Genomic DNA, 242,229 nt, shown 5'->3' with positions numbered 1-242,229 from the left:
ACTGGACACAAAACCCGCTGCGGTTTTGGGTCCGGTCTGCGAATCGGAACAAACCGGATCCAGCAGCAAAATCAATGTAAGCCAATGATGCCAGATCTTTTTTTTTTTTGGATCTGAAAAAAAAAAACGGAAGAAGATGATCTGTCACCCATTGACTTACAATGAGTATAGTCCTGGGTCCCGTTTGTTCCATTTCAGTGTAACATAAACGCATCGCAACGGAATGGACACGTCCGAATGTATTAACATCAAACTGAACCGTTTTGGTCCGGCTTTGAGATCCTCTGCCTGAACTCAAAACCGGAAACCAAAACGCAAGTGTGAAACAGGCCTTATGGAAAGCAGACAATCGCCTTTTTGGTTCAAAGGTCCAGTTGGGCGTCTTGGTGCCCAGCACATGCTGGATTTGGCACTTTCAAATTTATTTATTTTCTGTCCCCCATACCAGAACGGAAATGAAAATAAAATGCTCTGCTCCTCCCCGTACTGCATAGCGCACGGGGAATAGGAAACACCATTCACGAGCAGAGTAGAGATCTGCACAGAATTCAGGGCACCGGCTTAGTTGCCCATAGCAACCAATCAGATTCCACCTTTCATTTTCCAAAGGAGCTCTGAAAAATGAAAGGTGGCATCTGATTGGTTGCTAGGGGCAACTAAGCCAGTTCTACTTTGCACCAGTTTTAATAAATCTCCCCCTATGTTGCAAAATTGCCACAGGTGCTCAGGTTTCGCTCTTTTGCAATGCATTGTGTGAAATCTGTAACATTGGTGAAAAACCATGCATCAGAACAGAGAAAAAAGCGTCATAGTGAACAGAGTCGTAGATTATTTCCTGTCATACAGGTACTTTCAGCGGCCTTCTCCCATCCAGGCTGGGGGCTGAAGTGGCACAAAAGCTTAGGCTACTTTCACACTTGCGGCAGAGGGATCCGGCAAGCAGTTCTGTCGTCGGAACTTCCTGCCGGATCCGGCAATCTGCATGCAAACGGACAGCATTTGTAGAGGGATCCGGATGAGGATCCATCTCACAATTACATTGCAAGAACGGATCCGTCTGTCATACGGATAAACTGATCCGTTTCTATTTTTTTTTTCTTCACATTTTTAAAGGTCTGCGCATGCGCACACCGGCATTGCAGTATTTTTAATGCCAGATCCAGCACTAATACATTTCAATATAAATGAATGCCGTATCCGGCATCTGATCCGAAATTTTGGACGGAGATAATACCAGAGCATTTCCTCCGTCCAAAACGCCGTTCAGTAACTGAAGACATCCTAAATGGATTTCTCTCCATTCAGAATGCATGGGGATAAAACTGATCAGTTCTTTTCCGGTATAGAGCCCCTAGGACGGAACTCAGTGCCGGAAAAGAATAACGCTAGTGTGAAAGTACCCTCAAAGGGCAGGTGTGCGACTGCACCAAGGAGCTGACCAACACTTTAGTAAGCGATCAGAGATGTGACCCGTGATGTGCCAGGTAGCGGCGCTCTATAGGCTTGTAACACGTGCACCCCACGGTGTGGGTGACTACCTGGCAGTACAAGTCACGTGACATCAGAAATAAAAACTGCACAACCCTGGCACATAATGCACACACTGACTGCAATCTACAGAACGGATCAGATCAGCCACTGCTCAAGTCTAAAGTTTTGCATAGTATTCCCCATATCTAGGACTGAGCATAGCTTAGTAGATTTGCAACCATGTATATACAGGACCTCTGACGTCATACCACCGCAGACTATAGAAATCCCCCTGTATATAAAGCACCTCTGACGTCATACCACCGCAGACTATAGAAATTCCCATGCAGCGCCCTGACTACCTATGTTGCATCAGTGCAGCGCAGAGGTAGGTAGCTCTCACCAGCTTGGTAGCTCTGTAGGGGCCCGGGCCTATGATGCGGTGCTCCATGTCCCCGGCCCGGTCGCCTCTCCCCGGTGTTGCTGTGTCTCCAGGAGACGGGCACAGTTTGAATCTTGTACCTGAGCGACGGCGGCCGCCTATTGGCTTTGGGGACACCACGTGACGTCTCTGGGGAGTGAAGGAGGAGGCGGCGGGGGCGGCGCAGGGTTTTCTTCTTCTCACTTGCTGGGGCAGCTGCGTGCAGTGTGCAGGGTGTGGAGTCGGAGCCGCAGAGAGAGCGGGACATGGTGACGTCACTGGTTGCTACACGCCAAGCGGGGCAGCCGTAGCAACCAGTGATTTAGGATGAATTAATTACAACAGCACTGCGGCAGCAGCGGCAGTGAATGTTGCAGACTGGCAGGCAGTTGATTCCGGGACTCTCTATTGTCCCGGTTTGAAGGCTCCCGGGACACGGGACAAAAACGGAAATTACGGGACGATCCCGGGCAAACCGGGACACGTGGTCACCCTACTTACAAAATGTGCAGTGGGTTGTCAGCACAAGCCATGTATTGCGCCCCCTAGCCTGTGGACACGCCCCTTGCAGTCCTATGTAACACCACAGATAACACAGTGATAACTCTCGCCAGGAGGTAGTGCGCACCGTCCTTGGACGTAGGACATCGACAGAGGCGCTTTTCCGCTCTGGCCAGCGTCCGGGAACATAACGAGTCGGGCATGGGAAAACGCCTCGCGCGGACAGGAGCTTTCATGCCACAGATCCCGGCACAGCGCCACTCTGGCCCAACAGCGGACGGGTCTGAATGGCTCGTGGGTGAGGCCCCCATGCCAACAGGTGTCTTTTGTTGAGTGGTGAAGCACCTTGCCACCCCAGCGCCCGTGCAGCAGGCCAATTAATGATTCAAGCTGTGAAAGACAGGGAAGGTGGGCCTGCAACTTGGGATGAAGCCCGGTGTCCAGGAGAGAATTAAAGGGATATTCTGTCCACAAGCCATTATCACTAGTGTTGAGCGAACTTGTGTTTTCAAGTGCGGCGTACATGGTTCCGGTTATCTAAGAATTCCGTTATGGATTCCGCTACCACAGACCACCTGTACCCCTGTGGGCCAGTCTGAGCCTGCCTATGACACTGGTTGACCTGTTACAAGTCCGCTTGGCAGCTGAAGGCATCTGTGTTGGTTCCATGTTCATGTGCCCCCACTGCTGAGAAAAATATATATTTAATATATGCAAATGAGCCTGTAGGAGCAATGGTCAGGTAGTTAAACATGATGATGTCTGGTCCTGTCAATCGCAGTGCAGAGAGCAGAACCTCTAGGTGTAACGGCAACGCCCCCGTTGCTCCTAGAGGCTCATTTGCATATATCAAAACTTTTCATTTTTCTCAGCAGTGGGGGCACATATGAACATGGGACCAACACCGATGCCTTCAGCTGCCAAGTGCAGATGTAACAGGTCAACCAGTGTCATAGATACAAACCTGCTGACGGATGCCCTTTACCCCTTTGTGACCATACATGTACGGCAGAAGTCAGCACTTTAAATATGGCGCCCACTCATGCATGCAGGAGGCGCCATAGCTGTGGATTTTCTGCTGTTTCAAAGAGCAGACATAAGGACGATTGCTGACATTTAACCCCTCAGATTCCATGGTCAAATGTGAACACTGCATACGAGATGTTCAGGACCTGCTAGCTCCCGCGCCCATAAGCTTGTGCCCTCTTTTCTAGGGCCTACTGCGTGCAATGATGTTCTGCTTGTGTTCCACTGTCAATTAGCCTGCAGGTTAACGGTGATTGCCTCCAACAGTGCGGGAGGCATCGGTGCTATTGAAGTGAGGCCTAGGCTTATAGGTAATAAGCGAGAATGGTGGTGGACACAGTGATGACGATTAGCGCACTCAGGAATAAAGAGCATGAGAGAGAAAGCGAATGCAAAGAAGCGAGGGAGCTGTAAAAGTAAATGTAAAATAGGCATAGAGGAGAGTGACCCCTGCTGGTGGACATGAGGAAACACAAGAGATTACAGCACCTGGTATTCCCATGCAGTCTTCCATACAAGTACTAACCAGACCTGACCCTGCTTGGCTTCTATCAGATGTGTTCAGGGTGGTGTGGTCATAGGCAGACACGGGGCTTTTACTTACTGCTCCTCTCCTTTGCAGTCTGGATGCCCTTTCCAGAGTTAACCACTAGGCCTTTTTTTTCACTTTTTGCTACCTAAAGCTGGAGTCTGGCACACCTAAGAAGTACATGCCCCTGTCTAGCTGGCACTAGACCCATGGCATCCATTTGTCAAAGTTCTTCTGTCTTTTTTTTTTTTTTACAAGGCCTTAGAGGGACCTTCCCCAAACTCAGGTCACCTCGTGGGCAGCTGCAGCAGTCTGGGAGGACTGAATGGAGGATGGGAGTAGTGGTCTTGGCTTCCTAAGGCCATGCAGTGACTGAAGGGCACACCCTGGAATTGGGGCCCCTGCCTGGTTTTGGCTTGGGTGCCCTTGATGTTGGATGACTTGCTTGGGTGCAATCATGGACCGAAAGATAGTGGAGACGATCAAGGCCATTAGTTGCAATAAGAAAGTCTCTCTTTACTAAGTGGATGATAAGGGTAGTAGTACTAATAGAGGCAAGGCACAGTTCCACAGTATATCACACTGCAATATTCTCTTGATATGTTATGTGTATGGACAGCGACAATGATAGTGGTTATAGTACTCCTCTCTCTCTAAAGAACACTCTCAGTCTCTCAGCAGAATCACAGGCGTGCAACAACGTTTAAGGCAGAAAGGCTTTGCTGCTATGGAAGGATCATCGCTGAGGCAACCTCCATCCTCCCAGATGGATTGGCCACCCGTTTTTAAATTTCTGCACCCCTCAGCCCCAGAACTGCAGAAGGGCTACGTACAATAAAAATAGCGTTAACTTTATGCTGTGGGTCACTAGAAATGAGATGCCAAATATGTATCATACTTTTTACATTTTAGTACTTTGGCATATTAAAATCAGTCAACTATCTGGGATGCTCGTAATGTGCACAATAAGGTGGATTGGTGCAGATGTGAATAAATCAAATAGATACAGTAGTACATTTAAAAAAGGGTAATTTATTAATATAAAAATTAATATAGAAATGGGTGGATGGTACCAAAGGATGTATATAAAAAAATATATATTTGGTGTATATAGAAATGAAGGGTAGAAAAAATAGAAAAAGTATAAAAAATAAAAAAAAAATGAAAAATAAAATAAAGTAGAAGATGAAGATGAAAAAATATTAAAAATGTATATTCCGATGAATGATAGTAAGTTCAATGTCCGGGGTAGAATCCGGTATGGGCTTCAGAGAAAATTATTCCAAATGTCTATATAAGATCCAGTGCGGGATTGAAAGTTATTGTAATTGCTGGCACTTGTAGTGCTGCCTGTAATGGTGTTTTTTTTATATCTTTCTAGTTTATATTTTCCTGTTGGGAGGCAGCGTTCTTGGTGTATACCAAGGGATCCTCCTGCTTGTAGGTAAATGTTTCAACAGGGTATGTGCTACCTCTATTGTGATGTATTTGCAGGGACCGTGGTTATTGTGCAATCTGGCTGTTTCACCTTGTAAGGCTCCATTCACCCGTCCGTGGTGTGTTGCGGACCCCCAAATTGCGGATCCGCAACACACCCACCCGGCACCCCTATAGAAATGCCTATTCTTGTCCGCAAGCTGCGGACAAGAATAGGACATGTTCTATCTTTTGCGGAGCTGCGGACCTGAAGATCGGGGCCGCGCTCCGCAAATGCGGATGCTGACAGCACACTGTGTGCTGTAAGCCTCCATTCCGTCCCCATAGAAAATGAATGGGTCCGCACCCGTTCCGCAAAATTGCGGAACGGATGCGGACCCATTTGCGGACGTAAGATGTAAGTGTAACCATATGTGTGAGGAACATGGTTGTAGCCTTACCCGTATTGTTGTAATGCTGCCGTAATCGTGGTATTTCGTGGTGCAGGTAGATAGAGACGCCCTTTATACTCACCAGATCCACTCGTGGCGTCCCACGAGGGCAGGAGATGGGCTTGTTTGAGGAGCGAGGGCGGGAGTAGCGCTGTTCCAGCCCGTGTAGTTCTTTGGATCCGGGGATAGATGTCCGGTCTTTTTTGAGAGGGCAATAATCCTTGTTCTGCTGCAGGGGAACCAGACAGGTTTCGAAACAGGATGTTTCTTCTTTAGTGGCCTGCAGCATAATGAGTTCCTGATGACGGAAGGAAGGGGGCGTGGTTATGGTATCGCAGGTGTTGGACTTAGTTGGTGTCCAAGCGACCTTCCATAATGGTGTTGCGGCACTGCTCCATAGTGCGGTATGGGGACCTAGCTACTTGGGCGAACCTGCGCTGTGAAAAGATAGGCATTTCTCTTGAATGATCATTACGGTGTCAGTGCAGTGTTTTGGTCAGGTACTAAGTCATGTGCATCGGAAAGGGGAGTGTTCGAGGTGCGGTCATGTGATTTTTGGATGTGATTGGATGCATGGGATAGGCATAAGGCCACCCTTCATATAAGATAGGGCCGGGGGCTATCCATAGTATTCAGTATATTGGGCAGACTAGATGGGCCAAATGGTTCTTATCTGCCGACACATTCTATGTTTCTATGTTTCTATTAGACTTGTGATCGTGCGCTGGGATAGGAAGTTGGTTCAGAATGCGGTTTTAATGCGTTCGTTACATGGAAACTGTCTTACAATATGTGGGGGCATTTCCGGTGGTATGGATAGTCTTCTCATATTTGTGTATGTACACACACATATCCACATCGCGTGGGGGCTAGAATTGGGGTGCGGTTCTGTTGCGTTTTATTTGGGAACGTTTCCCAAATTTGGGGATTTTGTGTTGTGATTTATATATATGTATGTATTCATTGTGTACATGTATGTGTGCGTGAGGGATCTTGATGGTGAGGGTGAGAGAGATATTGTTATGCAAAATATAGAAGAGGATATATGGAGAGTTATATAGACAAGTGTATGAAAAATATATAGTGTGAGGACATATAGGATGTTCGTCATAGTGGAGAAGCCCCTGAGTGGGGATGTGTAATAGAGAGTATGGAATATTGTTTGAGATGTTTTACTTATGTATTATTCTATGTATTGTGTGTGCCTGTGAACAGTTTTAAAATCTTTATCGGCATATTTGATCCAAGCGTGTCTGCTCAAACCACCCTGATTTAACTTTTCCATACCGATTATATTCCTCGACATTGGGGAGTCGCAAGGAGTGAGCACCACACCACTGTTCTCCTAGCAGGTGCAACCACTTTTTCCTACATATATTAAAATCAGGTTTTATGGAAAAAATATTTTGGGGGCAACACATTTTTTTATTTTTATGTCAACATTTGTTTTTCTGTGGGATGAGTTTTTATAGGTACCATTTTGGAGTAGATATAATTTGTGAACCAAATATAATTTTGGGAAAATGAAACATGCATTTTGTGGTATAAAAAAGTTACTGTACTTTTGGCCCAAAGTGGGGGGAAAAATATCAGTACGTCTTATAGGTCGAATACTAATAAGCGCTTCCTTTACTGCACTCATTGGTACAGGGGGACCAGGTAGTGTTCTCTGTGCAGGCTCTGTACTCACCGCTCCCTGGTCCTCGTCTCCCAACGCTGCACACAGCGCGTGAAGATGTAGGTGTGCTCTGTGACCTCACGCTGTGTGACGTCAGGGCACAGCATGGCAGGAAAAACGCTAGATCTCAGGAGTGGTGGTGACCGGAACAGGAGAGGTGAGTTGATATTTATTTATTTTTATCTGAGCTGTGGTCTAATTAACATTGGGGGTCTTATCTGAGGTCTGTTTCGGGGTCTGATTAACATTGGGGGTCTGACCTGAGTTTTGATTAACAGTGAGGGTCTGATCTGAGATCTGATGAAAAATATATATATTTTTCTCCTCTAAAACCTATAGGGTCCTATAGGGCGTAAATTACTCTATATATTTATTCTACAGGTTGTTATGATTTTTGCTTCTGTAACAAATATGTATATTTTTATGGTTAGAGGGTTATGTACACCGTTGGGGGGCAATTTTCTTTTATTATTGCATTGTACTAATTTTGAGCTAAAAAAACATTTTTTAATTGGTCTTTCTTAAACATATGGAGTCCTTTTCTCTGTACAGAGCTGAGATGCTCTACTAGCAGGATCAGAATTTTCTCTCTCTTCTGACAGGAAGCTGACTGGCTCCTTATCTCTGCTGTCTGACATTATAAACACTGATTATAGCTCAGTTCTTATCTTACTGATAAGAATGTGGCTTAAAAAAGTGTTTATGACCTCTTAGTAAATTAGAGGTAGGGCTTATTAGATGACCCCCCACAAAGTGAAAGTAAAAAGGACAATTCATGCAGCTAGACAAACAGTTAACCCTTTGTGACAGAACGGCCCACTATTTTTAATAAAGACCAACTGAAAAAATAATTTTGAGCTCAAAAAATGGGTAAAATGCAATCATAAAAAAATTGCCTCTGAAGGTGTACATAGCCTTTAAAGATTAGGGGGAAAAAAAGAATCTTTAAATGAACAAAAAGTTTATACATTTTTTGGGGTGGTGGTTTTTCATAGAATTTTATTGAATTTAACTCATTTTTTTTCTCCCAATACAGGGCTTAAAGCAGTGGCCCTTTGTTTGTATGTATATTTCTTTGGAATACATAGTATGACACTGACAGGCAGCCCTCTGGGATGGCCTAATAGGCAGATCCTAATGGCAGGATTCGGGCCATTGTTAGACCGCCAGCTGTCATGGTAACACATTGGTAGCCTGCGACTGCGTTGCAGGGTGCCAATGACTAGACAGAGGAAACACCCTCCCTCTGTCAACTACTTTAAATACTGTGGTAACTAAGGAGTTAATCTATCAAAATCAGAGCTAAAAATCTTATCCCACCAAACTTGATATTAATCTGCTCAGCTCCTACTACACTATAACATGCTGCCTGCAGATTGGGCTATATTGCCAATGTGACAGGATCACTTTAACCCCTTAAGGACTCGGCCCTATTTCACCTTATGGACTTGGCCATTTTTTGCAAACCTGACCAGTGTCACTTTAAGTGCTGATAACTTTAAAATGCTTTGACTTATCCAGGCCATTCTGAGATAGTTTTTTCGTCACATATTGTACTTCATGACACTGGTAAAATGAAGTAAAAAAAAATACCAAATTTACCAAAAATTTCCAAGTTTCAATTTCTCTACTTCTATAATACATAGTAATACCTCCAAAAATAGTTATACTTTACATTCCCCATATGTCTACTTCATGTTTGGATCATTTTGGGAATGATTATTTTATTTTTGGGGGATGTTACAAGGCTTAGAAGTTTAGAAGCAAATCTTGAAATTTTTCAGAAATTTTCAAAAACCCAATTTTTAGGGACCAGTTCAGGTCTGAAGTCACTTTCTGAGGTTTACATAATAGAAACCACCCAAAAATTACCCCATTCTATAAACTACCCACTCAAGGTATTCAAAACTGATTTTAAAACTTTAGGTGCTGGAAAATAGAGATACAATTTCAAAATTTCACTTTTTTGGCAAATTTTCCATTTTAATAATTTTTTTCCAGTTACAAAGCAAGGGTTAACAGCCAAACAAAACTCAATATTTATGGCCCTGATTCTGTAGTTTACAGAAACACCCCATATGTGGCCGTAAACAGCTGTACGGGCACACGGCAGGGCGCAGAAGGAAAGGAATGCCATACGGTTTTTGGAAGGCAGATTTTGCTGGACTGTTTTTTTTTACACCATGTCCCATTTGAAGCCCCCCTGATGCACCCCTAGAGTAGAAACTCCAAAAAAGTGGCCCCATTTTAGAAATTACGGGATAGGGTGGCAGTATTGTTGGTACTAGTTTAGGGTACATATGATTTTTGGTTGCTCTATATTACACTTTTTGTGAGGCAAGATAACAAGAAATAGCTGTTTTGGCACCGTTTTTATTTTTTGTTATTTACAACATTCATCTGACAGGTTAGATCATGTGATATTTTTATAGACCAGGTTGTCACGGATGCGGCGATACTTAATATGTATACTTTTTTTTTTTTTTAATGTAAGTTTTACACAATGATTTCTTTTTTGAAGCAAAAAAAATCATGTTTTAGTGTTTCCATAGTCTGAGAGCCATAATTTTTTCAGTTTTTGGGCGATTACCTTGGGTAGGGTATGATTTTCGCGGGATGAGATGACGGTTTTATTGGCACTATTTTGGGGTGCGTGTGACTTTTTGATCGCTTGCTATTACACTTTTTGTGATGTAAGGTGACAAAAAATTGTTTATTTAGCAGTTTTTATTTTAAATTTTTTACGGTGTTCATCTGAGGGGTTAGGTCATGTGATATTTTTATAGAGCCGGTCGATACGGACGCGGCGATACCTAATATGTATACTTTTTTTTGGTTTATGTAAGTTTTACACAATAACAGCTTTTTTAAAACAAAAAAAATAATGTTATAGTGTCTCCATATTCTGAGCCATAGTTTTTTTATTTTTTGGGCGATTGTCTCAGGTAGGGGCTCATTTTTTGCGGGATGAGGTGACGGTTAGATTGGTACTATTTTGGTGGGCAAACGCCTTTTTGATCGCTTGCTGTTGTATTTTTTGTGATGTAAGGTGACAAAAAATGGTTTATTTAGCACAGTTTTTATTTTTTACGGTGTTCATCTGAGGGGTTAGGTCATGTGATATGTTTATAGAGCCGGTCGATACGGACGCGGCGATACCTAATATGTATACTTTTCCCCCCCCTATTTTTCACCAATTTTTTTTTACTTTATTTGGGGAAAATAACGTTTTTGTTTATTTTTACTTGAAACTTTTTTGGGGGGAAAACTTTATTTTTTCAACTTTTTTTTTCACTTAATTTTTTGTCCCACTTTGGGACTTGAACTTTTGGGCGTCTGATCCTTTACAATGCATTCCAATACTTCTGTATTGGAATGCATTGGCTGTATGAGTAATACAGTGAGTATAACTCATACAGCTTCCAGCCTGTGAGATCCAGGGGCCTTCCTTAGACGTCGTGCTGCCTTCCATGCCATCGGGCCCCCCCCCCACAGCCGCATGGGGACCCGATGGCACCGCCCGCCGCCCCCGCAACCGCAGATAAAAGCCGTAAACCGCAGGTCACATGACCCCCCCCCCCACCCCGGCGTTGTGACAGGATGCCCGCTGAATGATTTCAGCGGGCATCCTGTTCCTATTAACCCCCGCCGCGCCGCAATCTATTTTTAAACTTGCGACGTATCGGTACGTCCTGAGTCCTTAAGGACTCGGCAAACGTGTCGTATCGGTACGTCCTAAGTCCCTAAGGGGTTAAAGGGGTTGTCCCAATAAAAATATTCTACATTTTTCAAACCAACACCTGGATCCAGCGGCGTAGCTATAGGGGTCGCAGCGGTCGCAGTTGCGACCGGGCCCCTAAGCCAGGGGGGTTCAGAGGGCCCCCCTTGCCAGTGGCACTGTATTTTCCCTTTATAAGATGCACTGCATCCTATAAAGAGAATCCTAGTGAGCGCTTCCATTATAGAAGCGCTCACTAGTATGCAGGAGGCAGGGAGAGAAGCGCTGTGAGCGCCGTACTTACCCCCTCCTCCTGCTCGCTTTTCTCAGGTCTTAGTTATCTGGTTATTTTACTTAAATCTTCATTTTCTCTTATCTTCGATGACATTTTGGGGCTTTGGAACCGATTACTCAACTTACAATGGTTTCACCATACTATGGTCGTCCTGGAACCAATTAATATGGTAACTTGAGGGAGCACTGTACTCAAAGGGATTCTGTCATCAGGTTTCACCCCTGTCAGCTAAGCATATGCTGATGTTCAGGGCCTCATCAGGATTCCTAATGTGGGCTTCTAAATGTGATCCGTAGCCTTATTTTGCTAAAAAACAGGTTTTACTAACCTGTCACTCAAAGAAATAAGGTGCCCAAGGGGATGTCAAGGGATGCAAGGTGCCGGCCGCACCCACCGCCGTTCGTGCCCAGCGCCGCCTTTCCAGACTTCTGCACCGCCTCCTAATCCTCTGTGCCGCCTCTCGCTCTCCCTCCATCCCCCCTCCTCCCTCCTCCTCCTTCCTCCTGCTGTAAGATCTCGCGCGTGCGCACAGGGCTCTGCCTGATGCGCCCGTGCGGACTTCTCGATTTGGCTTCTTAAAGCGAAGTGCGCTTGCGCCGGCACTTCGCTCAACCCAGGTATGACCTGCACTCTGGCGCCAGCCTCTCAGAGCCCTGTGCGCACGCGCGATATCTTACAGCAGCAGGAGGAGGGGGAAGGGAGGGAGAGCGAGAGGCGGCACAGAGGATTAGGAGGCGGTGCAGAAGTCTGGAAAGGCGGCGCTGGGCACGAACGGCGGTGGGTGCGGCCGACACCTTGCATCCCTTGACATCCCCTTGGGCACCTTATTTCTTTGAGTGACAGGTTAGTAAAACCTGTTTTTTAGCAAAATAAGGCTACGGATCACATTTAGAAGCTCACATTAGGAATCCTGATGAGGCCCTGAACATCAGCATATGTTTAGCTGACAGGGGTGAAACCTGGTGACAGAATCCCTTTAATCATGCCAGTATATAAAAGCCAAGACAACCAAATATGTATACCATAAATAAATATATATGTAAAATAAAATTCATACAATATGATGTAGTAAATAAATAAATGGAGTAAGACATATGATCCATCAAGTTTCATGGGTACCGCATTCTTCAGTTCCCATATAATCCATACAGTATGATGTAATAAGTAAAGTAAAGACAATGTCATGTAATCCATCGTTTTTTATAGACTCTGCATTATTCAGATCCCACTACAAAAAAAAATATATATTAAAAAACATAGTAGAACAATTACATTCCTATCAGAGAAACCTTAAAGAGGTTGTACAGGCTTTTTCTATTAGGATAGTTCATCAATATCCGATCGGTGGGAGTCCGACACTCGGCCCCCCTGCTGATCAGCTGTTTGAGCAGACAGCATGCACAGTGCACACGAGCCGTCTCCCTTCTCTCTTTCTACTCGCTGTTGTATGTCTATGGGACAGGAAGGGAGACTGCAAGTGCGTACTGCACGCGTCTTCTCCTCAAACAGCTGATCGGTGGGGGTACTGGGTGGTTCTGAGGATAGGTCATCAATAGAAAAAGCCCAGACAACCCCTTTTAAAGGGAACCTGTCATGTGGATATTTGATTATAATCTAACTAATTATATACAATCATTAACTACTAAAAAGTGCCTTAGATGTATGTACTTACTGGTGTGACAGATGGTTACCTCATAATATACACACAAAGATGCCACATGCCGCATGCTAATGAGCTGATTTGAGTCCAGCTGATTTGAGTCAGTGAGTCCAGCGTTTTTTTAATTCAGAGCTATAGCCACTCCCCTGCCCACCTGCTGCTGATTCATATGGAAAATAACTGTCAATCAGCAGCAGGTAGGCGGGGAGAGTCAGGTGCTCATGAATATTCAGGACTCATCATTATCAGCTGGAGCTTTTCAATACAAGATGTTGGCAGATTGACTGGGTCAATTAAAGAAAGTGACCCAGCATTGTGCTAAGAGAATCAGTCACTTATTTATGTTGCCCTTAGTTAGGACACCATAAAACTGGTGACAGGTTCCCTTTAATGAAATTAATTTCACCAAAAAAGGTGCCAACTGATGCATTCATTCAAACCTTTTGGAGTTGCTGGGGGAGATTTATCAAACTGGTGTAAAGCAAAACTTAGGAGCTCTGAAAAATAAAAGGTGGAATCTGACTAGTTGCTATGGCAACTAAACCAGTTTTCCTTTACACTAGTTTTGATAAATCTTGCCCACTGTGTCTATAGTATATATCCATTTCGTCAGGGGTGGACTGGAAATTTAAAGCAGCCCTGGAAAATCCTAAGTGGCCCCATATTCTAGGCAAATCCAAATTGTCAGCTCATACACAATTAGGCAGGGCCAATAGAAGTAGGAGGGTCAATACTGTAGTGTAGCTACCATTCACTTTAATGGCAGGCGAACCTGGAATACCTTCAGCTAGGTATAGGCGATATGCGATTAGAAATTTGTGCCACGATATGGATTTTGTGCATATCGCCGGACCGCGATATGACCACGGAGCGGTAGTGAATGATCGCGCTCTCGGCGCGCACCATGTTCTTCTCCTGAGCCGGCACAGTGGAGAAGGAGGGAGTCCCTCCCCACTGTGCGCGACTGCCGCTGGCCACCAATAAGAACAGAGTAGGAGGAGGGGAGGGACTGTGGCCACTGCGCCACCAATGAATGCCTGAATACCATCAGTTGAGGGGTTAATCGCGCGGATCACAGCGTCCTGTCAGAGGTCGGGTGCCGGGAATGTTCTTCAGTCTCGACTCTCTGCATTGGTGGCAGTGGGCAGTTCCGATCGGAGTCCCAGCAGTGTAATGCTGGGGCTCCGATCGGTTACCATGGCAGCCAGGAGTCACGCTACTGAAGTCCTGGCTGCCATGGTATGTTAGTGAGCAGCATTATACTCACGTGTGCCGTGGCCGCCGGTCGCTCCTTCTTCTGTCTGTGCGGTGCATTGCTAATGCTTATAGCATTAGCAATGTGCCGCACAGACCTATGAGAAGAAGGAGCGCTCACTAACAGGCTGGGGGGCAGATCAGAGGCTGGGGGGCAGATCAGAGGCTGGGGGACTGATCAGAGGCTGGGGGGCTGATCAGAGGTGGGGGGCACATGAGTGGCTGGGGGGCACATGAGAGGCTGGCTGCCATGGTCAGCTCCCTGCTGTTGTGTGCACAAAGCACAGGGCAGCAGGGAAAGTGTAAAGTCCTATTCACCCTAATAGAGCTCTATTAGGGTGAATATGACAAGGATTCTAGCCCTTAAGGAGGCTAATAGTTATTAAATACAAAGTCATATCACACATGCTTAAAATTATATCGCAATATAGATTTTAGGCCATATCGCCCACCCCTACCTTCAGCTCATATTTGCAGCCACCAAATACTTACAAGAAATGCACAAATAGTCCCACAACATGGACAGTGACATACCAGATGTATTACTCGAATTTGGGTTCTCCATTCATTATTTTTTTCAATGCGAAATATCGGCAATGTAATTTTCGCCCATGCGCAAAATAGGTGCAGCCTACTACAGAAATTGGTTTCCCCCAGACCGAAGTTGGATGCGATCATAAAAGATGGATGGCAACAATTTTCACGACGTTGAGGAAGAATTTCTGATCACTGTAAGTAATTTAACATTAAAGCAGTGTATTTGATTACATTTCACATACATGTTACAACAATCGATGTATATGCAGATCGAGTGTTTCAAAAAAGCGTTATTGCGAAAATCCCTAATGATGCGATTTATTTTTCGTAGTACACACAACTTCACATTTTAAAAGGTCTCATGAGATATTAGTGATTGGTGCACTAAGTATTGTTGTGAGAACTTGCCACTCCAAAAATTAGCCAATAGGCGTTCACCTGACAGCACACAACTTTGTAGGATTCTGTGGCTGGAGGGACATTAGGCGGTCACAGGATTAATATGTAACTGTCGGCCAGTACAGGCCCCAAAAATTAGGCGTTTAACGGACATAAAAGGCCTTTTATGCCGCTGTATTTACCTAAGACAGGGACCATGATTGGTTCTGGGTGGTGGCGGATATTTGTGGGCTGTCATGAGGAAATTTAATCAAACATGGTCGACTCGTCACATGTGTTGAATTCCTCCGAGATCCATGCCTCATTCATTTTTAGAAATGTGAGGTAGACCACACTGTCGTGAGCTAGGCGAGTGCGCTTATCGGTCACGATACCCCCTGCTGCGTTGAACGTCCTTTCGGACAGGACACTGGACGAGGGGCAAGCCAACAGTTCCATGGCAAATTGTGCCAGCTCTGGCCACAGGTCAATCCTGCATACCCAGTAGTCCAGGGGTTCATCGCTTCTCAGAGCGTCCACATCGGCCATTAACCCGATGTAGTTAATGACGGCTTGATCAATGACACGATGCAATGCACGCTCCAGAAAGAAGGCGTAAGGTGCGATGTCACTGATGGCGCCCTGGCTGCGACTGACCAGTTGGGTGATCAAATGGCCACAGAAGTCTGCATGCATCGCGCATGAGCAGCCACTGGCACGGTGAAAAACTAACAAGCTCCCCAGTACCTGTCCTGCCGCAGAGTTCGTACAGGTAGTCATTAACTGCATGTTTCTGCTGGAGCAGCCTATCAAGCATATACAAGGTGGAGTTCCATCGCGTCAGGCAGTCACAAATCAGACGTCTGACGAGAAGGTGGTGTTGCCACTGAATGTCAGCAAGGTGAGCCATGGCCATGTAAGATCTTCTAAAATGGCCAGAGATTTTCCTGGCCTGCCACAAGACAATCTGGACCCCGAGATATTTGGCAATGAATCGCAGCACGACTAAGTTCAGGACGTGTTACATGCACGGCACGTGTGTCATTTTGCCCTGTTTCAGGGCGCTCAGCAGATTGGCACCGTTGTCGCACACCACTTTACCAACTGTCAAATTGAGCGGGGTTAGCCACTGATCTGCCTGTGACCGCAAAGCTGAAAGGAGTGCAGGACTGGTGTGGCTCTTGGCTTCCAGGCACAACAGATGCAGCACAGCATGGCAACGTCTCACCTGGCACTTCGAATAGGTTCTGAGGATCTTGGGGGGCGCAGCGGAAAAGGAGGAGTCAGCCAAGGAGGAGAGGGAGGATGGAGTAGGAGGAGGAGAAGAAGAGGCAGGTCTGCATACAATCCGTGGCCATATAGCTCTGGGAGGCCCTTCTGGGAGAAATATTTCCTTCTGGAGACCTTCCATTGCGGTGTTCCAATGGCCACAAATTTTCTAAAGGCCTCCGAGTCCACCAGTTTATATGGCAGTAGTTGGCGGGCTAGCAGTTCTGACAAGCCAGCGGTCAGCCTTTGGACAAAAGGGTTATCCAGCGTCATCATCTTTTTTCGCTCGAACATTTGGGGCAAGGAAGCCTGTCTTTTGCCAGATGAACGCGACGACGGCACGGTGAAAGGTGGAGTGGAGGATAACTGGGAGGAGAAGGAGAAGAGGCAGGACGGTGAGCGTCAGGAGTGTGGCTTTGTGGGTTCTGACAGTGTTGCTCCCACTAGGCTCGGTGATGAGAGGCCAGGTGCCTTCTTAAGGCGGTCATCCGTAGGTGAGTGTTGTGCTTACCGCGACTTATGCATTGACAGCAGAGCCTGGAGATGGCAAAACTATTGTCAGCAGTGGACACATTAAAAAAAGCCCACACTGCGGAGCCATGTGCCGGCGTCCTGGGAACGCCAGATGTGACTGTGCATGGTGGACGTTTCGTTCCATATACATTAGCAGTCTGCTTTTTGCCTCCTGTGCACTGTAAGTTCTGCCTGCTTCTCCTCCTTCTCCCTATCTGCTGCTCCGTCTCTCCCTCTGAACTCCCCTCCTCTTCCTCTCTTGTGGGCACCCACGTGACGTCCGACGACACGTCGTCATCTGATTCGTCACCTTCACCACCACTGACATTAGAGATCTCGGAGTAGGCAGCACCAGCGGGGACCACCCTCCTTGGGCTGATCTGGGTGCTGTCGTCAGACTGCTGGGTGGCGACGGTTGATACCTCCTTTTCCTGAACCGATGCCAATAATGGCTGCGCATCAGTAAGGTCTTGTAATGGATGGGAAAATAATTCCTCTGACTCGAGCGGAGGGCATATGGTGGTGGTGCTGGTGGTGTCTTTAGGGGTGCACACAGCAGAAAGAGAAGAGGGTGCAGATAGAGAGGATGAGGAGGGTGCAGAAGCGGAAGGCTTAGGAAGCCACTCAACCAAGTCTGGTGCGTCCTTTGGCATAATCGCCCGCACCTTCTGCAACTTCCCAATTAGGCTCCGGCCCGGTGCACCTGCCCGACCCCTACCACCTCTGCGGAATGGCCTGCCTCTTCCTCTGCCTGTCATTTTCAAAATTACCCTGTGACAAAAATCCCTATAGAAGAGCAGTATTTGTGGAAGAAGGTACATCACACTCCTGCCTCAATCAGTTTTTTTGGGGGGCAACTGGTAAATCACACCAGTAGAAATTATTTCTTCAAATAGTGTTTGTCACTCTGTGTAGATGCGGTAACGCAGCAAAACCGCAGACAAATGCTGCACTACCCAAATGCACTATATAGAAAGTATATTATTGGTATATAAGACCCCTGCTTCAATCAGTTTTTTGGGGGGGCAACTGGTATATCACACCAGTAGAAATTATTTGTTCCCATAGCGTTTGGCACTCTGTGTAGATGCAGTATCGCAGCAGAACCGCACACAACTGCTGCACAATGCAATTGCACTATAATATACTTTCTATGTTAGAAAGTATATTATAAGTATATCGCACCTCTCTGTGTATCTCACCTATCGATAGCACACCTATACCAGTCCTTAAAAGGAGCTTTGTGGCCCTATTAGCTAGCATTTGGTGTCCCAAACAGTCTGTCCCTGCTCCACACAGCAACCTCTCCCTACACTGGCAAAAGACCGAATGTAAAATGTCGCCCAGATCAGGTTTATTTATAAGGTAGGGGGTATGTCCATGTGCTGAAACGTCTCAATTGGCTGTCCTGTACCACCTGATGGATGTGTCATGGGTCAAAGTTGTTCACAATGTAAAAGAATATGGCGGGCGCGAATATCGCCATATGTTCGCATGTTCAGCGAATCGCGAACATGCAAAGCTCGCCGCGAAACGACTGCCGGGCGAACTGCAAGGCCATCTCTACAAATAAGTACCTGATGCTCCTAAATTAATTAATACTGAGAGCATCAGATCGTTATGGACCCATCTGGCAGCCCCCTGGGAAATTTCCCTGTATGGTCTATGGCCAGTCCGCCCCTGCAATTCATCTCCTTTTGGGCTTGCAGCAATCTGGACAGAGGGAGCGAAAGTGGAAGCGATTCCCCTGTATCTATTGGGGATGGGAGAAAGCGTGTTGTGACAGATATGGAGGGAGTAGGTGGATAAGCACCTGGTGTGGAAACATGGAGGTGTCAGCCGGACCTGGTGTCATTACTGTGGTGCTGCAAAACTTTGACTCAATGGGCCATGAAAAGCAAGCTTTGTTCCTGGTCGTAACAGCGGCTCCACATGTCTATGGTGGCATGTACCTTGCTGCACAGCACATTTTCTAGGAGTGGCCACATTCTCCACCACATGAGAGTACAAGGCACTGATGTTTTTTTTTTTTCAAATAATAGAAGACAATTTTTTGCAAAAAAAATACATTCTAAATTGGACAGTAAAGCTTGCAGGCGACAATGTATTGGTATATGCAAGCACACTGAAGTGAATGGATTTTTTGGAAGGCAATTTTTACCAATTTTGGTAAAGACAAGGAACCGAATCTTCGGCTATATCCACATGTGACTATGTGAGCTGTGATTTGGATTTGCCTTCTCAAATTTCCATGTGGCAGATCTGCAGAGCTGTACAGTACCAGCAAACGAAATGATCTTTTTAGCAATTCTCATTCATAGATGTCAGAAAAAATCTGCAGCTAAAATTGACCTGTGGTGCAGATTTTACATTTTTTATAGTGGATTTCATCACCCTTTCCAATCCAACCAGTGAAATCTGCGTCTAATCTGCAGAATTTCAGCAACAATACCATTTGCTGTGCTCTGCTGCAGAAATGCCGCAATTCATCCATCACATGTGAATCTACCCTTCATCAATTTTTAGAGAACAAGAAAGACAATTTGAAGCTTTTTTTTTTTAAGATATTGGACAGAGTCCAATGCAATGTACTTTAGGTCAGGCCCACGACTGATAAATAGATTTTTTCACGTGAGCCTGAGATGCTGATTCATATGTCGGAGAGCCATAGTACCTATATTTGTGCCTGAACGAACACGTCTTACTCGCTACCTGAAGAGCTTGCAGACAGTGATGTTTTGGACAAAGTCCAATACAAAATATCACAGATCAGGCACATGACTCTGAAACATGGAATTTTTGGAAGTCAGTTTTCATTATTTTGTTTGAAATAAAATTGGCACTTGAATACTTGGAGTCCGACACAATGTACAGTCGTGGCCAAAAGTTTTGAGAATGACACAGATATTAGTTTTCACAAAGTTTGCTGCTAAACTGCTTTTAGATCTTTGTTTCAGTTGTTTCTGTGATGCAGTGAAATATAATTACACGCACTTCATACATTTCAAAGGCTTTTATCGACAATTACATGACATTTATGCAAAGAGTCAGTATTTGCAGTGTTGGCCCTTCTTTTTCAGGACCTCTGCAATTCGACTGGGCATGCTCTCAATCCACTTCTGGGCCAATTCCTGACTGATAGCAACCCATTCTTTCATAATCACTTCTTGGAGTTTGTCAGAATTAGTGGGTTTTTGTTTGTCCACCCGCCTCTTGAGGATTGACCACAAGTTCTCAATGGGATTAAGATCTGGGGAGTTTCCAGGCCATGGACCCAAAATGTCAACATTTTGGTCCCCGAGCCACTTAGTTATCACTTTTGCCTTATGGCACGGTGCTCCATCGTGCTGGAAAATGCATTGTTCTTCAGCAAACTGTTGTTGGATTGTTGTAAGAAGTTGCTGTTGGAGGGTGTTTTGGTACCACTCTTTATTCATGGCTGTGTTTTTGGACAAAATTGTGAGTGAACCCACTCCCTTGGATGAGAAGCAACCCCACACATAAATGGTCTCAGGATGCTTTACTGTTGGCATGACACAGGACTGATGGTAGCGCTCACCTTTTCTTCTCCGGACAAGCCTTTTTCCAGATGCCCCAAACAATCGGAAAGAGGCTTCATCGGAGAATATGACTTTGCCCCAGTCCTCAGCAGTCCATTCACCATACTTTCTGCAGAAGATCAATCTGTCCCTGGTGTTTTTTTTTGAGAGAAGTGGCTTCTTTGCTGCCCTTCTTGACATCAGGCCATCTTCCAAAAGTCTTCGCCTTACTGTGCGTGCAGATGCGCTCACACCTGCCTGCTGCCATTCCTGAGCAAGCTCTTCACTGGTGGCACTCCGATCCCGCAGCTGAATCCTCTTTAGGAGACGATCCTGGCGCTTGCTGGACTTTCTTGGACGCCCTGAAGCCTTGTTAACAAGAATTGAACCTCTTTCCTTGAAGTTCTTGATGATCCTATAAATTGTTGATTGAGGTGCAATCTTAGTAGCCACAATATCCTTGCCTGTGAAGCCATTTTTATGCAACGCAATGATGGCTGCACGAGTTTCTTTGCAGGTCACCATGGTTAACAATGGAAGAACAATGATTTCAAGCATCACCCTCCTTTTAACATGTCAAGTCTGCCATTTTAACCCAATCAGCCTGACATAATGATCTCCAGCCTTGTGCTCGTCAACATTCTCACCTGAGTTAACAAGACGGTTACTGAAATGATCTCAGCAGGTCCTTTAATGACAGCAATGAAATGCAGTGGAAAGTTTTTTTTGGGATTAAGTTAATTTTCATGGCAAAGAAGGACTATGCAATTCATCTGATCACTCTTCATAACATTCTGGAATATATGCAAATTGCTTATATAAAAACTTAAGCAGCAACTTTTCCAATTTCCAATATTTATGTAATTCTCAAAACTTTTGGCCACGACTGTACATTAGGGAGATAGGCACACAACTCTGATAAATGGAGTTTTTGGCAGACAATTTTAATAAATGTTTTAGAAAAAATTGGTATTTGGACAGAATTCAATAAAAAGTATGTTAGGGGACAGGCACATGTCTCAGATACATTGAGTTTTTAGCAGTATTTCTAAACATTAATTCTTAACCTGTTAATAAGTTTAAAGGGAGTCTGTCACCTCCATATGGCCATATACAGTGCTTACATGGCTCTGTTGGACACCTATACAGGATTGTAACAGTACCTTTGTTCTTTTCTTTAGACTTGCACCAGCAGGAAAAACGAAGTTTAATTCATATGCAAATGAGCACTTGCAAGTGCCCAGGGGCGGCGTTCAGTGTGTAAGTGCCCAGGCTGCTCTGTCTTCTTTTTACTTTACTCCTCCCCAGTCTCTGCCTTTGCCCTATTGATGAGGCAAGAGACTTGGAGGGCGGGCAAAGGCAGAGACTGGGGAGGAGTAAAGTGAAAAGAAGGCAGAGCAGCCTGGGCACCTACACACTGAACGCCGCCCCTGGGCACTTGCGAGTGCTCATTTGCATATGAATTAAACTTCGTTTTTCCTGCTGGTGCAAGTCTAAAGAAAAGAACAATTCAGGTCAGCAAGATCCATATTAAGCTGTTTGACTCTAGAGCTCTGCCATGCGCCCATACATAATTTTTTGATTCCGGAATGGGGTCAATTTTTGGCGGTTTCCACTGTAGGGCCACCTCAGGTTGTCTTCACATGCGACATAGCTCCCAATTACCATTCCAGCGAAATCCTCTCTCCTAACGCCATATGGTGCTTCTTCCACTCTGAAGCCTGCTGTGCGCCCATACATCATTTTTTGAGCATATATGGGGTGTTGGCGTATTCGGGGCAGAAATTGGGAACAAAATGTGGGGTGCATTTTGTCCTGTTACCCCTTGTGAAAGTGAAAAATGTGGGTGCAAAGCAACTTTTTTCAGCAGAAAAATTTTAATTTTTCATTTTCACAGCCAAGCGTTTCCTAATTCTGTGAAACACCTGATGGGTCAAAGTGCTCAGTACACACCTTGAAATATTCCTTGAGGGGTGTAGTTTCCGGAATGGGGTCACTTTTTTGGGGTTTCCACTATAGGAGTACCTCAGGGTGTGTTCAATTGCAAGATGGCGCCTGTCAATTATTCTGGTGAAATCTGCCTTCCAGAAGCCATTTCGTGCTCCTTTCCTTCTGACCCATGTGGTACGCCCATATAGCAGTATACAAGCACATATGGGGTATTGCTGTAATCAGGAGAAAATGGGCAATAAATTAGGGGGTGAATTTTCTCCAGTTCCCCCTTTTGAAAGTGAAAGATTTGGTCCTAAAGTCCATTTTTCTGGAAAAAATTGCAATATTTCATTTTCACAGCCAATTCCATGAATCATCTTTGAGGACAAAGTTCTCACTACACATCTTGAAATATTCCTTGAGGGGTGTAGTTTCCAGAATGGGGTCACTTTTTGGGGGTTTCCACTCTAGGGGTACCTCAGGGTGTCTTCATATGCGACATAGCTCCCAAAAGCCAATCCTGCTAAATCTGTCCTCCAAAAGCCCTTTGGCGCTACTTCCCTTTTGAACCCTGCCATGCACCCATACATAATTTTTTGAGCAAATATGGGGTGTTGGCATATTCAGGGGGAAATGGGGAACAAAATGTGGGGTGAATTTTGTCCTGTTACCCCTTGTGAAAGTGAAAAGTGTAAAGAAACTTTTTCTGGAAAAAATTTACATTTTTCATTTTCACAGCCAAGTGTTTCCTAATTCTGTGAAACGCCTGATGGGTCAAAGTGCTCACTACACACCTTTAAATATTCCTTGAGGGGTGTAGTTTCCAAAATAGGGTCACTTTTTGGGGGTTTCCACTGTAGAGCCACCTCAGGGTATCTTCATATGCGACATAGCTCCCAATTACCATTCCAGCTAAATCAGCTCTCCAAAAGCCATATGGTGCTCCTTCCACTCTGAAGCATGCTGTGCGCCCATCATCATATTTTGAGCACTTATGGGGTGTTTCTGTAAACTCCAGATTCAAGGTAATAGATGTTGAGCTTTGTTTGGCTGTTAACCCTTGATGTGTTGCAGAAAAAAAATATTAAAATTTTAAATCTGCTAAAAAAAAAGGGACATTTTAAAATTTCATTCCCATTTTCATTTAATTCTCGTGGAGCACCTAAAGGGTTAACAAAGTTTGTAAAATCAGTTTTGAATAGTTTGAGGGGTGTAGTTTATAAAATGGAGTGATTTATGCGTGTTTTCTAATAAGTAAGTGAAACGGGGCGCCGAAGGCGCACTCGGTCTCCCATCAGCCGCAGACCTGCTGCTTTGCTTCGGGAGCGAGGATCTGTGTTTGGCCTCGTTCCCAGGGCGGCCTTGCTAGCTGGGAGGCTCCCTGCTCCTAGGTCTGCCTTGAGCGCCGAGCTGATCACTCGGTGCTCAACTTGTTTGTCTGTCGTTCATGTGACGCTGGCCACGTCACATGACCCTCAATCTCCACTATAAATACAGGCGGCCTGCTGGCTACAGGTTGCCTGTGATTTTCGTCCTATAGGCTGTGTACTTTATTCTTATTAAACTACCTCTGGAATTGAACCTTGATCTGCCTCTTGACACCTCTTCTGCCTGCTCCCTGTACCTTGACGCTACCTCTCGGATTTTGACCTCGGCTTGTTTACGGATTTGTCTTTGCCTCTTCCCTTGTTCTGACGTGACCTCCTGGACTGACATCGGCTAGTTGCCCCGCCTCGCCTTCCGTTTTTGTTCTAACTCTTGTCCGCTTATTGTAACTCCTAAGTGGCTGTCCTCTTCCCTGCAGTCTCTTTCTCTCTGCTTGCACTTAGAAGGTTAGGGACTGTCGCCCAGTTGCGCTCCGTCACCTAGGGCGGGTGGTGCAAGTAGGCAAGGACAGGGGACTGGGTGGCAGCTCAGGGGGTGCACCTCCGCTCTATCTTGATTCCCGTGACTCCACCCGTGACAGTAAGCCCCAGAAAGTGATTTCATAACTGAACTAGTCCTGAAAAAATTGGGGTTTGGAAATGTTCTTAAAAATTTTAAAATTTGCTTTTAAACTTCTAAGCCTTCTAGCGTCCCAAAAAAATAAAATGTCATTTTCAAAATGATCCAAACATGAAGTAGAATGCAAAGTAATAACTATTTTTGGAGGTATTACTATCTTTTGGTAAATTTGGTATTTTTTTATAAATAAAAATTACATTTTTTGACTCAATTTTACCACTGTCATGAAGTATATAATAAAATATGTGACGAGAAAACAGTCTCAGAATGGCCTGGATAAGTAAAAGCATTTTAAAGTTATTACCACATAAAGTGACACATGTCAGATTTGCTAAAAATGGCCTGGTAAGAAAGGTGAAAAATGGTCCAGTCCTTAAGGGGTTAGGGATCTCTGTGCAGTAGCCTGTATACACGTGAGCTGTGAATAGCTCTAGCAGTAAGACCCACAGACTACACTAACTGCCTTTGTGCTGTCCCTAATGATAAAACCGACTTTCTACCTAGTAATTTAGTCTACCTAACTAAATATATCCATATACTGTCCCTGCAAAATCCTAAAATAGTTGGCTTGTGTGTCTAATTGGTGTCTTATCATGTCATATCACATCGGCGTCTGTGCTCCAGATCTAGCATAGAGCCTGATAGACCAGCCAGTATCCTCGCTCCCTATTGGCTGTCAGGCTGGCTGAAAAGCATTGTGGGCAAATCAGGGTCATGTTATCCTCCCTCTTCCCTGTCCTGTTTCCCTTGTTAGTGTACTGAATTTTAAAAGTAAAATAGTGGGCACCATTTTGTGCAATTCGTCCAAAGTAAATCACCAAAACTTTGGATATGTTTGGAAGTAGAATTTTTTTGAAATTTTAGATGGATTCAAACTGATTCAATCATCTCTGGTTAGGCCCCATTCATATGACGGTTTTTATTTACAGTAAGCATGTATGATTGGAAGGCTCCTGACGTACACGCTAAAGTCTACTGGAATCTACACTGAGCAAAAATATAAGCGCAACACTTTCGGTTTTGCTCCCATTTTGCATGAGCTGAACTCAAAGATCTGAAACATTTTCTGCATACACAAAAGACCCATTATTCTCAAATATTGTTCACAAATCTGTCTAAATCGGTGTTAGTGAGCACTTCTCCTTTGCCGAGATAATCCATCCCACCTCACAGGTGTGGCATATCAAGATGCTGATTAGAGATCATGAATATTGCACAGGTGTGCCTAAGGCTACTGTCACACTCGCGTTTGGTGCGGTTCAGATAATACAACCGTCTGCATCCGTTCAGAACAAATCTGTTTGTATTATCTTTAACATAGCCAAAACGGATCCGTCTTGAACACCACTGAAAGTCAATGGGGGACGGATCAGTTTTCTATTGTGCCAGATTGTGTCAGTGAAAACTGATCCGTCCCCATAGACTTACATTGTGTGTCAGGGCGCATGCATTTGGAATGGAGGCGGAACGGAGCCAAACTGATGCATTCTGAGCGGATCCTTATCCATTCAAAATGCATTAAGGGCAAAACTGATCCGTTCTGGACCGCTTGTGAGATCCCTGAACGGATCTCACAAACGGAAACCAAAGTAGCCTTAGACTTCCCACAATAAAAGGACACTCTAAAATGTGCACAGTTTGCCTTACTGGGGGAGGGTCAGAAAACCAGTCAGTATCTAGTGTGGCCACCATTTGCCTCACGCAGTGCAACACATCTCCGTCGCATAGAGTTGATCAGGTTGTTGATTGTGGCCTGTGGAATGTTGGTCCACTCCTCTTCAATAGCAGGAACTGGAACACGCTGTCGTATTCGCCGATCCAGAGCATCCCAAACATGCTCAATGGGTGACATGTCCGGTGAGTATGGTGGCCATGCAAGAACTGGGATGTTTTCAGCTTCCAGGAATTGTGTACAGATCCTTGCAATATGGGGCCGTGCATTATCATGCTGTAACATGAGGTGATGGTCGTGGATGAATGGCACAACAATGGGCCTCAGGATTGGCGACGGGGAGGGGGCCCCTGGATCAGTTTCGCACCGGGGCCCCATGGATTGTGTGTACACCACTACCCCACTGATCACATGTTCTGCAATAGCTACAGCGCCAGAAGTCAGATCTGGAACTACAGCGCCATCCATTGTGTGTAGTAGACAGAGCTGGTTAATGCAGCTCAGCTCCTGTGCAGTAATCAACTCTGCCCACTACACAACAGACGGAGCTCCGATGCCGACTTCCGATGATAGAGCTACAACTCTACAATGGGGTGTGAGGGGTGATCTGATATTCTGAGTATAGGCCATCAATATTAAAATCCTGGACAACCTCTTTAGGGTCCGTTTAAATGTCCGCAAGTGTTTTGCGGACCGCACATGGTCAGCTTTCTGATAGAAATGCCTATTCTTGTCCGTGGCTGCGGACAAGAATTGGAAATGCTCTATCTTTTTTGCGGGCCTGCGGAACTACGGATGCGGACAGCACAAGGTGTGTTGTCTGCATCTTTTGCAGCCCCATTGAAATGAATGGGTCCGCACCTGTTCCGCAAAACTGCGGAACGGATGCGGACTCATTCATGCGGACATGTGAATAGACCCTAAAAGGGAACCTATTAGCAGGATTTACTCTTAAAACTGCTTCCATCACCATTTGTGAAATAAAAAGATCTTTCTAAACATATCCATTAGGTAAGTCTAGCATTACAGGGAATCTGTCACCTGGTTTGAGCATATTAAGGTGTTACTACTGCCATGTACAATAAGATACCTTATTTCATGCTGTATTCTTCATTTTGTGTTTCATGGTTTCATTAGCGATAAAATCCACCTTTTATGTTATGCAAATGAGTGTCCAAGGTGCCCAGAGGGGCGTTATTATCCTAATCTGGAGCCCAGTAACTCCCCCGTACAGTGCCCAGCCCGCCTTCCTTTAGAGCCCAAGCACGCCTCTTCCAGCATAAGTAACTGCCCACACCCAAACTCTTTGCCACCGCCCCCCTCCGCTATGTGAAATCTCACGCAGGCACAGTCCCGTGGACTGCCTGCGCAATGTAGAAGCTCCTGAGGGTAACAGCTTCAAATGTGTCACCCAGTGAAAAATGTAAAGTTGTTGCCCTCAGGAGCTTCTACATCGCGCAGACAGTCCATGGTGGTACTGCGCCTGCGTGAGATTTCACATAGCGGAGAGGGGCGGTAGCAAAGAGTTCGGGTGTGGGCAGTTACTTATGCTGGAAGAGGCGTGCTTGAGCTCTAATGGAAGGCGGGCTGGGCACTGTACGGGGGAGTTACTGGGCTCCAGATTAGGATAATAACGCCCCTCTGGGCACCTTGGACACTCATTTGCATAACATAACATTTTATCGCTAATGAAACCATGAAACACAAAAGGAAGACTACAGTAAGAAATGAGGTACATGGCAGTAGTAGCACCTTTATATGCTCAAACCAGGTGACAGATTCCCTTTAAATACCTTATACATTTTACTTTGAAAAACTCCTGCACCATGTGCAAATGAAAGCATGCCTTCATTAAAAGGTGGAACGAGTGACGGCAAGGAGAGATGGGATTACAGAAATGGATGAAGCTCTGCCGTTTCCCTAACTCCCATAGCAATGAATGGGAGCAACGCAAGCAGAGTAGTATAGCGAACCAGCCACTAGGCTTCCATAAGTTCACTCACCACTGGCTGGCACTTACTGTGGTTACTCCCCTCTCAGTCACGAAAGGTCAAAAGGGGACAATGGAATGTAATGGCACACGCAGATCAAAATCTCTTACCCTGCCCACACAAGGACAAACATTCTGCTCATGCACCAGTTTTCAGCTGTATCATACAAACGCCCGCTCTCTTGCAGCCTGTGGATGACATTTTGGTGTCATCCATAACAATCAATGGACCCGGACAGCGGAAACTTACCAGGACACTTAGGGTACGACCTGACGGTGCAGCTGGCCACGTGTGGCCAAGCGATGTCCACCCACGGCAGCCAATGGCCACATTTTACAGAAAAATCATGCAGCTGTTGGCTGCTGCGGGTGGGCATGGTTGGTCATACACGGCCAGCCCCACCACCGGGTCATATCCTCAGATGGTCTGGATACGCCAAGGAGGCACTTGAGCCTTTATTTGCATATGACACTGGAGTTTTTTGTTGTTAAGTATTTCTGAATCTTTAGAAACATCTTTCCAGGTCACAAACAGTGGTAGGTGTAGTTTATAGTGGTAAATCCTGGTAACTGGTTTTAATTATTCATGATTGTTTTCTCTGGTTACAAGGAACATTAATCAGGAATGGTTCCCTTCCATTATGCTCAGTCGGCACATGTAAATGCGCCTTAGGGCCATCCATTGGCACTAGCTTGATCCAGCCTGATTACACAGACTAATGCAAACTAAATGTGGAACAATTACTACTGTAGTCGTTCCTCCCTCATTCAGTTCTATTGATTATCAGCAGCACATTCCTGATTACACAGTGAAATGTGCTGCCGATAATTGGGCATCAAACAAGCGTTTGGTCATTTATCGGCGGATCAACTATACAGGCCAGTTATCGGGAATGATCGTTCCTATGAATGCTTATTCCTAATAATTGGCCCGTATAATAATTGTGCAGAATAATAGGGCCCTAAACTCTTGTCCACCAGAGATAAATTGAACTATGAGATTACATTCTGCGAAGCCTCATTGTGTGCATATAATACAGAACGGCAATGTGCACTGTATTGCAGGCTGCATATCTCCTCCACACCACACGGGGTACCATTTCTCTTTGTTCTCCTTTTTGAAGCTATGCAAATGCTGATTCCATTAGGGAACTCTCTCTGGTATATAATGTGTATACAAGAGCAAGGTGCATGTGCTATGTGGTTGTGTTCATGAGGTCTGAAATAAATAAAAAATCCATACATTTCTAGGTCAATTAATAGACGAAATGCATAATGTCACACATAGTGGGCAGGAAGCGTCCTGGAAGCAAAGTTAGTAAAAAAAAGAAAAAGGCGCAACATAGGGTGAGTACGTTCAGCTGATGGTAAGAAACGGAATGTCGCCCGGATTAGAGGCTCAACTTTTTGGTGTTGTGTTACAATATAAGGCTAGAAGGCTTTGAATTAAATGGTGGGAGGTCTGATGTTGATCTTTCTGCAGCCGCTGTCACTGATACCTTCGGTAGAAGAAGCCTAATTTCTCTCAAGGAGAAGAATCGCAATGTGGAATTGTGTAGCTTGGCGCAAAACACAAGTCAGGTCGCAAAATAAAATGCAGAACTCTTTATTGCATTAAAGAGCATAAAAGAACATACGAATATAAAACAACGCGTTTCGGGGAACAAAACTTCCCCTTCATCAGGTTTAAATTGCATACTGTACAGTTCTTAGAGAAGATGTTGCAGAATTGCTATACCATGAGCACAAGTAATAAAAGGGTTATGCGTTACTTGGCCTCTCAATATTAGACGGACGGGGCCATCAATATTAGATCAGTGCCCCATTATACTCATCAGCTATTTGAAGGTTCTGCATTGCTCTGGCTGGAGAGACATAGCTTCATTTGACCAGCAAAATTCACTGTCACAAAACAAAAGGTAAATAGTAATACCTGGCACAGCCGCTACTAAAATTACTGAGCTGTGCCTGTACACAGTAAAGGGGGGGCAGCAGCCCTTCAAACAACTCATCGGCAGAGGTGTGTGGAGAGTCAGAACCCTACCAATTTAATACAAATGGCTTATCCCATGGATAGGTCCTCAATTTTAATGGACCGGAAAAAAACTTAAATGATAACTGATGTCAGGGGTACTGACACATGCTCTTTAATGTCTGGTCGTGCATATTTTACCACTACTGGTAGTAATCATACACTTCTGTGCGCTTGAAAATGTCATCTAAAATGTTCTGCTCTTAACCTTTGTGTCTGTCCCTTCATGCTCATATCTGTATGACCACATTTCCCACCGCTGACACACTTTTACATGAGCTCCAGTCCAGTACACTGTCGCTGACGGGGAAATATAGATTGTCTAACTGGACGAACATCCCACCAAAATGTCTTGTTATTCAGGGAGATTTAGCCATGAAGTACATTTTACAGTAAAATTCTTCTACTCTGGCATCCTTGGAAACCAATGATGGACCACTAGCATGGATTCCCACGTGGTATCATTTTACACTACAGACGAACCAGCTGGAAAACATCTCCAAATGTTGAAAAGCCAGTCACATGTGAGATGCAGATTTTACAATGGTTTTGCCCATGACCTAAAATGACACAATGTGTGAGTACACTGATATGCTCCCTAATACTGCGTAGGTTCCCCCTCATGCTGTCAAAACAGCTCAGATCTGTAAAGACATGGGGGGACATTTATCCTCTTCTTTGTGCCTTATTTCTGGCATAAACAAAGTTATCTCGTGTTTGTGACTTTTTAGAAGCCATTACTACAATAGTGTGTCAAAGTGGCCTTTTTATGCCACCTTCACCACTTATGAAAGGAGGCATAGAAAGGGCAGGGGGGGCCCTTGTGAGTGACCCGGAAGCTGTGCCCTCCATGAGAGGAAGGGTGCCAGTGGGCACGCACCGCCGCTGTACCAGATTTACAGTTTGTGGTAGAATATTCAGTGTCATTTGTAACTTACTAATTTAATTCCCTGCTCTTTATATACTTAGGGGTACAGTAAGTTCTAGTAGCACTCCATCTGAATGTAGGTAAGACAGTATTTGGTCTGCTTCTCAGTAAACACCGGGACCACATAGTTATAAATGTAGGCATTTGTTTATCACAATTGGTACTTGTCATAGAAAACTCTAAGGCCAGCCATACAGGAGATAGTGAGCTACAGCTGCAAGAGAAAGTAAGTGAACCTTTAGGAGTTACCTGGATTTCTGCAAAAAGGTGGTCTGATTATTATCTGACACAATTATAGACAAATAATCTAACTAAACTAATAACACAGAACCACTGTGCCAGTCATGTTTTTTATTCAACACATTGAGTAGACATCCACAATGCAGGGAGAAAAAGTAAGTGAACCCTTCCCAAACTAGTAGATCCCCCTTTGGAAGTAATCACCTCCTGCAAACATTACCTGGAGCTGCAAACAAGATTTGCATGTCGAGGAGAAATTTTGGACCATTTCACGCTACAGGTGTTTCTTGATAGTGCTAAGTGGATTGTGCCAAGTCCACATGACAGAGAACAAACTGATCAGTGGGGGTCCTACTGCTGGAACCTCCTTAATGAGCAGGAAAGTTTTTTTTATTTTTTCATTGTCGCCTTCCGAAAGCTATAATTTTTTTATTTTTCCGTCTATGTAGCTGCATGACAGCTTTTTTTTTGCGGGCCAAGTTGTGATTTTTAATGGAGCCATTTTAGAATACACGTAACCCACTGATTACCTATTATTCACTCTTTCTGGGAGGGAAATGGGAAAAAATAGCAAAACTGCAAAACATTTTTTTTCTACAAAAAGAAAATATTTTTGCATAGCTACATCAGAAATCACAGTAAATGGGTAGCTTATTTAAAACTTAACATTTAATAATGTCTAAAGATAAAATAATGGGCCCAGACACATGCAAAAAACGCAACTTTGGGCTGCGTACTCTCCTTTGTAGATGGAAACTAACAAGGAGATGGGAAAGGACCATGCAGGGATAGCGGTGTAATAATAGAGTAGGAGGAGAAGAACATAGAAGGAGAGACACAATGCTGGGTCGATCGCCCTAGGTGTCCCTTGCTCTATCCCCTGTCCTACTACCCTACTGTATTCAACCTGCCGTCACCCTCCCTAAAAATGGACTGCCCAGCTTTGCCCGATAGATAGAAAGAGGTCCGTAGCTTCCCTCAATTAATTAATCGGCACAGGAGAGCAATTGAACTGACAGAATGATAGAGTTGATAAAACTAGACTGCAGTATAGCTGTGGAAAAGAGGATTTGAGGATTACCCTGACTCCAGCAAATAGATGCAGGACCACTTCATTAATGAGCAAGTGGGAGGACGAAGCAACTAAGAGCTCACTACGGTTCATGCAACTTTTGCTGCAGGAAGAAAAGGTCAATCTGGTGACCCTTGAGAGTAAGCTTAGGGATCAGATTGAACTGACACAAAAATTTTAAAGTGAGACGGACTTTAATAATAAGGAACTTCAACTTAAGAACACATTGGAGAAGTTCCAATTTCACTTAAAAGAGCGTAAACATCGCCAGTTTAACAGGGACCTGCAGGATTTTCGAGATAATCGCGTCTACTCTACTTTAGATCGGAACATACCACAGACTAAACGTATAGACGTAGATATTACATCTAGCGACACGGACGTGTCAGAGAACGAAAAGGAGGTGGGACCTTATAATAGAGGCAGGGCCAGGGGTCGACAGAAGTCTCAGAGCTACAGAGGCAGAGGGGAAAGGAATAACTCAAGAGGGAGACAGAACTATGGTGGGCAAGATTTTTTAGACACACCATATCCTCTTCGCAATCGGGGATTGCAGAAACCACAATCCCAAGCCAACAGGCCCTGAAGCAACTTAACCAAATAATTAATCTTTCCAATCAGCCTCTTCAGGAATCAGAAATGTGTATCCTGAGTAAGGGCCTCTCTTTTGTCCCCACCTCGAGCTTTAATTTATTTAGCTGGGTTAGAGATATCCACCTCTTTGCTAGAAAGCTCAGATGGCGGAAGCATTTTGCCCTTATTGATAAACGTGAGAGCAAAGAGATGGGTATCTCACCCGACATTTTGCAGGACGTCCGTCTTCTTTATAGTTTAAGTGACAGTATACCTCAAGAAGGCAAGGGCCCCTTTACCTCCCTTAAAAACAAGAGCCTTAAAATGCCACCTCTAGGGGACCCCACTTGTATTGACGTTTTTGTTAATCAAGTCTGTCGGGACTTGACAAATCTCACTTCTGCTCAATATGGTTTCAATTGCAGTAAAAATGAATATAAATCACTACTAAAATTTGACCATCAAGCCCTCCGATAAAGGAGGCAACATCGTCCTGATGGATACTACCGAATATAAAAAGATGTGTCTGGTTTTGCTTAGTGATGAAGAAATCCTACGGTCTCATTCCAGAAAGAGTTAGTCCACATACTACGATCAGCAAAGACCGAAAACCTTTTTTCAGGGGAGGAATTCGATTTTTTGTATAAAAAACATCCAACCTTGGCAAATTTTTATTGCCTGCCAAAGGTTCATAAAGGGTGCATACCAGTTAAAGGGCGACCAATTGTGTCAGGTGTCAGTAGTCTAACACAGAACCTGGGGATCTATCTTGATCGCATTTTGGCACCCTTTGTGAAGACACTACCCTCTTACCTAAGAGATACGAGTGACCTTTTAGGCCGCCTTGAAGGCATTACTCTGGAGGAAGGTACTTCTTTGGCCTCAATAGATGTGGAGGCCCTCTATTCCTCCATACCGCAGTCATTAGGTATGAGGGCAGTAGAAACATTCCTCATCACTAGAGGACAACAGTTCTATCCCCACAATGCATTCATTTTGCGCTTACTCGATTTTGTTTTGACCAGGAACTATTTCTTGTTTGACGGGGTCCTTTACCACCAGCTCAGGGGCACCACGATGGGGAGTTCCTGTGCCCCGTCGTATGCTAACCTGTTCCTGGGCTGGTGGGAACGTACCCTGGTCTTCAATGATGTACCCAGTAGATTTATCCCATGTATCACCACATGGGCTAGATTTATTGACAACATTTTTATAGTCTGGAGGGGTGGAGAAAAGGAATTTACAGGGTTTGTTGAAGAGTTAAATATCAACTCTATCAATATGAAGTTCACCTCAGAATTTAAAACAAACACACTGCCCTTCCTTGACATTGAGATCTCAAGAGGCAGGGACGATGCAATAGAGACCAGCACATTCAGGAAGCCCACCTCGACGAACTCACTTTTACACTGGAGTAGTCACCATCCCCAATCCCTAAAGAGAGGGATACCGGTGGGACAGTACCTACGGATTAGGAGGAACTGTTCCACCTGGGGTGTATTTAAACAACAAGCCAATGATTTAAGATGTAGATTTCGTGAAAGGGGCTACCCGGATGCAGTACTCAGATTGGCCTACAAAAGGGCTTGTGAGAGCAATCGAGACGAACTTCTGTATCCTAAATCCAAAAGCCCCGACAGTGGCCCTATACGTCTCATTGGTACTTACGATGGGGCATCTGAGAACGTCAAACAAATATTGAGAAAACATTGGGATGTCCTGCTTTTGGATCCAAAAGGTGGTCTCGGAAAGAGCACAAGTTACCTACCGTAGGGGTCTTAGCCTCAAGGATCGCTTGGTGCACAGCCACTTCAGCGAGACTTGTGACACCAAGGAGACGTGGCTACGGCGTCCTATTGGATGTTTTCGCTGTAGTGGCTGTGTAGCATGCCCACATATTGTTCAGGGACGCTCGTTCTGCAGTAATGTTACTGGCAGGAACTATCAAATTAGAGACTTCGTGAACTGCCGTACTAAGGGCGTCATATATAAGATCAATTGTAAATGTCGTCTTGAATATGTGGGCAAAACCACCCGCGAACTGCAACGACAGGTGGGAGAACACTTGGGTGATGTTAGAAACAATCGAGACACACCCTTGGCGAAGCACGTCAATGCAGTACATGGAGGTGATATTTCAGGCCTGAAGTGTATGGGCATTGAGATGGTCGCACGATCGAGTAGGGGAGGGGATTGGGACAGGAAGATTTTGCAGAGAGAGACCTGGTGGATCTTTCAATTTAAAACTGTGGTCCCTATGGGACTGAATGAGCAGCTCTCATTTAGTTGCTATATTGACCCCTAGGTCTCCCTGAACCTGCTAGATCAGTTTTCTTCCTGTCCCCTCCCCTCCCACTCCAGACGTGAATTTATATACCTATATATATGCTACTTATATTTTATATTTATTTTTAGTACTATATATGGTTTGGATACCTTATCTTTGTTAAGTGCTGGAATTGGGGTTTGTGAAGTAATTATATACATGACGGATATCTAGAGGAACCAGCTATTCAATACTCTTATATTCCACTATGACATCTGAGGACCTTTCAGATCTGGTGGAAATATGTTACAAATTGTAACTTTGTTTTCGTTGAACCAGGTTTGCCCGCTGGTTAAATTTAAACATTGTAACGAACCCGCTCTGAACATGTGCATTATTAGCATATTCTGGTGGACGCTCTGTCCGCGGCGGCTGTGATATGTGCCACTCAGTTGTTGGAGTCTCCACCCCTTGGAGACGGCTGGCTGCCTGGATGGCAGCTCTACAGCATTGATATGCTGCTACATGGAGCGCTTCCCGGAACTGCATAGTCATGTGACCGGGATGTGAACAGGTGACGCCTCACGTGACCGGGTCGGATGACGAGGCATGACGCGAGTGGGCGTGAAATGGGCGGAGTAACACGGCTTCAAAAAAGAGCCGCGAATGTCTCCTCACTGCCATTGCCATACGCAGGACGCCGAGGAGCAGCATCCGCCGCTTTGATCTGTGGACAGTTGATATCTAATGCTGGACAGATAAGTGACCTTTGTGTCTTCTGTGCTTATTCATCATTGTTGCTTAACATGTAAGAGCACACGCTATTGAACAGCTTTTGAATTCATCCTGGTGTGAGCAGATCAGGAGAGCTGTTTTCAATATGCGTCAATCAATATTCTAATGAGCTTCATTGAATGTAACTAGATCCAGGTTGCGTCATTTGTATCTGGACTATATTCACAGTGTTGAATAAATACTTTTACAACAGTTGTGAGTGGTGACCCTAACAGGTGTGGTCACATGAACTGAGGGGAGACCAGGCCATGGTCACTTTGAATTTAAGTGACTTATGACTTGGTTGTTAGAAACCTTCTGGTGACTGGACTAACAAATAGATATCATATGGTCACCAGCATCTAGGATCGATTGCAGCGCAAAACTATAAGGTGCTGTATGAAACCTGGTTCTCTATATACTCCCCACCTGAATCAAGTGACCTCTTATCGATGGGTCACTGATATCTGACTTGGTCCCCTGAGGAATCAGTAATCATTGAGGAAACGCGTCGGGACTTCCATAACTTCTTGGGTATGCGGCTATTCATACACCTGTCAGATTGTTAACTGCACTGTACATTTTGGTTTTGACTAGCCACAGTTGCTATCCGGTTCCGTTGACTCTATCATTCTGTCAGGATACTGTAATTTGTTAGCCACATATCCATCAATATATATGTCAGACTGTTGACTTACTGTTCATTGCAGTTTTCCACAGCTATACTGCAGTCTAGTTTTGTCAACTCTATCATTCTGTCAGTTCAATTGCTCTCCTGTGCCGATTAATTAATTGAGGGAAGCTACGGACCTCTTTCTGTCTATCGGGCAAAACTGGGCAGTCCATTTTTAGGGAGGGTGACGGCAGGGTGAATACAGTAGGGTAGTAGGACAGGGGATAGAGCAAGGGACACCTAGGGCGATCGACCCAGCATTGTGTCTCTCCTTCTATGTTCTTCTCCTCCTACTCTATTATTACACCGCTATCCCTGCATGGTCCTTTCCCATCTCCTTGTTAGTTTCCATCTACAAAGGAGTACGCAGCCCAAAGTTGCATTTTTGGATGTCTCATGTGTCTGGGCCCATTATTTTATCTTTAGACATTATTAAATGTTAAGTTTTAAAGGGTTTCTATCACTTTGTATCACATAATTAGCTGTCAGACACTAGCGATCTGCTAGTGTCTGCTCTGGCCAACCATCCTACTATAATCGCTTGTGGGGCAGCGGTTTTGCTAAAAAACGAACTTTTATAAATATGCTAATGAGCCTCTAGGTGCTATGTGGGCGTCATTAGCACCTAGAGGCTCCGTCTACCTTCATAAACAGCCGCCACCCAGCGCGTCCCTCCAGCCCGCCCATGTCCTCCTCCGTGTGACGCAGCGGACGAATTCTCGCGCATGCGCCGTGCGCGGCTGTATTCGGCGCATTTGAGATGTCTGAGCTGGGAGCGGTCAGACATTCAATGCGCATGCGCCGAATACAGCCACGCACGGCGCATGCGCGAGAATTCGTCCGCTGCGTCACACGGAGGAGGACATGGGCGGGCTGGAGGGACGGCTGTTTATGAAGGTAGACGGAGCCTCTAGGTGCTAATGACGCCCACATAGCACCTAGAGGCTCATTAGCATATTTATAAAAGTTAGTTTTTTAGCAAAACCGCTGCCCCACAAGCGATTATAGTAGGATGGTTGGCCAGAGCAGACACTAGCAGATCGCTAGTGTCTGACAGCTAATTATGTGATACAAAGTGATAGAAACCCTTTAAATAAGCTACCCATTTACTGTGATTTCTTTTGATTTGAAGGGTTTCGCCCAATATTACCAACAGTAGTTTGACCTACTTTAATTGGTTGTGTTATTCAATTGCATAGCTACATCCCCAGATCCATAAATTTGTCTTTTTCTTTCCACAGAGCTGTGTGAGGGCTTGATTTTCTCAGGACGACTTGTGGTTTTCATTGGTATCATTTTTGGGTACAGAACGGTTTTTGATCATTGTTTTTTTGGTGGCGAATAAGCAAATGTCAGCAATTCTGCCATTTTTTATTTTTACGGCGTTCACCATATGGGATAAATTACATAATAATTGCATGGTGTCAGAGGCAGCTCTTCCATTAGAACACTTAGGCCGCCGCCTAAGGCCTCGCGCTTGTGGGGGCCTCGCTCTGGCTCCCACCCACACCCGACACCGCCGCAACCGCAATTTTATTAGCTTCCGGGTGGCCTGAGCAGTGCTAAGCGGACTAATAAGAGCCGCCGCGGCCACTCTGAGCCCCTCTGCCTCTTTAAGAGAGCAGTGGCTGCTGGGGCTCGGAGCGTGCACAAGCACGTCTTCTCTGACTGAACGCAATGCCATCCCCGCCCTCAGAGTGCTGCGCAGCCACATGGGATAAGGAGCCAGGGCCCTGCCTTCCCTCACCTCAGTGTCCGTGTCTGGCTGCCACCAGCGCCCGAAGACAGACTGTGGACTGGTGCCCGAAGAAGCCCAATATCAGGTGTGTTTCCTGCTGGCTGCTGTGCCCCCCCTTTCCCGGGTGGCTATACTGTGAACCTCTTACCTCAGGGCCTGATGATAATAACTTACTGTTACTGGTGGCAGTAATGTGCCATGGGGGAAGGGGGGGGGGGGTAACGTGCTGCTGCGCTGCCAGGCCCATGGAGGGGGGTAAGATGTGCTGCTGCACTGCCAGGCCTATGGAGGGGGAGAAATGTGCCATGGGGGGGTAGGGTAAGATGTGCTGCTGCCAGGCCCATGAAGGGGGAGAAATGTGCCATTGGGGGGTAGGGTAAGATGTGCTGCTGCCAGGCCCATGGAGGGGGAGAAATGTGCCATTGGGGGCGGGGGAGGAGTGCTGCCATCTGGAGGGGGGAAGAAATGTGACACGAAGGGGGTGATGTGACATGGAGGGGGAGAAATGTGACATGGATGGAGGGGGATTAATGTGACATTAAGGCCGGGGGGCATCATTGGGGGCACTTTTTACTGGCACATTATTAGGTGGCACTATAGGGGCATCTACTGAGGCCACAAAGAAGGGGTATGTTATATGGAGGGCTCTGTACAGTGGCATTTTATACTGGGACACATGGTGGGTACTATGGGGAATGGGGGAGAGGAGTATTATGGGGTCATCTCCGGGGGGCACTAAGAAGGGGTATTTTATACTGGTACATTATGGGGGCACTAGGATGAAGGGGGGAGAGGAGCACTATGGCGCATTTACTGGGGGACTATATAGGGGTATTTTATACTGGCACATTATGGGGACACTATGGGAACATTAGCACAACTGGGGGCATTACAAGGGGGTATTTTGTGAACTGTCACATTATAAGGAGCATCATTTCTACTAGGGGGGCATTATGGTGGGCTTTATTACTTATGTTTTTTTCCCTGAAGGCACCCATACTGACAGGTGTGACGTCACACAGGAACCGTTCTTGGACTTACTTTCTTTGGCTTCCCCGCACTCACACCAGCTACTGGCCGGAGCGGCGCGCGCAGGAGAGGGGAGTCGAGCGGACAGAGCAAGTTAACTACCATGAGGAAAAAAAAAAAGGAAGAATAGAGAGAGGAAAAAGGGACTTTGGACAGTACACACATCCTACTTACATCACCGGTAACTTGACAGCATTCTATTGCAGGTGAGAATGCTGCATATACAGATTGTGTCTAACAGGATTGTTACATCAGGTCATATCTTTTGTAGTATCCAAGGGAAGTGTCTTTTTTACAGCGCAGGATCCAATTAACCTTATAGTTTCTATTTTAGATTTTATTGTTAAGTCCAGGCAGGGCTTTCTATCGGAACCCAGCAGCGGCCCCCGGAATTATTACTAGGGCAATCTCAGACAGGTAGATTGCATAGATTAGCAGGAGCGCAGGAGTACCCCCCTCCTTTCTGTTTTATTACTCCCCCATAGTATGAACCCCCTAGTAGCAGCACCAGCCTCTCCCTGCTCTGCTATCCCTCTGCCCCTTCTCCAAATCCTTATGAAATCTTTCTCATTAGGATAAAACACAACATCAGCTCCACCGAGCCCCCGGCCAAGTGTTGAAGTGGTGTCCGAGATCCCCAAGGGCCAAGCCAAGTAATTGTAAGTTTTATATCAAGACACGGAGGAGAGTATTTGCTTAACTCTTTCTTTACTGAGAATATAGCAGCAAAGACAACTGAAGAAAAAAACATCCACCCCCGTAGCCCCTATATAAGGAGCATCACCAGACGGACACCTCCTCTTTCTTTGCTGCTCCAACACAGATAAGTACTTGGTTATTATTCTGTACTGGTTTTTCGTTTGTATTTATATAACCTAGTGGGTTTATCGGTTCCCCCCCCCCCCCCCTTTTTTACTTTGTAGTGCTCATTTGACTGCCCTGTTTGTTTCCACAGCTTCTGTCTGTGGTATTTCCTTCATCCCTCTTTACGTTTCCCCCTTTATTCTTGGTTATATCATCGGACCTTATTTTTTAGTTGTCTAGCCTTATTTTCTAGCCGTCAAGCCGCCTTTTCCCTTCTCACTCCCGGCTCATAGTGAATTCCCTCTGGGGTCTGTGCCGTCCTGCGGCCATTTTTTCGCCCCCCCACATCCATCTCTCCTTACCTTCTTCCCGCTTGTTCCTGGGCTTCGCGCGGTTGAAATCTCGCGAGGTACGAGATTCTCGGGCGCCATCTTTGGTTAGTGTGCGGGATTTGCGGGCGTCATCTTCTTGACTCACCGCTCATTGGCCCTCACACTAGGGAGGAGGAGGCCGGTTTCTAGCCACTCCCCCTCTAGTTCCCGGTCTTCTCAGTACCTTCGCCGTTACCTACTGTGTCTCCCTCAGCGCCGCACGTCCCTTACTGTTGTCTCCCTCTTCTACAATCTTCCTTCTGTTGGGGTGACTCACTCCTCCAGATTAGAGTCCATCATGTCCACGGTTCCTGCTTCTCCGGCCGTTTCTGTCCAGGACAGACACACAATTCAGGTAGCTCCCTCTACTCCTCACAGGGTTAATGAAGCTCCTGCTCCTGTAGTACAGGCTGCAAGCTTGCAGCAATCCATTTCGGATGCTATTGTTGCTGCAATGGGGACCATGTCAGCTTCTCTGACACAGTCAATCTCACAAGCCCTTAGGGCTCACCCTGTTTCTGATATGCCCCCTCCTGCCTCCAGAACACTCCTGAATGATGGCTCTGGCCCATCCGTTGACTGCGTGAATAAGTCGCGTAAAAAAGCTAACCCGCGCCCAGCAGAAAGGGCACGATCATGGAAAACCGCCCGGGCACTACCGGATCCGTTATCTGATTCAGACGCAGAGTCTGTTGAGGAGGCTATTGAAAATTGGTCCAATCATTCAGGGGAGGATTTAATTGATATAGCAGTTGACCCTGCCATGGAAGACCCGTCTCAGACAGCGCCACAGGAAGACGTCAAGGACGCAATCATAGACCCCATGGGGGATCCCCTTTTTAACCCTGACCACCCACGGTCCTCAGAGTGGTTCCCCGCCACCCACGTGAATCAGTATCTAGAAGCTAGGATCCGCACGCCTCTTTCCAAAGAGGCTCGCAGCAAGCTGCGGGCGGAATGCCCTCGTCCCCTTATCCCTAATAGGATATGTGAGACCCCTAGTGTGGATCCCAAGGTGGTCCAATTCCTGGCAAAATCTGGTTTCAACCCGCGCAAGGGGCTTGATTCTGCATTGAAGGCTTGTCAGGATAAACTTCTTGATGTGACCGGCCCGCTTGCAAAAATCTTTGATTTAGCCGAGGCCGCTAGGGTGGCAGGCACACAGGTTGACCCAGAGGATCTCAGTGGCTGGGCCCAAAGGGCCATATGTATGGTAGGCAAATGTAAATACATCCATTGCCATTGAGAGAAGGAAAGCCATATTGATGAAGATAGAGCCCAAGTTAGCTAATTTGTCCCTATCTGAATCAGGCAAGGAAGCGCAAGGCCTCCTTTTTGGAGATCCCTTCATTAAAGAGCTGGGGAGATATGTTGGGGCCTTTACGGCTCTTGATAAGGCGCAGAGCTCTATGCGTCGTGTTTTCCAGCCACGATTTTCCTCCAGGGCCGGCAGTCTCAGGGGCCGACTGTCCGGCCGCTCCAATTTTCAGCCCAGAGGCACGGGCAGAGGCTCCTTTAACTATCGCCAGTCCCTGCAGGACCCCAGATACCAACCAACCTTCTTTCCATCACGCGGAGGTTCTTCCCGCTCCAGAGGTTTCCAAGGCGCTCCAGGATCTAGACGCCCGTATGGTAAGTCATCTCTGTGTATCATATCCAATTTCACAACGGGTTGGGGGAAGACTCCGTCTCTTTTCCCGTGCGTGGTCAAGGATCACCTCAGACCAGTGGGTCCTCTCCAGAGTCCAGGGGTTCACCATCGAATTGGTGTCCACCCCAAGGGACCTACCTCTCATACCGAGGTTTTCTTGCTCAGACCAGACCCAGACACTCATGGATGCGGAGCTTTCATCCCTCTGCCAGAAAGAGGCGATTGAGTTATCCCCCGATCCTCACACGGGAATACTGAGCAGTATCTTCCTGGTACAGAAAAAAGGTGGCCAATTCCGCCCAGTCATAAACCTCAAACACTTGAATGTCTTCGTTCGTTACAGACATTTCAAGATGGAGGGCATCCATCTGTTAAGGGATATGCTTCAACCAGGAGACTGGTTCGTCAAGTTAGATCTGAAAGATGCATATCTCACCGTCCCAGTGGCTCCAGCGTCCCGAAATCTTCTCCAGTTTCTTTGGAGGGACCACATCTGGGGCTTTACCTGCCTCCCATTTGGCCTGTCACCCGCCCCGTGGTGTTTTACAAAACTCATGAAACCGGTGGTGGCCTGGCTCAGAGGGAGAGGAATTCGTCTGATCATTTATTTGGACGACATCCTGATTATGGCCCAGGATCCGCCCCTTTTACTTGGTCACCTGGAGATGACCAAGGACCTTCTTCAGGGTTTAGGATTTATTCTCAACTTGGAGAAATCTTGCCTCATACCGGCCACTTCCATAGAATTCCTAGGTTTTACAATAGACTCTGGGGATCAAACGCTCAGCTTACCTGCGGCCAAAGTCAAGGCGATCCGCAAGGAGATTCGTCATTCTCTCGCCCTCCCACAGGTGTCTCTCCGTCAGCTGGCTCGCCTAATCGGACTTCTCACTTTGTCCATTCAGGCGATTTTCCCAGCTCCCCTCCATTATCGAGCCCTTCAGAGGCTCAAGATCGCTCACCTCAGGGCTGGAGCCTCATACTCGGACACTCTAGTCTTAGATACAGAAACCAGACACGAACTGGTGTGGTGGATTCACAATTTGGCTGTGTGGAACGGCCGAGCCATTTTCGGCCCGCATCCGGACCTAGTCATCGAATCGGATGCCAGCCTCATGGGTTGGGGAGCCCATTGTCAGGGGGTATCCACGGGAGGAGCGTGGTCCCCAGACGAATTGCATCTACATATCAATGCTCTCGAGCTCTTAGCGGGATCCTTTGCGATCCACAGCTTTGCACAGGGCTCGGTTCGAGCATGTGTTCGCTTACGTATGGACAATGTTTCGGCTGTCCGTTATGTGAACTGCTTGGGAGGGACGCGTTCCAAGGTTCTGTCTTCTCTAGCCAAAGACTTTTGGGAGTTTTGCCTGTCCAGGGGAATATCGGTGGTGGCCGAATACCTACCAGGACTCCACAACACTTTGGCCGACTGGAGTTCTCGTTGTCTTTCAGATTCCAGCGACTGGAAGTTGGATTCAACGGTTTTCCAAGATATTTTATCTCTTTGGGGCCCGTTATCCATCGATTTATTTGCGTCGCGTTTGAACGCTCAACTCCCCAGGTTCTTCAGTTGGCGTCCGGACCCGGAGGCAGAAGCGGTAGATGCTTTCCTCCAGCACTGGGGCGGCTCTCTACACTTCGCCTTCCCTCCGTTCGCACTCATCCCGCGAGTGCTCGCTCAGGTTTGTCACCAACAGTTACAGTTAGTATTGATAGTGCCCTACTGGAGAACGCAGTCTTGGTTCCCCCAGTTACTGAGCCTTCTGTCGGAAGAACCTCGGCTCTTGCCGTCTTTTCCACTGCTTCTACTCGACCCTTATGGTCGCCCACACCCTCTACTTCTAGACGGATCGCTTCATCTTCTCGCATGTCGAATTTCAGGGGTTCCTGGGACTCCTCGAGCTTTTCGGCAGCGACTAGACAGCTATTGGAGTCTGCATAGGCTCCAGGCACTAGGTGAGCCTATCATGCTGCATGGGACGTCTGGGGTCGTTGGTGTGATTCAAGGGACTTGGATCCCGTACAGGCCCCTGTAACGGACGTCCTTCAGTTCCTCACATCTCTTTTTGAAGCAGGCAAGGCTCACCGTACTTTGAATGTGTACCGTTCAGCTATCTCTTCCAGGCATTCGGGTTGGGACGGTTCTCCCGCCGGCCAACATCCTTTAGTGTGCAGATTGTTACGCGGCTGTCGGTTAGCACGTCCTCCAAGACCTCGTTTCTCTTCCACTTGGGACGTTGCGACAGTTCTCAGATTTCTGGAGGGTTGGCCTTCCAACTCTATGTTGTCTCTACGGCAGCTCTCGGCCAAGTTAGTGACCCTTCTTTGCTTAATCTCGTGCAAACGTGTCTCTGACGTCCGGGCTCTAGATATTGACGCACACTATTTTACTCCAGAGGGAGTTATGTTCAATATCTCTCGACGCACTAAGACGGGCATTAAGTCCGTTTCTTATCCGTCTTTCCCTTCATCTCTTCAGTTATGTCCGGTGGCTTGCTTGCGGGACTATGAAGCTCGCACGCTGTCCTTCCGCGCTGGGAATGCTCCTCAGCTTTTCATTTCCTACCGTCGCCCCTTTTCTCCGGTTACCAGCGTCACTCTATCCCGTTGGGTTAAGTGGATCTTGTCTCTATCTGGTATTGACACTTCCATATTTACCGCGCATTCGGTGCGCGGGGCATCGGCTACCTCTATGTCTGTGGCTGGTGCTCGTCTGGAGGATGTCTTGAAATTGGCGGATTGGTCCCGTGTCGCTACCTTTCGGGAATTCTATTTTAGACCTGTTGCCTTTACCTCCGTGATTGCTCAGCTTTAAACTAGCAAATATGAGCCTCCGTGTCTTGATATAAAATTCAGGATTTTCCTAAGTCATGACGTAAAGTTATGATTTTATGAAAGACACGGAGGCGAGTATTTCCCGCCCGTTCCCTTTATTTACCCGCCCGACTGGTCTGTAGTGTCACTTGACTATCGTTTGTCTCAGATTTTTTTGACGTTCTCTATTAATTAATTCATTTATTTACTTATTGTTTTGACAACAAGTAGGATATTTGTCCGTGTATAATTGTCTAGGTTCAGATTGTTAATACCATATTACCATGATGTCTCGTTTTTCCTTTAGGTTGATCGCCTTCTGTCAGCTGCCTCCAGGTGCTCACCTTGCTGCAGTCCCGTTTTGTTATTCCGCAGCCGAAGTTCTGGCTGTTGTTGACCGTTCCAGGTTCTCGACAGTTGAAGTCCACAAAGAAAGAGGAGGTGTCCGTCTGGTGATGCTCCTTATATAGGGGCTACAGGGGTGGAGTTATTGCCATGGTTACACTGATGTTTATTTCTTCAGTTGTCTTTGCTGCTATATTCTCAGTAAAGAAAGAGTTAAGCAAATACTCGCCTCCGTGTCTTTCATAAAATCATGACTTCACGTCATGACTTAGGAAAATCCTGAATTTTCATGTGAAATGTTTGTTATGCACATATAGCCTACACCGTGCCCCACAATATACAGTATACCTCTACACTGTGTAGTCTGTTCTATAAGCACCACATTATTTTCTGTCTGCCACCACAAAACAATCTGGAAGTGTCCCTCCATGTGGCATCATGTATGTGGGCAGACAGTGTTGTATCATAAACAAATGTGCAAAAAATTTATTGTGGGAAGCTCACCAAAATAGAGCACGGCCTGCTACCACCCAATAGCTAAACAATTAATATACAACAACATATTGCCACTGAGGAAGAAACCCATGCGGTTTTGAAACGCGTCTGGCTAGAAAAGCGACTGCACCCCTGTCATAACTGGTGTAATATTCCTACCATCGGCAATTGAAAATTGGAAATTCGCAAGTGCGAAGCTGGAACAGCGTAGTGCAGTGATCTGCGGGCTGTGAGCATCCTGAACTTTCTATTGCGCAGGTGTCTAGCACTGTCAGTAACCAGAGACCACACGTGGAGCAGTCAGCGCCCGGAAAATCGTACTGCGCAGGCGCGCAGTGTCATTGACAACCGGAGACTATCTGTGGAGCGGCTGACATCCGAACTGTATGTTAAAAGACGCCACCATGCAGACACCATCTACATTGGGTAAGAAGCGCACAAGCGCTACAAAAGAAAATCACCCGCTATACTAAAAGGCGGCGAAGCGTCCGGACATGTAAGTGGACTTGCGCATCACTACTGTTAACCATCTAACGCACCTATTAGTGTGAACTGAGACACTGAACACTCATATACGCTCCATAGAATATTTCACCATCCTATGGAAAATACACCAATTAAGAAAATTGAATAGAAAACAACGTAGGGCTGCAGTTCATATATTATAGAGCAAGCTGCAAGAGCTCCCCAGCTGAGTATAAAGGAGGGACCGTGATTATTAATAATTTTTTATGCATTTATTTTTACTGTTAAATTTTAGATCCAATAGTATACTTGATTGTATGCTGCCATACGGTGCATCTATGTCAGCATAAGAACGTATATATGTATGTATGATTGGCCAACATCTGGCACAATTTTATAGGTTGGGATTAAATTGTATGCAATTAACTTCTTGTGAGCTGGCCATTTCTTTGTATATTTAGTGTTGTATAATGTATGTGGGCAGTCATTTTTTTTAATTATAAGTGACCTTTTTTTTTTTACTTAAGCCCCTGCCCTTTAAAATGTTTGTGCACGTCCTTGCCCTGTACTATGTGCTACAAGCATGCAGCTGCTTAACCCTGACTGTGACATCACTGTGTATACCTTGTGCTGTGAGGTCACTCATTGTGCATGTTAACCCTGTACTGTTAGTCACAGTACAGGTATTCTGACTCCGATTGTTGTAATAGCGATTTATCCCTAGTGAGACCTCTATGCCTGGCCTGTATAAGCAGATATAATCACTGCGGACAATCCTTATCAGATAGCTTGAACTCACCAACACAGAGTTTATCCATGTAAGTTGCTTTATTCTGTAAGCCAGATAACAGAGTACAGCAGAACAGATGGATTCCGGTATTGTACGGTCAAAAGATTATGCTTTTGTAAGCTTACATGAGAATACATGTGTACCTTGTGCAAATGCCGGGAGCAGTATAAAGAAACAGGAAGTGAGGTACACAGAAGAAAGGGTGGAGCAATGAAATGAGTGACATATATCACGAAACAGAAAAACAAGTGCATTACTAAAAACGGCCACTAGATGGGAGCATATAACCAAATATAGAATATCATATGAATCAAAATATATAGATTTTAACTGCGTAGCAGCACACTCCCCGTCTGGCATGGAAAATGTCACTATTTAAACCATAACGGTAGTTATATAATTGCAAATAAACAACAGTAATTTGCTTGATGTCCGAGGACCTGAAAAACATAAAGAGAACAGGCATATAATGCAACAACTAAATTGTAAGGCTTCAAGTGAATCAATTGAAGTTCAAACACTTCTTGCTTGAAGTTTCAGGCAGGATTCAGCAGCCTAGGCAATAAGTTCATTCTCCAAAGGGCAAGAGCAGAATAAGTTCCGTGATAGGCCTGATGAAAGTCTTTACAGTCCCTTGTCTTGCAATGGTGCGTACAAGCCTTATCCACTTGGAAAAACGTTCAAAGCGTTGAAAGCCCAAAACGAGTTTTTGTTCAGTTCTGGTGGCGAGGGTTGTAACTTCAGGACGAATCTCTGGATCCTTGTCATGTTCTAAAAGACCGAAGACGTCAGCCGTGGTCTCTTCTGTGTGATCCAGCAGGAATTCCGAACCTGTTAACCAGGAAAAATTTGCAAATACACTTGCAGACACTGGCCTAGTAGCATGATCTGCAGGATTAATTTCAGATGGGACATAATGCCATTGTTCAGGTTTAGATGATTTCCTGATTCTTTCTACACGGTTGCTGACGTAGACATAGAAACGTTTAGTCTGGTTGTATATGTAGCCCAGAACAACCTTACTGTCTGTGTAGAATTTGGTGTCATCTATCTGAATGTCTAGCTCGCGTAATATGAAATCTGCGATTTCTACAGCTAGCACAGTCCCACAAAGTTCAAGCCTTGGAATTGTGTGCTCAGGCTTAGGTGCTAACTTAGCTTTCCCAAACAGAAACCCTATGTGGGTTTGATTAGAAGAGTCTCTCATCTTGAGGTAGGCAACAGCCGCTATGGCCTCAGTAGATGCGTCTGAGAAGATGCGAAGCGCTTTTCTCCGGCTCGTAGCAAGGGAAGCTGAGGAGTAGCAGCGTGGTATATGGATTCCATCTAAGGCTTGTAGAGATTGCTTCCAGGACTCCCACTTTGAAATCTTGTCAGATGGCAGTGGAGCATCCCAATCTTTAATACACTTTGAGAGCTGTCTAAGTAAGGCTTTACCTTGTATGATGATGGGAGCCACGAATCCCATTGGATCGTATAGGTGGTTTACCACTGACAGAACAACACACTTGATAAATGGCTTGTCTGTAGAGCGGACCTAAAAGCTGAAAGTGTCCTTTAATAAGTCCCACCGTAGGCCCAGACTTCTCTGTATAGGTGGCATGTCCATTCCCAGATTTAAGTCCTTAAAACCTGTGGCATGATCGCCAGGTTGAAAGGCTTTCATAACAGCAACACTATTTGAGGCAATTTTGTATAGTCTGAGGTTAGCCTCAGAAAGCATACCTTGTGTCCTTTGGAGCAGGTCTATGGCTTCTTCATCTGTAGGTAAAGACTTAAGTCCATCGTCAACATAAAAGTCTCTCTCAACGAAGGGTCAAGCATCCGAGCCATACTCCTTTTCTCCATCAATGGCAGTTCTTCGTAAACCGTATCTTGCAACAGCGGGTGAGAGACTATTTCTGAAAACATGTACTTTCATGCGGTATTCAATAATCTCATTGTCCATGTTGTTGTCCATGGAAGTTCCTATGGTCTTCGCGTACAATGAAGCAATTAAACATCTGTTCAATATCAGCAGTTATGGCAACTGGTTCTCTTCTAAATCTCATAACTATGCCTACAAGGTTGTTAGTTAGATTTGGGCCAGTGAGAAGAACATCATTTAGGGATACACCTTGATGCTTGGCACTGGATTCAAATACTATCCTGATTTGTTTTGGCTTACGTGAATGATACACTCCGAAGAAAGGCAGATACCAGCACTCATCGTGTCTTTGAAGTGGTGCCGCTGGTTCGGTGTGATCATTGTCAAAGATCCTTAAAGGCGATTAAATGGTCCTTCATTTCAGGCCCGTTCCTTAGTGTTCGTTGAAGTGAGTTGAATCTGGATAAAGCCTGTTCACGATTAGTTGGGAGTTTGGCCCTTGTAGCACGAAGAGGTAATGGTGCAACCCAGCTGTTAGACTCATCCAGAAAGAATTCCTTATCCATTATTTTGATGAATTCTCTGTCTTCAACTGACAAGGCTATTTTGTTGTCCTCACTTGTAGTACAAAACACTGTGGTACCTAGGTTGTCATCACAAAGGACAGGAGTAACATCGGGTACTTGGATGATGTCAAGAAGCTTCTCCTTTACTTCATATTGATGAGGGCACTGCTTGAAGTGGGATGCACGTCCATTTCCTAACACGTAAGTCTTGAAGGAGTGGATCTCAGATGGCGTACACATCCTGTTCAGGCATACATCGCCCACTATTACCCAGCCTAGGTCAAGTGTTTGTGCATAAGGGGCGTCGTCAGGCCCATCGCACTGATCGCGTACTTTAGGTACTACGAGAATGTCCCTTCCTAACAGGACTAAGATTTCAGCACTCTTGTCCATTGCAGGAATCTCATCAACAAGGTGCCTTAAATGAGGATGTTGATACGCAGCTTCTGGAGTGGGAATCTCTTCTCTTTCGTCTGGTATCTGGTTGCACTCAAGTAACGTTGGTAGGGGTATGTCCTCTCCCTTGTTGATATGAGAGACCATGAATCCATCAACCCTTCTGCCGAAGGTCTCTACACGACCAGAACATGTTCTGAGAGTATATGGTGTTTCGTGACACTCTATGCCAAAGATCCCAAAGAATTTAGGCTTATCCAGGGATCTGTTGCTCTGTTCATCTATTATGGCATACATCCTAGCAGCTTTCTCAGGATGACTGGATATATCTTGACTAGGCATATCTTGGCACAGCATTTGTGGTCCTTGCCTTCTCCACAGACTTCTGTACATGAAGAAGAGACATTTGTTGGAGCATGACCTTGTTGCTTCCCGCCATGATTTGAGACGGGAGTGGAGGTAGGAAGCTGCTGTGGGATGTCTGGAAGTGGAGTAGGATGCATGGCTGTAACATGTCTGTCGCTACCGCATTCTGTGCACTTGATGACAACTTTACAGTCTTTAGCAAAATGGCTATAAGAAGCACAGCACTTGTAGCATATGCCAAGTTTCCGGAGAATCTCCCTGCGCTCTTGTAAAGTCTTTGCCCTAAGCCCGCAACATTTCTTAAGAGGGTGAGGCTTATTGTGAATAGGACACTGACGATTAGGGTCTTTATCTCTGTCATCCACAACGCCCTGATCAGTAGGTGAGGTTGCGAAGGGTGAGATGTCTGTCCTTTTAACAGCTATAGCTCTATTTAAGTCTCTACGTTTAGCTGCTGTATTATCATACCTTGATAATGATGAGGATGAAGCAGGCATGTTGGGTTCACTGAAGCTGAGGTCGTTTCTCATCCAGGCTTGATCACTAATGAACCTGCAGAAGTATGAGAATGAAGGAAAGGATACATTATAGTCTATTTTGTATCTTGAGCCCTGTTGTGCCCATTTCTCTTGTAGGCCATATGGCAGTTTAGACACCACTGGGTTGACACCATGAGCGGTGTGCAGGAAGCTTACTCCAGGTAGACGTGGGTCAGTCTTTGCCAAATCTAGCTCCATGAGAAGGTCACTTAGATCTTGGAGCTTGCGATAGTCTTTGTTCCCTATTTTTGGGAAGTTTTGTAGTCTCTTGAATAGAGCGCTTTCTATGGCTTCAGAGCTACCATAGGCTTGCTCAAGCCTTGTCCATACAGCAACAAGACCTGCATCTGGGTGATCAACATGTACTGTTCTGAGTCTTTTAACACTACCTGCAGATTCTGGTCCCAGCCACTTTGAGCAAATCAAGTTCTTCCTTAGCAGTAAGGTTGAGATCGGCAATATTAGCCTTGAAGGTTGATCTCCAGGCCCTGTAGCTTTCTTGGACAGTCGTCAAAATCTTGAGAGGTTGGTGTTAATGAGCTCACGGTGTACCATGTATCTGGCAAAGTCATTCATGTCTGGTCTCTCACTCCTTGGTGTCAAAGTAACTTGTGGAACCCCTTGGGTGTGAAAGTTCTCTGGTGATGTAGGGTGAGACTTACCAGGGTAAAATGATGTTGCATGAGCGTTTAACTGTGGTGTAGTCTCTAAGGCTTGTGCTGGCTTTGGTTTGAGCTGCGGCTTATCCATGGAAGTAACCTTGTTGTTGACATGAGTTGATCCGGTTTGCTGCATAGATGTACTTGCGTTGTAGACTTGGAGACATATAGAGCTGAGAGGTCTCTGCGTTGGGAGTCAGAACAGTGTTGTTAGTAGGAGGTACAGGAGATGACTCTGTATCTTTGCAGATGTTATGCTTTAGAACGTATTCACTGGTGCGTTCAGCTGGATCTTCACAGTTCTGCTGGGATAAGGCAGTCTTAATTAGTACTTTGTCCCATTGCTTGTTCAAGAACTTTCAGCCTTGCTAGGGAAGCTGCTTCCTTCCCTTTCATTTGCAGAATCTTTATTTGTGAATCTGCCTCTGCTTGGCGAGCTGCTATCTCTGCTTGGTGAGCTGCCATCTCTGCTTGGTGAGCTGCCCTTTGAGCTTCCATCTCTGCTTGCTTTCTGGTAAAAGGAGCTTTGCGCCTTTTTTGATTCGGCATCAGCGCGGGCCTCTATTAACTTGTCACTTAATGTTGATCTTCTGGAACGAGAGGATCTGGAAGAAAGTGCAGTGCGCTTGGTTGTGGGGGATCTGGTCTCCTGAAGTTGAGTAATGCAGAGTTCTGGCTTAAAGGGCTTCTGTCACCCCATTAAACCGTTTTTTTTTTTTTTCTTTACTAATAATCCCTACACTGCGATCTCAGCATACATAAGCTAATTAATGATTTTCGTTCAGTAGAATTTGCTAAAAATCGATTTTTATAATATGTAAATTACCTTGCTATCAGCAAGTAGGGCGGCTACTTGCTGGTAGCAGCCGCATCCTCCGATCGTAATGACGCCCCCTCCGCTTGTTGATTGACAGGGCCAGCGGACGGGATCTTTCTCTGCTGGCCCTGCCTGTTTTCATTCAATATCTGGCGCCTGCGCCGCGGCCGTACCTATCTTCAATCTGCGCAGGCGCACTGAGAGGCGGCCACTCACTCGGCCGTTCGCTCCTCAATGCGCCTGCGCCGATGACGTCACATCTACACCCGGCGCAGGCGCATTGAGGATGGAGCGGCCGAGTGAGTGGCCGCCTCTCAGTGCGCCTGCGCAGATTGAAGATAGGTACGGCCGCAGCGCAGGCGCCAGATATTGAATGAAAACAGGCAGGGCCAGCAGAGAAAGATCCCATCCGCTGGCCCTGTCAATCAACAAGCGGAGGGGGCGTCATTACGATCGGAGGATGCGGCTGCTACCAGTAAGTAGCCGCCCTACTTGCTGGTAGCAAGGTAATTTACATATTATAAAAATCGATTTTTAGCAAATTCTACTGAACGAAAATCATTAATTAGCTTATGTATGCTGAGATCGCAGTGTAGGGATTATTAGTAAAGAAAAAAAAAAAAAACGGTTTAATGGGGTGACAGAAGCCCTTTAACCACCTCAGCCCCTATAGCTTAAACACCCTGAAAGACCAGGCCACTTTTTACACTTCTGACCTACACTTCTTTCACCGTTTATTGCTCGGTCATGCAACTTACCACCCAAATGAATTTTACCTCATTTTCTTCTCACTAATAGAGCTTTCATTTGGTGGTATTTCATTGCTGCTGACATTTTTACTTTTTTTGTTATTAATCGAAATTTAACGATTTTTTTGCAAAAAAATGACATTTTTCACTTTCAGTTGTAAAATTTTGCAAAACAAAACGACATCCATATATAAATTTTTCTCAAAATTTATTGTTCTACATGTCTTTGATAAAAAAAAAATGTTTGGGTAAAAAAAAAAATGGTTTGGGTAAAAGTTATAGCGTTTACAAACTATGGTACAAAAATGTGAATTTCCGCTATTTGAAGCAGCTCTGACTTTCTGAGCACCTGTCATGTTTCCTGAGGTTCTACAATGGCCAGACAGTACAAACACCCCACAAATGACCCCATTTCGGAAAGTAGACACCCTAAGGTATTCGCTGATGGGCATAGTGAGTTCATAGAACTTTTTAATTTTTGTCACAAGTTAGCGGAAAATGATGATTTTTTTTTTTTCTTACAAAGTCTCATATTCCACTAACTTGTGACAAAAAATAAAAAGTTCTATGAACTCACTATGCCCATCAGCGAATACCTTGGGGTGTCTTCTTTCCAAAATGGGGTCACTTGTGGGGTAGCTATACTGCCCTGGCATTCTAGGGGCCCAAATGTGTGGTAAGGAGTTTGAAATCAAATTCTGTAATAAAAGGCCGGTGAAATCCGAAAGGTGCTCTTTGGAATGTGGGCCCCTTTGCCCACCTAGGCTGTAAAAAAGTGTCACACATGTGGTATCTCCGTATTCAGGAGAAGTTGGGCAATGTGTTTTGGGGTGTCATTTTACATATACCCATGCTGGGTGAGATAAATATCTTGGTCAAATGCCAACTTTGTATAAAAAAATGGGAAAAGTTGTCTTTTGCCAAGATATTTCTCTCACCCAGCATGGGTATATGTAAAATGACACCCCAAAACACATTCCCCAACTTCTCCTGAATACGGAGATACCACATGTGTGACACTTTTTTGCAGCCTAGGTGGGCAAAGGGGCCCATATTCCAAAGAGCACCTTTCGGGTTTCACTGGTCATTTTTTACAGAATTTGATTTCAAACTCCTCACCACACATTTGGGCCCCTAGAATGCCAGGGCAGTATAACTACCCCACAAGTGACCCCATTTTGGAAAGAAGACACCCCAAGGTATTCGCTGATGGGCATAGTGAGTTCATGGAAGTTTTTATTTTTTGTCACAAGTTAGTGGAATATGAGACTTTGTAAGAAAAAAAAAAAAAAAAAATCATCATTTTCCACTAACTTGTGACAAAAAATAAAAAATTCTAGGAACTCGCCATGCCCCTCACGGAATACCTTGGGGTGTCTTCTTTCCAAAATGGGGTCACTTGTGGGGTAGTTATACTGCCCTGGCATTCTAGGGGCCCAAATGTGTGGTAAGGAGTTTGAAATCAAATTCTGTAATAAATGGCCGGTGAAATCCGAAAGGTGCTCTTTGGAATGTGGGCCCCTTTGCCCACCTAGGCTGCAAAAAAGTGTCACACATGTGGTATCTCCGTATTCAGGAGAAGTTGGGCAATGTGTTTTGGGGTGTCATTTTACATATACCCATGCTGGGTGAGATAAATATCTTGGTCACATGCCAACTTTGTATAAAAAAATGGGAAAAGTTGTCTTTTGTCAAGATATTTCTCTCACCCAGCATGGGTATATGTAAAATGACACCCCAAAACACATTCCCCAACTTCTCCTGAATACGGAGATACCACATGTGTGACACTTTTTTGCAGCCTAGGTGGGCAAAGGAGCCCATATTCCAAAGAGCACCTTTCGGATTTCACTGGTCATTTTTTACAGAATTTGATTTCAAACTCCTTACCACACATTTGGGCCCCTAGAATGCCAGGGCAGTATAACTACCCCACAAGTGACCCCATTTTGGAAAGAAGACACCCCAAGGTATTCGCTGATGGGCATAGTGAGTTCATGGAAGTTTTTATTTTTTGTCACAAGTTAGTGGAATATGAGACTTTGTAAGAAAAAAAAAACAAAAAAAAACCCATCATTTTCCACTAACTTGTGACAAAAAATAAAAAATTCTAGGAACTCGCCATGCCCCTCATGGAATACCTTGGGGTGTCTTCTTTCCAAAATGGGGTCACTTGTGGGGTAGTTATACTGCCCTGGCATTTTCCAGGGGCCCTAATGTGTGGTAAGTAGGTAAATGACCTGTGAAATCCTAAAGGTGCTCTTTGGAATGTGGGCCCCTTTGCCCACCTAGGCTGCAAAAAAGTGTCACACATGTGGTATCGCCGTATTCAGGAGAAGTTGGGGAATGTGTTTTGGGGTGTCTTTTTACATATACTCATGCTGGGTGAGAGAAATATCTCGGCAAAAGACAACTTTTCCCATTTTTTTATACAAAGTTGGCATTTGACCAAGATATTTATCTCACCCAGCATGGGTATATGTAAAATGACACCAAAAAAAAACATTGCCCAACTTCTCCTGAGTACGGCGATACCACATGTGTGACACTTTTTTGCAGCCTAGATGCGCAAAGGGGCCAACATTCATTTTATGAGGGCATTTTTAGACATTTGGATCCCAGACTTCTTCTCACGCTTTAGGGCCCCTAGAATGCCAGGGCAGTATAAATACCCCACATGTGACCCCATTTTGGAAAGAAGACACCCCAAGATATTCAATGAGGGGCATGGCGAGTTCATAGAAATATTTTTTTTTGGCACAAGTTAGCAGAAATTGATATATATATATTTTTTCTCACAAAGTCTCCCTTTCCGCTAACTTGGGACAAAAATTTCAATCTTTCATGGACTCAATATGCCCCTCACGGAATACCTTGGGATGTCTTCTTTCCGAAATGGGGTCACATGTGGGGTATTTATACTGCCCTGGCATTCTAGGGGCCCTAAAGCGTGAGAAGAAGTCTGGAATATAAATGTCTAAAAAATTTTACGCATTTGGATTCCGTGAGGGGTATGGTAAGTTCATGTGAGATTTTATTTTTTGACACAAGTTAGTGGAATATGAGACTTTGTAAGAAAAAAAATAAAAAATTCCGCTAACTTGGGCCAAAAAAATTTCTGAATGGAGCCTTACAAGGGGGGTGAACAATGACAGGGGGGTGATCAGGGAGTCTATATGGGGTGATCACCACAGTCATTGATCACGCCCCTGTAAGGCTCCATTCAGACGTCCGTATACGTTTTGCGGATCCGATCCATCTATCAGTGGATCCGTAAAAATCATGCGGACGTCTGAATGGAGCTTTACAGGGGTGTGATCAATGACAGGGGGGTAATCAATGACAGGGGGGTGATCAGGGAGTCTATATGGGGTCATCACCACAGTCATTGATCACTCCCCTGTAAGGCTCCATTCAGACGTCCGTATGCGTTTTGCGGACCCGATCCATCTATCAGTGGATCCGTAAAAATCATGCGGACGTCTAAATGGAGCTTTACAGGGGGGTGATCAATGACAGGGGGGTAATCAATGACAGGGGGGTGATCAGGGAGTCTATATGGGGTGATCAGGGGCTAATAAGGGGTTAATAAGTGACGGGGGGGGGTGTAGTGTAGTGTGGTGCTTGGTGCTACATATTGATGAGCTGCCTGTGTCCTCTGGTGGTCGATCCAAACAAAAGGGACCACCAGAGGACCAGGTAGCAGGTATATTAGACGCTGTTATCAAAACAGCGTCTAATATACCTGTTAGGGGTTAAAAAAATCACATCTCCAGCCTGCCAGCGAACGATCTCCGCTGGCAGGCTGGAGATCCACTCTCTTACCTTCCGTTCCTGTGAGCGCGCGCGCCTGTGTGCGCGCGTTCACAGGAAATCTCGCGTCTCGCGAGAGGACGCGCCGGCGCGTCCAGGCGGAATCAATCAACCACCTCCAGGACGCGTCGCTGCGTACGGCGGTCCGGAGGTGGTTAAGCTTAGCATTTTGCACTGCGAGATCCCTTTGTTGGTTCAGTGCATCAGTCCTAGTCAGTTTTGCTGAAGAATCCTCTATATTAGAGTCCTGCAAGAAGACTGAGTATTTTGCAGACAGCTGCTGGTAGCGTACATACACAGCAAATAGGTGACCAAACTGACATGCGGTGTGAGGTTCTGTCCCAGAGGTCTGACAGATTACTGGAGAACTCATCTCTAGTGGCTTGATAGTTTTCTCCGAGTTTGTTTGTTGGTTTTATTGTACGTTTGGGTCTTATACTCTGTTCAGTAATATCTGCAGAATCTGCTCCCTGTACATCTGCCGGTTGAGAGGCATGATGTATCTGCGTTGGTTCAGCCATAAAAGAGTGTTCAGAGCCTTGTCTAGACATTTTTTACGGTTTTGCGAAAAATGGTACTGTCTCTTTAAGAAGACGAACAGCAGCTTAGACAGGTGAGGTAACACAGTGGAATGTAGAGAAACAGTTTTCAACATTTACTTGAAGTGCAGTAAGCTTGTGCGACCATGTGCTTTCACAAGATGGTGGATGGCACTGAGCTTGATTGTAGATTAGGCACACACATATACACAGCTGGCTGTAGGAATTCTATGCATCTTTTGACTATTCAGACTTCGATTGTTGTAATAGTGATTTATCCCTAGTGAGACCTCTATGCCTGGCCGGTATAAGCAGATATAATCACTGCAGACAATCCTTATCAGATAACTTGAACTCACCAACACAGAGTTTATCCGTGTAAATTGCTTTATTCTGTAAGCCAGATAACAGAGTACAGCAGAACAGATGGATTCCGGTATTGTGTGGTCAAAAGATGATGCTTTTGTAAGCTTACATGAGAATACATGTGTACCTTGTGCAAATGCCGAGAGCAGTATAAAGAAACAGGAAGTGAGGTACACAGAAGAAAGGGTGGAGCAATGAAATGAATGACATAAATCACGAACCAGAAAAACAAGTGCATTACTAAAAACGGCCACTAGATGGGAGCATATAACCAAATATAGAATATCATATGAATTAAACTATATAGATTTTAACTGCGTAGCAGCACAACAGGGTTAACATGCACAGTGATGTCACATACAGTACAGCCAGGGTTAATATGCAATGTGATATCAAAGTACAGGGTTAATATGCACTGTGACATCTCAGTATAGCCAGGGTTAATGCAAAGTGTTAATATGCACTGTGAATATAAGCCCTGTACTGTATTGTCGCTGTGCATATTAACCCTTTACTGTGATGTCACTGCATATTAACCACCTCCGGACCGCCTAACGCAGGATCGCGTTCCGGAGGTGGCAGCCCTGCGCACAGTCACGCATATATGCGTCATCTCGCGAGACGCGAGATTTCCTGTGAACGCGCGCACACAGGCGCGCGCGCTCACAGGAACGGAAGGTAAGAGAGTTGATCTCCAGCCTGCCAGCGGCGATTGTTCGCTGGCAGGCTGGAGATGTGGTTTTTTTTAACCCCTAACGGGTATATTAGACGCTGTTTTGATAACAGCGTCTAATATACCTGCTACCTGGTCCTCTGGTGGTCCCCTTTGTTTGGATCGACCACCAGAGGACACAGGTAGCTCAGTAAAGTAGCACCAAGCACCACTACACTACACTACACCCCCCCCCCCCGTCACTTATTAACCCCTTATTAGCCCCTGATCACCCCTGATCACCCCATATAGACTCCCTGATCACCCCCCTGTCATTGATTACCCCCCTGTCATTGATCAACCCCCTGTAAAGCTCCATTCAGACGTCCGCATGATTTTTACGGATCCACTGATAGATGGATCGGATCCGCAAAACGCATCCGGACGTCTGAATGAAGCCTTACAGGGGCGTGATCAATGACTGTGGTTATCACCCCATATAGACTCCCTGATCACCCCCCTGTCATTGATTACACCCCTGTCATTGATTACCCCCCTGTAAAGCTCCATTCAGACGTCCGCATGATTTTTACGGATCCACTAATAGATGGATCGGATCCGCAAAACGCATCCGGACGTCTGAATGAAGCCTTACAGGGGCATGATCAATGACTGTGGTGATCACCCCATATAGACTCCCTGATCACCCCCCTGTAAAGCTCCATTCAGATGTCCGCATGATTTTTACGGATGCACTGATAGATGGATCGGATCCGCAAAACGCATCCGGACGTCTGAATGAAGCCTTACAGGGGCATGATCAATGACTGTGGTGATCACCCCATATAGACTCCCTGATCACCCCCCTGTAAAGCTCCATTCAGATGTCCGCATGATTTTTACGGATGCACTGATAGATGGATCCGATCCGCAAAACGCATCCGGACGTCTGAATGAAGCCTTACAGGGGAATGATCAATGACTGTGGTGATCACCCCCCTGTCATTGATTACACCCCTGTCATTGATTACCCCCCTGTAAAGCTCCATTCAGACGTCCGCATGATTTTTACGGATCCACTGATAGATGGATCGGATCCGCAAAACGCATCCGGACGTCTGAATGAAGCCTTACAGGGGAATGATCAATGACTGTGGTGATCACCCCATATAGACTCCCTGATCACCCCCCTGTCATTGATCAACCCCCTGTAAAGCTCCATTCAGATGTCCGCATGATTTTTACGGATGCACTGATAGATGGATCGGATCCGCAAAACGCATACGGACGTCTGAATGAAGCCTTACACGGGCGTGATCAATGACTGTGGTTATCACCCCATATAGACTCCCTGATCACCCCCCTGTCATTGATCAACCCCCTGTCATTGATCACCCCCCCTGTCATTGATCACCCCCCTGTCATTGATCACCCCTCTGTAAGGCTCCATTCAGACATTTTTTTGGCCCAAGTTAGCGGATTTTTATTTATTTTTTCTTACAAAGTCTCATATTTCACTAACATGTCAAAAAATAAAATCTCACATGAACTCACCATACCCCTCACGGAATCCAAATGCGTAAAATTTTTTAGACATTTATATTCCAGACTTCTTCTCACGCTTTAGGGCCCCTAGAATGCCAGGGCAGTATAAATACCCCACATGTGACCCCATTTCGGAAAGAAGACACCCCCAGGTATTCCGTGAGGGGCATATTGAGTCCATGAAAGATTGAAATTTTTGTCCCAAGTTAGCGGAACGGGAGACTTTGTGAGAAAAAAATTAAAAATATCAATTTCCGCTAACTTGTGCCAAAATTTTTTTTTTTCTATGAACTCGCCATGCCCCTCATTGAATACCTTGGGGTGTCTTCTTTCCAAAATGGGGTCACATGTGGGGTATTTATACTGCCCTGGCATTCTAGGGGCCCCAAAGCGTGAGAAGAAGTCTGGTATCCAAATGTCTAAAAATGCCCTCCTAAAAGGAATTTGGGCACCTTTGCGCATCTAGGCTGCAAAAAAGTGTCACACATCTGGTATCGCCGTACTCAGGAGAAGTTGGGGAATGTGTTTTGGGGTGTCATTTTACATATACCCATGCTGGGTGAGAGAAATATCTTGGTCAAATGCCAACTTTGTATAAAAAAATGGGAAAAGTTGTCTTTTGCCAAGATATTTCTCTCACCCAGCAAGGGTATATGTAAAATGACACCCCAAAACACATTCCCCAACTTCTCCTGAATACGGCGATACCACATGTGTGACACTTTTTTGCAGCCTAGGTGGGCAAAGGGGCCCATATTCCAAAGAGCACCTTTAGGATTTCACAGGTCATTTACCTACTTACCACACATTAGGGCCCCTGGAAAATGCCAGGGCAGTATAACTACCCCACAAGTGACCCCATTTTGGAAAGAAGACACCCCAAGGTATTCCGTGAGGGGCATGGCGAGTTCCTAGAATTTTTTATTTTTTGTCGCAAGTTAGTGGAAAATGCTGATTTTTTTTTTTTTTTTTTTTTCATACAAAGTCTCATATTCCACTAACTTGTGACAAAAAATAAAAACTTCCATGAACTCACTATGCCCATCAGCGAATACCTTGGGGTGTCTTCTTTCCAAAATGGGGTCACTTGTGGGGTAGTTATACTGCCCTGGCATTCTAGGGGCCCAAATGTGTGGTAAGGAGTTTGAAATCAAATTCTGTAAAAAATTGCGATTGGACAGCGCTACAGGGAGAAGGAGCGCCCATGGAAAAAAGCTGATGTCTCCTCCCTGGTGTTCCGATGCTGTTACTTAGCATACAGCGCGGGAGAATGTAATGGGGGCCACAGAGGCGTAAGGGAGCGGTGCCCAAAAATAATTGTAAGTGCAGGGACATCCCCCATGTATGCCCTACATGTCCTGCTACTTAGTTAACCACTTGCCATCTGGGCCATTTGCCCCCTTCCTGACCAGGCCAAATTTTGCAAAACTGACATATCTCACTTTATGTGGTAATAACTTTGGAACGCCTTTATTTATCCAAGTCATTCAGAGATTGTTTTCTCGTGACACATTGTACTTCATGATAATAATAAATTTGAGTCAAAATATTTCACCTTTATTTATGAAAAAATCCCAAATTTACCCAAAAATTTGAAAAATTTGCAATTTTCTAAATTTCAATTTCTCTGCTTTTAAAACAGAAAGTGATACCTCATAAAATATTTATTATTTAACATTCCCCATATGTCTACTTTATGTTGGCATCATTTTGGAAATGTCATTTTATTTTTTTAGGACGTTAGAAGGCTTAGAAGTTTAGAAGCAATTCTTCAAATTTATAAGAAAATTGCCAAAACCCACTTTATAAGGACCAGTTCAGGTCTGAAGTCACTTTGTGGGGCCTACATAGTGGATACCCCCATAAATGACCCCATTGTAGAAACTACACCCCTCAAGGTATTCAAAACCGATTTTACAAACTTTGTTAACCCTTTAGGCGTTCCACAAGAATTAAAGGAAAATGGAGATCAAATTTTTAAATTTCACTTTTTTGGCAGATTTTCCATTTTAATCAATTTTTTTCTTTAACACATCAATGGTTAACAGCCAAACAAAACTCAATATTTATTACCCAGATTCTGCGGTTTACAGAAACACCCCACATGTGGTCATAAACTGCTGTATAGGTACACAGCAGGGCGCAGAAGAAAAGGAACTCCACATGGTTTTTAGATGCCATGTCCCATTTGAAGCCCCCTGATGCACCCTTACAGTAGAAACTCCCAAGAAGTGACCCCATTTTGGAAACTAGGGGATAAGGTGCCAGTTTTATTAGTACTATTTTTGGGTACATATGATTTTTTGATCATTCATTATAACACTTTATGGGGCAAGGTGACCAAAAAATTGGTTGTTTTAGCACAGTTTCTATTTATTTATTTTTACAGCGTTCACCTGAGGGGTTCAGTCAAGTGACATTTTTATAGAGCAGATCGTTACGGACGTGGCAATACCTAATATGTATACTTTTTCTCATTTATTAAAGTTTTACACAATAATAGCATTTTTGAAACAAAAAAATTATGTTTTAATGTGTCCATGTTCTGAGAGCTATAGTTTTTTTATTTTCTTATGTAGGGGCTCATTTTTTGCGGGATGAGGTGACGGTTTTATTGGTACTATTTTGTGGGACATACGCGTTTTTGATCACTTGGTGTTGCACCTTTTGTGATGCAAGGTGACAAAAATTGCTTGTTTTGACACCGTTTTTTTTTTTTTTTTTTTTACGGTGTTCACCCGAGGGGTTAGGTCATGTGATATTTTTATAGAGCTGGTTTTTACGGACGCGGCAATACCTAATATGTATACTTTTTTTATTTGTTTCACTTTAACACAATAATAGCATTTTTGAAACCAAAAAAATGTTTTAGTGTCTCCATGTTCTAAGAGCTATAGTTTGTTTATTTTTTGAGAGATTTTCTTATGTAGGGGCTCATTTTTTGCGGGATGAGGTGACGGTTTTATTGGTACCATTTTGTGGGACATACGCATTTTTGATCACTTGGTGTTGCACTTTTTGTGATGCAAGGTGACAAAAATTGCTTGTTTTGACAGTTTTTTTTTTTTTTTTTTTACGGTGTTCATCCGAGGGGTTAGGTTATGTGATATTTTTATAGAGCTGGTTTTTACGGACGCGGCAATACCAAATATGTATACTTTTTTTTATTTTTTCTATTTTTAATTTTTTTTTTTTCATTCCTTACTTGGGGACTTTTTTTTTTTTACATGTGAAACTTTTTTTTATTTTTTTATTTTCAACCTTTCATTTTAATTTTTTTTATTTTACACTTTTCGTCCCCCATAAGGTCATACAAGACCTCTGGGGGACATTTACTTCACTTTTTTTCCACAGTTGATTTCTCCTGTAACTGGGGCTGACATAGTAGCCCCAGTTACAGGACAAATGCACCCCTATAGAGGCTGTACAGCAGCAATCCTGCGCTGTACAGCCTCACAGCAGGGCTGATCGAGGTCTCTGAGAGACCTCACACAGCTCCTGCACACTCCGGTCACGGCGGTCACATGACCGCCGGGCCGGAACAGGAAGCGCACAGCGCTTCCTTCTCTGCAGACACAGCGCTCGGTGAGCGCTGTGTCTGCAGCGATCTAGAAGGCAGGGACACCTGGGAACTGTCCCTGCCTTGTCTTAGGGTTGCCCTGCTGTCACTGACAGCGGGCAACCCGATCAGCAGCTGCACGATTAGCGTGCAGCTGCACTTTCTGAACGGACGTTCTGGAACGTCCGTTCAGAAATAGACGTCCACCCATAGGACGTTTATATCCTATGGGCGGACGTGAAGCGGTTAATAAAGTATGGACCCATGAAAGGTCCTCTTTAAAAACTGTATGTGCAGAGTAGACAGAGGGGGCGGGGCCTTTCGTGCCCCATAGCAACAGCGTGGTCTGCCTATATTGGCGGTACGCCACTGCTCATTAGTAAACAGGAGGTGTGGGGAGCAATGAGTGCATCGCTGCTAGCACTAGTATTACTCACCGTTTCCTGGTCTTCTGCTGCCGTCGCGCTGCGCTGTGTCCTGACAGCATACAGGATTGGAGGTCTGATTTTGGGGTCTGATGAAGTTTGATGGTCTGATTTGGGGGTCTGATCTGAGGTCTGACATTTGGGGGTCTGAACAGAAGTCTGATGAAAAATATTATTTATTTATTTTCCTCCTCTAAAACTTAGGTGTGTCTTTGTGTCTTATAGGGCAATCAAAACATAGGGTAATTCCACATAGTTCACTTACAATTTCTTTCAACTCCTATCCCCATAAACACATGCAGGCTTAAAGGGGTTGTCTCACAAAAATTATTCTAGTTTTCAAACCAGCACCTGGATCTGAATACTTTTGTAATTGCATGCAGTTATAATTTTAGCAATGCCGAATACATATACAATAAAATATATCTGTATAGCGCCACCTGCTGCTTGTTCTTTTTTTTATTTTTGACCTGCTCACTGAGATGGCCGCACATGCTCAGTTTCATCCTTCAGCTGCCTCCTGAGCTGTGATTGGGAGACCTGAGACACGCCCCCTTATCTACAGCAGAAAAGACACTCCCCTTGAGCTGCCAGCTTGATAGAAATCTAGCAGAGCAGTGAATGAGGAGATCTCTGGATCCATGTGAGGTACAGGGCTGGTTCTAGCTGTGGTAGGAAGAGATTGTCATGTCCTATATGATGTCTGATTTTCATTTTTACATTAGTCATGTGATAACCCCATTAATCTCAGTAGTTAGAGGGGGAAGATGAAAAACATCTGGAAATGGCTTCTCTCATGAGAAAAAGAGGATCAGGCATGCTGAAAGTCAACACTGGGAGGCCTCCATGTACATGTCTGGCCAACATCTAATGTCTATGGCATAGTTGCTGTAAGTTCCCTTCGCCTACATTATGGACTATAATTCATACTTTATGAAAAGGATTACAGCAATGGACACATTTCTCTTAGATGTATTATTATAAGTCAACAACCATACACAGAGCAGCCGCCATTACAAGTACATCTGCGACAATCCAGCCAAGGCTTTATTCCTTTCCTTTTTCCGCGGTATCTGTGGCAGTAATGTCCGCTTCCACTGCTCTCTTCTCATGCATGACCTGCTGTAAAAGAGGCTTGTAGATATAGACACCACCAGCAAATCCTAATAACACAGCCAAGAAGAGCTGGCCGAAGGGAAGTCTGTGCATCATCCTCAGTATGACAACGTTATCCTCCGATCCAAAGGAAAAAACATGGAAATCCTGACCACCTGTCAAGAAGTAAGGAAAAAACAGAAGTCAATAATAGTGTACAAATGGAAAAAGCAGCATAGTGATGTCAACTGCACGTGGCTTGTTTGTGGCGTGAGCTGCACGTGGCTTGTGCATGCAGTGTGAACTGCACGTGGCTTGTGTTTGCGGCGCGAGCTGCACGTGGCTTGTGTTTGCGGAGTGAGCTGCACGTGGCTTGCGTTTGCGGCGTGAGCTGCACGTGGCTTACGTTTGCGGCGTGAGCTGCACGTGGCTCGTGTATGCGGTGTGAACTGCACGTGGCTCGTGTATGCGGTGAAGTATTATGGACTTTGAGGATTACAGTTGATTTTACATTGTTTCAATAAAGGTCTGACTTCTCTCTGGTGCTGGACTTACCTTCTACCCGTGAACTGCACGCGGCTTGTTTTCAAATAGATGTGCTCAAGAATCCTCTAAACAGACTAAAGCCTCATGCAGATGTCCGTGGAACACGGTCTGTGAGATACCGGACTGGCATTGCAGGAGCGCACGGAGTCATTGGTTGCTATGACGCCGTGCACTCCTGCAATGCCAGTGTGGTATCTCACGGACCGTGTTCCATGGACGTCTGCATGAGGCTTAGGACCTCCTTCAGATGGCCGCAATGCAGATGCATTTTAGTGTCTGCATAATTGGCTAAAGTTTTGGCCCAACCACAGTCTTCTTAGCCAAACTAACAATGGGATCTTAGCCGCTTTTAGTTGCCTTTGGCCACCTGAATGAGGGCAAGCAAACACTGTGGTCAGTATGTAAGCCTGAGATATGTGCCACAAATATGCTCCTAGTAATACATCGACCGTGTCCATAAACCCTAAAGGACTGGCAGATGCCAAGTGTCCTTTTGGCATCTACCTGTCTGTATATCTTTTTTCGCTGAATAGAAAAGCAAGGTCTATACAGATGATCACTGCAATCCCCTCCCCCACCAAAAAATAAATAAAAAATTCTAGATACTGGTCTATGGTGATAAAAGTAAATGTATATTACAGAGATGCAAACACTGGAGTTGGAAGTTAGCCAAGAGTATTTCCAGATTTAAAAACACTTTTAATCCGCATGCAAATGAGTCTGTGAAGGTGCCCAGGGGCGGCATTACAACGGTCGGTGCCCAGGCCCCTGGGTCATTTTCATGCGAAGTCCCTCCCCCTCCGCCGCGTCTGCCCGCCCTTAGTCTCTGCTCTAACCTCCCTGGGCACCAACGATGCTAGCAAGGGACAAACGGTAAGCACCATTTTAATAGGGGGGATGCCGTGGGCATAACACTGTTATTAGGTTAATAGAGTGAATCTGCGTGAAAGACTCCCTTTAAAATGATGTCAATAAAAACTACAAATCGCCCCGCATCAAATGAGCCCTCACACAGCTCCATAGTCAAAAAGGTAAAAAGTTATGGGGTCAAAATATATTGCAATACAAAGAACTATATATATATATATATATATATCTGCTATTGCCGTAATGGTACTGACCCACAGCATAAAGATAACGTCATTTTTACTGCATATTGAATACTGTAAAAACAAAGCCCCTAAAACAATGCAGCAATTATTTTTTATTTTCTCAATCCCACTGTTGTGGAAATTTTATTAGGATGTGTATTTAATATATTGTGTATTGTCATCATGTCTCTCAGTGTCAGGGTAAACCATTGGAGTGGATATCTTCCCGTGTATGTCCTGTTACAGCTGCTGGGCGCAGAGGTCTCCGTCGGCGAATGGTCCATGTGCTAAGCACTGGGCTGTGGGCCGGGGGAGACTGATGTGTTCAGCAGAGCAGTGTTTTGTTGGCGTGGATGCATTAAAGGAACGTGCGTTTGTTGTCTCTAGTGCGCCTGATCAGCCGCTGGAGATAATGACGTTGTCCTGTAAATAAACATGCATGAGGATCATAGTAATTTTATCTGGCATTGATCACTGAGCAAGGCTGGATAAAATTAGCTCCAGTGGTAATGGTAGGTTATAGTATACATGTGTTTGTTAGCTAGCTAGGTTATTCTAAATGATGGTGTCTTATCTTCCTATGTCATCACTTCCTGTATCCTTGTCTTGGGCCAGCCCCTTTTTACACCTTTTGTTAGTAAATAAAGGTGAGCAGACTGAGAAGGGCGGAAGGAGGCTCTCAGGATTTTCAACCAAGATGGTAACAGATGTGTAGCTCTCTGACTGGGGCTGAGGGAAGGGGGACTCACCTTTTTCCTTACACAAACTTTGATGGAAGCTGATTACAACTATTAAAATTACCACAACACCACCCTATTATTTTTTTACGGCTTCGCAATACATTGTGTGGAATATTAAATGCTGCCAATAGAAAGCACGCCCTGTCCAGCAAAAATCAAGTGCTCATATGGCTATGTGATTTCAAAAAGTTATGGCTTTTGGAAAGCAGCAATAGAAAATGAAAAATAAAAATAATATAATATATATATCCTTCATCAGATACAGAACATTCTGAGACTTGTAGTTCTGCCAGCACCTCTCCTCGCTTCCTACCTCTGTATCAGTCACGTGCTCCTTACCCAGCAGCAGGCGGCATCTATTCCAGGGCGCAAATCCAGTGCCCCAGCGTGCACCGACAGATGGGCGCAGATGACCTTCGCTTCCTTATGTTCTGTATATACCGTGGAGAATATAACGTCTGTGACAGCAGCCATAGGTTACACGCAGGGCTCCGACAGCATGTCCCCTTTACGGCAGTGCCATAAGGCAGCGCAGTTACAAGCAGCCATTTTGTTGGAGCCCTTGTTAGGCGCTGCTTTCTCTCCAGTGATCTCACTAATGTTCTGGCGGTTGGCTGTGTAGTTTACCTGACCGGGGAAAGTGACAGCGGGGCGTGGTGTCCCATGATAACAGAGCGGCTCCAGCTATGGAGGTGATCAGGAGCCGGGCACTGCCTGCCCTAAGGAGGCCGAACACCGCGGGCTCCGTGCAGCTGAGGAAGCGCAGATCCAAGCTGTACAGCAAGGATGACCAGGACGCGGCGGGCGCAGGTAACGCAGCGGACGAGGAATGAATGGGAGCCTTCCTGCGTGCGGCAGAGCTCAGCCTGGTGCCATCCATCTCCAGTCATTATCGTTTGCACAGAAGAAGCGCGGTTCTGTAAGGTTCTGTTCACACTGGAGGCTCGGATAGAGTAGCACAGTGTGCTGGGTGAAAAGGGCAGACTCTTCCAGCAGCTAGACAGGGCTGCACATCTCCCCTGGCCCTGACAATCAAGTGGCCTCAGTGGTGCAGACAATGTACAGAGGCTCTACTTCCATTACTGGAGCAGTTCATGCGCCACTAGTAGTGTTATCTTAACTTATGGTCCGTGGGAGCGGAATCCATTACAGAATTCTTAGATAACCTGAACCTTGTATGCTGGACTTGAAACACAAGTTCACTCAACACTACTCACTAGAGCTGGGCAATTGATAGGGCTTCTGTCACCCCCCAAAAGTCATTTTTCATTTTTGGGCTAATTAAAATCCTTATAGTGCGATTATTCAATATATAGTGCTCTTACCTTTTTCTGTGGCTTAGTTTCTTTAAGAAAAACGCACTTTTATAATATGTTAATTACCTCGCTACCAGCAAGTAGGGCGGTTACTTGCTGGTAGCCGCATCCTCCTTTCAAAAAAACGCCCCCTCCTCCTGTTGATTGACAGGGCCAGCGAGCGCTCTCCTCCTCCGGCTGGCCCTGTCTGCAATTCAAATCCCGCGTCTGCGCCTTACGTGTCTTCATTCTGCGCAGGCGCTCTGAGAGAAGGACGCCCGCTTCCTCAGTGCGCCTGCGCCGATGACGTCTTCTCTTTCGGGTTTAGAGGTGACGTCATCGGCGCAGGCGCACTGAGGGAGTGCTGAGGAAGCTAGGTGAAATTTCAAAGTTTCACTTTTTTTTGCAGATTTTCCATTTTAATGAATTTTTTTTTTTTAACACAACGAGGGTCAACAGCAAAGCAAAACTGAATATTTATAGCCCTGATTCTGTAGTTTACAGAAACACCCGACATGTGGTCGTGAACTGCTGTATGGGCGCACGGCAGGGCGCAGAAGGGAAGGAGCAACATATGGTTTTTGGAAGGCAGATTTCACTGTAGAAATTCCCAAAATGTAATCCCGTTTTTGAAACTACAGGATGAGTTGACAGTTTTATTGGTACTATTTTGGGGTACATATAATTTTTGATCGCTTAATATTATGCTTTTTGTGAGACAAGGTAACCAAAAATGGCTGTTCTGGCACAGTTTTGATTTTTACAGGGTTCACCTGACAGGATAGGTCATGTGTTATTTTTAACGAGCAGGTCGTTACGAGCGTGACAATACCAAATACGTGTATTTTTATTTTGTTTGTTTCAGTTTTACATAATAAAGCATTTTTAAAAATAAATCATGTTTTTGTGTCTCTGTATTCTGAAAACTATATATATATATATATTTATTTATTTTTTGCTGCTGAAGGTTTTGTGTAGGCACTTGTTTTTTTTTATGGCAAGAGTAGATGTTTTTGTTTGGTACTATTTTTGGGTACATATGATTTTTGATCGTTCAATATAAAAAAAATTGGGGGACAAGGTGACAAAAAAATGGCTGTTTTGGCACAATTTTTTTTCACGACATTCACTTGAGGGGGGTAGATCATGTGATATTTTTATAGAGCAGGTCATGACAGACGCGGTGATACCTAATATGCCTACTTTTTTACATTTATTTCAGTTTTACACAATAAAAGCATTAAAAAAATAATAATCATGTGTCTACATTTTCTGAAAGCCATATTTTTTATTTTATTTTTTTTCCTGGCGATTGTCTTATGTAGGGGCTTGTTTTTTTTGCGGGAAGAGTTGATGTTTTTATTGGTACCATTTTTCCTTTTTTTTTTACAGAATTCACCTGATGGGGTAGCTCATGTGATATTTTCATGGAGCAGGTCGTTACGGACGCAGTGATACCTAATATGTCTTTTTTAAAGTTTTACAAAGTAAAAGCATTTTTTAAAAGAAAAGATCTTGTGTTCGTGTTGCCGTTTTCTAAAAGCCATTTTTTTTTATTTTGTCTGCCGATTGTCTTGTGTAGGGGCTCATTTTTGCAGGATGAGATGACGGTTTGATTGATGCCATCTTGGAGTACATATGACTTTTTGGTCGCTTGGTATTACACTTTTTGTGAGGCAAGGTGACTAAAATTTTTAGGGGGTAAATCGTGATTATTATTTTTTTTTTCATAGAGCAGGTTGTTATGGACACAGTGATACCTAATTTGTTTTATTTTTTTGTTAAGTTTTACAAAGTAAAAACTTTTTTGAAAAGAAAATATCTTGTTTTTGTGTTGACATTTTCTTAACCTGTAGGATACCAGCGCTGTACATGTACGGCGCTGGAAACTGGGACAGAAATAACAGTGTCGTACAGCTACGGCACTCTGATCGGGCGGGCGCAGGAGCTGCGCCTGCCCGATCAGCTGCAGGGGTCCAGCAGTCACTGATAGCCGGACCCCTGCTGTATGCGCCGGCATCGGTGAAAACACTGATGCCGGCGCATTAACCCTTGTACTGGCATGGTCTATCGCAGGGATCAGCAACCTTCGGCACTCCAGCTGTTGTGAAACTACAATTCCCAGCATGCTCCATTCATTTCGATGTGAGTTCTAAGAAGAGCAGAACAAGTTTGCATGCTGGGAGTTGTAGTTTCTCAACAGCTGGAGTGCCGGAGGTTGCCTACCCCTGGTCTATCGGTTCCCCATGCTGCTGTGACGGGGACCCGATGGCAGGGAAGGCAGCCCAATACCTTCCGTGAGAGCCTGTGAGATCCAGCCCCCTGGATCTCACAGGCAGGAAGCTGTAAGTGTATTACAGTGAGTAATACACTTACAGCCAATGCTTTACAATACAGAAGTATTGTATTGCATTGTACAGGGGATCAGACCCCCAAAAGTTGAAGTCCCAGAGTGGGACAAAAAATAAAGTTTTACAAATTTTTTTAGTTTCAAGTAAAAAAAAAAAGTCCTTTTCCCAAAATATTTTAGAATAGGGGAAAAAAAGAAAAGTAGACATATTAGGTATCGCCGCGTCTGTATCGACCGGCTCTATAAAAATATCATGGCAACACAAAAACAAGATTTTATTCTGTTCAAAAATTATTTCACTGTGTAAAACTTAACAAAAATATAAAAATAATAGACATATTAAGTATCACTGCGTCTGTAACAACCTGCTCTATAAAAATATCACATATGCCCCCTCACGTGAATGCTGTAAAAAAAAAAACATAAAAAAATTAATTAACATAAAAAAATCTAACCAAAAAGTGAAATTTAGAAATTTCACCTCCCATTTTTCCTTTAATTCTTGTGGAACACCTCAAGGGTTAACAAAGTTTGTAATATCAGTTTTGAATAATTTGAGGGGTCATTTATGGGTGGTTTCCAGTCTGTAAGCCCCGCAAAATCACTGTAGCACTGCAGTAACCAGGCCCGGGCACTACACAGTATATGAAGCTTCTGAAAACAGCTGCTTAGCAGAAGAGTCCGATTCCCGCTCATCTGCTATTAATATATGGTACAAGTAGTTTTTAGTGATTGGGATGAGGCCCTGTGACTGACAGTTACCACTATGAGGGCTGGGTCTAGAGCAATCTTTCACTGTGTATGGGAAATCGGAGAAGACAGAAGCGGTTACAGTAATATAATAAGCCATGATGGCTATCTTCGGTTTTTTCATGTATATGATTGTGACTGGCATCTCCCGTTTTGTTCCCATAGGCCTCCTTGGAGAAAACATTTACTTTGTCTTGTTCACAGTCACATTTCGAATTGTAAACTGCGGTTTGGTACAGACCAGCTTTGTTCCTGATGAATACTGGCAGTCCCTCGAAGTGGCGCATAATATGACTTTCAAATATCCTTTACTGTAATAGCAGCATTATTATATTATTATCAACTGATAAAACTCCTTACGTAATTCGGCAAGTGGGATTTTACCTAGGCAGCGCATTACAGTCGCTGGTGCTCCTCATGATAGGTCATCAATATCAGATCAGTGGGGTCCGGTGAGGGCTGTGGCCTCCTCACAGCTTAACTTTCATAGTGCCGTACATTGTATGGCGGATGCACTTGGTATCACAGCTCAGCCCCATCCACTTCAGTGGGACTGAGCTGCTCCTAGGCAATGTGACCAACGAACGTGATGTCACATGCCTAGGATGAGGCCACAGAGCTCCATAGCCTCTTCAAACAGCTAAGCAGGGATGCCGGGAGTCAGACCCCTGCTGATCTGATATTGGTGACCTAGCCTGAGACTAGTACATCAGTATAAAAATCTCGGACAACCCCTTTGCAAATGAACCTCTAGGAGCAATGGGGGTGTTGCCCCTGCACCTAGAGCTCTGTTCTCCCTCCTCTGGCCATGCCCTCATCATGTTGATTGATGGGGCTAGACAGGATGATGAGGGCGTGGCCAGAGGAGGGAGATCAGAGCTCTAGGTGCAGGGGCAACACCCCCATTGCTCCTAGAGGCTTGTGTGCATAAAATAAGTTATTTTTCACAAAAACTGAGGCACATAGAAAGAAGGGTCAGACACTGTTGGCTTCATCTGACATTAGCACATGTCTAAAGTCAGCCAGTTTAATAACCATGTTCCTGATGACAGAAGCCCTCAACTCAAGCCAAAACAAGGTAAGGTGTGGAAGCCAAGGTCTCCGCTGCCGCCTCGTTCATTTCTCTCGTTTGTCTCCCATCACTCAGTGGCATGGAGTTATTACCGGGAACATCTGGTCATGTTGTAGCTTCTCAGTGCAGAGAACCTTTTTAGTGAAGTGCTGTAAGATACTTCCAGATGGGAATTCAGTCCATATTTAACTTAACAGTGGTAATTATGGCTATTTAACATGGGAGTGGAATGAAGGTTTGAGGGGGTTCACGTACCCCCTGCTGTTTGCCATTGCTTATAAGCTTTTACATTGGATTGGCAAGGATGACGTCTTCTTTCTGGTAAGTGTACCACATCTATTTCATGAAATGCAAGGATTTTTTTTAATGCACTTTCTAATAAAATAAAATAAAATGCATTGACCTATGTCTTATGATCTGGCATGGCTTCCCTCCAGTGTGAGCCTATGGCCTCATGCACACGGCCGTTGTTTTGGTCCGCATTCAAGCCGCAGTTTTGGCGGCTCAGATGCGGACCCATTCACTTCAATGGGGCCGCAAAAGATGTGGACAGCACTCCGTGTGCTGTCCGCATCCGTTGCTCCGTTCCGTGGTCCGCAAAAATAATAATAACCTGTCCTTTTCTTGTCCGTTTTGCAGACAAGAATAGGCAGTTATATTAATGGCTGTCCGTGCCGTTCCGAAAATTGCAGAACTCACACAGACGCTATCCGTGTTTTGTGAATTCGAGATTTGCGGACCGCAAAACGCACAACGGTCGTGTGCATGAGGCCTATGGGGCACCAGAGGAGAAGATTAGTGCAATGCGTCAAGTTTTTGACATTTTGGCATTCCAATAGTGGGTAGCTTTAAAGGGGTTGTGCCTTGACTGATGCAAAAAATGTAAATCAGACCTCATAGTACATGACAGTCTCTTTCTAGCCGTTCTCTTGCTGGCGTAGATTTAGACCATTTTCAACGCCTGAAACAGGCGTAGAAAATGATAAATGAGACTGGTCTACCGGCCCGTCCCGTCCCCTGCCCACGCCACGCCCACTTTTTTAGACCTGGCGTGAGCGGGGAAAAGTCTGCAATCTGCGACAGATATGCCAGAAAATTGCCGTATATCTTATGTTAGATGACCCCCATAGTGCAATGATCGTGGGACTTGCAGAGAAGGGGGAGCAGGGTACCTGTGAGGATGTTCTGGACATCCAGGAAACATATCTCAGGAGGCTCTGATAAGATTCTGCCTGCCTTTACACCTGTAGTATATGAGATAAATATATCCCATCTGCATTTCATCATCTTGGCACTATTTCTTTCCAGCCTACAGTGTAATTCCCTTGTCCGTGTTTTGGTCAGTGATTTCCATCAGTGATTGTGAGCCAAAACCAGGATTGGAGCCTCCACAGACCAGGATAGGCATATTTCATCCGACTGTCTTTCTTTGGGCTCATGCACACGAATGTGTGGTGGCCGTGCCCACTTTGCGGCATGCAAACAGAAGGTCGCAATATACAGGCACCGCCCGTTTGTGCAGCGTTTCACGGCTACAGACTCATTCAAGTGATCCGGAAGATACGGTATTGAGGCACGGAGCAGAAGGGCACAGAAGCACTACGGCATACTTCCATGGCTTTTCGGTCCGTGCCTCCGCACAGAACGTTCTCTCTTTTTTTTTTTTGTGGGGCGGACAGATCGCGGACCCATTTAAGTTGAATGGGTCTGCATCCATCAGCCCTAGCCACACGGACTGTGCACGTGCATTGGGGAATGCACGGCCCGGGCAGCACACAGAAGTCGCACAACCATTGACGAATTAGACTAGTTCATCAATCAGATTGGAGGGCACAGCCGTGCCAGCACTGCCTTCCCTTCATTGTTTACTGGCTCACCGTTGCAACCGCAGTGGTTAACCAGTGTAATGACAAGAAGTCACCCCATTCACTTTATGGGACGGCTCTGTAGTAACACTTGAATAGGAACGAGCTGTCCCGTTGAAGTGAATGTACTAGTAGGAACCAAAGCAGAGTTCGGTTTCAAGTTTTAAAGTGATTTTCCACTCAAATACAGAAGTTATTCAACGAAGTCTCGCGCACGTTTGTGAATAACTAACTTCGGCTCGTCGGAGCCCATACGTTCTAATACTGTACAGAGACTAATCTATGTACGGTATTATTCCAAAGTTTTGAATGAAGCGACTAGGGATAAAGCAGAAAAAAAAGTTGCACTTCACCACTCAAAACAGACAAAGGAAAGTAAGCCAGCCCTGGAGTGGAGGAGAAATGAGACTGGTTTAATGACAAATTCAGGTGTAAAAAAAAAAAAAAAAAGGGGCGCACCTAGTTAAATAGGTCGGGAAAAAAGACACAAAAGTTATAAAACTTCTGAATTAGGGCTCATTCAGATGGCCGTATGCTGTCCGCAAAAATGCAAATCAGTTTTTTTGCAGACAGTTCATCATGTCCGCAAAAAAACGGATTGCATTCTGCTTTTTTGCTGACCCATAGACTTCAATGGGGCCACGTCCTGATTTTCACTGACAAGTAAAGGACATGTTTCATTTGTTTTGATGTGCTGTGCAATGGAAGAAAAGGTCCAATAGAAGTGAATGGGACCGCATCTAATCCGCAAAAAAACGGATCCGCATTTTTGCTGACAGCATACGGCCGTCTGAATGAGCCCTTAGTCTAAAACATTTAAATAGTCAAACGAGGTTTAGAAGACTCCAAAACAGGTGCAATTTCAGTAGTAAATGTGACTAAAAAAGAGTCTAAAACAGCATTTTTTTTTTTACTTACAACAGGTACAAACACTTTAGTAAATGTGCCGCACTGACTGTGTGAATAAGGCCTAAAACCCCATTGAAATGTAATAGCTTTAGAATGCACATCAATAATTTCTTACATATACATACTGTATGACGAGCGCTGTCTTGTGTATGCTACCAAGTTACATAAATGGCTGACTGAGTTGTGTTGTTTCCTGCAGATTTGGCTTCCAAGACTGATCCAGGCTGTGTTCTCCAGCATGGCAGATGTAAAACTATACAGTCTAGTGAGGCGCATGGAAAATCCAAACATAGCAAAATGGGTGGTATGTGTTAATATTAGAGATGAGTGAATTTTTTGAAATTTGTTTAGCGTCTGAATCTTTTCTACACAAATCAAATATGTTCCAAATCTCCTGAAATTTGGTATTTAACACTTTCTTGTCTCCTAGGACTCAGGTTATTTTTAGAGAGAGAATTTTTGGTGGTAGCCTCAAACTGTGCTTTTTCATACTAAATTAAATAGTCACTGTACTTTCACACAATTTTATTTAATAGAGAATGTGTTGTAACTAGCAAATTTCTAAATCGCTTCATTTATGTTTAAACAATTTTTGAGTTTTAGATTTTTAACATAACAATAAAGCAAGTTATCCACAGCAGGGTATTTGCATATCGTCAAAAGTTATATACACAAGTGCATTTTACAATACCACCTGGTGTATTAAATAGACCATGCATGCTAATCGCTAAATGCAAGTTAAACCTCGCTTCTAGGTTTCAAGTAAAGAATGTAAAGTGATTGCGGAGGGAAAGAAGACTAGTAAAGGAAGTGATTAAGATGGAAGAAGAAGAGAGAGAGAAAAAAAAGGGGGGGGGGAATAATGAGTAATAAACATGGGAGGATTTTCTCAAGTATACTCAGAGGTTGACTGCCTGAGATAGGCGTTCCTTTACGTCCCAGAAGGAATCTCTCAAATGGAGAGCAATATGGGAAGATCCAGGGAGGACTGAAATTCTAACCAGCTTGACCATACGGTCGTATATTTAGAGCACTGATTATTCGCATCTGAGGAGATTTCTTCCATTCTAGCAATGTGTAGCATTTCTTGGTACCATTCCCTCATGGTAGGAATATCTTTCGTACGCCAATGCCTGGGTATTACCAATCTTGCTGCTGTGATGAAGAATCTTAATAGACTCTTTTTCTGGGATGCAATGGAGCCCGGTAGGATGAAGAGGAGCGCCACCTGGGGGGAGTTATGAATAGCCTTTTGTGTGATTGTTGTGGGCAACTTCAAAAACTTTGTCGCAGAATGGCTTGACCATGTCATATGCCCACCAAACATGTAACATCGTGCCTATCTCCTTATTACATCTCCATCAGATCTCAGGGACTGTGGGAAATAGTCTGTGTAGTCTGGCTGGTTACCTATACCAACGAGACAACATTTTATAGTTCTTTTCCTGTGCTGAACATGCTATTGAGAGTTTATGAGAAAATATGAAGGCTTTTTGCTGATCAGCACGTTCTATGTCCGAACCCAATTCCTGTTCCCACCCTGTGAAGAAGCCTGGAGCATTTTCCTTTGATTCTTGCAATAAGTTCTGATATAACTGAGAGATCAAGTGGGTCGGTGGAGATGACAAAGTGAATTATTTCTCCATTTCCGTTAGAGAAGTCTCGAAGGCGCACTGCTCTCCTCTAGAGGATATGTAGGATTTCAGTTGTTCATATTCAAACCATGAGATCCGTGTGTTAGGGAATTTCGCAATTATTGAGAATAGAGAAGGTAATGGGCCCCCTGATAATAGATGGTGAAAGCGTGGTTCTTCCATAGGCTTCATTCCACAGAAAGAGTCTCTCCCTGTGCTAGCAGGGAACGTTGGGTTGTGAAATATTGGGGTAAGTGGGCTGAGTCGTTTACTGCAGATACCTTTCAGGGTCAGAGAATCCCATAGTTTAAGGGTTTGTTTCAATAATACATTTTTTCTGCTTAATAGTGGGCGAGCTGCAGGGACAATCCAAGGAGTGTATTTTAGAGGAAAAGGATAGAGTTTGTTCCAATCCTACCCACTGTTTTGTCCCTCCATGGTATTGCCAATCAAGTAGTCTTGTGAGGGAGGCTGCTGCGTGATATAGTTAAGTCAGGAAGGCCAACTCCTCCTTGCGATTTAAGTCTAGTTAATGTACAGTAGAATATCCAATCCTAGGGCTAAGTTGTCCCCAGACAAATCGAGTGATTGCTGTTCTCAATTTACGAAAGAAGGTCGAAGGTGGTGTTAATGGGATGGTTTGAAATATGTACAAGCTTTTTGGTAAAACATCCATTTTAAGAACGTTTATTCGACCGAACCATGATAGATTTTTTTTTTTTTTCTTTACTAAAAGGGCTAAGATCTTTTATTGTTCGTTCCAATAAAGGAAGGTAGTTTAGGTTGAAGAGATGGTCAGGGTTCGTAGGAATAAGGATTCCTAGATATTTAAGTGAGGATGTTTGGTGTCTAAATGGGAAAGCAGTAATAAGTCTGGTGAACTCATCCTGGGGAATGGATAGGTTTAAAATTTAGGATTTTGAGTAATTCACTTTGAAGTTGCTTAGGTGACCGAACTGTTCAAATTCGAATAGGACCGAAGGGAGGGATATATGAGGCTGAGTGACATATAATAGGATATGGTCTGCATATAAAGCTGTTTTATAATTGGATCCTTTAAATGTGAGGCCATGTATTGATGGGTTAGTGTGGAGGGCGTTGGCTAAATGTTCCATCACTAGAACATACAGCAGAGGTGATAACAGGCATCCTTGCCTGGTCCCGTTTCCAATAGGTATAGAAGGAAATAGAAGCCCATTCACTCTAACCTTGGCTGTGGGATTGGTGTAGAGGGCGCTGATTTTATGGAGGAACTTTGGTCCTAAGCCAATTTGTCGTAGTGTGGAGTTCAGGAATGACCAGTAAACGCGATCAAATGCCTTCTCGGCATCTACCCATAATAAACACATGGGGGAGGTATCTGTTTTTGCCATGTTAGTGAGAATCTGAGTTTTAATCGTATTATCACGAGCCTCCCTTCCACGTACAAAGCCTACCTGGTCTGTGTGTATTAGATTTGGGTATTATGGGGGTTAGCCGATCTGCAAGTATCTTGGATGTTGATCGGAGAGATTGGCCTTTAGTTAGAAGATATGGTGGTGTCTTTTCCTGGTTTGGGTAAGACGCTAATGTGGGCTTCCAATGATTGGGTGGGAAACAAGGACTTTGATCCAATGCTATTAAAAACTTTGATTAAAAAGGGGGAAAAGTTTATTGAAGCGTTTGTAGAAGGCGGTCGTAAATCCATCGGGCCCTGGGCTTTTTCCTGACGGTGAAATTTTTATGACAGTCATCACTACCCTTTCAGAAAAGTCATCTTCTAATCCTTCTCTATCCTATTCAGAAATGTTGGGTAGTGCTGTTTCAGTTGTATATTTATCTATGCGTTCGGACAAGGAGGGTGCCATGTCCGTGAATTGGCCTGTAATGTTAGAGTTGGGAGTAATAAGATATGAAAACCTCTAGTATTTCATTGGGGTTATGTGTATAAATCACTTCATTTAAAAATGTGCCTGCATCCACATGAAAAAAAAAAGCTGTAAAGTCATTGCCTATAGGGGTCTCCCTTCCACCTAATTTTTGTAAGACCTAGCTGAGATTTAGAGCCTGATTAAAAGCTGTCTAGAAGCAGTTCTTTTAATATTATAGCAGCCTCCTGAGTGTCTAAGTGTGATTTCCCCTTTCTTATCTGTTCTGGGAGCTCCGGAGCTGAAAACATAGTGGGGGAAAGGATGTCACAGCAGTCTAGTACTGACAGACTTCATAAAAGAGAGATATATTCCCTGCTTGTGAGAGAAATGCATCTAACAGTGCAGCTAAAACGGGGAATAATGTGGCTGAGGAAGACATTAGGGAAGTCTAAACGTAACTGTTCCTTCACAGTTAAGTTAATTTTTTATACAATCATATTTGAAAATTCTGGTATTTTATTTTATTTTTTTTTAAAGATTTTCCACTGGCTCAAGCCTCAAACAGTTCATTTACTGCTTTTTCATAATTTTTTTTTTTTTTCTATTGCCATGCTTGTGTTCTCTTTTCTGGAAAAGAGACATGCAGGCCAGTCTCCTTCCATAAAAAAAAAAAAAAAAATCAGTGTCTCATACCAGGAACCCAGCTCTTTCTGTGTAGGTACTCTTTAAGGGCTCATGCCCACAAGCATACTTGCTCAGTTCCTGCGTTGCAGACCGGCCATGTGCATTCTGCTTGCGGATGCGGACCCATTGACTTGAATGTGTTGTATCTTTTTGTGATTCTAAAGCAGGTATCAGAAACCCTCAGAAGCCCTTAGTAATGCTTCTGTGGACTTCCAATCTGTGCCTCCACACCGCAAAAAGATAGGTGAAGTCCTATCCTTTGGTCGTATCTGGAGGATGCGAACCCACTCAAGTCAATGTGTCTGCATCCATGATACAGCGTGTACGCATGAGCATGTATGCTCGTGGGCATGATCCCTAACACAGCTGAGCAAAGAAAGTGTTCTTGGCTGCTAGAGAGGCCTTAGTTGGGGTACTATTTCTCCTTATAGAGAGCGCTGAGGAGTATGTATGAGGAGTATTGTAAGCCAGTCAACGCTACTCTGGGTTTCTGGGAAAAATACCTGAAAATTAGCACATCTTACATCAGATAGGCTTAGCTGTCTTTTCCTTTTTGAAGGAACGCTAATTTGAATGTCTTTTCCAGAAACTCAGAGGAGCCAAACACATACTACGCATAATAGTTATATATATATATATATATATATATATATATTGTTTAGAAACACAGAGTAGCATTTTGTCTCTCTACTCCAAACATCATATATATGCAAATAAAAGAATACTTCTATATGTGATTATTATATTCTCACATTACATAGGATTCCAGAGAGCAGTGAGGGAATGAACTAAAATTGGAAGTATATTAACCCTTTCCCGACCAGCGCCGTAATAGTACGGCACTGGCCGGGTCTTTAAAGATGGCGCCTGCTCATGAGCGGAGAGGGTGCCGTAGCCACGGGAGGCCTGCTGTTTCTTATAGCAGACACCTGTGGCTAATGTCCTCAACCGGCAGTAATCCGATTGCGGACATTTAACCAATCGGATGCTGTGGTCAATCCTGACCACGGTATCTGAGTGCTTAAAACACCGGAAGCGCGCACTTCCGGTGATGCTCCGCCGTGCGGCGATCGGAGGAGCAAGAGGTTGTGTGCAGCAGCCCCTGTCTTTGTGAGTGACAGGAGGCTGCTGCATAGTTTTTCCTATGGAGTTTTTCCATAGGAAACTAGCAATTTTGTCATAGACTCCAATGCTAGTGCATTGGGGTCTATAAGAATAGCATACTAATGACTGATTGTTATAGTTCCCTATGGGAACTATAAAAAAGTGTAAAAAAAAGTTTTTAAACATAAAAATTCAAATCACCCCCCTTTTCACAAAATAAAAGAACTAGAAAAATGTAAACAATACACATCATGGGTGTTGCCATGTGCGGAAATCACATGCAATATTAAATGGTGGAGTTGGAAAGTAAAACTTGTCCTGCAAAAAAAAAAACAAGCCCTCGTATGGCTATGTGAACACACAAATAAAAAAAAAAGTTATGGGTTTGGGAAGGCAGGGAGCGCAAAACGAAAATGCAAAAACAAAAAAAAACTCTGGGGTAGAAAGAGTTAAACATTTAGATTTAAAAAAAATACCAATAGAAAGTCATAAAAAATTCACGGCTTTTAGCAGCAAAAAAAAAAAGAAAACTGGTAAAGAAAACTCATGTAGGACAGTAAACTTTTGGGCAGCCCTAGCGGAATTCTGATGACAGATGATGTGTGTTCAGATCTTGATTACTTTGTATGTATAAGGGATAACATGGGTGACGTTGGTTCTCTTTGTTCCAGTACTTCTGTCAGCTGTGCTCCTGGTTTACATGGTACTGCTCCTCAAGAACTCTGACAAATACAATGGAAACCGTACTTGGCACTCTGGCTTTGTATTATTACCCTCTGGAAGGTTCACAGACAAAGAACAGGTGAGACACCCTCAAAGTCAGCTGTAGACATTCCTTTCACACTACTCAGCATATATAGTAAGAATGTCACTCTTCTTGTTTAATAGCACCAAGTACCTGCTCTTCATGGCTCTCGCATTTCTAGTCCGGCCAACTGCACTTATCCTGTGGGTTCCATTGCTTTTATATCATTTTTGCAAAGAGCAGAAGAAACTAGACTTAATAATTCATCAGTGTTTACCTGTTGGGTAAGTAACAAGGGCACACCGCATCATGATAAAGCCAATATGATCCGTGTCCACCAAGATAAAAGATCCTCTAATAACTTTACAGGGGTTTTCTATGAGTAAAATATATTGATGACGATCAGCTGTTTGAAGGGGCCCCAAAAGTATACCAAACACAGCACTTTACATAATATAGCAGTTGTGCTTAGTATTGCAGCTCAGTCCCATTTGCTTGAATGGGACTGATCTGTACAAAGGCCATGTGGTCAGTGGACATAACGTCGTAGGTCAAAGAAGTGGCCATAGCGCTCAACTGAGCTCCACGGCCCCTTCAAGCAGTCTGACTTGAGTTGGACCCACACGCATCAGATATTGATGACCTGAGGATAGGTCATCAGTATTGACTTCCCAAATAAAAAACATGTGGCCATTAAAGGAGTTTTCTGGGTGTTTCATATTATTAACCCATCTTGATAGTTGGTGTCAGACAGCCGGCCCCCCTGCCGATCAGCTGTTTGAAGAGGCTTTGGAGCTTTTCAGAGCTTACCAAGAACAGTGCTGTCCATTGGATAGTGGTTGTTCTTGGTATTGTAGCTCAGCCCCATTCACTTGAATCGGGCCGAGTTGCACCTAGGCCACATGACTTCAGTAACCTAGGAAGAGCTGATTGGTGGGATGCCTGGAGCCAAACCTCCACCTATCTGATATTGATGACCTATCCTGAGGTAGGTCATCAATATTAAACACCAGGACAACCCCTTTAAGAAATGGCAAAAACTAAACATTCTCTTATTACCAATTCACATGGACCTTGTGTGACCATACCCTTTTTGTTAACTCCATGGGTATAAAATTCTGTCCCGTCAAGTGATAACTAAGGTGCACAGCTCTGATGAACGAGCTGTATACTTGTGTGTCCATCACATGACCAGGACAGATTTCTATCCCATAGTCCTGTGCAATTATCAGAAAGGTATCAGAGTTCCAGCTTCCAATAAAAACTGACACTTTATTATGGCAAATGATAAAACCCAGCATACAGAAAGTAGGACACAGTGTCTGTGTCATGAGTAAGGATCTAGATTCTTTTTTAATCTGAAACGCGTAGATGCTGTGTGTCCTACTTTCTGTATGCTGGCTTTTATCATTTGCCATAATAAAGTGTCAGTTTTTATTGGAAGCGGGACCTCTGTGATATGTTTTGGATTTGAAAGTGCTATTCCCAAGCCCGTCTACAACCTGTGCAGTAATGTATTTCGATGCACAAGGGTTTATCCTGAATGGGTTGAGTTTCATATAATATGTCAGTGTTCTCTATATTCTGCAGACTGTTTACCCTTGGAGGTTCAGTAATAATTGACTGGGTATACTTTGGCAAGGTAAGATCAAGCAGATTTTTCATATTTCATATACACTAAAGTTGAAGGAGTTGTCCCATTTCAGCAAAAGGCATTTATCACGTAGAGAAAGTTAATACAAGGCACTTCCTAATGTATTGTGATTGACCATATTGATTCCTCTGGCTTCATTCATGTTGTCATCTCATTATACACTGCAATGCAGCAGCGGTGCCATTGGTTGCATACTATAGGAAAAAGCGCCAGCCCATGCACGCTCCCACTATCCCTTCCACCAGACTGGTGCTTATTCCTTTATTGTGCAAGCATGGCTGCCGCTGCTGGATTGCAGGGTAGTCTTTACCCCTGGATACGAGCAGTGTATAATGTTTTTATGAGTGTTTTATAAGAGCAGTGTATAATATTAATAATTTAATATTGATTAACCAAGATAGGTCATCAATATCAGATCGGCGGGGGTCCGGTGCCTACCCCTGATCAACTGTGTGAGGTGACCACGTGCGCACGTGCCGTCTCCCTTCTCTTTCCTGCCCTCCACTGTATGTCTATGGGACAGCAGCAGCAGACAGGAAGAAAGACGGCACGTGCACACTGTGCGTGCAGTCACCTCACACAGCTGATCGGCAGGGGTGCCGGGTGTCGTAGGATAGGTCCTCAATAGAAAAAGCTTGAACAACCCCTTTAAATCCAGTCCTTAAAAGGGTTATCCAACGTGTAAAACATGCCGCCAATGCCCGGGCCCCTCATATAGATTATACTTAAGGATGAGCGAATCGACTTCGGATGAAACATCCGAAGTCGATTTGCATAATACTTAGTCTGAATACTGTACGGAGTGAGCTCCAGACAGTATTAGAATGTGCTATAGTAAAGGGCGAGCACACTTCATTTGGACTAGTACTAAAATTTAATTAAATCACACTTACACGTGTATAACAGATAAATAAAATACTATAAAATACTATAAAATACAAAGCATAAGATACACTTCATACAGACTCCTAGAACTGGATGGATCCACAGAAATTATTCACCGCAATATTTCTTAAATACAAGGCTGGATTATATTTGAGTTCTCAATGAACCCGTGGGGATGGTAGTCCACGTATAAGTATAGATATAGGTTGTCAGAAACAATTCAACAGGCTTGCAATCGCATGAATATTCAAACGTTGATCTTTTTCTGCAGATGCAGCATATTGTCTGTTTGTATATATGTATGTTGCAGTCCCATATACCGTATTGCGTATAAATAAAAATACAGGTTGCCAGATAGAGTTGCACTAGCTTCAGGGACTCTTGAATATTTGAGCGCTGGTCTTCTTGCGTTAATACAGTATAATGTCTGTTTGTATATACTGTGATCCCATAAAATATAAATTGAGTCCTCTTACCTTCCCCGGCATTGGCGGTTTAATCGGGCGAGTGTTGAGCGGCGCGGGACACTGCCGGCGTCTCGCTCCTTGCTCCTCCAACTGACTTACCCGAGATCTCGCGGTAATTCAAACGAGACTTCGGACGGGACTGCAGTCTATACCCGGTCCAAGTGTATCTCGTCCGCTGCAACAAGGAGGTAGATGGCTACTTGCTCTGTTAATCCTGGTTCCGGTCGTTTTCAACTGTCTTTGAGAGCAGTTTATAGCATGGCCATGCTTTTCTTACGGAGGTGCTGTTTCACAGGTGTACTATCCGGCCCAGACGCGTTTCGGGAACTAGCCTTCCCTTCATCAGTGGTACCGTCACCTGTTGCCTCCGCCTTTTATTCAATGAAGAGCACCCAAAATATGGACAACTGGATTTTCTTTTAGAACCGGAAAATGTCCATGCCCTTTTTATTTATTTTTTATACATGCGTTTTTGCTGTGGTTTTCTTTATGCATATGCGTTTTTTTGTGCTGGATACTCCTTATGGTCTTATGGATGTCTTGTATGAACAAATTTTAAATAAATGGTTTCCTTTAGAAAATATAGCAACTATCAGGCATCTCATTAATATATAATGTCTATAATTCCATATGATAATTGCAGTCATTCTTCCTAATAAATTTAAATACCTTTCTGCGATACATGTTTAAAATACCAATCTGATTAAATATGAATAAAATACTTATGATAAAATAAAATAAGAATACAAGAAGCGGATCCTATTGTCTCCCTATTGTACATGGGATAATACTAGTGTCTGAATAATGACTTGCATTATTATGCACAATCTTTATGGATTAGGACAATGAGCCATAGGGACAGTCCCGCAATGAAAACATATCAGTTGATGAAACAATATGGAATGTTGATTAATCAACATTCCATATTGTTTCATCAACTGATATGTTTTCATTGCGGGACTGTCCCTATGGCTCATTGTCCTAATCCATAAAGATTGTGCATAATAATGCAAGTCATTATTCAGACACTAGTATTATCCCATGTACAATAGGGAGACAATAGGATCCGCTTCTTGTATTCTTATTTTATTTTATCATAAGTATTTTATTCATATTTAATCAGATTGGTATTTTAAACATGTATCGCAGAAAGGTATTTAAATATATTAGGAAGAATGACTGCAATTATCATATGGAATTATAGACATTATATATTAATGAGATGCCTGATAGTTGCTATATTTTCTAAAGGAAACCATTTATTTAAAATTTGTTCATACAAGACATCCATAAGACCATAAGGAGTATCCAGCACAAAAAAACGCATATGCATAAAGAAAACCGCAGCAAAAACGCATGTATAAAAAATAAATAAAAAGGGCATGGACATTTTCCGGTTCTAAAAGAAAATCCAGTTGTCCATATTTTGGGTGCTCTTCATTGAATAAAATGGCGGAGGCAACAGGTGACGGTACCACTGATGAAGGGAAGGCTAGTTCCCGAAACGCGTCTGGGCCGGATAGTACACCTGTGAAACAGCACCTCCGTAAGAAAAGCATGGCCATGCTATAAACTGCTCTCAAAGACAGTTGAAAACGACCGGAACCAGGATTAACAGAGCAAGTAGCCATCTACCTCCTTGTTGCAGCGGACGAGATACACTTGGACCGGGTATAGACTGCAGTCCCGTCCGAAGTCTCGTTTGAATTACCGCGAGATCTCGGGTAAGTCAGTTGGAGGAGCAAGGAGCGAGACGCCGGCAGTGTCCCGCGCCGCTCAACACTCGCCCGATTAAACCGCCAATGCCGGGGAAGGTAAGAGGACTCAATTTATATTTTATGGGATCACAGTATATACAAACAGACATTATACTGTATTAACGCAAGAAGACCAGCGCTCAAATATTCAAGAGTCCCTGAAGCTAGTGCAACTCTATCTGGCAACCTGTATTTTTATTTATACGCAATACGGTATATGGGACTGCAACATACATATATACAAACAGACAATATGCTGCATCTGCAGAAAAAGATCAACGTTTGAATATTCATGCGATTGCAAGCCTGTTGAATTGTTTCTGACAACCTATATCTATACTTATACGTGGACTACCATCCCCACGGGTTCATTGAGAACTCAAATATAATCCAGCCTTGTATTTAAGAAATATTGCGGTGAATAATTTCTGTGGATCCATCCAGTTCTAGGAGTCTGTATGAAGTGTATCTTATGCTTTGTATTTTATTGTATTTTATAGTATTTTATTTATCTGTTATACACGTGTAAGTGTGATTTAATTAAATTTTAGTACTAGTCCAAATGAAGTGTGCTCGCCCTTTACTATAGCTCTTTCAATCCACATTTTCAGAGGGTGGGTGTCCCTCTTACTAGGGCTAGCAGCACCTGTTCCGCAATCACGTTTGAAGTGAGCCACCATCTTGAATTTTAGTATTAGAATGTATTGGCTCAGATGAACTGAAGTTATTACTTTGCATAATTTCATAAATTAATTACTACTGTAAAAAAAAAAACATTTCCCGAACTCGGGTTCGATTCCAAGGTACTGTACAGTATTCAAACGAAGTATTATGCGAATCGACTTCAGGTGTTTCATCCAAAGTCGATTCACTCATCCCTAATTATACTTACCCTGCTCCCCGGCACCTGTACGGCCGCCGCATCTCCCCATTGCGCGGATCAAAACCGCCAGAGTTGCAGTGTAGTCCCGGCCTAAATGTGAGGTTAGTTTACACTTTTATTAGCCATGCCCCATTTTTGTTTGGTTAAATTTTACTTGGGAACATTTCTGGCGCAACTGCCTATAAAGGATAACTGTCATTATTTTCATAAAAAAATATCTATTTTAGCATATGTTACTGCTGCAGCAGCATTATGCATAAAGCAATCTATAGTTTCTTCACATACCACTGTTTTCCTTGGGTTTTTCCCTTAGTTACGGCTGTTTTGAATCTTACATTATCAGGATCTTCTCAAGATGGCTTCTCTGCCAGTTCTCTGAGGCCAAAACTGCATTCCCTCAGGTCACATACAAACTTGCTGTAGCCAGCAGCTTCCTGCCAGCCAATCAGATTGGATTACTGAAAGACACGCCTCCTCACTCTGAAGCCTAATGCAGGCATGCAGTGTGAAGGACCGCCCCTCTGTCCTCCTAGCCGGAGACAGATGAGCCATAGCAACGGTCTTTTAAGGGAGTAGTGGAAAGGGACAGGAGACATTAATGAAAGCTGTTATTATAAGGTAATTACAGATCTTTTGACAATCATTGACAGACTAACTCAGGTGTACATGCCTAGCTCTAATAAACTAGCAAATAAAAAAAATATGACAGTTATCCTTTAACCACCTCCGGACCGCTGTACGCAGGATTGCGTTCCGGAGGTGGCAGCCCTGCGCTCAGCGACGCATATACGCGTCATCTCGCGTGAGCCGGGATTTCCTGTGAACGCGCGCACACAGGCGCGCGCGCTCACAGGAACGGAAGGTAAGCGAGTGGATCTCCAGCCTGCCAGCGGCGATCGTTCGCTGGCAGGCTGGAGATGTGTTTTTTTTAACCCCTAACAGGTATATTAGTCGCTGTTTTGATAACAGCGTCTAATATACCTGCTACCTGCTCCTCTGGTGGTCCCCTTTGTTTGGATCGACCACCAGAGGACACAGGTAGCTCAGTAAAGTAGCACCAAGCACCACTACACTACACTACACCCCCCCCCCGTCACTTATTAACCCCTTATTAGCCCCTGATCACCCCTAATCACCCCTGATCACCCCATATAGACTCCCTGATCACCCCCCTGTCATTGATTACCCCCCTGTCATTGATCAACCCCCTGTAAAGCTCCATTCAGACGTCCGCATGATTTTTACGGATCCACTGATAGATGGATCGGATCCGCAAAACGCATCCGGACGTCTGAATGAAGCCTTACAGGGGCGTGATCAATGACTGTGGTGATCACCCCATATAGACTCCCTGATCACCCCCCTGTCATTGATCACCCCCCTGTCATTGATTACCCCCCTGTAAAGCTCCATTCAGACGTCCGCATGATTTTTACGGATCCACTGATAGATGGATCGGATCCGCAAAACGCATCCGGACGTCTGAATGAAGCCTTACAGGGGCGTGATCAATGACTGTGGTGATCACCCCATATAGACTCCCTGATCACCCCCCTGTCATTGATTACACCCCTGTCATTGATCACCCCCCTGTAAAGCTCCATTCAGACGTCCGCATGATTTTTACGGATGCACTGATAGATGGATCGGATCCGCAAAACGCATCCGGACGTCTGAATGAAGCCTTACAGGGGCATGATCAATGACTGTGGTGATCACCCCATATAGACTCCCTGATCACCCCCCTGTAAAGCTCCATTCAGATGTCCGCATGATTTTTACGGATGCACTGATACATGGATCGGATCCGCAAAACGCATCCGGTCGTCTGAATGAAGCCTTACAGGGGCATGATCAATGACTGTGGTGATCACCCCCCTGTCATTGATTACCCCCCTGTAAAGCTTCATTCAGACGTCCGCATGATTTTTACGGATGCACTGATAGATGGATCGGATCCGCAAAACGCATCCGGACGTCTGAATGAAGCCTTACAGGGGCATGATCAATGACTGTGGTGATCACCCCATATAGACTCCCTGATCACCCCCCTGTCATTGATCACCCCCCTGTCATTGATTACCCCCCTGTAAAGCTCCATTCAGACGTCCGCATGATTTTTACGGATGCACTGATAGATGGATCGGATCCGCAAAACGCATCCGGACGTCTGAATGAAGCCTTACACGGGCGTGATCAATGACTGTGGTTATCACCCCATATAGACTCCCTGATCACCCCCCTGTCATTGATTACACCCCTGTCATTGATTACCCCCCTGTAAAGCTCCATTCAGATGTCCGCATGATTTTTACGGATCCACTGATAGATGGATCGGATCCGCAAAACGCATCCGGACGTCTGAATGAAGCCTTACACGGGCGTGATCAATGACTGTGGTGATCACCCCATATAGACTCCCTGATCACCCCCCTGTCATTGATCACCCCCCTGTTATTGATCACCCCCCCTGTCATTGATCACCCCCCCTGTCATTGATCACCCTCTGTAAGGCTCCATTCAGACATTTTTTTGGCCCAAGTTAGCGGAATTATTTTTTTTTTTCTTACAAAGTCTTATATTCCACTAACTTGTGACAAAAAATAAAATCTCACATGAACTCCCCATACCCCTCACGGAAACCAAATGCGTAAAATTTTTTAGACATTTATATTCCAGACTTCTTCTCACGCTTTAGGGCCCCTAGAATGCCAGGGCAGTATAACTACCCCACATGTGACCCCATTTCGGAAAGAAGACACCCCCAGGTATTCCGTGAGGGGCATATTGAGTCCATGAAAGATTGAAATTTTTGTCCCAAGTTAGCGGAACGGGAGACTTTGTGAGAAAAAAATAAAAAATATCAATTTCCGCTAACTTGTGCCAAAAAAAAAAAATTTCTATGAACTCGCCATGCCCCTCATTGAATACCTTGGGGTGTCTTCTTTCCAAAATGGGGTCACATGTGGGGTATTTATACTGCCCTGGCATTCTAGGGGCCCCAAAGCGTGAGAAGAAGTCTGGTATCCAAATGTCTAAAAATGCCCTCCTAAAAGGAATTTGGGCCCCTTTGCGCATCTAGGCTGCAAAAAAGTGTCACACATCTGGTATCTCCGTACTCAGGAGAAGTTGGGCAATGTGTTTTGGGGTGTCATTTTACATATACCCATGCTGGGTGAGATAAATATCTTGGTCAAATGCCAACTTTGTATAAAAAAATGGGAAAAGTTGTCTTTTGCCGAGATATTTCTCTCACCCAGCATGGGTATATGTAAAATGACACCCCAAAACACATTCCCCAACTTCTCCTGAATACGGAGATACCAGATGTGTGACACTTTTTTGCAGCCTAGGTGGGCAAAGGGGCCCATATTCCAAAGAGCACCTTTCGGATTTCACAGGTCATTTACCTACTTACCACACATTAGGGCCCCTGGAAAATGCCAGGGCAGTATAACTACCCCACAAGTGACCCCATTTTGGAAAGAAGACACCCCAAGGTATTCCGTGAGGGGCATGGCGAGTTCCTAGAATTTTTTATTTTTTGTCACAAGTTAGTGGAAAATGATGATTTTTTTTTATTTTATTTTTTTTCATACAAAGTCTCATATTCCACTAACTTTTGACAAAAAATAAAAACTTCCATGAACTCACTATGCCCATCAGCGAATACCTTGGGGTCTCTTCTTTCCAAAATGGGGTCACTTGTGGGGTAGTTATACTGCCCTGGCATTCTAGGGGCCCAAATGTGTGGTAAGGAGTTTGAAATCAAATTCTGTAAAAAATGACGAGTGAAATCCGAAAGGTGCTCTTTGGAATATGGGCCCCTTTGCCCACCTAGGCTGCAAAAAAGTGTCACACATCTGGTATCTCCGTACTCAGGAGAAGGTGGGGAATGTGTTTTGGGGTGTCATTTTACATATACCCATGCTGGGTGAGATAAATATCTTGGTCAAATGCCAACTTTGTATAAAAAAATGGGAAAAGTTGTCTTTTGCCAAGATATTTCTCTCACCCAGCATGGGTATATGTAAAAAGACACCCCAAAACACATTCCCCAACTTCTCCTGAGTACGGAGATACCAGATGTGTGACACTTTTTTGCAGCCTAGGTGGGCAAAGGGGCCCATATTCCAAAGAGCACCTTTCGGATTTCACTGGTCATTTACCTACTTACCACACATTAGGGCCCCTGGAAAATGCCAGGGCAGTATAACTACCCCACAAGTGACCCCATTTTGGAAAGAAGACACCCCAAGGTATTCCGTGAGGGGCATGGCGAGTTCCTAGAATTTTTTATTTTTTGTCACAAGTTAGTGGAAAATGATGATTTTTTTTTTTTTTTTTTTTTTTTCATACAAAGTCTCATATTCCACTAACTTGTGACAAAAAATAAAAACTTCCATGAACTCACTATGCCCATCAGCGAATACCTTGGGGTCTCTTCTTTCCAAAATGGGGTCACTTGTGGGGTAGTTATACTGCCCTGGCATTCTAGGGGCCCGAATGTGTGGTAAGGAGTTTGAAATCAAATTCTGTAAAAAATGACGAGTGAAATCCGAAAGGTGCTCTTTGGAATATGGGCCCCTTTGCCCACCTAGGCTGCAAAAAAGTGTCACACATCTGGTATCTCCGTACTCAGGAGAAGGTGGGGAATGTGTTTTGGGGTGTCATTTTACATATACCCATGCTGGGTGAGAGAAATATCTTGGCAAAAGACAACTTTTCCATTTTTTTATACAAAGTTGGCATTTGACCAAGATATTTATCTCACCCAGCATGGGTATATGTAAAATGACACCCCAAAACACATTCCCCAACTTCTACTGAATACGGAGATACCAGATGTGTGACACTTTTTTGCAGCCTAGGTGGGCAAAGGGGCCCATATTCCAAAGAGCACCTTTCGGATTTCACAGGTCAATTTTTACAGAATTTGATTTCAAACTCCTTACCACACATTTGGGCCCCTAGAATGCCAGGGCAGTATAACTACCCCACAAGTGACCCCATTTTGGAAAGAAGAGACCCCAAGGTATTTCGTGATGGGCATAGTGAGTTCATGGAAGTTTTTATTTTTTGTCACAAGTTAGTGGAATATGAGACTTTGTAAGAAAAAAAAAAAAAAAAAAAAAAATCATCATTTTCCGCTAACTTGTGACAAAAAATAAAAAGTTCTATGAACTCACTATGCCCATCAGCGAATACCTTAGGGTGTGTACTTTCCGAAATGGGGTCATTTGTGGGGTGTTTGTACTGTCTGGGCATTGTAGAACCTCAGGAAACATGACAGGTGCTCAGAAAGTCAGAGCTGCTTCAAAAAGCGGAAATTCACATTTTTGTACCATAGTTTGTAAACGCTATAACTTTTACCCAAACCATTTTTTTTTTACCCAAACATTTTTTTTTTATCAAAGACATGTAGAACAATAAATTTAGAGCAAAATTTCTATATGGATGTCGTTTTTTTTGCAAAATTTTACAACTGAAAGTGAAAAATGTCATTTTTTTGCAAAAAAATCGTTAAATTTCGATTAATAACAAAAAAAGTAAAAATGTCAGCAGCAAAGAAATACCACCAAATGAAAGCTCTATTAGTGAGAAGAAAAGGAGGTAAAATTCATTTGGGTGGTAAGTTGCATGACCGAGCAATAAACGGTGAAAGTAGTGTAGGTCAGAAGTGTAAAAAGTGGCCTGGTCTTTCAGGGTGTTTAAGCACTGGGGGCTGAGGTGGTTAAAGGGGTTGGTCTATCCTAAGAATAGGTCATCAATATCAGATCGGTGGTGGTATGACTCCCGGCACCCCTGCCGATCAGCTGTTTGAAGAGACCACAGCCGTTCCTAGGCATGCAATGCCACGTTTATCACGTGGCCTAGAAGCAGCTCAGCCCCATTCAAGTGAATGGGGCTGAGCTGCAATACTTAGCTCAGCCGCTATACAATGTACAGCACTGTGCTTGGTAAGCTGTGAGGAGGCTGTGGCGCTCCTGAAAGGCCTCCCCAAACAGCTCATTCGCAGAGGTGCTGGGAGTCAGACCCCCACCTGTGTTATATTGATGACCTACCTTGAGGATAGATCTTCAGTATTAAACACCTGGACAATCCCTTTAAGAATCTGCCACAAAGATCATGCATTTCGCACCTTTTGTCTGCTGTAGAATGTGTTCTGAATCCCCCTCTTCATGTAACAAATAATTTTCTACTTAAATTCGTTACCAAATATGACTGAAATGATAGGTCATTCACATTGTGGACGCTGTACATAACCAAGTTCAGAGTCAGGATCCTTAACACATGATATTGGGATTAACATGGACTGTTGCCATAGACATACACAACACGTGATCGATCAGTGTACTGTATGGCATTCCATCATGTCAGCTGACTAGGAAAATACAGGAAATTCACATCATAACTGAAATAGTTTTATTTTATTTTTATTACAGTGGACTGTAGTTCAGTGGAACTTTTTGAAGTTTAATGTTCTCCAAAATATCAGCACTTTCTATGGGTCTCACCCTTGGCACTGGTACATCACTCAGGGTTTTCCAGTCATCATTGGCACACACTTGCCGTTCTTTATACACGGCTGTGTGGTGGCACCAAAGAGATATCGTGTTCTACTAGTAGCCATAGTTTGGACTGTCTTAATATATAGGTAAGCATTACAATCAACATTTTGTGAAAAAATTTCCATGTGGACACTTATTGCTTATCTACAGGGTGACACATATGTCTGATAGGTGCAGGTCCCCCCTCTGGGGTGCACAGCTATCTCAACTACAGGGATCCCCTAACCCCTGATTTGCAGCTGTTGTGAGCAGAGAGGTGGCCACACATATGGGCTCTCTCCATTCACTTCTAAGGGAGTTCCAAAAAACAGACAAGCATGCTTGGCTATTCTTGGACCTCCCATAGAAGTGAATGAAGAGAGCTGCACAAGCGCAGCCACCTCTCAGATCTCAGCAGCCCCATACCCAAGTATTTCAATGGCTTGTACCCAGGAGTATCAGGTTGTTGTCAGAAACAAGTCAAAATACCACTACCGTGAGATGGATATCTTTACTTAAAACGTGTGAAACCCATGTACTAATTATCTGTTGTAATGATGGTCAATGGTGTCGCACTGAGACATGCTGTGACTGCAGCGCAACAGTCGCACAAAAATTCATGCAAGTTGGATTTTTGTCAGTGCGACACCATTGACCATTATTACAAAAAATGTTGTGATGAATGTAGTCCTGTAGCCGATCCCTTAGTTGCAGAGATTTCTGCATCAAAATCTGCCGCATGTGAATGTACCCTAAAGGGCTTCTACACTTTTATGAGATTATGACATGCAGTGTATTTAGACATCAGGAGGGGATTCTGCTTCTCTGCACTGGTCACAGGTGTTATGGTGCGGAGCTGTAGAAGAGAACCTTATGAAAGTGCAGTCTTATTTGAGAGGCTGCACCCAGGAGAGCATTTTCCAAGGAATTCATGTAAAGTACGTTCTTTCACTTTTCCCCTGCGACAAGACAATGATCAGTAGGTCCCATCCTGATTACTGCATATGCCATATGCATATAGATCATCAGCATCTGATCGGCGGGGGTCCGACACCCGGGACCCCCTGCCGATCAGCTGTTTGAGAAGGCAGCGGCGCGGCCCTCTCACTGTTTACCGCTGGCCCAGTGACGTCACGACTAGTATCAACTTGCTTGGGCGTGGCTAAGCTCTATTCACTTGAATGGAGCTTAGCCCTGCCCAGGCAAGTTGATACTAGACATGACGTCACTGGGCCGGCGGTAAACAGTGAGAAGGCCGCGGTGCTGCTGGAGCGCCGCTGCCCTCTCAAACAGCTGATCGGTGGGGGTCCCGGGTGTCGGACCCCCGCCGGTCAGATGCCGATTATCTATCCAGAGGATAGATCATCAGTTACAACAAACTGCAGAACTCCTTTAACCTCCTCAGGACCGCCGTACGCAGGATTGCGTCTTTGCGGCGGTCCTGTTGTTCTGGGTGGACGCGCCGGTGCGTCCTATCGCAAGACGCGAGATTTCGTGCATTGCCGGCCCGCGCATGCGCATCGCGGGCCGGCAAAAGTTAAAGAAGTATTTCGTCACCAGCCTGCCAGCAACGATCATTGGCTGGCGATTTTCAAAAAATCGAATCACAAGCCAGATAACAGATCATATTAGTAAATATGATCTGTTATATGGCTTCTCTGCTCCTCTGCTGGTCCTTTTCGTCGGTTGGATCCAGCAGAGGAGCAGACTTCACAGTGAGTACACCAAACAGCACACCTTAGCCCCAGATCACCCCCCTGCACCCCAATTAACCCTTTGATCACCCCTTTGATCGCCCCTGTCACTCACTATTGAAAGGAAAAAAAGTGATCAGTGTAAACTGTCACTTTTTTTTTTTCACTAGTATTGGCTGTTAGGTTTTAGGGATAGTTTAGGCCCCTTGGTTAGGTAGTTAGCGTCAGTTAGCGCCCACCCCACCGCAGTCACTTTTATTCGCTGATTAGCGTATCGCTAATCAGCATTTGTACTTTTATAGTATCTGTAAGTGATCAAAACTGATCACGGTCAGATCTATAATAGTATTAGTGTCACTTTAGTTCGCCCTCCACCCAAAACGCAGTGTTTGCCCGATCAGGCCTGATCGGTCGCCCACACGTGCGTTCACCCACGCCCGCCCCACCGCAGTGACAAAAAAAAATTTGTTTTTTGATCACTGCACATTCACTTTACACGCACTGCGGCGATAAAAAAATCAGTTTTGATATTTTTTATCAACCGCAGCAGCCTCCGGTACTTCGCTAGCCTCCCCTTTGTAAGACAGGTTTGCTTTTTTTCTTGGGTAGTCTCAGGGAATACCCCTAAATTTAGTAGTCCAAATGGCAAACAGGGGGTATTCTTCTGAAGAGGCCTACAGGATTCTGACCCAGTCGGATGAGGAGTGGGAACCCTTATCTGACGAATCTAGCGGGTCAGAATATGAACCTGTGGAAAGCAGTGGCTCTCTGACCCAAAGTTCGGACGAGGAGGTGGAGGTCCCTGGCAGCACCAGGCGTACCCGGCCCCGTGTCGCTAGACCACAGGTTATGCAGGATCCGTTTCAAGAGCAGCAGAGTGGGGCTGTCGCTGCCGGATCACGTGGTGAGGCATACACCAGCAGCGCAGCCCTTCCTGGACCTAGTACCAGCACTGCCGTACAACATGGTGACGTGGCGAGCACCAGAAGGGCAGTTGAAGGTGGCACGTGCACTAGTTACCCCGTCGCAGCCACCGCGCAGACAGGCCCGTAGAGCCCCTAGAATCCCTGAGGTGCTGGCAAACCCTGATTAGCAGTCACCAACTTCAGCCGCACCAGTAGTTCCCCCTTTCACCGCCCAGTCTGGAGTTCGGGTTGAGACGGCTCAAATCGGTTCGGCCCTGGGATTTTTTGAGCTGTTCTTGACTGCGGAACTCTTGGACTTAGTCGTGGCAGAAACAAATCGGTATGCCACACAATTTATATCCGCCAACCCGGGAAGCTCTTATGCCCAGTCTTTCCGGTGGAAACCAGTCCAAGTTTCCGAACTTAAAATTTTTTTGGGCCTTCTCCTCAACATGGGTCTAACTAAAAAGCATGAATTGCGGTCATATTGGTCCACGAACCCAATTCATCACATGCCCATGTTCTCTGCTGCTATGTCCAGGACACGATTTGAGACCATCCTACGTTTTCTGCATTTTAGCGACAACACCACCTCCCGTCCCAGAGGCCACCCAGCTTTTGACCGGCTCCACAAAATTCGGCCCCTCATAGACCATTTCAACCAGAAATTTGCAGATTTGTATACCCCCGAGCAAAACATCTGCGTAGACGAGTCCCTAATACATTTTACCGGGCGCCTTGGCTTCAAACAATACATCCCAAGCAAGCGTGCCCGGTATGGGGTCAAATTGTATAAGCTCTGTGAAAGGGCCACAGGCTATACCCACAAATTTCGGATCTATGAGGGAAAAGATCAGACCCTGGAGCCGGTCGGTTGCCCTGACTACCTGGGGAGCAGTGGGAAGACAGTCTGGGACTTGGTGTCACCCTTATTCGGCAAGGGGTACCATCTTTATGTGGACAATTTCTACACAAGTGTGGCCCTCTTTAGGCATTTGTTTCTAGAACGGATTTGCGCCTGTGGCACCGCGCGAACTAGTCGCGTGGGCTTCCCCCAACGGCTTGTAACCACCCGTCTTGCAAGGGGGGAGAGGGCTGCCTTGTGTAATGAAGAACTGCTCGCGGTGAAATGGAGAGACAAGCGTGACGTTTACATGCTCTCCTCCATTCACGCAGACACGACAATCCAAATTGAAAGGGCAACCCGTGTCATTGAAAAGCCCCTCTCAGTCCACGACTATAATGCGCTCATGGGAGGGGTGGACTTCAATGACCAGATGTTGGCTCCCTATTTAGTTTCCCGCAGAACCAGACGCTGGTATAAGAAGGTGTCTGTATATTTAATTCAATTGGCTGCCTATAATAGTTTTGTTCTCTACAGTAAGGCTGGGAGAACAGGATCCTTCCTCAAATTCCAGGAAGAGATCATCGAGAACCTCCTTTACCCAGGAGGTTCCGTGGCCCCATCCACCAGTGTAGTTAGCCGTCTACACGAGTGACATTTCCCCAGTGTCGTTGCTGGTACCTCAACCCAACCGCCACCCCGAAAAAAATGTTGTGTCTGTAGCAGGAGTGGAATAAGGCGTGACACCCGCTATTTCTGTCCTGACTACCCTGCCCTATGCTTTGGTGAGTGTTTCCGGAAGTACCACACACAGGTACACCTAGCATAGGGATTGCATCTCACAGGACAGGCACACAGGGCTATTAGGGCCCTTTTACTCACAGCTGCTGCAAACCTCTCCTTTCACCTGGGATAAAGTGCATAACGTACTTCGCCACATCTTTGGGCGATTTGCGCTTTGCACATTGTCCCATGGGGAAGGAGAGGTTTGTTCTATAAAGGTAAAAAAAACTAAACAAAAAAAAAAAATTACCGGTAAGTAAAAAAGTTAAACGTTCAGTTAAAAAAGTTAAAAAAAAGTTTCTATGTTCTGTTCAACAGTTAATAAATTTATTGCGTTGCGGCCTGGTTTTTTCTTTTTTGTTTTGTTTTTACCTTTCAGGTGGACCAACCGATCGACTAGCTGCAGCGCTGCTGTCAGATTACACGCAAGTCGGTGTATGCGGCGCTGCAAGACGAGATTTCTCCTCTGCAGTAAAAGATACGTTTGCCGAGGCATATGAGCTGAGGAGGTGGCGGTGTTCATATACTTTGGCAAACACTTTGTATATATAAAAAAAAAAATCCCGGCAATGATTTATTCATCCACATCGATTGATGTGAATGGAGAAATCGGGTTTGCCAGGGCATACGAGCTAAGTGGGTATGGATGTTGGGCGGAGCTCCTATGTCCTGGCAGACGCCTTTCCCCTCCTTTTTTTTTTTTTTGGCAGAGATTTTTTCATCCACATTGATCGATGCGAATGAAGAAATCTGTGCCGTTCATTTTTTTCTTTCAGCCCAGAGGCTGAACGGAAAAAAAAAATCTCACTACCCGTATGCTCAATATAAGGAGAATAGCAGAAACTCCTAATGCTGGGCATACATGTAATGATTGCGGAGACCCTCAAATGCCAGGGCAGTACAAACACCCCACAAATAACACCATTTTGGAAAGAAGTCCATGAAAGATTGAAATTTTTGTCCCAAGTTAGCGGAAAGGGAGACTTTGTGAGAACAAAATCAAAAAAATCAATTTCCGCTAACTTGTGCCAAAATTTTTTTTTTTCTATGAACTCGCCATGCCCCTCATTGAATACCTTGGGGTGTCTTCTTTCCAAAATGGGGTCACATGTGGGGTATTTATACTGCCCTGGCATTTTAGGGGCCCCAAAGCGTGAGAAGAAGTCTGATATCCAAATGTCTAAAAATGCCCTCCTAAAAGGAATTTGGGCCCCTTTGCCCACCTAGGCTGCAAAAAAGTGTCACACATCTGGTATCTCTGTATTCAGGAGAAGTTGAGGAATGTGTTTTGGGGTGTCTTTTTACATATACCCATGCTGGGTGAGATAAATATCTTGGTCAAATGCCAACTTTGTATAAAAAAATGGGAAAAGTTGTCTTTTGCCAAGATATTTCTCTCACCCAGCATGGGTATATGTAAAATGACACCCCAAAACACATTCCCCACCTTCTCCTGAGTACGGAGATACCAGATGTGTGACACTTTTTTGCAGCCTAGGTGGGCAAAGGGGCCCACATTCTAAAGAGCACCTTTCGTATTTCACAGGTCATTTACCTACTTACCACACATTAGGGCCCCTGGAAAATGCCAGGGCAGTATAACTACCCCACAAGTGACCCCATTTTGGAAAGAAGACACCCCAAGGTATTCCGTGAGGGGCATGGCAAGTTCCTAGAATTTTTTTATTTTTTGTCACAAGTTAGTGGAAAATGATGATTTTTTTTTTTAATTTTTTTTTTTTCATACAAAGTCTCATATTCCACTAACTTGTGACAAAAAATAAAAACTTCCATGAACTCACTATGCCCATCAGCGAATACCTTGGGGTGTCTTCTTTCCAAAATGGGGTCACTTGTGGGGTAGTTATACTGCCCTGGCATTCTAGGGGCCCAAATGTGTGGTAAGGAGTTTGAAATCAAATTCTGTAAAAAATGACCTGTGAAATCCGAAAGGTGCTCTTTGGAATATGGGCCCCCTTGCCCACCTAGGCTGCAAAAAAGTGTCACACATCTGGTATCTCCGTACTCAGGAGAAGGTGGGGAATGTGTTTTGGGGTGTCATTTTACATATACCCATGCTGGGTGAGAGAAATATCTTGGCAAAAGACAACTTTTCCCATTTTTTTTATACAAAGTTGGCATTTGACCAAGATATTTATCTCACCCAGCATGGGTATATGTAAAAAGACACCCCAAAACACATTCCTCAACTTCTCCTGAATACAGAGATACCAGATGTGTGACACTTTTTTGCAGCCTAGGTGGGCAAAGGGGCCCATATTCCAAATAGCACCTTTCGGATTTCACAGGTCATTTTTTACAGAATTTGATTTCAAACTCCTTACCACACATTTGGGCCCCTAGAATGCCAGGGCAGTATAACTACCCCACAAGTGACCCCATTTTGGAAAGAAGAGACCCCAAGGTATTTCGTGATGGGCATAGTGAGTTCATAGAAGTTTTTATTTTTTGTCACAAGTTAGTGGAATATAAGACTTTGTAAGAAAAAAATAAAATAAAAAAAAAATCATCATTTTCCGCTAACTTGTGACAAAAAATAAAAAGTTCTATGAACTCACTATGCCCATCAGCGAATACCTTAGGGTGTGTACTTTCCGAAATGGGGTCATTTGTGGGGTGTTTGTACTGTCTGGGCATTGTAGAACCTCAGGAAACATGACAGGTGCTCAGAAAGTCAGAGCTGCTTCAAAAAGCGGAAATTCACATTTTTGTACCATAGTTTGTAAACGCTATAACTTTTACCCAAACCATTTTTTTTTTACCGAAACATTTTTTTTTTATCAAAGACACGTAGAACAATAAATTTAGAGCAAAATTTATATATGGATCTCGTTTTTTCTGCAAAATTTGACAACTGAAAGTGAAAAATGTCATTTTTTTGCAAAAAAATCGTTAAATTTCGATTAATAACAAAAAAAGTAAAAATGTCAGCAGCAATGAAATACCACCAAATGAAAGCTCTATTAGTGAGAAGAAAAGGAGGTAAAATTCATTTGGGTGGTAAGTTGCATGACCGAGCAATAAACGGTGAAAGTAGTGTAGGTCAGAAGTGTAAAAAGTGGCCTGGTCTTTCAGGGTGTTTAAGCACTGGGGGCTGAGGTGGTTAAAGAACCCCTAAAAAGAGGGATAGAAAAGGTTGGATGCCAATGACCAAATGAAGGATTCTGATACTTGTGTGTACAGTATCCAATAAACTTGAAAAAGTCCAGCTCCAATGACGTCATGAAGAAGGACCCCCCACTAAAATGCTTTTCACTTTGCTAATTGGAGCTGGACTTTTTCAAATTTGTTGGATTAGTCATTGCCAGCACAATCCCGGTGCTGTGTCCGGGCTCATTGCAGGTGTACACAGATGAGAGCTGCCAATAAGTTTATGTGTACAGTACAATCAGACTAGACTGCTGATTGTGTGCTCACAGTGCAGTGGATACCGTAATGTTGAATTTTCTTTTCTTTATATAATTTTTTTAGCACTTTGAGCCATAAGGAATTTCGATTTATCTATCCGGTGCTTCCGCTCTGCATGATCTTCTGTGGTAAGAGTGGCTTTCTTTCTTTTTTTCATCATATCCTGGCTGTTGCAATTTTTTTGTTTGCTAATTTATGTAAAAATGAATAAGAAAATAATTATTTTTGTTGTCTTCGCCTATTTTCGAAATATTTCCTCTATGAAAAAAACTCTTTGCTGTGAAAAAAGGTGTGCTTTAGTTTTACAGCTCCCAACACTCCTGCCACAATCTTTAAACAAGTAAGGCCGAGTTCACACTTCAGTTATTTGGTCAGTTATTTCCATCAGTTAGGGCTCATTCAGACGGCCGTATGCTGTCCGCAAAAATACTGAATGCTATCCGTTTTTTTGCGGATCCGCAAAAAAAATGAAACATGTCCTATACTTGTCCGTGAAAATCAGGACATGGCCCCATTGAAGTCTATGGGTCTGCAAAAATACTGAATGTTATCCGTTTTTTTGCAGATCCGTTTTTTTGCGGATCCGCAAAAAAACGGATAGCATTCAGTATTTTTGCGGACAGCATACGGCCGTCTGAATGAGCCCTTATTGTGAGCTAAAACCAGGAGCGGGTCAAAAACACAGACCAGAAGGAAAGGTTTCCATTATACCTGATCTCTGAGTAGGCTTCACTACTGGTTTTGGCTCGCAATAACTGATCGAAAAAACTGAAGTGTGAACTGGGCCTAAAGCCTATACTCACAATCAAGTAGAGATCAATGAGTTGTGATCAGCGTTGCCAACCAGAATTTTTCTGGACAACTTATCCCAAAATAATAGGCAAATTGGAAAACCATAAAGAATGATACAGATTGTAAGTAATACAAGTCTATAGTTCCATATACACTGCGTGCAGAATTATTAGGCAAATGAGTATTTTGACCACATCATCCTCTTTATGCATGTTGTCTTACTCCAAGCTGTATAGGCTCGAAAGCCTACTACCAATTAAGCATATTAGGTGATGTGCATCTCTGTAATGAGAAGGGGTGTGGTCTAATGACATCAACACCCTATATTAGGTGTGCATAATTATTAGGCAACTTCCTTTCCTTTGGCAAAATGGGTCAAAAGAAGGACTTGACAGGCTCAGAAAAGTCAAAAATAGTGAGATATCTTGCAGAGGGATGCAGCACTCTTAAAATTGCAAAGCTTCTGAAGCGTGATCATCGAACAATCAAGCATTTCATTCAAAATAGTCAACAGGGTCGCAAGAAGCGTGTGGAAAAACCAAGGCGCAAAATAACTGCCCATGAACTGAGAAAAGTCAAGAGCGTGCAGCTGCCAAGATGCCACTTGCCACCAGTTTGGCCATATTTCAGAGCTGCAACATCACTGGAGTGCCCAAAAGTACAAGGTGTGCAATACTCAGAGACATGGCCAAGGTAAGAAAGGCTGAAAGACGACCACCACTGAACAAGACACACAAGCTGAAACGTCAAGACTGGGCAAAGAAATATCTCAAGACTGATTTTTCTAAGGTTTTATGGACTGATGAAATGAGAGTGAGTCTTGATGGGCCAGATGGATGGGCCCGTGGCTGGATTGGTAAAGGGCAGAGAGCTCCAGTCCGACTCAGACGACAGCAAGGTGGAGGTGGAGTACTGGTTTGGGCTGGTATCATCAAAGATGAGCTTGTGGGGCCTTTTTGGGTTGAGGATGGAGTCAAGCTCAACTCCCAGTCCTACTGCCAGTTTCTGGAAGACACCTTATTCAAGCAGTGGTACAGGAAGAAGTCTGCATCCTTCAAGAAAAACATGATTTTCATGCAGGACAATGCTCCATCACACGCGTCCAAGTACTCCACAGCGTGGCTGGCAAGAAAGGGTATAAATGAAGAAAATCTAATGACATGGCCTCCTTGTTCACCTGATCTGAACCCATTGAGAACCTGTGGTCCTTCATCAAATGTGAGATTTACAAGGAGGGAAAACAGTACACCTCTCTGAACAGTGTCTGGGAGGCTGTGGTTGCTGCTGCATGCAATGTTGATGGTGAACAAATCAAAACACTGACAGAATCCATGGATGGCAGGCTTTTGAGTGTCCTTGCAAAGAAAGGTGGCTATATTGGTCACTGATTTGTTTTTGTTTTGTTTTTGAATGTCAGAAATGTATATTTGTGAATGTTGAGATGTTATATTGGTTTCACTGGTAAAAATAAATAATTGAAATGGGTATATAATTGTTTTTTTGTTAAGTTGCCTAATAATTATGCACCGTAATAGTCACCTGCACACACAGATATCCCCCTAAAATAGCTAAAACTAAAAACAAACTAAAAACTACTTCCAAAAATATTCAGCTTTGATATTAATGAGTTTTTTGGGTTCATTGAGAACATGGTTGTTGTTCAATAATAAAATTAATCCTCAAAAATACAACTTGCCTAATAATTCTGCACTCCCTGTACTGATAAGAACTAATAACCAGCATTTACAGTGAGCTGGAAGATGATGATAATTACCACCTATAATAATGTAGTCAAATAGCACTAACCTAAAAAAAAAATCTGACATCTATTTTTCTGGACGACTGGTTGTGATACAGTACTTTGGTATATAGTGCATCCGTCACTGTAGTGAATTAGAGAGGGGTGTTTTTCTTGGTCCTGAGATGCTTCATTATATGTGATAAATTATCTCTGGTGGATTTACTTAGTTACACAATTAATTCTGTCTCCAGGTTTTTCATTTTCAAGTATTAAACGTTGGAAGAAAGCAGCTATTGGTCTTTTGGTTTTATCGAATCTGCTTCCAGCACTCTACACTGGGTTGATTCACCAGAGAGGAGCCCTGGACATAATGAGCAACATTCAACACTTATGTAACAAGGAGAACTCCTCCCTTCTGATTCTGATGCCTTGTCACTCCATTCCCTACTACAGGTAAGCCGTATTGAGAAGTCACTTAACACAAAGTCTTGTGTCTCTGAAGGTAGCCATCCTGGCAAGCAGCTGATTGCTAGAAGTCAACTCCTGAAACCTCCATGGTTGAGCAGTTATATGGGAGAAGCTGTGGCTGGCCACCCAGATACAGTAGAGAAGGTCCCCATTTAAACTTATGGACAACAATGTAATACGTGGCCTAGGCTGTTAAAGCAGTAGCCGCTCTCTGCTCTGGCTTGTAGAGAGAGAGTCTGAGTAGAGGACTACACACCTGATTGCATATGGACATTCTGCCGTCATGAGAAGGGCCCTTAATTTACAGAAAGTCTTTTGAATATTTTGTCAGTTTGCCTCATGAAGCTATATATGTTTTACACACCTCTATTTGCAATTTTTTTTAGCACAATGGCCCAGATTTTCTAATCCTAAAGATGGCATAAGGCCTACTGGACCTGATAAATGTGATGCAGGGTTGACACTTTTCTCTGACTCTAAACCAACTATTGGTTGGCTTACTTTGAGACAGATTTTTAGAGCAAAATGGTGCATGTTAGCCTCCCCCCTTGTTGAACTTCTCAGGAAAAAAAAGTGTACAAACCCTAGATACTCCAAATTGTACCCCCTTTTAGACCAGATACATTAGTAAATCTGGGCCGGTGTCGTGTTTTTCGTGCGTGCCTTATCAGCTTGATTGTAACATAGGTCTAATTCTCAAAGGGAATCCGTGTTTTTTCAGTATGAACTGCTCTACTGTGTATACTGACCTACAATTGCTGTTTTATTCTCATCATCTCCCCTTTCCCCTGTAGAAAAACTCTGCTAGATTACACTGCTGGACTTATGAGCTCACATGTACATAATGGAGAGGACTTCCTAATCGTGAATGTATAAGGCCTAGTTCACACGAACGTATGGCTTTTTCAGTGTTTTGCGGTCCATTTTTCACGGATCCGTTGTTCCGTTTCTGTTCCGTTCTTCCGTATGGCGTATACAGTAATTACATAGAAAAAATTGGGCTGGGCATAACATTTTCAATAGATAGTTCTGCAAAAACGGAAGACATACAGATGCATTTCCGTATGTGTTCCGTTTTTTTTGCAGACCCATTGACTTTAATGGAGCCACGGAACGTGATTTGCGGCCAAATATAAGACGTTCTATCTTTCAATGGAACGGAAACAGAATGCATACGGAACACATTGCGTTTTTTTTGCGGAACCATTGAAATGAATGGTTCCGTATACGGACCACAAAAAAACGGCCCGTACCCCCGCAAAAAAAGTTTGTGTGAACTAGGCCTAAGTCCTTCATTCAATGTAATCCAGCGGAGCTCTGCTGCAACATAGCAGAGATGGGGGATAGGAAAATAAAAATGGCGGACCCCCTTTAAAGATATTGCAGCTTTAATTGTATCGAGCTTTTGTTTTTCAGCCATGTTCATTGCCCCATTAAGATGAATTTCCTTGAGTGCCCTCCCGATTTAGAAGATCATGATACATATGTTGATGAAGCTGACCTGTTCTATGTAAGCCCCCTGGCTTGGCTCAATGCAGAATTTTATGATCCCAAGCGATTACCAACACACTTACTAATGTTTAGTGTTCTAGAAAAGGTGAGTGTATTAAGCCAAAACAACAACAAGAAGCCCCCAGGACTTCTTGAGCCAAGATCTCAAGACTATGGATGTGTGTGGATATGCAGCACACGGATGGTTCCATATTGTGGGCATACACTACAAAAACAGTATTAGCCCCTAACCCCTCAGTGACCAGCCTGTTTGGGCCTTAGTCACCAAGCAATTTTTTTCATTGTTACCTTCGAAGAGCTATAACTTACATTGTTAGTTTTTTTTTACACCATTTTAGGGTACTCATAAGTTACTTAGAAATGTAGCCATGCATATTTGCCATCATATCGTGCAGGATGTTTTGTATCTTTTTTTCTGTGATTTTTTATTTTTTTTGGGATTAGTCTTAAAGGAGTGGCACCTTCAGGTGTGAATGCTCCTCTATCTTGGGAGTAACATTCTTGTGCACTTTTGCCCCACCTATCTAATAGGCAATCTTGATTAGGTGGTACATATAGGGTGTGTGTGCTCCTCCTCTCATTGGTTGCTTGGTGCACATAGAGGTGACTAGGAGCAGCACACTATATATGCAGGGTCTGCGCTCCTGAATATAGATGCACAACTGCATAGGTAGGTATAGTGTAGGACCTGCCTGACCGGAGACCACCGTTGCGCTGGGTAGGTGGGCATAGATGTGTTTTGATCAAAATATATTGGCTGAGAGTCTTAGATTTTATCATTATAGTGAGGGCTTAGTCCATACATTATGTTTTCATCTATTGTTATAGTGTGTTGTTTTCTGTGACTTATAAATGTAGCCATGCACACTCGCATATTTACTTTTGCCAATATCTTCCAGTCAGGAACATATCTGAGCCCCTCATGCACCACGTCACGGTGTCTCAGCACGCATGGGGTCCTACCACTCAACTGCCCGTGGTGTGTGAACAGGGTCTGAACAGTGCTAGAAACCAACTCACAGCCAGCATGTGAGAGTCTGGCTGCGAGTTGTTTCAGACCCTGTTCACACACCACGGGCAGTTGAGTGGTAGGACCCCATGCGTGCTGAGACACCGTGACATGGTGCATGAGGGGCTCCGATATGTTCCTGACTGGAAGATATTGGCAAAGTTCTCAGCTTTTAACATCAGCCTGAGGAATTAGCTAGTATTGTCAGTTGTGTATCATTTTGGTGCATTTTTTGCAGTGATTTGTGTATTACCCTTTTATAGCCCTACATTTCACAGGGTAAGGTTGGGTTGGATTGCTGGGATGCATGTTTGAAACTCTGGTAGGTACTGAATCTTTACATAACTATTTTCTTGCTAGGAAATAAGCCCATTTCTGACCACAAACAATTATATGAGGACAGCATCGGTATTTCATACCCATCTACCAGAAGGTCGAATTGGAAGCCACATACATTTGTATGAACGACAAGTGAAATAAAGGCCTAGAGTCCTTTGGACCAATGATGGACTTATGATCGTGTGGAGGGGAGACCGCTGAATAGGAAGAAGGATTATTATTGCACAGCTGTGAAAAAATGCCATTTCTTTAAGACCATTACTGTTTCTTAAGATTGATTGACGGATTCACTGTGACTTTAAAATCTGCCTGCACCTAAAACAAATGCAGAAATGATGTGAGCAGCTTATATGTATATATGTAAATGAGCTTAGACAAAAATGACAAAATGATTTTAAATAAAATTTCTTTTTTTTAATTTAGTCTCTATCATCTTACAAATAATGAGAGAACAAGGTTTTGCCAAAGAGAAGTAAGAATGTGTAAAAGAGTAACCAGAATCCCATTAGAAGGTGACCACATGTAATAGCACAAGAAACATCAGACGTGGTTACTTGTGATCAGAGATGACATTAAAACATGCAAGCAAATGAAAAGTAATCTGTACGATACAAAATTAAACATTAGCAAAGCTCAAAAAGATTGCACAACAGAGAAGACCGACACTTAGCGCCAAGATAAGACGTCTGTGACTACTGCACTTACACCAGTAGTTGCGGAGCACATGGTACTTATCCTGACTCCAATCATATAGCTATGCCTTTAACATTTAAAGTGATCCATGCTGGTCAATATTTAGGATCAAAGGGCAGCTGCCCTAATTCTATTTCAACATTTGCCATCTGTCTTCCGTTGGCACGCCCATGCTTGTTCCATTTACCTTCTGTTTTATAACGTGCCTGATGCTTCTCTTCTTCCTTTCTGTCATTTTTATTTTCTGTGTTCTTGTAAGGAGTTCTTTCCTGTTTTCTACAAGAGAATAATGCAAGAATTAAAGAGAGGAATGCCCTATTCTAAGGATAGGTCATTAGTATATATAAACCAGACAGCCCCCTTACAGGTGTTTGCAGTAAAACTATACTCCACTACGCAGGTAGTCCAGACCCCGCTGACCGGAACTGGTGACATCCTGATCATCTTCACGTGATTGCTGCATCCAGTCACTGGCCTCAGCAGTCATGTGCCATTCTCTTACAAATGACTGACTAGCTTGTCTGTGATTGCTGAGGCCAGTGATTGGCTGCAGTGATAACATGAAGACGAATGGGATGTCATTATTTCCAGAGGGTGGGGACCGAGCTGGTGATGCTAAAACAGCTGAACATTTGAAAGGTGGGTATAGCTTATTTCAATATTTTAGGGTGTGTATGTATATTATTATTCTTATATATATTTTTTTTAAATCTTTCTTCAAGTCTAGGCATCAGAGCACGAGCCTTGGGTCTTTCAGCAATCACACTCCTAATTTCTTAAAGGGATTTTGTCACCAGTGACCTCCCTATCCAACTGTTTGCACAGATGCATAGCTGTAGTTCACCTGATTAAAACAGTTTTTCTTTAGTTGATCCAAGGCTGTTTCCAATTTACGATACTTTTTCTCAATATGCAAATTAGGCCTGGATTCTTTGATTGACAGGGCAAGGCATTGGCAAAGCAGCGAGGGAGGGTCTGGCCACAGAAAAAAGTGGTGCTTGGGTGCAACAAGAACAGTGGTGACATCCTCACGTGTTTTAATCAGGTGAACCACAGCCATGTGTCTTTTCAAACAGCGTCATAGGGAAGTTGCTGGTGACCGATTCCCTTTAACCGCTTTACGTCCGCCCATAGGATATAAACGTCCTATGGGTGGACCTCTATTTCTGAAAGCACGTTTTAAAACGTCCTTTCAGAAATAGCAGCTGCACGCTAATCGTGCAGCTGCTGATCGGGTTGCCCGCTGTCAGTGACAGCAGGGCAACCCTAAGACAAGGCAGGGACAGTTCCCAGGTGTCCCTGCCTTCCGGATCGCTGCAGACACAGCGCTCACCGAGCGCTGTGTCTGCAGAGCAGGAAGCGCTATGCGCTTCCTGTTTCGGCCCGGCGGTCATGTGACCGCCGTGACCGGAGAGTGCAGGGGCTGTGTGAGGTCTCTCAGAGACCTCGATCAGCCCTGCTCTGAGGCTGTACAGCGCAGGATTGCTGCTGTACAGCCTCTCTAGGGGTGCATTTCTCCTGTAACTGGGGCTACTATGTCAGCCCCAGTTACAGGAGAAATCAACAGTGAAAAAAGAAAAAGTGAAGTAAATGTCCCCCAGAGGTCTTGTATGACCTTATGGGGGACGAAAAGTGTAAAATAAAAAAAATTAAAAAGTTGAAAAAAAAAAAAAAAAAGTTTCACATGTAAAAAAAAAAAAAAAGTCCCCAAGTAAGGAATGAAAAAAAAGTTAAAAATAGAAAAAAATAAAATAAAAGACATATTTGGTATTGCCGCGTCCGTAAAAACCAGCTCTATAAAAATATCACAGGACCTAACCCCTCGGGTGAACACCGTAAAAAAAAAAAAAAAAACTGTCAAAACAAGCAATTTTTGTCACCTTGCATCACAAAAGGTGCAACACCAAGTGATCAAAAACGCGTATGTCCCACAAAATGGTACCAATAAAACAGTCACCTCATCCCGCAAAAAATGAGCCCCTACATAAGAAAATCTCTCAAAAAATAAAAAAACTATAGCTCTCAGAACATGGACACATTAAAACATAATTTTTTTGTTTCAAAAATGCTATTATTGTGTAAAACTTTAATAAATGAGAAAAAGTATACATATTAGGTATCGCCACGTCCGTAACAACCTGCTCTATAAAAATGTCACTTGACTGAACCCCTCAGGTGAACGCTGTAAAAATAAATAGAAACTGTGCTAAAACAACCAATTTTTTGGTCACCTTGCCCCATAAAGTGTTATAATGAATGATCAAAAAATCATATGTACCCAAAAATAGTACTAATAAAACTGGCACCTTATCCCCTAGTTTCCAAAATGGGGTCACTTCTTGGGAGTTTCTACTGTAAGGGTGCATCAGGGGGCTTCAAATGGGACATGGCATCTAAAAACCATGTGGAGTTCCTTTTCTTCTGCGCCCTGCCGTGTGCCCATACAGCAGTTTATGACCACATGTGGGGTGTTCCTGTAAACCGCAGAATCTGGGTAATAAATATTGAGTTTTGTTTGGCTGTTAACCATTGATGTGTTAAAGAAAAAAATTTATTAAAATGGAAAATCTGCTAAAAAAGTGAAATTTAAAAATTTGATCTCCATTTTCCTTTAATTCTTGTGGAACGCCTAAAGGGTTAACAAAAAGTTTGTAAAATCGGTTTTGAATACCTTGAGGGGTGTAGTTTCTACAATGGGGTCATTTATGGGGGTATCCACTATGTAGGCCCCACAAAGTGACTTCAGACCTGAACTGGTCCTTAAAAAGTGGGTTTGGCAATTTTCTTAAAAATTTGAAGAATTGCTTCTAAACTTCTAAGCCTTCTAACGTCCTAAAAAAATAAAATGACATTTCCAAAATGATGCCAACATAAAGTAGACATATGGGGAATGTTAAATAATAATATTTTATGAGGTATCACTTTCTGTTTTAAAAGCAGAGAAATTGAAATTTAGAAAATTGCGAATTTTTCAAATTTTTGGGTAAATTTGGGATTTTTTCATAAATAAAGGTGAAATATTTTGACTCAAATTTATGACTATCATGAAGTACAATGTGTCACGAGAAAACAATCTCTGAATGACTTGGATAAATAAAGGCGTTCCAAAGTTATTACCACATAAAGTGAGATATGTCAGTTTTGCAAAATTTGGCCTGGTCAGGAAGGGGGCAAATGGCCCAGATGGCAGGTGGTTAAGAAAGCAGACAAAATAGGTTTAAAGCTCAGATGACTTATGTTGACTATTATAGCGATTCTGTAACAAACATCCATCTACAAGCTAATATCATACCTATCAGTGGACCTCCATGTAGTGCAGACTGATAATGAGAGGTGTTCCTTGCTGTAGCTGTACTCATATTTGATCAGGATATTGCACGTGGTTTTTAGAACCAAAATCAGGAAAAAGTATAAGGCTAGTTCCAGACGAGCGTAGTCATTCCAGGAAATGCTTTCTGTGTGTGAGCACTATTTCCAGGCCTGAACGCTGCTCTTGTAAAGAGAACTCTTAACATTTATAATGTTGTGAATTCAAGTCTCACTGCCGATCTACTGTACTGTAGTCATGGCATTATGTGATAACAGTTCAGGTGATCGACGGGGAGACCGATATTCACTTCATCATAAGGTTGTGAGTTAGTTTCAGAGGAGCAGCATTCTGGCTGGGAAATACACCAAAAAGTACATGAAGCCTAATAAGGGGAGTACTAATCTGGGGCCACCCCTCTATTACTATTGCATGCTCACATATTAAAAAAAAAAAAAAAAATATATATATATATATATATATATATATATATATATATATATAAATTGTCCTAAACTCTTCAAAGACAAAGATTTTTTATTTATTTAATTTTTTTAAAGGCTGGCGAGTTCCTGAGTGAGGAATTTATTTTGGGAATATTTTTCTAAAATCCATCCTGCAGCTTATTAGGACCTGTACATGAGGGGATTCCAGGCTCAAGACCCCCTCTCTATAAGCCAGGACAGAGACCTGCCCTATGAGAGTGGCTTTTGTTCTGGTGGATCCTTATATTACATGGATGGCCACTTATAATCACTGCTTAGGCTGACAAAATTAGCTATTTGCCAAAAACAGGACCTACGGCAGTGAGCCGATCACTGCAGCACCTCCATTTTCAAAGGAGTTGCCCCTGATTAGATAGTCCCTTTAACCAAATGTACTGATTTACCTCTCTTTTCGGTCTTATATGGGGTCCATCTCCTGGCTGTCTGAAGGGGCTGTAGCACTAGGACAAGCGCTGCAGCCTCTTCTTAGTAAACCATGCACAGAGCTGTACATTAAATAGCGATTCTGTTTGGTATCGCAACTCAATGGCATTTACTTGAATGGGACTGAGCCGAGGACATGTGATCAATGAAGGCAGAGAAACAGTACACAGCACTCCCAGGAATGTCGCAGCACCTTCCAACAGCTGGTCAGCGGGGGTGTTCACCGTCCTCACCAATCAGAAACTGAAGAACTATCCTGAGGATACGTCATCATTTTTTTTAGTCCCAGAAAATCCTTGCTAATCATGCTAGCTTGTTGATATTGTACATGACAAACTCATTGCGAATGCAGCTGTATTTAGTATGCAAAGTTGAAGTATCATTTGCAAAAAATACAAGTATACAATGATACCTACTGAGCAAACATGCAAACCATGTACACGGTTGCGTATTAAGAAACATTTACCAACCTTGGTCCATACGGTGTAGAATATGTATTACCGAAGTAATGTCGGTACACAAACTCATCCAGATCTTCAAACACTCCTCCAGTGTTGGTCTGATACTCCTTCATGTCTTCAAGGTAATCCTCAACATTTTTCACAAAATCGGTAAAAAGCATCTGATCATGAATGAAAACACCATTCAGAAAAAATCTATTAATGAAGTGTTCTAGCTCTTCCCAGTGTTGGAAATTATCTACTTGTTCCTGTAAATATACTTGCATCAAGTCATTGAACTCTTCAACTCTCACAGGGTCCAGAACTTTGTTGAAGAGGCTGATGGACTCCTGGTGGGCACAGTCATACACTCCCGAGCAGCCCTTTTTATTGGGGTTGTTATTGAGCTTCTCCTCACCATTTGATTTCCAGGCAGCTGTACCTTCAAACTGCTCACTGCTTTGGTCATCTTCATATTCATGGCGACTGGCTGTTGCCTTGTTAGGATACATCTTCTCAGCATCATGTTTGTACTTGCGTCGCACTGTGCGAGCTCCTTTGGTTTCTTCTCTTCCTCTTTCTGCATGTTTCCTGCGATTTTTATCAAACATACCTCTGGTGGTGTCTTTAAAGTGCCTGAAAGTATTTTTCACTGAATCCGAGAACTTCTTCAAATTCTCCTTCACAGCTTCTTTTGCTTGTTTGATCTTTTCCTTGTGATGTCTCACAAACTCCTTGGTAGAATTCTTCATAGCATCAAAAGTATCTTTTACTGAACTAAAGAATGTATCCTTTGCCTTCTTTTTTGGTTTGCCTTTTGATTTTCCCTCCTTAGATTCCAGTTTCTCATTTTGTTCCTTGGTTTCAACGTACAGTTTTTCCCACAAATCTGACCTCTGTTGTTCAAAATTGAGGTTTTTTTCTAACTCAAGGAGCCGGTCCTTCAAATGTTCTATCTCATGGTTGCTTTCGAAGGACGCTGTGGACGATCTCCTCCTACTTATTTCCTCAAGTTCCACCTTCAGAGAGTCAGTAATTCTTCGCTCATTATCCAACTCTTTTCTTAGCAGCTGGGCTTCATTTAAGAGGGTCTCCTTCTGTGTTCGGAAACTACGGACCTTTTGCCTTTCCTCTTTCAGGTGTTCTTTTAGCTTTTGATTCTCTAACAGCACAATCTCACGCCTTCTGTTCTCATCAAGGTTTCTGATCTGCTCTCTTAGTTTCCTGAGCTCCTCTTTTAGTAAAGATAAAGCATGTTCCTCTTTCTCCAAAGACTCTCTTAGATGTTGGTTTTCCAGTTCAAGGTTTTTATTTTGAACCTCAGTAGTTTTTAGGCCGGTTACAAGGTCATTCGCCTCTAACTAAAATATATAAGTAAAAGGGATTATTGTATTATTTATTGTATTCTACTTCTCATTCATAATTCTAAATGATGTTCATACACAGGGAAACATACAGTAATGCTCCGTTCACACAGGCGTCATGGCTTCCTTTATAATGAAAGCCGTATGACAGATCCGAGCTTCCAACTGACTTATAATGGGTTCTGCTGAGATTTCCATTGTCCTTATGGCAAGAATAGTGCAGCATGCTATACTATTCTTTCAGACATAAGTGAAGGAAACCCCAATGTGGTGTCATAGTACTAGTATGAACTTAGTTGAAGAAGATGAAGCATATTTAAAGTAAAATCCATGCACCTCAGCTGGAAGGCTGTTTTCCAACCAGTCCATGAAGTCTCACTGATAGTGCAGTAACTTTTTTCTTTGCAGACTGCATCTGGGCCTTTAATTGGCGGCATACGTTGGAAAGATTTACCTAACACATGCCACAGGCATAAAATGGCATGCATCTACAAGTATATTGTGGGGAGTACATATTTTGGCTAGCACTGTACAGGAAGGCACAGTACTGCTCTTTCCTCTAGAGTTTAAAAAAAAAAGTGTACAAAGGACACTCTTTTGGCCTCTGTCAGGTGAATGGAGCCCTTTGGATATGTCTGAAGTATATGCAGAGATATTTTTGTGGTGTATATGCCAAATGATACCACAGATCCTAAAGGTGGATTTAGACAGGCAGACTATCAGGAACGAACGTTCCTGCAAACACTAGTCCCGACAATCTGCACGTCTAAAGGGGCAGCACATCACCTGATGAACGAGCCAAACCGATTGTTCATTGGGTGAAATTGTCATTTCTGCAGGCACCTAAATGATCTTTTCTGGGCAGCAGATCGTGCAGTCTAAATGGTGAACTACTGCCCAGAAACAATGCCGTTGTATGAGGACAAGCAATGGCAATTGCGATCCCTCGTCCTCATACAGTGAAGGAAATCGCTGCATGTAAATTCAGCGCTTCGCCCCCTACGAGCAGCCGACTGTTGGGAAGGAGCACCTTCCCGACAATCTGCTGCTCATCGGCCCATCTAAATCCACCTTTAGATTGCCTTGTTTCCCAACATCATGATCTTCTAACCCCAGCTTTACATTGGAATTTCATAACAGCATCAGCAAAACCAATTCAAAATTTACAACAGGTAACCTGTAAATTATTGTTCTCTACTCACATTGGATTCATATAGTCTGATATAATGTCTGGGGGGGCAGCACAACCTTGGCTGTTATCTCGCAGAGGAAAAATAAGATCAGCCTTGTCAACTTTTCTTAGCTAGTCATTGTTTTTATTGTAAAAATACGCTAAAATAACTTGATCACTAAGATCCATATATAGATATACCCAACCTATATAAAGAACTTAAAAGGAGCCATGGTGCTAGGGGGACCATGACCCATATATGGTGGGAATGTCCGAGACTTAACCCATTATGGATAGATGTCTTCAAGCTTTATAATTTTCTATTCCGGGCCTCCATAGCATTTTCCCCTTCCATCGCTCTGCTATCTATTTTCCCGGGGCGGATCTCACATGTTAAAAAAGGTTCATTGCGGCTCTTTATGCTGGCCATGAGGCAAATTATCCCACGCAATTGGAAGTCAACCGAGAGTTTGAAAAGGATCACTTGGGCCTCTGCACTGGATGCGCTGATACACAGGGAAGAGATGTGTGCCTCTGATCACAACAAGATTCCGGCGTTTCTTAGGAGTTGGGAGCCATGGTCCAGGTTTAGAGCATCTACTTCGTTCTCGGTTTGGGTGGCATCTGGGGTACTCCCTGATTCTCCTCCTTAATAGTACCTAGCTATTCTCTAGTTATGCCCTATGATGTCTCCCCTCCCCTCCTCTTGTGTGTCATCCTGTCTCCCCCCTTTTATGTCAAGTTTGTCTAGAATTATTGGCCTATACATCATTTGTTTGAGGCCTTATTAAGCCCTTCAGGGCCTTTGTTTCCGCTGACTTTATGTCAGCTGATTGTTTGTTATACAGATACAGATACATGCTTATACATTGTCCTTGATACTGTACTGCTGTTTACGATTGCATGTCGCAATGTATCCTTGTATGCGGTATGTATACTGCAATTTGTGATGTTCTTTTATGATTGTAAAAGATAATAATAAAATCTTATTGAACCATAAAGAACTTAAAAGGGCATCCATCAGCAGATTTGTACCTATGACACTGGTTGACCTGTTACATGTGCGCTTGGCAGCTGAAGGCATCTGTGTTGGCCCCATGTTCATATGTGCCCCCACTCCTGAGAAAAATGGTGTTTTAATATATGCAAATGAGCTTCCAAGAGCAACGGGGGAGTTGCCATTACACCTAGAGGCTCTGCTCTCTCTGCAACCGCTGTACCCTTTGCACTTTCCTTACCACTCAGGGACAGGTAGTAAAAAAATCATCACACCTGGCTCTGTCAATCAAAGTGCAGAGGGCACAACAGTTGCAGAAAGCAGAGCCTCTAGGTGCAACAGCGACGCCCCCGTTGCACCTAGAAACTCATTTACATATATTAAAAGTTCATTTTTCTCAGCAATGCGACACATATGAACATGGGACCAACACAGATGCATTCAGCTGCCAGCCAGCTTCATAGGTACAAATCTGCTTACAGATGCCCTTTAATGGATGCACAAATAAGGCTACTTTCACTTTAGCGGTTTTTATGAATCTGCAAAAACGCTTCCGGTACAATAATACAACCGCATGCATCCGTCATGAATGGATCCGGTTATATTATGTCCTTTATAGCCATGACGGGCTAGGGCAGAGCTAAAGACCGCCCATTAGTGCCGGTGACGTCACCAGGCTCACTGCTAGTCGCAGGCCTCCGCCTAGCATAGCTCGGTACATCACCGGATCTTAAAAAAAAATGTATTTGCTTTGCATAAAGTGTTCCGATGCTCAACTCAGAGGGGCTGAATAGGGGAAGAAGGGGTTATGTCCAGGTTTAGCTCTGAACCCGGAAAACCCCTTTAACAATCAGACTGAACTTTGATGTGCACACTCCAAGACCATGAACATACTGCTACTGGCTTTCAGAACCTATAATACATTTTTTATGTGCCACTGCGTCAATAATTCAAGAATGCCTTCATAGCCATGGCACTTAGGAATGAATTATTAACTGAGGAACCATCTCAGAGGGGGAGAATCTTTTGTGACCTAACTCTTTCACAGAAGACTACAACATACTGCTGTACAACCTAAAGATGAAAAACTTCAAAGTTCGTCTGTCCACTCTCTACAGAATATGAATTATGGCAATAATGAACTACTACTTGTGAAAACAAGTAATATGGGTGGTAAAGTATATACTGGAACGGCACTGGTAGCTACAATGATATCATATATAGGGTCCCTAGACCTATAAATAAAAAAATTTGCACAATCACTGATGGAAATCACTTATCAAACACTGACTGTGTGAAAGCAGCCTAAAGGGCCCTTTACACAGGCCGAGAATCCGCCAGGTAGTCGCTAACAAGCGATTATCTGGCGATAAACGCTCGTTAGCGATTATCTGGCTGTGTAAAGGTGCCACCGATTACCCGGTGAACAACAGGAGGTTGACAAGTCATGGCATTAATGATCACTCCTCCCCCACACTGTGGAGGAGATTGCTGCATGTAAATGTAGCAGCCTCCTTCCCTCAGTAATCGCCGACTAAATTGTCCCATCTAAAGGGGCCGTAAGAGGTCTCCTTAGAGATACATAACTTTTTATTTTCCTATATCTAAAACACTGTGCCTTCATGTTGCTCAGGAGTAGATTAGCAATAAGCAGTTAGGGGGGAGTATTATTTAAAATGGATTAGTAAAGTTCAAGGTTTAGGGCTTTAGGGGTGGGGTGTCCTATTGTTGGAAAACCCATGAAACAAATATAGTCTCTGCTGACCTCTCCCAGATGAGGCTACTTTCACACCTGCGTTAGGAGCGGATCCGTCTGGTATCTGCACAGACGGATCCGCACCTATAATGCAAACGCTTGTATTCGTTCAGAACGGATCCGTTTGCATTATGAAGAACAAAGTCAAAACGGATCCACCCTGACTTACATTGAAAGTCAATGGGGGACGGATCCGTTTTCAATTGCACCATATTATGTCAGTGAAAACGGATCCGCTCCCATTGACTTACATTGTAAGTCAGGACGGATCTGTTTGGCTCCGCATTGCTGCAAGCAGCGTTTTGGTGTCCGCATCCAGAGCGGAACGGAGGCAAACTGATGCATTCTGAACGGATCCTTATCCATTCAGAATGCATTGGGGCTGAACTGACCCGTTTTGGGCCGTTTGTGAGAGCCTTGAAACGGATCTCACAAACGGAATTCAAAACGCCAGTGTGAAAGTAGCCTAAGTTGGCTCCATAAACCACATTAACAGGAATAAAAGTGAGCATTTACTGTGCTGTACAGTTACCCAACATGCAGGCAGTTTAGTAATCACCTTTAAGTCGTTGTGCTTTTGTTTAAGTACATGGTTTTCTTTGGTGATTTTGTCCATTAGGTCTTCAAGTGATAGTACTATATCTGGTCTCTCTTTAAGGTCTTCTGAAAGCGGTTCCTCCTGTAAATAGAAAAAGCATAAACTGACATTTAACATGACAAATTATGATTTTGAATTACTATTGCATAATGAATGCTTGCAAGTAATGCTAGATATACAGTCATGTATACGGTACTTTCCATACAAATACAGTACATAAAAGGCCATGTTCACATCCGTGTTGCTTATTTCCGCAAAACTGCTTTTATTTTCATTGTTCTGCTTATTTAGTGTGATGAGCAGCACTTTTAATAAGGGCAATTCTCAGTAATGAACGTCTGTATAAATGTTTCTTAAAGGGAACCTGTCATCAACTTTATGCTGACCTCACTGAGGATAGCATACATTAGTGACAGAAATGCTGATGTCAGCGGTGTGTCACTGATGAGCTAAAAGAGTGATTGCTGAGAACCAGCATCATAATCATTGCAGCCCAGGCCTTGTAAAGAGTCAAATCTACCTGAGAAGAGTCATAGTTATTCCTAATCTCCTGCACTCTCCCCGCCCATCTGCTGATGACTGGCAGTTCTCTCCTAGAGAGAAAGGGAGAAAACTAGGTAGAAGACTGTCAGTCATCAGCAGGTGGGCAGGAGAGCAGGAGATCATGAATAACCAGGACTCTTCTCAGGTGGCCGGGACTCTTTTCCAGGCCCAGTCTGCAATGATTGTGATGTTGGTTCTCGGCAACCACTTACTTTTAACTTATAAATGACAGACCGCTGAAATCAACTCACCTGTCTCTACTTTATTCTGCCGTTAGTATGGGCCGCACAAAGTTGATGACAGGTTCCCTTTAAGTCTTGGGACCCTAACAACAATTCTAAAGAGGGAGTCTGAATGGTGCCAGGTGGTTAATTCTTTTACTGTGTATCGCAGGGATCTGACCAGTACATCTTTCCATTAGTTTTAGGGTCTGCACACCATTCTCTTTTTGGTGGGGTCCCAGCTTAAATCGATAGGCCGCAATTTTCAAACAATCGGAGGCAGACACCAGGCAGCAGCCGGCGGAATCTTCCGTCGCGTGAATGCTCCCTTAGAGTTAGGGCTCATGCACACGAATGTGTGCTGGCCGGGCCCGCACTGCAGCCAGCAAACAGCAGGTCTGCAATATATGGGACCTGGACGTTTTTGCACCGTATCACGGATGCGGATCCATTCACTTAAATGGGTCCGCAATCCAAAAGGCGAAGGGCGGAACAGAGGCACGGAACCCCACGGAAGCACTACAGAGTACTTCTGTGGGGTTTCTGTCCGTGTGTTAGCCCAGCAGTCCATGGCGGCGCAGGCGCCAGGCTCCCTCTTTCCCTCCTGCTGCCATGCTGACAAGCGCGGGCAGCAGGTAGCTTAACTGTTGCATCTGTGCGCCATGCCAGAGTTTACTTCCTGCTGGAGACCTGTGCTGTTGTGAGGCAGCGTGTACACGTTCTCTGTCTCACCAGCCTATGGCTGGATTGCAGGAGGTATTTAAAGGCGCTTCCTACCACAGGAAGATGCCTGAGCAACTCATGGTCTCTAGCTTGTCTAGTGCCAAGCGTGAAGGTGTTTTTCAAGTTCTGCTTTGCTGTGTACCGGACCCGGCTTTTGGGATTATCAGATTTTGCCTGTTTGCCGCCTGCCTCTGACCTGGTTTACAGGCCTTGCTTGATCACTCCCTCCAGAGTGCAGCCAGTCAGTGGCGCAGTGGATCCAACTCTGCTTGCATAACACCGTGCCTCCGCACCGCAAAAAAAATAGAACATGTTCCCACCCAACGGCGTGTGCATGAGCCCTTATTGATAGATTTATGTAGGCAACATGATTAGCGAGCACTCATTTTAAGCACAGCTTGTCCTGTCCCTAACACTTCTTTTGCAACAGTAAAAGATGGGAATTACGGCCATATTATACATATATGGCCTTTCATACAAAGAACTAGACATTTTGTTTCTTCCTTTTAAAACTGGGTAACTCTTTGGCATACAGCAAGATGGCATTTTATGGCTACATATAAACTAGTTAACCCCTTTAAGACCGGGCCTATTTTCTTTTTTACATTTTTGGTTTTTTTTCTCCACACATTCCAATAGCCGTAACTTTTTTAATTTTCCATTCACATAGCCATGTGAGGGCTTATTTTATGCGGGACAAGATGCATTTTTTTGCATCTTATATTGGAAAATAGGAAAAAAATTCTTTGTGGGGTGAAACTGAAAAAAAACCCCACTATTCTGCCAAGGTTTTTGGGGTTTTGACATCACGACGTTCAATGTGCGCTAAAAATGACGTCCTTATTCTGTGGCTCAATACGACTGCAGCAATACTAAACATGTATAGATTTTATTTTGTTTCATTACTTTGTAATTTTTTTTTTTTTTAAATCTAAATTTTCTATCGTCATATTCTGACAGCCATAACTACAAAGCTGTATGAGGGCTTGTTTTTGCGTAACAAACTTGTTTTTATTGATACCATTTTTGTGGTATGTACGACTTTATAATCACTGTTTAATTTTTTGGTGGGGACAAGATGAAAAAAAAAAAAAAAGGTGAATCGCACGTTTTTCATGTTTTGTTTTTTTTCCCAGTTGGACACGGTGATACCTAATGTTTATTTTTTTATTGTTTATTGTATTGTCTATATTTTTATATGTAAAATTGGTAAAGGGGGTGATCTAAACTTTTTATATTTTGGTGTTTTTTACTATTACAGTACTTATTGATTAACTATTAGCCCTCTTAGGGGGCTAGAACCTGGGGTCTTTTGATCCCTTGTCCTATTCACCCCAATACAAATCTATTAGGGTGAATAGGAGTTTTACACTGCGCAGCAGGGAACTTATCGCAGGCCTAGAAGGCTTCGGCAGTTTTCCAGACTGCCATGATAACTGATCGGAGCCCCGCGATTTTACTACGGGGGCTCCAATCGATGGGGTTCCGCGGGATCCTGTTCCCCGTCATTGTGGACGGGTGCCTGCTGTAGGAAAAAGCCAGAACCCGCCACGTATGGAGTGGGCTCACCGCAGCAGCCAGCTACATACAAATGCAGGCGCATAATGCTGTACATGTACGGCATAAGGCGTTAAGGGGTTAAAGAGATCCTGTCACCATGCAATGCAGTGCAGTCTGCAGGCACCATGTTATAGAGCAGGAGGAGCTGAGCACATTGAGATATAGTTTGTAGGAAAAGACTCTGTAAAACTTGGAATTTATACATTAAAATCTGAACTCTTTCATTTAGACAGGGGCCGTCTCATCAGTGACTGGCAGATAGCTACAGGTGAAAGTCGAAAAATTAGAATATTGTGCAAAAGTTTATTTCAGTAATGCAACTTAAAAGGTAAAACTAATATATGGGACTCATTACATGCAAAGCGAGATATTTCAAGCCTTTATTATAATTTGGATGATTATGGCTTACAGCTTATGAAACCCCAAAGTCACAATCATCCAAATTATAACAAAGGCTTGAAATATCTCGCTTTGCATGTAATGAGTCTCATATATTAGTTTCACCTTTTAAAAGGGTTTCTACCACCAGAAATACTGTTATGTAGCTGACAGACATTAGTGATGCGCTAATGTCAGCATTACATAACAGTATGTTTCTAACATTAGTCCCTGCAGCCGTTTTGGTAAAAAAAAGCACTTTTATACTATGCTAATGAGCCTCTAGGTGCTATGTGGGCGTAAAATCAGCACCTAGAGGCTCTGTCTACTCACCCATTATCCCGCCCAGGTCCCCTGTTCTGCCCGCCCCGCTCCTCTTGATTGATGCCACGGTCCACCGCATCGTTGACGAAATCCCGCGCCTGCGCCGTTCACCTCTGTCTTCGGCGCAGGCGCAGTGAGTGAAGGCCGCTGTCCTAAAGCCGGCTTCCTCACTGTGACGTAGTCGGCGCAGTGAGGAATCCGGTACCAGGAGTGCATCATTCACTCACTGCGCCTGTGCCGAATACAGAAGTGAACGGTGCAGGCGCGGGATTTCGTCTGCGATGCAGGGAACAGTGACCTCAATCAAGAGGAGTGGGGCGGGCAGAACACTGGACCTGGGCGTGATAAAGCGTGAGTTGACGGAGCCTCTAGGTGCTGATTTTACGCCCACATAGCACCTAGAGGATTATTAGCATATTATAAAAGTGCTTATTTTACAAAAACGGCTGCAGGGACAAATGTTAGAAACATACTGTTATGTAATGCGCATCGCTAATGTCAGTCAGCTACATAACAGTATTTCTGGTGGTAGAAGCTCTGTAAGTTGCATTACTAAAAAAAACTAAACTTTTGCATGATATTCAAATTTTTCGAGTTTCAACTGTATATACACAGACTTAAGCTGGATTTACATGGCTTGATGTCCCTATGAACGTATTTTCCCGATAATTGGCCCATCTAAAGATGCTGCAGAAGAACGAGTGAAACGTTCGTTCATGGGTTGAAATCATCTGGGGTGCGGACACCTTAATTATTGTCCTGTGGTGTCTAGACGGCACTCTGCTGCCCAGGAACAATGATTTTGTATGAGGACAAGTGATCGCAGCAGCCATCACTCGTCATACAATGGAGGTGATCGCTACATGTAAATGCAGCTCTCCACTCCTCTTAGCTGCTGCTCGCAGTATCTAAATGTGCCTTTACACAGGGAACACTATCAATCACTGATAAAGGCGGCCTCTGTGTACAAATGCATTTCATGGCGACAGGATCTCTTTTAATCCAACTGTAGCTCCAAAAAACCAGGGAAGAAATTCACACGATCGCTCACCTGTTCAATTGTGGCTTCTTGGTCCCTTTGACACTGAATCAGATCATCCTTCATTTCATTAAGTTCACTCTCATGGATTTTTTCCACATGTTTATGCTGTTCCAATATCTGAATAGTACCTTTTATGAAAAAGAGAGTGGATTGTGCAATATCTGTGTAACACATTTACGTGGCACATTTATAGAATTAAGCAGAATACCTCAAACATTTAAGGGTTTATTACTCCTTTTAAATTGATGGCCTATCCTCAGCATAGGCCATCAGTATCTGATTGGCGAGGGTCCAACACCCTGCTGAACAGCTGTTCTGCAGTAGCTCTGGCAGAGGAAGTTGGCACTGGAACTACACAGCTTCGTACAATGTGGAGCTGATTATGGTAGCACTGCTCCCATTCTTCCACTACAGTAGAAAGCTCTGTCCTCTAGAAAACGGATGGAGCTGTGCGATTCCAGTGCCAGCTTCCAGCACTGGAGCTACTGCAGAACGATTGATCGGCAGGGCTGCCGCTGATCCCCCATTCTAAGGCTATTATATGCGAGGAGGGCACATTTTAAAGCAAAATAACTTACCATAAAAATGTCCGAAGCCCATGCTCATAGCTATAACTAGAGCGAGGATAATGCACTTGTTTAAGCTGCTATTCATCCACCCCAATATTTTTGGAGCAGGAGCAGGAGCAAGAGGTTGCTCGCCAGGTGTCCTATTCTCACACTCGGATGCAGATGTCATTGATTTCTTAGAACGTCGGCGTCTCAGAATAGGAACAGAATCGTCACTTGCTTCATCGTTACTTGAGTCTTCTTCACTGGGATGGGATGGAAAAACTGCAGAGAGGAAACAACTCAATGTTCGCTAGTAGTTAAGTGCAACACTTATCAAAGCAAACAAGATTGGTGTTCGATATTCCAACTCTTCTCCATTCAACATCTTCTATAACGTGCCTTAGAACATGACCCTTTCTCCAATACTTGCCACCACACGCCATGCATTTAATGCACTTCATATCTGTACATACACATATACTGACTTGTTGACTGGCTCATGCAGCTTTATGTGTACTACTCTAATCTGTCTAATAGATGCCTTAAAGGGAACCGGTCACCGGGATTTTGGGTATAGAGCTGAGGATATGGGTTGCTAGATGGCCGCTAGCACATCCGCAATACCCAGTCCCCATAGCTCTCTGTGCTTTTATTGTGTAAAAATTACGATTTGATACATATGCAAATTAACCTGAGAGGAGTCCTGTTCCTGACTCATCTCACATATAGGACTCATCTCAGGTTAATTTGCATATGTATCAAATCAGAATTTTTACACAATAAAAGCACACAGAGCTATGGGGACTGGGTATTGCGGATGTGCTAGCGGCCATCTAGCAACACATGTCCTCAGCTCTATACCCAAAATCCTGGTGACAGGTTCCCTTTAACTACTCTATGAAACAAGAATATTTAGCTCTTGTGTCTCCCCTATTACCTCATAGAAAGCAGGGAGCTCACTCCAATAGTTTGAATTGTTGATTAGTTTGTTACTATGTAATGTTGGATTCTTTACACACGTACCCTTGGATTTTAAAAGCGCTGCTGAACATTTTGCTGCCATATAAAATAATAATTATTAACTAGACCGCCTATAGACTACATCCATTTGGGCAGTCCGTACATATCTCTGAATGGATGTTTAAAATAGTCTGTGCACAGTAGATACCTGTGGCTAATGTCATTTAACCCCTCAGATGCCATGGTCAAATGTGTACTGGCTCCCCCTAACGAGGATCGGGGGAGCCAGATGGTGTGTGCAGCAGTCTCTGTACTCCTGAATGATACGAGGCTGTCGCACATAGGTTCTTATGGAGATATATATATGCAAATCACCCCCCTTTCCCCCAAAATAAAAATAGATAAAATATTTTTTTAAAAAAACAAAAAAAAAAAAAACACACATCATGGGCATCCCATACAGCAAATGGCGAAACAGAAAAAAGTCAAAATGGACGATTTGCCGTTTTTTGGTCCCTTCACCTCGCACAAAAAAAAAAATAATAAAAAAAGTGTTCAAAATGTCATACACACCCCACACAGGTATCAATGAAAAGTACAGATCGCCCCGTAACAAATGAGCTGTCAGACAGCTCTGTATGCATAACTACTAAAAAGTTATAGGGGTCAGAATATGGCAATGAAAAGAAAAATAAAATTGCCAAGGTTTTTATTTTTTCAGTATTAAAATGCAAGAAAAACTATACAAACATGATATCACCATAATCATACTGACCCTGAGAATGAAGAACACAAGTCAGTTTTACTGCATAGTAAACGCTGTAAAAACAAAACCCATATAAAAAACTGTTGCAGAATTGCATTTTTTTTTTTCCAATTCTTCCAGCTTCCCACTACATCTTATGCAGTATTAAATGGTGCTATTAGAAAGTACAACTTGTCCCACAAAAAACTATGTGAACGGAAAAAAAAAAAAAAGGTAGGGAGTAAAAACGCAAAAATGGAAAATCGCTCCATCAGGGGGTAAAGCCATGCTACATACACTTTTGCATGAATAAGCAATAGGGGATCAGCCACTGCAGTCTCCTCTACAGGCCGACAGCTGCCTGTCCTCACATTTATAATGTGTTTTTGTATTATCAACGGCTCTTGCATCAGGAGGACGGCCTGCAATGTGTGCTGTCTGTTACTGCCATTGCATTACCATAAGCTCATACTACATTTACAAGTACAATAATGCCCAAGTGGAAGAATTATATCTATTGATTTTCTGCACAATTGAAGTGAAAACCATATTTATGTATTCATAAGTAATTCATAGCGTATACGGTTGCCAAGTTTTGTTTTTGTATTTTTATTTTTTTATTTGCACTCAGCTATCTGTATCTACAGGGAGTGCAGAATTATTAGGCAAGTTGTATTTTTGAGGATTAATTTTATTATTGAACAACAACCATGTTCTCAATGAACCCAAAAAACTCATTAATATCAAAGCTGAATATTTTTGGAAGTAGTTTTTAGTTTTAGCTATTTTAGGGGGATATCTGTGTGTGCAGGTGACTTTTACTGTGCATAATTATTAGGCAACTTAACAAAAAACAAATATATACCCATTTCAATTATTTATTTTTACCAGTGAAACCAATATAACATCTCAACATTCACAAATATACATTTCTGACATTCAAAAACAAAACAAAAACAAATCAGTGACCAATATAGCCACCTTTCTTTGCAAGGACACTCAAAAGCCTGCCATCCATGGATTCTGTCAGTGTTTTGATCTGTTCATCATCAACATTGCGTGCAGCAGCAACCACAGCCTCCCGGACACTGTTCAGAGAGGTGTACTGTTTTCCCTCCTTGTAAATCTCACATTTGATGATGGACCACAGGTTCTCAATGGGGTTCAGATCAGGTGAACAAGGAGGCCATGTCATTAGATTTTCTTCTTTTATACCCTTTCTTGCCAGCCACGCTGTGGAGTACTTGGACGCGTGTGATGGAGCATTGTCCTGCATGAAAATCATGTTTTTCTTGAAGGATGCAGACTTCTTCCTGTACCACTGCTTGAAGAAGGTGTCTTCCAGAAACTGGCAGTAGGACTGGGAGTTGAGCTTGACTCCATCCTCAACCCGAAAAGGCCCCACAAGCTCATCTTTGATGATACCAGCCCAAACCAGTACTCCACCTCCACCTTGCTGGCGTCTGAGTCGGACTGGAGCTCTCTGCCCTTTACCAATCCAGCCACGGGCCCATCCATCTGGCCCATCAAGACTCACTCTCATTTCATCAGTCCATAAAACCTTAGAAAAATCAGTCTTGAGATATTTCTTGGCCCAGTCTTGACGTTTCAGCTTGTGTGTCTTGTTCAGTGGTGGTCGTCTTTCAGCCTTTCTTACCTTGGCCATGTCTCTGAGTATTGCACACCTTGTGCTTTTGGGCACTCCAGTGATGTTGCAGCTCTGAAATATGGCCAAACTGGTGGCAAGTGGCATCAAGTGGCATCTTGGCAGCTGCACGCTTGACTTTTCTCAGTTCATGGGCAGTTATTTTGCGCCTTGGTTTTTCCACACGCTTCTTGCGACCCTGTTGACTATTTTGAATGAAACGCTTGATTGTTCGATGATCACGCTTCAGAAGCTTTGCAATTTTAAGAGTGCTGCATCCCTCTGCAAGATATCTCACTATTTTTGACTTTTATGAGCCTGTCAAGTCCTTCTTTTGACCCATTTTGCCAAAGGAAAGGAAGTTGCCTAATAATTATGCACACCTGATATAGGGTGTTGATGTCATTAGACCACACCCCTTCTCATTACAGAGATGCACATCACCTAATATGCTTAATTGGTAGTAGGCTTTCGAGCCTATACAGCTTGGAGTAAGACAACATGCATAAAGAGGATGATGTGGTCAAAATACTCATTTGCCTAATAATTCTGCACGCAGTGTATGGGAAAACTCTATACTCTCCTGCTCCCCGCTCCTTGGCTCTTCACAGGTCTTCTGGTTCCAGTCTGTCAAGTCGAGCACAAATAAGGTCACATGTGCAGCTGCGTCCAATGACTGGCCTCAGCGGTGTCCCCAAGAGGCACATGACTTGGGCTACTTTCACACTCGCGTTTTGGGCGGATCAGTCATGGATCTGCAAAAACGGATCAGTTACAATAATGCAACTGCATGCAGCCGTCATGAACGGATTCGTTTGTATTATCTGTAACATAGCCAAGACGGATCCGTCATGAACTCCACTGAAAGTCAATGGGGGACGGATCCGTTTTCTATTGCACCAGATTGTGTCAGTGAAAACGGATCCGTCCCTATTGACTTACATTGTGTGCCAGGACGGATCGGTTTGGCTCCACTTCGTCAGGCGGACACCAAAACGCTGCAGGCAGCGTTTTGGTGTCCGCCTCCAGAGCGGAATGGAGACTGAACTGATGCAAACTGATGCAAACTGATGCATTCTGAGCGGATCCTTTTACATTCAGAATGCATTAGGGCAAAACTTATCCATTTTGGACCGCTTGTGAGAGCCCTGAACGGATCTCACAAACTGAAAGCCAAAACGCCAGTGTGAAAGTAGCCTTAGCAGTGACGTGCCAGTTGGGGGCATGTCACTGCTGAGGCCATTTATTGGCTGCAGTGGTGCACGTCACTCTTTCTGTGCAGAATATTACAGCTGGGAAATGAAAGACCAGTGAAGAGAGCCAGGGCGCTGGAAAGGAGCAGTGGGTATCAGGAGAGTATGGAATTTTAGGTACATAAAAGGTACAGCTGGCTTAGGTGCAAATACTAGCATCTTTTACAATTCCTTTTTGTGGCAGTGTTTTTTAGTCACACAACGTATTTTTTCAAACATATTTCTTATAGAGAAACTTATGGCAAAATGTCTGAGAAGACACCACACTCAGAGCACACTGCAATATACGCCAAGGGATCAAATAGAAAACAAACTTAATAGAAAAAATACAAATAGAAAACCTAAAATGCCACAAAAAGAAAAATGCTCATAAAGGTGTTTTATAAATCCCTATTGGCACATAACATCTGCCTGCTGCTGCATTTTCTTGCTCTAAAAAAATAAAAAAATAATAAAATTACCACCCTAAGAACCTGTTGTCAATTATCTCAGCTTCGTACGACGCATGTGTTCCGGCTGTTCTTCAAATGAATATTTCAGTAGAACTCCTAACACTTACCACAATAGCACGCATTAACAGTTAAACACTAGGCCCATTATGCAGTACACAGAACATCTACTTCCTAGTCTGTTTGCTTTGCAAGATCACAAGCTTTTACCCTTTAAAGCCTGATGAAGCTAGAGGGCCGCCAGCGAAAAGCGTTGCAAGTTACTGGAATAATTTAATTTGTATCTTCTATTCCACTTTTTATTATGCCCTAAAACCAGTGAAATGAGTGCCCCTCAATCTACTTTTTTCTTTTTCTTTGCGACCATATCAGCGGGATTCTCTGAATACCCAGAGCCGGAGGGAGCGGCTGTATCCTGATCGTCAGGACATACATTATATGTCTACAACAGTGTCGTGCCCGCAGCACAGCACACTCTGGTAAGCAGCTTTGCACTTTGGGGCCGGAGCCCAGTGCCAGTTGGGACTTACCCATTAGGAGCTGCCCTATTCTTCTCTTGTTAAAAGGAGAACTTGCCAACTCAAAGTTTTAGAGTAGCATTTCCCAACAAGGGCTGCGTGGGGACCACAACAGGGCTGACAAGCACTGTCTGTGGTTTTGGACCATGCAGTGGCATAACTATAGAGGTTGCAGTTGCAACTGGGCACATAGTCCAGGGACTTACAGGCACCCCTTCCACATCAAGCCCTTCAAGGCTCAGAACACGGTTGAGATTGAGCCCTTAATGTAACAAAAACCCGGAGTAAGGAATGGCAAATACTTGCTTTATTCTTTTTCTCTAATCTAGTGGTCTAATCTAGGGGCCTGGTCTGGGGTCTGAATTAATTTAAAATGGAATTATGGTTAGATAAACCTTGGCCATTTCCAGCAGTCCCATAAAGACTGAATGGACCGGCATGGTGCATGCTCAGCCAGTCGCTCCATTTTATTTTGGGATATAGGGCCCTTTTTCTCATAACTGGTGGGCATCAGAGCGGCCAAACTCAGACCGATCGAACAGTTGTCCCCTATCCTACATTTCTTATAACTAGGATACCCCTTTCAGGGACAAGATATGGGGTACGAATTGAAGAAGCACTCTGGGATTTTTTTTTTTATTTTTTTTTTTAGGTTGGCCCCCCATTTGCAAGCAAATGAGGAACAGGGTACAGCAGTGAATCCCATTACCGACCACTTTACTGCAGAATAATGAACTGCCTCAAGTGACCTGCAGTCTGACCACCAGAGTCTTACAGTGTCTGACAATGGATTCCCTATGCAAGGGTATAAGAGCCTTCAGTGTGAGTCTAAAAGACGCTCTAGGACTCCCTGCAGATCACAAGACACTACAGAATGGAAATTCTGCAGTCAAGTGTCACTGCTGTACCCTGTGCTGTGTGTAGTCCACTAAGTAATATCCTGGAGTGCTTTCATATTAGGAAATGGAACTGGTAAACTATTAAAGTGCCCCTATGACTTATTATTCTCAGGATCAGTCATCAATATTAGATTGGTGGGGGGAAGGGGGGTCTGGGACTCTAGGCACTGACACCACAGGGGCCACAGCGCTCATCTGTATAGCACACCAAGCACGGCTGTGCTAGGTACTGCAGTTCAATCCATTCACTTGAATGGGACTGAGCTGCACAAAGGCTATGTGACCGATGGAGGTGACAGCGCTGTGGCCCCTCCCAAGAGCTGAATAGCAGGGGGGACCGGAAGTCAGGATAGGTCATCAGTCCTGGGCAATGCCTTTAACATCTTGCAGAGATTACTTTGCCCAGTATTTCCTCAAAATATTTGTACTGGAGGGTCAGTAAAAAACTGAGCAAAAAGATTCTGAAAACAATGTGCAGGAAAAGCCCTACAAGCTTTCCTTAAAAAAAAATGCAAGTACATTGGCAGCTATAGTTCCCTTTTAAAAAGGTTTTCTGGTCCTTATATATGTCCTCAGGATAGGCCACCGATATCTGAATAGTGGGAGTACAACATCCTGACAATCACCTGCTCCGCAGTGGCTCCAGAAGTCGTTGGCGGAAGTACAGCTCTGTCCGCTGTGTAGTGGAGGGATCTGGTTACTGCAGCGCTGAATTAACCAGCTCTGTCCACTACACACAATGGACAGAGCTACAGCCCCGGCATCACTACTGTCCATTAATATAAAAGGACCAGAGAGAACAGAGTTATCGTATCTACCTCTATTAAAGACGTTTTTCAACCTTGGAGCAGACAACCCTTGTCTGACGTTTTTCCCTTGTCCCCCTACCTGCAGGACCAGGGAGCAGCCTGGTTCCGTGACTGCTGTGGCCAATCACAGGCCTCAGCGTTCACAGCAGTAATGTACTATTCAATCCACTGTGACTGGCCACCACGGTTATGGGACCTGGCTGCTTCCTGGTCCTGTGAATGCAACGGCGACCGCACACAGGAGAGTGGGGGGTTTTATGTTCAGGGGGGCAGGGAAGGAGCCCAGTAGTTTTCGGCTCCAGCACCAGACAACCCCTTTATAGTATATGCTTTCCCCAGTTCTACAGCTATAATGTAACGGAATGATAGGTACTTGACAATTCCTACATGGATTGCCTTTTCATCCTTTTTATGTACAAGGTGTAACCCGCGCTACATATCTCCAGTATGCAATGTCCTCACTAGTAAACTGGAGCGGACGCCTGCTGGCTACACTGGTAGAACCCAGAGTGCCTGAATACAGCCCAACATGTAGAGGACACATATGTAACATATATATACTGTTAGTAGTGGTGGCAGAGCTGCTCAAACGCATCACTGTGGTTAGCAGGTTTATGTCAGAGAGGAGCATGCTCACTGAGCCACCGCCCTTACATTTAGAGGCATCTTCCTCACTGCTCCGCGGAGTCCCTCTTTGTGCACAGCACAATGAGGAGATACATAAAGAGAAAAAAAAAGAAAGCAAAAGCAAGGAAAACAGATGAGCAAGGGAAAAAGAAAATGTACATGTAGAATGACACAGCTATCACATGATTATCAACACTGGGGGAGATTTACACCAGACTTATACTAGATGATACATTTCGGATAGACAATTTTGTCTAACTTCACACCACCTATTGGTTGGCTTACTATGCGCTAAAATTTTAAGCCACGCCCATTTCCCTACAAGTCATACCGCTCATTTAGCCACACCCCTTGTTGCACGAGATGCAAAAAGTGTGCAAAACATGTACACCAGTTTTTTATGTAAATCATATTTACAAATGTAATTATCTGTTATTTTTATGTAAATTGTATTTAGCTTAGTAAATCTCCCCCGTTGTACGTAGCAGAAACAAGATGTGCTCATGTATCATCTACCTATTACATATAACATATGGGCGTTTTGTAGACAGCTTGTGGCAACCTTTCTCCAACATAACTTCAGGTAGACTTATCATGTATATTTTGAAACCAATGGGGTTTCTATGCTAAGCTCAAAAAAATTATTACATGCAATTACTGCAAGTATTCAGATCCAGGTGCTGATTTGAAAACTATAGATTTTTCATGTGACAACCCATTAAATCTAATTAGAAGAGCTGTCATTTCTCCTTACATGTCTGTTTTAGGAAATACTGGCACTCCCTAGAAAATAAACTAGGAAGCTGTCTTACATTTAGAACTGGTGCTGGATGCGCCGAAGTTATGGAGCGGTCACCGCCTCTACATAACTCCGGCGGATCCACCGCCAGGCATAGGGGTTATTAAGACTGCCGTCTAAAACGGAGGTCTTAATAAATGACGCCCCAAGTCTCCATTACATTTAGGCCAGAAGTGCTACCGCCTGCTTTAGGCTAAAACGATGCATGCACCATGAAAGTATAGTGATCAAGATACATTAGGCAGCACTATGCTGTCTAAAGAGATCATAGAAAAAACTGACTTTGTGTTTGTGTGTAAAATTAATTATCTAAAATGTAGGGGGGAAATTGCATGTTTAATCTGGAAATTGTGAGAAAGGAGCATAATTACAGTGTCTATTTAAGGATGGTAACGGATGTCTGCTATGGGAGTGGACCAGGGACACTGGAATTGAAAAAAAAAAGGTGATCCAGAATTCATGTTAAAAAGGAAGACTGCTGACATTGGCATTAACAGTTTCCTCTATTTCTGCCAGCTTTACTCACTCTCTGAAGTGCCACGCTTGTAGTCAAATATACAGCAAAACTGATGGAGACCTTAGAAGTCAATGAGGTCACAGCCCGAGTCATACTAGCTCTACCTCTGTAGCACAGTATAAGTGTGCGGCCTCTTACCAGCTTCTGTCTGGCTGAATGTGTACTGGCTACTAGAAGAAAAGCTCATGTTTAGATCTGTGTTTCCACACAAATCGTCTGGAACCTCCTCCTCGGGTCCAACTTCATCCACTTTGGGAGTTTCCAAGGTGACAATGTCAGAGTCATCACTAATGGCCTCACAATGACTATCCTCACCCAAAGCGCCCTCCTCATCATGACGTTCAGCATGTACAGGGGAGCCGTCTGGTTTTGTGCCGGAGCTGTAAGACAAAAGCTGCAAAAGAGAATAAAAAATAGCTGTGGTATAAGAAATATCTACGCACAAATTATAATTAAAAGTGGTTATCCCATGACTAATGAAAAAACATGATGATCACACATCATATAGGACATGACAACCTCTTTGTAACAAAGCTAGAACCAGCCCTGTACCTGACATGGATCCAGAGATCTCCTCATTCACTGCTCTGCTAGATTTCTATCAAGCTGGCAGCTCAAGGGGAGTGTCTTTTCTGCTGTAGATAAGGGGGAGTGTCTCAGCTCTCCCAATCACAGCTCAGGAGGCAGTTGAAGGATGAAACTGAGCATGTGCGGCCATCTCAGTGAGCAGGTCAAATAAATAAATAAAAAAAACAGCAGGTGGTGCTATACAGATATATTTTATTGAATATGCTAAAAAAAATTATTACATGCAATTACAAAAGTATTCAGATCCAGGTGCTGATTTGAAAACTATAGAATATTTTTCATGTGACAACCCATTAAATCTAATTAGAAGAGCCGTCATTTCTCCTTACATGTCTGTTTTAGGAAATACTGGCACTCCCTAGAAAATAAACTATTCTGGAGCATCTTTATCTAGAACCTGGTCTCATGCTGTTAGATACATTACACACCTGGCAAATCCTCCTGTAGTACAGTGCCGTCGTTTCACTGGCCTCCCAGTTATTGGGAACATTGATGCCAGCAAACTATGGCACATCATTACTGATGGAATGCAAGTCCCATAGTGGTGAATGCAGGGTGGCTGCGCATACGCAGCTGCTCTACCTTCTATTTGGTAGCCCCAACCTGGGAACAGGAATATGCCTATCTGACATAGATAGCATGTGCTCAGCAGACAACTAACATTTGCTGCTAAAATGAAAGTGTTATGGTCCCTCCCATGACAGAGGTTATAAGATCTGAGAGACTGGCGGCTAGTGAGGTTATCTGACAGTCTCTCTGTTTTCACTTGTTGCAGTGTTGTTGTTGGTAATGACCACGCCTCTTATCCCAGGTGCAGCTGGTGGTCATTACTGCTCCTCTATTTAGTCTGGACTCACACTTCACACCACGCGGTTGATATTCTCTGCCTGGAGTTGGAAGAGCTGGTGTGTTGTGCTCATCTGAGTTCCTACTCATCCATTTTCTATTGAAGATAAGTGTACTTCTCTTGGTATTTTGTTGTTCCCATTTACTCGTTGTTACTAGGCATCAGGGAGACTCTGGTTCGTTTATCTAGGAAGGAACCAATAGTCTCAGACCCTGTCACTATCCTAGGGCTTTTCAGGGTTTCTAGGGCCTAGGTTTCCGGTGTATGAATATTCCCACCTTCAGGGTCAAATCATACTGACCGGAGTCAGGGCTAGGTTTAGGGTTTCAGTAGGTGGTCACCATTTCCCTTTCCCTAGCCTTGAGGCCTAGTTCCTGGTTATTTTCCTTCTGTTGTCATTCTTGTGTTCCTCCCCTCCCCCTACACTGTGACAAAAAGATGGACTATCAGTTCATTGAAGGGCAAAAAAAAAAAATATATATATATTACAAAGTTTCTTATAGTTACCTGTACTATTAGGATCATGTACATGTCCCCAGGTGTAGGTTATCATGGACTTCTGTGCAATCAGATGAATTGGGGGGGATACTTGCTCTATGATTGTCACATGTGGGTCTTTTTTCCAGTAAAGGAGTGAGAAGATGAGCACTTGCTCATCTAATCAACCCTTTGTGCATAATTAGGCTGTTCACAGACATCATGACCCAGGCGTTTAGCAGCATCCGGATCAGTGTCAAATAAGTCATACCAAACATACACACACAAAAAAAAAAAAAAAAAAACGTTGGATTTCACGTTTTACACTGTTCCTATCCTGTCCATACCCATCTTTAAAGGCGTTGGCCACCTTCTGGTTACTGATAACCAATGTGTTTGTGAGATGACTATACGGCACTTACTAATATAGTCTTTGTTGATATTCTGTGCCATTTTCTATATTTCATAAGGTATGCCCTCTTATTTACAAAGTCTTGTGTGCTGTCCATACAGAGGTCCTGTCCATAAAATGGCTGCTGATGGGGGGTCATGTGACCAGGCAAATCACCTCCATGTGGCGTCTCCTCCATTCAGATACACTGCACCTGACATCTGTATTTGTTCTGCTGGGAGTTTAGTGCAGGAGACATCACATGGAGATGATCTGCCTGGTCACATGACCCTCCATCAGCGGCCATTTTCTGGACAGGACACAAGACATTGTAAAAACAGTAACCAGAAAGTGGCAAACCCTTTTAACCTCAAATATGCAGACCGCCTCTAGTGATACTCGTTAAACCCTGCAGTAATAGTGATAACAATCACTAGGGAGCAAAAAGATATTTCTTTTCTTTTGTATCTATGAAAAAAGATTTCTGAAGGCCATAAAAAACAATTTTCACTGGCATATGGATGTCATCCATTTTTTCTTTGCGGACCGCAAAACATATACGGTCGTGTGCATGCAACCTTAAGCTACATGCACACGACTGTATGTGTTTTGCGGTCCGCAAAAAAAAGGGATGACATCCGTATGACATCCGTTTTTTTTTGCGGATCCATTGTAACAATACCTCAAACGGACAGGAATAGGACATGTTATATATTTTTTGCGGGGCTACGGAACGGACATACGGATAGCACATGGTGCGCTGTCCGCATTTTTTGCGGACCCATTGAAATGAATGGGTCCGCATCCTATCCGCAAAAAATACGGAACAGACACGGAAACAAAATAAGTTTGTGTGCATGAGGCCTTAAATGCATCCTTTATGCTCATTTTGCATGCATTTTTGTCAGTTCTGTCTGAGATCCGTTATTTTAGATGGGAGAAGAATTCCTGTGAGGAGGATTTTTCTCCCATCAAAAATAATGGATCTCTGATGGACCCATTTTTTTTTTTTTTTTTTTTTTTTTAACTTTTTCTGTTCTTCTGAGGGATCAAAAAAAATGGAAAACTAAATGTCCATGTGAACTGGACCTAAGCTGGGTGCCTACATTCAATAACACCTTTATAGGTCATAGAAAACACAGTAAAAAAAAAAAATAATAAATAAAAAAGACAATACGAGAATTGCTGTTGCTCACCTACTAAAAACAGAATAAGGCTACATGCACATGACAGTGAAAAAAAACATCCATTAAAAACTGATAAACTGTCCATTTTTAGGCTACATGCACACGACCGTATGTGTTTTGGGTTCGGCAAATTACGGATCCGAAAAAAAAAAAAAAAAAAGATGCCATCCATTTTTTTTTTGCGGATCCATTGTAACAATGCCTAAAACGGACAAGAATTGAATTTTTTTTGCGGGGCTACGGAACGGACCTACTGATGCGGACAAACAGTAATGGATGCCCACTGACCGACAGTCATGGACAGATACCAACAGACGCTTAGTATTGGGTGTACACTGACCGACAGTACCAGACGGCCATTGACTGATCATTACGGACAAACAGTAATGGATGCCCACTGACCGACAGTTACGGATGGACAGTTTAAGAACTGTGTGATTTGATGAGTTTTTTTCACTGTATACAGCACTGCCAGGACAACTGCACGTAGAGGGAGAAACATGGCCGCTGGCTTAGTAAATATACTCCTATGTGATCTCCATGATAGGTTTCTCATGGAGATCACATGATCAGCAACCAATAGTAATAGTCCCTGATAGGGGTGCACCGAAATGAAAATTCTGGTCCGAAACCGAAACCGAAAATTCAGGATGCCCTTGACCGAAAACCGAAACCGAAACTGCCTTTTTGCCCAAATACTTTTAAAATACTTTTTTTTTAATGATTGGCGCTGTTATGGAGAGGGGGATCTGTGGGTGGCTCTGTTATGGAGAGAGGGATCTGTGGGTGGCGCTGTTATGGAGAGGGGGATCTGTGGGTGGCGCTGTTATGGAGAGGGGGATCTGTGGGTGGCGCTGTTATGGAGAGGGGGATCTGTGGGTGGCGCTGTTATGGAGAGGGGGATCTGTGGGTGGCGCTGTTATGGAGAGGGGGATCTGTGGGTGGCGCTGTTATGGAGAGGGGGATCTGTGGGTGGCGCTGTAATGGAGAGGGGGATCTGTGGGTGGCGCTGTTATGGAGAGGGGGATCTGTGGGTGGCGCTGTTATGGAGAGGGGGATCTGTGGGTGGCGCTGTTATGGAGAGGGGGATCTGTGGGTGGCGCTGTTATGGAGAGGGGGATCTGTGGGTGGCGCTGTTATGGAGAGGGGGATCTGTGGGTGGCGCTGTTATGGAGAGGGGGATCTGTGGGTGGCGCTGTTATGGAGAGGGGGATCTGTGGGTGGCGCTGTTATGGAGGGGGGGGATATGTGCACTGTTATGGGCATAACAGTGCACAGATCCCCCCTCCCCATAGCAGTGCCATAGACCGATCCCCCTACCCATAACAGCCCCGGCCCTGCTGCTCACAGCATCACTCACTGCATCTTTATTTTACCTTACAATCGTGACGCTCCAGTAAGAACTCTGCAGGCAGAGCGGAGGGCGGCGTAACGTCACTTACTCACGTGACGCATCTGCTCCGCCCACTTTATGAATGAAGGAGGCGGAGCAGGCGCGTCACGTGAGTAAGTGACGTTACGCCGCCCTCCGCTCTTCCTGCAGAGTTCTTACTGGAGCGTCACGATTGTAAGGTAAAATAAAGATGCAGTAAACCGCCCGCCCGGCGCCCGCCCGCAGATGGTGGGTGACAAATCCCACACCCCATATTTTCGGCCGATATGTAACAATATCGGCCGAAATGGATTAGGTACATTTTCGGCCGATATTTTCGGCTGCCGGAATTTCGGTGCACCCCTAGTCCCTGATCATTGCTGTGCTGGGGGCAAAGCCTGTGTACAATAACCTACAACGCATGCAATCGCCATTTTTTTTTTTTGGGGGGGGGAATCAGGCCCTCGGAGGCTATATCTCTCATCTCTCAGGTGAGTATTTGACGTCCCTGATGATTGCCCTGAGCCCACAAAGCTTTAGCGCTTTCTTTTAAAGCTAAGGGCTCATGCACACGACCGTATGGCTTTTTCAGTGTTTTGCGGTCCGTTTTTTACGGATCCGTTGTTCCGTTTTTTGTTTCCGTTATGTTTCCGTTTCCTTTCCGTTTTTCAGTTCCATTTTTCCGTATGCCATATACAGTATACAATAATTACATAGAAAAAATTGGGCTGGGCATAACATTTTCAATAGATGCTTCCGCAAAAACAGAACAGATACGGAAGACCTACGGATGCATTTCCGTATGTGTTCCGTTTTTTTGCGGACCCATTGACTTGAATGGAGCCAAGCACCGTGATTTGCGGACAAGAATAGGACATGTTCTATCTTTTCACGGTACGGAAATACTGAAACGGAATGCACATGGAGACACTTCAGTTTCTTTTGCTGAACCATTGAAATGAATGGTTCAGTATATGTACAGCATACTGAACTCAAAAAACGAACAGTATACTGAACGCAAAATACTGTCGTGTGCATGAGCCCTAACTTGGGCTAAAGCACTGCTGTAAAAAGGTGGCACCCTAGCCCAAGGCCCCTTAGTGACCACTATAAAAAGGTTTATGGGGTTAATGTGACTGTCAGGTGGTCAAGATCCCATGCAAGGAAAGTAACACGGTGCAAAGATCATACTTCAACTAATCCAACCTTGCCGGCAACTTAAAATGTGACTATAGATCAGAAATATACTATACTCCAGTGCATGAGATCTGAACAACACGTAACACGTGTAACACAGCTGAAGGGAAAAGCATATGCTCCATGGGAACAGTGATCACATGCATACAGCTCGACCTTTCCCACAGGGTAGTCCAGGATTATAAAAACCTGACTGCTTTCTTCCAAAAACTGCTATATTACTTTACATTATTATATGTCATGTCCTTCTAAGGCTACATTCACATGACCGTAAGTGTTTTGTGGTCCGCAAATCGCAGATCCGCAAAACGCGAATCCTAGCCGTATGTTTTCCGCAGACCGCACACGGTGTGCTGTCCGCATCTTTTGCGGCCCTTTTGAAATGAATGGGCCCACACCCGCTCTGCAAAATTGCGGAACAGATGCGGACCCAGTCATATGGTCGTGTGAATGCACCCTAGATATGCAAACAAATTTATTAAGAATCCCTAGAAGCATGCTGTACCTCCGTGGCTCCCTGGTGCTCTTCTGAGGTGGAGTGAAGGTTTTCCACAGTTGACATAGTGACCTCACTGCTGGAGACATCTGCATGGAACAGGAGAGTGTCAATAGGTCCATGTGTCTTGACACCATGAACGTCTTATGAGCCACGCTTTTATTATATCACCTGCCAAATCATCAGCTGAATCTGGCTGCACAAGTGCTGCGCTGGGTCCTGAAGGAGGGTCTGGACATGGTTCGGTTTCAGTCTGTAGGGTTTCTATATCCGAGCCCTGGTATACACATACAAGCAGAAGGACTACATTAGGAGACATGCAGATATTTAGAGAGAAAGAGGGGCTTCCGCTTTCACCACAGTTTTTGAATGGTATTAAACCATTTTGGTAAAAATCTGACTCTGGAATGGTCATTAACACTGCAGAGAACACTCAAGAAAAAAAACAAAAAACCATTGGTAAAGAATTTACGGTCTAAAGGCCAGAAGACGGTATTAACATTTCAAGCCAGTCATCCAACCAGGAAACGTCTACTTTAGGGTCCAGTCACACGTCCGTAAGTGTTTTGCGGATCCACAAAACACGGACACCGGCAATGTGCGTTCCCGCATTTTGCAGGCCGCACATCGCCGGCACTTAATAGAAAATGCCTATTCTTGTCTGCAATTGTGGACAAGAATAGGACATGTTCTATTTTTTTCGGGAATGGAATTGCGGACCCGGAAGTGCGGATCCGCAATTCCGGGTCGGGGCAGCACATTGTGCGGCCCCATAGAAATGAATGGGTCCACAATTCCGTTCCGCAAAATGCAGCCGTGTTGCATCCACATTATTTGCGGACCCATTGACTTCAACGGGTCTGTGGTCTGCATTCTGCAGACAAGTATAGGACAGGTTTTATCTTTTTGTGGAATGGATATACAGATGCGGAAAGCACATGGATAATCTGTGTGCTTTCTAAATCCATATGTCCGTTCCGCAAAAAGATAGACTGTCCGCAATATGTGAACTACTGACCAATTGAAAACAATAGGTCTGCAAAAAAATAAAAAATGCAGACGTGCAATTTCTGCACTGCAAAACGGATATGGTTGTGTGAATGAAGCCTTATGTATGGTCCTCTTCCAGAAGATGATTTGGAGAGGGTGCCCACACTGGCACTATCGGCAGGAATACCTGATATTTTCATTTCTCCTTTTCTGACAAACATGTACGTTGGTTATAAGTATACCTTACTGAATACCCGCTGTTGTACACCAGTGTAATAGCATTGAACAAAACCTGTGTTTAAGGGGTTGTCCAGGATTCACCATTATTACAATACCACCCCCTCTCTGCTCAATCTGTGAAGATAAGCATAGTTGTTGGTCTCCTGCTGTCTTTACTGCGCTTCAGTCCCTGCATATAAACTATAGACAGAGTTGAGGGCAACACGCTGCTGCAGCCAATCACTGACCTCAGAAGTGATGTGCCACGCCACCACTGAGGCCAGTTAATGGCTGTAGCAGCGCATGTGACCCCAGTCTGTGCCAGAAGTTTACATGCGGGGCATCGAAGCGCAGTGAAGACAGTTGGGGACCAACAGAGCCCGGGTCAGCTGTTTCAGAAGGCAGCAGTGCTCCTGTCAGCACCACGGCCTTCTCTCTGCTTTTCTTAGGCCAGTGATGACACGTTCATCTGTCACGTGGCCTAGAAGCAGCTCAGCCCTATTCAAGTGAATGAGGCTGAGCTGAAATACAAAGCACAGCCGCTATACAATGTACGGTGCTGTGAGAAGGCAGCGGCTTCTCACACAGCTGATCAGCGGGGGCCCCGGGTGTCAGACCCCCACTGATTAGATACTGATGACCTATTCTGGGGATAGGTCATCAGTATAAAAATCTTGGAAAACTCCTTCAATGCTGCGTGGGATAAGCTTTTTTGTGCAGTTGAAAGTCATTTGTGTCACTCATTTTTGTGGTGATAAAAACATTTTTTTTCAGCATTTATATGCATTCAGTTTTGCACGGTTCTGCACTCCACAGTTGTAGCAATATTTCCCCTTATTGCAGTGGTGATCTAAGCTCTCTACAGTAGAACTGGATTTTGTCCGGGTGTTGCAGGCATGTAGCCTGAAAGATATAGAACACCCATACAAAGTGGCTTGGGCTCTTTCACATTTGCGTTGTTGGGTTCCGGCATAGAGTTCCGTCGTCGGGGCTCTATGCCGGAAGAATCCTGATCAGGATTATCCCCATGCATTCTGAATGGAGAGAAATCCGTTCAGGATGCATCAGGATGCCTTCAGTTCCGGCCCTGCACACAGGTTTACATCAAAACCCAGGTAACAGCTAGGGGACTTAAAGGAAACCTTTCACATCTACGCAGCATAGTAGTGACGGACCCCTGATTGGGTTAGTATTTAGTACTTTTACAGTACTGACAGGGAGAACCTTGCAGCATGCCAGAGAGAGGAGTCTGATGAGACGCGTGGCCCTGTCCATGACTGGCAGGTCTCTTTCCTGTGCGTAACATGAAAGAAACCTGACAGTTATGAACAGAAGGCGGGGCCACAAGTCTCATCGGACTCATCTCCCTGACAGCGCTGGCACGTGCTTCGAGGATCGCCGTTAAGGGTCCATTCACACGTCCGTAGTGTATTGCGGATCCGCAATACACCCGGCCGGCACCCCCATAGAACTGCCTATTCTTGCGGACAAGAAAAGGACATGTTCTTTTTTTTTTCCCGGAGCCGCGGACCGGAAGATCAGGGGTGCGGTCTGGAAATGCGGATGCGGACAGCACGCTGTGTGCTGTCCGCATCCATTCCTGCCCCATAGAGAATGAATGGGTCCGCACCCGTTCCGCAATTTGCGGAACGGATGCAGACCCGTTCTACGGACGTGTGAATGGACCCTAAGGGCTTATGCACACGACCGTAAGTATTTTGCTGTCCGCAAAAACAGAACCGCAAAATATACGGATGAGGTCTGTGTGCTTTCCGTATTTTGCGAAACGGGACAGCTGGCCCCTAATAGAACAGTATTATCCTTGTCCGTAATGCGGACAATAATAGAACATGTTCTATTTTTTTGCAGAACGGAAATACAGACAGACAGAAACGGAATGCACATGGAGTATCTTCCGTTTTTTTTGCGGACCCATTGAAATTAATGGTTCCACATATGGTCCGGAAAAAAAACACGGAACGGACGCGGAAAGAAAATACGTTTGTGTGCATGAGCCCTAATACTGTAAAAGTACTGAATTCCAGCCCAGGAGTGACAGCCCGTTGAAATTAGCCGCTGCTCTCAGCGCAGGCAGCACAGTAGAGGCGACAGGCTCCCTTTAACATTATAATAGTCCTTGCTGTGCACCTGGAAGGACCACCCAAAACTGCAGTGAAAAGTGGTCTTCCTCTAGGAAGGGATTATATGGACCTTTCTTTGGTTGTACCACGCTTTTTAGGATACATAGAGGGCATTTAAAAAAAAAAATTGTGTGGAATACGACCAAAGTTTAGACCCAGACTCAATATCTGGCTGCTGAGGCCCCGGTGGAGAAATATTCAGAAGCCAAGGTGCAGACTATGTTCAGGCCACAGATTGAGAAGCCAGTCAGTAAGGAAAGTGCAGAGAAAATCATTTACCTCGTGGTTGATAATGGTCCATCCGCAGGACGACTCACTATCACTTGAGTTTCCAGACATTTTTTCTGTAAATAGATGAAAAAGCTCATTGAGTGCTTGATCTCATTGGTGAGAATAGAAATGTTAAAGGGGTTGTCCGAGTTATGGAAAAAAAAGAAATAGCACCGTAAATCTGATGGTCAGCGATATATAACCAAGCTAAGCAAGTTTTAGGCAAAAAAATATCTATTTCCTCATTTCCCTGGTTCAATCTCTGCCCCTCCCCCTGCACTGCTAAGGGGGTGAATACAAGTGCTGCCCTGAGTGACATGTCTGCCTGCTGGGAAACTCAGCAGCATGTTGTATGTGTAGGACTACAAGTCCCAGCTGTATAATGACACTGCTAAGGGAGCGAATACAAGAGCTGCCCTGAGTGACATGTCTGCCTGTTGGGAGACTCAGCAGCATGTTGTATGTGTAGGACTACAAGTCCCAGCTGTACAATGACACTGCTAAGGGAGTGAATACAAGAGCTGCCCTGAGTGACATGTCTGCCTGCTGGGAAACTCAGCAGCATGTTGTATGTGTAGGACTACAAGTCCCAGCTGTATAATGACACTGCTAAGGGAGTGGCTACAAGTGCTGCCCTGAGTGACATGTCTGCCTGCTGGGAGACTCTGCAGCATGTTGTATGTGTAGGACTACAAGACCCAGCTGTACAATGACACTGCTAAGGGAGTGCATACAAGAGCTGCCCTGAGTGACATGTCTGCCTGTTGGGAGACTCAGCAGCATGTTGTATGTGTAGGACTACAAGTCCCAGCTGTACAATGACACTGCTAAGGGAGTGAATACAAGAGCTGCCCTGAGTGACATGTCTGCCTGCTGGGAGACTCTGCAGCATGTTGTATGTGTAGGACTACAAGTCCCAGCTGTACAATGACACTGCTAAGGGAGTGGCTACAAGTGCTGCCCTGAGTGACATGTCTGCCTGCTGGGAGACTCTGCAGCATGTTGTATGTGTAGGACTACAAGACTACAAGAAACTTTGCCGTATTTGTGATGCGCCGTTTATGGCTGAATAAAAAATAAATAAAAATCTACTAAATTGCAAGAATTTTGGTGTGCCATCTTAGGGTCCATTCACACGTCCGTTTTTTCTTTCCTGATCTGTTCCGTTTTTTCAGGAACAGATCTGGACCAGATCTGGACCCATTCATTTTCAATGGGTCCTGGAAAAAATCAGACATTGAGCTGTCCGTTTTTTTTCCAGGACCCATTGAAAATGAATGGGTCCAGATCTGGTCCAGATCTGTTCCTGAAAAAACGGAACAGATCAGGAAAGAAAAAACGGACGTGTGAATGGACCCTGAAGCTGTTTTTAACACCCATATGGACTGAGACTGCTGGCAATTAATTCATATACTTCTAGTGGGAATAATAGAGGAATGGCCTTAGATAGAATCATATGTAAAAGGAGCTCCAGAACTGGTATTACATGGGGAAATGCAAGTATTTACTAAAGCACACATCCGGAGAGGGGACGTGTCCTCTTTGAAGAAGAAAACATGGGCGTGTATGTACATAGAGAGATCTTTCTGTGGTTAGACTTCCTGTGTATATTGTACGTACATATTGGGGTTGCTGGTCCTGTCATGCCGGCTGGAGGTGATCATTAATGAGCGTCTAGTGGGCCGCATATTACCAGTGGTAAACAGGCGTCGGCCATGTTTTCATTTCCAGATATAGACTACTTCAAAGTGTCTGAAATGACTTTACTAGAGGGGAAACCCTGAGCCCTGACACATACTGGTTTTCAGGCAGTGTGCTCTACCACCGCAGAATTCATCTAGGGAAAAAGGTATTAATAATTATGGTCTACAGTCCTTCTTCTGGATTCAGAGCTGAAATCTCCCACCTTCCCATGAGGGCTCCACTTACAATGCCTGTCCATCACACTTAATACTGTCCGCTTTCAGAATTAGGCCTCATGCACACGACCGTGCCGTTTTTTTGCGGTCCGCAAACCACGGATCCGCAAAAAACGGAAGCCGCCTATGTGCCTTCCGCAATTTGCGGAACGGAAAGTGCGGCCCATTGTAGACATGCCTATTCTTGTCCGCAAAACGGACAAGAATAGGACATGCTATATTTTTTTTGCAGGGCCTCGGAACGGAGCAACGGATGCGGACAGCACACGGAATGCTGCCGTCGGCATCTTTTGCGGCCCCATTGAAGTGAATGGGTCTGCATCCGAGCCACAAAAACTGCGACTCGGATGCGGACCATAACTACGGTCGTGTGCATGAGGCCTTAAACCGGTGGATGGGGATGACCAGAGGTAGGACCGGCAGTTCTCGGACTGAAAATACGTTAAAGTGGTTTTCTGTTCCTATTATGCAGATGGCCTATCCTCCGGACCGACCATCAGTATCTGATAAGTGGGGCTCCGACTGCCGCCATCCCCCGATCAGCTGCTCGGCAGTAGCTCTGATGCTGGAACTACATTTATTGGGGGTTATTCATCAAGGGACTTGTGACTATTTTAGAGGTAAAAAGAGTCCTTTTTGACCAGCCGTGTGACAATATCAAGTAGCAGAGCCGGTGTTGAAAAGTTTTTGACAGGACGGGAACGGAGGGGGGGAATGTCGGCGGCAGAGTCCGGCCCTGGCAAATTTACTAACGTACGCCTGGAAACATGTTTGTCCGCAAGGTGCCTGGCTGCCAAAGGATTCGACAAATTTATGATGAGTTGCACGCCTCGTCATAAATCAAGCTAATCCTTTGGCATCGCAAGGGGAAACAAAGACCAGCGTGAAAGCAGCAGTCTTTGTAAATATGCGCCATTGTGTAGAGGACGGAGCTGGTTACTGCAGCGCTGCCCCCGTCTACTTCAGAATCCTGTCAAGGCGCCAACATTTTGTCCCAGTTTTTCCTCACTAAGGGCCCGTTCACACGACCGTATGGCCGTGGTGCCTGTATTGCGGACCGCATATAGCAGTCCGCAATACACGAGCACTGGCCATGTCCTATCTTTTGCAGTATTTTGCGGATCGTGCACCAATTCAAGTCAATGGGTCCCCATTCACAGCATGGAGTGCACATGGCTGCTGCCCATGCATTGCAGACCGCAGCACGGGCACGGCGACTATATGGTCGTGTGAACGGGCCCTAACGAGGCGAAAACGAGGGAAGTCACCATAGCGAAGAGCCTGGAGCATAAAAGTATGTGCACGCACACAGCTAAAATCTGCCACTAATTCAGAGGAGGAAGACGGGCATTTTCAGCTGCTATATCCAAAACCAAAACTCACCAACAGTTTTCCCATTGACTTTAAGAGGGCATTCACGTTGGTTAAAATTCGGAGTGGGGCCGACCACTGGACCCTCATCAATCAGCTCCTCTGAAATGACCAGAGTGGCGTTGTATCTCCGGAACGCCCATAGAAATAAACAGAGCGGCCATAAGCATGTGTGACCAGCCGCTCCGGTCATTTCAGGGGAGCTGCAGGGGGTACGGGGCCCCCATTCTCGTGATCGGTGGGGGTCCCAGCAGTAGGACCCCTAATGATCTAATAGTTGGCCCCTATCTTGTGGATAGGGGCCAACTTTAACCAACCGGAATACCCCTTTAATGTTAGAAACTCCACTTTGTGCACACAGTGTAATGGTAGAGGTTTTTTCAGTAGCTGATTTGAAAATTGCTTTAGAAGTGGCATGTAAGGCGAAGTTCACACAGAAAAATCAGTGGCAGATTAGTCGCTGAAAACAAGTTGTTTTTGGTGGCAGATATTTAACCTGGTGGAGTATTTGGTTGAAGTTTCTCGGCTTCCTCATTGACGTCTATGAAACCCCAATCAAATCTGCTTCCAAGTAACATGCCTCTTCTGAAGCGTTGTGTTAAATGTTGCCGGGAGGCAGCCATCTTGGCCCTTCACCACTGAGCCAGACATACTAACTAGCATTGTGTGCGACACACATATGTCACCCACACAACATATACTGTATATGGTTCACTGCAGGGCAAGAAGAAGTGTATTCCTTTGGGTCGGGTACACATCTCTGTGCTTAGTGTCACACTCCATAGCACCCCTGTATAAGAATTATGTACATGGTACACTGTGGGCCTCATGTATGTGACAGCCAATCAGACTCCAGATCTCATATTCCAGCCTGCTTTGGAGAGATGAGAGCTGTATCCTGATTGGTTGCTATGGACCGCTGCCCCAGTCTGAGCCTGTAGTGGTTTTTATAGCAGCCTGTGTATTCAAATGAACCATAAGGCTCTGTTCACATGCGCTGGAGGCTCTGTTCACATGCGCTGGAGGCTCTGTTCACATGCGCTGGAGGCTCTGTTCACATGCGCTGGAGGCTCTGTTCACAGACAGGAAAGTCCTGCATGCAATGTTGTGGAAGAGCCCTAAGGCTGCGTTCACATGACAGATTTTTTAGGAGGCAGAAATCCAGTCAGTTCGCACTGCTACGGACCCACATGATGATCAGCCATATTGTCATGTAATAGGACCAATCCTCTGGCTGAAAGTGACCTTATGCTTATTCATGCCGTGCTGCTGGAAATCCATGCAGAAACTGTCCTATACATGTGAACAGGTGTCTGAAAACCTATTCATTTCTGGGCTGCAGATTTCAATTTGTCAACAGAAACTCGCGTTTTGGTTTCCGTTTGTAAGATCCGTTCAGGGCTCTCACAAGCGGTCCAAAACGGATCAGTTCTGCCCTTAATGCATTCCGCATGGATAAGGATCCGCTCAGAATGCATCAGTTTGCCTCCGTTCCGTCTTCATTCCGCTTGCAGCATTTTGGTGTCCGTCTGATGAAACTGAGCCAAACGGATCCGTTCTGACACACAATGTAAGGCTACTTTCACACTAGTGTTTTTTGGCGGATCTGTCATGGATCTGCAAAAACGCTTCCGGTACAATAACACAACCGCATGCATCCGTCATGAACGGATCCGGTTGTATCATGTCTTCTATAGCCATGACGGATCCGTCTTGAACACCATTGAAAGTCAATGGGGGACGGATCCGTTTTCTATTGTGCCAGACTGTTTCAGAGAAAAACGGATCCGTCCCCAATTGCCTTTCAATGGAGTTAATGACGGATGCGTCTTGACTATAGAAGACATAATACAACCGGATCCGCCTTGGCTATGTTACAGATAATACAACCGGATCCGTCTTGGCTATGTTACAGATAATACAACCGGATCCGTCTTGGCTATGTTACAGATAATACAACCGGATCTGTTCTGAACGGATGCAGATGGTTGTACTATCTGAACGGATCCGTCCCCATTGACTTTCAATGGAGTTAATGACGGATGCGTCTTGACTACAGAAGACATAATACAACCGGATCCGTCTTGACTATGTTACAGATAATACAAACAGATCCGTTCTGAACAGATGCAGACGGTTGTATTATCTGAACGGATCCGTCTGTGCAGGTCCATGACGGATCCGCACCAAACGCAAGTGTGAAAGTAGCTGAGGGATATTCACACCTGCAGGTTTTCTGATGCAGTTTTTGATGCCAACACCAGAAGTGGATAAAAATTTTAAAAAAGAGGGAAAGTAACATCTGTCCTTCATACTTACTCTCTTATCATGATCCAGACTTTGGCCTTCAGAAACTGCAACAAAAAACCTGAACAAAGCCTGCAGTGTGAACATACCCCAGACACATCTTGTACGCCTGTCATATGATTTCTGCAGTATTCTGAAAACGGTGGCGGTAGACGTGCGGTTCCGCAGCATATGGAGGAGCGCGCTCGTCCCTTCCATATGACGGCAGTCCCTAGGACTATCGCTTGCATCAGCTGACACTGCCGGGGACAACAAGCGGCCACTACGTCCCCTGTCCGACCGTAACCCCAACACCCCGCATTTACCGCTGAAGCGGAGGCAGGCCCTGGGGACCCCCACTCCTGGTGTTTACATGGACGGCGCTCCTCCGCCTGCTGCTCGGTAACTGTCACTTCCAGTCCCCAAGTGACGTCTCTGCAAAATAACAGCGCTGGCAGATGACTAGAAGCAGCTGGCTAACAGGGGGGGCGGGGCGGCAGGCGCTGGATGCTGGGAGCTGTAGTTTACCACGTGGTCTTCTCAGAGCGGCAGCGCTCCTAGTAAACTACATTTCCCGGAGTACACAGCGGCCAAGTTTTAGTTGTCAACAAAGGGGCGGTGTCTGAAGGTGGGGACGCCGAGCCGGCACGGTTGCTATAGCAACAGAGGTGCACACAGCGCAGATCGTAAAGTCTGGTGGCGCTTGGTAGGACTTACCCACAAAAGTGCTCCGACGAGGTAGGTTATCATTGGGAACACTTATTTTTGCCTTTTAGATCTGGAACTAAAACCGTAAGTGGAGTCTTATTTCTAGGGACACAATGGAGCTCCTGTGTGTCTGCGATTCTTAGGGCAATGGGCGGAATTGGGCTGTTTAGCCATCTTTATGATATGCAAGTACCAAAAAAGTCACCTCTGCCCACCACTAGTGGGTGCCATGAAACTAGACCAAAATGCCACATCGTCTTCTATACAAGATGTAACCAAGTTAAAGGGGTACTCTAGCTGTTTGATACTGATGACCTGAGGGTTGGTCATCAGTATCAGATTGGCAGTGGTCAGGACACAGCACTCTCACCATCAGCTGTTGGCAGTGGGCACTGGTGGAAGGAGCCAGAAGTGATGCGTTCTGTCCACCGCGTGCCAATGTACAGGGGCTCAGCTTCCATCCAGACCTCATACAAATGACCGTATGCATTTTTCAATCCGTAAACCGCTGATCCACAAAACTCAGATAGCGGCGGTGTGCATCCCGCCTCGCACTGTTGTAAAAATGGCTATTCTTGTCCGCCAATCAGAGAATAGGACATGTTCTATCTTTTTTGCAAAATGGCGGAACAGACATACTGATGCGGTCAACATGCGACTCGCAAAAAACATGGATCGGATGCAGACCAAAAATATGGTCGTCTGCATGAGGTCTCGCTTGAATCTTCGACTGCCACAAACAGGACACGTCATCAGGATTTCTCTAGATGTGCGGTTGACAGTGGATTCTAAAGGTATGTTGTACATTTCACCACTGATTATAATGGGGTCCAGCAGTGATCCAGATAGTTTCCGGCTTAAATGTCGGGTTTCGGACGGACAAAAAAAAGGCTGTCTAGCCGACAGCTGGCATTTGTGCTGGATCAGGCATGCTGGACATGTGAACGTAGTCTAATGCACTTTTTTCCTTTTTGATACAGGCTGATGGTTGTGTTTAGTGGTATGTGGTGACAGAGCACCTATCAACAGGATCAACCCCATTAAATCAGGTAAACTATCTTCTAGAGTTGATCCTGCTGATTAAAAGGATACCGGTCTTGTAAAATTCAGTTGTGGAATTCCCTAGAGAAAAACACTTTTACTCTTTATACAAAAGAGGGATTAAAGGTATATCCTAGCAATATGCCCCCATTGTCTGAGATGGGAAAATCCCTTTAAGTGCACCGACGGGCAAGGACAGCACTGGAGAACCCGAGGTGCACTGAATGTCCAGGTCCTGCCCCTCAGTGCGCTGAATGTCCAGGTCCTGCCCCTCGGTGCGCTGAATGTCCAGGCCCTGCCCCTCGGTGCGCTGAATGTCCAGGCCCTGCCCCTCGGTGCGCTGAATGTCCAGGTCCTGCCCCTCGGTGCGCTGAATGTCCAGGCCCTGCCCTCAGTGCACTGAATGTCCAGGTCCTGCCCCTCGGTGCACTGACTGTCCAGGCCCTGCCCTCAGTGCACTGAATGTCCAGGTCCTGCCCCTCTGGGGACTCAATGTCCAGGCCCTGCCCCTCGGTGCACTGAATGTCCAGGCCCTGCCCTCAGTGCACTGAATGTCCAGGTCCTGCCCCTCTGTGCGCTGAATGTCCAGGCCCTGCCCCTCGGTGCGCTGAATGTCCAGGTCCTGCCCCTCGGTGCGCTGAATGTCCAGGCCCTGCCCTCAGTGCACTGAATGTCCAGGTCCTGCCCCTCGGTGCACTGACTGTCCAGGCCCTGCCCTCAGTGCACTGAATGTCCAGGTCCTGCCCCTCTGGGGACTCAATGTCCAGGTCCTGCCCCTCGGTGCACTGAATGTCCAGGTCCTGCCCCTCTGGGGACTCAATGTCCAGGCCCTGCCCCTCGGTGCACTGAATGTCCAGGCCCTGCCCTCAGTGCACTGAATGTCCAGGTCCTGCCCCTCGGTGCGCTGAATGTCCAGGCCCTGCCCTCAGTGCACTGAATGTCCAGGTCCTGCCCCTCGGTGCACTGACTGTCCAGGCCCTGCCCTCAGTGCACTGAATGTCCAGGTCCTGCCCCTCTGGGGACTCAATGTCCAGGTCCTGCCCCTCAGTGCACTGAATGTCCAGGTCCTGCCCCTCTGGGGACTCAATGTCCAGGCCCTGCCCCTCGGTGCACTGAATGTCCAGGCCCTGCCCTCAGTGCACTGAATGTCCAGGTCCTGCCCCTCGGTGCGCTGAATGTCCAGGCCCTGCCCTCAGTGCACTGAATGTCCAGGTCCTGCCCCTCGGTGCACTGACTGTCCAGGCCCTGCCCCTCGGTGCACTGAATGTCCAGGTCCTGCCCCTCTGGGGACTCAATGTCCAGGCCCTGCCCCTCGGTGCACTGAATGTCCAGGCCCTGCCCTCAGTGCGCTGAATGTCCAGGCCCTGCCCCTCGGTGCGCTGAATGTCCAGGCCCTGCCCCTCGGTGCGCTGAATGTCCAGGCCCTGCCCCTCGGTGCGCTGAATGTCCAGGCCCTGCCCCTCGGTGCGCTGAATGTCCAGGCCCCGCCCCTCGGTGCGCTGAATGTCCAGGCCCTGCCCCTCGGTGCGCTGAATGTCCAGGTCCTGCCCCTCGGTGCACTGAATGTCCAGGTCCTGCCCTCAGTGCACTGAATGTCCAGGCCCTGCCCCTCGGTGCGCTGAATGTCCAGGCCCTGCCCCTCGGTGCGCTGAATGTCCAGGCCCTGCCCCTCGGTGCGCTGAATGTCCAGGCCCTGCCCCTCAGTGCACTGAATGTCCAGGTCCTGCCCCTCGGTGCACTGACTGTCCAGGCCCTGCCCTCAGTGCACTGAATGTCCAGGTCCTGCCCCTCGGTGCACTGAATGTCCAGGCCCTGCCCTCAGTGCACTGAATGTCCAGGTCCTGCCCCTCGGTGCACTGAATGTCCAGGCCCTGCCCCTCGGTGCACTGAATGTCCAGGCCCTGCCCTCAGTGCACTGAATGTCCAGGTCCTGCCCCTCTGGGGACTCAATGTCCAGGTCCTGCCCCTCGGTGCGCTGAATGTCCAGGTCCTGCCCCTCGGTGCGCTGAATGTCCAGGTCCTGCCCCTCGGTGCGCTGAATGTCCAGGTCCTGCCCCTCGGTGCGCTGAATGTCCAGGTCCTGCCCCTCGGTGCGCTGAATATCCAGGTCCTGCCCCTCGGTGCGCTGAATGTCCAGGTCCTGCCCCTCGGTGCACTGAATGTCCAGGCCCTGCCCTCAGTGCACTGAATGTCCAGGTCCTGCCCCTCGGTGCACTGAATGTCCAGGCCCTGCCCCTCGGTGCACTGAATGTCCAGGCCCTGCCCTCAGTGCACTGAATGTCCAGGTCCTGCCCCTCTGGGGACTCAATGTCCAGGTCCTGCCCCTCGGTGCGCTGAATGTCCAGGTCCTGCCCCTCGGTGCGCTGAATGTCCAGGTCCTGCCCCTCGGTGCGCTGAATGTCCAGGTCCTGCCCCTCGGTGCGCTGAATATCCAGGTCCTGCCCCTCGGTGCACTGAAGCTCTTATTTGCACAGAGCATACAAATATTTTCTCTCAATAAGGGCTCATGCATACGAACGTTGTTTGGGTCCACATCTGAGCCGCAGAACATGTCCTATTTTTGTGCGTTTTGCAGACAAGAATAGGCATTTCTATTATGGACGGCCCGTTGCGTTCCGCGGCGCGGACGTGTGGATGAGCCCTAAAGCTGTAACCGATTTTCACAAGACAGGTATCATTTTAATCACACAGTGAACACACTCGTCTGAAACTGGCCTAGTGTCCCCCAACAGCAGGCTTAGGTCAGGTTCACATCGCCGCTGTTTTTCCCACTGTTCTGCTCCGCACATAGCCGAACTGAACAGACTCCATTGACTACAATGAAGTTCGTTCACTTTCCGTTGAGAATCTTGTTATGCAGGACTATTTCATTTGGTCTGTTGAACAGAATCTGCGATGGAGGAACCGAAGGGAGCCTCCAACGCAGCCATGATCTCGCCCTAACTGCACAGAGAGCCCTAGGGACCTTGATAGGCCCTCAAGGCAGACTGCGAATGACTTCCCCAGTCTCCGATCCCTGGTGACCCGATCGCAGGGGGTAGTCCCCTTTGTTCATGCTGTGGTATGGACTATGTCAATTAAAGCGAAAAAAGTGCAGACCTCCACCTTCCATACAGTGACAGCCTTTATTTCTATTCTTTAGGATACAGTAAAACCGGCAGTGTATTCACATCTACGCATTTCGGATCATGAGGAAGGATCAGGAATAATCGATCCGAAACGCGTAGATGTGAATACACTGGTCGGTTTTACTGTATCCTAAAGAATAGAATAAAGGCTCTCACTGTATGGAAGCTGGAGGTCTGCACTTTTTACCGTCCTATTTGAATGTCGGCGCTTGGTTCCTAGCGCAATCCGTGCTTCCCGTGTGTATAAAGCCTGGTGAGCGCCACAACTATTCAGTTTTTTCTACATATGGCAATTAAAGGGTTACCAGCTGGGCTCAGCGCAACCTCCAACCCCCAGCTGTGTAGAAAAAACCCAGCGGTAAGAGCCCAGGCTGTTAATAAGAGGCGTCAGAATACGGTGGGCGGTCATTAAGGGGTTAAACGGTGGAGCGGTGTAATATAGCCTCCAGTGGAGCGTGGCACAGTTCTCCCCCTCACAGTTTCCATATGTCCAGAGCATTGTGCATCACCTCATTGACGCCTACGTTCCTAGAACGCATTTGGTCGTCACATGCAGAATGCATATTGCCACAAAAGTAACAAAAAAACTTTTTATTTTTTATTTTATTTCCCCCCCCCCTTCATCAAAGCTTTACGTCTCTTGCCCATTCTTGTCTGAGGTTTAGTAATTGTAGACATTTTATACCTTAGGTGGAGAAAATGTCTTCAACAGGACCGTCTGCTGTTCCCGCCACAGAGAAGAAGCAGGAGAATAGCGGATCTCCCTGCATGACCCTCGGCAACCCGGTGTTCTCCTGCACCATGAACCCCAGGACCCCCGCCAGTAGTGTATTCCAGGCCAGACAGGGCAGCATCCTGTTCAGAACAAGCTCCAGTGACTATGGCGCCGTGCGACCCACCTATGAGATGGCACCGTGTTACCACTACCCTGTCTCCCAGCAGTTTTCAGAACACCTGGGCACCTGTGGCATGTACAGAAATCACTCTCTGAACACTGTGGCGGACAAGAGCAGGGTGTACGACTGTGTAAACCTGCACAATACATTATAATGCCGCCTGAACCACCTGGGAACACCATTTCCACACCGCTCTCTAGATTGACTCCAATGTAAAGTGTAATAAATGACCACTTCCAATACCAGTCCACTTGTTTTTGATTAGAACCTAGGTATAGCGGTAATATACCAGCAGGCGGCTCTTCACTAAGTAGACTGGGCGGATGGGACGTAATGTATGGCCACTTTCATAGGGCTGTAATATTCAGGTTATGCCAGCACAGGATCGTTTGTCCAAAATAATCACCTTATGGCCTCATGCACACGACCGTGCTGCGTTTTGCGGTCCTCAAAATGCAGATCCGCAAAAAAAAAAAAAAATGGATGCCGCATGTGTGCGTTTCGCAGTTTACGGAACAGGCACCCATAATAGAAATGCCTATTCTTGTCCGCAAAACTGACAAGAATAGGACGTGTTCTATTTTTTTTTATTTATTTTTTTGCGCGGCCATGGAGCATAGCAACGGATGCGGACAGCACACGGAGTACTGTCTTCATCTTTTGTGGCCCCATTGAAGTGTACGGGTCCGCATCCGAGCCGCAAAAAATGCAGCTCGGATGCGGACCAAAACAACGTGCGTGTGCATGAGGCCTATAGAAGAGGATGACAGTAGTGCATACCGCTATTACACGTATAGGATGTGATGTCCACCCCTGCTAGACCTGTAATATATGCAGTCATGTTATAGTGAAGCAGAGCGGACATATACTGTAGGTACGGCTTTTTAAACATATATGTACTCATTTAAAGGGCTTGTCCGCTATCAAAAAATAATACATCTTAATTAAAGCCTTTAACCAGCCTCTCTGTGGCCTTTAGCGCTGCTTTCCATTGACATCGATGGGAGGGAGAAAGGAAGCAGACGCCAGCAGGGTTTTTGGTGAAATTTCAGCGTGTCTGACCATGCCAAAATTCCGTGGTAAAACCTGCAGAATGAATGCCCCCCCCCCCCAATCACCCCAATACTTCATGAGCCGCGGAGTTCAGCTACAACGTGAGACCAGGTCACAGGCGCTGGCAGACCTGTAGGCCCTTTCCAGTACGGGATACAGGCCCGTTGCTTGGCACAGCAGAGCACACCCATCTCAACCATGGGAACCATTGGCAAGAAGAAGTGCCCTTGTAAAAGAAACCTTTTTATTACAGGACATGTAGTGAAGCCCCTACTTTGTATTAGGAGACCTTTACAGTACAAAATGCAAACAAACAAAACGCGCTATGATTAAGAACATACCCGGTCGAAACGTGTAAGCGATCTTACTGGCGTGTTTTCCATAGTGTGCAAGCACCAATAAAGTATTGAAGCGTTTTAATTCATCTTCTGGAGCTGGATTTTTCTCTGTTCACAGATAAGTAGTGATGCCCCAGCTGTGTATTATGACATTACTGTACATATAGAGGCAGTGACGCCTTTATATTACACGTCACCGTACATATATTATGTATTATGAGACCTCTATACTACACTTGTATGTCACTGTACAGATGTATGTAGTGACTAGTGTCGAGTCATTCGAAGTCCATTCGATCCGAATTTCAGGATAATTTTGATTTGCCGTGAAGCTGAATTTTCTCGTGCTTTGTGGTAGAGAATCGATTTAACCTGAAATGGTGTAAAAAAACAAAAAAAATAAATAATCATACTTACCTGATCCATTTGCTTGCGACAGGCCGGCCGCCGCCATCTTGCTTGAAGATCTGGCACAAAATCTCGTGCGCGGTGATGTATGACGTCACCACGCCGGCTGGCATGATGACGTCATCTCGGGCTGCGTGAGATTTCGCTCCAGATCTTCAATCAAGATGGCGGCGGCTGGATCAGGCAAGTATGATTATTTTTATTTTACACCGTGTTATGTATATCAGATGCGGTGATCATGTATGAACGCGGCATCTGAGGGGTACAATGACGGTAGTGGGTACAATGACGGGGAGTGGCGCTATCACAGCTCCCCGTCATTGCACCCACTACTTACAAAGAAATACTCTTCATGCCAGTCATTTTTACGAAGCAAATTTTTTTGCTAAATTCAGCGAAAGCTGCCGAATCAAATTTTTTCAATACTTGGCTCATGTAAGGGCAGACTAGATGGACCTTGTGGTATTTCTGCCGTCAATCTTCTATGTTACTGTACATACATGTGTATTATGGGGAAGCTGACATGTCAGGAGAGCTGACGGGTCCTCAGATTGCCATGTATTCTGCATGTGACTATTCTCTTTTACAGTCTCTGCAAAGCATCTGCCTAAACCTGCTGTCTGATTATTGTACAGTCACTGTATGGCGGTATTATTGGTGATATTGATTTCTATGTTCCACTTTTATTGTGTGGTATGCATATTTAAAGGGATATTTCTGGTGTTACAAGTTATACCCTTTCTATAAGATAGAGGATAACTATTAGATGGGTGGGGGAACTTACCACTGGGGCCCCTTGGAGCCCTCCGAAATGAAACTGCTGCTCCATTCATCTCTATGGGAGTTCCAGAAATAGCCATGTGCTGTGCTCAGCTGTCTCCGGAACCCCCTTAGAGATGAATGGAGAGATATGAAAGAAACGCAACAATAACATCATAATAACAGTATAAATTTACTGAAATAATTAGTAGAAAAAAAACATACATACAGCAAAGAAGTAGGGACATATATTGGACACATGGTATATATCTACATGAAAAGGCCAATTATTCGGGAGATAAACTTGTTCCTTGAATGATCAGTCTTATTTTTTCAGCATCCGACTTCACATGTACACTGGCAGGGTCAATCTTAAGGGCAGCTTCATAGTCCTGTAGACCTGTAGGTCAGGTAGAACATAAAAATCAGTCTGAATGCCGCTTGGTCACAGTATTGTACAACAAGCATTACCTTCCTTATACTGTATTTGGATATTGTTTCCACTTCATTTAATGGAGTGAAGTGAATGGGATTGAGCTGCAATACCAAGCACAACCACCACACAACAGGTGGCGCTGTTCTTGATAAAGTATGGGATCAATCTATCACAAGGGGAATTTTTGAACATTTTCTTCAGCCCGAGTTTGCACCTACATATGCTGCATCTTTAAACTTTTGTCTAGAAATGCTTTTCCATTTTTACTAAACTCCCCCAAAACTGGTGTAAGACTGCTCCTTTTTTTCCGACTTTTGAGAGTCATAGTTGATAAAATCGGGTGTACAGATAATTAACGTAGCTGACCGCGCCCACTTTCCCAAAGCAGCGACAGCAGTGAAAAAAAAATCATAAAAAGTCGTACATATTTGGTCAAAATTTACTACGTTAGGCCTTCCGTGAAGACTTCCATGAAGAATTTGTGTTACCAAGGACACTGCACAGCTGAATAGCATCTCCCATCAATGGTCCGTGAAGCACGGATGGCGTTCGCGTTGAGTCCATGTTTTCCATAGACTATAATCTAATGGACATGATGGATCCATAAACATGGAAAAAAATAAGGCATGCTCCCATGCTAAAACCACTGATGTGTGAATACACACATAAAGATGAATGGATACATGTGCTGTTTGAGGAGAACACATATGGCACACGTCCATGAATCACTGAGGTGTTAGTAAGGCCTCAGGGTACTTTCACACTAGCGTTTTTCTTTTCCGGCATTGAGTTCCGTCCTAGGGGCTCAATACCAGAAAATAACTGATCAGTTTTATCCTAATGCATTCTGAATGGAGAGCAATCCGTTCAGGAGGCATCAGGATGTCTTCAGTTCAGTCTTTCTGACTGTTCAGGACAGAGATAATACCGCAGCATGCTACGGTTTTATCTCCGTCCAAAATTCCGGAACACTTGCCGGAATGCCTGATCCGGCATTTTTTCCCATTGACATGGATTAATGCCCGAGTGTTCCGGCAAAACGGATCCGGCATTGCTGTCTGCGCATGCTCAGACCGCAAAAAATGTGAAAAAAATAAATGCCGGATCCGTTTTTCCGGATGACACCGGAGAGACGGATCTGGCATTTCAATGCATTTGTCAGACGGATCAGGATCCTGATCCGTCTGACAAATGCCATCGGTTTGCATACGTTTTGACGGAACTGGCGACGGAACTACCTGCCGGAATCCTCTGCCTCAAGTGTGAAAGTACCCTTAAACATCAGGTTTCCGGTGCAAAGGGAATGATAAATTCCCCCCATAGTGTTGGGAAACCAGGCGATTTTAAAGCGTAACTGTCAGATCTCCTGTACTATCCTATCTGTAGCAGCGTATGGCAGAGGTATACAGTATAGTCTTCTATCATTTCATTCAGTATTTATATGTACAAAGCAGTGACAAAATCTCATGTACTAACACCTGGGGGGAGATTTAGGGAAATCAATGTAAAAGTAAACTAGCTTAGTCGCCCATAGCAGCCAATCAGATTCCACCTTTCATTTTTCAGAGCTCCTATGGAAAATGAAAGAATCAATCTGATTGGTTACTATGGGAAAATAAGCCAGTTTACCTTTACACCAGTTTTGATTCATCTCCCCCATTGTCTTGCTATCTCTTTTGTTAGCAATGTGCCTCTGAGCATTTTGGCTTTCCATTTGTGAGATCCGTTCAGGGCTCTAACAAGCGGTCCAAAACGGATCAGTTTTGCCTTAATGCATTCTGAATGGAAAAGGATCCGCTCAGAATGCATCAGTTTGCCTCCGTTCAGTCACCATTCCGCGCTGAAGGCGGACACCAAAACGCTGCTTGTAGTGTTTTGCTGTCCGCCTGACGAAGCTGAGCCAAACGGATCCGTCCTGGCGCACAATGTAAGTCAATGGGGGACAGATACGTTATCTATGACACAATCTGGCACAATAGAAAATGGATCCGTCCTCCATTGATTTTCAAGACTGATCCGTCATGGCTATAGAAGACATAATACAACCGGATCCGTTCATGACTGATGCATGCGGTTGTATTATTGTAACGGAAGCGTTTTTGCAGATCCATGACAGATCCGCAAAAAAAACGTTAGTGTGAAAGTAGCCTTACAGGGCCACTGCTTACACAGGGTACGGCCACACAGATTTCCCTGGGCCAAGACGGACATGCCCCTGGTCGTAGTTTGGGGGTAGGATACCAGGAAGGGGAGATGCAGAGATCTCCCAGCAGGAACCTAATAACGGTGCCATGTTAGGTCTCCACCTGTAGCAGTGGAATTGCAGATGAAACAGCATTTTCCAGTACCAGCGACATGGATGGGAATTGGTGTTACAAATATGCTGGGTCAATGGTCAATGTACTTTACCCAATGTGATGCAGATGGTGAAATCTGTGAGAAATCCATAGCGGAAATTCTGCCCTGTGTGGCTGTATCCTTACAGTTAAAATGGTCCCTGGTATATCTGCAGAGGTCTACCTATTGTAGTGAAGCATAAAGGTCGTGACTGTAGATGATGGCAGCTAGAATGAATGAGCCCTCCCCCAGAGCGTTTCGCTTGGGGGAAACATGGGGGCACATACACATAAGGGGTTAATGTTAGATAGTAGGTATTTGGCGCCTCTTTTCTCTCCCCCCCCCCCCCCTTTTTTTTATCTTTCAGGTGAATTTACCTCAGGTTAAATCTTACCTGGTAAACCGGTTTTGGCAGGTTTGACAGGACCCTCCTGATTGGCTGCGGCGGTTGCTGGGGGAGAAATCCATCAATTTGATTTGACAGGGAGAAAACGGCGGGAAGCTGGCACCTTTATATTGCGGCATTCCGCTGTATTGAGGTGCCAGTTTAAGAAGACTGTGACCTGCGCTGGACCTGCGGATTGGAGTCGGCATGGAGGAGCTACTGCGGCAGCTGATCCTGAAAGCGGAGTCGGCCGGCGGTGAAGAATGGCTCAGGAGCTGTTTGAGCCAAGCGCCGCCTATGAAGAAGCAGCCGGAAGAGGAGAGCCCAGCAGTGCCGGTGACAGCAGCGGAAGAGGCGGCGGTCTGTCAGCTGATGGAGGGGGAGGTTTCGGCGCTTCCCTGCAAAAGAGCTAGGAAGTCTGGGAGCGCCGTTCCCCCCCTTTCTGAAGCGGGACGCCGTCGCAGCAGAGCACGGAGAGCAAGTGAAAGCAGGAAGACGCGGACCCAGTCGGCCAGGAGAGATGTGTCCAGAGCGCAGAGCAGCCTGCCTGTTGTGGATCTGAGAGAAGACGCCGAGGAGGAGCGCAGGCCGGGGGCGGAGCTACGTGGTCATGTGATACGCCGGCTTCTGTCGTCATGCAGGAGAAGACCAGGGCGGGAAATTCAAATAGGAGCAGTGTTTTGGGGCAGCTTGTTGAGGGGCTCCCTCCTTCTGAGGTTGAGGTACCTCCAAGCCCCCATAGAAGAATGAAGACAGCCTCTGGTATGGTCCAGGAGGAGCAAGTGGATGGTGAGAATTTCAATGTGCAGTCTGTCTGTGAGTCCACGCTGTTGTCTGGGCTGGTTAAGCTGCTGGCAGAGTTTGCTAGCAGGCAGGTGCCCCACACAGCGTCTGACGTATGGGTCAAGAACAAGAAGCAGGTTGCTACTAGTGACGCTGCAGGGAGTTCAAGACCAGTGTTGGAAAAGGGTTTTGGTGTTAATGAAATGTGTATGAAGGAGGCTATGGTATGTGAGGTATCGCCCCTGGGTTATCATTTAGCGCCCGGTATTAAGGAAAAAATTTGGAGATTGGAATTTGTTGAGATCATGTCCCTGTTGCCTTCTGCTAGGGAGCATGTGGTTCGGGAGAAGAAGGATGATAGAAATGAGGATGAGAGAAAGCGTACAATGCCAAGGTCTTTCAATAATTGGCTGCAGGCATTTTTTATATATGCTGCGGTTCTTGGTGAAAAACATCCTGATTTTTGTAGTGGCCTTTTCCAGCACCTGGATATTATTCTTGAAGCGTACCGAAATTTTAGTGGTATGGCATGGTACCAATATGATGAGGTGTTTCGCCAGAAGTTGGCGGTGCACCCGTCACTTAAATGGGGAGTTAAGGACATAGGTCTTTGGGTTAATCTAATGTTACCGCAGAAAGCGTTTACTCCCAGAACATTAAATACGCCTCAGCCTAGTTTGAGGAAAGGGGTATGCTTCGCATTCAATGAAGCAACCTGTAAGTGGGCGTCTAATTGCCGCTATAAGCATGAGTGCTCTTTTTGCGGTGGCACTCATCCTATGCTGAGGTGTTTTAAAAGGAACTCACAAGCTAACCAGCAGCAGCCTTCCACAAGAGATCAAGTTTCCAAAAGCACCGACCCCAGTGAAGCTTTTAGAAATGCTTCCATGGTTAAGGCAGTACCCTAATCAGATGGCAGCGAAATTATTAATTGAAGGTTTTCAATACGTTTTTTTAGTTCCTGAGTTTACAGGTGAGGGCTGCTGCTGGGTAGACAATATGAAATCCGCCAGTTTATTCAGAGATGTAGTTAGGAGTAAGTTGTGTAAAGAATTAGAACTAGGTAGAATAGCTGGGCCTTTTGTCAACCCTCCTTTTGTAAATTTCCGTATTTCACCTTTGGGAGTCGTTCCCAAAAAGGCTTCTGGGGAATTTAGACTTATACACCATTTGTCATTTCCTGATGAGTGTTCGCTTAATGATGAGGTTGATAAGTCTAAGTCCTCTGTTTTTTATTCGTCGTTTGATGACGCTTTGGCATTAGTAAGACAATTTGGGATGGGGGCCTTGCTGGCTAAGGCGGATGTGAAATCAGCCTTTCGCTTGCTGCCAGTGAGGCCCTCTGGATTTAATTCGTTAGGATTCCAGTTTGATGATAATTACTTTTTTGACAAATGCATGCCTATGGGGTTTTCTTTATCTTGTTTTTATTTTTGAAGCATTTTCAACATTTATTAATTGTGTTTTACAGTCGTTAGTTCCAAATGGGGGTGTTTTACATTACTTAGATGATTTTTTGTTTGTTGGTGATTGCAGTTCTAGTTTATGTTCGGAGTTATTGTTTAAATTTTTAAAGGTCTGTGAAGGGTTTGGAATACCGATAGCAGAAGAAAAGACAGTCTTTCCCTGTACTTGTTTAGAATTCTTGGGCATAGTTATAGATACAGTTAATATGGAATTTCGTTTGTCATCAGAAAAGTTAGTTAAGATTAAATTACAGTTGAGCTTGTTACTGTGTAAAGAAAAATGCACGTTAAAAGAAATGCAGTCTTTGTTAGGGTCATTAAATTTTGCTTGCAGAATTATTCCTATGGGAAGGGTTTTTTCTAAGCGTCTTTACTTTGCGACGCGGGGCCTTAAATCCCCCCGCTTGCATATCAGGTTAAGGGCTCATTCAGACGGCCGTATGCTGTCCGCAAAAATACTGAATGCTATCCGTTTTTTTGCGGATCCGCAAAAAAAATGAAACATGTCCTATACTTGTCCGTGAAAATCAGGACATGGCCCCATTGAAGTCTATGGGTCCGCAAAAATACTGAATGCTATCCGTTTTTTTGCAGATCCGTTTTTTTGCGGATCCGCAAAAAAACGGATAGCATTCATTATTTTTGCGGACAGCATACGGCCGTCTGAATGAGCCCTAACTAGGAGTTTGAAAGAGGATATGGCTATGTGGTTTGAATTTTTAGAAAATTTTAATGGAGCAAACTGTTGGCAGGAGGAGTTTGTGGAGTCGGATGCTCTGGGTTTAGTCACAGATGCAGCTGGTAGCTGTGGTTACGGGGCTTATTGGGATGGCAGGTGGTCGGCAGAGGCCTGGCCATCTTCGTGGATAATTAATGGGGTGACTCGTAATATAGTCTTGTTAGAGTTTTTTCCAGTGTTAGTATCGATTGTTTTATGGGGTAGTCATTTTAAGAATAAAAGGATAATAGTCAATACAGATAATAAAGGCGTGGTTTTTGCAATCAATACATTATCATCTAAGTGCGAATTGGTAGTTAAATTGCTGAGGCATTTCGTGCTTTGTTGCTTGAAGCTTAATATTTGGGTTAAGGCGAAGTATATTCAAGGTAAATGTAATAATTTGGCGGATTCTCTGTCTCGTTTCCAGTTTGCCAGATTCCGGGAGCTAGCACCAGAAGCAGAGTTGGAGGGGTTGCCGTGCCCTCAACATCTTTGGGACCTATTATGGGATTGATATCAGAATCAATCAGACAGTCGGTGGCTATTAAAACATGGGCTGCGTATGCAGCCGCATGGCGGGACTGGGTTTTATTTTCAAATTCATTGCCCGATGTGGTAGATGACCTTGATTGTGGTATGTTATTTGTAGCTAGTCTATTTAAAAGGAACTTATCATTTTCATCAGTTGCTAGAACAATAGCAGGGATTTCCTTTTTTCTTAAGTTGGCAGGTAAGAAGCCGTTAGCAGCTTACTTTCCGATTAAACAAATGATGAAAGGATACCGTAAGAATTTTTCGTGTGTAGATAATAGGAGGCCAATTTCAGTTGAGTTATTGGGGAAGTTATATGAAATTTTGTCTGAAATTTGTTTTGATAGTTTTGAGGTTTTACTTTTCAGGACTAGTTTTATTTTAGCATTTTTTGCAGCGTTAAGGATAAGTGAATTGGTGTCTGCTAGTCGTTTAGTATGTTCTGGGTTGAAAATGGAGGAGGTGGTGTTAAAGGCTAGTTTTGTTGAAATTTTGTTGAAACGGTCAAAGACGGATCAATATGGGAGGGGTAGAAGATTGAACGAGTGGGTGGGTTCTTCATTGTGTCCAGTGGGCATAGTTCGTGCTTGGCTTGAAGTTCGCCCGTCTGGTCCGCCTCCTTTTTTAATTCATAAGGATGGTTTTCCCTTGACTAAATTTCAATTTAGTGCTGTACTTAAAAAATGCTTGGCTGCACTTGGGCTGAGTTCGTTAAAAATTTCTTCACATTCATTTAGAATTGGTGCAGCAACGGAGGCGGCTAGGTTTGGGTTAGATGATGCTTTCATCAGAAGGATAGGTCGTTGGGATTCGGATAGAGCTAGATTGTATGTTAGGCCTGATTTATTATAACCAGAATTTAATTATTTTCTATCTTTTCAGGGAGTCAGATAATTGTTTGGATTTTGGGCCATTCGTATATATTCTGGGCCCAGAAGAGAGCAGAGAAGAGAACGTATACTGAAAACTTATCTTTTGATGGCTCATCCTTGCAGGTTTTTTGGCAGGGTATTAGAGGAATGGGATGGAGCGGTGTTTTAGGTGAGATTCAAAAGTTATGTACTAGTTGCCCTCATCCGAATATTCAAATTTTTCATGTGGGAGGGAACGATTTAGCTAAAATCAAGACGTGTAGGTTATTATGGGAAATGAAGAGGGATCTGTCACTGTTGAGATGCATGCTGCCAGACACTGTTTTGGTTTTTTCTGAAATAGTGCCTCGCTTGGTATGGTCTTTTAAAGAGCAGTCATTCTGTGAAAAAATTTGTAAAAGGGTTAATAGAGCCATGTGTAAATTCATGCCCCTGTTAGGCGGATTCTCTTACAGGCATATTGATTTGGAAGGTTGGGAGACAGGTCTTTTTAGGTCGGACAATGTGCACTTATCCGAAATTGGAATTGACATTTTTAATTTAGGTTTGCAGGGCGCTATTGAGAAAGGGCTGCAATGCTTGTGGGGGGCCTCGCCTTTTTAAGGCGTGGCGTGTGGGATTTATAGCTCAGCTACAGCTGAGTGGATTGTGGTTTTTAATGGTTAATGGACGGAGTTTTAATGGTTAATTTATTTATTTATGCTAATTTATTGAGTAATAATTTGATGGTAATTTATTGGTAACCCATAATAAAGCATTGCGGCCTTTTCATCCAACTTTGAGTTTTGTGTTTTTATTATATCTATGTATTATTAATTATAACGGGGAGAATTGTGTGTAGTGTGCCTCCATGAATGAGCCCTCCCCCAGAGCGTTTAGCTTGGGGGAAACATGGGGGCACATACACATAAGGGATTAATGTTAGATAGTAGGTATTTGGCGCCTCTTTTCTCCCCCCCCCCCCCCTTTTTTATCTTTCAGGTGAATTTACCTCAGGTTAAATCTTACCTGGTAAACCGGTTTTGGCAGGTTTGACAGGACCCTCCTGATTGGCTGCGGCGGTTGCTGGGGGAGAAATCCATCAATTTGATTTGACAGGGAGAAAACGGCGGGAAGCTGGCACCTTTATATTGCGGCATTCCGCTGTATTGAGGTGCCAGTTTAAGAAGACTGTGACCTGCGCCCGCCCTCCCTCCCTTGAGTTTAATGTTCTCTATGTATTGTCGCGTGCTTTATTAGTGGGATTTATCGCTCAGCTACAGCTGAGTGGATTGTGGTTTTTAATGGTTAATGGACGGAGTTTTAATGGTTAATTTATTTATTTATGCTAATTTATTGAGTAATAATTTGATGGTAATTTATTGGTAACCCATAATAAAGCATTGCGGCCTTTTCATCCAACTTTGAGTTTTGTGTTTTTATTATATTTAGGTATTATTAATTATAACGGGGAGAATTGTGTGTAGTGTGCCTCCATGTGCATAACCAGATAAATCCATGACACCATAAAGGACTATCAGGGTATGTTCACATGTGGCACGTGTACTATACACCTGAATGGGGTTTGTAAAATGCAGTAGAAACAACCTCAGTATGGAATGGATTTTTTTTCGAGTAATAACCAGGGTTTACTAATCACTGTCAGTTTCTCGTCTTCTTAGCCATGGTAGCCATTTTTGGAAACATCGACAAAACGTGTAGTCACGTTGGTTGTCACCTGGGAATCGGCTTCAGCTATAGAAAGAGTAAAGAGGTGAGACTGAGTGTCCACTAGTGACTGGATACAGCTACTTCTAGTGTAGGCCCCTTTACACTGCAGATTACTGGTAACGAACTCCAGTTTAAAGGTGCCACCAATTACCGAAATACTCGTTGAGCAATAGATCGTTGGTGCTGTCACCTAAATCATTGATATCGCCGTCTAATCAACATCCTTCTGCCAGCAAATAATGATTCTGTATGGGGACGAGCGATGGAATTCGTGATCGCTCCTCGCCATACTGTGGAGGAGATGGTCTTCCTCACTGATGAGCAGGCGATTCTTTCACAGCTATCATCAGCTAAGGTGGTAGCTCTATGCCGCGCTTCATTTATCTTTGCACATTATATGAAGTGCTGAGGTCGGAGTTTGCTCCCATTATGTCGGGGACTTCTGCAGTTTTCATTGTGCTGATCCCGGCCCGCTGCACCCACTCCTCTCAAGCGATACAAAGAATATTGCTTTATTCAGGAAAACATTGAATGGTCTTATTTGTTCTTCTCAAGGTCAGAAGCCCTTGAAGAGCCATTTCTTACATCTGCAGAAGGCAAGGAATAATAATAATAATGATGATGAAGAGGACCTTTGGGAGAAAATGGGGAGCAGGTGAAGGATACATCTTGGTGGCTTTCCATACATTCCTGGATTCACGAGATCTCCTGCGTTCATTAGACTACTCATACAGTAAAGAAATGATGCGGTCAGAATCGATGGAGGGAAAACTATTGAGCAAAAGCCTGCTAGTGTCCAAAGATGTCCAATAGTCAATTATTTAGATTTATGGAAAAAGTCACACGTAATTCAGAAGCCATCACACGAGCCAGGTTTCAGAATAAAAGTTAAAAAATCATCTAATGGGGGTGTGTATGGGGGGGGGTCCCAACTATCCCTCCCCCCGCCCCAACAGCAGATATCAGAAAAAAAAGAAGGATTGAGCTTTTGGAATTCAACATGCCTGATCCTTTTGTTCTCCCAAAAGCCACCACTAGAGGTGTCTACAAGCGGCTTTCTCCATTCACAAGCTGTCTGAATTATATGGCCAGCATTAGCCCAGCCTAGAGAAATGTATGGTCAGAAGTGGGTCCAGCAAAAAGGGCTTGTTATCTATGCAAATTAACCCCTCACCACGGCAGGTTGTTTTGACCTTTAGGTCCCGTTCAGACAGGGTTTTTGGGCGGCGGAATTTGGAGCAGGATCCATGGCAAAAAGCCGCTGGCAGCAGAACTGAATTTCCCTCCCATTTTTGTCAATGAGAGGCCACGCTGCACCTAATGAGGCCATGGTTAATAGCTACAACCACCTCAAGGAAGGACATGTCCAGATGGAAACCTCGGCAAATTTCCGTTTGCAGTTTAGCTCCATTCAATTGGGGTAAAGCCGCGCGAGTCTGCAGCATTTAAAATGAAAAACCTTTCCAAAATCCTCTATGAGAGGTAGCACTTACAATGCAGCAATGCCATGACGTTTCATCAATGTAGCCATACGTGGGATTGTTTTTAGCAGAACAAGTTGTATTTTTCAATAGCCCCATTTTGGGGTTCATGTAATATAGTGAAAAACTTTTAATAACGCCTTCAGCCCTGGACGATTTTCCGTTTTTATTTTTAACTTCCTAAATTTTTGAAGCCATAACTTTTTTTTTTTTTCGTTCACATATCCGTACGAGTTTTGGTTTTTTGTAGAACAAGTTGCACTTTCTAATGGCACCATTTAGTATTGCATACAATGTAGTGGGACGCTGGAATTTTTTTTCCAAATGGGGTGGAACTGGCAAAAAGCAATTCTGCCACAGTTTTATGGGTTTCGTTTTTTACAATGTTCACTTGGAGATAAAACTGAAATGTCCACTTTATTCTCTGGGTTAGTACAAATTAGGGTTGCACCGGGTATCGAATTATCGATACACAATTGATACTTTTGTCCCGGTATCAATTCGATACCAGGATTTGCCTTTTACCGATACTAAGCTACTGTGCAGCCTAGTATCAGAGAACGTGGAGCGCACTGCTCTCAGTGCGTGCCACGTTCCCCCAGCAGCACAGGGGAGAAGGAAGCAGGTCCCCTCCCCTCCTCCTCATTGGTGGTGCAGTGGCAGTTCCGATCAAAGCCCCAGCAGTGTAATCCTTGGGCTCCGATCGGTTACCATGGCAGCCAGGACGCTACTTAAGCCTTGGCTGCCATGGTAAGCTCCCTGCTGCTGTGTGCACAGGGCAGCAGGGACAGTGTAAAGTCCCATTCACCCTAAGGCCTCATGCACACGACCGTATGTAGTTTGCAGTCCACAAAAAACGGATCCGCAAAAAAATACGGATGACGTACGTGTGCATTCTGTATTTTGCGGAACGGAACAGCTGTCCCTTAATAGAACAGTACTATCCTTGTCCGTAATGCGGACAATAATAGAACATGTTTAATTTTTTGGCGGAACGGAAATATCGACATATGGAAACGGAATGCACACAGAGTAACTTCCGTTTTTTTTGCGGACCCATTGAAATGACTGGTTCCGTATTCGTCCGCAAAAAAAAAAAATGGAACGGACACGGAAAGAAAATACGTTCGTGTGCATGAGACCTAATAGATCTCTAGGGTGAAAAGGACAAGGGATTAAAAGATGCCAGGTTCTAGCCCCTAAGGGGGGAAATAGTTATTAAATAAGTAGTAATAAAAAAATAAAAAAAACACACCCATATATTAAGTATAAATCACCCCCTTTCCCAATTTTACATGTAAAATAAATAAACAATAAATAAACATATTACATATCGCCATGTCTGAAAAGTCCAAACTTTTAAAATATAAAAAAAAAATCTCTCCTATGCGATGAACACCGTAAGAGTAAAAATAAATAATAAAAAAAAAAAAAAAAAAAAATCGCCATTTCTTTGTCACCTTGTCCCCCCAAAAAATAGGATAGGACTGTTCAATTATGGGCCGGACGTTCCATTAAATGCGTAATGCACGCAGCTTTTTTGGCTTTTTATTTTTTCCGCGTGGTATCGAGGGTCGCACTTTTTTATGGTATCGAAATCAAATCAAAATTTTGGTATTGTGACAACCCTAGTACAAATACAACAATACCACATTTATATAGTTTTTCTTGTTTTAACACTGAAAAAAAAAAAAAAAAACTTTGGTAAAAAAAATTTTTTTTTACATCGCCATATTCTGACCCTCGTAATGTTCTTTATAGTTACGTCCACAGAGCTACGTGAGGGCTTTTTTTTTTTTTTCGGGATGCTCTGTACTTTTTTTTTATACCATTTTGGAGTATGTTTGACATTTTAACACTTGACCATGGCATCTGAGGGGTTACATAGACACCTGGTTGCTATGGCCCCCACTGCGCTTGTGCGTGGGCACCACGTTTAAAGACTCGACCAGTGCTGTACATGAAGGGGTTAAAGGCTATGAGCTTTTTATCAGCTAAAAGTACTCAGGAGAGACAGTCTGCAAATCGACTGATTTTAAACCGCATGAATCACAAACGCTGATGAAAATTTTTAATAAAGTCCAGCAAAAAAAAATATTTTTAGCCCAAAAATGAGTAAAATGCAATCATAAAAAATAAATAAATAAAGATTGCCCGGATGGTGTCCATAGCCTTTAATGCTTTCTGGGAAGGCCTAATAGGCTTTTGTACATGGCAGGTCTGGAGGCCACTGTCATCATAGGGGATAATGTCATTGGCACTTGATTAAATATTACATTTACTAATGTTAGATCAGAAACATAACCTGTTTAAAGGGAACCTGTCACCTCAAAAATGCATCTACACCCCCAGCAGTACCTCATAGTAGCCCGCAGCCTGGTAATAATCATATGCTTCATCCTGTTGTCCGATGCTGTGCAAGTTCAAAAAACGCAATTTTATTCTCCATCAGCGCTATAGTGCCGGCCAGCTTGAAGTCAAGGGGGCAGCGGTCTCCTTGCTTCAAGTCAAGGTAACCGGGCCCCCTAACCGTCCCCTCTTGTCTGAGAGTGACAGCCTGCAGTGAGGCCGCGATTCCCCAAGTCTCGTGCAAGCGGGGCCAGTCTGTAATAATGAGCTATTCCATCTCTTGCTGCTGCCGCTGTTAGCCGGGTTTTAGCGGCACAATGCGCAGGCTGTCACCCTCAGGCAAGAGGGGACGGTTAGGGGGCCCGGTTACCTTGACTTGAAGCAAGGAAACCGCTGCCCCCTTGACTTCAAGCAGACCGCAAGATAGCGCTGATGGAGAATAAAATTATAATTTTTTTACTTACGCAGCATCGGACAACAGGATGAAGCATATGATTATTACCAGGCTGCGGGCTACTACGAGGTACTGCTGGGGGATGTAGATGCATTTTTGAGGTGACAGGTTCCCCTTAATTAGAATAATTTGTAACAAGTCTCTTGGGTCTAGATATTACTGTTAAATGCGTGTTATAGTGCCCTCTAGTGTACATCTGATTGAATGTCAACCGTCTGTGTTCTGTGCTGGTGAGTGGTCTCACGAGTGACTGAGCATGTGTGATCACCAGAACTGCACCCACTGGGTCACCGTTCTGAGAGGAAATAGAAAGGACACTAGGGGCCACCACAACAAGTACGTAACAGCATTGTGGATTGGCCATAGACCCTACAGGGAAATTTCCTGGTGGGCCGATGCCCAGGGGGCCACCCAAGGCCTCCTCTCTGCCGCTGACCGGGTACATAATAACAGTAATTAACGCTGTGATACTCGTGTACCTGGCCAGTGTCCGCACATGCCCTCCTGAATTCAACTACTGTGGCCCGCACCTCACCTCTTAAGCCCCCTACTCCATAGACAACTGGAGGAGGACAGAAGATGGTAGCTATTGATGGCCACCACAGAGGGCCAGCTTTTGGGGCAGTATATTGTGCTACACTGTGTTATTTGGTTCCGCTGGGTTGGTATTGTTGACCCCACCCTAATTGTGTTGCCCCACCTTCTGTTAATTTGGACCTGCCTACAAAATGGGGCCACTTTTAGTTGTTTTTTTCAAGGGCCACTTTAAGTTCCCTGTTTAAGTCATTCCAATCAAAACTTGTTCTGTTTTTCGTGATCTAACAAACCTTTTTAAGACATAGCCAATATGCTGATAACATAGGGAGAAGTTCATCAAGGACCCATGTTTTATGCCGGTCTTTGAAATCTCCAGCTTTGCCAGAAAATGTGACTAATTTATGACGAGGCGCAGCCTCATCATATTTCAGGCACATCTTTGGCAGTGTGTGCGCCAGAATGAAATCTACAGCAGTTCATCTTCATTTGCGCCTGAAGATAAAATGTGGTGGAACGTCCACGCCCGGCTCTCGCCACTTCCCCTTTTCAGAAAGCGGTGAGGGTGGTGCAGAAACGCCACTTGCGAGAAAATGGTGTTTAAAAAGTCGCAAATATCTTTTTTTACACCGAAAAGAGGCGATGGAGGAGATAATAAATCTCTCCCTTACAGTCTACCAACCAGTTCACAAATAATATATATATATATATTTTTGTTTATATAATACGAAAAAAAAGTCTACCTTCCACATAGAGTTCCAGCTCACAGAAGGCAGTGCCTCGTCTTACATGGGCCTTAAGCCTGGCTGCAGCATTCTCTGAAACTGGCGGAGTGAGCAGCTCCAATGCCTAGATTTGAAACCATAAAAAAATCAAGTATTACAACACAAATAATGAAACATTTGCAAAAAAATATATATAATTCATCAGAAAATTGCCAATTATTTGAAGTCAATATTACAAGAGTAGCCTCTGATAGTCATGTGGGTTATTATGTACAGATACCAGTACAGCAACATAAAACCAATTACGTGGTAGGCCATACCTGTATTGTCTCCCTATGTCTCTGCTAAAGGAAAGCAGAGGGGAGGGGGAGAGGAGGCAGCACCAAATGTGTAGTACAGTGGTAGAGGATTATAGTATTACGGTAGAAATGCGCTTACCGGAGTGTGTTGTGAAGAGTCACAACACCTTCAAAAGCCTTGCTGGTAGATTAACCCGACCAGCATCTGGGGGTGCCTTGCTGCAGCCTTGGTTCCAGGACGCACTTGCAGGTTAAGTGCGGAGGCGATATCAGGTAAGTAAAAAGAAAAAGAAAAAAAAATGGAACTCCTATTTCTCTTGTGGCGCTGCTAGGCTGGATACGTCAGGCAGGTGGTGCAGTAAAAAGGTTATACTTTATTCGTCTACACGTTTCAAGGGCATAGGGCCCTCTTCCTCAGGATAATCAGTGTGATGGGCATAGGGCCCTCTTCCTCAGGACAATCACACTGATTGTCCTGAGGATGAGGGCCCTATGCCCTTGAAACGTGTAGACGAATAAAGTATAACCTTTTTACTGCACCACCTGCCTGACGTATCCAGCCTAGCAGTGCCACAAGAGAAATAGGAGTTCCAGGTTTTTTTTTTTTTTTTTTTTTTATACTTACCTGATATGTCTCTGCTAAGTTACAGACCAGACCTAGACACAACAGCACCAGCAATCTTTAAGGAGATCTGCAGAATGACTGCAGAGTGAGAGCCGCAGATCTGTAGCCTGATTGTTGCCTACACTTTCCTGCCTGGGATACCAAGGGGCAACAAACTAGAACTACATCATCCCAATGGTCTGAGACATCCTGGCTAAGACATGATGTGATGTTGCTATGGAAGGACAGGTTTTCCCATGTCATCACTCTGCTCTATAACATTTGCTTTAATTTCCAGAAAAGACATAGGAGAAAATGTATCATAATTGCAAGTTTTGGCCAGTTTTTTACTTCTTTTTTTTTTCTTTTCCTCTTTCTCCAACACCCTTGCCGCTTTTGGGAAGGGTCGTGGGCTGGAGCTACAGAGCCCAACAGATTAACCAATATGCGTTACACAAGGAACCTACGTCAGCTCCTTGCTATCTGCAATGGCAGATGATGAAAAATATTGTGTACAGCATAAAATTAACTGCATGTTTTACATAGCTGTGGTCATGATAGTGTAGAGCTCTAAAATACACACATAACATAGAATATTATCACAGGCAGTATAGGAGTACCAACAGGAAATCATGAAGAAACACAAGGCGCATGAAAACAATGGGCAATTCCATGGAAATGTCAACCCCATCACACAAAAATGAAATTGTATTGAAAAACACAATATGTGTGTAATATTAATGTACACAATCTAAAGTTCAAGGAAATATTGTTTTGTAACTTTAAAAAAAAGGCGCCTTGATGTAGCAACATTGTAAACCAAGATGGCCGATTTGCTTGCACAGATGGTGCATTCTTTGTCAAGTTTGTGATACCATCAAGTAAGCCAGGACGTTTTGACATTTGTTTGGTAAGTGCAGTCCCTTGTAGCATGCATTAGAGATTTGATATTAATAGATAGAGACTTTCCACCATGTTTACAACTCAACCACTAGCTGTTTAAAGATGGTGTGCATGAGCATGTGATTCCGTCACGATAACCGAGATTTTTCTTGCTATACGGGTCTGTATTTTATACAGGTCAGTAAAAAGTTTTGTGCAAAGCACTACCTTTACCAGGATTATTACTGTAAAAAGTCACAAATTTTCCCATGTTATTAGGACAGTTATGGCACTGTGACGGAATCACCTGAATGTCCATAAGGCTATTTCATGCTAACTAGAGTGGTAGTATAGGTCTATGAAGCATCCAATTTATTTTAGGTCTTTGAGTTTGTAGCAACTTGTGAGAAAGATGGGCAAAACTGATGCTGAGAGACGACGTGAAAGTCGACAAAGACAAAAATATGCAGGCCTGCATGAAGCAATGAAATTAAAGGATCGGAAGCAAGACAAGCGGACAGCAATGACACCAAGACACTTAAGAAATTCAACAAACAGCATAATATTGCTCAAAGAAAATACAGAGACAAGCAGAAGACAGTTCACAAGATAAAGCTTCTATATCTACAGCAGTTGCCGATACTCCATGCAGTCATGAATATGCTTTACCTTCATCATTTCTGTACAAAAGTAGGCAAAGTCTTTGGAAAGCACTTAAAGGGGTTGTCCGGGTTCAGAGCTGAACCCGGACATACCCTTATTTTCACCCAGACAGCTCCCTTGAGGCTAGTATCGGAGCATCTCATGCTCCGATGCGCTCCCTTGCCCTGCGCTAAATAGTGCAGGGCAAGGGCTCTTTTGTTTTCAATAACACACTGCCGGGCGGAAACGTTGGTGACGTCACCAGCTCTGAGGTGCGGGCTTTAGCTCTACCCTAGCAGTTTCACTGGCTAGGGCAGAGCCAAATCCCGCCCATCAGTGCCTGGCAGCCCCATGGAGAGTCCCGGTACGTCACTGGATCTCCAAAAAATGCCTTTGCCCTGCGCAATTTAGCGCAGGGCAAAGGAGAGCATCGGAGCATGAACTGCTCCGATGCTCATGTCAGGGGGGCTGCCGGGGGGCAAATGGAGGTATGTCCGGGTTCAGCTCTGAACCCGAACAACCCCTTTAAGCGGGTCAAGAGAGTTCTTCCGCGCAGTCCACGGAAAATCATAAAAGTTGTACAATGCCTCAGTGATCAGTTTCCCTCTCCATCCCAATCTTTAAGTCCCAGAGCAAGTAATCAGCAGGTCAATGCTGTTGGGGAAGAGTTCTACAACAGTGATATCAGTTGGATGTCACCTGGTTTAAAGGACTACATCATTGTTAAATGTTGGTAGTTTCGTGCTCTGTAATGTATTTGCGAACTCCGTTAATGCAGAATAAGTGCTGCTTGTATAAAAGAACATTATAAGCTTTTAAATATTCATTAAAGAAAACTTAGGTTAAATAAAATCTTTCATTACACTGTGAAGGACAACTGGCGATTCCGTCACAGTGCTGAAATCGATGGTAAGCTATGTTGTATAACAAAGTGAGAAAAATGATATCTGCTACTAGGCTATATACTAAGTAATGTATAACATATATAACAGAAACATTATCTTTTTCTTTTACATTCACAGAGATTTATTCTTTTTGAAACAAACTCATCTCTTTGTGTCCTTGAAAAGTGATTCCGTCACAACATGTTATGGACAATTTACACAATGTAACAAAAGCAAAAAATATAAGTATTTTTGCTTAAATGTACAGTCTCATATATGCTTTGTCACACAATGCCAAAATGCATATAGCATATACTTTAGTAGCAGACTTATTTACTGTCAAATGTGGAAGCACATACTTAAATAGTGATTCCGTCACAAATGGAATTGCCCAATGATAAAATCATTAGCAAATAAACAAAAGCCAGTGGAAGACTCTTCATAATGCTGCACGCTACTCGATAAAAATCTATATCTCCCAAGTCATGAAAAGTTCATGTGCACAAGGGTTAGTGCTTTAAAGAGAACAAGTAATTACAAAATGACCCATTTGCTTAAATCACATTTGTATGGTTAAAATATCTTTAAAGAATTTATGATGAATTTTTGATGGTCAATGGAGCGGCTGATTGTCGAAAAGGAAGCGTTCCTTCCCGACAATCGGCTGCTCGTTCAGTGAAGGAGACCACTGCATTTACATGCAGCGATCTCCTTCACGGTATTAGGATGAGGGATCTCAATAGCAATCTCTCATCCTAAGGCCGAATGCACACGGCCGTGAGCGGTCCGTGGTATCCCGTCCTGGATTCCTGCTGACAGCAGGAGCGCACGGCGTCATTGGTTGCTATGACGCCGTGCGCTTCATGCCGCCGCTGCACTACAGTAATGAACTCGTATAGATCATACCAGTGTATTACTGTAGTGCAGCGGCGGCAGGAAGCGCACGGCGTCATAGCAACCAATGACGCCGTGCGCTCCTGCTGTCAGCAGGAAACCAGGCCGGCATACCACGGACCGCTCACGGCCGTGGAACACGGCAGTGTGCATTTGGCCTAATACTGTGAAGGAGATCGCTGCATGCAAATGAAGAAATCATTGTTTCTGCTGCCCAGAAACGATGATTGGTGGTGTCTGCACGAACGACAGTATCACCCGATGAACGGCCAGATTGTTGGGAATGAGCGTGCGCAAGAACGGTCGTTCCCGTTAATCTGGACAATTATTGGTTAGTCTAAATCAACCACCTTGAGAATCATACAGAACATCCTTTAGGTATTACCTTGGAGGTGTCTTCAATAGTTTTATGGAGGTTTCTCAATTTAAGATGGCAGGCTGATCGATTGAGATAAAGGGCTGGCATCCTGTCATTTAATCGTATCGCTAGGTTCAAGGCATTCACGGCTGCTAAATAGTCACCGCTAGCAAAAAGTTTACTACGGCGGAGAAAAGCATAGGGTTAGAATAAGAAGTAGTCTAAAATACTGGAACAGATTGATTAATACTGTCTAAGATTTAGTAAATGTAGACCAAACAGTGTAAAGATGCGTCAGATTTATTGCGGTGGCTGATGCTGGATGATAAATTCGGTGCATCTGTGGACGGTCTCATCTAAGGTTATGCCACCTGTTAGTTGACTCACTTTCTGTCAAACCTGTGAAAGTAAGTTCTGCAGATTTGACGCACGGTTTCGCAGCTCCAGCCACAGCGTCTGGCGAGCATGGCACAAAAAAAGCATGACAAGACAATAAATGTGGCACACGGCAATTTGAGCCAGAAGTCTGGCACATTATCATTATTAAATCTGCCTCACTTTGTTTTGCATGCAATACAGAGGTCAAAATGAAATCTCAGAAAAAGGAAAAATAAAAACACTGATGTTAAAAAGAAGTCTCAAATACTAAATAGAAAATAAAAAATACACTTACACAATAAAAAAGACTAAGAAATACATAGTAAAAGAAATAAAAGACTGAGAAATTCTAAAAATAGTAAAAAAAATAATATATAATACAATAAATTAATGGTTGTCATAAGGTGGTATATTACCCATATTTTTTGCTTTATAAGACACACCTAGGCTTTAAAGGATGAAATTAAGAAAAAAAATATTTTTGATCAGACCCCCATATCATACCTCAGATCAGACCCCCATATCATACCTCAGATCAAACCCCCATATCATACCTCAGATCAAACCCCCATATCATACCTCAGATCAGACCCCCATATCATACCTCAGATCAAACCCCCATATCAAATCCTCAGATAAGACCCCCATATCAGACCCCTATATCAAACCTCAGATCAGACCCCCTCATCAGACCTCTGATTAGACCCAGTCAGAGCTAAAATAAATAACTTACCTCTCCTGCTCGCCGCTACTCTGCAGATCCGCCGGTCTCTCTTGTAGTCACGCTCCCTGGTCTCCTTCGGGCCCCCACTGCACAGTGATCTGACTGTGCGCAGCATCAAGTCACAGTGTGCACACTACATCCTGACACTGTGCGCAGTCAGGACAGTGCAGCTTGGGCCTGGAGAAGAACAGGAAGGGTTGAGTACAGCACTTCACTCACTACTCCCTGTGCCTCCTGCAGACTAGTGAGTGCGTCCATAATGGAAGCACTCATTAGATTTCACTTTATAAGACGCCCTTCTATTCCCCCCCCCCCCCCCACGCCTGGCGGGAAAAAGTACATCTGATAAAGCTAAAAACATGGTAAGTAAAAAAAGAGAGCAAATTAATAGAAGACCCTCCTTTCATTACTTCTCCAGGATACTGTACCGTCCACTTACTTTCCTTTGTCCTTCAGCCACTCTGGGTTTTTCTCCTCTTCTTTGAAGTCTTGAAGGTCAAGGTTGTCGGTGTTAATTGCTCTGCGGGCCTCTGCCTGTTTCTGTAACCACTGCAATGCACAGAAGAAAAGAATAATAGGAATCTTCTGATAATTAATTCTTTACAGTAACATATTTCTCATAGGAATCGTACATTGTAGAGTATATCTGAAAGAAGTAAGAGCTCTTCACGAGCCTATACAGAAATGCACTATAGTTCCCAAAGCATGCTATTACTGACTTCTAGCACAGGCCCAAATAAACCCTTGGGGCCAGTTCACTCACAGTTTTTTGGCACCGATTTTGGAGCATTTCGGACTCAGATCCAAAAACAACTTAAAAAAGCCTCCCATTCATTTCAATAGGAAGTAGCATGAGTAAGGGTACTTTCACACTTGCGGCAGAGGATTCCGGCAGGCAGTTCCGTCGCCGAAAATGCCTGCCGGATCCGGCAATCGGATGCATGTGTGAGACGCATCTGCAGATCGCAAAACCGGATCCGTTTTGCCGGAACACTTGAGGCCGGATCCGGCATTAATGCATTTCAATGGAAATTAATGCAGGATCCGGCAAGTGCTCAGGATTTTAGGCCAGAGAGAAAACTGCAGCATGCTGCGGTATTTTCTCTGGCCAAAAAACGTAAGAGGGACTGAACTGATGCATCCTGAATGTAATGCTCTCTATTCAGAATGCATTAGGATAAAACTGATCAGTTCTTTTCCGGTATTGAGCCCCTGTGACGGAACTCAATACCGGAAAACAAAAAACGCTAGTGTGAAAGTACCCTTAGAAGGACGCACTGCACATGCGAAGCCGCCCTCCATTCATTTCAATGGGGCCACGAAAATAGCCGAGCGCTGGCTCGGCTATTTCTGTCTGCCCCATAGAAATGAATGGCAGCAGGGAACGCGCATGCGCGGTGCGCTCCCATTCTTTTCTATAGGAGCAGCACTTGGTGGTGGATGGACCCCGGGGTCCTCCAGCCACAGCTCTCCCCACTCCGTTCTCGCACCGATCCTGTGCTGTAATTCTCTGTACTTCTCCTATATGGTGCAGCTGCTGCTTATAAAGGTGTGCTACAGGGGGCGGAATCTCCTATTTTCTCCATGTCTTGTCTATTGGAGAAACTTGCTCAGTGAGAACTGAAAATGAGAGATGGGGCCTACAGAAGGGTAACTGCTAAAAATGTCAGACACAAGTCATATAATGTTATTCCTCATGTGCACCTACATGACAGCCTATTCTGAAAAATGACCAAAATAACAAGTGCACTTTAAACTAGCATTGTCACGATACCAAAATTTTGATTTGATTTTAATACCATAAAAAAGTATTGCGATACTCGCTACTAGGGGTGGGCGATATATGCGATATGCAATATGGACGATATGAATCTGTGCAACGATACAGATTTTGTCCATATCGCATATATCACCGGACCGCGATATGACCACGGAGCTGTAGTGAATAGACGAAACTTCTCACCGCTCCGTGGCTCCGGCTCCCGATTCCGCGCTGTACTGTAGTGGCCAGGGTCTGGTGTGCACAGAGCGTCAGACCGCTGGCTGTCGCTGTGAGTGACGTCAGGTCCTGCAATGCATGCTGGGATGAAGACTCGACACCTGCGGACTGCCGACTCGCCGCGCACCCTGCAGGAAGGGTAAGTATAGCGATTCTTCCGGGGGGAGGGGGGGTGGGGGAATAATCTATTTGCAAAGGATGGCCATGAGGCTGATCTGATGGCACTGGCTCTGGGGGACATGTCTGAGGCAGATGATTGCAAATGCCATGGGGCTTGGGGGCTGATGGCACTGGTTCTGGGGGACATGGCCAGGTATGGGATATGGCCGGCACATGCAGGCTACCCTTTGTATTTAGGCATATTAACTATATTCATGTCTGAGGCACAGGGCAGCAGGGAGAGTGTGAAGTCCTATTCACCCTGATAGAGCTCTATTAGGGTGAATAGGACAAGGGTTCTAGCCCCCTAAGGTGGCTAAAGTTTAAAAAATTTAAATATTAAAAGTTTAAATCACCCCCAATATATTGGGTATCGCCACATCCGAAAAAGACCGAACTATTAAAGTAATAAAAAATATCTCCTATGCGGTGAATGCCGTGACAGGAAAAAATTAAATAAAAAAACACGCAATTAGGCCGGACCTTCTATAAAATGTGGAATGCACACGGCTTTTTTTGTGCTTTATTGTTTTTCGCATCGTAGCGAGTAGGGGTGGGCGATATGGCCTAAAATCTATATTGCAATATAATTTTAAGCATGTGGCCACAGCCCCTCCCTTCTACTCGCCCTCTTCTAATTATTATATTAATTGCGCCCCCCCTCCACACGATTAAATCATTGGTGGCAGTGGCCCCAGGGTGGCAGCTTCTGATCGGAGCCCCAGCAGTGTAATCGCGGGGCTCCGATCGGTTACCATGGCAGCCAGGACGCTACTGAAGCCCTGGCTGCCATAGTCAGCTCCCTGCTGCCGTGTGCACAGGGCACAGAGCAGCAGGGAGAGTGTGAAGTCCTATTCACCCTGATAGAGCTCTATTAGGGTGAATAGGACAAGGGTTCTAGCCCCTAAGGAGGCTAATAGTTATTAAATAAAAAGTAAAAAAAAAGTTTACTCCCCAATCCCGAAATATAGAATATATCGCAATATATATTGCATATCGCACATGCTTAAAATTATATCGCAATATAGATTTTAGGCCATATTGCCCACCCCTACTCGCTACCATGCGAAAAACAATAAAGCACAAAAAAAGCAGTGTGCATTCCACATTTTATGGAAGGTCTGGCCTATAATAGAACAGTCCTATCCTATTTTTTGGGGGAACAATTTGACTATAAAATAGCAAATCGTGTTTTTTTTATTTTATTTTTTCCTGTCACGGCGTTCACCGCATAGGAGATATTTTTTATTACTTTAATAGTTCGGTCTTTTTCGGACGTGGCGATACCCAATATATTGGGGGTGATTTAAACTTTTAATATATATATTTTTTTTAAACTTTAGCCACCTTAGGGGCTAGAACCCTTGTCCTATTCACCCTGATAGAGCTCTATTAGGGTGAATAGGACTTCACACTCTCCCTGCTGCCCTGTGCTCTGTGTGTGCACACAGCAGCAGAGAGATTACCATAGCAGCCAGGGCTTCAGTAGCGTCCTGGCTGCCATGGTAACCGATCGGAGCCCCAGGATTTCACTGCTGGGGCTCCGATCAGAAGCTGCCACTGCTACCAATGAAGAGGGGACCCTGTGGCCACTGCCACCAATGAATATAATACTGGGGGGGGCGTACTGCGCCATCAATGCATATGATTAACCCTGTAGGCTGCGGGTGCCAGCCGTATCACATACCCAGCCTCAATGACAGGGTGCTGGGATCCACCGAACCGCGGCAATTAACCCCACAGTTGCCCCTCCCCTCCTCCTCAATACTATATCCTCATTGGTGGCTAACGGCACCCGCGTCACAATGGGGAGGGAGCGACTGCCTCCTTCTCCACTGTGCCGGCTGAGGAGAACATGGTGCGCACTGAGAGTGGCACATGCCATGTTCTCTAACTGATACTAGCAGTAACGCAGCCTAGTATTGGAAAATAGCAAATCCTGGTATTGTATCAAACCCGGTACAAAAGAATCAATTGGGTATCGAAAATTTTGATACCCGGTGCAACCCTACTTTAAACCTAGCTCACCTGGCGAAATCCCACTGGTAAAACATACAAAATCCAAGCGACTAGCATAATGTTTATAACTGTGCTCGTCAACGCTCTCCAGGCTTTCTCTAGTTATTCCCCCTAGAAATGTATGAATATATTAACTCTTCAAGAACCAAGCGAGGAGTTTTCATTTTTTAACTCCCTGAAGGGCAGCCATAACTTTTTTATTTTTCCAATCACATAGCTGTATTAGGGCATGTTTTTTGTGGGACAAGTTGTACTTTCTAATAACACTATCTTATATTGGATACGATGTAGTGGGAAGCTGGAAATAAATTCCAAATGCCGTAAATCTGACCGGTTACCTTCATTCTACATTTTGGAATGTGTATAACTTTTTGATCACTTTTTATTCCATTTTTTATGGGAGATGAAGAGACAAAAACGTCACATTGGGCATTTTTATGTTTTTTTCCGTTACGGCAATCATCCCATGGGATAAATAAGTTTATATTTTAATAGTTTGGGCATTTTGGGACGCGGTAATACCTATGAGGAAAGGGTTCATTTATTTTTTTCCAGCAATATCAGATTAGCATCCCAAAAAAACTCCCTGCTGTCTGCTTTGGATGAGAGGCCACCATCTATTGAAAATGTTGTCACAAAGACCACATGGACTCAGGGTATGAATTTACATACTTATGATATAAAGGCCATTCAGTTTGGACTATAATTTATATTCAGCAGGAGGGAAGGTCTTTTAAAGGGAATGTGTTCCCATGAGTCTGGATTATTATTTGCAGTAGTAATACATGAGTAGTGCTGCAGCACTACTCAAACACTACAGAAGTTATCCACTTCCTATCAACCAAGGAACATCCGTTTCAGGCCAATGATAGATCTGGTATAAGAGGGAAGAGTAAATTGTACAGGACACTGATTTGCTTACCTCTTCCTCTTCTGCCAACCGGGATTCCCTTAGAGCGGTAGGGAAGACCCGAGGGGTAAACTGGATTTTAATGCTGCCACATTTCCTGGTAGGAGGCAGGGTCTTTTCAATCCTGGGCTTTTCTGCTGGATGACATAAAATACAAATGAAATGTTTTATACAGGGCTGTGGAGTCGGAGTCGAGGAGTCGGAGTCGGGGGAAATTTTGGGTACCTGGAGTCGGAGTCGGCAAACAATGCACCGACTCCGACTCCTACTAAATTTAGATTGGAATAAAAAAAAAAAGCAAGTTTAAATGTCCCAATTCAAAAAAAGTTATAATTAATGACTTCTTTACTGTAAGAATAAAGACCAATGCATGCAGTGCCTCACGTAACCGCAAAACGAACACGTTAAGTGACCGTGAAGAAGCATGCTTTTCATGTGCTTCACTATATGGCACGCAACGCACAATTAGGAGCTGCAATACTTATACTTTCCATTGCGTTGTGTTCCGCTGTTACAGGGAACGCAGCGTCCATTTGTAACCTAGCCTCTCACTGATAAGGGATTAAATAAATATGTTTTTTGCAGGACTAGAGAGTGAGACACTTGTATAAGTGAAGGGAATGGAGGGCCAATAGTTCAAGACTGAAGCTGTAAACCATTGGAAAAACTGCTGTCATTTAGCTAAGGCTATAAAAACTTGTAAACTCCGATTGTTAGCTTAAACTTTAAACATGACTATGGGATTCTCCTAGGAAAATCATGTTTTAAAATAAATGCCCCTTCCTGGATCCCCCCACTACCCTATCTTCAGCAGAAGATAAGCACACAAAGGAGAAGGCAGCTTCCCAGCCAGTAGTTCTGTGGTAGGTTGCGTTTCTTTCCCTCAAGGAATGTATAAAATACATTCGCATATTAATACAGAGGAGTCGGAAGTACATAAAACTGAGGAGTCGGAGTCGGAGTCGGAACATTTATCTACCGACTCCACAGCCCTGGTTTTATAACACAAGTATACCACATATGTATGGGTGTCCGTGAAAAGAAAGAGGTGATTGGTCGGCTTACGGTGGCTATATAATTTTATAATAGACATAAATCAAGTGGAAATGACCAAAAATGACCCAATTTTGTTTCCTTTCTTGCTTAAAATTATGTGAAAATGAAATGTAGAAAGAGCGAGCAAGGAGGAGACAGCATAAAATAACTGGGCATCCAACAACCTCACAAGCATATGAAAGACACATGGGCTTAGTGATACAGCGTCTGCAATAAAAGACACACATATATACCGAGAACATTGCTGAGGGTCTTTATTACAAGTACGAATTTATGCCGGGGCTCACGCGTGAAGAATTCCCTCTTCAGGTAATCAAAGGTAACAACTGTACCATAAAACAACATTTAACAATAGGAGGAGGGTAATAGGTGGCAACAGGGGTGGATTGGCCACAGACCCTACAGGGAAATTTCCTGGTGGGCAGATGCCCAGGGGGCCACTCAAGCCCTCTTGATGGCTGCAGGCCAGGTACATAATGATCTGATGCTCAACAGCCGCGGGTGCCCTCCTGAACTCAACTGTATTACTGTCCTCATGATGGTGATACAGTTGAATACTGTGGTTGGGGGGTGGCAGTACTTTGTGCTGTCCTGTGGCATTTGGTTCTGCTGGGGCGGTATTCTGTGCTGCACTACGGAATTGCAGGCCACGCCTATTCCAGTTGTCCTTGCCTACTTGCTTTGGCCTGTCTTCTGTCAGTTTGAACCCACCTACAACATGGGGCCACTTTTAGGATCATGTGATGAACGCAGTGACGTCATCAAAGGTCCTATTCCTCACAGATGAAGAGAGAAGAGAAGCCGGGCTGCGCGAACAAGTGGATTAAGGTGAGTTAAATTATAATTCTTATTTTTTTTTTAACCCCTCCAGCCCTATTTTACTAAGCATTCTGTATTCAGAATGCTATTATTTTCCCTTATAACCATGTTATAAGGGGAAATAATACAATCTACACAACCTTCAACCCAAACCTGAACTTCTGTGAAGAAGTTCGGGTCTGGGTACCACATTAAGTTTTTTATCACGCGCGTGCAAAACTGACTGCAATTGCGTACCTACTCGTGTGGGTTTGCCGCAACGCATCCGGACCTTATCCGGACACGCTCGTGTGAAAGAGGCCTTATAGTTAAATGAGGCCAGACAGTAGCTTCCAGCAAAGCCAGCTACAGAGAGATCCAGCAGGTTGGTCCCTGCCAGAACAGCCTCCCGGATCTGGTGTGAAATGCGCCTAACGCCACATATTCAAAACGCTCTGTGTAACTGGATTTCTAACCATCATAACTTGTGCGAATGTCCATCATTTGTTAGAGCAAAATTCATCCTTATGTTTATCTATCGGCCTGTCTGTCTGTCTATACATCCATCTATCTCTGACACTGCACAAAGAAGTGGTTACTGAAGGGAAGGAGGAGAAGCATTGTGAGCTCCACTGCAGGAATATGAAAACAGATTTGCCACAGGGCACAATGGTAGGCTAATAACTTTAGAATATGGCAGTTTTGATAACATGGTGGTATTTGAGGAAAGTGATAAATCAGCAATATCAGTTATATCCTTTTAAAGGGTTTTTTCCGAGATTGTTTAACTGATGACCTACCCTCACAGTAGAGCCGCAGCCATCTTGCAGCTTTGCGTAGGCCATGTGACATCAGGTTCATCGGTTACATGGCCTAGGCGCAGCTCATCCCTATTGGACAGTGCTGTGCTTGGCGAGCTGAAAGAAGGCCATGGCGCTACTGTGAACAACGCTGCTTTCTCAAAGAGCTGATCGGCGGGGGTCCTGGGGGTCGGACTCCCACCAATCAGATACTGATGAGCTCTCTTCTTCTTTGGGAGAACTACTACATAATACAAAGATATATAAAAGAAGAACTGGGCTGACACAGAAATCTAAAAGTGTTCAAAATGGGGGCACTTTTTCTAGAAACCCCTCCACACCTGTCCATAGGTTGTGCCGCTCAGTGAATGATGCCGGGCTACAACACTACACACAACGGCAGGGGGCACTGCCATTCTGAACCTGACATACTGTCTACCTGCTATGCGGTTCACTGGGGGTGAGGCTCATTTTTACCTGGCAAAACACATTGGAGGAAGAGTAGAAGTGATCATTTAAAAGTGACATAGTAGTGATTTTAGGTCTGATGTTCCTACCTGGCTGGGGGTCGCCCTTCTCAAGGCGAGTGCTCCTATACTGGCTTACTATTTAGTGTCCACATCACATGTGGAAGAGGGCCTAGTGAGCGCCATTAAAGCCTCATTCACACATCAGTGTTTTGGTCAATGATTTCCATCAGTGATTGTGAGCCAAAACCAGGACTGGAGCCTCCACAGACATAAGGTATAAGGGAAAGATCTGCTCCTGTTCTGTGTTTAGAGCCGCAACTGGTTTTGGCTCAAAATCACTGATGGAAATCACTGACGTGTGGATGAGGTATAAGTGAGCGATCGTTGCCTATTTGTAGAAGGGACCCCCAGCAGTGTGAATTTAGGGAATATTGTTACTGACCTCTGAATACTTATTATCTTTTGATACAGCTTACTCCTTTTAATACAACACAAATAAAAATTAAGGTTTACTTGTAAAAAACACACAGACCTGATTTTGCTGGTGCATGGAGTAAGTTATAGCAGCATACTTAAAGGGGTTCTCTGGGAATGAAGAAAATTAAAATACTTAAATATTATTTTATAATAAATATATTCTCAAATACCTTTCATTAGTTATAATGGCTCGTTTTGTCTGGGGAGCAATTATCAGGAGAAACAAAATGGCCACCGTCCCATTAGTTCACACAAAACCTGTCCTAATCACACAGCAGGACAAGTTACTTCAGAACACTGAGGTAAGGAGCTGCCTCATCCTATTCTCTGCTCTACTTGTCATGGATTATGATCTTGAATACAGATGATAAAAACTTTAGCTGAATCTCTGGGGAATTTAATTCATGAGGAGACATGAAGTACAGAGAGGACGGACAGGACAGACTGTGGTGATATGGAGCTGTGGTAATGTAGACTGCATTCAAGTGCTGCTGCTCATTAGCCACAAATCACCCTCCTCTCGTCTCCTCACCTTCTCCATTCCCACAGAGATTCACGTGTATTCAGGATCATAATTCCTGACAAGCGGAGAGGAGGATGAGGCAGCACTATGGCTCATTGTGGTGAAGTAACTTGTCCTCCTGTGTGATTATGATTAGGACGGCAGACATTTTATTTCATCTGATGATTGCTCCCCATACAAAATGAGCCATTATAACTAATGAAAGGTATTTGTGAATATATTTATTATAATATAATAATTTTTATTTTATTTTTTAAATCAGATAATTTTTATTACAATTTTTTGTAAATTGCAAAAATACAGAGAAAGAAAATAGTCTGCACAATATACATGCAACAGCCAATAAAGGTATTACCAAAGCATTACATGATCAGTCATAAAATGAATTCCCTGAATACAATATGTAACATCCAGCATAGTAGAAGACGTACATGAGATCAAGTAATATTGTTATACAATATCCATTGTACAAACCAAGTTTCCCACCCCTTTCGGTTTATAGACAAAAGACCGTCCCCTCCCTACCTAACTAAATCCTGCAAAAATGAGCCTACCTAAGACAGTCGCCCAAAAAATAAAAATAAAGTATAGCTCTTAGAACATGGAGACACTAAAACATAAATTTCTTTTGTTTCAAAACTGCTATTATTGTGCTAAAGTGAAATATATAAAAAATATATATACATATTAGGTATCGTCACGTCCGTAACAACCAGCTCTATAAAAATATCACATAACGTAACCCCTCAGGTGAACACCGTAAAAAATAAAAATAAAAAAAAGCTATTTTTGTCACATTACATCACAAAAATTGCAACAGCAAGTGATCAAAAAGGTGTATGCCCCCCCAAAATAGTACCAATCAGACCGTCACCTTATCCCGCAAAAAATTAGACCTACCTAAGAGAATCGGTCAAAAAATAAAAAAGCTATCACTCTCAGACAATGGAGACACTAAAATATGAGTATTTTTTGCTTCAAAACTGCTATTACTGTGCTAAAGTGAAAGAAATGTAAAAAGTATATATATTAGGTATCGCCACGTCCGTAAAAACCAGCTCTATAAAAATATCACATGACCTAACCACTCAGGTGAACACTGTAAAAAAAATATTTTTATAAACTGTGTAAAAGAAAATAAGCCATTTTTTGTCACATTACATCACAAAAATTGCAACAGCAAGTGATCAAAAAGGTGTATGCCCCCCAAAATAGTACCAAAAAGACCTGTCTATGGAGACACTAAAATATCATTATTTCGGTTTCAAAAATGCTATTATTGTGTAAAACTTAAATAAGAAAAAGTAGACATATTAGGTATTTCCACGTGCGTAACGATCTGCTCTATAAAAAAGTCACATGACCTAATCCCTCAGGTAACTTTTTTGAGTTTCTACTGTAGGGGTGCATCAGGGGGGCTTCAAATGGGACATGGCATCTAAAAACCAGTTCAGCTAAATTTGCCTTCCAAAAACTATATGGCGTTCCTTTCCTACTGCGCCCTGCCGTGTGCCCGTACAGCAGTTTACGATCACATGTGGGGTGTTTCTGTAAACCGCAGAATCAGGGTAATAAATATTGAGTTTTATTTGGCTGTTAACCCTTGCTTTGCTACTGTAAAAAATTGATTAAAATTTAAAATCTGCCAAAAATGTGAAATTCGGAAATTTCATTTCTATTAATTCTTGTGAAACACCTAAAGGGTTAACAAAGTTTGTAAAATCAGTTTTGTATACCTTGAGGGGTGTAGTTTTCTAAAATGGGGTCATTTTTGGGTGGTTTCTATTATGTAAGCCTCACAAAGTGACTTCAGACCTGAACTGGTCCCTAAAAAGTGGGTTTGGGAAATTTTCCGAAAAATTTCAAGATTTGCTTCCAAACTTCTAAGCCTTCTAACGTCCCCAAAAAATAAAATGTCATTTTTAAAATGATCCAAACATGAAGTAGACATATGGGGAATGTAAAGTAATTACTATTTTTGAAAATATTACTATCTATTATAAAAGTAGAGAAATAAAAATTTGTAAATTTGCTAATTTTTCCAAATTTGGTATTTTTTTTATGAATAAAAAAAGTTAGTTTTTTTTTACTAATTTTTACCACTGTCATGAAGTACGATATGTGACGAGAAAACAATCTCAGAATGGCCTGTATAAGTAAAAGCGTTTTAAAGTTATCACCACATAAAGTGACATGTCAGATTTGCAAAAAATGGCCTGGGCAGGAAGGTGAAAACAGGCCCGGGGTTGAAGGGGTTAATGTATATCTGAAATGTACAGCAAAAACAAGAAGTGAACAGCCCCATTTATAAATGGGCAAACAGGAGTGCACCAGTAGCAATCTTTGGAGTCTTTCATGGCTGCGTTCTTATTCACATTTCACCACAAGAGGGCAAACACAAACCAAAAGGAAATAAAGAAACCCACAATATCGTGAATACAAAAAAGAGAAAAATAGATATTCCTGTGACATCTGTAGCCTGTGCAGTGTTTTGTATTCTATTTTTTCAGTTAATAGGTCAAGGGTGCCTTTGGGGGCAATTAGTTTTTTATTTTTGCATTGTACTAATTTAGCATTTTTCCAGTTAGTCTTTATTAAGAATTTTCAACCATTTGTTGTCTATAGTTTTCAGGTGTCACTTACATTGCAGACAATACTTGCTTCTTCCCACTGAAATCTGTCACAGAACTGCTCAATAATTAGCCCTTTTTCTCTTCACACTTATTTAGGCTTAAAGACCTCTTTATAATTGCATTTTACTCATTTTAGGGTATAAACCATTTTTTCAATTGGTCTTTATTAAAAAATTTCAACTGTTTTTTTCAAATACATGGTTTAAAAATGAGTCTGCTGGCAGAGATATCACTTACCAGTCACGTCCGCTCATGTGAAGCCTTAGGGTCCATTCGCACGTCCGTAATTTGGGTCCGCATTCGTTCCGCAATTTGCGGACCTATTCACTTTCAATGGGGCTGGAACGGATGCGAATCCGCATTTTCAGGATCCACATCCGTTTTTTCGAGATCCGCAATTCCGTTCCTAAAAATAAAATAAAAAATAGAACATGTCCTTTTCTTGTCCGCAATTGCGGACCAGAAAAGGCATTTTCTATTATAGTGCCTGTGATGTGCGGTCCGCAAATTGCGGATCGCACATTGCAGGTGTCCGTGTTTTGCAGATCCGCAAAACACTTACGGATGTGTGAATGGACCCTTATCTCTGATCTTCTGACCTTATAAACACCCGATTCATATTCTTATCATTTTGATAAGAGTTTAGCTATAATGCGTGTTCATGAGGTCAGGAGATCAGAGATAAGGGGAAAAAAAAAGATTTTTAGCCCAATATGAGTAAAATGAAAACATAACACCCCCCCCCCCCCCCCCCCAAGATGTCTATAGCCTTTAAGTCTATGTCTTCATCATAATTCAACTAACTTAAAGGGATTTTCCAGCTTTCTATATTTTTTTAATCCCTAACCTGCAATAACTGTGCAAAAAATCCAGATTCACCTGCTGTTCCAGCTTTCTTTACTGGTCTGCTGGTCTCCATCTGTGAGCTTCCAGATGGATGAGCTCACGTGCACCAATGTAGCCAATAACTGACCTCAGCGGTGACGTGTACCAAAGCGGTAGGTGACTGCTGGGTCATGTGCCACTTGGGAGGCCAGCATTGGAAGTAGTGGCACACATGACCCAGTCAAACCAGAAATTTACAGACTGGGACTGACAGACCAGAGAAGGGAGCCGGGGACCCGGAATTGAGTGGTGGGGAGCAGGTAAGTGTGGGGTTTTCCATAGGTAACGCAGGCTGGGGTGGAAATATATAGAAAGGAAAAAAAATAAAAAAATAAAGCAAGCTAGAAAACCCCTTTAAAAGTGTTTATGAGCTGTCAGGAGACTAGAGATAAGACTGTAGAGGACAAATGGTTGACAGGGCCAGCATATTCCACTGACATAATGATGAAAGCTGTTTCTGGCTCTGTGTTTAAAAGATATGAGTGATGACAATCTCTGTACAGCGCTGCGGAATATGTTGGTGCTTATAAATATACTAATAATAATGATAAAAAGGTACCTTGTATGCAGGGCTTTGGAGAATTGGAGAACTTAGATTTATTTAAAGCATTCCTCCTCTTTTCTTCCTCCATCTGGACTTTCCTCTGTTCCTCTTCTATTCTCTGCTGTTCTTTAAACTTCTCTAATTCTTCACTTGCTTCCCTTCTCTCCTCCTCTTTCAAAAGTTCTATTCGTTTTCGTTCTTCTTCATCGATCTAGGTGAGGGATGAGAGAAGGGTGTGAGTTCTAGTATTAGGCATCCTGTCCCACATAGAAGACTTATCAATAAACTGCAGTCATTGAGCATGGACTCCCATATTGTTGAGTGGATTAGGCAGTGGCTGAGTGACAGACAACAGAGGGTTGTAGTCAATGGAGAACATTCAAAACAAGGTCATGTTACCAGTGGGGTTCCACAGGGATCTGTACTGGGACCAATTTTGTTTAATATCTTCATAAGTGATATTGCAAAAGGCCTCGATGGTAAGGTTTGTCTTTTTGCTGATGACACAAAGATATGTAACAGGGTTGATGTTCCTGGAGGGAAACGCCAAATGGAAAAGGATTTAGGAAAACTAGAAGAATGGTCAGAACTCTGGAAACTGAAATTTAATGTGGATAAGTGCAAGATAATGCACCTGGGGCGTAAAAACCCAAGGGCAGAATATAGAATATTTGACACAGTCCTGACCTCAGTATCTGAGGAAAGGGATTTAGGAGTAATTATTTCAGAAGACTTAAAGGTGGGAAGACAATGTAATAGAGCAGCACGAAATGCCAGCAGAATGCTTGGATGTATAGGGAGAGGTATAAGCAGTAGAAAGAGTGAAGTGCTTATGCCGCTGTACAGAACACTGGTGAGACCTCACTTGGAGTATTGTGCGCAGTACTGGAGGCCATATCTCCAGAAGGATATAGATACTCTAGAGAGAGTTCAGAGAAGAGCTACTAAACTGGTACATGGATTGCAGGATAGAACTTACCAGGAAAGGTTAAAGGACCTTAATATGTATAGCTTGGAAGAAAGAAGAGACAGAGGGGATATGATAGAAACTTTTAAATACATAAAGGGAATCAACTCGGTAAAGGAGGAGAGCATATTTAAAAGAAGAAAAACTACCACAAGAGGACATAGTTTTAAATTAGAGGGGCAAAGGTTTAAAAGTAATATCAGGAAGTATTACTTTACTGAGAGAGTAGTGGATGCATGGAATAGCCTTCCTGCAGAAGTGGTAGCTGCAAATACAGTGAAGGGGTTTAAGCATGCATGGGATAGGCATAAGGCCATCCTTCATATAAGATAGGGCCGGGGGCTATCCATAGTATTCAGTATATTGGGCAGACCAGATGGGCCAAATGGTTCTTATCTGCCGACACATTCTATGTTTCTATGTTTCTGTTACATCAAGAGGCCACAGAGCTTGTCCCATGTGTTCTAGGTAATTACATTTCATGACTATGTTCTAGAGTTACCTGCCTTTACGTCTGCAAATTACAACACCCCTTAAAGGGAACCTGTCAGCACATACCCGAGTATTAAACGAAGAGCACTGTCAGATTCCTTCTGTTCTGCTGATTGAAACGTTTCTGCCCCCATTCAGATCTGTGTCGCTGTTGCAGAGAAATCAGGGCTAATCTGATATGCATATGAGTTCTTTGGTGCTACGAGGGCGGCACCGCTGCACCAACTCCATCCAAGCCCTAATCTCACCTGGCCCTGTGTTCACACGTGTGCACTGTTGCTTTGGGAATTAGCGCATGCGCTGTACAACCCTAGTGCAAAGCGACAGCGCACGCGCGAGAACACAGGACCGGGCGAGATTACATCGCTAGACTGGCCCTGTCACTCACAGTTGGGGGGGCAGAGCTTTTACCTTCATCATGACTTCGAGGGAGTATTTCTCATTTTCTCTTTTCCTCGCAGCTTTGGACTGAGCATCTTCCTTGGCTTTCTCCTGCACTCTTGCAATGGCATTCTCTCTAAGTCTTTGCATTGCCTCCTTGGTGACTAAAGAATGAACAAATAAGAAGAAGAAGTGACGGCCGTCAGCCATGATTCACCACACATTGCGATTACTGGATACGTTCACACTTCTGTCATTCAGTCCACACCTTTCCGATATTCCTAGATATGACAACCAACACCGGTAGATTGCACAAATGTGCAATCCGTAAAAAATACATAATACTGGATTTTTACAGAATTTGCTGTTTTCAAAAACATCAAAGGTGTATCCCCCTCCCCTTTCTTCTGGCAAGATCCTTGAGGTCAGCATTAAAGGGGTTGTCTCACTTCATCAAATGAGGCACTTACTAATGTATTGTGATTGGCCATATTGCCTCCTGTAGGTCATCACACTGCTGATTCTTTTTTCCCCATCACATTATACACTGCTCGTTTCCATGGTTACGACCACCTTGTAATCCAGCAGTAGTGGTCGTGCTTGCACACTATAGGAAAAAAGCGCCAGCCTATGTGAGCTCCCATGGTCCCAGCCACCAGAGAAGCCAATGCTTTTTCCTATAGTGTGCAAGCACGACCACCACTGATTGATTGTGGGGTGGTCGTAACCATAGAAACGAGCAGTGTATAATGTGATGGGAAAATGAATCCAGCCAGCAAAGGAGGCAATATGGACAATCACAATACATTAGTAAGTGCCTTGTATTAACTTTCTCTACATGATAAATGCCACTTGTTGAAGTGAGACAACCCCTTTAACCATTTATATACAAAAGTTGAATTCCCCATTAAATAGAGTTTTAAGTTATGAACAAACGTATTGATTTGTCTGTCTTCTCCATGCCGCGCGCTGTGATGGACTGGACTACATTTGTTCCAAAGGTAAATTACCATTAAACTGCTGCCTCGAATGTATGGAAATAAAGCTTTGTCTACAGCGAGCAATGGAAATATCATGCCATGGCACCTCTCGTCTGCCCCTTCATAACACTGCAGCAGTGTCGAAAAGGGGCATAAAGGCACCAGGGTCTGAAAACCAATGCAGCTTCTGCACCCCCATGAGCTACACCATTCAGTAGGTACTATTGGGTACTTACCATTGGCCAGGGATAGGGAGTCCCAGACAGAGGGCTCCTGCTTGTACAGAGTGCACAGAATGGTCCCATTGGCGATCTTTGTGATGCTTCTCTCCATATCAATCGGTGCAAAGAGAAAAACTTCAAACAGGAAAGGTGGGAAACTCACCTGTGTTTCAGAAAAATGAAAACAAAGGGTTAACCGTGCTATTATCCACAAGGTGATCTCCGCAGGAGTTGATGGGGTGCGGAAATATTTTCATTTTTTGTGAACTATGCTGTGATTTATTGTTGAGTACCACCCCCAACAAACTAGCTGTTACTGACAACCTGTTCTCCATAGAAGTACTGTACCCTTTAACCACCTCAGCCCCTATAGCTTAAACCCCCTTAATGACCAGACCACTTTTTACACTTCTGACCTACACTACTTTCACCGTTTATTGCTCGGTCATACAACTTACCACCCAAATGAATTTTACCTCCTTTTCTTCTCACTAATAGAGCTTTCATTTGATGGTATTTCACTGCTGCTGACATTTTTACTTTTTTTGATATTAATCGAAATTTACCAAAATTTTTGCAAAAAAATGACTTTTCACTTTCGGTTATAAAATTTTTCAAATAAAACTACATTTCTATATAGATTTTTCTCTAAATTTATTGTTCTACATGTCTTTGATTAAAAAAAAATGCAATAAGTATATATTTATTGGTTTGGGTAAAAGTTATAGCGTTTACAAACTATGGTACAAAAATGTGAATTTCCGCATTTTGAAGCAGCTCTGACTTTCTGAGCACCTGTCATGTTTCCTGAGGTTCTACAATGCCCAGACAGTACAAACACCCCACAAATGACCCCATTTCGCAAAGTAGACACCCTAAGGTATTCGCTGATGGGCATAGTGAGTTCATGGAAGTTTTTATTTTTTGTCACAAGTTAGCGGAAAATGATGATTTTTTTTTTTCTTACAAAGTCTCATATTCCACTAACTTGTGACAAAAAATAAAAACTTCCATGAACTCACTATGCCAATCACGAAATACCTTGGGGTGTCTTCTTTCCAAAATGGGGTCACTTGTGGGGTATTTATACTGCCCTGGCATTTTAGGGGACCTAAAGCGTGAGAAGTAATTTGGAATCCAAATGCGTAAAAAATGCCCTGTGAAATCCTAAAGGTGCTCTTTGGAATTTGGGCCCCTTTGGGCACCTAGGCTGCAAAAAAGTGTCACACATCTGGTATCGCCGTACTCAGGAGAAGTAGGGCAATGTGTTTTGGGGTGTATTTTTACATATACCCATGCTGGGTGAGAGAAATATCTCTGTAAAAGTAAACTTTTCCCATTTTTTTATACAAAGTTGTCATTTGAGAGAGATATTTCTCTCACCCAGCATGGGTATATGTAAAATGACACCCCAAAACACATTGCCCTACTTCTACTGAATACGGCGATACCACATGTGTGACACTTTTTTGCAGCCTAGGTGGGCAAAGGGGCTCAAATTCCTTTTAGGAGGGCATTTTTAGACATTTGGATTCCAGACTTCTTCTCACGCTTTAGGGCCCCTAAAATGCCAGGGCAGTATAAATACCCCACATGTGACCCCATTTTGGAAAGAAGACACCCCAAGGTAATCCGTGAGGGGCATGGCGAGTTTCATGGACTCAATATGCCCCTCAGCGAATACCTTGGGGTGTCTTCTTTCTGAAATGGGGTCACATGTGGGGTATTTATACTGCCCTGGCATTTTAGGGGCCCTAAAGAGTGAGAAGAAGTCTGGAATATAAATGTCTAAAAAATTTTACGCATTTGGATTCCGTGAGGGGTATGGTGAGTTCATGTGAGATTGTATTTTTTGTCACAAGTTAGTGGAATATGAGACTTTGTAAGAAAAAAACTAAAAAAAAAATCTATTCGCCATGCCCCTCAAAAGTGATCTTTTTATAGCGCTGCTGCGATTTTACGGTGTTTTTGCAGTGACAAGAAAAGGCATTTTCTATATAGTTCTGGCAATGTGTGGATCCGCAAAATGCGGAATGCACATTGCCGGTGTCCGTGTTTTGCAGATCCGCGGTGTCCGTGTTTTGCGGATCCGTGGATCCGCAAAACACATACGGACGTCTGAATGGAGCCTTACAGGGGGGTGATCAATGACAGGGGGGTGATCAATGACAGGGGGGTGATCAGGGAGTCTATATGGGGTGATCACCCCCCTGTAAGGCTCCATTTAGACGTCCGTATGTGTTTTGCGTCCAGGAGGAATAACAGGGCTGCGGCCAGGCGGCAATCCTGCGTACGGCGGTTCTGAGCTGGTTAAAGGGATTGTCCATCCTCTAGATGTTGATGACCTATCCTTTGGATAGAGAACAGGGGTCAGTCAGCACATCCCAATGCACAAGTGCACATCGCCATGGCTAGAAACACGGGGGGGGGGGGGGGAAGGCACAGTGAACCCAGCATGCATGTGGAACCTGCATTCCCTGAATTTTATGGTGGCCAGTATGGCACTATAACAGGTAGTATTTAGTGTTAGGTTTCCATCTTATAGAGATCGCCTTGACACCGGCAGACAGTCCCAAATAATTCTGTACAAAATGTATTTGCCAAGAATCTCAAATTTACTAAATAAGCGTAGCATTAGCATCAGAATACTTTCTATAACTATGGCATTATTTTACTTTATTTGTGTTTGCATTGTGTTTTTATTTCGTGTTTCTAGCCATGGCAGCGCGCACCTGCACATTGGGATGTGCGGACTGACCCCCTTTTATTTAATTTGTACTGAAGGTGTGGCTGTCTCCAATTGGTCTTGCACCCCTGACCTGCCTGTCTGCCCCATAGGCTGATTTTAATTAGAGTAAAAATAAAGCTGTAGCCTGCTCTCACTGTATTCATTGGAAGCCATCTGGCACCAGGAGAAGTATGGAGTGGTCTCAGCATGCATGCTGGTACCTGCATTCCCTGGATTTTAAGGGGTTTTCCCATCTCAGACAATGGGGGCATATCGCTAGGATATGCCCCCATTGTCTGATAGGTGCGGGTCCCACCGCTGGGACACGCACCTACAATGAGAACGGAGTGGGAAAATGAACGGAGGGCGCACTGCGCATGCGCAGCCGCCCTCCATTCATTTCTATAGGGCCGCCGAAAATAGCCGAGCGCTGGCCCGGCTATTGCCGTCTGCCCCTTAGAAATCAATGGGAGCATGGGCCGCGCATGCGTGGTGCGCTCCCATTCACTTCTATGGGAGCAGCGCTTGGTGGTGGACGGACCACGGGGTCCTCCAGCCACAGCGCTCGCCGCTCCTAGCGATATGCCCCCATTGTCTGAGATGGGAATACCCCTTTAATGGAGGTTGTTATGGCACCAAAACTGGTAAAAAGCAGAGTGGACCCAGCATGCATGTGGAACCTGCACTCCCTGAATTTTATGGTGGCCATTATGGCACTATAACAGGTAGGATTTAGTGTTAGGTTCTCGTCTTACAGAGATCGCCTTGACGCCGACAGACGGGCAATATAAAATTTTGTACAAAATGTATTTGCCAAGAGTCTCAAATTTACTTAATAAGCGTAGCATTAGCACCAAAATATTTACTATAATTATGGCATTATTGTACTTTATTTGTGTTTGCAGAGTGCTGTTGCTTTGTATTTTTTTCTTCTATCCTTTGGATAGGTCATCAATATCATACTGGTGGGGGTCACGCAACCCCATTCCCCCATGCTGAGTAATTTTATGACTGTTGGTGGGAGGCTGGAGATTGGACTTCCAGACTACACTGGGGACATTGAACTGGCGTTCTGTGTCTGGATTTTGTGTCCACTAAACAAACCATGCAATTGCTTGGGGCCCCAAGGATGAGGGGGTCCCCCTGCTGCCCCTGGCAGCGAGGTTCCTACTGCGTCCTCAGGACAAGAATACAGCGGTGAATACAATGCTCCATCATTCGCCCTGCCACCAGTGGTTTGGCGCAGGTAGGCATAAAGAAATGAGTTTCCGGACAGGTGGCATTAGATCTGGATTTAGAGACCTGCTCTGTTCATCGTGGGAATGTGGGCTAGGTGTGTATGCCCTATGTGGGGGGCACAGCAGGAAGCATTATAATGTATGAGGGGCATATGTAGGGGGCACTATACTATGTGAGGAGCACATAAAGTGGGCATTATAATGTATGGGGGGCATAAGGGGAATTATACTGTGTGGAGGGACATCACACTGTGCAGAGGCACATAAGAGGGCACATTACACTGTGTGGGGGCACATAAGAGGGCACATTACACTGTGTGGGGGCACATAAGGGGGCATTACACTGTGTGGGGGCACATAAGGGGGCATTACACTGTGTGGGGGCACATAAGGGGGCATTACACTGTGTGGGGGCACATAAGGGGGCATTACACTGTGTGGGGGCACATAAGGGGGCATTACACTGTGTGGGGGCACATAAGGGGGCATTACACTGTGTGGGGGCACATAAGGGGGCATTACACTGTGTGGGGGCACATAAGGGGGCATTACACTGTGTGGGGGCACATAAGGGGGCATTACACTGTGTGGGGGCACATAAGGGGGCATTACACTGTGTGGGGGCACATAAGGGGGCATTACACTGTGTGGGGGCACATAAGGGGGCATTACACTGTGTGGGGGCACATAAGGGGGCATTACACTGTGTGGGGGCACATAAGGGGGCATTACACTGTGGGGGCACATAAGGGGGCATTACACTGTGCGGGGGCACATAAGGGGGCATTACACTGTGCGGGGGCACATAAGGGGGCATTACACTGTGCGGGGGCACATAAGGGGGCATTACACTGTGCGGGGGCACATAAGGGGGCATTACACTGTGCGGGGGCACATAAGGGGGCATTACACTGTGCGGGGGCACATAAGGGGGCATTACACTGTGCGGGGGCACATAAGGGGGCATTACACTGTGTGATGGCACATGAGGGCGCATTACACTGTGTGGGGGCACATAAGGGGGCATTACACTGTGTGGGGGCACATAAGGGGGCATTACACTGTGCGGGGGCACATAAGGGGGCATTACACTGTGCGGGGGCACATAAGGGGGCATTACACTGGGCGGGGGCACAATACTGTGTATACACACATACAGTAAAGTGTCACCATAATAAAATTTCCAGTGCAGTTCCGGTGAATGAGGATTGGACATACTGTAAGGAATATTACAGCTATTAGAAACTGGTCACTTCCAGTGGGGACAGGTCTGTACTGCGCTACTGCATGTGGTGATATTTATATAAGGAGAATACAATATTTCTACAGGCAGACAAGTATGACGTAAGAACACCCTGGAAATAAACGAGTTGTGACGTCAGCAGCTGCCGCTCACCTTCAGGTACTCCTCCGTACAAATCACATTGCTGGCGCCCCTCGCGGCTCCCTTCAGCGGCACGGACAGAAAGATCTCCTTGTCGCTCTGCTGCCAGGTGTAGTCCTTCACTATGATCGGCATCTTCACAGCTCGGGGAACACGCTCAGCGTTCGTTGCTATTGGCAACAGACAACTTCCTGTCTGTCCACTTCCGGTCTCACCAGTCATCGCGGAGGCGCCCGAGAAGCTGTGCTGGGTTTGTGGTCTGTCCTTCAGCACCAAGAGCAGAGCCGCACAGGGACTCCTCAGCAAACTGCCAAGTCACAGGATTTGGTTTCATAGGTCAAGCGTGTTGCACGTGATTTACATGATCCCTTTCAGGACTGAGGATGATTTTCTTTTTTTTACTCCCAGCCTTCCCAAAACCATAATTTTAGTATTTTTCCATTCACATAGCCATATGAGGACATGTGTTACCTCCTGATGTACGGTGGCATACAATGTAGTGGGAAGCTGCAAAAAAATTACAAATGCAGTGAAAAATAAATAAATTCCGACAGTTTTCCTATTCGGTAAAACTGACCTGTTACTTTCATTCTCCGGCTCAGTACGATTCCAAGGATACCACGTATCTATGGCTTTTTGTGTTTTAATACTAAGGCCCCTTGCAGACGAGCGTGTCGGATGTGTTGCGGCGGGTTCAGGGAAACCTGCGCGAGTTCGCACGCAATTTGTCTGCAATTGCGTTCAGTTTTTTTCTGCGCGAGTGCAAAGCGTTTTAATGCGTTTTGCACGCGCGTGATAAAAAACTGAATGTTGGTACCCGAACCCGGATTTTTTCACTGAAGTTCGGGCTTGGGATCGGTGGTTATAAGGGAAAATAATAGCATTCTGAATACAGAATGCATAGTACAATAGGGCTGGAGGGGTTAAATGCTAACTAAAATGTCCATTGAGGGTTAAAAAAATAATAAAAAATGACTCCCCTCATCCACTTGATCCTTTCTTCTTCTTGCAGGACCCGCGCTGATGTCATCGCGCTCACTGACGTCAGCGCAGGTCCTGCAAGAAGAAAGAAGAGGATCAAGTGGATGAGGGGAGTCATTTTTTAAATAAATTTTTTAACCCTCAATGCACATTTTTCTTAGCATTCTGTATTAAGAATACTATTATTTTCCCTTATAACCATGTTATAATGGACGATAATAAAGTTAAAATCGCATTGCACTTGCTTGCGGATGCTTGCGATTTTCACTGAAGCCCCATTCACTTCAAAGGGGCCAGCGTTGCGTGAAAATAGCAGAATATAGAACATGCTGCGATTTTCACGCAACGTACAAGTGATGCGTGAAAGACAAGGCTCATGTACACAGACCCCTAGAAATAAATGGGTCGGGATTCAGTGCGGGTGCTATGCGTTCACCTCACACATTGCAACCGTGCGGAAATCTCGCCTAAAAAAAAAACCTTTTTTCTTAGTTTCACCATATTCTGACCCTGTGTGCGACTCTCACGTTTACGGTCACCATGACACGTGAATCGCAAATAACCCTGCAGCGTTGGGTTTTTGGGTATGTTGTGGTCGCAGCAAATGGCGATACTTTGTTACGACATGGGCGCACATTGTGTGACGAGAAAGTTGCACATTTCGATAGTCATAAAAAATCCACACGGATTCTGCCTGACAGGTCTCGAGCGACTTTTGCTCCATTGAATTTAATAGAAGTCATGCTCAGCACGCGAGTTGCACTTATTTTGGTGTCATGTGACTTATGTGTAGCCCTAGCCCAATGGGACAGATGACAATACCATTTATTGTAACGCATTACTAATCAGTCTCCCCCTCACCAGACTCTCCCCTCTACAATCTATCCTGAACGCAGCAGCAAGACTTTTCTATCTGTCTAAGGGCTCATTCACACAAACGTAAGGGCTCCGTGCTGCGGTCCGCAATGCACAGGCACCGACCGTGGGGCAGCCGCATGCAGAACGCAGACCCATTCACTTGAATGGGGTCTGCGATCCGTCCGTTCCGCAAAAAGATAGAACAACTTCTATCTTTTTGCGGAATGGAACACCACAGAAGCACTCCATAGTGCTTCCGTTCCGCACCGCATCTTCGGACCCATTCAAGTGAATGGGTCCGCGGTGCCCCGTGTATTGCGGAACCGCTGTATGCGGTCCGCAGCATGGGCACGGAGCCCTTACTTCATGTGAATGAGTTAGGCCTCTTGTACACAACTGCGGTCCGCAAAAAATACGGATGACATCTGTGTGCATTCCGTATTTTGCGGAACGGAACAACTGGCCCTTCATAGAACAGTACTATCCTTGTCTGTAATGCGGACAATAATAGGACGTTCTATTTTTTTGCGGAACGGAGATACGGACATACGGAAACGGAATGCACACGGAGTAACTTCCATTTATTTTTTTTGCAGACCCATTGAAGTGAATGGTTCCGCATAAGGTCCGCAAAAAAACGGAACGGACAAGGAAAGAAAATACGTTTGTGTGCAAGAGGCCTAACAGCTACTCCGATGTCTCCGCCCTGTGCCAGTCATTGCAATGGTTGCCCATACAGTATAAACTGCTTGTCCTCACCCACAGTGCTGCACCCCCTCATCTCTGTCTACCACCCTACCCCTGCTCTCTGTTCAGCCAATGACTTACATCTGACCACCGCCTTTTAACGGAACGGAAATACGGAAACCGAAGGCATACGGAGTACCTTCTGTTTTTTTTGCGGATCCATTGAAATGAATGGGTCCGTATACAGAACGCAAAAAAACGTAACGAAAATGGAAAAAAAAATTAAATGTGGATATTAAATACATATATGTAAATGAACATTGCTCTTAGGGTTGAGCGAATCGACTTCGGATGAAACATCCAAAGTTGATTCGCATAAAACTTTGTTTGAATACTGTACGGAGCGAGCGCTCCGTACAGTATTAGAATGTATTGGCTCCTCTGAGACTTCGCATAGCAACTTCCTAAATTAATTTCTACTGTAAAAAAATATATATTCCCTGTACTCGCTCCGTACAGTATTCAAGCGAAGTATTATGCGAATCGACATCTGATGATTCATCCCTAATTGCTGCGTGTGTCATGCACACGACTGTATTTGTCATCTGCGTTGTTTGTGGCTAGCACACTGACCCTTTCATATGGGGCCACGCACGCATCCGTTTTTTTTTTTTGGCCCGTTTCACAGATTATAGAACATGTATTCTGGTCCATACTGCAGAGGAGAATCGCCATTTCTATCGATGGGAGTGAGAAAAACACGGAATGCACCCGGGAGGTGTCCCTTGTCTGCCGACTGCAATACGGTCACGGCCGTGTGCGCGAAAGAAAAGCGATATTTGACCTAACACAGAATGCAAAAATGAGAAATCTAAACAGGTTCAACACTCCGGGATCCCAAAACGACGACAACGTCTGATACTTAAGACATATGGAGAAAATAATGACTCCAGCGGGATTTGGGCCAGGGTCTCCGGTAATTGCCTGCGTTCACACGAGGGTTCATTGATACAGACTGTTTCTGGATGTTACTACTTTGCAATTACCTAGTTATTTCTGTGTCAGATAAACAATGTATTCCTTAGAGAGCAGCAGGCTCCACAGATAATGCCCTTAATATCCTGTCCCATTATGTCGCATGGCAACACGCTGTTGTTGGCAAGGAGTTCAGTGTCAAGGGTGGCGCTGAATGAGTTCTATGCAAATGCCTAGCAAGATCAAGAGCACAGCGCAGAAATGAAGGCTGAGCGCCAAGTACACTGTAAGTCACTGTAATCTGCCATACAAATGGCCTCAGCCGGAAGTGGACCGGCTTCACATAGGGATGTCTAGTTCTTGTTATTTCAATACATTCCTTGCCATCACAGAAAAATATGCCTTAGGCCACATGCACACGTTGTGAAATACATGCGGTTTTTCCGTGCGGCCTATTACAGTACCGGCAAAGTGTATGAAATGACACAAATCTCATGTCATGTTCAGATCTTTTCCGTGCAGAAATTGCCCCGCATTGCAGATTTCCAAAATCCACAGCATGTCAATTATGTTGGCGGTTTTAGCTGCGGAGTTCACACCAACGTTATCTGCATTTTTTCGGATCGCAAAATACATACGGTCGTGTGAACGCACCCTAAACAGAAGAAGACACTAATACTGAACTGGATTACTTACTGTATGTCAGTTCAAGCCACATGACATCCCAAGCAAGATTGTAAACCAAATTGTCGAATATCTATCAAATTCTCAGTATCTCACAAAGGCCATATACCTTAGGCCTCATTCACACATCAGTATTTGTCACTTAAAGGGAATGTGTCGCCAGGTTAGGCCAGCAGATGGCAGCACTGAACAGGGATATAGCGATTTCTGTACAGAATAATGGAGCAAATTCCATTATTCTGTACAAGTTGCAATCTGATAACTGCAAAGTGTGGTCCACTTGGGAACATAACAAAAAACTTTAAAAAAAAAAATTTTTCAAAATCAAACCACCCCCCTTTTCCCAAAATAAAAATAAACAATAAAAAAAAAATAATAACATAATGGCTATCGCCCATACTGTTAAAATATTCTAAAAAGTTATTCCATATGATGAATGGAGTAACGGGAAAAAAATTGCCTATTTGCCATTTTTTCATCACTTTATTTCCCAAAAAAATTGAATAAAAAGTGATCAAAAAGTCATACACACCCCAAAATGGTATTACCAAAATCTACAAATCATCCCGCAAAAAATGAGCCACCACACATTTCCATAGAGATAACTATAAAAAGAAAAGTTATGGGCGTCAGAAGTAACATAGTAACATAACATACAGTGTGAACGGAAAAATAAAAAAGTTATGACTCTGGGAAGGGAGGGAGCAAAAAAGGAAAATCGCCACGTCAGGAAAGGGTTAAAAGTCTGTACAAATATGTTTAACCTAAAAACAAAAGGTAATTTATGGAAGGCACGTGGCTGTCAGGAATATGGATTAATATTTACTGTCAGCCATGTCCTCACACCCACCATTTGCTGAAAGATAGCAGAGGTAGTGATCTCCACAGGAGGACCCTGCTTCAAAGCCGCAGCCAGATAGCAGAAAACTCCTAGCAGGCCACATTTGGTTATATTTCACACCTCCATTCAGACAGCACGGATCCTGCAGGAAATCCTCCTTGCAGGGGGTCTAAGCCATTCCCCAGTTCAATCAAATCTAGCAGACAGCATGGAATCTGCGATTTATAAGGAATTATGAATCGCCCGGCCATCGCAGGCGCAAACCAGATACATATTTGTGTCCCGGTGGCCACGATGAACATGCCCATGGTCTTAGTTTAATGGTGGGATGCCAGGGAACGGAGATATACATAACTCCCTACAGAAACCACATAGCAGCACTATGTTTGGACTCTAGTTGTAGCCGGAACCCAGGCGGATCAATTGGACCCATAACCACCTCCCTATGACATTCTGGTCTGGAGCTATGAACCCTAAAGGGTTTTGTGGGTCATTTAATGCTAGCCCAGAAGAGGGGGGAGTGGACCCTTCACAGAGGAGGGGCCGGCTACAGTTTAAATAGGTTGTGCCGGTAAGTCTTTTCTGGTAAGGGGGTCACATCGTGCCATGTGTTTGGCGAGACCTGGAAACAGCTGACATCACTGCCCTCCATGTGAATACAGCAAAGGACTAATCGAAACCCAATGGGAACATTCATCTACCTGGTAACTGACTTGTGCTCTGTGTAATCCTGCGTGTACCAAATTACCTGTATTTGTAACCTCAGACTACTGTAAATATTCTGTGTGTATAGTGTTATATCTAGTGTGCCCTTAAGGCGATTAAATATATAATTTAATCTTGTGCTGTCTTTTATCTCGATCATGAATCCCCACATCCGTGTTTCAACCTAGTTATAAGCTACGGCGGGTTGGTTTCTCACCCTATATAATCCCGTTAGTGGACCGGGTTTATATCAAACGAGAAGCTGCTGGCAGATTACCCGGGGTGAGAAAGCACTGTTTCACTGCGGCAGTGAAAAGGCTCTCTCAGCTTGTTGCCTCTCTGAGTCCGCGTGGACAGGCGGTGTCTGTGTAAACTGTACCAAGCTGACCTTACCTGCTCCTCCAGGAGGGCGTAACATCACGTCTTGGTAACCAGGGACCATACCGCGGCTCGTGAGCTCGACGTAGTTGACGTCAAGTGGGCACGAGGGGGGGTATCCGTCACAGTGCCTTTTAAAACCAGGACTGGATCCAAAACACAGAAGAAGGGCAAATCTTTCTATTCTACTTTTTCTCTGTAGGCTTCTCTCCTGGTTTTACAAATAGTGATGCAAGATACTGACTCATGTGAAAGTGGCCTTAGATATGTACTTTGGTGGCATAAGACACAACTTGGTCTACTTTCACACTGGCGTTTTGGTTTCCGTTTTTGAGATTGGTTCAGGGCTCTCACAAGCGGTCCAAAACGGATCCTTTTCTGAATGGAAAAGGATCCGCTCAGAATGCATCAGTTTGCCTCTGTTCCGTTTCCATTCTGCTTTGGAGGTGGACACCAAAACACTGCTTGCAGCTTTTTGGTGTCCGTCTGACAAAACTGAGCCAAACGGATCCGATCTGACACACAATGTAAGTCAATGGGGACAGATCTGTTTTCTATGACACAATCTTGCACAATAGAAAACGGATCCGTCCTCCATTGACTTTCAATGGTGTTCAAGACAGATCCGTCTTGGCTATGTTAAAGATAATACAAACGGATTTGTCCCTGAACGGATGCAGACGCTTGTATTATCTGAACGGATCCGTCCATGACGGATCCGCACAAAACGCATGTGTAAAAGTAGCCTTGGAAGCCAGTGTTCCCTGCAGAGGGGCAGTAGCAGTTCAGTTTAAATACTGTCAGACTGCAGGGACACCTACACACACTAAGGACCCTTGCAGACGAGCGTGTCCGGATTAGGTCTGGATGCGTACCGATGCATTGCGGCAAACCCGCGCGAGTAGGTACGCAATTGCAGTCAGTTTTGACTGCGATTGCGTTCCATTCAGTTTTTATCGCACGGGTGCAATGTGTTTTGCACGCGCATGATAAAAAACTGAATGTGGTACCCAGACCCGAACTTCTTCACAGAAGTTCAGGTTTGGGTTCAAGGTTGTGTAGGTTGTATTATTTTCCCTTCTAACATGGTTATAAGGGAAAATAATAGCATTCTGAATACAGAAAGCAAAGTACAATAGGGCTGGAGGGGTTAAAAAAAAAAATAATTAACTCACCTTACGCAGCCGGCATCTCTTCTGTCTTCTTTTGTAAGGAATAGGACCTTTGATTACGTCACTACGCTCATCACATGGTCCGTCACATGATCCATCACCATGGTGATGGATCATGTGACGGACCATGTGATGAACGTAGTGACGTCATCAAAGGTCCTATTCCTCACAAAAGAAGACAGAAGAGATGTCGGCTGCGCAAACAAGTGGATTAAAGAGGACCTTTCACCAGAATAAAACATCTAAACTAACTATACAGACATGTAGAGCGGCGCCCAGGGATCCCCCTACACTTACTGTTATACCTGGGCGCCGCTTCGTTCGCCCGGTATAGCCTCCGGTATCTTCATAGTTAGGCTCCACCCAGGGGAACCGGAGGCTATACCGGGCGAACGGAGCGTCGCCCAGGTATAACAGTAAGTGTAGGGGGATCCCTGGGCGCCGCTCTACATGTCTGTATAGTTAGTTTAGATGTTTTATTCTGGTGAAAGGTCCTCTTTAAGGTGAGTCAAATTTTTATTTAATTTTTTACCCCTCCAGCCCTATTGTACTATCCATTCTGTATTCAGAATGCTATTATTTTCCCTTATAACCATGTTATAAGGGAAAATAATAATGATCGGGTCTCCATCCCGATCGTCACCTAGCAACCGTGCGTGAAAATCGCACCGCATCCGCACTTGCTTGCGGATGCTTGCGATTTTCGCGCAACCCCATTCATTTCTATGGGGCCTGCGTTACGTGAAAAACGCACAAAAAGGAGCATGCTGCGATTTTCACGCAACGCATAAGTGATGCGTAAAAATCACCGCTCATGTGCACAGCCCCATAGAAGTGAACGGGTCCGGATTCAGTGCGGGTGCAATGCGTTCACCTCACGCATTGCACCCGCGTGGAAATCTCGCCCGTGTGAAAGGGGCTTAACACACAAATGGACCTTTATTGCTGACTGCTGGCACTTTTTTCATAAACTTCTAGAAGGCATAATGGCAAATAGCTGCACCAGAATTGTAATTACATGAGGAATACAAGTATTTAGTAACACAGACATGTCAGGAGAGATGACAGGTCCTCTTTAGAGCAGTTTCTGAAAAGCAGGTTCTGGCCATGGATAATGGTTAAAGGGTTTCTACCACCAGAAATACTGTTATGTAGCTGACTGATATAGCGATGCGCTAATGTCAGCACTACATAACAGTGTGCTTTTTACCTTTCTCCCTGCAGCCGTTTTGGTAAAAAAAAGCACTTTTATAATATGCTAATGTGGGCGTAAGGTGCTATGTGGGCGTAAAATCAGCACCTAGAGGCTCCGTCCACTCACCCTTTATCCCGCCCAGGTCCTCTGTTCTGCCCGCCCCGCTCCTCTTGATTGATGGCACGGTCAGCCACATCGTTGCCGAAATCCCGCGCCTGCGCCGTTTGCCATTATGCCTTCGGAGCAGGTGCAGTGAGTGAATGATGCGCTCCTGGTGCCGGATTCCTCACTGCGCCTGCACCGACTACGTCACAGTGAGGAAGCCGGCATCAGGAGAGCGGCCTTCACTCACTGCGCCGAAGACAGAAGTGAACGGCGCAGGCGCGGGATTTCGGCAGCGATGCGGCTGACCGTGCCATCAATCAAGAGGAGCGGGGCGGGCAGAACAGGGGACCTGGGCGGGATAAGGGTTAGTTCACACCTGAGCGTTTTACAGCGCGTTCCTACGCGCTGTAAAACGCACAACAAGAAGAAACCAATGCTTCCCTATGGGAATGGTTCTCACCTGGGCGTTTTACAGCGCATACGATCGCGCTTTAAAACGCCCGACGCTCAAACAAGTACTTGAGCGTTTTTTTGGGCGTTTGTCGCGCGTTCCCGTACATAGACTTTCGGGAACGCGCGACAATGTGTGTTCGCTTGTCTCTGTATGCGCGCTTGTAAGCGCCCGTACAATCGCGCATACAGAGCACTCCTTTCAGAACGCTCAGGTGTGAACCCGGTGTAAAGGGTAAGTGGACGGAGCCTCTAGGTGCTGAATCTACGCCCACATAGCACCTAGAGGCTGATTAGCATATAATAAAAGTGCTTTTTTTACCAAATCGGCTGCAGGGAGAAAGGTAAAAAACACACTGTTATATAATGCTGACATTAGCGCATCACTAATGTCAGTCAGCTACAGAACAGTATTTCTGGTGGTAGAAGCCCTTTAAAGTGCTTGCCTGCAAAACTATCAAAAGCCATAAGGAAACTGTGCACAGAGATGTTCTGCTGCCTCTAACAGTATGTGGGTAACTTGCCAAGAGCTCTTCACAAAGCATCTTTCTCATAGCAAATCTCTCACTGTTGTCACAATTTGTCTGATAGATCATAACCTACCAGCAATGTTGGTAGATTATGATGAAGATCATTAGTGTAGTCCACTGCCTGTAATCTTCAAGACAGTAGGATGCCTTGTAGAGGGCCCCCTTTCTGCTTCACTTGTAACCTGTTTACTCTTAGTCAAATTGTTAATGTACTGACATCATATACAACAGTATATACATAGACCTGCTATCAGCATTAATACGGTATTATGTACCACATTGTTAAATCTCTTAAAAGGGAACCTAGTAGAAAGTAGAAAGGTTCACAGCAGCATGTCCGGTGTGACTCTTTATTGGGAACCAAGAGTGCACACACAAAAAGATACGACGTTTTGGCTACGCAGTAGCCTTTATCAAGTATACGGATACAGGAAAGTGAGCAATCATATATACACCAGAGTGGCCACTCATGTGACATAGTGTAGCCAATCAGCTAAAAGCTCAATCTCATCAACACATGTGTAATAATGAAAATGGCCTGAGCTCCAATCAGACTAATAATAAATAAAAGCTATGTGTACCTGATCCTCATTGAAAATCATCCAAATGCCTCAGCCATGTCACTTCCCCAAGTCGGCGTCTCAACAGACCTATTGCGCATGTCAGTGACGTCATCACGTTTCAATATGGGCGGGCCGCCGTCACGAGCATCAACGATGCGGCCACACCTCTCTCTGTGACTACGGCACATACAACCAATGAGCGCTCATACAGCAAGTCACACGCAGAGCGCATCATCAGCCCACGTGATCGTCACCTGACCGGCGAAAGGTCCTAGATCCACCTAGATATAAAAAAAGTAAATCAGCCTCAAGAATATCCATTGTATAACACCCCTAATGTCTAGATTGGGACCAAAAATATGTCTCACTCATATCCCATCATATAATAGAAGAATGAATAGATTATATTTAGAATATATACATTTTATTGATTGTGGACACTCTGTCAGCCAACTGAGATTCCGGGTCATCGATTCTGTTCAGGTCCCTAAGAGAGGAGGGTATAGGGAGCACATGTTGAGGAAGAAAGAGTTGAAATGGATTTTCACATTACAATCCCTACAACCCGGGGACTCAACATTGAATTTAATGTAATTAGTGTAGATCAGTAGAATATTTTCATTTACTGTTGTCCGATTCGGTATATAATGTTTTTACATGGTACTTTAAGGTATATTTCTTACACTCTTCTTTTGCACTTTAATTATCTGTCCCCTCGAGGTACAGTTTTTTAGGGTCACTAGCTCCATACTATATGCCGACACTCATTGTCCCATCCATTGCCTTCTCTTTTTTTCCCCTAAGCCGATGTCTAGTGACAATTAGATTGTCATTTGGTCTCCGTGAGATATGTAGTGGCAATAACTTATATCTGAAATCTATTATATAATCTATTCATTCTTCCATTATATGATGGGATATGAGTTGAGACATATTTTTGGTCCCAATCTAGACATTAGGGGTGTTATACAATGGATATTCTTGAGGCCGATTTACTTTTTTTATATCTAGGTGGATCTAGGACCTTTTGCCGGTCAGGTGACGATCACGTGGGCTGATGATGCGCTCTGCATGTGACTTGCTGTATGAGCGCTCATTGGTTGTATGTGCCGTAGTCACAGAGAGAGGTGTGGCGCATCGTTGATGCTCGTGACGGCGGCCCGCCCATATTGAAACGTGATGACGTCACTGACATGCGCAATAGGTCTGTTGAGACGCCGACTTGGGGAAGTGACATGGCTGAGGCATTTGGATGATTTTCAATGAGGATCAGGTACACATAGCTTTTATTTATTATTAGTCTGATTGGAGCTCAGGCCATTTTCATTATTACACATGTGTTGATGAGATTGAGCTTTTAGCTGATTGGCTACACGATGTCACATGAGTGGCCACTCTGGTGTATATATGATTGCTCACTTTCTTGTATCTGTATACTTGATAAAGGCTACTGTGTAGCCGAAACGTCGTATCTTTTTGGGTGTGCACTCTTGGTTCCCAATAAAGAGTCACACCGGACATGCTGCTGTGAACCTTTCTACTATTGTCTGTGGGACTGCTGTGGATCGGTGGTCCTATCGCGGCTGGTGCATTCCGGATTGGTCAGGAGGTCCATTTGTGCTGCTTTGCAACTGTCTTCTATCGCTGATTTAAAAGGGAACCTGTCACACTGGACGTGGTGTCCAAGCTGCAGGCTGTATGCTATAGAGCAGGAGGAGCTGAGCACATTGATATATACAGTACCGATCAAGAGGTTAGACACACCTTTTCATTCCGATGTTTTTTCATTGTAGACTCATATTAAAGACATGAAAACAATGAAAGAACGCATATGGAATTGAATAGTAAACAAAATGTTAAACCACAATGGGCCAGATTTATCATAAGCTCAAGTCAGAATAATGGAGTGAAAAAGTCGCAAATGTTTGCGCAATCGCTAAAACTGCGCAAAAATTTGCGACTTTTATTGGCTCTGCGCTATGCTTGTCAGTTTTCTGAAAGTGGGCGTGTTTTCTTATGTAAATGAATCTTTAGGCTGGGTTCTCACCCAACGCCCTACGCCCCAAGAAGTACAGGAGCTTCTTTGGGGCGTATGGTCGCGCGTTCCCGTACATAGACTTCCGGGAACGCGCTACAATGGGCGTTTGCTTGTTGTGGGCCGCGAATAGGAAAGCCCGATAAAATCGCGCATACAGAGCGCTCCATACAGTATGCTCAGGTGTGAACCCAGCGTTAGACAGATTTACTATTGCGACAAATTTTAAAAGTCGCAGAAAATTGCGCAATTTCACTCCGGTGAGGACCATGCTTATCTTATGCAACTTTTTATTGGAACATGCGACTTTTTCATAAAGACGTGCGACTTTTGTAAAGCCGCTTACTGACGGATAAACTGCTACCATCAAACCATATTTATTACAGTCTTAAAGGGCCGATCATAAATCTCACTAAGCTAAAACTGACTTTAGCCATATGTGAAAGTGGAGTGAGCTGTCAGAGTAATGATAAATCTGGCCCAATATCTTTTATATTTTAGATTCTTCAAAATAGCCTCCTTTGCTTTGATGACAGCTTTGCACTCTCTTAATCAGCTTCCTGAGGTGGTCACCTGGAATGGTTTTCAAACAGTCTTGAAGGAGTTCCCAGAGGTGCTGTGCACTTGTTGGCTGCTTTTTCTTCACTCTGTGGTCCAACTCATCCCAAACCATCTCATTTGGGTTATGGTCAGTTGTTAAGGCCATGTCATCTACATCACACTCTTTCTTGGCCAAATAGCCCTTTCATAGCCTGGAGGAGTATTTCGGGTCATTGTCCTGTGGAAAAAACTAATCATGTTCCCACTAAGAGCAAACCAGATGGGATGGCATGTCACTGCAGAATTTTGTGGTAGCCATGCTGGTTAAAGAGGACCTTTCACCACTCCTGACATACGTGTTTTAATAGCTTCATGCATTCCCCATGTAATAACAATTCTGTAACATCTATTCTTATGTCTCTATGTTGTGTCGTTTCTTTATTATTTCTACTAGAAGTTATGAATAATTGCTAGCAGTCTGCAGTAAGGGTACAGAGGGGTGGTAACCAGTTGCAGGGGTGTCCCTGTACAGTCTCAAAATGGCAGCACTGATTGGATAGAGTGAGTCTGTGCAGGTACACACCCCCAACTGGTTACCGCCCCTTTGTACCCTTACTGCAGACTGCTAGCAATTCATTCATAACTTCTAGTAGAAATAATAAAGGAACGGCACAACATAGAGACATAAGAATAGATGCTCCAGGATTGTTATTACATGGGGAATGCCTGAAGCTATTAAAACAGGCATGTCAGGAGTGGTGAAAGGTCCTCTTTAAGTCTGTTGCAAAGTGCCATCACACCTACTCCTCCATGCTTCACAGTGGGAACACATGAAGAAAACATCTGCTTAGCATTTCGCATCTCACAAAGACATGGCATTTGGAACCAAAAATCTCATATTCCCAAAGTACAGATTTCCACTGGTCTTTTGTCCATTCCTTGTGTTTCTTGGCCCAAGCAATTCTCTTCCTCTTCTCATTATTCCTCAGTACTGGCTTCTTTAACTCCACCACTAATCGGTACATCTTTATTAAGGTCTCATTAAAACATATATGACAATAAATCACAATATAAATGTAAAATTGGATCCCATATGTGGCAACCAGGAGGTCGTCACCAGCAACGCCGGTCAGTCCATATACATAAGAGGGTGATAAAGGAATACACACCCAAATAACCTAAGTTGTTTACCAATTCATAAGAACCTCATCACAGCTGCACATGTCATTGATTATAGCAGGGTTGGGGCCTACAAACAAATAGGAACCCACCCTCCTCCGTACACAAATTTAGGCAGACATAAGTCAATCCATATAAACAAGTACATAAATCCCTGGCATGTGCAGCATGATTGGAATAGCAAATCCACAATACACCAGGAAACAACAAAATGAAAACAGACCGCAATGCTGGTGTGCCACCTCCGCTTCCCCGACGTGCGTTTCGCTCTTGCTTCCTCCAGGGGGCATGAACTACTGGCTTCTTTGCAGCAATTCCACCATAAAAGCCTGATTCTCAGTCTCCTCTGAACAGCTGATGTTGAGATGTGTCTGTTAAAGCATTGATGTAGGCTGTCATTTGAGGTGTTGTTGATTTGTGGTTTCTGAGGCTGGTAACTGTAATGAACTTTTCTCTTCAACAGATGTAACACTTGGTCTTCCTTTCCTTTTGCAATCCACATGACAGCCATTCTTATAATATGGTTTGATGGTGTTCATGACTGCACCTGAGGATACCTCCAAAGTTCTGGAAGTTTTCCGGATTGACTGACCTTTATGTCTTAAAGCAGGGGTGCACAACCTGCGGCCCCCAGAGCCAAGATTTGCGGCCCCCGTCCGCCTGGACAGAAACACAGATGATCGTAAAATCCTTTTACCTTTAAGGAGCATAAAATTAGACATTAGGCGATTCTGCTTTTGTTGTATATTTTTTGGGGGATCTCGGCCGGACCTAGGGATGATACAAGGGAATAGGAGGGCGGCCAAAGGAAAAGGCTCGGGGAGGAGTAACGGTTAAAAAGGCAGAGCAGCCTGGGCACCTACACACTGAACGCCGCCCCTGGGCACTTGCGAGTGCTCATTTGCATATGAAATAAACGTCGTTTTTCCTGCATCTGGACGTCTAAAGAACATAACAAAGGTACCATTAGAATCCTGTATAGGTGTGCTACAGCGCCATGTAAGTGCTGTATATGGTCATATAGTGGTGACAGACTCCCTTTAAATACACTAAAACCCCATGGTTTAAATGTTGAATACAGACCATGGATTCTTAACTAGTTCCTCTTTTGTTCCCCCCCCCTTCCCCTTTTTTTCCTCTTCTCTTTTGGGGCGTTCAAATTCTGTCTGTTCCCATCATTTGAGTGTGTTTATGTATGAACATATTATTATTCAATTTTTTTTCTCTATTTCTGTTTTTATCAACAGTTGGCGAACAGGGAACAGGCGATTTATCTGGCCAGCATGTGACCATCCAAAGCCTATCAAGATCACCTTTATATTTTTTGGGTCTTTATACATGTGACATGGCATACTTATGTATATACTGTATGGGGGATGTCTATGATACGCCATGTGTATTTTTCTTTTATTTCTATTATTGACGCAATAAAGACTGGGCTAAGTGCGAGCATTGCTTTATTTATCGGTGTGAATGAGTCCCCCCTTACTATGTAGATAGTGGGGGCCTCTAGCACTATTTGTGGGATGGACATCCTTCCTTGTGGCGTCCTTACTGTCAGGCAGTGAGGTCTCCTCTTGGTAACCTGATCAGAGTCCCTATACTGAGGTGTGGAGTCTACTGGCCAATGATGTCTTCTTTCCCCTTTCTACCTTTTCTTTATTTCTATGCACTACACACTCCTTTACTATTGTTGCGATTGACAGCGATCTCCATACTCTCTGATGAGGGTTGGATGTTGCTGTCAGCAACAAGAGGAGATGATGGTGATGTGGTTTTGATTTACCTGTAGACTAGTATTTTCTGCCCGCTCTTTATTATTTCTTATTTAGGAATCTTTTGTCATATATTTATGTAGTACTTACCTTCATGGAATATACTAATGGAGTGAATCACTAGGCAATCACCCATGGATACTATTTATACCTATGTGTATTTCTTCACATGTCACTATAATAAAGCCGATTATATTATCATATTATAGTTTATCTAGATTTGGATAACATTTACATAATCTTCTATGCGCTACTGCAATAGCCGATCAAGTGACTTTTTTTAGTTGGTCACGTGCTAGTGCGTGTCTCCGGGTTGATTTGACATTCTCTGGTGAAGTTACTTGTGACTTCAAGGACCTTTGGAGACGCACTACGTGTTTTTCCTTGATCCCATCATGTGACCTGTACCTGCTGACGTCGGTGGGTCAGGTGATCGGACATTGTTGCTGACATGCGCAGTGGGTTTTAGAAGACGCTCAGGCTGATGAAATGTCTCCATGCTGGTCAGTATTCACAATTTGCCCTTATTGCTTAAAGCAGTTTTTTTTTTTTACTTTTTCACGTTTCTTCAATCATGTAATCATCACAATGTATGATGGATCCCAGTTTTTACACTATTATATGGTATATTATCACTGTGTTTTTATATATATGTCCATTATGTTGTAATGCACCTATATTCAGATGGTGTACTTTCACTGATATCGATGTTACTTATATTAATTATTTTTTTTACTATTTTTATTGATTAATTGCCTTGTGGGTGTATATATACCTGTATTTGAGCACTATTTTGTATCACTACTGCTTGAGAAAGATCCCATTGAGTGGATTGAGACGTTGCTGTATCTCTGGTGAATAAACTGACGTTTTTGTTTTTTTAATGTGCCGTGGAATTCAATATTTTATGGAATAAAAAAAACGTGTCCAAACTTTTGACTGGTACTGTACTTTTGTCAAAAAATAAATAATAAAAGAACCAGTGTAACTAGAATTTAATTCATTTAAATTTCTGCTCATTCTGGGCTCTGGAGGCAGAGGCGGATTCCTTACTACAGTCGTGGCCAAAAGTTTTGAGAATTACATAAATATTGGAAATTGGAAAAGTTGCTACTTAAGTTTTTATAATAGCAATTTGCATATACTCCAGAATGTTATGAAGAGTGATCAGATGAATTGCATAGTCCTTCTTTGCCATGAAAATTAACTTAATCCAAAAAAAAACTTTCCACTGCATTTCATTGCTGTCATTAAAGGACCTGCTGAGATCATTTCAGTAATCGTCTTGTTAACTCAGGTGAGAATGTTGACGAGCACAAGGCTGGAGATCATTATGTCAGGCTGATCGGGTTAAAATGGCAGACTTGACATGTTAAAAGGAGGGTGATGCTTGAAATCATTGTTCTTCCATTGTTAACCATGGTGACCTGCAAAGAAACTCATGCAGCCATCATTGTGTTGCATAAAAATGGCTTCACAGGCAAGGATATTGTGGCTACTAAGATTGCACCTCAATCAACAATTTATAGGATAATCAAGAACTTCAAGGAAAGAGGTTCAATTCTTGTTAAGAAGGCTTCAGGGCGTCCAAGAAAGTCCAGCAAGCGCCAGGATCGTCTCCTAAAGAGGATTCGGCTGCGGGATCAGAGTGCCACCAGTGCAGAGCTTGCTCAGGAATGGCAGCAGGCAGGTGTGAGCGCATCTGCACGCACAGTGAGGCGAAGACTTTTGGAAGATGGCCTGGTGTCAAGAAGGGCAGCAAAGAAGCCACTTCTCTCCAAAAAAAACATCAGGGACAGATTGATCTTCTGCAGAAAGTATGGTGAATGGACTGCTGAGGACTGGGGCAAAGTCATATTCTCAGATGAAGCCTCTTTACGATTGTTCGGGGAATCTAGAAAAAGGCTTGTCTGGAGAAGAAAAGGTGAGACCTACCATGAGTCCTGTGTCATGCCAACAGTAAAGCATCCTGAGACCATTCATGTGTGGGGTTGCTTCTCATCCAAGGGAGTGGGTTCACTCACAATTTTGGCCAAAAACACAGCCATGAATAAAGAATGGTACCAAAACACCCTCCAACAGCAACTTCTTCCAACAATCCAACAACAGTTTGGTGAAGAACAATGCATTTCCAGCACGATGGAGCACCGTGCCATAAGACAAAAGTGATAACTAAGTGGCTCGGGGACCAAAAACGTGGACCTTTTGGGTCCATGGCCTGGAAACTTCCCAGATCTTAATCCCATTGAGAACTTGTGGTCAATCCTCAAGAGGCGGGTGGACAAACAAAAACCCACTAATTCTGACAAACTCCAAGAAGTGATTATGAAAGAATGGGTTGCCAGTCAGAAATTGGCCCAGAAGTTGATTGAGAGCATGCCCAGTCGAATTGCAGAGGTCCTGAAAAAGAAGGGCCAACACTGCAAATACTGACTCTTTGCATAAATGTCATGTAATTGTCGATAAAAGCCTTTGAAACGTATGAAGTGCATGTAATTATATTTCACTACATCACAGAAACAACTGAAACAAAGATCTAAAAGCAGTTTAGCAGCAAACTTTGTGAAAACTAATATTTGTGTCATTCTCAAAACTTTTGGCCATGACTGTAGTTGACATAGAGGACTATACACAGAGGAAAGGCTGTCAGTCACTAATAAGACCTCCTCCTCGACTTCACAGGTCAGAATGAGCAGGAATTTAAATGAATTAAAGTTTTAATGAATCTTTTCCGGTAGAACCAATCTACTCAGCTCCTCCTGCAGATTACACATTAGGCATCTCCTCTGCTAGAGGCTGGGATGGAGATGACCATATAGTACACAGAAGATGTAATGATGAGATAGCTTAGTCTAGTTTACCAGTAAAGTGAACTAGGCATAAGTAAGGGGGTTGGGTAATTTATTATGGTGGTAATATCTAAAGTAAGTTTTGTCTGTGTTGATGTACTTTACGCCAAATGCAATGTTTGTTAAATTTAGAATATCTTTGAAGTGGCATTTCTAGACGAGTGTGTTAGGTTTAGTCTTCTACACAAACCCCTACTGGAGTGCATTTACCACTTTTAAAAAAATTCACAGTAGTAAATCTAAAGTTAAATTAATTTACATAGTTAACCACACCTACTTTTCAAAAGTGGAGTGAGTGGTGTAAAAAGGCAAAACGTTGCACATCTTTGAGCAAATAAGCCCAAAAAGTTGCAAAAAACCAACATTCTGAAACGCAAGGTGTGATCAATTCCCCTAGGTTTCCCATTCACTCCTATGTACACGTGAAAATAATGAATGCCACAAACTGAAGCTTAATTAAAACAGGAGGCGATTCAGTCATTTTCTTTTATTTCACCAATTTTTGGTAGAGAAAAATATTCTGCTGCTCTCCAGGTACATGGTACTTTATTTCATCTACTTCTCAGAAAACATCTTCTGCGGAGTAGGTTTACGATATTAAGAAGCAAAGATTTCTAGAGCAGATAAAGCCTCGGTACATGATAAAATAATCTTATAACACGTCTTTAGATCACTAATTTAATTGTAATTAAAAGGGGCAAAAAAACAAAACAAAAAGAAAAAAAAAGGAAAGTTACATTCTACATGCATCAATAAAAAAGTCCCAGAGACGTCTACTCTATGGTCTTGTTAAAGGAATTGTGTAGCCTTTACTAATTGTTGCCTATACTAAGGATAGGCAATCACTAGATGATCTGTGGGGATCCCACACCACGCACCCCCTCCAAATCGGCTGTTCAGGTGTAGCGCTGTCATCGGAACTATAGATCTCTGTCAACCTTGTAGTGGCAGGAGCATGTTACTACAGTACTGCTCCCATGGGAGAAGTGATGTAGTAACCAGCTCCTTCTACCGCAAGGTTGACACAACTATTTAGTCCTGTGCCTACTTCCAGCGACACCCAAATTGCTAATCGCTGGAGTGTCAGACCCCTGCAGATCAGCTAGCAATTGTCTATCCTACGGATAGGCCATGACTTCGTAAAGGCTGGGCAAGCCCTTGAAGAGGTTGCTTTTATTCCAATATTCCCAATCTTTACGTTTCTAGACAGATCAAATGTTGATCTCAAGCCTTCTGGAATGTCAGAATGAAAGCAACAGATGAGCATGAGGTGCTAATAGTTTATTATTCCCATCAATCTTTAAGACACTATTTGCCCCAAAGCAATTGACATACAGTTAAATGTCCATTCTGATCATCCAAGATCACCTAGCTAAATATCAATTTTGCATATCGTTTCCCAGTGTCATAACAGGTATACAGCCCCATTACTTACTTCTACAGTACCTGTCTCTGTACAGCAAACAGAACTCCAGACTAAACCACTACTCCAATAACCAGACTTCACAGTGCTAATTATATAAATATTCATTACGTCATCAAGACATTATGGTTAAATCCAGAGCTCACATTTAAAGGGATAAGTGCCGTGATACAATATACACAATTTAATAACCTCCCAACTAGAACAAGTAAGTCATCACCACAGGTAGTCAAGTGCAATTCCCATAATCTAAGTTTCTTAGGTTGACACTTTGTGCTTCCCCTAAAAAATTTGATCTGTATTAAAAAATATCATTACTTTAAATAGTGCAAAAGATCTTAGAGCAGCATATATTGTTCAGATGATCTGACAGATGAGGAAAAAAAAATGAAGACCTACAAACATCTTCATATTTGTATCGATAAGATTCAAGAATTAGATTGATCATTTTGGGGAAAAATACCCACACACTGAAACCGGTCATCAAAGTAAGGTGCTCAGGTCTTGGGTCTCTTTAACTCTATTTCAACAACAAAGCACCACTCTGGTGGTATGTTATGAAGGATTTGGCTTTGTTTAGAACAAAAGTCCTGTGTTCTTGTACCTAAAAATGGCTCTCATCCATAAAAATGGCAGAAGGGGTTTTATTTACGTGTGTGCACCAAGTGAACATCCTTCTTTGCCATACAAGTATCGCAACCCCAAATCGCTGAGGCTTCTGCTGTTAGTAGTGCATAGGCAATCTCTGTCATCCCAGTACATGCTCGATGAAACCACTTGTGACAAGAGACTTCACACATGATGGCATCCCCAAAATTACTAACCTCAAAAGAACATATACCACATGGGTATATTGTGTCGGTGGAAAAAGGACCACAAAAACTGGATTGAAGTAGCCATCTATTGCATTTTTCACTAGGTGTCACATCACTTTTTGAAAGTTTAGAAAGTGAAGTCTTGCTGTGGGCTCCACTACCAGAACCATAATTAGTTAGGTCTATGGTTTCGGACTGTAAATTATCTGCATTAACTGTATGGTTTTTAGAACCCAGTCGATCCGCAGTATTCTGGGTGAACTCACCCAGATTTGATTTGTCTTCATTTGCAGTTGGGTTCAGATTAGGATATTTATTGGATGGAGAACCAGATTCTTGCTCATAGTTAGATATTTTTATATGCATAAAGTGATGTTGTGGCAGTTCAAATGGGTGGGGGTCCTCAGGCTGCTGAATAAAGTGCACTTTGCCACCTTGAGCCCTATAGGGCGAAGGCTGAAATTTGTTTCGCTGGCCAGAGTGGAGACCTGTCATGTGAAAGAGATCTGGACTATGGTTAGGTCTAAAGTGCTGCCCAGGCATAGCAATAGTTTGTCCTAGTCCACTGTTGAAAAAGAAATCATTGTCAAAGAGTGTTTTTTCTTGTATATTGCTGAATGAGAAGGTTCTTCCCAGGGATGTACTTTTCATTTCTTTTGGAAAAGACAGTGGCTGATCTCTAAAGTTTTGAAAGCCACCATTACGAGAAGACCTTTTTGGTGATATATTTGGTGGCATCTTAAAAGTGTTAAAAGATCCGACATTGGCATATCCTGGTTTCCCAAAATAAGTGTACCCTGAAAGAGGGGATATACTATAGTCATCATCAAAAGGATTAGAGGCAATGAGATGGTCGGAGCTTGTGTTCGTTGGTGGAGCATATTCCGAGAGAGGAGGAACAGTGGACCCCTAAATAGAAACATAGTTACATAATCAGCATGATTGAAAAGTCCATCAAGTTCAACCAAGGGATGGGAATTAAGAAAAGGGGAGTGAGGACCAGACATATACACATTTATATAAGCATTATGGTTATTTACTTCTAAATCATCTAAGCCCTTTTGAAAACCATCCACTGTTCCAGCTAAGACTATTCCACAGATTTACAGTTCCTACAGTAAAGTTTTGTCGCCTCTGAAGACGGCCATTTTTCTTTTTTTTCTTCCAGGCGGAGGCAGTGTACCCGTGTCTTTTGTTTGTATGGGTCATTTATATATTTGTATAGGTTACTCATCCCCCCCCCCCCTTTTAGTCCCTCTTCTCAAGGCTAAATATATTTAATTATTTTAAATCTTTCCTCATAACTAAGACCCTCCAAGCCCCTTATCAGTTTAGTCGCTGCTCTTTGGAATTTTTCCAGCACATTTGCTGGAGCATTTTTCCAGCATATTCCAGATAAGGCAGCACTAAAGCATTGAAATGTGGTAATATTACTTCACTGTCCCACGGGTCCGAAACTCTTTAATACATGACAATATCCTGATGGCCTTAGAAGCAGCTGATTGACATTGTATGCCGTTATTTAATCTACCATCTACAAGGACACCCAAATCCTTCTCTATAAGTGACTCTCCTAGTGTTACATCCCCTAGGACATATGATGAATGTAGATTATTACTACCAAGATGCATAACTTTACATTTGTCCACATTGAACCTCACTTGCCAATTTGATGCCCAATCACTCAGAATGTTCAAGTCAGCTTGTAGTATATGGACATTTTCCATAGACTGCACAGTACTTTGTAGCTTGGTAAATGGGGCTATTAATCCCATCCTCAATATCATTAATAAATCAACTGAATAAAAGGGGACCCGGCACTGAATCTTAAGGTACAACACTTATAATGACCATTCAGAATAGAAATCACTGACTACAACTCTCTGGACACGGTCCTTCAGCAAGTTTTCAATCCAATTACAAACTATACTTCCCAAGCCTATAGACCTTACTTTACCTACTAAACGTCTATGAGGGACAGTATCAAAAGCCTTTGCAAAATCCAGAAACACTACATCCACAGCCGCCCCTCTGTCCAGGCTACTACTCACCTCCTCATAAAAACAAATCAGGTTAGTCTGGCAACTTCTGTCCTTGGTAAACCCATACTGGTTATCACTTATGATATTAATAACAGTCACATACTCTTGTATATAAGAGTCCTTCAAACATTTGCCCACCACAGAAGTAAACTTACTGGTCTATAATTACCTGTGGAAGACCTAGAGCACTTTTTGAATATGGGCACCACATATACCTTGCGCCAGTCACTTGGCACTGTACCCGTCCCTAGAGAATCTTCCAAACTTATGAACAGGGGTACAGCAATGATTGAACTGAGTTCTTTAAGAAATCTTGGGTGTAATCCATCTCGACCCACAGCCTTGTTCACATTTACCTTATTTAGTTTAGCTTGGAACATATCTACAGTTAGGCCTGTATTATACCAACAGATTACCTGACAGATATTCTGACCAATGATTGGTTAGATGGACTATTACACACACAGATCTTTTGTTATATACACACCAACCATTGAACAGATAATCTGTTGGTGTAATACAGCCCTTAGTAAATTCAGTAATATACTCAGTTGACTAACAGCCCTGGCACTGCCAATATAAGCTCCTTTCTCTTCTTTGTATATGCAGAGATAAAAACAAAAAAAACACCTTTAGTAGCTTTGCCTTTTCCTGACCCTCAGTGACCATCATTTAGGAGACCTACCTGCTCTGACCTTGGTTTTTTTAGTATTCATTAAAATAATTTTGTACTTGGAGATCTTTTTTTTTTTTTTTTTTTTTACAGATTTTATTAAGCCCTTTATAACTTTCAAAGGATACAGCTGATCCCTCAGATTTTTATTTTTAAATGCTCTTTTTGTTTATTGCCTTTTTCAGTAGCTGAAAGCCATGTGGGGTTTAATTTTAACTGTTTATACATATTACCTGTAGGAATTAATTTTGCAGGTTAATGACCTAAAGTAGATTAAGGCTAGGTCTACACGACGACAATAAGTCGCGTGACAGATAGGGCACCACTACACTGCAACATTTGTCGCGCGGCATCTTGTTGCACCAATGTCGCGCGACAATTTTTATAATGGCAGAAGAGATGGATTTTTCTGCGACTGTCGCAGTCGCAGCATGTCGCATGTTGCAGTGCGACTGTCACGACCGCTATCCCAGCAGCGGTCGTGTCGCACCAGACAGAGGGGAAGGGGGACCCTTATCTATGGATGGGAAATAGAATGGCCACCCCTGACTAACCCTCAGCTGGCACCTGTCTGCCCTGATACCCTAGACGGGGTGTGAACCCGTGCGGCGAGCAGGATACCTAAAACCCTCAGTCGCCCTAACTAGACTGGACTGAGGAAAGGCCGATGGGAGCGCTAGTCACCATCACTCACGTCTAGGAAAACAACAGGGGAAGACAGCAACAAACAATCTATGGCAGTGATAGACTTATCCAGTCACGAGCAGAGAAGGCGATCCCAAACACGACAGTCCACGCCGGACAAGAGCTCCACAGCAACACCATCAAACGATCTCCTTCCAAGGTCAGAGTAGCACTGGTAGTAAGGACTATATCTGGCAATGACTGAAAGTGAAAGTGAAACTAATATAGTAGCTGGGAGTGGCAGACAGGACTCACCTGAGGAGGATGCCTACAAACTCCCAGTCAGGACAAAAAGGTTCACAAGGCAAAACCCAGATGACATACCCTGAACCACGGAGCAAACTCACAAGCTATCGCGAGTAGCAAGTCGCTGCGACCTTCTCCTCCCAGACCTGTCTGGATCAGTCACAGTCGTGACAGCGACACCATAGACTGCCATTATAAAAATTGGCGCTCGACATTGGTGCGACAAATGTTGCAGTGTAGTGGTGCCCTATCTGTCGTCGTGTAGACCTAGCCTTAAAGCTCTCCCATTTATCCTCTGGATTTCTGTATTGTGAGACAGTAGCTGCTCCCAGAAATGCCCTCAACCTGGGGAAACTGTCCTTCTTAAGGAAGTCAGCTCCCCAACTGCCCCCACCTCCTCCAGACTGAAGAGGGGAGGGCTACTAATAGAGAGAGATGATAGTGGTAGTGCACATGCTTGACCTACCAGCTCCATTTATTTCAGGGGGCCCCACAAAGTAGGGGGTCCCTATTTTCATGTTTGTCACAGCATTCAGGTCTCCACTTATCCATTGGACAGTGGACAACTTGTTATATACGGAATACCCCTTTAACAGTATAAGGTAAAAAGCAGGATGTCCATAAGATTGTTACTTTGGTTATCAGTAATTATACTCTCTTTGACACAGAGGAACCTTTCAGACTGGTTGATAAGGATAAAAAATAATACATTCCTATAAATGAGATTTACCTGCACGGTTGATTTGCGCTTCTTTTTTTCAGGGCATCCCAACTGCGAGCCTGGTCTGACCAGCCTATCCAAACCCGCAGCATCTCCTGTTTGATAGCAATTGGGTATAATATGAAGACTGTTAATACTTTACACAGTAAAATGGTAACATCTGTTATATACTTTGTCACTAGTAAAAATGACCCATCTGGGGATGTATTTCAGAATGCCTGTTTCTACACCTTTCCTTGCCTACAGTGTACATTTTATAGCGGCCTCTAGTAGACCGTGCAGGAGCGGTTTGGTCAAGGCTATAGTTGGAGGGGAGGGAAGCGTGCTTTGATTACTTGTATGGTTTCCCTGTCACTCAGACATTCTTATTGCCGACGTAGTAGAAGCAGCTCTGCTGATTCTAAAGCCTTCATGAGTACATTTAAGTTTAGAAATATACATTGACTGTAGCAAAGTATCAGTCTAAGGAAACATTGGGACTTGTGGGGGTGATCAAAACTGGTGTAAAGGAAAACTGGCTTAGTTGCCCATAGCAACCATTCAGATTCCACCTTTCAAACTCCTTTGGAAAATGAAAGGTGGAATTTAATTGGTTGCTATGGGCAACTAAGTCAGTTTTTACACCAGTTTTAGTAAATCTCCCACATTGTGTTTAGTTAAGTGACAGTTCACATCAACGGTGATGGAACTCGCCCTTGGGTTGCTTTCACGTATGTGGTCCGTGTGACAGTCATATTTCCCATATTGACTGCGGCTCATGTGAGCTCATAGTGATCTATAATGCAGCGTTCCAGCCTAACTGCAGGTCTAATGACCCATACTGAAATGATGCTGCGAGTACTGTCTAGTAGACCCACGGTGGGGCTAGAACACACAGCACCGCAGGTCTAATGACCCATACTGAAATGATGCTGCGAGTACTGTCTAGTAGACCCACGGTGGGGCTAGAACACACAGCACTTCAGGTCTAATGACCCATACTGAAATGATGCTGCGAGTACTGTCTAGTAGACCCACGGTGGGGCTAGAACACACAGCACTGCAGGTCTAATGACCCATACTGAAATGATGCTGTGAGTACTGTCTAGTAGACCCACGGTGGGGCTAGAACACACAGCACTTCAGGTCTAATGACCCATACTGAAATGATGCTGCGAGTACTGTCTAGTAGACCCACGGTGGGGCTAGAACACACAGCACTTCAGGTCTAATGACCCATACTGAAATGATGCTGCGAGTACTGTCTAGTAGACCCACGGTGGGGCTAGAACACACAGCACTGCAGGTCTAATGACCCATACTGAAATGATGCTGTGAGTACTGTCTAGTAGACCCACGGTGGGGCTAGAACACACAGCACCGCAGGTCTAATGACCCATACTGAAATGATGCTGCGAGTACTGTCTAGTAGACCCACGGTGGGGCTAGAACACACAGCACCGCAGGTCTAAGGCTGGGTTCACACTTGAGCGTATTTGATATGCGCGTTTAAGTCGCGCGTTTTTGTCCATAGTCAACGCGCGTATTACGCGCGTTTGTGTGATTGACAGCAGTGTCCTATGGCCGCAAACGCGCGACAAAACGCCCCAAAGAAGCTCAAGAACTTTTTTGAGCGTAGGGCGTTTTTCAGCGCGTTCAAACGCGCTGTAAAACGCTCAAGTGAGAACCAGGGCCATAGGAAAGCATTGGTTTTCATGTGTTTTGAGCGTTTTACAGCGCGTTTGAACGCGCTGTAAAACGCTCAAGTGTGAACCCAGCCTAATGACCCATACTGAAATGATGCTGTGAGTACTGTCTAGTAGACCCACGGTGGGGCAAGAACACACAGCACCGCAGGTCTAATGACCCATACTGAAATTATGCTGCGAGTACAGGACAGTAGACTCCTGCTACGAGTTCCAGCCTGACCATATAATAGTTCAGCCCAAATGAGCCATGGTCAGTCTGGAAAACAAAGCAGTCACACGGATTGCATTTGATGGATCACACATGGCCATGCGAAAACAGCCTAGGGCTGTGTACAAATTGTGTTTAGGGAACATATTCGACTTCCAGCACATATGACAAAAGTAGTCTTAGGTTCCCGTTGAACCACCAGAGGCCAATCTCCTATTCGTAGGGGAAAAAAATGAAGGCTCCGTTAACGTTTCCATCTCCATTGGAAATTCTACCCATCAAAATGACAGACACCATGACTGAATCCTGACAAACCTATTATACATCAGCAGAGTACATCAGGCGGTATTAGTACCTGTCATAGAACAGATTCAGCATGCCTATGATGGAGGAGAAATACAGACATGTTAGCAGTGCCTTACACTACCATGAAACAGAACTGGGACTTTTCCCCCTGACTTCGCCGAGAAGACAAAGCCCACCAACCCCCCCTGCGTTGGTGACTTCTTCTTCTTCCTCCTCCTCCTCGTGCTTCCACTGTGCCCCCGCTGTCAGGTGTGAATGCCATCAGCAGCGCGTCTACCAGCGTGCGCTTGTACTCGCGCATCTTCCTATCATGCTCCAGTGACGGAATTAAGGACGGTACGTTTTCCTTGTAACGGGGATCCTGCAGGGTGGCCACCCAGTAATCAGCACTGATTAGAATGTGGGCAACTCAGCGGTCGTTGCCCAGGCACTGCAGCATGTAGTCGCTCATCTGTGCCAGGCTGCCCAGAGGCAACGACAAGCTGTCCTCTGTGGGAGGTGTATCGTCTGTGTCCTCTGTATCCCCACAGCCACGCTCCATTGATGCCATAAGCTGCTTTGGGTGCCACCCTGCTATGAACACGGTTCCTTCTCATCATCCTGCAGACCTGTGCCCTGGCTGGACAGTTGTGTACCTGGCCTCTGTTGGTGCAGGAACCCACCCTCCGAGCCACTTGTGAATGACTGGCCTGCTAACCGTGGAAATGATCCCTCTTCCATCATCGCCTGAAGTGTTTTTCCAAGGAGACATAGAAGTGGTATTGTAACGCTGATAACGGCGTCATCGCCACTGGCCATGTTGGTGGAGTACTCGAAACAGCGCAACACAGCACACAGGTCTCGCATGGAGGGCCAGACATTGGTGGTGAAATGGTGCTGTTCCGCAGTGCGACTTACCCGTGCGTGCTGCAGCTGAAACTCCACTATCGCCTGCTGCTGCTCGCACAGTCTGGCCAGCATGTGCAAGGTGGAGTTCCACCTTGTGGGCACGTCGCATATGAGGCGGTGAGTGGGAAGGCCAAAGTTACGCTGCAGAGCAGACAGGCGAGCAGCAGCAGGGTGAGAACGCCGAAAGCGCGCACAGATGGCCCACACTTTATGCAGCAGCTCTAACATACCGGGATAATTTTTCAGGAACCTCTGCACCACAAAATTCAGCACATGCGCCAGGAAAGGGATGTGCGTCAAACCGGCTAGTCCCAGAGCTGCTACGAGATTTCACCTGTTATTGCACACCACCAGGCTGGGCTTCAGGCTCAGCGGCACCAACCACTCATCGGTCTGTTGTTCCATGCCTGTTCACAGCTCCTGCGCGGTGTGGGGTTTCTCCCCCCCCCCCCCCCCCAAACAGAGGAGTTTCAAAACAGCCTGCTGTCATTTCCCCCTGGCTGTGCTGAAGTTGGTGGTGAAGGTGTTACGCTGACCGGATGAGAAGGCGGTAGAGGATGAGGAAGCGGAGTAGGAGGAGGAGGCAACGAGAAAGGTCCTGCAATCCTTGGTGGTGGTAGTGGTTGGGCATCAGTGCACTTAATCTCTTCCACTTCTGAGGCAGGGCTAGGTGGATGGCCCACGGAAACCCCGCCAGCAGAGTCATCAAAAAGCAGAAGAGACTGCTGCATGACTTGGGGCTCAGACTGCTTGGCTGATTTGCAAAGGGGGTGAGGTGAAAGACAGATGCCCATGGGCTGCAGGTGCCAATTCTTCAATTTCAGCAGAGGACCGTGTGGGAGACAATGTGAAGGAACTGGAGGCACTGTCAGCCATCCAATCTACTACGTACACCGGTATTCGGGCCTACAAAATAACGCTGAACGTTCTGTCGCCTACGTGCACCCGAGGAAGGGTTTAATTTTAGCGTGTACCTGGCACAGATCGACCACGTCCTCTCCCCGCAACAGGAGCTCCACGACCAGGGCCACGTCCCTTATTTGATGCTCTCCTCATTCTTTGAGGTCACCCACTGAACTAATAGACAGATTAACTATATTAATTTCCCTGTCATGGATGCAGTGCAGGCGTACCTCACACAATAAATTTATATATGTCACCCACCGAACTAACAGACGGATTAAAGGGATTCTGTCACCAGGTTATAGAGCTGCGGACATGCACGGCTAGATCGTCCGCAATATATCTGTCCTATAGGGCTGTGTGTTTTTAATTTCTTTAAAAAAGGATTTTATAGCTATGTAAATTAGTCTTAAATGTGTCCAAGGGGCTGTACTAACCTTCCTGGTGCCCAGCCACGCCCGCCTGTGAAGGAGCCCAGCACCGCCTATGTCCTCCGAATCTCCTCCTTTCATCATCTTTAGATTGCCGTAATCTCGCGATACGCAGTTCTTTCCCTGAGGCTGATGCCAGCACAGGGAAGGAACACTATATCGGCACTGCGCATCGCGAGATTACGGCAATCTATCGTTGATGAAAGGAGGAGATTCGGAGGACATAGGCGGTGCTGGGCTCCAGGAAGGTTAGTACAGACCCTTGGACACATTTAAAACTAATTTACATATCTATAAAATCCTTTTTTAAAGAAATTAAAAGCACACAGCCCTATAGGACAGGTATATTGCGGACATGCTAGCCGTGCATGTCCGCAGGTCTATAGCCCAAAACCTGGTGACAGAATCCCTTTAACTATATTAATTTTCCTGTCATGGATGCAGTGCAGGCGTACCTCACACAAAAAATGGGTATATGTCACCGGCCGAACTAACAGACGGATTAACTATTATATTTTTGTGTCAGGGGTACAAAAATGGTGCATTGCACCCACAAAAAAATAAAATAAAAAATTGCTATAGGTCACCCACAGAATTAACAGCCAGATTTATTATTATATTTCTGTGTCAGGGGTGCAAAGCTGGTGTATTGCACACACAAAAAATCATTATCGGTCACCCACAAAACAAATAGCCAGATTCCTACCACTCTCCCTCACTTCAGCTGCCTGCTTCCTGTCCCTGCAATACTCAGAGATGATGGGCGGAGCTACATGTGATCCAGCTGGTATAGAGGCTGGGTCACATGATGCACCGGCCAATCACAGCCATGCCATTACTAGGCATGGCTGTGATGGCTTCTAAGTGCCCACAGCTTAAAAACTTGTTGATTGGCAGCCTTTCAATAGCTTTATTAAATGCCCAAACTCAAACTTTTCCAGCAAAGTTCGGTACAGACCCGAACTTTACAGTTCGGGTTCGCTCAACACTACTCTTGACCAATACCACACCCCAATATAATTTTAACCGTCACCCATGTGAGTGACCACGAGAGCGCATTCAGGTCATTCACACTCCACATAGGAAACAATATCATTTATAGGCACACCTGGAGTATATATATATATTATTTTTTTGTTTGGGGGGGGGGGTCATATTGATGTTACATACATGATAATTACCTGTATTTAGACATATGAGCATTGTGATCGCTCTAGTCTGGTGATCGCTTATTGGCAATCGCTCAGTGTAAACAGACATAAGGCGATCTACAAGGGGTAGAGCTGTAACCTGCATGTGAAGCCGATAGATATATATCTATATATAACGCAGGCTGTTACATAAAGGACTGGACGCCTGTTGTCTTGGATTACATGGTGAATAATAACATATACAAACCTGCTTTGTCCCACAGTGACTTGTCCATGTGACGGTCCACGGCTTATGCCCTAGGCCCCAGTCCTGCACTCCATGCACACGCAGAGAGCCGATGGCTGCGGTTTCTCTTAGAAGGTTTCTGTTCCTGCGGATAGAACTAACACATGGAGTCGGAAAAGGGGGACCTGGCCGGGAGCGAGCGTGGCTGCCTCCCCTCCGTCTGCTCCGGACACTTTGCGGAAAGTTTCAGAAGTTGCCCCCGCTGCTACCACTACTTGCGGGGCGACAGGGCTGAGCTCATGAGCGAGCTGCCCAACCGGGAAGTAGAGCGGGAGGCGGCTCGGTAACCGACCGCACATACAAGGAGCGGAAGCCTATGTAACGCTGGAGCTGTCACACACGCTTCATGGGAGACAGAGCGGAGCGTGCGCCATCTGCCGGTCACAGAGCACACTGCAGCCCTCGGGGTCACGGGTTATTACAGATTGTTACAGGGTTCAGGTTGGAAGGGCTGTACTAGGACTGCACCCCCCACCACGGTTGGCAACCAGAATTTTTCTTTCCCAAAATCACAAACAGCCAACATTTTTTACGTACAAATTTGAAAATCATAATGAATGATAAAGATTATAAGTAATATGCTGATAAGAACTCATTACCAGCATTTAGGCCTCATGCACACGGCCGTTGTTTTGGTCCTCATCCGAGCCGCCACTTCAATGGGGCCGCAAAAGATGTGGACAGCACTCCGTGTGCTGTCTGCATCCGTTGCACCGTTCAGTGGTCCGCAAAAAAAAAAAAATAGCATGTCCTATTCTTGTCCGCGCTTTGCGGCTAAGAATAGGCAGTTATATTAAAGGCTGTCCGTGCCATTCCGCAAATTGCGGAACGCACACGGACGCCATCCGTGTTTTGCGGGCCGTAATAAACGGAACGGTCACGTGCATGAGGCCTTACTGTGAGCTGTAGAATGATATTTACCTCCAAAATAATCTGGTCAACTCCCATTGGGCTAAAAAAATCAAGGACAGATCTATTTTTCTTCACGGACAGAGGAAAAAAGTCGCTCATTTTAACGGACTGTCCAGAAATTTTGGGATGGTTGGTAACGCTGCTCTGCGTGGAGGGTTGCTTTCTCATCTGACTCAGCCCCAATGCCCAAATCTTTATTGAGGGGGTGTTGTGGCACGTTATGAAAAGCAGGGAGGCACAAAAAGGGGAGTGAATCATCACAAATAGGGTGTGAAAGATGTTAAATGGGCATATTTTTGGAAAAGTTCCACGTCAGTGCCAGCAGAAATTTCAACAACACATTTGGTTTGACGCACGCAACTGCCTTCTGGATGGTCACAATGAAAAGTTGACAAGTATACCTAAAAATAGGCCAACCTGCCTAAAACACAGAAATACAGACACCACCTTGTATATATACAGACCCCAGAAACCTCCTGTGTATAAACATGCCAAACTAGTTCCCCCTGCATAAAGACCACGTATAAATACAGACCCCAGACCAGAAACCTCCTGTGTATACATATCACAGACTTGTTCCCCCTGTATACAGACTCCCTGTATATACAGACCTCAGACCAGAAACCTCCTGTGTATAAACATCTAAGACTAGTTCCTCCTGTATACAGACCCCCTATATATACAGACCCCAGACCAGAAACCTCCTATATATACATATCCCAGACTAATTTCCCCTGTATACATACTCCCTGTATATACAGACCCCAGACCAGAAACCTCCTGTATATAAATATCACAGACTAGTTCCCCCTGTATACAGACCCCTTATATATACAGACCCCAGACCAGAAACCTCCTGTGTATACATATCACAGACTTGTTCCCCCTGTATACAGACTCCCTGTATATACAGACCTCAGACCAGAAACCTCCTGTGTATAAACATCTAAGACTAGTTCCTCCTGTATACAGACCCCCTATATATACAGACCCCAGACCAGAAACCTCCTATATATACATATCCCAGACTAATTTCCCCTGTATACATACTCCCTGTATATACAGACCCCAGACCAGAAACCTCCTGTATATAAATATCACAGACTAGTTCCCCCTGTATACAGACCCCTTATATATACAGACCTCAGACCAGAAACCTCCTGTGTATAAACATCTAAGACTAGTTCCTCCTGTATACAGACCCCCTATATATACAGACCCCAGACCAGAAACCTCCTATATATACATATCCCAGACTAATTTCCCCTGTATACATACTCCCTGTATATACAGACCCCAGACCAGAAACCTCCTGTATATAAATATCACAGACTAGTTCCCCCTGTATACAGACCCCTTATATATACAGACCCCAGACCAGAAACCTCCTGTGTATACATATCACAGACTAGTTCCCCCTGTATACAGACTCCCTGTATATACAGACCTCAGACCAGAAACCTCCTGTGTATAAACATCTAAGACTAGTTCCTCCTGTATACAGACCCCCTATATATACAGACCCCAGACCAGAAACCTCCTATATATACATATCCCAGACTAGTTCCCCTGTATACAGACTCCCTGTATATACAGACCCCAGACCAGAAACCTCCTATATATACATATCCCAGACTAATTTCCCCTGTATACATACTCCCTGTATATACAGACCCCAGACCAGAAACCTCCTGTATATACATATCACAGACTAGTTCCCCCTGTATACAGACTCCCTGTATATACAGACCTCAGACCAGAAACCTCCTGTGTATAAACATCTAAGACTAGTTCCCCCTATATACAGACCCCAGACCAGAAACCTCCAGTGTATAAATATCCCAGACTAGTTCCCCTGTATACAGACTCCCTGTATATACAGACCCCAGACCAGAAACCTCCTGTATATAAATATCACAGACTAGTTCCCCCTGTATACAGACCCCTTATATATACAGACCCCAGACCAGAAACCTCCTGTGTATACATATCACAGACTAGTTCCCCCTGTATACAGACTCCCTGTATATACAGACCTCAGACCAGAAACCTCCTGTGTATAAACATCTAAGACTAGTTCCTCCTGTATACAGACTCCCTGTATATACAGACCTCAGACCAGAAACCTTCTGTGTATAAACATCTAAGACTAGTTCCTCCTGTATACAGACCCCCTATAAATACAGACCCCAGACCAGAAACCTCCTATATATACATATCCCAGACTAATTTCCCCTGTATACATACTCCCTGTATATACAGACCCCAGACCAGAAACCTCCTGTATATAAATATCCCTAAGGCTTAGTAAAGATGGCGCACAATAGGGTAGTACGTTCAAAATGAATTTCCGTACAAATGTAAATAAAAGGCTCACCTTGTCAGGTTGTGCTATTACAGTGGAGGAAATAATTATTTGACCCCTCACTGATTTTGTAAGTTTGTCCAATGACAAAGAAATGAAAAGTCTCAGAACAGTATCATTTCAATGGTAGGTTTATTGTAACAGTGGCAGATAGCACATCAAAAGGAAAATCGAAAAAATAACTTTAAATAAAAGATAGCAACTGATTTGCATTTCATTGAGTGAAATAAGTATTTGAACCCTCTAACAAAAAAAGACTTAATACTTGGTGGAAAAACCCTTGTTTGCAAGCACAGAGGTCAAACGTTTCTTGTAATTGATGACCAAGTTTGCGCACATTTTAGGAGGAATGTTGGTCCACTCCTCTTTGCAGATCATCTCTAAATCCCTAAGGTTTCGAGGCTGTCTCTGTGCAACTCTGAGCTTGAGCTCCCTCCATAGGTTTTCGATTGGATTAAGGTCCGGAGACTGACTAGGCCACTCCATGACCTTAATGTGCTTCTTCTTGAGCCACTCCTTTGTTGCCTTTGCTGTATGTTTTGGGTCATTGTCGTGCTGGAACACCCATCCACGACCCATTTTCAGTTTCCTGGCAGAGGGAAGGAGGTTGTCGCTCAGGATTTCACGATACATGGCTCCGTCCATTTTCCCGTTAATGCGAATAAGTTGTCCTGTGCCCTTAGCAGAAAAACACCCCCAAAGCAAAATGTTTCCACCCCATGCTTGACGGTGGGGACGGTGTTTTGGGGGTCATAGGCAGCATTTTTCTTCCTCCAAACACAGCGAGTTGAGTTAATGCCAAAGAGCTCTATTTTGGTCTCATCAGACCACAGCACCTTCTCCCAGTCACTCTCTGAATCATTCAGGTGTTCATTGGCAAACTTCAGACGGGCCTGCACATGTGCCTTCCTGAGCAGGGGGACCTTGCGAGCCCTGCAGGATTTTAATCCATTGCGGTGTAATGTGTTTCCAATGGTTTTCTTGGTGACTGTGGTCCCTGCTAATTTGAGGTCATTAACTAACTCCTCCCGTGTAGTTCTAGGATGCTTTTTCACCTTTCTCAGAACCATTGACACCCCACGAGGTGAGATCTTGCGTGGAGCCCCAGAGCGAGGTCGATTGATGGTCATTTTGTGCTCCTTCCATTTTCGAACAATCGCACCAACAGTTGTCACCTTCTCTCCCAGCTTCTTGCTAATGGTTTTGTAGCCCATTCCAGCCTTGTGCAGGTCTACAATTTTGTCTCTGACATCCTTGGACAGCTCTTTGGTCTTTCCCATGTTGGAGAGTTTGGAGTCTGCTTGATTGATTGATTCTGTGGACAGGTGTCTTTTATACAGGTGACTAGTTAAGACAGGTGTCCTTAATGAGGGTGACTAATTGAGTAGAAGTGTCTAACCACTCTGTGGGAGCCAGAACTCTTAATGGTTGGTAGGGGTTCAAATACTTATTTCACTCAATGAAATGCAAATCAGTTGCTATCTTTTATTTAAAGTTATTTTTTCGATTTTCCTTTTGATGTGCTATCTGCCACTGTTACAATAAACCTACCATTGAAATGATACTGTTCTGAGACTTTTCATTTCTTTGTCATTGGACAAACTTACAAAATCAGTGAGGGGTCAAATAATTATTTCCTCCACTGTATAGGCACAACGCTATTGTGGGCTTCATAAACAAGATCTAGTCCTCGGGTGTGCAGCCGCAGGGTGCGAATTCTTCAGAAGAGATGTCCAGTCCCTCCCGAAGATTGCTTGAGAAGAAAAAGAAACAGATTCCTGCTTCGACGCTTCAATACCCCACTTTGGTCGATCTTGTATAGTAGCAAAAATTCCATATATTCCATTTAAAAGGTGCGCATAATAAAAACAATGCATTTCGGGGAATTGCAGGTCCCCTTCATCAGGTTAAAATGGAGACGATAGTTCTCCCTGTATACAGACCCCCTGTATATACAGACCCCAGACCAGAAACCTCCTGTATATGAACATCCCAGGCTAGTTCCCCCTGTATACAGACCCCAGACCAGAAACCTCCTGTATATAACCATCCCAGACTAGTTCCTCCTGTATACAGACCCCCTGTATATACAGACCCCAGACCAGAAACCTCCTGTACAGGGGCGTACACAGAAATCACTGGGCCCCATAGCAAGAGTCTGAATTGGGCCCCCAACCCCGCCCACTACCCACCCCTGGCCCATCCCACCTCCTGGCTCCTCCCCTGCCACACCCCCATTTGCCAATAAAAAAAATGTATACATGTTCTACTGAAACCGTTAGAAACCTTTAAGAAAAAGGTACTGAATTCAGGTGCTTATAGCGCTTTATAATCCATACTCTCTCCGATGGGAGTAAGGATCTCAGCCATGTACAGCACACATCACTGCTCCTGCCTGTCTGCTTTGGTAAAGTCGGACATAAATGGGCGATGTCAGGCTTTAGCAGAGTGGGCACAGGGCGCCATATGTATGCGAGCACAACTGAACGAGTGCAGGGAAGGAGCCCGCATATATATCACTCCTCCTGCCTGTGCCCACTGCGGTAAAGCCTGACACAGCTTTGTTACCAGCGCCATTTTTTCATCACTTCTCTCACCCCAAAAAATGTAATAAAATGTGATTTAAAAAGTCACACACACTCCAAAAGGGTATCAATAAAAACTACAGTTCATCCCGCAAAAAATTAGCCCCCACACAACTCAGTAGATCATATAACTATAAAAAAGTTATGGGGGTCAGAATATGGTGATGTAAAAAAGTAATTCTTTTTTTTATATGAAAGTGTTAATGTATTTTTACACTATTTAGACATAAAAAACCTATACATATGTGGTATCGTTGTAATTGTACTGACCCAGAGAATGAAGGGCACAGGACAGTTTTGCCACAAAGGTAAAGCTGTAGGAACAAAACCCCTAAAAAGGTGGAAAGATTGTGGGGTTTCCCCACAAAAAAAAGTTATGGCTCAAGGAAGATAGGGAAGGAAAAATAAAATGCAAAAATGAAAAAACCTCTGGTATCCTAAGGGTTAAAGGGGCTATTTAATCCCTATTATGCCGCCCAAATTGCCCAGGCACCGCATACAGTTAATACTTATGCCCAATGGGGGGGTGCAGACAATAGCAGGCTGCGTCGGAAATGAGCCTCCCTAGCGTCACCCGCGATGCTAGGGAGGCTCGTTCCCATTGTGGCCTGTTATTGGCTGCTAGCCTGCTCCCCCCTATGTCGCTGGATGTATTAATCTGCGTGACGGGAGGGAGGCAGTGGCGGCTGTGTGGGCATCAGGAGCAATGCGGGTGCTGGGGAATGAGGTAAGTAAGGTGCCTGGCCCCGAGCATTTTGGGGGGCATTATAGGGGTTGGATAACCTCTTTAACTCATTGCTGCTGATGCTAAGTGTGCACATAGCCTCCAATCATATTCTCCCCCCGCCCCTGCAAGGTGACTGATATGCTGGGGGGCCCTGTAGGATCATAGAGGACTCAGGAGGACAGTGTGCTTCCACCCTCTTCTCCCCGGGGAGTGAGGGGAAGGGGGGAGTAGGAGGAAAGCACACTGTCCTCCTGAGTCCTCTATGATCCTACAGGGCCCCCTTCCCCCCAAACCCCACTGCTTGCTGCTGCCCTCCCCCTATCAAGAATACCCATATCCAACCAATACCATATATGAGCTTTATATTAAGTCTGCTGCTGTCCTCTTACTGTGGCATACTTCTGTGTTCACTGACCAGTCCTTCAGTATGGGCCAGGGGTGTGGGGCACTCACTGGCTGATGACTGTCTTGAGGGCAGGCGGCAGATGGCGGGCAGCACGTGAGCGCAGAGGATAACTCTGCCACGCCGGGTGCACTCCTCTATTAGGGTGACCAGACGTCCCTTTTTTAGACTCCTGGTCCTCCGTCCGGAACAAGGCCAGGACGGACAACCAGAAGTCCTCCTTTTTTGTGGTCATCAGCGACTCTAGACTCGACGAGTACGGGGCACTTTAAGGATCACTCACATCACGGCGTAGAGCGCACCGACATCAGTCGCACGTCCGGCAGCTCCTGCATCGCGCCAGTCAATTCTGGTTTGTGCAGGCGCGGCCACGCAGGAAGTGGAGGAACAGACTCTGAGGAGCGCAGCTGCGCTGAGGTACTCCCTGGTCTGTGCTGTGGGCCGTCGGGGATTGCTCAAAGGGGGGAAGGGCAGGCGCTGGTAATTTTGAAAGGGGTTAATAATACCTACTGTGTGGGTCCTGGGAACAACTGAAAGGGGGAAATAAATAAGTGTGAAGAGGGGACTGAAAGAGGTTAAATACTGTGAATGAGGGACTGCTGAAAAGGGTTTATGTGAAGGCCCTTCACACTTTCACAGTATTTATTAACCCCTTTCAGCAGTTCCCCATTCACAGTATTTATTAAGCCCTCAGGGGACTGCTGAAAAGGGTTAATAAATACTGTGAATAGGGTACTGCTGAAAGGGGTTACCGTTAATAACTACTACTGTCCCTCCAGGACACCCATGACCCCTCCACAAGTTCTTACCTCTCCTCCGCCCGTTTCCCGGCAGGTGGTGGGGGCGCGGCTTCGCGAAGGTGGGCGTGGTTTGTAAGTTTTGGGGGCGTGGCCGGCGAGATCCGTGAAGCCAGTGGCCCCCTAGTCTCTATGTGTGCCTGGCTGCGCTGCGCCTGCTGCCTGATACACTGGCCAATCAGCAGCAGCAGGATCCTTGCCTGGGAGGGAGATGCAGCCCGAACAATGGGTGGGGTTGGAGCCGGAGGGAGAAGTTCAAGAATGCCGCCTGAAACTATGAATAAACTGTCACTGTCTTGTGCAGAGTAGGGGGGCGGAGCCTTTCATGCGCTCCGGGCCCCCCTGTGCCGCGGGCCCCATAGCAACGGCGTGGTCTGCCTATATTGGCAGTACGCCGCTGCTCCTGTATATGAACATCCCAGACTAGTTCCCCCTATATACAGACCCCAGACCAGAAACCAACTGTATATAAACATTCCAAACTAGTTCCCCCTGTATACAGACCCCAGACCAGAAACCAACTGTATATAAACATTCCAAACTAGTTCCCCCTGTATACAGACCCCAGACCAGAAACCAACTGTATATAAACATTCCAAACTAGTTCCCCCTCTATACAGACCCCAGACCAGAAACCTCCAGTGTATAAATATCCCAGACTAGTTCCCCTGTATACAGACTCCCTGTATATACAGACCCCAGACCAGAAACCTCCTGTATATAAATATCACAGACTAGTTCTCCCTGTATACAGACCCCTTATATATACAGACCCCAGACCAGAAACCTCCTGTGTATAAATATCACAGACTAGTTCCCCCTGTATACAGACTCCCTGTATATACAGACCCAGACCAGAAGCCCCCTGTATATAAACATCCCAGACTATTTCCCCTTGTATACAGACCCCCTATATATACAGACCTCAGATCAGAAACCTCCTGTGTATAAACATCCCAGACTAGTTTCCCCTGTATACAGACTCCCTATATATACAGACCTCAGATCAGAAACCTCCTGTGTATAAACATCCCAGACTAGTTCCCCCTGTATACAGACTCCCTGTATATACAGACCTCAGATCAGAAACCTCCTGTGTATAAATATCCCAGACTAGTTCCCCCTTTATACAGACTCCCTGTATATACAGACACCAGACCAGAAAAATCCTGTATATAAATATCCCAGACTAGTTCCCCCTGTATACAGACCCCAGACCAGAAACCTGCTGTATATAAACATCCCAGACTAGTTTCCCCTGTATACAGACTCCCTATATATACAGACCTCAGATCAGAAACCTCCTGTGTATAAACATCCCAGACTAGTTCCCCCTGTATACAGACTCCCTGTATATACAGACCTCAGATCAGAAACCTCCTGTGTATAAATATCCCAGACTAGTTCCCTCTTTATACAGACTCCCTGTATATACAGACCCCAGACCAGAAACCTCCTGTATATAAATATCCCAGACTAGTTCCCCCTGTATACAGACCCCAGACCAGAAACCTGCTGTATATAAACATCCCAGACTAGTTCCCCCTGTATATTGTGACAAAACGATGGGTTTTGTCTGGGAAGGCAGGTATTTTCCTCCCAACATGTGCGGCTGGGCTGGTTTCCAGCCAGGTGAGGTCAAATTCCAGACCGGAGTTTAAGTGCCAGTCCGGGTTTTGGCAGCACCTGGCTGTCCTTAAATAGGCAGATGTGCTCAGCAACTGAGTCTCTGAGTTGGGATCTGAGGTTTTGTGCCGGACTGGAGGGCTGAGACCCGTATGCAGGAGGAACAGGCCCCCTAAAGCCTGCTGTGGACTACTGGAGGCAGAACTGCCAACAAGGTGACTTGTGCAATATGAACTTTCCATTGTGTGTGAATTAACACCAAGACTGCAAAGTGACATGTTGTTCTGTGCAATTTGAACTTTCTATTTGTGTGTGAATTAACACTAAAGACTGCAAAGTGATGTGTTGTTTTATGCAACTGCCGCAAATGTGAATAAACACTGAAGTTTGAGTTAAGAACTTGTATTTTGCCTCTGTACTGCGTCCGCTTACCCTATCTACCAGAGCGAAACCCCACAATTGGTGGAGGAAGCGGGCAAGCGCAGTGAGGCTGGCGTGAAGGCCGAAATATATATATATTTTTTCCAGGCATGGTTGTATGTCTTACATCAAACCAGCGAGATTACAACCCGTGCCGCTCGACAAAATGGATGCTGTCGTGAAAGCCCTCGTGGAGGCTAAGCTGCAGCAGCGGGAGGCTAATAAGCAGCAGCAAGAAAAAAAAACTGTTGCTGTTACAACATGTGATGGCTTTACAGGCGGCAGGAGCATCCCTGAGAATTCACGATGACCGGAAAGCGGTCTGTGCGGCGACCCCCAAGATGACCCCCTTGGATGACGTCGAAACCTATCTGGCGGTGTTCGAAAAGGTAGACGTGAGGGAGAAGCTACCCCGTGATCAATGGGCTGAGGTCGTCGCTCCGTTTCTGGCATCTGGACCCCAGCAGGTGTATTTCGACTTACCGGACTGGGGGTGAATGTGTTGGTCCGGGCCCAGCGGGTGCATCAGTGGAGTTTAACCCGGCTGAACCCGCGAGACCTCAGTATTATGATCTGTTACACCTGTTTCAAAAATGGCTGCAGCCTGACGTGCTGAGTTCCACTGCTATGCTGTGCCGTCTGTTGGCTCATGTATTCTGGAGGGCTTTGCCATACCCTCTCCAGCACTGGATCGGCCAGGTGTCTCCTGGTAATGCCCTTGAGATGGTGGACCTAATGGAACTCTATGAGGCTACCAGGAATCTACAGGGGGGTTCTTTTTGGAGGGGGCAGTCAAACCCCAGAAATACTTGTGCCAACAAAACCCGCCCGGGATGTACCCCCTACGGACCCAGCTCCGATAGTCTGCTGGCGGTGCCAGGAGCCTGGCCACGTAAGGGCTGACTGTCCCAGTCATTGGACTCTAACTATGGCTACTGACACTCATATGCCAGGAAGCTGTGTGCCTCCGGTACACCAAAGACTATAGACAACAATGACTTGTGCCAGGTGGAAGTAGGAAACACTCTGGTGGTGGCGTTGCTAGACTCAGGGAGTCTGGTGTCCCTGGTAAGGGCTACTATATCACCTACGGTCTAGGTACAATGGTACACTCCCAAAATCAAGATAAATCACAACAAAAAGGAGTGCGAAAAAACACCATATAAGGAGAATAAAATATGAAGTTTATTTATAATAATGTTAAAAAAGTAATTCACAGTGCATACTTGTGAATAGACGGGGACAAAACACAGTTGCACACCCGCTTGCTTGTACCCCCAAGCAGTAACAATGGGCAACAGTGCAACAATATCCTCTACAGTTGTTATTTGCAAATCCCTCAATGGGTAAGAGAGGTTGTATCAATATAAAGTGCAAGTGCAATACCAGGTATGCCAAAGTGACCTGTGCATAGCGAACATAGCGAAGTAACACACCCAGGTTTACTAACTACAATAGTTCGTATAACATACTTGGCGACATACCTATATGGCAGGGGATGGAAGGCAAGGTGGTGGCGCTCCTCGACGCGCGTTTCGCGTGTGATCGCTTCCTCAGGAGGAGTGCTACAATGGTACGGCCCGCTGAGTATACTGTCCAGAAAGTCAGGGTAATGTGTATTCATGGAGACTTAAAAACGACCCCATCGCTATGGTGTCTCTTTCCACGGTTGCCGGCAGGTGGACCCACGAGGTGGCCGTCACCACCAATCTACACTATCAACTAATAATAGAGAGAGACTTCCCGGCACTGTGGCCTGCTACGAGAATTACCAATACCCATGAGACAGGGGTAACCCT

The 242,229-nt window shown here is 44.4% G+C and overlaps 5 protein-coding genes across 8 annotated transcripts; 1 reads left to right on the top strand and 4 right to left on the bottom strand.

Moving 5' to 3' along the window:
* Window positions 1–65,128: 65,128 nt before the first annotated feature.
* On the bottom strand, window positions 65,129–68,157 carry PIGBOS1 (PIGB opposite strand 1). Its single transcript, XM_040413923.1, has 2 exons — window positions 67,958–68,157; window positions 65,129–65,443 (listed from the first exon to the last, which is right to left on the bottom strand). The coding sequence occupies exon 2, from the start codon at window positions 65,382–65,384 to the stop codon at window positions 65,220–65,222; it is 165 nt and encodes a 54-aa protein (XP_040269857.1). The 5' UTR covers window positions 65,385–65,443; window positions 67,958–68,157; the 3' UTR covers window positions 65,129–65,219.
* A 66-nt stretch (window positions 68,158–68,223) lies between these two features.
* On the top strand, window positions 68,224–107,790 carry PIGB (phosphatidylinositol glycan anchor biosynthesis class B). The gene is made up of 12 exons (XM_040413922.1): window positions 68,224–68,454; window positions 72,205–72,340; window positions 73,315–73,432; window positions 76,085–76,189; window positions 81,829–81,959; window positions 82,046–82,186; window positions 83,493–83,544; window positions 93,995–94,206; window positions 101,818–101,882; window positions 104,539–104,740; window positions 106,172–106,352; window positions 107,637–107,790. Exons 1-12 carry the CDS (start codon window positions 68,331–68,333, stop codon window positions 107,754–107,756), a joined length of 1,587 nt encoding a protein of 528 aa, XP_040269856.1. The 5' UTR covers window positions 68,224–68,330; the 3' UTR covers window positions 107,757–107,790.
* A 7-nt stretch (window positions 107,791–107,797) lies between these two features.
* On the bottom strand, window positions 107,798–149,656 carry CCPG1 (cell cycle progression 1). Of its 3 annotated transcripts, XM_040413921.1 has the most exons (11): window positions 149,511–149,656; window positions 143,618–143,682; window positions 140,160–140,265; window positions 139,998–140,077; window positions 133,572–133,827; window positions 124,240–124,494; window positions 123,671–123,789; window positions 118,832–118,954; window positions 113,015–114,345; window positions 108,496–108,584; window positions 107,798–107,930 (listed from the first exon to the last, which is right to left on the bottom strand). In XM_040413921.1, exons 2-11 carry the CDS (start codon window positions 143,675–143,677, stop codon window positions 107,914–107,916), a joined length of 2,436 nt encoding a protein of 811 aa, XP_040269855.1. In that variant the 5' UTR covers window positions 143,678–143,682; window positions 149,511–149,656; the 3' UTR covers window positions 107,798–107,913. The 3 variants fall into 3 exon arrangements, with proteins under 3 accessions (XP_040269855.1, XP_040269853.1, XP_040269854.1); XM_040413919.1 differs by lacking the exon at window positions 107,798–107,930 and having other exon boundaries at window positions 108,008–108,584; XM_040413920.1 differs by lacking the exon at window positions 107,798–107,930 and having other exon boundaries at window positions 108,008–108,584; window positions 118,832–118,951.
* Window positions 149,657–157,749: 8,093 nt separating this feature from the next.
* Window positions 157,750–199,852, bottom strand: DNAAF4 (dynein axonemal assembly factor 4). 2 transcript variants are annotated; one of them, XM_040413917.1, is made up of 9 exons: window positions 199,641–199,852; window positions 194,294–194,441; window positions 193,108–193,241; window positions 191,253–191,448; window positions 183,064–183,188; window positions 178,404–178,513; window positions 176,890–177,043; window positions 172,318–172,423; window positions 157,750–157,915 (listed from the first exon to the last, which is right to left on the bottom strand). In XM_040413917.1, the coding sequence occupies exons 1-9, from the start codon at window positions 199,848–199,850 to the stop codon at window positions 157,803–157,805; spliced, it is 1,296 nt and encodes a 431-aa protein (XP_040269851.1). In that variant the 5' UTR covers window positions 199,851–199,852; the 3' UTR covers window positions 157,750–157,802. The 2 variants fall into 2 exon arrangements, with proteins under 2 accessions (XP_040269851.1, XP_040269852.1); XM_040413918.1 differs by having other exon boundaries at window positions 183,064–183,185.
* Window positions 199,853–218,613: 18,761 nt separating this feature from the next.
* Window positions 218,614–230,944, bottom strand: PYGO1 (pygopus family PHD finger 1). The gene is made up of 3 exons (XM_040413916.1): window positions 230,557–230,944; window positions 224,744–224,829; window positions 218,614–221,277 (listed from the first exon to the last, which is right to left on the bottom strand). The coding sequence occupies exons 1-3, from the start codon at window positions 230,582–230,584 to the stop codon at window positions 220,198–220,200; spliced, it is 1,194 nt and encodes a 397-aa protein (XP_040269850.1). The 5' UTR covers window positions 230,585–230,944; the 3' UTR covers window positions 218,614–220,197.
* Window positions 230,945–242,229: the final 11,285 nt, after the last annotated feature.

Source organism: Bufo bufo, chromosome 1, assembly GCF_905171765.1.
Source record: "Bufo bufo chromosome 1, aBufBuf1.1, whole genome shotgun sequence".
Taxonomy (NCBI): domain Eukaryota; kingdom Metazoa; phylum Chordata; class Amphibia; order Anura; family Bufonidae; genus Bufo; species Bufo bufo.
Note: the sequence above shows the minus strand (reverse complement) of the source record. Positions and strands in the feature narration are given on the sequence as shown.

Excerpts from the sequence above, each read along its gene's own strand:
- PIGBOS1 (XM_040413923.1), bottom strand. The coding sequence starts at position 65,384 with ATGATGCACAGACTTCCCTTCGGCCAGCTCTTCTTGGCTGTGTTATTA.
- PIGB (XM_040413922.1), top strand. The coding sequence starts at position 68,331 with ATGGAGGTGATCAGGAGCCGGGCACTGCCTGCCCTAAGGAGGCCGAAC. Across the intron at positions 72,341-73,314 it reads GCGCATAATATGACTTTCAA|TTATGGCTATTTAACATGGG; the intron begins ATATCCTTTACT and ends TAACAGTGGTAA. Across the intron at positions 76,190-81,828 it reads CAAACATAGCAAAATGGGTG|TACTTCTGTCAGCTGTGCTC; the intron begins GTATGTGTTAAT and ends TCTTTGTTCCAG.
- CCPG1 (XM_040413919.1), bottom strand. The coding sequence starts at position 143,677 with ATGTCTGGAAACTCAAGTGATAGTGAGTCGTCCTGCGGATGGACCATT. Across the intron at positions 124,495-133,571 it reads ATTCAGCCAGACAGAAGCTG|TTTTTCCATCCCATCCCAGT; the intron begins GTAAGAGGCCGC and ends TCCTCTCTGCAG. Across the intron at positions 114,346-118,831 it reads AAAAGCACAACGACTTAAAG|TTAGAGGCGAATGACCTTGT; the intron begins GTGATTACTAAA and ends TATATATTTTAG.
- DNAAF4 (XM_040413917.1), bottom strand. The coding sequence starts at position 199,850 with ATGACTGGTGAGACCGGAAGTGGACAGACAGGAAGTTGTCTGTTGCCA. Across the intron at positions 193,242-194,293 it reads CTCCCTATCCCTGGCCAATG|TCACCAAGGAGGCAATGCAA; the intron begins GTAAGTACCCAA and ends TTCATTCTTTAG. Across the intron at positions 191,449-193,107 it reads CCCTCGAAGTCATGATGAAG|ATCGATGAAGAAGAACGAAA; the intron begins GTAAAAGCTCTG and ends TCCCTCACCTAG.
- PYGO1 (XM_040413916.1), bottom strand. The coding sequence starts at position 230,584 with ATGGACAAGTCACTGTGGGACAAAGCAG. Across the intron at positions 224,830-230,556 it reads GTCACTGTGGGACAAAGCAG|GAGATGCTGCGGGTTTGGAT; the intron begins GTTTGTATATGT and ends GCTATCAAACAG. Across the intron at positions 221,278-224,743 it reads AGCGCAAATCAACCGTGCAG|GGGTCCACTGTTCCTCCTCT; the intron begins GTAAATCTCATT and ends GTTTCTATTTAG.